Source organism: Micropterus salmoides, unplaced genomic scaffold, assembly GCF_014851395.1.
Source record: "Micropterus salmoides isolate LMB-PRFRI ecotype aquatic unplaced genomic scaffold, ASM1485139v1 Ms_hic_scaffold_1, whole genome shotgun sequence".
NCBI classification, from domain to species: Eukaryota; Metazoa; Chordata; class Actinopteri; order Centrarchiformes; family Centrarchidae; genus Micropterus; species Micropterus salmoides.
The window spans coordinates 16,645,090-16,920,411 of NW_024040040.1; the positions used below are offsets into that span (position 1 = coordinate 16,645,090).

A 275,322-nucleotide genomic window follows, 5' to 3' on the forward strand; every position below is an offset into this window, starting at 1 on the left:
TATGAAACTCATTATCATCCTCTTTCACAGGAAAAACATTTGCTATAATCGAGTAGAGTAGATTTCACATTTGCATATTTATCTGCTGTCATTTGCACCATGGTACGCCATTCCGAGGTCATTCGTCTAACACATTCTGTCTGTTTGTCAAATCTAGAGCAACATAGTGTCCTATCTGTGTCACATATTGCATTGTTAACAGTTTCACACAACAGTGTTCTCATCTTATACACGATGTATCTCTTTTTGACATGGTTTAGTTAGTTTTGTGAGTTTGAGGCTTGTCCCTGCTCTTGTCCTCTTCTGGTTTTTCTTCAGGAATGAAGTTCTTTGCCATAGTCATCCACCCATGAGTTATCGACGACATCATCCTGGAGTAATGGAAAATATTTAGGGATGCTCGATAGATCCTCACCCGCTGCACATGTCCTCGTACCTGTACAAAACATTTTAATTAGAACAATGTCACCGTCAGCCACGTCGTGGAGGTCTTTGAGGTTGTCTGCAGTATTGTTTGTTGTTCATCTTGCTTGTCCTCAGGACCAAAAAGTTTTCTTTTGATCCCTACATAGCTAACATAAGGTTTATACCATCTGAATAATTTATCAATGTGTGAGAAGACTTCAAGGGTTCTATCCCATTCTCCCCACTGGACCACAAAGCCAGTGCTGAACCACGTCTCCCACTCTTTAGACGTGATGGGGTAGCCTTCTTGTTGCTCTGGGGTCCCCTTCCTTGCATTTTGAATGATTGAATCGTCCTTGTGTGATCTAAAAAAAGAAGTAGGATTCTGGGTCGTAGACTTCAAGGTCTGTTTCTACACGATAGAGCTCTCCTGGCACAGACCCGCACCATTGTGTGGTATAGACTCCTTTTGAAGCACTCATATCTCAGACTTTGTTTCTGAAGTAATTCCAGTCTTTGGCTGAAAAACTAATGTGCGGTGTGCTTTCACGAAGAAAAATTTCATCAAGCTCTCTTGTATAAAGATGAACTGATCCGTGCTCAAACAAGAATCCCGACATTCTAAAATCTTCCACCGCCCATTCAAACTGAGGCGCCCAAGCCTTTCGGTCCAGAAAATCAGCCAATGTCGTTGGGGAGTCTTCTTTCTAGGAGCCATACTCATTGCAACAGGATCTTTAATTATATGTCGTTTTGGAGTCATTACTCCTAATTGATTACCTGTGACGTCCATGATTGTGATGCTGCAAAGATGGCGCTGTTGTCCTGTACGATACGGAATCCCCCAAAAAATCGTTCAGTCAAACTGTTCCACGCTCTCGGTCAGATGTAAGTCAAAAAACTAGCCCGATATATATGCAACCGATTGCTAAAGCCATTCCCAAACATCCGCTTTTAGAGGATAACACCGGACATCCCATATACACAAACCCCCCTTTTCAGGCCCGTCTTCACCTTTAGGTGATCGACCCCCCACCACCACTAATAGAGGATAAGGCCGGACGTGTCTAAATACAAACACCCATTTTCACCCCACCCCCGCCCACCACCATCTCTTTGATGTTCAACCTTGCTATGACCCCCAATCTTTTTTGTTTTTTATTTATTTATTAAATGTTAAATATTAAATTTTTGATTAATTCATTTATGATTAATTCATTTTTTTATTAATAATAAATGTATTCACATGCATGACTGTTACGCGCATCATGTTACGCTTTGCTGGCCTCTATTTACTACTTTCCTCTATCCACTGTAGTGCAAACAACATTGCCATCAATTCTGCTGCATACACCGATAAATGATCGGTTAATCTTTTAAACACCTTCATTTTCAATTCTCGAATGTACAAAGCACAGCTTGATTTTCCGTTCTCTGGGTTGTATGTAGTTGTCAGGGCTGGTAACAGAACCCAAGAGCAGACTGGAGATGAACAAAAGAGTTTTATTTAGAAAATGACAGAGGGAAAACTGATGGGGGAACGGGGCAATGTCCGGGTTCCGTAGGAGAGGGAAGCAGTGGAAGCTAGCAGCTGAGGCGAAGCGAGGCCGAGAACACTGCTGAGGACTATGCTGGTTGGCGGGGAAGATCGGGGATCCAGGGGAGCAGGGCAAGTTTCCTGGGGACGAGAGACAGAATGAGTATGCGGGCAAACAGAAACACACACAGGATCACTAGACAAGACTGCTCTGAGGCTGGGGTGAAGCGTACTATGGTTACACAACAATCCAGCAAGGACTGGAGAGTTGGCCAGGGTTAAATAGGGAGTGGTGATGAGGCAATAACCAACAGGTGCTTAGATCCTGACGGGGAACAGGTGTGCCACAGCTGTGAGGAACTGAAAACCACGCCCACCAGCTCTGGGAAACAAGGAAGGGGAGACAGACAAAGGCAAAAAACAAATCAAAAATCATTCACCCATACACACACTGTCACCGGAAGGGATCAGGGTCCGGGAAGCGTGACAGTAGTACCCATATTTCTCATGCAGCATTGTGTTCACATAAGATTGCATATGTAAAATGTTTTTACTTGAACAAACCTGTTTCAGTAGAGAAAAATCAACTCTAGGCTGAGGTAACAACCATGTTGGAACAGCTGGCATCAAAGCAGTTGGACTAGCGACCTAATCATTGATTCCTAACTCCTTTGTTATATCCAAAATGACATTGCTGAATACTTAATTTTGCTGTTTTCCCAACTTTCATTCATTAGTTCATTTTTGTAGGATGTGTCTTTTTGACTTTGTAAGTTAGCCCAATAATTGGCCCTCAACTGTTTCCTTCTTAGATTCAGTGGCATTTCTCCAACCTCCACTTGAAGCGCTGATATTGGTGTTGACTTTAAAGCTCCACAGCATAATCTCAATGCTTGGGCCTGAATTATATCCAACCTTTTTAGTGATGTACTAGCAATTGATCCAAAAACTATACATCCATATTCTAGAACTGATCTAACTAATGCTATATAAATATTTAACGCCACACAATCAGCCCCACAAACATTGCCTGTTAAACACCTCATAATATTCAATGCTTTCTTACATTTATCTTCTATTTTATTAAAATGATTTTTCAATGTTAGCAATACATAAACCACAAACCCAAGAACTTGAAGGTTTTCACTCTCTCCAACCTTTGATTATACGGTTTCAAACATATCTTCTTTGATTTTCTCTCGTGTAAAAAAATAAATAAATAAAATAATCACCACTACCAGAATCTAACTATCCAACAACGCCACCTGGGGACTTCCTTTTCTACTTTGACTAAACCTTTATACAAAGGCTACACAAGTAAGACAGAGACGTGGCTCCAAAAGAATAAATTATTTATTGATAATCGGTAGCTGGAAGTGCCTGAAAAGAGGATGGTGAATAATACAAATAAATCAAATTACAATGGAATATGAAAGTTTATTACAAATTTTGGCAGACAAGTTATTTTATTTAACAAAACACACTACCAGTTATTACCGATTATTGAACCAAACAAAAGGGCAGAGTGGGCCAGGGCCAGCTGTAGGAAGGCAGTTTAAGGGTCTGCTCCAGGGGTGCACCAACTTACCCACCGCATGTGCTCACTGCAATCGATGGTCACTGCAAATCATGTCACTACCAAATTGTGCCCCAGTGCCGTTAACACTACAATCAGTAAAGGAACCCACACTAGCGTGCCTAGGCTCCACCAAAAGCCGATAACTAGCACCACTGAAAAGAACAACACAACAAGTTAAATACAACACAATGGACCAGTTGGTTATATCTAAAATATAAGTATAGTCAACAAGGGGAGTGCCGGTTGGAGGCACTACAGCCAGAGTGTACCAGCAGCAATGGTTGAAATCCTAATTTTACAAAGGCAAAACAACATCTGACCACCTTAACACAGGGTGCTCTGTGAGGAACAATACATCACACCACTGCAAACAGGGAACCTTGGAATCAGCCAAACTACATAACAGGCCGGCAGTAGACTGCTAGACATCACAGAGGGTTCATGTGGCAACAGACAGGCAGGGAAAAAGCAAAGAGGAAGCCATGATACTATAGCTGCCTGAAATAAGCTCAGCTAATGAGGGGGTTTGATCTGGGTGGAGCTAATTTGATGATCCAGAGGTGCGTTCAAGAACAAGGCTAAAAACCTATAAGCTTGCATAGAAAACACACACCACTACAGATGGATTGAGATTTCTCGACTGATAGTTTAAATCCCCAATTCAAAGACCAGTACCATACCAATAGCTTCCTTTACCTTCTTTACAACATACTCCATATTCCTCCCTCATTTCCAAATTGCTCCATGATCAGCAAAAAGCGACTTCCCAATGTCAGGATTAACATTCTTATATACGTCATTTATCATAATTGAAAACAGTATTGGACTTATGACGCTCTCCTGAGGGGCGCCCTTTTCAACTAAAAATGCATCTGATGTGGAGTTCCCTACCAAATAGGAAATCTTTGATCCAGTCATACATTTTACCACCAACACCCATTTTATCTAGCTTTATTAATAGACCTTCCTTCCACATCATATAATATGCTTTCTCTATATCAAAGAAAACAGCTACCACCCCGTCTTTATTTTCTTGAGCTTTCCTAATGTCGTTTTCCAAGCATATTAAAGGGTCCAGAGTACTACGCCCCCTTCTAAATCCACTCTGAAATGGTGAAAAAAGCTAATTTCTTTCTAAGTAGTATGCTATTCTTTCTGTAATCATTTTGGTTTTATATATATGTCAAGTTAATACTATTGGTCTATAATGATCAGGATTTGTAGGATCTTTCCCAGGTTTCTTAATCGGAATAATAATTGCTTCTTTCCATCCTACTGGAAGCTTACCCTCCTCCCATACCTTGTTAAATAACGCCAGTACTTCACCCAATGAAGAATCGTTCAAATGTTCTATCATAGTATAGCTTATTTTGTCTTTACCAGGTGCCGTTCTTTTACTCTTACTCAGAGCCCTCCTCAGCTCAAGCATGGTAAAGGCCTCATCTATAGGACTCTGATTAGCGTTTCTTTTTTCCAGTACCTCCGGATATCTATCTAATGTTTGTCAAATTACCTGAACTATGAATTTTAACAAAGTTCTTTGCCAAGATTTCTGCCTTTTCCTTGTTCTCGCAAGCAGTTTCGTCCCCTTTCTTCAACACTGGGAGATCCTTATCATGCCTGATTCCTTTGATTCTTTTAATCATTCCCCAGACTTTATCTAATGGTGTTGTTCTTCCAATAGTTGAACAGAACTCTCTCCAATACATTTTTTTTTGCCCTGTTGATTATTTTTCTTATTACTGCCTGAGCCCTTTTATAATCTAATAAGTTTGACATTGAATGATTTCTTTTCAGTTCTCTAAATGCTTTATTTCTATGTTTGACAGCTTCATTACAGTCTTTGTTCCACCGTGGTACCATTTTTCCTTTCCTTTTACTAGTACTCTTTCCAATTGCTTGTGATGCTCCATTTAATATAGCGTTGATTATACTTTCATTTAATTCGTCCACTTCCCCTGACATATCGATCTTATTAAACTCCTCATCACAAGCACTTGCAAATTTACTCCAATCTGCTTTACCCAACTTCCATCTTGTAACCTCATCACGTTCAATCATAATATTTTCCTCAAAATTAATCACGATTAGATAATGATCACTTCCAATACTATTATCACTTTGCACCTCCCATTTACTGCCACTAACGCTGTATTCTACTCCATTACTTAGATTGACCCTTGTACCTTGTCCATTGTTTAAACAAACCAAATCTTTATCTTCAAATAATTCCTCTATAATCAGTCCATTATGGTCTGTATTTTTCCCTCCCCATAGTGTGTTATGAGCGTTAAAATCCCCAAACCATATTATTTTGTGTCCCTGATCAAACTCTTGTAAATCTTCAATCTTCATCATTTTACAAGGATTATACAAAAAACTATTACTATATTTCTTTTATTCACCCATATCTTGTGAAGTTAAAAAATGGATGTCAAATAATTTCCTCCAGCTGAACTCAGACAAAACAGAAATCCTGGTCATCGGGTAATGTGATTTACTAGGGAACCAGCAGATGGCAGTATTTGTTTTGCCATCTGCTGGTTCCCTAGTAAATCACATTAAGCCTGTTAACCTTGGTGTCTGGTTTGATAGTAATTTAAATTTCGAGCAGCACACCACAAAGCTTGTTCAATCATGTTTTTATCAACTTAGAAATATAGCAAAAATTCGATCTATGTTAACTTTTAAGGACACCGAGACCATTTTACACGCCTTCATCTCATCACGCCTGGATTATTGCAACAGCCTTTTCACCTGTTTAACCCAAAAATCTATTGATCGACTCCAGACTGTCCAGAACTCAGCTGCCAGGCTTTTAACCAGAACAAAGAAATATGACCACATTACTCCTATTTTAGCTTCATTACACTGGCTCCCAGTATGTTTTAGAATTGACTTTAAAATTTTATTGATCACTTTTAAAGCTCTTCATGGCCTCTCGCCTTGTTATATTTCTGACCTTTTAGTCCCATACGCACCAGCATGTACCTTGAGATCCTCGGGCAGAGGTCTGTTGTCTGTTCCAGAGTCCCGACTGAAAACTAAAGGGGACAGAGTGTTTGCTGTCAGGGCCCCGAGGCTCTGGAACAGCCTGCCCGAGGAAATCAGGTCGCCTGAGTCAGTGAACTCTTTTAAGTCCCTTCTTAAAACACACTTTTATAGGAGAGCCTTTCCCAATCTTATTTGAATGTATTTTATCCCTTTTATTTTATTCTATTTTACTTATTTTATATTTATCTTAAATGTGTATTTTGGGCTTTTCAATGTTTTCTTGCTTGTATTGTTGTCCTTGCACTTGTTGAAGCACTTTGTAACTTGTTTTTGAAAAGTGTTCTACAAATAAGATTATTATTATTATTATTATTATTATTAACTACTACCTCTAAATCTGTACTGAAATTAATTGCTATTCTTGTATAAGATATACCTTCTTGAATAAAGGTGGCACATCCCCCTCCATGACCGCTGTCTCTATACTGCCTTACAACTTTATACCCTCTGATATTAAAATCCAGGTGTGGTTTCAGCCATGTTTCTTGAATACAGATAATGTCAGGTTTTACATTTAGCTGTTGCACATGTAGCAGACCTCGGCTACGTAAAATTTTAATAAAGTTATGAAAATTAATATTTCTGGGAATATTAATTTATGCCTCGAAATTAGGAGCACCACCTAAAGATTTGCTTGTCTGCCCAAGGCTTTAGGTCCTTGAGTATAGCCTGAGAATTACACGAATTTCTGGTAATTCATTAGTTGTTACTGGTTCAGTTATTCTGAAATCGTAAAGTCAATCAGTCAGTCTCAGAGCTGAGCATAAGTTCTATGTATAGGGACTATAGATTCTTAATAACAAGGATTTGAGGATTCCAAGCTTGTATGGTGATAAGGGAGGCTTTGCTTCGGTATTTTTTGTTGGGCATTCCTTCCCAGACACGCTTCTTCCCCTCAACTCTAACGTACCCCAGATGGGTACAGCCAACTCTTTTACAAAGAGTGAGTCCTTTGTTGTAGAGTGGATTTTTCTCCACACCTCCTCACACAGCCACATGTCTTTTCCAATGTGGATCTGAAGAAGTAATATTTTTACACATTATTTCTCAGTGATTCATCTTTGCTAAATACCTGTAAACACAACAAGTTTATCCGCAAAGCTTGAACTGAAGAAATAGGTTTATGCACTAGAAGAAAAGGTGACTCTTAACAAATAATCATATAGTTCTGTCGCTGCTAGGTGTTCATTGCTAACATGTTAACCATGAGCAATTTTTAAAGTCTAGATTATATTAAAAATAACGTTGCTAAGTATTGCCTCTGTCTGTGTAACCCTATGTTTATCTGTTAGTTCAATAACCTGACAAAAACAATGGCTCAAGAAATAGAAAATGGAAACAATTTGTACCATCCCATCCTTTTTTTCCAAAAGGTTTGGACAAGGCGTCGGCTGAAGTGGGTCCCTCTCTGAAGTGGGGTTGTTGATTGCTGGTGGTGTCAAAGGTGCAATGACACAGTGTTGAGAGGTCACTGATTCTTTACTATAGAATATGGATATAAAACACAAAGAAGGGATAACAGAAAGAGTTTTGATTAATATTACATTTGATACATATCATTAACTAGACTGTAGCCATGATAGCAGTCATGTGAGACTGTAACACTTATTACACATCAGAAAAAATAACAAAAATAGTGGATTGATGAAAATGGGGAGACAGTCCAAAAGAGAGTGTTGCTCCTTTTTCTCACTGAAATTAACAGAAAGCCAATTTAAATGTGACTGTATCTTAATAGGCTATATGTGGGCCATTGCTGATTGTGTACAGGTACAAATTCCAGTAGAATGCATATGTTGTCTGTTTGTAAACCAAGCTGACCAAAAACTACCATTATACTTTAAAAACAAAAGCACTTACTTTGAGAAAAGACCTGTTTCAGCAGTTCATCAAGATTTTGTTGCAGTGTTAAATTTGCATTTCTGTAAGTTGTCAATTCCTGTTCCAACTCACATTTACAGTTCTCCAATTCCAACCGCCGCCTAACGTTAGCCGAATAAGCTAACGTTAGGCGGCGGTTGCTAAGACAGTTATGTCAGATAAGTTACGTACCTTTCACTAGGAGAACCTGGCTATTAAAGTACTCATCTTCCCAAAGAATGGGATATAGAACGTCTCTCTGGCGTGTTTTTTATATAAGAAATTGGAACAATAGCTTTATAGCCGTCTGTGTATTTGACATAGGCAAACATGGCTAATAATCTAAGCTTGGTTTCGCGCCGTTTGGATGTCTCTTCGAGCCTCCTGTGTTTTTTGGGCACGAGACACAGTTTCGGAACGTTTGCTCAGAGCTGTTTACCTTCATTCAGGGCCGTAATGCCACTGAGGAGGCACAAAGATGCACTAGGTTGGATTAAGGAAGGCTGTGCACCATGACTCTTGCAACTGTCATCTGACAACAGTTTTTGTATATTATTACAATGGCCTTATTGTTGTTCTTAAATATAATGTCTCTTAATGAGTTTGAAATGTCTGAAACACTTCACACCGATCACAAACCTGAGCTCATATGAACTGTGGACTTTGACATTCCTTCTCACAGCTGTTATCAAATTATATGTTGAAAGTTGTTAAAATATCTAGAAGACCTAAAGTTATTGAGAGTATATAGTAAAAAATTTAAGCATAATATTATAACATTTGCTGCTTGGACAATACATACCTGACTGATGCTGTCTGTAATCTTCCCATATTGCTTCCTGACTTCTCCATGTGTAGGCCACCTTGTGAGGCAATCACATCTTGGCATATCTTGAACAGGCATATTTTGCTTTTAATGGTTATTACTGGAGTTTTTACTGACATGTAATGTATCCAGTAAGCACTTCATGATGCAATTGAGGAGAGATGCCACAATTTGGATGTTTCTTTCCACTGGCCATTGGTTATGTTAAATTAAAAGCCTAAATGTATATTACAAGGATCTCAAAAGTGACAGTCATGTGTGTATGCAACATTCTTTTACTGTTTAGATGCCAAAATGAAAGTATAAAGAATACCTGAAGCCTTGCAGTAGCTCAGAAATACCAAGATCTACGCTCAGAAGAATGGGTCAGCAGAAGGCTGTAATTGAAGTAAATCTATAATGTATCTATGGCATTGTGTCTTTTTAATATTATCCTGATCCTGCAACTAATGTGTTTCTTGGGTTTTTTAATCAGAAAACAATAAATATGTTTATTAATGCTCTTTAATTAGTGATTGAAAGTATGTGATTAGTTTGCCATGTGTCAAGTGCACTCGTGTTTTTGATGAGAATGAGGTGCCGACAGATAATTTGATGCATTATAGAAATATAAGTAACCATAAGAGATGGCAATGTGCAATTGATGTAAATGTTTTTGAATTAATTTAGATTAATCTGAACTTGAATCATTTAAACCTACTATATATATCTTTAAAAGAATCAGATCTCCTCAGATGAGGAATTGCCAGACGAGATGATTGCCACTGCAAGACAGCAACTCTTGATAGAGGTACAGTATATACTCAACAAACAGCCAGTGCGGTGGATGACTGGAGTGTGGTCATAATAATCTTTTTTTTATAATTAACTGTCCACATGGGCAGTTTGGCATGCCCTGCTTTCAACTTGCCATTGTGCTCTTAAAAGAAAATTGCAGATTTCCATAAAACAACAAGCAACATAGCAAATAAACAAACTCAAGTTTCCCAGTGTCTGTCGTTACGCTTGTCTGCGATCCACGTGGCTCTACTAATGTCCATGTCATCTTTTAAAAAGGAGGAGGACCTGTACAGTTATTTGCAAGAAATAATAACTGGAGTGGAACATGAGAGTTTGCAACTTGTGATCAAGTATGTATTCTCAAATTACTGCCACCATTGTTTTTTATGTTTATCAGTTGCATTAGTGGGAGTTTTGTATGTTACACATTGCTTCTCTATAGTGTATTTCAAACACCCATGTAACATTTTGTGCCCAGACAAGAGAGCACTCAAATTTCAGGCCTTACTTATTTAACTAGTCAAAAATGTTTAATAAAAATATATGAATTCTTTGATTTTATATCTTTGGAAAATTAGACAGATACTAGGGCTGCACAATAAATTTAATCGCAATTGCCTATCATTTTAAATTAAGTTGCATAGTCTACAGCTGTGTAATGTACAGTAGTTGCATGGCAGCAGTTGGCATGATTACTATTTATAGAGTGGCTGCTGTTTACTCGCAGAGCGCTTGTTTCCCTGTCTGTTGACCTGAGGAGCACAGAGCGAACCCGCGGGGCCAAGAGACTACGTTAAACATTCCTAAAACCGACATCTTCCCCAATAATAATCAGCATGCAGTGTGTAGCTATCCACTTCGCTGTGGCATAGGGCTGCAGCTAACGATGATTTTAGTATTCGAAGCTTCTATAGATTATTTCAACGATTCATCGATGTGTCCTTATAGTAAGTACTTTTGCTTGGCGGCGGCAGCCCCCGGTAACGGGATCAGCTGTGTACGTTGATAGATGATAGATATTTATTAGTCCTTTCTGAAATTCATAGTGTGTCATACAGCAAACGTCAGACTGACAACGTCAACAGACAAACAACCAGACAACTGCTTTACCAACACAAACTCCAGCGCGAGACTACAGCCAGCCGTCTAAAACACTATATTGAGGTGAATTTAAACAATGGCTAAGTTGCTAAACGCATCTTGTTGTCATGTAAGGGCCCTGTTCATGTTGGACAGACGTTAATTAATTTAATTGCATTTTGTGTCTGTTAAGAGGCACAAAGACGCTCTTTATGTATATGCCCCCATAACTGCCGTTTTAGCTGAGTGGGAGCTCTGGGCATTAGGTGAGATAAAATAAATGTTGGCGTTAATTAATTAATGCATTAACGCATTAACTTGCTCAGCCCTAATTAATATATATTCACACCAACAGTATACAATTAACTGAACATTATACTCTTTATTCAAAGTCATAATATTATACTAATACACTCATGTATACTAGTTCCCCTTCCAGGTTGCAGATAGTCTCTACAGTGGTCAGATGTAGAATTAGACAAAGCCAGGGTGGCAGTGTGCCAATATGTTCTCCTTCTAGCTGCCTCCTCCTGAGGGCAACACGCTCCCCTTGTTCTGTTTTAGACCTGTTTTACTAGGTATTGTTATAAATATTTGTTTAGTGTTCAAGTTGAGAAATAAACATTTCAAAATGTCAGTATTGGTACATTTTTCTTGATAGTTAAGCAAGTAGACTCATAGTACCATTATTTCCATTATAATCAAATCGTAATATTGTCCACAATAATCGCAATATGACCTTTTTCTCCAAATCGGGCAGCCCTATAGGATACCAATAGAATAGTAGGTCAATTAGTTGCCAACTAATAAATTAATTGCCAGCTAGTTTGATAATCGATCAAAAGTTTTGAATAATTTTTTAAGAAGAAAGTTCTGATTTCATCTTCTCAAATGTTCTGATCAATCTAATATAATACTGTCTTGTTTCAAAAGGAACACGCGTTGTCTTCAGATGGAGAAGTTTCAAAAGTGGGAGAACACACTGCATATGAAAGTCAACAGCCTGTGATAGAGGTGCATTCTGTATAGTCACTGTATAATTGTACATTTCATGTCATTTTTAATGTACTAATGTACATGTCATCTACTTTAAGTATGAGGCCCACTCTGATTACTTACATGTGACAGATGTACCTGGACGAGACGATGAGATTCGGCATCTTGCAAATGAGGTACATTTTCAGAATGATCTCTTGAAGGTCCATTAAAAGACTACTCTGGAATGATTGTGACATGTGAGAGATAATTGCCACTTGGGAGGTTGCCAAAGTTATGTTCCAGTACTTTCACTCTGTATGTCTGAATTATGACTATAGGGTAAACACTGAATGTTATTTGTCTTTAAGCCATACACACACAGTACTTGTAAGATCACTATAGAAAAAACCACCACCCTCAAAAATAGTAGATAACCAACATGTTGGATCCCTGTTTAAGGAAGAAACAAAAATTAACCTTGTCTAAAGATGTTCTGAAAGTTGTCAAAATAAAATTCAATGTCACTGTTCTTCCGAGGCTTTGACTTCATCAGAAGATGATGTAGAGACACTGCAAGACAGCATGTCGTCAGATGAAGATTCAAAGTCAGCAGAAGATAACAACTTGGACTATTCAAATGATCCACATACGAGAGTAAACATGGATATGGACACGCCTCTGGTGGCCACAGGTACAACATCAAGGGCTGAGGCATTACTAATGATCATGACCTATGCTGCAAGGCATCAAATAACTGGATCTGCGCTTGATGATTTACTCAAAATTATCAATCACTTATTTGGGCAAGATGTTTGACCAGGGTCAAAGTATGCCTTTAACAAAGTGTTTCAAAATAACATAGACAAAGTCGAGTTTCATTTTTACTGTAAGGCCTGTAAAGCCCATTTGGGATGTCAAAATGATGTGTTGGAGAGTAATGTTACACAGTGTTTGGAGTGTAATTCACCAGTTGACCCAAGCACCCTCAACAATGGCAGCTTCTTTATCAGTGTCCCAATATCTCCCCAGATTCAGCACATTCTTCAAACTCCAGAGCTACAGAGCAAGTTGAGATGCCGGGTGAACAGACCAGGCAAAGCAGAAAACATTATATCAGACATTTATGACAGTGACCTGTACAAAATCCTATCAGAACCAGGTGAAATTTTATCTGACCCTGACAACCTGTCATACACATTCAATTCAGATGGCTCACCTCTTTACAAATCATCCACATTTTCCATCTGGCCCATTCACCTTCACCTCAATGAGCTGCCACCAAACACTAGGTTCAAACACATGATCTTGGCTGGATTGTGGTTTGGATCAACAGAGCCTCAGATGCATGTTTTTCTTAAGCCTTTTGTAGATCAAGCAAAAGTGCTTGCAACCAAGGGAGTGTCGTGGAGAAAGGATGGGAAAGTTGTCATCAGCAAAGTTGTGGGTGTCTGTTGCTGTGTTGATTCCAAGGCCAGACCAGCAATGCAGAACTGTACACAGTTCAACGGGTATTTTGGTTGTGGTTTCTGCCTCCCCCCAGGCACACTTGCAAATGGACAAGTGAAATACACTATCACAGAAACAGATTACCCTGACAGAGATGCAGAGAGCATGTTAAATGACATGGAGGAAGCTCTCATCCTACAGAAAAATGTAAGGGGAGTAAAAGGGCCAACTCCTTTGATTAATATGCCATGCTTTGACATTGTGTGGGCCTTTGTCCCTGATTATATGCATGCTGTTTTGTTGGGTGTTGCAAGGCAGCATGCAGCCCTTCTACTTCAGAGCACAGATGAGCTATATTACATTGGTGACCCAAGTACATTGAGAGTATTGAATGAGAGAATCCAAAATATCAAACCACCACACCTTATCACTCGACTTCCCAGACCCATCTCAGATTTTAAATACTGGAAAGCATCAGAGTGGAGGGCTTGGCTGCTGTTTTATAGTTTGCCATGCCTGGAAGGCCTTATAGATGGGAAATACACAAAGCATCTTTCCCTTCTTGTTTCAGCAGTCTACCTGCTTTTGCAAGAAGAAGTTAGTTTTGAGGTCAACAAAGCAGATGAGATGCTGTTAGAATTTGTGATAAGATTTCAAGCTCTGTTTGGAGAGGCAGCCATGACCTCAAATGTCCATCACACATCTGGCCAAGTCTGAAGTTGTTGGGTCCTTTATGGGCACACTCTGCCTTTGTTTTTGAAAGCGCTAACGGGAATCTTCTTAAGTTGGTACATGGCACAAAAGATGTTCCCAAACAGATTGTGGGCAAATTTTTGCTTCACAGATCAATGTCCCATTTTGCAACCAAACAGAGTAAGTGACCGTGTTTTTGGTTTCTGTAGTCAAATGACTGACTACTCAAAAGTTCAGAATTACAATAAATGCCACAACACCACGGTTCTCGATGGTGGACAAGTCAAACATCTCACACAGGCAGAGCAGCAGGCCTTTGGTGCAGCAGGACGACAGCCTCCAAATGAAATCCAATGTGATTGTCTGACGCAATGATTGGAGCGTCAGATTGGCTGATGGATCTAGGGGAGAGTTGCATCAGATTCTCTCTTATGAGGTAGATGGAAAAAGCGAACTTGCCTTGCTTTTCATCCCATTTTACACTTCCAGCTGCCTTCCCACAAGGGGTGTCTGTGCCACACATTGCCTGCGTCAGACATGGTGATGGATCACAAATGCAGCTGATTTCAGTAGAGAGATTATATCACAAGTGTCTTGTCATAGTATGTGCTGAGAAAGCGTTTGTGTGTGATTTACCAAACACTTATGAGAGAGATTAAAACATGGCAGTAGTTGTTCACATCAGGGACACCTTAGTGACTGTACTGTACATGTTATGAAATCTAATTATCTTCATTGTCATTAATCTGTCTTGATTATTATTTCCTCAATTTGTTGTGTGGTCTAAAATGGTCAAATAAAATGTTGGAAAATCTAAAGAAGACTTCCTCAAATATCTTTTGTCCACAACAAAGATATTAATTTTGTTGTCGCAGAGGAAACCAGAAAATCACATTTGAGAAGCTGGAATCAGAGTTTGGACTTTTATTTTTTTTATAAATGACACAAGATGATTAATTGGTATTAAAATGTGTTTGAATAGCAGCTCCAATCTGGACTTAGCAAGGTTATTATTTAAACAGAATAAACACAGTTATAATGGAACCTTGCTTGGTTCGAGAAACAGGGGTTTTAATGGTCTCTTTTCTTTGCATTCCTGGCTTATCGCTTCGGCTATCAGAGAATGAAATGGTGGTTTATGGCTCAGCCGTTCTGTGGAGAGAAAAGAGTCAGGTTGAGGCTGGAGGTGACCTGCGTGAGGGAGAAGGGGTCAGATCGCCCCCTTTCCTGTCCTGTGGATTGTCTTTAGTGACACCTTTACGGCTAGAAAGGTTCACTAAGGCTCTTTGAATACACAATCCTTAAGCGATTCATTGTCTGACTGAGTCTCTTTCGGTCCTTACCAAACACCAGGCGATGTCTCTGGTTTTTACATGTGAAAAGGTCAACTCTTGGGTAGGGAAACTTCCCTCCCTCTTTTGACACCATCTGACCTTCTTTGAAGTGCGTCTGGTTGAGTTCACAACACACATATCTCTTAAATTCTTGTCCATTTGCTATGAGGCTTCTGGCATTCCATTGAAGGATAAGGAAACCCATTACGAACTTAATCACTAAACTGAGAGGTTCCATCACTAGGCGCTAATTCCATGTAACTTGTCTACAGTCATCTCCATGATCCCCAAATAATCTTTTGCTGCCTCAATAATAGTCCTCAGCCTTTACCTTTTCTTTGTCTGCTGCAACGCTACATTCCCTACCATACCTATGAACAAATTTAAACTTATCCACTATCAGAGTATTATCTTCCACTGCACATTTATGTGAACACTTAATGGCACTCATGCTATGCATTTGTGGTAGTTTAGGGAAGTCTTTGGCTGAGAGAGTGTTATACCCCATTGCTTGAGAATCCACTGTCGCTCCCAATGAGACTTGTTTTGCTGCTTCAGCACATGATACTTTGTTTTGTATTTTTTATCTCTGAATATCTTTTGCTCTTTTTTGAACTTCACATCCCTGATACGCAGCACTTCCCCCCACAGTTACAACATTTCGTTTTAGCACCTACTGCGCAGCGGCCACATCCATGTTCTCCAGCACACCTAGCACACCTTGGTTTAGATTTACACTACATGTCCATTTCATGACATTTAAAGCAACGTAGTGGCTTAGGTATAAATTCCCTCACATTAAAGCACATGCATCCAATCATCACTTTCTGTGGCATATCTCCCTAAAATTGCAGTAGCACAGATAGGCTATCAACTAATTTCCCCTGGTATCTCGTAGGAAGGCGCTTCACTACCGTGACTCTATCTCCTTTCATTTCTTTCTTCATTTCTTCAATATCTAATGGGACTCCACTAATCACTCCTCTAATCTTACGATTAGCCCCAGGAACGTGACTTTTAATTCGTACTTCATTCAAGGTCTTCATTTTCAGTATCTGTTGCTGTTGAACTCTATTGACTGCTTCAATCAACATCTTCCCTTTACTCAGGAATCTTGCTTGTCTAATGTGTCCGATCTATTCGTGAATTGCCTTTGTAAGTTTTACTGGATGTAGTTTGCTACCAGAAACTTCTCCAAACTCAATCACCACTTTCCACTCTTCCGTCCCATTTGTTTTCCTCGCTTTTTTCATTTCGTTCTGTTGTTCCAGCTCACTGTGGCTGGACACAGAATTCTTCTTTCTTGTTCTCTTCGATGTTACCTCCTGCCATTCTGCTTGCTCATCGTCCGATTCACTTGCCATACTCTCAACATATCCGAAATTTTCCATTCCTGGGCTCAAAGATGCCATCCTCCCTCTGCTTTGCACTGACATTCAAAACAAACGCCTCCCTCCATCCCTGTTGATCAGCATGAGATGTCCTTTCCTCGGAGCTGTCATTTTAAAGCGACATCAATAAGCAATAAGGTTTGTTCAGCAGTAAATGTATAGTAGAAGTTACAGTGGCCGGTGAATAAAGACTGCAGCTTCTCAGGACTAAAGAGGAGCTCCCGTGTGTTGCTGCCAACTGTTGAATAAAGAGTGAAGGAGGTTAGCCCCAAAATTAGCACTGACGTCGGCCCTGGAGAAAACTTGCTCCTGTGCTTCTCAACTTCTCAGTCACTGTATTTTTGTACAAACTATTTCAAATAACTAGTTTTATACTCTGTTGTGTTTTGGATGCTGCGTTTGTGTGCTTACATGTCGTTTGTTTGATGTTTGTTCACTAATTGTAACTATTGAAGTTCCTCTCGATAAACCTACCAAAAAACATACTAGACTCCATGTGTTAGATTTAGGCTTAGAAAAGTATTTTGCTTCAATAAATATTTAAATATTGACAGGCTTGTTGTCACACCTTCTACAGTACTGCTATAGCTCTAATTGAGGCTAACTTGCTCTCGGACAGCTGTGGATTCTGCAATATTTCAGCAGAGTAGGACTGGTTACCATAGCAATGCGCGTTCATGAGTTTGTTTATCAACAAACTCTCTGCAGAATCCCATAGTATCCCTTTAAATATGACCTGTTGGACGCAGTTAGAGGTGTGATCTCTTTCAGATGAGCAGACCAGCTTTTGGAACTAAAGGCTGCAGATAATTTCTTCACAATCCATAAACATGTCTGTCAACATTATAACAGGTAGAAACATCTCGAGGTTCCAATCAACATTACATCATCTGTTGAAAACAGTCACAGATTACAGCAGCTAATCATTCACACAGTACTACTTTTTTTGCGGTGCGCCTTTTGCCTGAAGACAAGAGATCGTTTCAGCCATCATCTTGATGAGATGAGCGTTCCATCATCAGTCCCTTTACAAAATGACACAGTAACATTTATCTCATATAGCCCCAATTACAGCTGCCATCACAGGACTCTACTGTTGGAATGACCTGTGCAGACTTCATGGACACTATTATTATAACATGAAACACAGGAGACCAGATCTGAATGCTCTGGTTGATATTACAACCTAATAATTTAACTTCAGCAGCTGTTTGCTCTGTTTTGTCACGATGATAGCAGCTGAGTTGGTGTGATGCGCGGGTCGGTTCGGACATTAACGGAACTCATATAGGCCTATACGCATATAGGCTAAATCATCCATCCACTCCCCACAAACTAATTATTTTATCAGACTGGGCATTTTACCACACCTCCACCGGTCACTGTAGCATTCCAGGAGATTTCTTTCTTGTGTGTTATATTGAAGTTCTGTGAGTGTCATCTTTAATGATTTACTTTGATGATAAGAGAGCCTGCTGTCAGTTATTTAAATGTTTCCGTCCCTGCAGTAATGTCACAGCAAATATCGTGGGACAAAACAAAAAAACCTGCAGTAATAAACTTGACAGAACAGAGGAAACAGAATTAAAATTTCAGCTTCTATTATCCACGTTTAGACGCTCTGATGGAGCTCATGACTGATCAGGATGTAATGCGATCAACCAGCCTCTCACCTCAAAAAGGAAGTGAGGTCAGATCATGCCAAAAGGGGGGGGGGGGGGGGGGGGGTTCCTCCCCTGGAGTTGGCCTTTTGACATGCAAAAACTAGAGACATCACCTGGTGTTTTGGTAAGGATCTGCAGAGACTCAATCAGACATGCATCGCTTAAGGACTGTGTATTCAAAGAGCCTTAGTGAACCCCTCTCGCTGTAAAGGTGTCACTGGAGACAGCAGGACAGCAAAGGGGCTGCCCAACCCCTCTCTCTCCACAGGTCACCTCCGGACATCAAAAGTACCACCCGTCCTGCCTCAACCTGATTTTTTTTCCCACAGAATGGCTGAGCCATAAAACACCACTCCCCTCTCTCTTTAGCCGATGTGCAAATGTGATGTCAGGAATGCGAATCGGGGTTGGACACTAACAACCCCTGCCTTCTTGAACCAACAAATGTTTAATTCTAAACTGTGTTTGTTCTGTTTAAATAATAATCCTTGCCAAGTTAGTAGTGGCGTTTGCCTCTTAGTTTAGTAGTAATGACCCTGTTGTTATCCTTTAGTGATGTCTGAAAGCTAGAGAATCATAAGAAAGTAATCTTGAAGAGTTTCCTAATTTCCTGTTTGTTTTGTTTTAATTTCTTCCTATTATTCACTAGTAATCACTGTCTGTTTAGTATTAACTAATGCTTTAGCTAAATGTTTCATATACAATTTCTTATTAAAACAATCATCCGCACGCTCGTGTGTATAACCCGCTCCCCAGTTCCTAGTTCAATTGGTGAATCTCAAAGTTGACTATCTACTGTCCTCTTGTAGAACCCGAGCTCCACCAAGAGGATAGAAAAGGTATAACAGACAAGCGTTTAAAACTCTGCTTACACCAACAATGAGCGCCAAATATCTATCACCATGTAATGGTATAAACGAATTGTTTGCTGCCATGCTTACATCTAAATTGTCTCTTGAGTTAAAACATGTAACCATCAAGTTTACACTGGAAACGTGTAGTTAAGCTTTGTTACGCCTTTTATGAAGTATATAACAATTAAGAAACCATTAAGCCTCTAGTGCTTAATCTTGTTTTGCTTGTCTTTATCTAAATGTTTAGAACTAAGTATTTTTCAAATGTTGATATTATGGAGAGAGAGATTAAATGGAAAATACGCGCAAAGTATATATTTTCTTTATCCCACTAAAAAGCTAACACTTTTGAGATAACTCCCCCAGAGAAACTCCCTCTCCAAAATGACGTCACCATGTCCCAAAAAAGGGAAATAGATAAAAGACCTTGTTGTCTTTTGTCTAGCTCTCTTACATTTACATTTATTCATTTAGCTGACGCTTTTAACCAAAGCGACTTACAATTGCTTGGGGGGGTCTCTCACACCAAAGGCAAGTGTCTTATCCATTGCGCCATCACCACCACCTCTTGAAACTAAACTCTAGTATCCTCTTGTAAATACGCTTTCGGGAACTTCCCTCAAAGGACTCTGGAACGAATCCACCGGTTTGAACTCAACTCGAGACGCCACTGGGGTGTCTGGCCAGGACAACATCCCCGAGCCAACCGGCAGTGAGCCTTTGCTAAGGGGAATTGCGACAAAAGTAAGGCAAAATAAACTACACTCCCTGACTCGTTGGTGTCTCTGGTGTCTAGTTGGGCTCTCATCTATAGTCAAGAAAACCCTAGGTTATTAGGGCCCGAGCACGAACCGTGCGAGGTCCCTATTGAAACTGAAGATATTATTAGGGCCCGAGCACGAACCGTGGGAGGTCCCTATTGAAACTGAAGAGATGTTTTTTGTTTTGTTTTTTTCCCTCTGCAAAGTAAGCTCAATTTTGGGGGCCTAAACATACTCGAAAACTCAAATTTTGCACACGTCAGAATTGGTGAAAAATTTCATATTTAAAAAAAAATTGCCCCTCGTCCACGTTCAACCTACATGCACGAAATTTTCTGGGGACATGTATCATATCAAGACGCACAAAAAAGCCTCAAGAACCCATACCCTAAACTCAACAGGAAGTCAGCCATTTTGAATTTCACAGCCATTTTTGGATGACTTACACACTCCGTACTTTAACAAACTCCTCCTAGGGATTTAGTCGGACCGACTTCAAATTTCTGCTGTGCCTTCTAAAGGCATTGACGATGAAAAGTTGTGCTACCTGTGAGTTTTCGTCAGTGGGCGTTCCGTGGCGTCAAAGATCAACTCTTCGCCATGACACAGGAAATTGTTGTAACTTCAGTGTACATGCTCACATCTGCACAAAACTTTACGTGCTTGATATTTGTCCCGCCCCGAACACATCTATACGCCAATATTCATTTCTAGTCATAGCGCCAAGTGCTATGTAGCGCCACAAAGGGGACACAGGAAGTGACGTATAACGCCTTCATGCAGCATCCGAATCGCGAAGCAAATTCACAGCCGCACCGGCGGAGCTCCAGAATTAATGCAGCTTTAATTCAAACTAAATTTGCAACATAATTTCCGACCATTCGTTCCCTCATCCTCATAGAATCCTCTCCCTCTACAATATAAACTGAAATTCCATCGAGCCTAGTGTACTGATCTTGGCTTATTACATATTCTGTTCATTACCTGCTGGTTTGTTCATGTTGACTGTTACTCCTGTAATATTCCCACAGTTGCACTCCCTTTAGTTAGTCAATAAATTTCACCTTGATCACAGTGATTTATCCTCAGATTTGAGACTGACTGACTAAATTTTACGATTTCAGAATAACTGAACCATTAATAACTAATGAATTACCAGAAATTCGTGTAATTATCAAGCTATACTCAAGGACCTAAAGCCTCGGGCGGACAAGCAAATCTTTCGGTGGTGCCCTGGTTTCCGAGGTATGAATTAATATTCCCTAAATAATAATTTCTTAAGTTTATTAAAAATCATACCGTTACGACCCCGGCTCAAGGGGTGCAACATAAAAGTGCAGATAAGAACTCAGCAGATGAAAGTTTATTCAACAAACTACAACATGTAACAAAGGGCCGTGGTACACTGCTGCTACAAACAAGGCTGATTGCATGGGGTGAGAGCCCAAACTCTTCTAGGGTGCTCCTTTTATTTCGCATGTTCCATCCTGGTTGGCCAGCTCCAACCTCCTTTGGCCAATGTGCAGCTCGGCCAGGCTGCACAGGTGTGAGCCAGTCACCCATTCAACACCTGAGGAGAAATTAGTGGGGGAGGAAAAAGGCAGGAACAAAACAAAAACAGGCCTGCTTGGCATGTAACACATACGTAGACCTGCTACAACGAGGACGGCTGCTTTACTCCAAACAGTTTTACTGTACCTGGACTGTGTGTGAGATCCTTTGGATGTGTAGAATAACACAGAACATGAATTAACATTAGATCTTGACCGATCCTGTAGGCGTGTCCGGTTATTTAGCCTAAATATTAATATATGTTGCTGTTGCTCGTGCGTAAATGCGCACAGCTCTCTTGAGAGGCACTTCATCCATGCGCTATTCAGTGTTCATTTTTACAATCCTGCTGCCCATCCACGCATCACATTAAACAATAACAACATGGGTTAGCCCAGCTGCGTGTCACGCCTCTTTTAAACGTCAAAGCTGCTGAAAAGACTTCCGCAAAGGATACACCAGTCCTCGCTTATATCTCCTCCAACAAGCCTCCTCAATCCTTGCTGCTCTATCGGTGCTTCTCAAGTCTCTTTATTGCATCCACATTTCCCTCACTTGGATCTTTTCCTTGCGTCTTTAGTCCCGCCCACCGGGGATGCATGGAGAGACGCAAGGGGTGCTTCTGCGTTCTGCGTTCCACGTTTCCCTCACTAGGGCTGTGTTCGAAAAGTTTTTGCTTAGGAAGGTTCCTAACTGAGTGAAGTGAACCGGAAGTATTTCAGCCATGATAAGAGTTGTTCGAATTCTCTAAAAGCTAAGGAAAGGTGCCTCAATGCTTCCTTTCATATCTCCTTTAGCATAGGGTACACCAGACCATCCTTTATGAAAGGAAAGGAGAGAATGCCGTCCCACAATTCCTTGCGGCAGCAACATTTAAAGCGGTGCACGTTATCAAACTCAAACGATAAAATCCATCAACCACATATAGCAAGGTCCTTGCAATACAGACGCCGATTATGTTACTTTAAAGCCCCCCTCCAGTGTATTTTGACATTTCTATGATATTTCATATTTTTCTGAATCATTTCCTTACAATGTTGTTTACCCACATAGTTCACCAAATATTTTTTGACAAATAGCTTAATTTTGTGCTCAAAGTTACAAAAGTTACTTGTAATACTACTTACTTGTCATACTACGTATGACAATAGTAAGTCATACGTCATTCTCCAAGCTTGCGCAGGCGCACTGTCATGCCTCGTTAAAAAACTGTCACGCCGTCACGCTTCGTTAAGTCAGAGCATCAAACCGATAAACATCTTTGTGAGCTAGCTAACCAATTTATCATGTAATTTATTTAGAACTTACAGTAGGTATGTCTCTGTGTCTGATTGTTGGTATGTCTTTCTTGTTTAGTTAGCTAAGTTAACTAAGTTGTAGTTAGACAGGTGTAGTTAGCTAGCATAGTTATTGCAGAAAGTTAGCTAACAGAGGGTCTTCATTTTATTTTTTGTTTCCCTCCTCTTGGTTTAGTGTGCTGTTCATTTTCATTATGGCATTTGTGCGTGCGGTGTTGGAGGACAGATGACAGAAAACGCATCGCACTTTCACCTGCCACCGTCTTATATACGGTCTGCAGCATGCGTTTTACTGACGGCTGTTTTACCAATGCATCGGCGGAGGCACCCCCCACACCCCCGCGGTAAAGTAAGCGCACCATAAAACGTTGTGGGAGTTATCGTGTGCAGTGCGTCCAAGACCATCGACTGTATGTTTGATAACAGCTGATACGCGCACATAAGTTTCTATCGTGGGTAAGTAATAGCTACTCCTGGCAGACAGTAAAGTGTACTAAATTTTATAGTGTAGTGATGTTAACACAGCATATCATTTATGAACACTCCAGCCGGTGAGTGTTTGGTTGTCATGGTAATGTATTACGTCTGACTATTAACCACACCCCCATTCTCTGTTTGAGAAAGAACGTTTACCAAAAACGGCAGTTAAAACTGGCTGGAAGGTGAACTCACAATTACCTTCTTTCTTTTGGTTTGTTTTCTTTTGGCTTTTTTGCAATCTAATACCGTTTCAACGCCGTTTTATGTTTCGGGTTGTGTTTCTACAATAAAAACAAATAAATCACCAACCATGACGGATAAAGGAGGTTGATCACCATGTAAATTACCATTGGCTATTAAGCCTTTTCTCTCTTATGCCATAACTTGCTGATATGCATATAACCTATATTTTAAACTGTCAACAATAGAGGGTATGCTTTGATGTCACTTCCCTTTCCGGAACACGCTGGACTGAGTGGCAAAACATCTGTTACCATGGCTGCGTTTAGCAAACTGGGAGTAAAACAAGTGATTATTTGCTCAAATTAAAGGCAGTCGGACTTGACAGTGGCCCTTACTGCTTACCAAGGAACCAGTGATCCAGCTCTTTCCCATTTTAGATGTGTTGTTTGTGTTTTAGCTGATTCAAGCTAACACTGCTGCTCGTCTTTCTGCCACTCAGTGAGCGTAACTGCATTCTGTGACTTCATGCGCATACCCTCTATAACTGAGACCCATGCAGCTGTTACTGGTCTTGTAACGTGATGAAAGTGAGGATAATGTCGCAGCGTGTAGCCTCACGTTATGTACTGCAATCTTCAACAAATTAATTTTACTTCAGTCACAGATGCTGACACCCTCGCCTTAATAAAGGCAAAGATCAAGCTGGATAACCTCTACAGTAGGTGTTTCCCACACACTGATTTATTTGTGGCGGCCTGAAACATTATCAGCGGTGATTTACGATTGATTTTGTTACTATTTAAAATGGGTAAAATCGTATTTGATGACAGATCTCTGCACAGCGCATTTATTCTCTCAGCATCTCCTCTGGCCCCGTCTCTCTCTCAATTCAATTCAATTCAATTCAAATTAGCTTTATTGGCATGAATGTGTAACAACAATATTGCCAAAGCATCATACATACAACATAAGAACAATCAACCCCATACATTTCATTAAAATGTATGGGGTTAATAAAATAAATAAATAAAACAGTAATTGCGTGTGTGTGTAAAAAATAAAAATATATAAAAAAATGAAAAATAAAATAAATAAATGAAACAGTAACATGTGTGTGTATATATTAATAGACAAAAATTAAAATAATAATAATTGATTAAAAAATAATAATAAAATAAAAAATAAATAAATCAGTGACAAATGTAAAAACAAAACAATTACTAAAATATCAAACGATCAACATAATAATAATTTGAAACTGTACAATTATTCAGTCTGAAGTTCCACTGGTTGTCCTCACTTCATGGCATGAGGAGACATATTTTGCAGCAATTATTTCACATTTGGGCATTTCTCCCAGTAAATAGGGGAGTCTCTCTCTCTCTCTCTCTCTCTCTCTCTCTCCACAGTCTCATTCTGTGGGAAACACTGTATATACATACAACTGGGATTCATGTTGATAAATACGCCAATGAGTGAGTGTGAGCAAGCATTGTCAATGTGATAGGCTACCTTATCTGCCTTTTTGCTATCTTGGTTAAGTAATATATTCCACCGTGTTGTCCACCTTTAGATGGCCTGCATTACAACAACATGGGGCGCAGTGTCAAAGATGCGCTTTGTGTAGTCCATCTTCAGAACATTGTAGTTTTATCACGGTAAGCCACGTCAGTAACATCCGCCGTCGCATAATTACGTCACATAGAAAAGAGCAGTCGGATTCTCTTAGACCCGCCATCCTCTTTTCCTAAGTTCTTATGAATTCTCCTTTACATCTTTCCTTGACCTCATGAGTTTTCCATCGAGATTAGGAAAGGAGATTTTTTTTTACTTTTCGACCGCAGCCTAGACCCACTTCCACTCCGACCCTCCAGGCCAAATCGAGCTCCCTAACCCAGGTAGGAATTTAAATACAGCGACCACTTTCAGACGAACTACCCTCTCTCCCCAGCATAAATAGGATCTGACGTTACCGCTGCACTCGCTGCTATAATACGTGTATCAAATAAACAACAGTGGTATTAAGATTCAGGAGGATTAATGTTGAGGAAAAGTGTGTTTTTTGCAATAACAAAACTAAAAGCATTTGTCACTCATTTTGTGTTCGTGTCGAACATGATTTTATATATTTATGAAAAATAAATATATTCTTTTATGAAAAGATTGATATTCATTGTAAAGAAAAGCCTATATATTTGAACCTCTTTAACTTAGCCTATATGAAAAATGTTACATTCACAAATACAACATTTCAATATAAATCATATGGGCTATGTTGTTAACCTGTGAATGGTGACGTGACAATGTCAGTGTAGTTTCGAAATAAAAAATTCCTACATGTTAACCGGCGAAGTCATGGAACGCAAATTGAAAGAAAGGTCCATCATCTTGCAGCAAAGGGTGTTACACACCTTCAACAAGCCAGCATCGGTGCTGACTCGGCATTTGAGGGTTTAACCACTCCGCCCTCATTGGTTTCGGATGGCACTCAATGTGGCGGACCCTCCGCATGAACGCGCAAATGGAGTGGAAGTAGGTAGGGAGAGTGAGGAGCAAGCAGTTTCGGAAAGGCCCAGAGACTTGAGAAGCAACCTATGTGCATTGTAGGAATTGAGATGTCCTTCAAGATGGCGCCCTGAGATTGACTTCCGGTTTACAGGATCCAGGAGGCACAAATTTTGGAAATGAGAAAGGCCCATAGACAGTATATTACTGGACGAAGCCACCCCGCTGATTTGAATGGAGAGGAGTGAAGCCAGTTTTGGACCAATAAAATACTACTACAGGGCTACTTCCTGTTGGCACCAGCGTCTACTGCACCTATCAATAGCTATCGTGCAGCATAACCGTGGTTTAATGACGTAGAACAACTGCAGAAACACCGTAATTCTGGTAGCTGCACCAACAAAAAGTTTCATGGCTTTTTTTTTTTTTTACGTCATTTTATTGCAAAAAGGGGGTTACAATTCAGATGTGACTTATAAAGATATACACAACAGTATACAAATACATATATAAAACAGACAAAATTATATAAAGCTTTGCCAGGGGAAGCTTATCCTATAAAAGCAAAACATTCGTCCACAATAAGGCAAAGTCTTTATAGATATGGTCAAAGATAAATCTGCTGAGGTTTTGCCAAAATGTTCTGGTGTGTGAGCAATACCAAAAGAGGTGCAAAACAGTTTCTGGGTGGTCTTCACAAAAAAAAAACCCAGTTTGTATTGATATCTCTTAAATTTAACCATGTAAAAAAAATTTTAAAAAAAGTTTCATGGCTCAGTGTGTTTGTCTGACTCGGATCGTCACTGATTAATCAGCCCAGCTATGAGGCTCACCTGTGAAACACCAAGGCAGCGTCACTGATGGCCGAATAGTTTGCTTAGAGCTTATAATCTAAACAATACGGTTACATCTCTCATGTGCGACGGGGTGTCACAGGGTTTTGACGTCATTTTTGGGCCTACATGGATCCCTCCATGCAGGATGCAGCTGGATATACTTGCTTTGGTCGGCTTCACTGTCCGATCTCTGGCTTACCCCCTTGGTTAGAGCCATGGTTACAGGCAGGGAAACGTGGATGCAATTAAAAGACCTGAGAAGCACCGTCTATCAAGCATGCTCTTTTTTGGATGAGAAATGTAATAACAAGTTTTTAAGATCTTCTCTAACCAAGAAATGTTTTCCATCGCCTCTTAAAAGAAAATAGGCCTATATATTACAGAAATACACCTCTGTGACCTCTTAGATGTGAATACCTCAGTTTCCATATACCACCTAAAGCTAAAGAAGTACATTTTTAAATAATGAATGACATATATCCCTGCAAAGAATTTTTACGACTAAGATTTAACATTGACTTGACTAATGAATGCGTATTCTGCAATACAGAAATAGAAACATTGAACATTTAATGTTCTCTTGTAATATTTCTAAATTATTTTGGGAGGACTTCCAAGATTTACTATTACATAGTAATCTGACCATACCAGCCTTGACTTATAGTAATGTTAGACTGGGTCTTATAATGGAGGACAGAAAACTGGAATTTTTATACAACAACCTGATAATTTTAGTGAAGTACTTTTTACACAAATGTAAATTCTTAAACACCCCACATTTCATTGTTTTTCTGAAAGAGCTATCTCTCTACTTAGATTCAATGAAGATAGTTAATTCCAAGAAGGCTATATTACTTTATACACTTTTGTTAGATTTGTCATTTAATTGGACCCCAACCAGAGGTTAAAATGGAAAATTTTATTTATTTATTTTTATTCCTGTCCAGTAATGTTTTGATCATTTGTTTGTTCCTATCCTATTTTCTAGCTGTTTGTGTACTTGTAACTCGCACCTTATTGTTTATATACTTAGTCCTGGACTATGTTTTTGTCCTAAGGGGCTAGAATTGTTGGTTTTGTATTATGCTAAATAAATAAATAAATGGAGGAAGAACGGGAAGAAAAAAAACAAAAAAAGAAGAGCCCTCTATCTGATTTTTACTACGCATGCGCTGTCCTATTCTTGGCTGACTGAGGGAAGAAGCGCTTCCGCGAACCGACAATTTTAATGAAACTACCAGCCAACACCTTCATCACATTCCTGGTAAGATTGAACTCCGTCATTTTAAGGTGAAGGACACGAGGCGCGCGCGGGAGGCCCCGTGTTATCATTTCTATGATAAACATCTACATGCCAACCGCAGTGAATGGCAAGGAACCGCAACAATCGCAATGTGTGTGTAACGTTAACTTATGTGTTAAGGGTTTCAGTCCTCCCGGTCATGGTTTTCACCATAACTACCGCTATGTTCATACCTTCTTGTTTCACACTAAAAACGGGTGTTAAGTGAATTAATCAGTGCTTCAACAATACGAGGACAGGGGCGAGTTCAGCGCAGACAAAACGTAGCAAAACGTTTTTTTCAACGGAAACGGTGGTCCCCTGAACACCCTGTTGTGTACGCAAGCGCACTGCATTTTCCTGGCTTTTTAACGCCGTTGTGTTTACAAACTTGTTGCAGTAGATTGGGTAACACATGAGACACGCCCACCAAACGGGAGAAAACATACCTTGAAACCCGTTGCAGAACGTTGCGCAACGTTGCAAGGAAACATGCCGTTCAATCTGGTGTAAAAGGTTTTGAGATTGAACTCGTGCCGAAAAGTGATTGCCGTCCGCGGGAGCGCGCGCAGGTGATTCGCCCGGTCTCTTTACGTCTACAGCTGCTTTTATCTGGATCACACAGACATAACGTGCGAATAAACATCACTTTTTGTCCGTGGTGATGGCAAAAGTATGTCTTTGTGAAACTTTAACGTTTTTTTTACGGAATAATCACAGTTGTGGCCAAATAAGTGTTTGCATTTGATAACCACGCATGACATTCACGTGATTATAGGCAATTAAAGAAGCCTGTTGTTGCCGATGGATTATTTATAGTTTGGTAGGCCTATGTCTAATATCCTTGTTTAATTTGGAAAACTGATTGTATCCTATAATTAACATGATTTACTGCTGAGTTATAGATAAAATAAAGACATGATCTCTTTTGCAATTGTCCTTATGACTCTACATTATTTTACTTTCTGTGTACCAATCAATCCAGTCCTTTGTACCTGTTGAAATACCTTTAAATGGCCAAGCATCCGGGTGATGCTTTGCTTTTGAGACAGCGTGGAAGGGCTTTATTTAAGACATCTTAAATTAATAATATTTATTTGTTTAAAATATGACCTTCATTTTCCAATTTAGTCTGTATCACTGAGATACGTTACATTTACACATTTAAGATTATATAAAGTTTAACATTTTTCTTTTTTTCAAGTTCATGTGCCAACTTTTAAAGCATTTTATAAGAAGTTAGCGGCTTTCTTTCATGTTTTGCATACAAAGTTTTAAAAAACTGAAGAATAGTTTGTCCCATATGTTTTGAACGCTGGAAACAATCATATCTTACAACAAGCTATTAACATTTATAAACAAACGTTTCTGGATTTATACTACCATCTTCCCTGTGGTGCCCCTTCCCGAGCAACATCCAGTTGGGAGCATTCTCACCAGTGACATAGCAAAGCCTCATTTTGTACTTCTGTACATGATTGACATCTGTCCATTCTGGCATCTGCTACGTAGGGGTAGACGAGTCCACGATGGGAACCAATGACCTTCTGACTTCAGCTCCTTCTAGCCGCTGGAAAAATGGAGGCTTTGAACATTGAACACTCAGATTCAGTTGACAGTTCTGCTCCTCTTTTTACCTAAGTATCCAATACATGCGGCCATACATACGTCTGCATGTTTTGTTGCATGCCTATAAATCAGTGCAGCAAATGTTGAAATGTATCTGCCAGAGAAATATAAAACAAAGAAGTTAAATAACATCTCACAGCATTCCCCCAACCCTTCTTCCTTGCTTTGTTTTACAGGTGTGTGCGCCCTCTTTCATACACATGGCTCGTGTCTTTGTCTATGGCACCCTGAAAAAGGGCCAGCCCAACTACAACCGTATGTTGGACAGCGCCAATGGTAAGGCGGAGTTCCTCGCCTCAGCCCGCACCACCCACAAATACCCGCTAGTGATCGCCGGGAATTACAACATCCCTTTCCTCCTCAACATCCCTGACCAGGGTCACCAAGTCCAAGGAGAGATATACAAAGTGGACGACCAGATGCTGACATTCCTGGACGCCTTTGAAGGGGTTCCCACCATGTACCAGCGGACTCTGGTCAAACTGGAGGTGATGGAGTGGGCGGGGCAGACAGAGGGAGAGGAGAGGCTGGCAGCGGGAAGCGCCATAGAGGCGTTCGTGTACAGCACAATGGCGTACCAGCCTGACTGGCCCTCGCTGCCCAAGTACGAGAGCTATGACGCGTATGGAGATCACGGGCTCGAGTATGTGACCAGAGAAAGACGAGTGTGATATAGATCCTGAGTATAGGTAGCAAATATGATCCACAAAGTCTTACCTCTGTACAAATCAGAGCTCCAAGTAATGTCAGTGGAGCAGGTACACAGTAACATCACACTTAATCACTTTGACATATGAAGGTAAAAATATTGGAAATTCATATTTCTATTTTTATATAAAGGGAGTAATTACTAAGGCAGGGAATAATCGTAAAGTCGACACTGGAGTCTTGGTAACTTCTAGTTAATTTGTAACTAAATCAGCTACTAAAATTGGTTGCACCACGGTTACTTGGGTCATAACCTGACTAGTTTAGACGTAAAGTTGTAATGAAGGCCAATCAACGATCAAAGATAAGAAGTCCAGCGTCATGGTTACTGTGTGCTATAGCGTTCTGGTTGGCATTAGCCACTTGTCATCGTAGCACATCGTAGTAAAGCTAGACCAATATTGAACCATATCAATAAATTAAGTCTCTACTGTGTTGCAAACTGACATGCAGTTAATGAAAAATGATGCCATGTGGCAGAAAGGCTGCAGTTTTACCATTAGTAAAGACTTAATTTTGTGATTTACACTTGCCCTGGGTCATGTGTAACTTATCTCCATGGTGCAACTGCTTTTATTTCACAGATAGTTGACATTATAACTAGGCTAGGTTTGGACTTACGCACAGGTGGTGCAACAGGCTGCGGGTCCCGTTCTCTTTAATAAACTATTTGAGCAGATGACTTACACCATGTAGAGGCAGTTCTGTGTTACATTTTTCATCCATAAAACAGGTTTGACAAAAACATTCCAAGAAAACACTTGAAGCTTCCCGCTCATCCTTATACCACCACCGTTGTACCTGCGATTACTTTCTGTTTTCCTTGGGGAAAAAAAGTCTTTCCACAATCTTCCTCCATGTTGTGTTGTTCTGATCCCATCTGGGATTGTGTCCCTATGAAAACTAGATAAAAACAACAAAAAATAAAACCGATCAAATTCTGAGTTTTTTCTTTTTTCTTATGAACACATTCTTTTCTTCTTTTTTTATTTTATTTAGAATAGTAGAAGAAGGTATTTGGCAAACAAACCAGTCGAATCTCTGTTGGCGTTGGAAGCAGATTGGAAGTCAGTTGTCTTTTTTAAACAAAGCAAAACTTACAGGGGGAAACGTGAAAAAAAACAAAGAACATTTCACAGTGTATCAAAGTACTGTACAAAAAGTTGCCTTAAAAAAAAGGAAAGGATGCTTGTTTTCTAATTGTGTCCAAACTGGCGTCACATTTAATTAATCTAAATTATACATAGATTGTCACACAAACAAAGAAATACTCATCACCATGAGTGTGTTCACATGCACACAGGTAAAATCCTGGTGTATGTCTAATTCATGCATTTTATATACATTTTTTATTCTCAGCACAAATGTGCCGTTGAACTAATTATTCACCGAGGAAACATACCATTTGCGATATTGCAAATACAATATGGTGCACAAACTGTTGCTTCGGTGTCCCAAATACTTCTGGTAAACCCTGTGTATTTCATTCAGGTTTATCATAAAGGTAAAAATCCTTCTTGTAAAAAGGATGCATTTTTGGGGTGAATATTAAATCCGTGTGTGTGCATGTGAACAACACTCAATGGCACAAACACAAAAATAAAGGTCGTTAAAGGAAAACATTGCCAGCAAGACTTTGTGCTGCCATTTTGGCGTAGAAAAAAAATGAAATGACATGAGTCACGTCATGGACGACTGCCATCACAGGCAGTTTGTGGTGGTGCGGAAAGTGTGCAATAGGAGGTTAAGTACAGCAGGGTAAGTGGGAGGATGTGTCTGAATCAACGTTTCAAAGGTACTTTTTAGTATGGATTCGAGCGCCTGCTGTGTGCAAAGTGATTCTATAATAAGAGTCTCTTCTGCTGTTTGTGCAGCATGAAGTCCAGATCTTCACCCAGGCAAGTGTATCTCTGTGCAGAGTGAGGGGGGAGGAGGGGGAGACAAGGGAGGGGGGCAGATTCATCAGTAAAGGTCTTTCCTGGTTGGCAGCGAGCGGCTGGCAGAGCAGGTGGCGCTGCGGATCACCTCCATCCACCTGGAGAGGAGGAAAAATTATACAAGGCTCGGTTGGTGATATAAATCATTGTTTCTAAAAAATATATTTTTACTGGCATTAGAACTGAAGTTCATTAGTGTAAGGGCCAAATAATATTTGAAATTATTCTTTAGTTGATAAAATACAGGTACATATATTTTGTTGTTTATGACAGGTGTCCAGGTGTAAGGCTGGTTTTAGTTTGCATATATGCATAGGTAAAAAAATTTGTTGTGAAAAACAATGTTGTGCTACTCATTTTGGACATTTTAATTAAAAGGAACACAAGCCAGCACAGTCCCTTACAGCTGTAGATCTGATACATCTGTAGATAAGGGACATTCTCACTCCTGTGCTGCAGACACAATGTTAAAGGTTCAATGTGTATCATCTAGTGGTGAGGGTTACGAATTGCCCCGTTTTATTGCCAATTAGTGATCAGCTGATTGTCTCATGAACGTAATAGACAAAGCCAAAACAGAGCGCTGGAGAGAGAGTAACTACATGAAATTAATCCAACTACATATTTTACACCACAGGCCAAAGCCAGCGCTGGAGAATAAACCAATCCAACTAACCTTACATGATTTTTCTACCAGGGCAGTAAAAGTTTAGCTGGCTGATGCTTCCATGCTCTAAGGTAGTGTTTCTCATCGGGGTTAGGGTTAGGGGGTTAGATGTCAGAGAACACACATAGTGGAAGAGGTTCAGAATTTGCAGAAAATTTGGAACATGAGTAGATAAGTTATAGTGTCTCCCATACGTTCATTTATTTGTGGCGGCCCACCACAATATCAACGCTGACCGCGACATATTGATTTTCGATTATTTTTACTAGGCCTATTTAAATAGGCGTAGTTGATTGCAGAGCTGCAGGCAGCACGTATTCGCGCATTTTTTTTTTATAGATTATGTCTCTCACAGTGGACATGCACCTACGATGACAATTTCAGACCCCTCCATGATTTCTAAGTGGGAGAACTTGCAAAATAGCAGGGTGTTCAAATACTTATTTTCCTCACTGTAGCTATGGTATTGGGTTAATTATAACGTTATACATCCCCACCAGTGATCACCCACAGTAAGGTACCTCTCAAAGGTGTACTCGCTCTCTGATCTGAAGTAGTACACGTGGGATTTAAAGTGGAGTTTGAAGACGTAGTCCTTGTGGATGTTCTCCGACTCAGACGGGACGGTGACAGAGTAGCCCAGCAGAGGAAGGCTGGCCAGAGGGTAGTCGTCCTGTGAGCAGACGAGCCAGAGGGACAGGAGATGCTCAATAATCATCTTCAGTTAGTAGCAATCATAATACGTATCCCACTTTCCCTTATCAGACCAATTGCCATATCAATTCATTACAGTGTCGTTTTCACTTCACTGTTACTGTATCTAACCTGGTGTGACTTGTAGAAAAAGAGGCTGAAGTTGGTGAAGACCACCCAGAGTTTCTGCCAGCCGTTACTGTTCTTAAACTTCCTCAGCAGGTTACCTGACAGCTGGTTCTGGAAACACAAAAGAGGAGGAAAGAGAAGAGAACAGGGTCAACAAAAGCCATGCAACGCTAAATAAAAAAGTCAGATTCCATTAAAACCTATAAAATGGGGGCGAACAGACAGGAAAGAAAAATATGTTAGCTGTAATTACACTTTAAAACACTGTATGTACACTGTAAAACTCTTTCACGTTTAACTTGTTTGGCAAGAGGCTGGTACAGTGCTACCAAACATTCAGGAATATTTAATATCCAGTACTTTTGTATGTCCAGTAAAATGTAATTATCTCTATTTTCTCTCCATTTATCAGGAGGATTCATCATCATGTGAATTTCCCTACATGGATCAATACATGTTTGCTTTTGCAGTACCTTCAGACTCCAGCAGGTGTCACTAAAGGACAGGCTGTGTGTTCTGTACCAGCAAACCACAGAGAGAGACTTGGGCCCCTGAAGTCTGCAGAGGGGCCTCGTCAACTCACTGGACAGACTACAGGCCTCTAGTTATGTCAGCGTGGATGGTCAAACAGACAAATAGAAGATGGAGATAGGAAAGACACATAGTGAAAGAGGTAAAGATGGAGGTATAAAAGAGAGGAAAGGAGACGTGAAGAAAAGTAAGATGAAAAGAGGACTAGGATAGACGACACAGACTAAAAGCACTGAACAAAAACTTGCAACACAGCTACAAGAGTCCTAACAGGAAAATGGGTATGTGATGTGTGGTAGGAAAAAAGAGCTGAAGAGAGAAGACGATTAATAGCACACAAACACAGACGGGTACCTCCACAGCTACACTGAAGTCCACCATGGACACGCTGGTGTTGCGATGCCAGCACACGTGCACGGTGGTGTTACCACGGTGTCCCTGACGCTCTAGAGACGAGCGCGAGCCACAGAGCTCCTCCTCCGACTCCAGCTCAGCTCCACCATCCTCCGACAGCTCTGGGGAACGACGGGCAGGTCAAACATGCTGGTTAGCAGACAGAGCTGAGCTCTCACTGGGTAGGATTTTAAATTAAATGGACACAAACTCTCCACCATTTAATAAACTGATTTTTACTGTCAGTTTATCTGTAGAGTACATTTAAAAACAGCAAATGTTGACCAAAGTCCTTTACAGAGATATGAGCTTATTTGATTAATGATTACAATTAAATCAAAAGGTATAGTTAAGAGGATATAAGTGAATTAGGCAAGCATATAATAAATAACACTAATAAATAATTCTGGATAAAAATCATAAAAACATAATAGCAGCATTGTTCGCACAAATATAAAGCACATTATGGCTTTCTATTAACATAATTAGTTTTTAAAATATAGTTTCCTCTGCGTTTCTGAAATACTGACTAATACATTTCAGGTTTTAGTATTAAATTCCTTCCTTCTTCATAAATCTTGCCTGAGTAATGAAGCCCTGTAAATGACAAAATGGAGTAAAAGGTTATCAGACAAGTCAGTATAGTCTATCAATAAATAACATGATTAGCTAGATAATAAAAGAGTAAATATATGAAATATAAAGCTTTAAACTTTTCCTAAAACCTCTAATAAGTTGGTAAGTACAGAAGCATAATGAATGGCACTTAAAAGACCAAATATAGTAAAACATAGTTGTTGTAAAATAAAATGAGCTAGTGAAAGATAAATATAAAATAAAATAAGTTTTAATTCATTTTTATCAACCCTTCAGTGGTAAATAAAACAGATAAAAAATCTTTCTCTTTATTTTACCAAATATATGGAGGTTTCAACTGAAGTGAACAGCTTTACATTTCTTTTTTTTCTCTATATAATTATCTAACAGTATTATTTATTATAATGGGCTATATTTCTGACTTGTCTGATAGCCCTTTAGCACCTTTGGTTTTGGGCCTCTAATCATCTTATAACAGCAAACAAAGTAAGCTTTCAGGAATATATAAACTCTACCATCAGCTGTTGAGGGGTTGGAAATAATTAAAAGCGTCAACTTTGTATTTTATTTTTTTATTTCGCTTTTGGAGCTCTTTTTTTGGGGTACAAAATGTGAAACTACAACAATGTTGTCATGGCATTCTTCCTAGAACTTAATGCAGAAGTGCTGATTAGAGACGGCTGACTATTACAGTTATTATTATTATTATTACTACTACAGCTTTTATTGTTGATAAATCGATGGATCGAATCAGGACTAAACCCCCGAGAAACAAGCTCTGCAATATCCTGAAGATTGTTTTGTTACACATAACTGGCTAATGTTCTGTATTTTAACTGGCTGCAGCTGACAATCAAAATTGCCATTTGACAACTTGTCTGGATCCAGAGCAGCAGCACACTATGTGCACACTTTGGTTTGGGCCTCATGCTTTGGCTTTTTTAGGTTGTAGACCCTTTTATTAGACTTGGATGTAATTTTGTTAACAACAGTCTGGCTTTAATAGATTCACTCTGGTCATTATTGAGTACAGCTAACCGAGCTATCCTTACCAAATTTTGTTTTGCTATTTTTGTGTGCTTACAGCAAAAATATATAAAAGCATACACAAATCAAATCGTAACAGATAAATAAAATGTTAATATTCATCTCAGTCTGAAAATGTGTGCACAAACAGGACAAAGTGCTGAGCCAAACGAAAGGAGAACAATTGCCTTTTTGTCATTACTTGTAAGTTAATACCCCTTCAACTGTTGGAGTTGTACATGTACATGGCAGGTAATTTAACCGAGGGACAATGGAGACATTGCACCAAAGTTCACCAGGTGGAGGCCTCATTTAACATTGTGACAGACGTTTAAGATGAAGAATGAGTAAAGAGAAGAAGAGAAGGGGGGGGCAACAGCTGGGTCATGGACCCACATATATCAGGTGACATTAAAAATATGATCAAAGACCACCTGGAACAATTCAGTGGGATTATTCATGAGGTGCTAAAAGCAGCCGTCTGTCCTGTTACAGGAAAAGAAAGGGAGGTAGAGACTGAAATTTATCCTCAGTCCGTGGGGTGTGTATAGTTATGTAGACTATAGGCAGAGAGATCATCCATTTCCCTCACAGAAAGACCTTATTGATGGAAGCAGATATTAGTCAGTACAGCTAACAGGTCCCAGCTTAAGTTCCTGTGTCATATTAACTTCAGCTGGGAGATTTTGGCAAGCAAAGCAGTCATGGGTGACAAAACATTTCCAGAAATACCTCTCCTGTGGGACTTAACTTTCTGGTTCCCACAGTGTCTCAGACAGTCCTGAAATACTTTGATGATTTAGGGATGTTTGGACAGGAAGTAATTAGCAGGTTTGAGTCACAGTAACTCCGGATTGATAATTCAAATCCTTTTTTTTTTTTAAACTGAGGGGAAACTACAGACCTGTTCTAGTTCCATGCGGAGTCTCTTTCACACACATACATCAGAGGACAGACTTACTGTTGTCAGAGAGGCTGGTGGATAGAAGGTCAGTGTTTGTGCTGCTGCTCTGCTCCGCTAGGTCAATGGCCATCCGGATGTCCTCCACCCACCGCTCCATCTCTGACGCACAGCTGGACAGAGACGGAGAAGAGGACAGCGAGTAAGAGATATTAGGGAAACATCAATTACAGACAGAAAGAACCTGAAAGAACCAGAAAGAATATGTATCGCCATTCTAAAAAAAGGTGCTCGGGGTCTGATCAACACAGTAAAAAGTCACAATCAAGTCTGCGTAGCGCAATACAGTCTCTATTATACAGCCACAGATTAAACTTTTTATTGAGTAACTGAATGGAAAATAGGTCACACAGTCCTATTTCATTAGAGGACAACCAAACTGTGGCAGAAGTCCTGTAGAAAAAATACCATTTTATAAGGTGGACCTGTATGAAACTTTAAATTAAATAACTAAAACACATCCATTCTTGTAATATTCCCTCATTACATACATTCACACTAAATATTTTAAATATTACACCTTCTGTTTGTGGTCTTGCGTGTGTTTACGTGTGTGTTGATGTATACCTGGCTGCCACCACCACAGACTGCCGCTGTCCAAACAAGGTGAACGAATGAGGAACTCCCCACTCCTCCTCACTTTCTCTGATCTGCAAACAAACACACTCCTTAGCGGGAGACCTCAGTACTCGCAACATTTGGTCGGAAAATGTACATGCATGTAATAGAATCCATAACCACTGTAACAATAAGCCCTAAATAAAATACAATTTCACTGTAAAAGTTTTTGTAACTTTGCAGGTTAAAAAACAGTTAATCTTCACATACCGTCATGCCATACAGGGGCAGCTGGCCGTGAACTTTAAACTGGTTGGACGGGGTCATTCCTCGACTGGTGTAAACCAAGGAATCACTGAACTGGAGAGGACAAAGAGAAGGAAGAAAAGAGAGAAGTGTTAGTTAGCGTTTGTTTTCATCGCCGATGTTAGATACACTTTGAAAAGTAGCTGAAATGTAATACCAGGAAGAACATCCTCTGCTGAAGACCCTTTCCTGAGAGCTTGCTGAGGCAACCGAGCCTGATAAATTCCTGCAAGTTAAACACAAACATGCTGTAGAAAACATGACAGCAAGAGTGAAAGCTGAGATACATAAATTAGCAGAATGTAGGAAATCTTGTAAGTGTTGTTTTAAAACTGAATAATTCACACCTCAAGCATGGAAACTATTTAAAAGTCAGTCTCTTGTACTAATAACATCCTTCCTCTCAATAAATGAATGCAAAGAGTCTAACCCTCCCGGGGATGGCGAGGTTGTCGATACCGGTCAAATCTTTCTTCAGCTCTAGAAGCTTCTGGAAGTTCTCCATCTTCATCATGGCGCCTTGGAGCTGCAGCACCATCTCAGAGATGTCTGCTAGGGCCGCTGAAAGAAATATGAAAACATTGTTCTAATTAAACAGTGACAAATTTAGTTTCACAAGTACAACAATATGCATGAGGGAGGAAAAGGTCAAGAGGGTGAAAAGAAACAAAATAAAAGGCACACATGTACCTCTGCAGTCCCTGAAGTCATCGTGGGTGGGCGGGAAGTGCTTGCAGAGCCTCTCCAGGATGAGTTTGTAGTGCAGCAGGCGGTGAAGAGGCCTGAGGAGGAAGATGTTGAGGGGCAGGTAGCAAACTCTCTGCTGCTCAAATTCTCGACACAGAGCCTCCGCCTTCCGACTGGACCTGAGCGACAGTGAGGATGGAGACACTGTTGCTTATCCTTTGCTCTTTTCTTCTGTTATTTAATTTCACATTATGTCCTGCCTCTCCCACTAACTGCAGATGGAAACTAGCTACAAGCTAAATTTGGTACAAAGCCTGTCTTTTCTTATAGGATTAATGTTTTTATACATGGTCCCTGACTAATACCTTCAATAAAGCAAAAATTAATAAAATAAAAACAAAACTTGCTGTGCTTATTTTTTAGGTGTGTTAGGGATCTAAGCGAGGGCAAAAGTCTGGTGAAGCGAACGGTTGCAAAACATGCTGTGTACACTTAACTTAATGCTCTGTACTTCAAAAATTAATTTGGAAAGCTAATGTGTCATGGTAATAATGTTAGTCTTTCCAATAGCCTCCATTCAAAGTTTGACTGTTGATGACTGGTGATTCTTGTGAATATTATGTTCTTATGAACTGAATAAGAACTTGCCAATAACCTTGGACTTTTTGCCTCGTACGGGTTTGTTCTCTTTCACCTACCTACAGGCCCGTTCCAGTTCGACCAGGCACTCTGAATGTTTTTGAAGATGAACTGTCATCTGCTGCAGAGGCAAAAGAAAGAAAAAAGGATTCAAGTAAAGATAAGAGATGAAGAGAGGCACAAAGAAGGAAACCCTTTTGCCTCTCATTTTACATTTCTACAACTGTAATCCAAATCTTATACAGACAACAAGGAGTTAAAGTGCAAAAGAATATGTGGAAGGTATAGTTACCCTCAGACCCTGAATGTTCTTAAGGAGAATGTCCCCAATTCGCTGATAGTCTCCTTTTATGTGGGCATTAGAACGTCCCTCCCTGAAAGATAAAAGAAATGAGAGCTTCTTTTATGTGCAGTAAAAAATACTCACCAGTAGGTGTCAGACCAGAGCTAAGATTTTCAAGACTGGAAGATCTTGACTCAAATCCCACAATCTCATTCATTTTACCAGCTAGTCCATGGGCCCTCTCCAAAAGCATGGTGGGTGTGTGTGTGTGTGAAATAACAGACAAGATTCCCACAGGCGGAAATAAGGACTTTGCAGTAGTTCCCATGCAACGTCACATTAGTCTTTTCATGTCACTTTATTTATTCAGGATGAAGCCATGGTTTAGGTTTAGGTTTTAATTAAAACAACCTAATGTCATGGTGGTATGTGACTTAAAAAGTGAATAAAAAATGTGCTGTTTATTAACTATCCCATTTGTCTCCACTTAAAGAAAACAAGTAAATATGTTGAATTAAAATCCTTGACTTGGGTTGTGTGTTACTGTGAAACATGATACAGATGCTGATACAGAAACACTACAGTGGGGTGAATGTCTTTGTCTTGCAAAAGCACAATAGCAAATGGCTGAACTCTAATCTGGTCTTAAAATGCTTCTCATCAGTGGTTTGTTCACACCTGGTAATCATATTTAATTGTCTAAAAGTTTTACTATTTCAATCGTCTGTAAAGAAGATCAAAAAGTAGCTGTTTTTATGAATAAATGTATACGACACAGTATGTGAGTGCATTTAAATTAGATGCTTGCGTCGTCTGCCATTTTACAGATGCAATTTCCTGTCTCCTCGTAACAAATATTTCTAAATGGGGGCCCAGAAAGATACTCACCACTGTGCCAGCCGCTGCTCCACCTCTTTGAGGAATCCCTGGTGAAACTTGTAGAGCGGATCGTAGCTGGCGGAGATCAGGTTCTTAACAAGGTCTGGGAAGGCATCGTCTTTCCCTGCGACGCTCTTGAAAGACTACAATGGACAAACACACACGTGTGGTCATGTGGACAAAACACTAGATATTCACATTTCCTTAAGATTTATTCTCCATCTACAGTCTTATCTCTGTGTAGTACTCAGAATTAACAATCATATCGTTCAGAAAGACCAAATATGATTGATAAGTTTAGGTCCTGGAGAGTCCTTACATCTGTATCTGAGAGAGACATTAAGGGAAGTGATATGCAATGAATGACTTTAAGCTTAGAGCCAAAACATTTCATCGATTAGTTAAGAGGCAGAGAATTAATCTGCAACTATTTTGATAATATATTGATCGTTTAAGTCTTTTTTATTTCAGCAAAAATCCTAGAAATTCTCAAACTTGCTTCTTTTCTTCAGTTTATGTAATAATATATTGTATATTTTGGGGTTTTAGGCTGTTGGTCGCACAAAAAAAGGAATTTCAAGACGGCACTCTGGACTTTAGAAAATGACAGGCATTTTCCTCTATTTTCTGATACTTATCGACAAAATCTACTGAGAAAATAATTGTCAAAATCATCTATAAGGAAAATAATCATTAGTTGAAGCCCTAGCTATGTCATAACATCATGCTTTGTTTAATATTAATGCAGTTCTTCTAAATGTAAATGACAAATGAAAAATATGAGGAACCCCCCCCCCGGCACGATTACGATTATAGGGGTCGTCCAGCTGTTTCACAGAAGAACTGGGAGAGAGGAAGGGTGACAGCGAGACAAGAGAGGGAGGGGAAGGGTGTGGGATCTTTGGTGTGAACGTTGCCAGCCAAAGAAAATATTTAAGAGGTTTTCAAAAGAAGTGCCAGCGCACGCCTTTCCTCCCACATCAAAGAAGGTGGAAACTACTGTTGAGAGGAAAAACAGCTGAGAGGCAGAAAAATACACGAGAGGGGAAATATGATATTTTCCCCTTCACAGCGAGGTCAGGAGTCAGGGTCAGCTTCATAATATTAACGGGACGGGTCCTCAGCAGGCAGGTGCTTGGACCTGTGTTTTTAACATTGGTGGTCTCTCTACTCATGAATCCTCCTGCTGCTGATCTAACCCTCAGACAGACAGTAAAGTTAAATCACATAAACGGCAAAGAAAAATCCTGACGCAAATTAAGCTGCACTTTCATCCCAGGATTGAAGATGCAGATTGAGTATTTTCTTTCCTGTGTGTGTTAAAGTGGTTTTACTTGTAAACTGAAGAGCCACGACAGTCTGTGCAGTCATAAAGAAGAAACAAGATGCTAGCTTAAGCTGAATTCTAACACATGCACAGCTTTCTTGTGAAAAACAAAAGAGTGAGCGTCATTTTGAAAGTAACACATGCTCGCTTGGAAGCTGTATTTTCATCTGTCCTGCGCAAGAAAAAAAAATGCTCATAAAGCTTCAGATGTTGAACCTCAGTCTTCAGTCCCGGGCCAAACTAAATGCAAATAAAAGCCCATTTTCGGAAAAGGGAATTAAAAAGGCCAAAATACGGGAACAGAGAGCTGAAGTTAAACCCCTTGACCCAATATTTTGGAGTTCAAACGACCAAACTGAGCTCAATTTCTGGATATTTAGGCTATAAAAACACCAAAGTCTCATCCTAATTCCACTGCACAAACCAACTCTGACTCATTGTCCCAACATGTAAGCTTTTAAAAGACCAACTTTAGCTCACTGTACCAAAACTCAGGGCTTTGAAATAACCAGCGTTGACTCACTATTAAAGTGCAGCGGCTTTAAAGAGACCGAGGTTCAGTCTCCCTGTGAGCTATGCAGGGCTGTGTACTTTAGGGAATGTGTTTACACTTGGCCAGACTAGCTCCTGGTCATAACACAGATGGCTTTTCAAAGCGCTCTCTCTTTCTCTCTCTCAGCCAGTTGAGAGTGGCCTTGCAGTTAGCACGGACATGGCAATAGACGAGGCTAGACAGAGTGAACAAACACTTAATCACCACGAAAAGTAGGAGTTTGTACTCTAAAGAAACGACATGTGCAGAAATGTATTTACCTCTGTGATGACCTGCAGGTCTTTGAGGTATGTCCGCTCTGTGGTCAACAGTTCCTTGGCTATGAAGTACGCCTTGTCTGTGGGAAACTTCTGGACAGAAACAAAAAGGTGAGATCGATCCATCTGTCCACCCATTCTCCTAGCCACTGACAAATTCCTTTGGTACTTTTTCTAAACAGCTTTAATCTATTCATCCACCTATTTAAACCTCCACACTTAAATGTTGAGAAATTGGTTTTATTACCATAAACGAACAAGATCACTAGCAGCAAGTTTGACAACCTGCATCACCCTCAACAGCACGTTTTCCTTTGTGAGGTTTTATATTAACAATATACATTATACATCCACTCTCTTCCCCCATGCTCACCTTCCTGCTCGCCTCCTCGTCATCATCGTTGCGGACACATCCGGCGTCGGTGAGCAGCGGGCTGGTGAGAGGTGACAGCCGCCGTCCCTCAGGACTCTGACCTGGACCCAGGACACCAATGCTGCCCATTCCCTGCCCATTTACAGAGCAGTTACCGTTAACAATCACACAGGGGCTTCCCACCGGAGAGTCCTCTGAACCAGGACTTTCTGTGGGGAGGAGAATAGAAAAAAATGGAAAGGGGAGGGAGACGGGGACAGGAATAGAAGAAAGAGTGAGATAAGGGAAAAGATGACAGGAGAGGATAAGGGACAGAGTTAAAACAGATTCTGTGTGCACAATACAAGAAGCCATTCAACTACTTTCATGAAATTCACTGCCATCTTCCTTATCATTTAATTCTCATAGTGGCATTTTCATTCTTTCCTCAGACACTTCTCAATAGAGGAGGTTTCTAGATTCACCCAGCATTTAGAAGCTCAGGATATGAACATATTCCCTAATATTCCTGACGCAAATTAACCAATGTAACCAACCTGTGTGGTGATGAATTTCAAGGTTATACAATGCCACACAATCAATCTTAAAGAGAACAAAAACAAAACAAAAATGCTAAATCTACTCTATTTCTCAATTTGTATGATCTAAAACATTGTTACAAAACCTAGAAACAGGAAGGGAAACAATATTTTTAAGTAGATGTTAGTATGGAGCTATGGATTATCAGTTTATTTGCAATACTTAATAAAAGGCCATATCTGTGCATTATAAGAGAAAGTAGAAAGACAAATAATCCAGCTGTGCATACTAAAAAGCTGTCAAGTTGCAATAAATAAGGTTATAAGATACATCTATAGTCTTCGTAATGCAATGTAAGCAAGGGATATTTTAACAAGTACTTTCATTACCACTTAATCTGCCAATTATTGTCTTAGTTAATTCATTTATCATTTCACTTTTCGTTTCCCAGAATCCAAGGCGATGTCTTTAAAGGTTTTGTTTTGTCTGATCAATGGTCGAAAACAGAAATATATTTTAGTTTTCGTTCACGTATCACATTTGAGAAGCTGTAACCAGAAAGTGGTTGATATTTTTGCCCAAAACATGATTAACCGATTATCAAAATAGTTGGAAGATTAATTTTCTGTTAATGGACTGAATGATTAATGCAGCTCTAGTTAAAAAAGTATTATTGTTGCATTAAGGCAATATAGATGAATATGTTCCCATTTCCCTTAAAATGCACTATAGATATGATCTTCTACAGATATGCAATAGTCTTGCTAGGTAATACCTAAAATTATATATTTTTAATAGGAGTCTGGTCTGACTGTAGTTGATTTACTTCTGGCAACTTTCTGGAAAATTTCATCATCCGGACAGAAGACTAAAAAGTTAAACCTACTTTTCACTACAGCTAGGGTCACTACATGGGTTTACTACATAGTACTAAATTGTGACTGTATACTTGCCCAGGTGCAAAGTTTCCAAAGAGTCCACTGTTCTACACCAAACTGGATCATGGGTAAAACCATGGCAACCACTGAGTGCAGATCTGTGACGGGTGCTATAAAAGAACTTCCCACCATTTAGAAAAAAAACCAAAAACTAGTACAACAACAAACACAGGTGAAACAACGAGCTAGGAAACATGAAACACAAACAGAAACGGGTCAAATCATGTGTGCACATGCTGAACAAAACGGACAACCTCTACTCTCAGCCTAGCTACTATAACACAACACAAGACACAGGTGGGCGGGCCGGGGGGGATGGGGGGGTCACAAGTCAAGCAGGCTGAGGGTATGGGGGGGTAGTTGGAGATTGGTTCCCTCTACAGAAAATTCTGGAGTCCCTTTTCTTCAAACATATAGGGTCGGTTTTTATTGACACTAGTGCACAAAATCAGTTACAGTGTTAAAAGGACAAATGAAGGTAGAGTACAACCTCAAAAAAGTCACAAGAAACACATCCAGTTGGTGTGTGTGATGAAAATAAAGAAGGACAGGTGTGCAGAAATACAAAGTGTTACAAGAGTGACAAAGAAAACCAGTGAGTCAGTGTGTCTTTAGGCCATATAGTCAATGTGCGTTAAGGAAAATGATCCTTTCAGTGCTGGATTGTCAGCAGTTTAACCTTTGCATGTTCAGTTTGTATCAAACACTGTGGACTACAGTCTTGGTATGCACCATGAAGTAAATGCGGGACATGCAAACTAAAACTGCCACCAATCTTCAAATCACAGAATTGGAAGAATAGCCAGACTGCAAGTTTAGTCTATCAAAAGAAGTCAGTGAGTAAAAAGTGTGTTATGTAAACAGGAAGAGAAGCACAGATGTGATTCTAAAATGCCACCGTTTATGATTTTAATAACCTAAATTAAAGAAAATGGTTTGATATTTAGAGAAATATGCTTGTTTGGTCCTTTGCCAAGAGGTAAACGATTGATACAATTCTCATGTCAGCCCGGCGTATACAAAGCAGGTTAGCTTATCTTAGCATAAAGACTAGCAACAGTGGAAAACAGCAACAAAAGTTACCAAAATGTAACAAAAGTCGTAATACTCCAATGAAACGTGTTCATTTGTGAGCTTTTATGGTGCCAATAGTTGGATTTTGTCGCCTTCGGTCAGAGCCAGGCTAGCTGTTTCCACCCGTTTCGAGAAGGGTCCAGCTGCAGCTGTTGTTGGCCTCTAAAGAATAAAACGGTTTGCATTAGGATCTATACTGTACGTGAGCTGAGATTAACGATCAACGTTTTTTGCGCGGTGTCTTCTGGGACAAACCATATATTTGGAAGTTCAACTTCCGTCAGGTCTGTGGGCTGCAGCTGGATATACTTGCCTGTTTCCAGTCTTTGTGCTAAACTAAGCTAATGGCAGCTGGCAATAGCTTCATATTTACTGTACAAATATAAAAGTGGTATCGATCTTCTCACGTATCTCTTGGCAACAAATCAAATAAGTGCATTGCCCTAAATGTTGAACTACTCAAAGCATCAGTCAAATACAATCACGTCATCAGTGTGTACACTGCAGAAGAAACTACAATCATTTTACTTTTCATTTTAGAGTAAATCTAGCAAATTTGGCTTTGATTAACTCCATTAACATACAAATGACAATATGAATACAAAATCACAATCTATCAGTCTGTTGTACAGAACATTGAAATGACAAAAAGCCTCAATGGAAGTAACTTTCTGCAAGTGCTGTTTGGTGACAAGCAGTGAAAGGGAAGACAAGGAGGACTCAACTCCAGTATTCACATGTGTATGTTCATCTTTTGACAGTTCTTGGACTTTCACACCTTACAAAATAAAACGCCACGTACCTCAAAGATATCTTCTTTTTTATTGCACTTACATTTGCATTAAGCTTAACTTTACTTATGTCTGTCTACTTTCACCTTCTCACTCTCTGTTAATAGAGCATTGGAGTTGAGTCAGCCCTGTTTCGTCCTTGTGCGCAGTGAGGAAACCTGGGGCAAATATACAAATGGTTTCTAAATATTTGAAAAATACAGTGCAGTTAATTACACACAACGGTGTAGTAATAAAAAAGGCATGAAAACTCTAATATCCCATGAGAAGAGAAGTTTGTGTCTGAAAGCGGAGAAACCAACACATTTCTAGAGTTGTTAAGTTTGTGTTAAACTGCATGTTATGCCTCTCAAACATTTGAAACCATTTACAGGCCCGTGACAGAAACACAGAGTGACAAAGTGAGCAAAAACAGAGCAGACTGACAGAAAAGCAGGGATCTTGCTTGCCTGGTTAACATGCATTCAGAGTAAAGAAAAGGAAATGGTGAGAAAACAGCATTTTTTCCCCCTCCTCGCTAACAGAAGACATGCGTAAAAACAGTGCATTTACAAAGTATGAAGCATGAATATTTGATTCAGGATGAAGCCTCTTGTGAAAGACATTTATTCCAAGTTAAGTTTGTAGATTGAACCCCTAACATCACTGTTTTCTGGAGCACTAATGCTCCCTGAGTAATAGTGTATTCATGGAAAGGTGGCTAAGAAGGTAACTCTGAAATAGCTTTTCCTGAAATTTTGTGCCAATTCTAATGATGTACAGTTTAAATTGGTGTTTTCATGCACTCAATTATTCATAAGCAGCTTTAGAACCAACGCAGATCCAAATTCAGAAAAGTATGCATGCAAATTAAAAATACAATTTGGACTGTTAGTAGGTAGGTTCAGAAAAAATTATTCCCCTCAACTCACTGAAATGCCTGCATTCAAGCTAAATGCTAACGTCAGCATGCTAACATGCTCAACGTGACAATGCTAACATTGGAGATGTTTAATGGTTTTTATAAATGTTCACAATCATAGTTTAGCGCGATAGCATGCTAACATTTGCTATTTATGCGCTAAACACAAAGCATAGCTGAGGCTAATGGGAGTGTTGTTAGCTTTGTTGGTATTTAGCCATAAACCAAAGTATTGGACAAATAAAGGCTGGATTTTATTTGTTTTGGGAAAAATATATAGACATTGACATAGACATATATAGACTGTTTTTTTAGGCAGAGTGCCAAACTGAACTCCAGTGTAGGAGAAGCACACCTGTTTTCTCTTATGAACTTAATTGACTGAAGTTTATCCCAATGCACTGTTGCAGTAAAAACAACAAAAAGCCTGTAGAAAGCAGACAGCCAGCAAATGACAGTGATGGGGATGGAGGGCCAGCATACCTTCAATAAAAACAGCATTGTAACAAAAGAAAGAACTGCATCAAAAGAAAGTGAAAGATAACAGTGAGATACATTTTTGTGTGTGGTCGTAGTGCATGCCAGGGGCCAAGCTGAGCAAAGCAGACAGCTATGGGTGGTCACAGGTTTAAGGACGATAGTTGGCGTGTTTGATTATTGCTTATTGTGTGCGCAAGTGTGAAAGATAGAAAAAAGAACGATAGAAATAAAGACTGAAAAAAAGCCCATGACCAACCAACAGAAGTAGGATAAGCGCATATAATGCAACTTCAGTAGAAATTTACACACGGAGCTTCAGTTATCAAAAATACAGATATAAAAAGGTTAAAATCATGTTCATACTCTCTGTAACATTTTAATTAATGCAAATCTATCCCTGCGCTAATTCTAAATACAAAAGAGAATCACTACAAAAAGTCTCTACCACCAACATCCAAATTACAGTGCAAGTTGCCCACGACAGAAACCGAAGGAAAGCATAAAAAAGTGCTCCAAAGGAAAGGACTTCAGCTCGGCCAAAACTGAATGAGAAAGGCAGACCGGCCATTCGCTACAGCATTCCTCCTCCTGCAAATAGCTTACACATTTAACACATACTTCTACCAAGTCAAGTCTATTACTCTAAGTACAATCCAATATCTCTACTAAAACCATTTGAATATACTGTACAATTAAAGGGAAATATCTCTCAATTCAACCACCTGCGTTATCCTAGTGGTTTACCACAGTCCAAACAACCACAAACTGTATATAACATCTGACAGAAAACAGTTTTCCCTTTAAAACCTCCAATTACTTCCCATTGAAATCCCTTAGTTAACTCCAGCTATTGTCTTAAAGCATTTCTATTGCACGAGACAACAGTTAAATATTTATAAAAGTTTGATTTAGAGAAAATGCTACATTAGGACACAACAAATGCGGAAACATTACAATGACCAAGAAAGGCAGCTGGTCAACTCAAAAGCTTTAAGCCACCCAAATCAGTGCCACCTAAACATTGATTTATCTCTTACTTCAAAACCTTAATATCTTAACAACATTTTTTTTTTTTTTTTTTTACAAAAGCCAGCTACAATCAGCAGAATTCTAATGCCTCCTAAACAGAAGAGGAGCAATTATACTATTATGAATAATATCAATGCTATCAAATGATTTCTGAAGAAAAATTAGGAAGAATCTTCCTCCCCAGAAAAATACAATTCTACACATGAAGTGATTCCTTTAGATTTCTAACTTCTCAACATTAATCTGTAATATCCATCTGCTCATACATGTACACTTAATACACAGCTATGGCACATTGTAAGGAAGATTTATCTTGAAACATTAGTGATGCTGATTCTTAAACATTTCACAGAGAGCTGGCAGAAATGCCTCCAGGCTTTTAGGATTGACTCTCTGTTGACAATTAGCCAGCCAAAGTTTTTAGTAGAGTAAAGTCAGCAGTTTGCCTAAAGGTTTGCAAAACAAATTCAATGCAAATAAAATAGGGATTTGGAAAACGCATTACCGTTATTAGGGCAGGCGTTTCTATTCACAGTTTAAAAACCTATTTAAAAATATATAAAAAATATGTGAGAACTTTTGAGCAAAATGTGTGTTATATAAGGTGTATCACAGCTTATCTAGTGTAAACAGGTGGACTACATCTATAGTATTGCAATTCACAGTTGTGTACTTCTATTAATGTAGCTGGGTGATAACAGTTCTCCAGCTTTACACAGTAGTTCTTTACTAGTCTGTAATCTACTAAAGTGAGATGACTGAACAGAATTATATTTAATGTGCATTATAATGCCGAATGTGAGGCTGAAATATTCGCATCTCTTTACCATTCAACAGCTGAAAACCCGACCCCCTATATCTTCCTCGTTAAAGTGGTAACACCCTTCCTCCTCCTCTCCCTCACCATCCTCCCCCTCCTCCAGCTGCAGACTCCCAAAGGAGAACTTGCTATGGGGCAGCGGGGACGAGTTCACGCCGTTCGAGTTCACCGAATTCATAGAACTGATGGCTGCAGGGTTGCCGTACATTAACGGTTGGCTGTACGCGCTGCTGCCGGTGTCCGACTCTGTGTCGCTGGTGTCAGTGCCGCTGCTGGTAGATCCGTCGATCATTTGGACTGGCTGGTTTAGGTTGCCGTGGTTGTTACGGGCCGGGTTGTTACCGGGCTTTCCCTGACGGCTGAACAACCGCTGCACTGTGTTGGACCTCGCCTGACCTGGAACCACGAAGTTCCCCGCGTGATTACCGTTAGTTATTATCATTCTCCGCTCCACCGGGGCAGAACACGGTGCTTGGGCGTGCAACCCCGGGCGATGAGGGTCTTGCTGGTGTACAGGGGTGGATGTCAGCTGGCTGAGAATGAATGGATCAGTATCAGAGCGGTTCCTCATGTTGTTGTTATACGGTTTGGCAAAAAGTGGCGGGGTGCGGTTTGACGTGATCGGGGAGTAGCTACCGTAGTGGTTTGGTGGGTGGGGTGACGGCGGGACAGCTGGAGCTTGCACTGGGAATACTCCCGGACGCTTAGTGAAATAATGCCCTCCGTCATCCCAACGTGTGGCTGAGCGCGGCTGCCCGTGCCCATTTGTCATCTCGGCGTGACTGAGAGAGTTTGTGCGGTGGTGGAAGCTGCTGATCACCGGGCTGGAGCACTGACTACGAGTCCCGGTTCCTAACGGTCGCCCTGCTGCTGCACCTCGCTTGTCTCGACCCTGAAGGATTTCATCCAGCAACGTGCTGTGGAGCGGGAGGCGGCCATGAAATGAACCGCCATTGGGCAAAATCTCTTCATCTGTTAGCTCGTGACTGACAATGAACTTGTTCGACACTGGAGAGTGATCTACAGCGCTTCTGTTACCCAGCATACCTTGCTGCTGCTGCCGCTGTTGCTGCACTGTAATACCCTGCTGTTGATGCTGCTGCATCAGCCCCTGGTGATTGGTGTGATAGAACCCATTCACATCCCCAAACAGACTCCCAGCTTGCCCCCCCTTGCGACTGCTACCCCCTTGCTTATTATTATACACACAAGGCTCATCTGCATTGCTGTCATTTGCATTGCTGTGGCCCCTGGGGGCCCTGTTGTTCTTTGTCACATCACATTCACTGTCTATGTCGCTGCAGTCTATGTAAGGAATAGAGGAGCTGCTGCCTTTGTTTGCCCTGCAGGATGGACCTGGGTTGAGGAAATGCGGGTCCAGCGCAGATTCGATGCCGTGGTGGTTCTGTCGGGACTGAGTCGGGTCTGAGCCAGGCACAGCAGGTATACCGTGAAAGCCGTTGGTGGAGGATGTGGCTGCTGGTAGCTCCTTTGAACCATTAGACTCATCCAGTCTGCCTGAGTCAGGCTGGTCCGCTAACTGGACACACATGGCGTTCTGCAAATGAGGAAAATAGAAGAAAAAGACAAGAGGACAGAGAGAAAGAGGAGTGATTGGAGAGAGTTAAAGGGAAAAGCTTTTTAAACTCTTATTTAACTGGGCTCCTTGAATTGAGTTACTGACTTTGAATAAATTGTTGTTTATGGGAACTGACTGAAGAAAGCACACATTCACACACACTCACTCCCCGGAGCTGCTCAGGACAAAAACAGCTTTGTAGCAGCTCCAGATTTAAACACAGAGAAGGGATAAAGACCTACATAAATCGTTTGTAAATGTGTACAAGTTACAAGGTGAATAAAAGGTCAGTGTCAGGTGTGCATCACCTCTTTTGGCACTTGCGATCTGAAGGAAGACAACTGAGGGGACATGCTGCTACTGGACAGAATCTTACTGTGCTTCCTGAAAAGAGAAGAGCGGACCAATGAGGTCAAACCATGTGTAAATAATTTGGAAAACAGAAAGCTGATTGCTGGTTTCTATCTTTTCTACAACAGTGTCTGCTGTGGATTGGTTTCAATGGGATTCTCACAATGAATGTTGTTCCTGTTGTTGGACTAATCTAAACAAAGGAGGGAGCGTCACCTTTCAAATGGAACTTTCTTGAGCTCAGAGTCTTTCACATAATCAATGATCTGCTTCTGGGTGCGTCCACTGCAGGTACAGAGAGTTTAGAAAAACAGGTGATGAAAAACAAATTAAAGACAAATGCAAGCATAGTAGTTTCCTATCCTTCCCTTTCTGCCCTCTCCATACCTGAACCGGAATGAGGATCCTCTGGTGAAGAGGATGGGCTTGGGTTTGGGCTTGGGCTCCTCGAAGAGCCTGAAGAAGGCGTGATACTCTACACAGATTTTCCAGAAGATCTTACAGCAATCCCTGCTGGCCATGGAAAACTCCAGCGTGTCGTGGTGGGCATTCTGCTGGAAGACGCAGAGGCAGATATAAGAATGGGTGGAGGTAAAAAAAAAATAATAAAACAGATGCAAGATGGATAAGAGAAAGAGAGAAGTGAAGTAAAGGGAAACAAAATAGAAGAATGAGAAAAAAGGCAAAACATAAGGGAAAGGAAAGGAGACAGGAAGCGTTAAATGGACTTACAGTGGGGTCTGCTCTCAGCTTAATTAGAAACCGTTTGCGTTTGAAGCTGAGCTTGCGAACCTTGGACCAGTTGAAGGCGTTAATTTTTGTGTACCCCTGAATAAAAGAGGAGACATTATGAGATTCTGATTAATATTCATGCAAAATGAATCATAAGAGAAAAGATCAATTGCTACACACTGGAGAATGAACTTCAAATGGAAAATGTATTTACTTTTTCCCAAAATATACTGTTACAGTTCGACTCTTGCTGGCATTTTCAATTCGACAACTTCTAAGCATACAATAATACATTCTCCATGCACACAAAATGTGTATTATTTGATCCAAGATACATAAAATACATACTTTCTAGTTCCCTCTACATCTTATCCCTTTTTGAATTAATAACAAACTAAGCACAGGCAACCATGTACATTCTTCTTCCCTAGCTAAGAGGCTGCCGAGTTATCAGTGTGAATATCTTCACTATGATTTGAGCAGACAAAGATTAGTAGGTTAATAGTGGTGACACTGGAAAAGTAGCACACCACAAAAAGTTCTCTACAGAATATTAGGCCTTTTCAGAAAACGTTTTTTGAAATTTGCAGCTCATACCTAAGACCAAGATATGCAGCCTCCTACTTGGCTCTGGAACAACTCACATTTCAGTGAGACAAAAAAAAGAAAGATTTGATGAAGGTCTTTGAATCTGATATTTATGGTTTTACCTGGAAAACCAGAACCCCAGTGTGCGCCACAGCCAGACTGAGCTTAGTACCCTCTCGGTCCTTGGCTGGGTGCAGACGAACACCGTACATCTCCAGCCGCCGAGCGATTTCCAGCAGCTGGTAGTCAGACTCAGCAGGAGTCTGCCCTCTGTGGGGGAGAGCAGTCAATCAGTTATCGATTACTTAACATGTCAATCAAACACGAGCTCAGCCAACTCTTTCTAAAGCCGAAGCAAGACACAAATATATTTAATTTCTTCTTTTTCTCTTGTAGATAAAGTGTCTCTGCATATATAGGTGGGCACCAGCGACTGATACGTTGGCAACAACCTTAAGAACCTTTCCTAAATGATTTGTCAACATATAGGAATATCCTTAACTAAGTGGCCATGTATTATTGTTTGTGCTGTACATACCAGGTTTTACATGTCCAGATTTATAGTAAACGGTAAAAACAAACATCTTAAAGTCTTAAAATAACACCACAGGATCAGATGGCGGTATCCACTGCTGGGCAGAAAAGAAGTTTGTTTCCTCTCAAATCTGAAAATAGCTTCCTGTTTCCTGTATGAGCTGCTGAATTAGCCACTTCCTTCCTGCGTCAGCTAGGGCAGGGTGAAGGATTGGAGTGGAGGGGGAGGGGAGAGCCGGAGCCCACAGAGAGAGAGAGAATGGGTATGTGGTGCACGGCGTGACCGTGACAAGTAATCAACAAGTCTCTGCTGTGGTTTTTTTCAGCTCTTATCTGTGGTCAGGTAAGGCTTTCAGGGGAATTTACATCTCCTGAAAACAAGGAGATGCATTTGTTAAGTATTTGCAAAATAGTGGTGGGGGAAGCACAGCTATAATGTAAATTATAAGAGAAGTGTGTGTGGCCCCGGGGTGGGGGGGTAAGAGGTATGTTTGCAGAGAGCCATCTCTGCAGGGGAGAGATTATGTGTGTGTGTGTGTGTGTGTGTGTTATGGTTAAAGAGATAGACATCTCTGCAGGAGAGGGGCTTACGGGATTGGGTGTAGTTGAGTAATGGGTGTGTTTGTGAGCGCACATTTGAATAAATAGATAAATATGTGTGTGTGAGACTTGCTGTGGTAAGTGTGTGTGTTGTGCGCGTGTGTGTTAATGTGAAAAACTATTTCATCCTGACACCTTCGAGCGTAATGCCACCCAGAAACTGATCCCGAGTCAGACTAAAGGTCGGCTCCGTATTGTCTTCCAAGCAAAGATTATTTTGACCAGCTATTTCTAGTGACCCCTGTAAATGTTGCTTTTTTGTTCCTTTACTTGGATGCTTGAGCTTCACTGTGCAGAAAGACATTTGCGCAGAGTCTAACACTAGAATGATGTTTTACCGCACACATCTTGGGTGACATTTCACTTTGGTTAATGTAGCAAAATGCATAAAATTAATACATACATAGAAATACAGGCATGGTATGGAAATAAATCTGTACAATCTAAATCCAAACTGTCTCAATTCAAAGACTGCCATGAAAACATCGGAAGATACAGTGCCTTGCGAAAGTATCCGGCCCCCTTGAACTTTTCGACCTTTTGCCACATTTCAGGCTTCAAACATAAACTGTAATTTTTTGTGAAGAATCAACAACAAGTGGGACACAATCATGAAGTGGAACGAAATTTATTGGATATTTCAAACCTTTTTAACAAATAAAAAACTGAAAAACTGGGCGTGCAAAATTATTCAGCCCCTTTACTTTCAGTGCAGCAAACTCTCTCCAGAAGTTTAGTGAGGATCTCTGAATGATCCAATGTTGACCTAAATGACTAATGATGATAAATAGAATCCACCTGTGTGAAATCAAGTCTCCATATAAATGCACCTGCTCTGTGATAGTCTCAGAGGTCCGTTTAAAGCGCAGAGAGCATCATGAAGAACAAGGAACACACCAGGCAGGTCCGAGATACTGTTGTGGAGAAGTTTAAAGCCGGATTTGGATACAAAAAGATTTCCCAAGCTTTAAACATCCCAAGGAGCACTGTGCAAGCGATAATATTGAAATGGAAGGAGTATCAGACCACTGCAAATCTACGAAGACCCGGCCGTCCCTCTAAACTTTCAGCTCATACAAGGAGAAGACTGATCAGAGATGCAGCCAAGAGGCCCATGATCACTCTGGATGAACTGCAGAGATCAGCTGAGGTGGGAGACTCTGTCATAGGACAACAATCAGTCGTATACTGCACAAATCTGGCCTTTATGGAAGAGTGGCAAGAAGAAAGCCATTTCTTAAAGATATCCATAAAAAGTCTCGTTTAAAGTTTGCCACAAGCCACCTGGGAGACACACCAAACATGTGGAAGAAGGTGCTCTGGTCAGATGAAACCAAAATCGAACTTTTTGGCAACAATGCAAAACGTTATGTTTGGCGTAAAGGCAACACAGCTCATCACCCTGAACACACCATCCCCACTGTCAAACACGGTGGTGGCAGCATCATGGTTTGGGCCTGCTTTTCTTCAGCAGGGACAGGGAAGATGGTTAAAATTGATGGGAAGATGGATGGAGCCAAATACAGGACCATTCTGGAAGAAAACCTGATGGAGTCTGCGAAAGACCTGAGACTGGGACGGAGATTTGTCTTCCAACAAGACAATGATCCAAAACATAAAGCAAAATCTACACTAGAATGGTTCACAAATAAACATATCCAGGTGTTAGAATGGCCAAGTCAAAGTCCAGACCTGAATCCAATCGAGAATCTGTGGAAAGAACTGAGAACTGCTGTTCACAAACGCTCTCCATCCAACCTCACTGAGCCCGAGCTGTTTTGCAAGGAGGAATGGGCAAAAATTTCAGTCTCTCGATGTGCAAAACTGAGAGAGACGTACCCCAAGCGACTTACAGCTGTAATCGCAGCAAAAGGTGGTGCTACAAAGTATTAACTTAAGGGGGCTGAATAATTTTGCACGCCCAATTTTTGTTTTTTATTTGTTAAAAAAGTTTGAAATATCCAATAAATTTCGTTCCACTTCATGATTGTGTCCCACTTGGTGTTGGTTCTTCGCAAAAAAATTACAGTTTTATATCTTTATGTTTGAAGCCTGCAATGTGGCAAAAGGTCGAAAAGTTCAAGGGGGCCGAATACTTTCGCAAGGCACTGTAGCAGAAGATACAGAGACCTCAAATGTAGACTCAATCATTTAAAAACAAAATTATTTGTGCCATGTTCCATCAGCCTTCTCTAAAAGATTCTGTTACAGACTTAAAATAGTCTACGTGCAATATACTGCTACCTTGCCGTGTAATACTGTTAGGAATGCAAAAGAGGGTTTGTGCAATATGTTGCCATATACAACATTAGCAATCTTGGTAAAATGTTTTTCAGCTGTCTGTTTGTCTGTTCAGTGTAAACTATAAATTTTTTGTAATATATGCAGCACCACTGAGCTAAAAACAAATTTCCCCATAGGGACAATAAAGCATATCGTATCTTATCATATATCGTATTGTAGTAAATAAAAGACTAGTTCTAATGAATGTATGAATGGCAAATGTTAACAGCAGATTACGGTACCAATAAAATTCTCAAAAGTAAAAGGAACGTGAAAAGTTACCCCTCTTTACAAGTTACTACCCACCCGTCATTTTTCACTATTAACGGACATTTTATAAACTTAAGGCAGCCCATATTACTTTATACAGTAGACACTGAATGTTTTATATACAGATCCATTTGACATTTACCACCATGTAGAGTGAAAATGCCCTCCTTTAATCATCTAAAAACTGACTGTGTGTCCCTGTGAGACTGTACATACAGTATATGCGTGTTTGGGCAGGCATGTGATAACTCACACATGCTTGCGGTGGCAGTCAGTGATCTTGTCTCTGATGGCGTCCTGGTCGGGCAGGTACTTATTGTGGAGGAGATGCTGCCAGCTCTGGGTCTCGTCGAAGTCTCCTATCTCGGCTGATGGAGTGGGAGAAGGAGAGGGCAGTGGGAATTCAGTGTTTATTTGGAGTGAAGATGGAGAGTGAAACAGGGGTGGGACGGGGGAGTAGGTGACAGATAAGGTTAAGAGCAGGTTAAATAAAGAACAGAGTGTTAAGGAAAGACATAGACAGCAGGAATGCAAGCAAAAAAGAAAATAAACATTGTTTAGCTGCTGTGATCTCTATTCTAGTTAATCTCATTTATACGCCATCCCAGCCTTTTCTGCTGTAGATCAGATCAAGTGTGGTAATGCGTGCGTCTCCATCTGTCCAGTACCAGCAACAATAAACCCTCGTAGTGTAACCACCCGCAGGTGCACAATGCAGGCATGGCACTGGCGGTTACCACGGCAACCAAGTCATATTCTTTAGCATGCTGTGCCGCAGTCCGCCGCTGTCTGCAGGACTGAATTGAATCTATAAATCCTACATCCTCCACATGCTTAATAGCAACGATCGATGCGGTGGACACGGGTAGCCTGGCGAGCAGGTGTCCCACACAATGTCACTGGTTCTAAATATAGGGGAATACTGACGCTTTATGTAACTGACAAGACAGTGGAATACAGAAAGAGTGACAGGAGGGAGTCCTTCACCAGTGTGAGCCGGGATCATGGTCTCATGCAGGCAAGCATCTGCCCCGCTGGAGTGTGCTGTATCACAACAAAAGATCCTAACTTGTGAGATTGCCTTCCTCTTTAGTGTTAAATATTAAGACAGCTTTGTTTTGAATTAAACTAGTGACACACACACCATAGTACTGTAAATGCTGCTGAAATACCCCCAAAGAGATTATCTGTCGTGTTTGTGTATTTGCTGATGTATGGGTCTCTCACAATGAGACTAAAGCCCTTTTCAGACTTGGGAACTAAAAATTGTTGGCTTTATCAAGCTTTTGTTATTTAGACACATGTCCTTCACATACATGTTTATTTAGACGCGACAGGACGTTTAATGCTTGTTGTAATGCGAGCAGTTACAGCATAACATTTGTTTCGGATGATCTTAAAACTTATTTTGGCATTGGAGCCTTAAATGAATGACCGTCACTAGTGTGAGGGACACTCAAACCCTCTTCTCACAGTGGATTGCCTAACAAATTTTATTCTTCACATCTCTACCTTCAACGTTATTAGAGAGCGTATTCTGCTGCCTATCCATCCAGCTGGCATAGAGGAAAATAAAGAGAGGCATGGCTGGTCTGATTGTGGCTGGTTTTCTATACCAAAAGAAACACCTCAACAACTTAGAATTGGCTCCTTCACTATGCTATGAGTTTTATTAAGCTGATTTTATTTAATTTTCAACTCCTACCACACAGCACTTGTCTGTGTGTATGTGTGTGTTGGACTTACACTGGATGATGTGCGAGACCATGAGAGCGGCGCTGGTGTCGTTGCAGATAAGACGACCGCAGGCCAGGTCGCGTTTAATCTGCAGGGCAAACAGATATCTAGAGAAAGGAAAGCAAATAATAATAAATAAAACACACATCACAGGCAGAAATAGAAGAGAGTGTGGGAGGGAGAAAAAGGGAAAGCAACATTATGAGGTCAATGCACACCATCTAAACGTAACTGTTAGAAGCGATTCCATTACCATCAAACAGTTTATTACACACTCAAACACACACTGCTGATGCGTTGCATCTACTAACCTAAAACCGATCCCCAATTGAGAAAATGCCCTTTTCTGTTAATCATTATACTGTCAGCTACTTATAACATGATCTGCCCAATTTCTGTCTGCTATTATTTTACTCACAAATGTATTTTTTTAAGGATTTGTTACATATTCCAGGGTGACAATTAAGCCAATGTGATAGCAAACACAATCAGTCAGTAACGTGGGCAAAATTCAGGAGAATTAATTCAGATTTTTCCCCACATGAGTGTTTTTAAACGCAGAGATTGGCTGATTCCCCAGCTCTCAGGAGAAACAGTGGACAGGCTGCCAGAGGAAAGCACATTCAAAGTGCACCCATGTGTGTACGAGTGAGTGAGATCAATGGTCCAAAGCAACTTTTTATGTGATATCCAATCCAACCTTTTTTTAACTGCATGATTACCTCTCTAATAAAGTTAATGAGGCTTTGGTGAGTATTTATATCTTTTTATTTTAGCCTGGAGTCATTCAACTATTTAGGAACGCTGCACCTATTTAGAGTGAAATACAACATGCCAGTTGAAACTCTTGAAAGATATCTGTTATAGAAAGTTTAGAGTGCCATTTTGTGCAATGTAATGTGTAAGAAAAACCTCACACAACAATAAATTACAATGGTTAGCCTCTAAAACCGCTATCTGTTCAACTATGTTAGACCTCACCTCAAGCACTGATTGGCCAGTGTCCCGTTTTTATTAAAAGGCTAATATCAGCCTAATACGTCTTCAAAGAAATCCGTCCGTCTACATATTTGGTTCGTCTGTGCCTATGTTACCCATCAAAGAAAACACTGACCACAGTGAAATGCTGTGAGAGCCAAACAAAGGAAAAAAGGCTGCGTGCCCGCTTCCTGTTTAATGCTGGAGGCGGCTGGCACTCTCCAAGACGATCTCCAAGATGATCTGAGCTCAGTGGAATAAACTGGCCAGCTGAGGGGCCGAACGTCATCAACGGAAAATATGTAAAGCGTTCCTAACTGGTGACGATATTCTCTTGTGAAATTAAAACTATAATCCGTGACCTTTCAGTCCTGGTTGATTTGGCACAATCATGGTTACTGGTGGGCGGTTTAACACTGCGGCAAACACTGGCTACGCAGCTTCTTTGTCAGAAATACAGTGTTTACAGTGCAGCCAAACAAACTCACATTGTTTTTCATGAAGACGGTCAAGAGTTATTGCAACCATGGTTTGATTACATGGTTCAAACCTCAATCATTGCATTTACTGTGACATGTTGACAATAAAAATCCACCTTGTGTTTTGTTGAATGCTTTCAGTTGGAAATTGGTAGTTTAGCTATAGTCGTAACTTAATACAGCTCTGATGCAGCTGTAGCAAAGTGAACAGTAGACAGAAATGATCATTAAAAAACACTGAATTCAGTTTCCTCAAAAAAGGTTAAGGTATTTTAAAGACTTAAATTTTATTTAGAACAAGTTCACTTGCCTGCAGTAGGATGTAAAATTATCTGAACTGTTAAGTAAATGTTTTTGTATCTGATTGCAGGCTGGTGGGAGGTGTTAAACACCTAAAAACTAAAGGTGGGATTGTGCCGTTTGATCTTTTTTTGTGGTTTGTCAGTCAGCACTGTCAGACCTGTAGCAAACACTGTCACTACTGCTACTACTAGGAAGTTCATCGACTCATAATGGAAAAGTGTTGATAATAGCAAAAACTTGCATGAATTAACGATTTGGAATTGGTTAATCCACTGTTTGACACCAGAGTCCAGGTTGCATTCATTTAATTAATTATATCATTATGATTTATTGTTATTACTGCTGGGAAGTACTAAAAAAAGTGATAAAATAAATACTTCTATGCCAAATCAACAGTCCCTACTGGTTTCCATCATACTTATTACTCACACATTATACTTTGGAAGGTATGATCATGAAACAGATATTAAACTGCATTCTATGTGATATTAAAAAGTCTAACATTTAACTTACAGAGACTTGTTAACACAATTTAATTCCGGTGCAGGAATCTTGGACACCGCCACGAACAATGGAAACTACTATATGAGGAATTAATGTACATGATGTAAATACTCTGAAGGCTACCGCTTGACTGCAAATTGCATAACAAATGGGGTTTGATTTCATGACAATCTTAAGGATTCATTCACACATGAGAGACAACATGCTCACTTCCTGCTGGGTCTTGCTCTCAAGTAAATCCAGCTGGGCAGGAAGCCACAGCATCATGGGAAAAGGTGGAAGGTCAAATATTTTCTTCATGTGACGTGAAACGGCGCTGTACTGTAGCTGAAACAAGCTTAGCTAAGCACAGACAGTGCAGTCTGCTCTGACAGGCTCTGTCAGACAAAACAAAAAGGCAGACAAGATGGGGGCTGATAATTTACACTTTCTAAACAAGTAGTTGAAAAGGACTGGGGGGATAGGTGGGAACATGAACGTTTCTCCTATATAGTCTAATCTTTAAACGCTAACAGGGCACGATGGTTCAGTGGATAGCCCTGTGACCTCACAGCAAGAAGGTTGCGGGTTCAAACCCCGGTTGCCCGGCCTTTCTGTGTGGAGTGTGCATGTTCTCCCCGTGTCTGCGTGGGTTTGCTCCGGTGTCCCCCACCATCAAAACATGCTAGGTTCTCCTGTCAGTGATATTGACAAGGTAAAGATCTGGAGTTGGTCCCCAGGCGCTGCCCACTGCTACCTTGAGGGATGGGTTAAATGCAAAGGATGAATTTCGCAACATGTATGTGTCAATAAAGTATGACATTATTAAAAGATGCTTCTCCAGATACAGCCAGAAGTTTTTGATTTCTGCAAAATCAAAATATGTCTTCCAGAGTAATAAACTAAAGTCTTTTTACAATAAAACAGCTTGTTTTTAAAACTATGGCTCAAAATCCAAAAGTGGTCAGAGCATTCATTCTCCTGGAACAACAAATGTTTTCATAAGCCTGGTTCCCAGATGGCACACTAAAAGCTCTTGTTCGGGTCCAGAAAGGAAAACAGTGTTTTGTATGTTATGGCATGTGGATATCAATGTGGATGTAAATGGTAAGCGGCTGACCGAGGACAACAAAAAGTACAAAACAAGATGCAAACACAGTGTAACACGGCCTTTGCTTTATGTTCAGACACAGCTGTGAAAATCCTCCTGAAGGACTGGAAACATTCTGGCCAGACAGAAAACCATCAGCAAAACAACATTTTAATCTACAAGGTTTGTACCAAAGATGGGTGTGGTTTCTGTGTTGAGCAGACCTACCGAGTCAGCTCCTCCAAGAGCTGCGTGTGGTCAGGGGGGAAGAACTTCACCACAAAGCGAAGGATGGTGTTTTTAGGCCCTGAAAGGAGGGAAAATAGGGGATATGGTTAGACTAAGGAGGAGACAGGAAGACAGAAGCAGAGATGTAAAAAAAAAACAAAAATAATTTTACAATAATACAATGTATTCTAATAAAATGGTATCTGCTTTATCTGTGAGCTACTTACGTCTGATCTGTTTCAGTGTCGGCTTCAGCAGGTCCAGCCACACCTACAGACGACAGAGTAGAGCTTTCCTATAATTATTGTACATCAAAGACTATTACTGGCAGATTTCCACCTAAACTTCTGCTGTCAAAATAGCTGTGGTACTTCTATAAAGCGTTGGTCAATAGGTCAACAGCTAGATAAATATTCATTGTAGAATACTGCATATCATGAGGATTGCGGCAACCACTACATGCAGACAAAATACAATTTTAGCTGTGACTGTGTAACTTAGTTAATTTGTACTCAAAATGCCAATGGCGTTTAACACTAAAATTAATCGTTTTGGATTATTTTGGTTAGTGTAAAAATCTCTATATTATCTACATATGTCAAATCATCCAAACAGTACAATTTAGGGTAAAGCTTTATGTTAAAGGTCAGTAATTTCATAATAATTTCCTAGGAAGTTTCCAAGAAAGAATTATGTCGTTTGGTACTAATCATAGGGACATTACTTTTAATAAAAGTTTAATTTAAATGCAACATTATATAAATACAACAGTCATGTGTTTTTGGAAATGCAATTGCTGGATTGCAATTTGCCTGTAGACAAATTTCACATATTTGCATACAGCTGACTTGCTGTGCACTAACTTAAAGATTCTCTAGGTTACACTAGCAATTACTAATGAATTAACCGAAAGTCTGCAGACAGAAAACTGCCCCCATTTTCATACAATAAATGCCAAATAAAGTACTTCTTTAAGGAAAGTTCTTGGAAATTATCAAGAAAATATTCAGAAACTATGAACCTGTGTAAAAAAAACAAACAAACAAAAAACCTTTCAGCCCTGCTTTCTTTAGCTTTCAGCAACACTAACACTCGGTCAAATGATGACACTGCTATTTAATAAATAATAAATCACACTTGGAAACACGATGCAAGTTCCTTATAAAGCATAATGGCAGCGTTATAATGTCAACATTGTAAGTCATACTCAAATGCTGCTTCTAAATGGCTTATGACATACTTTGAATCTGGATTACTTTTTAAAGCAATAAAATTCACACTAGTTACCATAAACAGGATAAGAAACATTCAGTTATCTACTTCATGTATGGCTGCATGTGTTTGCGTGCGGGTCTGTTTAATCCTGTGTGTGTCTGTTTAATCCTGTGTGTGTCTGTGTGTGTGTGTGTGTGTGTGTGTGTGTGTGTGTGTGTGTGTGTGTGTGCGCTGACAAAGCTGTCATTATTTCTTCAGCATTACGTCATTTGTTTTATTGATCCACTTCAAAACAACTGTTCTTCTGCCCGAGGCACCGAAATGCACATTGCGTGTCTGTGTTTCAGTGGGTATTTGCGTGTGCATTTTGACAGATTCATCTTTCTCTAGGAGATATAGATTGACTGTTGTTCTCCAGCTAGGCATTCCTTTATTACTACCTTTTTTCACGCACTAGTGCAGATTCAACCAGCAGACGTTAGCAGCCAGGGCGGCATCTGCAAACTGCCAACACGCCCCTGGATCATGTAAACCAAGTGTGCAAATTATTACAACCAGCTGCTCTTTCATGACATAGGTGGAACAACTGAGTCCAGGTGGATGCTTAAATCCACATGAGTGAAGATGAATGGAAGATGGGCGAAACAGTGAGTTGCAGGAGACGCCGCGCGTGAAGAACACTGACCCGTGTGATTAAAACTGAAGTTAATTTGTGGGAAAGAGAGCAACCTTGCTTGGAGCACTTAACAAGCTGAAGATCTGGATGAACTTTCAAAGCAGTTTTTATTTTTAATTTGAATTGTGAAAAAAAAAAAAAAAGACAATAATAATAAGAAGAAAGGAAAACAACGCCTTCTGGCTGAAGCTATAATATAGGCGAAAATATATTATATTTTAATAGTATTTTTGTGCAAATGTATTGTTTCCTGAATTCATGGCAGATAATCATAGTTAATGTAAGTTAAGTTAACTTTTGTTGTGCGGTCTTTATCCCGTTTCCTTTAGAACGTCTGCAGAAATAAAAACAAGCATAACAGAATATAAGGTAGTAAATACGGCCGTATGCCAGCGTGTGGGTGTCTCACCGTCATCTTGCGCTGGTCCTGGTACTCCAGTCCAAAGTAGTCTCCCTCTACCAGGTTGAGGTGGACACAAATCAGGTCAAACAGCACTTTGCCAGGGGAACGTTGCTGGTAGAGAAGAAGAGAGGTGGGGGAAAAAAACAACTCAGATTAGAACAAAGAGGAAACTGGAGGACAGGAAGGGTGAGAAGAGGAAAGGAAAGTGATGCACAGGGTACAATGTCACACAGCAGCTCATCAGGGGAGTGCTGATAATTGAAAGGAGTGTGGGTCCTCCCTCAAAGGTTATTTCAAAGTGATGCATCATCTATCTTTCCTTAGAAGGGCAAAAAAAGAAAGAACACGGTACAAGTGAAACAACAAATGGGTGCCATTTTCTCTAACGAGCCTCTCCTCACTTAACGAGCAAATGACCTTTGACCTTGGTTGGGTCTAATGAATAGCTGGAGGCCAACGCTCAGCTGGGAGTATTCACAAACAATCACAATGTCCTAGGGAAAGTGAATGTGTGTGTGTGTGTTCTCTGTACGTATGCTATTGTTTTCTCTGGATTCGGCAGCAGGCACGTCACAAGGTCTTCTGCAGAACTTGGTATTTCCAAAATAATTTTGGAATCAAACCCAAAATTAGCCCGGAATAACTTTAGTTCAAGCTAAATGGTACCACCCTGTCAGCCTGGGGAGTTACAGCGGACGATTATACATGTAGTGCTGAGGCTCTAGTCACGTTAATATGTAGTTATATGTGCATTCCTTCCTTTGACAGGCACACACAAGCAAAAACACAGATAAGGACTTCATCAACAGATCTGAGAGCTACACTAGAAACAAACACATAACTTCATGCTTCACTTGCAGACAAAACTTTCTGTACACCTTAAGGCCAGATAGAGTGTTGATGTGTATAAAATGTTCATGTGTCTTCATGTGCTTTGTATATTGCTAAATATTGTGATGAGGTTTGGTTTTATTATGTCCTGGATATGCAGACATGAAATTGAAATAAAATGATGTAATAATACCAAATTAATTCAAACAAACTACACATTACATGTAACATACACAAAGTGGCATGCCAAAAAGCCTTACACATGTAGGGCTGCAACTAACGATTATTTTCATTATCGACTAATCTGCTGATTATTTCACGATTAATGGACTATTTGTTTAGTCTATAAAATGTCAAGACATTGTGAAAAATGCTCATCACAATTTTCCAGAGCCCAAAGTGACGTCTTCAAATTGATACTTTTGTCCAACCATCAGTCCAAAACCTAGACTCTTCATTTACTATCATAAATGACAAAAAATAGCAGCAACTCCTTACATTTAAGAAGATAAAACCAGCAAATTTGTCACATTTTTGCTTAACAAAGAAAAAGAAGTTGTCGATTAAGTTTTATTTCGACCAACTAACTAACAATTAATCGCCTAATCGTTGCAGCTCTAGACACAGGATAAAAATACTAAACATATAACTTATTTCCATTGTGGACTGCTGTGTCTGTGCTACTTTACAGACTTTACTGAAATGTGTGACGTGCAGATTTAATTATAGTAGAGACACTATTCGAAAGCTTTTACTTAATACATCAGCTCATCGCTCCTCTTTCCATTTCCCTAAAAATACAAAGATTTTACACCTGTTTTCAAAAAACATGATAGATAAGGGTATCTTTTACAAATTTTAGCCCTCTTGCACTGAAAGTATTTCAATCCAGTAGAGCCAAATCTTCATAATTTGACTTAATGGTATTAAACTTTGTCTCCAGTATACGCACACACTTTTAAATCGTCTGGTGCCTGGCCATTTATGCATTTTTACTAGGGGTGTGTAGACACACTTAGCTTATGAGACAATACAATATAGGGCTATTTATAAGAAAATTTCAATGATGAAATATTTGACTAAGAAAATAGTCTTTTATTCAGTTTAAAGTCAGAAAATGCAAAACAAAGCAGTTGCATGTTGAAATGTTGCTTACATATTGTTTGTCTTTGTCGGTCGCCGTTTATTGTATCCACATGGTATCCATAATGCAGCCAAAGAAATTATTTAAAAGTGGCAGGGGCATCTTCTATGCTATATATCTCGTGGCACGAAATCTCCCCAGAACCCTAATTTCTTCACATGATTTTCTGCTTAATACTGAATCCAAATAGGAATGTTTAACCATTTTAGCCAATTCTTAATTGTATCATAGTCATACATCCAACATGTTCTTTGCAATTCATATGAAGACTTTTTTTAGACTGGCGCTAGTAATAGAAGTTACCAGACAAAGACTAAGTAACTGGTTTGTCCCTCCATTGCAAGTGACAGTAAGACATCTGGTTTGAGCAATTTTACTATTTAACCATGTACTTTATTTCAAAAATTATGATTATTAGAAGCAAAATTACGTGTGCAATTTATACAAATGAATCCTGCTAAGACAGAGAATTAGCAGAAAGCAGTTCCTGTTGGTGCAGTGTACAAACAGGATGGAGAATAAAACTGCACAATTAGCAGCACCGACTAGATACTTTTAAAATGTGAAAGGTAGCCAAGAAAAGAGGGAACGAGTAAAAAGGGCAGAGAGTGGCAAGAAGAAAAATGGAATGGAATCAGAGCAGCGAGGGCCATGGTCTGAGCCAAGTCTGTCACCATCTGGCTACTGTGTGTGTGTGTGTGTGTGTGTGTGTGTGTGTGTGTGTGTGTGTGTGTGTGTGTGTGTGTGTGTGTGTGTGTGTGTGTGTGTGTGTGTGTGTGTGTGTGTGTGTGTGTGTGTATACGTACATGTGTCCATCTGCTTCTGTGTGGTCAGTGTGTCTGGAGAGGCATACTGTGCTCACACACGCATACACAGTCACTTACGCTACCCAAATCAACGGTGGCTGATCACAACATGTCAGATATTATTCTGCAGGTGGACACATCCTGCTGTCAGATAGTGAGGACAGAGACAGACTGAATGACCATCCTGTGTGTGTGGGTGTGTATTATGACAAGGGAGACTGGGGAGCTTGACTGACAGGTCATGTGCAAAGGCTCGAGGATCTCTTGAGTCTGGACAGGATCCAGTTCTGGGCAGCTGTAATCTTTGTTTAAAGGAGGTTAAGAGGGGAGAGGAGGAAGCAGGAGAACATGTTGGAAGAGAATCCGAAAGCAGCGTGGCTTAAAAGACAGGAAGGGAGACAAAGAAGAAGAGGAGAAGAAAAACAAAATGGAACATAAAGACATCTCGATTCTACTCCACCCTCTTTATTCATTTTCATTCACTCTATTCATTCATCTCAAAATAAACTTTTCTCCTTAATGCAGCATGACCGGCTTGTTTGTCTACATTTATTTGTGTGGAAATAAACCTCTTTGTCCCTTATTTGCACTGTTTGGGCAGCTACGCCATGCTTTCAATGTCCTTCATTAAAACCTGCATGGAAACGGCTGTGCGAAGATGTCCAACTTCAACAATACAGGGTCCAGTTTTCTGCAAAACAATGTTGGGCTTGGAGGAGACACGGGAGCTTTTATCATGTGACCCAAAAAACACACACATGCACATGCTGAGACAGAAAGCAGAGGAAGGTGGAGTATTAGAGATTTAGACTTTACAGGCTGAGGAAACTCTGGATAGAAAAAGACAAAAGTTGGATTTTTGTTTCTTTCGCTTGCGAGCTGCATGACTGACGTGCCAAATTGATTTGGCAAGATGACAGAGATCCCATTTTTTAAGAATTAACCCCAGGTGAGGAAAACAGAGACCTACAAAGCCACACTTCCTTTAATTTATAGTCAGTGTCGGCCATGTTGCTGCCTTTTTTCCTACTTTTTTTGTGTACGGAGCAGGATGCCATAGAGAAGCAAGAGCAAGAAGCTGAAGGCATTTGGACGCAGGGTGCAGCAGGTCATGTTGTACGAGATGAAGTTAATTAGACTGAGACAAATTTCCAAGTATGTTTTGGGGCAAAAGCAATTTCCTTTAATATCAGCAAACCCTTCTCCAGTATCTACAGTAAGCCTGTGTGCATGCATTGGGGAGATATCCTGTATCACATTCAAGTAATGTAAGACACTGGAACGCAGTAGGGGAATGTCACTGAGGGAATGGTGGTGAAATCTTCAAATATTAATACCAGTTACAATAACACAGGTCACGTGTCACAATACAGGCTGCTCTGTCTTCTTTGTGTAAAGATTAAAACACCTTCGTTCAGACTGTCATTAAAGACTTAATTCTGTAAGTGCTGCCTGTCATGGACCTAACAGCACTGAGTCTGAAGCAGTCTGGTAGTAGGTCAATGTTTCTGTCATAACAACATGCCGGCAGCGAGACTAAATTTAACCCGAGCTGTGTGAAACTTGTGTGAAAGAAGCTGTAATGACAAGGTGAGAGGAGAAGTGCTGCAAAGTGAGGACAGCAGGCTCCCAAACTTAACCACCAATAGGCGTGCTCAGATTCAGCTGTTGTTGGGCACTGAAGCGAACCTCTAAAAATAACATGTGGACCAGAAGTTCACCAAATCTGGCCAATCTGTTCTACTTTCACTAGACAGTTTCAGAGAAGAGACAGGAAATGGGAGAGACGTGGGGTGATGTGAAACAAAACCACCCAGGACTCTCTCATCCTGTTATGGTCTGAAGGACCAAGCTCTGATTAATTACCACAGCGGACAGTCACAGAGGCCTCAAAATACTGTGTCAACATTGGTGGATCAGGAGTGCCTTTCCCTCTTGAGCCATGATGCCACCCTGCACTGGGGGCAGCATGCGATTTTCGCGCAAAATGCAGATTGAGAAATTCATATCTGACTAGTAACTAGTATTGCATTGTATCCATGCTAAACACCTCTGTGAAGCTAGGAGGCTCAGCTAGAAGCTCAAACCAGCCATTTTTATCTTTACCAAACACACATCAAACACCAAGCATCTAAATGAACTTATCACAATATCACACCAGTCTGTAAACCTAAACTCTATAAATAAAATCGCTCTGTAAGCACTGGACATGGCTGTAAGCATCCAGTTATCGCTAATCACAACGTATCCTCATGTCCAACCTCTCTTCCCCCCCCCCCCCCAAATTACTGTGGGATGTTCTGTTCTCAAGTTGCGGGCCTGTAAACCATGGGAGTGGATTTTGGTCATAGGAATGTTGGTGAATATTCACTGTTTTTATCAATATTTCAATGTTTTGGAAACTTTTCGTTATTTAGATTGTGGTTGTATGGACACAAATAGTGTTTTAAAGATAACTCCCATTTACCTAAAAATATGATATGAAAATATGATAACGGTTGTATTTTATTTTCATCAAATTTACAGTTACAGTTGCATTCAAGATCGCTGACGTAATTGCTGACGTAATCTGCACTCTGCGCATGCGTTGGCGTCTTAAACCGGACTCTTATCCAGTTTTAATCCACTCTTTTTCGTTACATTTTTTATATCCTTTTTATTTAACTTAAGTTTTTACTTGGGTTAAGGATTTTAGTCATCCGAAATGGATTTTAAGCTAGATGACCGTAAAAACGCGATCAACGCTACTGACCACAACAAAGCTCCGGTGACTATGCTAGCCGAGATAACTCTGCCCCTTGAGGACTGCACACTCCTTAAGAAAGCGCTTGCTGACCTTATGGAAGACATCCGACGACTTTCAGAGGAACTCAAAGAGAAAGATTCCCTGCTGACTGGCTTTATGGATGTGGCTTCAGTACAAGCCAAACAGATTGTTTCTCTTAGCGCAACCGCTAACATCCAGGACACCGTGTTATGGGACCCCTCTAGCCTTCCCAGGCTTTCCTCCTGCTCGACTCCAAAGCATCAGTCAACCTGGGCTGAAGTGGTGGTCCGTGGCTGCAAGAGAGGCTCAGATGGGGCTGCCTCTCCTCCGCACATCGGCCTCTCCAACCGCTATGCAGCCCTGTCTGGCGACACTCCGGTCCAACCAGCGGATGCACCTGTGGCTTTGAGTCTCCCTGATACGGATCTCTTTCAGCGGACAGTGCCTGCCGACACTGTTGCATCTCCTTCACTGGCTACATCTCCCGCGCTGGGCCGCCAGTCTGCCGCTGGGCCTGATCGGCGGCCGTCATCCCGGTCAAAAACCTCCGCTTCCCGACGTAGGATCCTGAAGGACGCTGTGCTCAGACGCTCCGGAGGCCATCTCTACCCTGCACCGTCGGGTAGCCCTTCTCTCAGGTGTGTTACTGCTACTAAAACACAACACTCGGCAGCTCACACACTCCATCCTCAGTCCGCACGCAGTTTTGAAGCAGATTCTGCTCAGTCCTGCTCTGGAACCCCACAACCGGCATCTCCTCGTCCGTGGTCATACACTGGACTTGGTTTTTACCCTGGGTGTCAGCATTTCCTCTGTGGAATTAGTGGACATGACCATATCTGACCACAGATGTATTGTTTTTAGCTGCGATTCGCCTGTTACTCATGCCGCCTCACCAAGCTCCGTGTGTTCTCGCATCTTTAATGAACAAAGTGTTTCAAAGTTTTGCGCATTCTTTCAGAGCCAAAGCCAACACCTGTCTGATTCCAACACCAACAATCTGGTCGATCACTTCAATCATATCTGCTTGTTGTCACTAAATATTACTGCTCCTCTAAAGGTTAGGCCTACGTCTAAAGCTAGTAAGCAACCCTGGATAAATGACAGCATTTGCAGCCTAAAAAGAGAATGCAGGAAAGCAGAGCGCAGATGGAAAAAATCCAGTCTCCATGTCCATTACCTCAGTCTGAAGGATTTATTAATTAACTACAATAACATGGTTAAGGATGCGAGAACACACTATTTTTCTGAACTCATTACTACACATAAACACAATCCCAGGTTTCTGTTTAAGACTGTGTGTCAGCTGGTAAACCCAACCCCTCCTTGTGCCTCAGCTGAAAGTAATGATGACTGTGAATTGTTTTTATCTTATTTTACCAATAAGGTGGTGTCAATCAGAGCCTCTACTACCCCCGCGGCCTCTTACTCAGAGGTTCCTCACCAGCAACAAGAGAGTTTTAACCAGTTTTATCCCATCGACTTGTCTGAGCTTTTAAAAACAGTATCACAAATGGGTGTCCTCCAGCCCACTTGATGTAATACCTACAAAGTTTTTACTGAAAGTAATTCAGTAAAAACTGAAACTGAAAAGGATTCTGTTGGGCCCCATTTGATCTCTGTTTTCAACAGCTCCCTATCTACAGGTTGTGTCCCTGATTATTTTAAAACGGCTTGCCTGAACCCACTTTTAAAGAAACCTGGTTTAGATCCCTCCCTCCCACATAATTTTAGACCAATTTCAAAACTGCCTTTTATTGCAAAGATTCTAGAAAGAATTGTGTCCAAACAGCTGCTCACTGTACTGGAAAATAACAAATTATTTGAAAAGTTTCAATCTGGTTTCAGGAAGTACCACAGCACTGAGACTGCCCTGCTTAAAGTCACCAATGACCTTTTAATGTCTGCTGATGAAGGCATGTGCTCAGTCCTAGTACTCCTGGACCTTAGCGCTGCTTTTGACACCATTGATCACAACATCATGTTAGACAGACTGAGGCACTGGGTGGGGATCTCTGGTATTGCCCTAGAATGGTTTTCATCCTACCTATCAAATAGAAAGTTTTGCGTGTCTGTAAACAACTATGTCTCTTCGTTCTGTCCAGTTAAATATGGTGTGCCTCAGGGGTCGGTCTTAGGACCCATTTTGTTTTCCTTGTATCTGCTTCCCCTTGGACATATTATCCATAAACATGGCATTTCTTGTCATATTTATGCTGATGACACACAAATATACTTGCCCGTCAGATCCACAGACCCTGGAATGCTGAGTTCACTTAACAACTGCCTTTGTGAAGTTAAAAAATGGATGTCAAATAATTTCCTCCAACTGAACTCAGACAAAACAGAAATCCTGGTCATTGGGTCCCAGCAGATGCCATCTGCTGGTTCCCTAGTAAATCACATTAAGCCTGTGGCAAAGAACCTTGGTGTTTGGTTTGATAGTAATTTAAATTTCAAGCAGCACACCACAAAGCTTGTTCAATCATGTTTTTATCAACTTAGAAATATAGCAAAAATTCGATCTATCTATCGGACACCGAGACCATTTTACACGCCTTCATCTCATCACGCCTGGATTATTGCAACAGCCTTTTCACCTGTTTAACCCAAAAATCTATTGATCGACTCCAGACTGTCCAGAACTCAGCTGCCAGGCTTTTAACCAGAACAAAGAAATATGACCACATTACTCCTATTTTAGCTTCATTACACTGGCTCCCAGTATGTTTTAGAATTGACTTTAAAATTCTATTGATTACTTTTAAAGCTCTTCATGGCCTCTCGCCTTGTTATATTTCTGACCTTTTAGTCCCATACACACCAGCACATACCTTGAGATCCTCGGGCAGAGGTCTGCTATCTGTTCCAGAGTCTCGACTGAAAACTAAAGGGGACAGAGCGTTTGCTGTCAGGGCCCCGAGGCTCTGGAACAGCCTGCCCGAGGAAATCAGATCAGCTGAGTCAGTGAACTCTTTTAAGTCCCTTCTTAAAACATACTTTTATAGGAGAGCCTTTCCCAATCTTATTTGACTTTATTTTATCCCTTTTATTCTATTGTATTTTACTAATTTTATATTTAACTTAACGTGTATTTTAGTCTTTTCAATGTTTTCATGCTTTTATCTTGTATTGTTTTTTTATTATTGTGTCTTGGGTATTATTGTCTTTACACTTGTTAAAACACTTTGTAACTTGTTTTTGAAAAGTGCTCTACAAATAACGATTATTATTATTATTATTCCACGTGTAATAAAAGATATTCAGTTGCATTATAATCCATTCGATGATGGTTTTGATGGTTTATTGCATTTAAAATATGATTTTTCTTTATTGCATCTTGATTTAGACTGTACTGGTGAAATACTTATGACCTTTCAAAGGAGACCAGAATTATGCATCTAGGCCAAAAGTTTGAGGAGTTATTCCTGATTCATTTTAGGTATGTTATTTTAGGCATTTTTCCTGGAAAAGGGAGGCAGTTTCCAAGGTATAGTTTCCTGCCATCTGAGATAGTACCTGCATGTTTCCCTTCTGACTTCTCAGTTCCTTATCCCCCCCTCGCCGGCAAAGTAAGTCCACTTTGCCATTGTCATGTCTTCAAAAGGTCAAGGATTATCTGGTTATGGAAGGGATGTCATTTATCTCTTCCATGGTAAAAAAAATAAAATTTGAACTCCCACCTCTCATTTTCTCCTTTTTTTTTTTTTGTTTAGAAAACGCATCATCTACCAGACATTTTTTAGTATTAAAATGTCACATTTAGTTCTAGCAATTACTAAGGGGGACCGTCTCAAGGTTAATGTATAGATACAGCTGCTCTCATGGGCTCTACTGACTTTGAGAGGCTTCAGCTTTTACCTTAGGTTAATAGGGTGAATAGATTATTCCTGAAGCTAAAGCTGTGGCACTGCCAAAGACTTCCCTTGCCAAGTCTTTTCAAAAACCCATGATTATGTACCAAAAAACCCCCCAGCCAAGCAACACCAGTGTAATACATACAGTCAACAGTGGACCAAATGCTGTTTGCTAAAATGGCACTTAAAGAGGAACAGTCCCGCCTGTTCTCGTGATCTGCTCTTATCTTGGCAACTGTTTCCACAGAGGAAATGGTCACCCAGCCGAGGCCAAACACGATACACATAGGTTTTGTTCTTACATTGGGAAAGTGAGGATGCTTCCATGGGCAAAATCCCTTCTATAAGTTCATAGTGTGAGAGTTTTAATGTCTAAAAATAACTGGTGTGCATGTGCGTTGACATTGTACGTCTGAACAGAGCAGACCAGGCCCTGTGGCGCCCAGATGGAGGTCCTTTCAGTTCAAATCACAATCACTTCATTCAGCAACCACCATCAATGAGCCTTTCTTAGTCAGCCAAAAGCGCACACCAGTGCTCACTCACTTCCACACAGAGACACATATCTATCATAACTTTGAGGCTGATTCTTTCCTCGTCTAGCAGATGTGGAATGATGCTTTGCAAACAGACATATTGAGGACTATCTTTGTTGCATACAGTGAAACACTCATTGGTGTGAGCGCTGGCATGCAGACACAAATAAACTGTTTAAATCCAGAGTTTCATGCTGCAACTCTGGACTGTAAATGCAACCTGCAAAGGCCAAGGTCGCGTCCTTAAAAGGCAGAGTCCAGTTTCACACAGCTGTCTTTTCGGGCCTTACACCAACATGACTTTTGTGTTTTAAGATAATTAGAAGGCTAGCAGGTCTAGCAGTGAGCCTTAACAACCAACTGTCCATTAGAGAACCATCATCCATGCCAAAAGAAAAAAACTTCCAAGTCAAGCCTTAAGAAGTCATCAAAATAGCTCCAGACATGGGAACACGGAACAAAAACCAGCACTTCTATTTGCAATGAATCTTTTCAGCATGCCCTTGCAACTATTTAGCTTTTATAGCTCAGTGTTCTTGGATGATGTGACACAGCTAATGGAGGAAAATGCAATAGATGTTTATTAATGGGACAGCAGAGAGCAACAAAATAACATCACAATAATAATGTAATATTTTTCAGCAGAGTCACAAAAAACGTTTCCTAATGAAACACTGAGGCTGTTTGCCACTGCTTCCTCTTTCTGTTTACCTTTCGTAAACTGACTCACGCCCTTTTTTTGCAGCAAGACTCAAAATTATAGTGGTGACCCTGAAATGTGCGTTAGGGGTTTGTGTGTCACAACTGGGTATAAAAATATACATTAGGGTCAGTTTGCAGGGTGACTGTGGTAGATCCCATGCAGTGAGTGTTTCTGGTTTGTGTTACTGAAAATAAACAAGGCTACAGTTGACTCAGCAAAAAGAACCAAAGCCCAAATTGATGGTAAATGTACCAAACTGCTCCAAAGATAGGTACTGAAAATGTGTCGGCTTGAACTTCATAACACAATGCACTTTGCTTAGAAATAAAGGGAGATGTGGGATTGTTTCTACCTCTCTTGCTTTCTTTTTCCTTTGGATCTCTTGTGGTCTCACCCACTCCCTCTTGTCTGGCGTCCAGACTCCAGTTAACCCGTGGCTCTTTGCCTATCAGGGATACTTGCCAGTGAGCTGTCAGCGTGCCTGTCTACTCGTCAAGTTCTGCCAAAGCGGCCCTCGCCGTTACCCAGCAAAGCCATCAGCCAGCAAAAACGCACAGACGATTCAGCAAATACACTTCCTTTCATACTTCCTTTCAGTCCAAGACCTCTCCCATGCTACAGTGTTAGTGCCTGGCTAAACTGGGATGCGGTATATCAAAGTAATAGCTCTCTCATTTTTACTATCCAGTCCCCTTTTGCCCCTTGAGGCCTATAGCCTAGAAAACAACATATTTCACTTCACTGTTTCTCCTCAGTCTTTCCCTCTCCTTTTGTTAAAGTTTCTCTGTGGTCAAGCCTCCCCTTATGTTCAAGATGAACAGCGAATGAAAATGCATCAATTATAGTAAGTAGTCTCTGCCTGTCCCCAACTTAGAGTACACTCTTGAATTCTCACAAAAAGAATGCCAGTTTTCCATTTACCAGATAAAAGTCTACACAGACATATTTTACCTATTAATTATTATGTTTATCTTCCAGTATTTTTCTTCCCTCTCCCTTTCTTCAGTTCCTGTCTTGCCCTGCAACCCACGGCCAAGTAAAATATTCTTACCATCTGCCGCGGTGTGCTGAGGGTTTACAGAGAGCCCCACAGCGTCACTGATGCAAATGATCTATGAAATCCCAAAAAAGGTTTTTTTTTTTTTTAATGAACGCATGTGACATTTGTAGCATTCATACCTTGGGTTATGAAGATAGACATTTGGCTTGGAAAAGGGAAAAAAAAGTATCAAGACTTATATCAAGCTTTCCGGAAATTAAAATCAAGATATCTTACTGCTCCTAGAAGAACTGTTATTCTCAAAACGTTTCAAGACATCTATGGAACAATAGATTATGACTTGAGGCAAACTGACACAAAATAAGGGGATGTTTGCAACTTCTCTGTAGTCTGCACTCTGACTAATGTCAACGGGGATAGAAACCAGATGGGTGAGACTGATGATAAGAACTCTCCAAGGGGAAAAAGAAGGGGGGAAAAAAAACACCTCAAAGCTGTTCAGTTTCTTCCTCCAGCCCCCTGCTACGAATTCTAGCAGATCGTTTCCGTGAAGCTCTTTGTCAGGCAGATGAGAGAAGAATGTGTTGTATTACTTTCAGATATTATTTTAAAATTGCACCATAAGTGGATGTTTCTGACTCCCAAATTAGCAGCAAAGGCCCAATAATTGACCTGTCTTGAAGAGAAAAAATGGAAATCCGTCAGCTAGACAACTGAAGAAAAAAAAATTTTTTGTTAACATCAAAGCTACATGAAAAAGAGACAATAAGAGAGAAGTAGAGATATAAGACTTAAAATGAAGAGAGATGAGATACACCCAGCTGACAGAGTGCCAGGGAATCACCTGAGCTCAACTCCTGTCTGGCTGTAAAAGTAAGCACTAAGCAGTAATTTGAGCTGTAAATCTGTATTTTCTTTAAATGTTCATATCAACCATATCACGAGACTCTCAAGGTTTCAGTGCTGTGTCCTGCTGCTAAACTGCAGGTCAATGAGCTAAAAATCAGCAGAGAAGATGCAGCTTGAGTTAAAGCAACGTGCAGTGCGACACAACCACAGAAATCATTCTCATGGAAGGAAAATCCTCAGCTGTCTTTTCAAAAGACTCTTACTGTTCTTCTATCTACTTTATGCTTCAGTATGCATGCAATTATTTTGTCCTAATCCCACACCATTTACTGTGAAAAATAGTTTCATAGGTTCAAGACGGGTGTTCCCCGAGGCTCAAAATAATCAGTCTCTAAAATGTTTAATAGCGTAAACACACAGGCTGTTTTCTCAAAAGGACCAAGAACAGTAGTGTATAAAATCTGGTTTTGTAGTGTCATGTTAAAGTCATTATCAGAGTGCTCATTCTTTAGCTTTAGAATTGATGGTACTGCTTTATTTTTATTCGCTGCCTAAAGCAGCCGCATCGCTTCTCAAATTAGAGGACAGATCACAAAGATCACCCACTGTAGTTCTTCATCCCCACTGTGCACTATATGTCGGTTAACCCAGCGACTGCTAGACTACAGCTTGTTGGTATTAGCTGATGTACCATCTTGAATGATGAAAACTCAAAGTACCATGCCTCAAAACACCACCAAGGGGGATATTTGTTAAGCCTGTTGCAAATTACCATGAGCCGCAGCAGTTGTTCGAAGTAGAGGGGTATTTTGTAAAGGAACAGGTTTTTATGGCTACTTCTTTATTTCCTTTTTTAGTACCTATACTAAATTCCGCATCAGGCTGGTGTGAGGCTACAGAATGCCGCTAGCCTGAACTGTACAACTTCATCTCAAAGAAAAAAAAAAAGAGAATTTAAATACCACTGAACAGCAGGACAGCTGGGCGAGGCTTCCTCCCTCCTCGACTGTCCGCCAATCCAATTCTCAGTTTCAGATTAGGTTAAACGGCTTAACCTACTGGCAAGACGTCAGATCCAGGTCCTCCCCAGTACTGCCAGAAGGGAGAGGACTCAGGGTCCACTTACACACACACGCACACACACACATATGCCTGACTGGACTGTTGAATAAACAGCATGTTGACAAAATATCTGAAGCTGTGACAGCAAGATGCTGTGAGAAATCAAACTGGCAGCACCCTGATGGGGGATGATGAAAATGCCTACAGGCTGCTATGAAGACAATTGTGTGTAGAACATACAGTGTGTGGGTGTGTGTGTGTGTGTGTGGACGTTAAGGCTCACAGCACACTTGAGGGAGACAATTAAATCAAGCAGCTGAGGAGAATACATGCACAACGTTGTACCATTAAAAAGCAATTGGTGTCTCATGCAGGGTGGTGGTGGTGGGTACGTGTGCGTTACGCCTCATGCAATAATGAGGTCTGTAAATCTCACAACAGGGCTGCTTTGTTTCCTAAAAGCCTCTGGAGCTCCATCGAGAAACGTGATGATAAAAATTGAAACAATCGACCAACTGGTACAAGCTTTTATCTAGCTTGAAAGGGTAACTGCTGGGGGAACACTATCTGTGCTTTAGCTTAGAGTGCAGGTTGCTAATATGCTAAAGGTCTATTATTATTAGTCATGGAAGCCAACCCTGTGGTGCTTGTCCTATATATGTGACATTCTTGAGATTATCTATACAGTGGTAACACTGGATACTCTAAAGCAGAGGTTTTCAAACTGTGATGGGAGAGAGACATGAGGCCGTGTAAGGTGAAAGGGAAAGGTCATACCGGTGCAATAAAACAATAATGATAATTATCACGATATAACTTACCTCAATAACAATATAAAAGTGTTCAATTAATGTTAGATAAATATTTGATTTAATTCATTTGAATCACAAATGAATTAGCACTTAATTTTTCTATGAAGATATTTATTGATATTTATCTGATTTATTGAAAAGATTTTATTCAATTTTACTCATGCGTATTTGTTGGAAAAAGACTATCATAATTGTTTTGAATATTTTGCCTCAGATTTGTGAAGTGATCCACTGTTTAGCATCAAGTGTTTGTCATGTCTTGACCATAAAGAAAGGTTTAAAACCACAATTAACCATCTGGTTTCTTCAGCTTTCAATCAGGAGCAAAAATCAGCCTTCAAACTTGACATTAATTGTGATTATTATCGATAGATATGAAATTCTTTTCATGATAACATTTTGGGCCATATTGGCCAAAAAAACAAGTTATTGTAGTTTGTACAGCTGATTTGGCCCTCGCCAACACCGTGAGCTGTCTGAGCAGCAGCAGAGGCTGTGAAATGTGGCTCATGGAGGCAGTAAAAGGTATTAAAAAGCCTTAGCAGCAGTTTGGCTCAATTATGTCAATAATCGCATTCCTTCTCAGAGTCATGACTCAGTCAAATCTGCTATCATGGATATCATTCTCTTAGATCTCCTTTGCGAATATATTTCTTCATAGAGATTATAGTAAAAAGGCGCTACGCATTCAGTATCCAGTAAGTAATCCAGTGGTATTTGTCTGTGCATCCATGGGTACAATGCAAACAAGAACTGCTGATAGCTTATTCGGCGTACTTTTAATGGAGACAATTTTTCATTGTGTAAACTAATATAGGCTACAAACAGGGTTCAAGTTACAGCTCACAGCATAACAGAATCCCTAGCAACATTATACTTCCTGTTAATGTCCTCAAATAATCATGGGATTTGTTGTTTCAAACCTTAGAGCACAATTATCTCCCAAATAGAAGTAAGACAAAGAATACAAAATAAAACTACAGGAATCAAACAGCATCATACACAGTATACCGTATGCATACTTTTGCTACAGCCGTTCTAAGAGCTTTAGGTTCCTCACCCCATTTAACCTCACAGCAAAGAACCAGCTATTAAAAGCAAGTCAAAGATGCCTAAGCTTCTTTTTGTTTGTGCATGTGTTGTTGAAACAGATGATTTATGAGCTAAAAAAACAGGGCATGGAAACACAACTGAATATTTAAACTAGGCCTGTGGTAAACACATATGCGTGTGTGGTTATGAGGATACACACATGATTTACAAGTAAGGAATAGTACTTTAATTACGCCACAGCCACAAAAAAAAATCTGGAATGCAATTAAAATGGGATATCTCACTGGCATTGAAACGCGTCAATCAACATACATATATTATAAACCAATTTTCATACAATCTCTGCAGCCACTCAACTTTAAGTGCACCCAAATAGTACTGACTAGTTAAAAAGGTCACTCAATCCCACTGAGAGTATGAAAATAAACACACTAACACTCAAATAAATAAATCATAGCCAAAGCCAGCAGAGTGATGACAGTGATTCATCAGGGGATGCAATACTGGGGATTCCCAATTATGGCTGTAAAGGAACAGTCCACGCAAAAGTTTTCCCTGAATTTTAATGGGTTTGTCTTCGAAAACCACAAGAATGATGGCACTTCGGCATGACGAAATGGCTTGACAGAGATAGGGGCATGGGGTCTGAGAGAATAAAGGAAGGAGAGTGATAATAAAACAGAGAAAAAAACAGAAATGTGGAAAGGGGTAAAAAACCAAAACAACCTTTTCTCCCAAACATCACATTTCAAGCCGCATTCCTCCGCTAGTTTCTCAGAGAAACACACGGCAGGAGACTCAGGGACACAGCAGGGGAGACGCAATTGAATTGTACTTGAGCGTTCTGGAAAATATCCAAAACAGAGACGAGGAGGGAGCGAGGAAGGAGATTAAGAAACACTTCACCTACTGAAAGAGAACCCAGTGCAGCATGCGCACACACACACACACACACTCTCTGGAGTGAAGTTACAGGGTCTGGTCCAGATTTGTGACAGAGATTGAGAGAGGCAGCTCTATGGCCTTAGAAAGTTTTAATGAGGAGCCATGGTTAACACTTATCAAGGGGGAGAAACCTCATTTAGGATTCTGAAGCTGACACTTGGGTTTAAGCAGTTTGATAAACTCTTAGCATGCCCACTTACACATTTCTTTTATAATGTAAACAGGTACCCATTCTTAGGACAACAAGCTCTCATGTTGATGAGATCTCTCCACTCTCCAGTTTAGTTTTTGTCCAAACTACACTTTGACATAAATAAATACAAAAACAGCTTGAGTTACTCCTATTTAATTCTCTAAGAGGTGGTGTGTTTCTAGAGATAATTTGAGCACTCATACCTCTAACACAAGCTACAAAACCAGTGACTATCACCTATGCCAAGGGAAAACCTTGACACAAGCAAGCTATTCTTCCCCAGATTTACGGCAGCAGAGACTGCAAAACCTAATAGCTCGACGCTTAAAGACCTCTCCAACACACACCAGAAAAAGTAAACAGTAAATGGCTAACATTTAGTCCATTTTGTGCAATGGGCTCCCTCTCACTGCCTCGCTTTCTAGCTTATTGGGGGGGGGGGGGGGGGGGTCACATCTTGAAATGCAATAATAATTATCTGATTAGGAAAACCGGAAGTGCTGCCTGAAGCTAACTCCTGTGTCCAACATGTCTCACAAAGAGTTTTTTTTTTTTTTTTTTTACATATACCCTCAGCCAGATTCATTTTTCAAATATAACAGGAGCTCCAAATTACTTTTGGCTACCTTCCAGGGTGTCTGCTAGTGATGATAAAGCTACCAGCATTTGGCTAGCGGCTGACGTTACTTTCCCATTGTGTTTAAAACAACAACAACAACACTGGGGTATTACTGTGCCAAACTGGAATAGTGGTTGTGATGAAAAGGTGGCTGAGGTATTATTATAGCACGTTAAGCATCAATATGCCACAACGTCTATCAAATACTGGAAATAATTAATATCCCACTTATAAGAATGAAATGGCAAACTTGTAAAAAGAAAATAGCAGTGAAATGAAACCACAAGCCTATCTTGAAAGCTGCTGCAAACCTACACTTGTAATCCAAAAAAAATAATATATTGGTGTAGTGGTTTTGTGTACCACAGTGAAACACACTTAACGTGACTACCCTAAATGGGGCCCAGCACTTCCACTGTTGGCTTGACTAGCCTACTCACTGGGGACCCCATTTAATGCAAAAAATAAAATAAAAAGATCCCATCTGTAGTCAAGCTGAGCGGACAGTGTTTGCTCATTCATTGGTTACCGGCGTACTGCAAAAGGCTTCTGTGGGAGACGGATGTGTGTCTGCATGCATCTATCTGCACCTCTCTCCCAGTGCTGCGATCTCCCTCTTTCTCTATCACAGTGAGCGTAACACCACGTCTCTTTTTCGTCCCTCAGCTGGGCCCCTCTTCATTTCTTTCCTACCCCCATCCGGCTGCCTTTCCAAAACAACCTCTCAGTAATTGTCTCTCCATCAGCAAAAGTCTTCCACTCACAAAGTAATAACCTCTCTGTCTCGCTCGTTGCCTTCTTTCTAGCTCGGAGGCAGCTCCGTCTATGGCCCTGTCTTTGAACTCAGCACGTCTAAATGTTTCCACGTGGCTCCACGTGCACACACCCACCTTAATAGCAAAGTAACATAAAGCATGCTTCTATTGAAACGGTGCAACAGTAGTGCTGCATCTACTCGTTCAAGTCTTACTCATATGTGTTACATATCTACCTAATCCCACAGAATGCAAGAGAGTTGAGAGGACGGACTAAAAGTGCAATATTATTACCTTTTTTAACCTGTTTTTTTATTTATTTAACAGTATGATACTTAATTCATCCCCAAAAGGAAATTCTCTTAATTTACTCCACAGGAAGGTCAAATCTTGGGGTCAGCTACAGAAGCTGAGAGGAAAGTCTGTCCACAGTCAGACATCCTTCTCTGAGGTTTATGACCACAGGAATGACACAGTGAATGCCAGCCATTACATAATACTAAACAGTTCTTCTGTAGGAGACCACATGTTTCTCAAACTCTGAGTTGGGACACCACATAGGGACAGATATTTTGGGGGTTTGGGGGTTTTAGAATACAAAATATAGCAAAATCATTTACATAACTAATTATTGGGGTCAAGCCCTGTTCTCCTTAGTTGGTGAAGTTGTTAGGCAATTAAAGTCAAAAACGTATCTTTAACTTCATCTTACTCCCAGAACTGTAACTCTTCACACATCATTTCTTTCATCAAAACTTAGGTAATGTGTGTCCTCTTTCATACAGTGTAACTATCTAAGCAAACCTTTTGTGCTGTGAGCTTCAGAGTAACAGGAGTGCCATCCAACTGCCCCATTGGCTCCAACATTAAATGAGACCCGACAGAAAAAAAGGGACTTTTTTAGCTCGCTCATTTTCCACATTTTTGACACCACAAACACATATTTTACAGCAATGTGTTGTGCAGTCTCTCTCTCACACAATGTAATCATCCAGGTGATTTATGCTATTTGAGTAATAAACAAGACTTTGAGTTGTGTCTCTCAGCATAACCTCTATTAACTAAAAAGTATGACCCATGAGTCACTCACAGCAGTTAACATCACCATGGCAACCAATAAAATGACACACATACCACCTTACCGGCCACTTTATTAGGTACACCTGTTCAATTGCTTGTTAACACAAATAGTATATCACATTGCAGCAACTCAATTCATTTAGGCACGTAGACGCGTTGTCAAGACAACTTGCTGAACTTCAAATCGAGCATCATCATAGGGAAGAAAGGGGATTAAAGTGACTTTGAATGTAGCATGGTTGTTGGTGCCAGATGGGCTGCTCTGAGTATTTCAGAAACTGCTGATCTACTGGGATTTTCACGAACAAACATCTCTAGGGTTTACAGAGAATATATCCAAAAAGAGAAAATATCCAGAGGACAGCAGTTGTGTGGACGAAAATGCCCTGTTGATGTCAGAGGTCAGAGGAGAATGGGCAAACTGGTTCAAGATGGCAGAAAGGCAACGGTAACTCAAATAACAACTCGTTGCAACCAAGGTATGCAGAATACCATCTCTAAACGCACAACACGTCGCACCTTGAAGCCGATGGGCTACAGCGGCAGAAGACCACACCGGGTGCCACTCCTGTCAGCTAAGAACATGAAACTGAGGCTACAGTTAGCACAGGCTCACCAAAATTGGACAAAAGAAGATTTGAAAAATGTTGCCTTGTCTGATGGGTCTCGATTTCAGCAGCAACATTCAGATGGTAGGGTCAGAATTTGGCGTAAACAACATGTACGCATGGATCCATCCTGCCTTGTATCAACAGTTCAGGCTGCTGGTTGTGGTGTAATGGTGTGGGGGATATTTTCTTGGCACACTTTGGGCATCGTTTAAATGCGACAGCCTCCCTGAGTATTGTTGCTGACCATGTCCATCCCTTTATGACCACACTGTACCCATCTTCATTTGGCTACTTCCAGCAAGATAATGCACCATGTCACAAAGCTCAAATCATCTCAAACTGGTTTCTTGAACATGACAATGAGTTCAAATTGTTCCAATGGCCTCCACAGTCACCAGATCTCAGTCCAATAGAGCACCTTTAGGATGTGGTGGAACTGGAGATTCACATCATGGATGTGCAGCCGACAAATATGCAGCAACTGTGTGAGGCTATGATGTCAATATGGACCAAAGTCTCAGGAATGTTTCCAACACCTTGTTGAAAGTATGCCATGAATAATTAAGGCAGTTCTGAAGGCAAGAGGGGGTCCAACCCGGTATTAGCAAGGTGTACCTATTAAATTGGCCAGTGTATATCATAATGTTTTGACAGGCTAACTATTGTTCCGGGAAGGGGTTTAGCACAAGGTCAATTGTGGGACCTAAAAATGGCACCATGGGCCAGAAAAGGCCAAGAAATCATGATATACACATTTTCATGATGCAGTTCAATAGTTCCATGGAGGTCTGCGGTGTGAGTTAGTGACTCAGAGAGGATGATGAATCGCCCATGTCTTTAAATGATTTAAGCGATGGCTTAGAGCTGGGACGAATGAATAGCTAGAGAGCGAGAGAGAAGAGAAGAGCAAGGCCTCCTCTGCCACGCTGAGACGACTGGTCATAAACTTCAGCAGAGATCACAAAGTCAGTGTTTGAGCCTCACCCTGAAATGACTACTTTTTACAGTCTTTAAACATCACCTTGGCTCTACCCACACATCCAATCCACTGCAATGTAACCGCCAGGACGGCTGCCAACTGTAGAAGACTTAAAGAAGCACGATCATAGTTTGGCTCCAAGCTTCAAAATACACACTTACTCATCTCTTATCACTTTCTACTTGTCTGTCTCTCTCTTCTCCCTCACGAGTGTAGAATTCAGGAAAAAAAGCAACTCAATAAAACAGACAAAAACGGTGGAAATAATCGAATCTCAGCTAACATACCTGAGGAAAATACTGCATCGAGGACATACAAACTGCATTTTCAATTCTAGCTGACTCTTGTAAAAAGAAATTAAGTTTGTTGCTGAACCCAAAGTTTTAAAAATAACTGTGACTTTGTCTGGACACAGTTGTTAACTGTCTGGTTCTGTGCATACTAATTCACAAATGGGAGGCGGCATTAAAACTAATTTCCTCTGCTCGTTAGGGCCAAACAGCCGTGTCCGGAGGGAAGGACAACAATGAGGCAGTCATACCTCTGTTGTGGAGGAGGGATGAGACACAGTTAACCCACAAATGTGTTATGTCTGTAACTTAATTTCCCCTTTTGTCTTTTAGAACACTTCTTAAAAAATGTGTGATTGACTAGCTCTCCCTTGCTCATTCCTTCCATATCTGCTCCTTTCACATGTATCATTTACTTCCAAGGTAACAGACAGCACAAAGGTCCATCCATTTTAAATGTCAGCTCTGTGTGTGTGTGTGTGTGTGTGTGTGTGTGTGTGTGTGTGTGTGTGTGTGTGTGTGTGTGTGTGTGTGTGTGTGTGTGTGTGTGTGCGCGCGCGCGCATATAATGTGGCAGGGGACTAGCCACGGCGGACTGCTAGTCCATCAAATGATGTCGTCTATAAAGCGGTTCTATCATCTAAATCCTCATAACCCTCCCCCCTGTAGTCCTGTATCGTTTCCTGTTTGGGAGCTTTGCAGATCATAAAGCAGCAATCCAATCATGCAACAAAAACCCCACAGTGATCATGTTGCAGCAGAACACGCACACCTCCCACACACTTGCAAACACACAACCCCGTCCAGCCTCTCCTGCTATCAGATGGTCTGTTCATAAAGCTTCTGACATCCACTGAGAAGGTCAATCTTGATGGGGATGTATTGGACGGTCTTGCAGGGATTAAGGTCAAGTAAACATGCTAGATCAGACAAATAGTAACCAACCAGACACCACTCATTGTAGTCATTTACCGCTTTAAGTATTATATATACACCATCTGAACCAATAAGATTTCTAGTCTTATTAGTGAGGGCAGGTCCATAGGGGACAGACTTAAGGGAGCTCAACTGCTCTCTAGGGGATCAGCATGACTTCATCTTTGTCATCATAATGTAGTCCAAGTCAAAGCTGGAAGATGAAGATCTTGCAGATGTCTAACAAATCAGTAGTGAATAACAGCTACTTCACAGATACCATCCTGGAGGTTCACTAGAGAATAAGATCTATGTAATGTAAAAAAAACAAAACACCAGGCTTTTAAAAAAAAGAGACCGGTATGTTAAAAACATAGCTGAGCTAGATGCTGGTTCCAATGTTCCCAGAACTGAATGGATCAAAACTGGTTGAATTGGTGTTTTTGTCCCACTGCTGTTTTTACATTGAGCGTACCATGTCATTTTAAACTCACTGTCGCATTGTTTTGCGCTTCCTTCTGGGCTTCTGTATCTGTATGGCTCAAGTTAATTTTGTTCTGGTCCAGATTCAGCTAAAGGATACATTTAGTGTACAAAATCCTCAAGTTCATCTCTTAGTAATTTCCAACTTCCCAATATCTGTGCTGCTCAACTCTAAACCCATTCGTTTCATAGCTGGGCACTGTAGTTTTTAGACATCATTACTCAAGAAGGAGGAAATCATGGATTTGTCGGGGACTATTTTCTGCTGCGGATCATTAGACATTTGGTGCTATAGTGAGCATTTACCGCAGTGGGACGGTGTATGTGGGATTGTCTCAAAATACACTGCAGTGCCCATTTTCATCATGATGAAGGAGCATGCCACCCAGTGCCGCTCTTTAATGTGTCTTTAATTGTTTTTGGCACAGAGGAAATACCTATATTAGGCTTTTAGTACAAACACAGTCTTTGGTAGAAGGATAACTCCATTGAGATTTCTTGACAATAAGAAAAATATAGAATATAGCCAGACTTATCCTTTAAGTTGGAAGTACAATCCTACTACTTTCGTTAAAAGGAACTTATCTAAGATAACTTACTCTTATTCCCTTTGGATTTGCAACAGTATCCATTTAGAAGCAGGTGTCCGTTCCAGTAAAGTGCAGTCACTTGTTCCTTTTCGCTGAGTTTTATGAATCCCAACCACACAAACCAAAATGGTTTCCTTTGGAAAATTCCCCTCAATCACTGGCGCTTTGACCTCACGATAAACTGAGAGAATCTGGAGCAGCCTGCTTTGCTTGTGAGGGCAAATCATGCATTGGGGTGGTGATGGAGCAGTGGATAAGATGTATGCCTTTGGTGTGAAAGCCCGGGGTTCAATTCCCCACTGTGACACATCCACCATGTGTCCCTGAGCAAGATGCTTAACCCCTAGTTTGCTTTTGAAAAATTCCCCACAATCACTGACATATACAGCAGTTGTAAGTTGCTTTGGATTGCTTAAACAGATTAAAACTGTATTGAAATCAAATATCAAAAGTGTAGCCTATATGATGTGTATACCTATGGATGCTTTGTGTGTGAAAAGAAAGAGGAAGAATATCATGTGGCTGGGCTACTTCTTCATCGCTAGTTCACATAGTGAAAGCAAATGCAGCTACATTCAAATCCACAAACTGGCTCTGTGAATGGCTTCGCTGGTACCGAATTACACGAGAACAGGTGAAAGCAACTGAAAGCTAATGAGTAACATACATCCACCAACTTATTACTGTGCATGTAAATACACACACACACACACACACACAGCACATCCTTCTCTACCTTCAATTATTTACTAGGTGGGCGTTAGCGACGATGTTCTGCACTCACACACTCCTCTACCATGTTGCTTTGATTCCACATTAATAATGAAGCCTCTAAATGTGTGTTGGGTGTAGACACAGGGGTTACTAATGCAGGGTTCCAATATTTTATTAATGTAAAGTATACTCACACACACATACACTTCTTCTTTACTTCAGCTCAAAGAAAAAAAAACTGCAATAAATAATAGAGAATATTTACTATGACTCATCAAAAGCTTTAGTAGGTGTTATACGCAGAAAAGCTACATTTGATTTGAATGGTATTCAGGCTTTGTACCTCTAAAAACAGAAGAATCCAGATAAAACTGTAACATGTCCTTCGGATTTAGTGGATTCCACATCACCCCTCATAGGACTCTGGCTAATAGAGTCTGTTCACGGTGCTGAGCCTGAGGATACAGCCGATTTCATAAACACCAGAAAGACAAAAACATACAGTTTTGGGGATAAAAGCCAGAGACCTTCAGTGTCAACAACGTGCATCCCAGAAATGTAACCTTATTGAAGATGCATGTTGCACCCGAACATTAACACACTTACTATATTTAAGAAGGAGTTACTAAAATGGATTTTTTTTACCCATGTTGGGTAAATAATATATCTTTTCAAGCTCAGAAGGCAACGCACAATTCATGCATATTTAAGTGAAGGCATTCCAAAAAATGTACTCCATATTGTTTTTCTTTCATTTTATTTTGTGTTTAACAAAGACTGACTGACTGGAGAGCAGATGAAAAAATGGAGATTGACGTCTTATTAACTACAGACGAGGAGGCCCAGAAGCATAAAGTATCGAATCACTACACTGTATCAGCTGATACCCTAAGCTTAGGCAGCGGTATCGAGAGAAGAAAAAGCTGAATTCTTGCATCTCTATCTGATGACATGCTGCAAGAAATGTACAGGTAAGACTGATCTGTGGTGTCTTATTTGGGCTTGTCTGAACCTAAAATAAGTGGCCAGGGAGTTTAATATCAAACGTAGGTAATCACTTAACTGTTGGTTACGGAAGTCTTTAAAAACATGGAGTATAAGTTAATTTTCCAACATTAACCAAGGGAAGCTCAAGTCAACATTACAACAGTACCACAGTGTGCCAACGTTGTGTAGAAAATTTGACTGTTAATGATAAAGAGTTTTGGATCTTTAAAATCTACTGCTCCTATTGAGCAGCCCCCCCGGCTGAGGTTGTAAGATAACAGGCTAGTTAATGAGCTAGCCTTCCACTTCACCTCCCTGCAGGGAGAAAATGCCCAGTCGAGTGCCAACGCTGGTGGAAGCTGCAGGCTTATCTGTTGATTCACAAGTTAGACTACACCTACTGCACAAATAACACTGGAAGGCATTGTAACAGGAAAAAAAGACAGATTAGGTGAGTCAAGCTCAAAAGACAAGGCCTCCCTTATTTTACTGACTCTGTGATAAGCACCGACAACATTAATTCAAGTCATTAATTTGGTTAGTTCACTTCCCATGCTCTTCTCCTCACTTATTTTCTTTTTCTTCTATTTTTAATTTGAGCAGCGGTCCTCAAATTCTTTTCCTTCTATCCCCTTATCTTTCTTCCATCTCCACATCTCCCTTCATCACTATTTCCAGTCCAGTCTTGTGCTGGTTCACGTTTCCCCTCTTGTGACAGCACCCAAACAATCTCAACCTACACAATAGTGTGTGTGAGAGTGCAGCATTAGGGTTTTGTGGCCTGCTGTTGTCAGCTGTCAGATGTGTTCTGGTCTCCTGTGGTCTGAGCAGTGACGTCTGAAGACGTTCCACAGAGACAGGACATTTCATATGTGTGACAGACTGAAGAGAGAAAAAGATAGGGTGGAAGAAATCCCTGTCATGAGGAAAACCGCAAGATCTGTGTTCTTACAACAATTTGAGAACATATCAAGTTAGGATAGATTTTGGAAAATGCTAAAAAAAAAAAAAGAATTATAAAAAAAAAAAGAAAAAAAAGCACACACTCTGCCCTCTGTCAAACTGTCCACTAAGCCACAGATACATCCTCAGGCAGTGAGACACTGACAACCACGTACATTCTTGGCTCTTTCACAAGAGCCAATTACAGCTCCACGAACTGGCAGCTCTGGATGTTCTGCAAGCCAGCTAAGACGGTGACTCGCTGGAATCTCTGTTAATTATCGTCACAAAAACTCCCCAAATTCTAAGCAGATAACACAGCGGCTGGGTTTTCTGAAGGCTTGCAAATTGCAGAGGAAGGCGTGACACAAAACTCACTGTCAGCTTGCTGCAGACATTAATTCAGAAATTCCACCAAGAGATGACATACCAAAGCACCGCAGCACCGATGTCATTAAAGCTGCTGCCTGTGCAGCCTCTCAAAGGACCCCCTTTCTCCAGACAGCATTAGAGCGCTGCTGTCCACAAACACACATGCCCGGGACTCACACTCTCACTCGAGCTCACGCACACATTCTCAGAGATTTAAAACAGGTGCAAATATCTTAGATGCCTGATTGGGATGAAGACTGGCTAGGATCTACAAACAATGTACAGCTATGTTTGTTTGCAACTGAGTAAATGAGACAATGGGAACAAGAAGATAATGATGGGAAGGCAGATAGGGACCAAAGGAGAAGAAAGCGACACGAGTGGCAGATACCTATTATAATCATGCCAAAAGAGCACACATAGCATCTGCAGCCTTGGTGGGAGACCTGTCGGCATTAAATCAGCGCTCAGTATAGCGGCTGGGATGCAGTGAGAGAAAAGCTGAAATGACGACACAGAGGGGAGTGAAGGCTGCAGTGTCTGTGTCTGCCTATGAGGCAGCAGGGGCCTGTAGGTGTGGTGTGCTTAGACAGGAAGCTGGCTTCAGTCCCTCTTCCTGTGTATCTCCAGGAAGTGGAGATATGAGATAAGACTCAAGGTAAACTAGTGCCGGACTGCACTGGGACTTAAAGAAAGAATATCTGAATGTCCCCACTGATGAGCCACATCTCTTGTGTCTTATTCCACCTTTTTGAAGATTTGCATCAGCCATTAATGTGTGGGTGCAGGAGGCTGAGACAGACAGACAGACATATGGATGCCATATCAATGTGAGATTTTTGGTTTAACTAACAGCAAATGTAGCCTTACAGCCTCATAACCAGTAAATAAAATGGGCCAAAATGAATGTAGTCCAATGAAAAACACAGGTGACCAGTAAACACTTTACAGCAAGAACAAGAAAAAAAAAAAAAATGGTAGAATAGAAAATAACCCAACTTTTATGTACGGGTCGCTTATTTGCAGTAAAACAACCAACCATGATGGTTTATTTTGCTTATAAGGACCACAGCTATACCACAATAAGCTAACAGACTAATAAGGGATATGTTTGGCATCCTGAAAATATTGATATGTCTTTTTAGTTTAACTTTAAATTAAGGAGGATGGTGCACTGTGCGCCTACCTACACACACTCATTTTAAAATCACTCCGGAAACGGCAACAAAGTCTCTGAATTATGTCTGTAATCATCCAACAACACGTAAGCCGAATCTGACACATATTACTCACCGATATCTGGAAGACTTCCTGTGTGTCATCGAGCATCTGAACCCTTATGGAGACTTGTCGCCCTGGAGGCTGGGCAGGAGGACGCAGGCCTGGCTCCAAGGTGGACACCCCAAAACTCTCAGGGGTGCCCAGCCTCTGTGCGGCCGCAGACGGCCTGTCGGCTGGTTCGACCATGGTGACGGATGCTACAGTGAAGGGCTCTCAAGCTGCAGGAACCTCTGTTCACGTCTGGAGGAGAAAGGAGAGAACAGTTTTATATATATTTTTAGGGGTTTTGGCGTTGCACTTTGGGTCTTTTTATGTGCTTCAAGCCAAAGACAACAATGTTCAGTCTGTGATTTTGGTATTTTTATCTTAAACACACAGTAGGCAGTTTGAAGCCAGAAGGATCAGACACTTCCTCTAACATCAAATCTTCTACATAAGCCCTCATCCTAAATAGCACACATATACGTCGCATCCTCTGTGTTGGTTGTAAGATACACTCACCTAAAGGATTATTAGGAACACCTGTTCAATTTCTCATTAATGCAATTATCTAATCAACCAATCACATGGCAGTTGCTTCATTGCATTTAGGGGTGTGGTCCTGGTCAAGACAATCTCCTGAACTCTAAACTGAATGTCAGAATGGGAAAGAAAGGTGATTTAAGCAATTTTGAGCGTGGCATGGTTATTGGTGCCAGACGGGCCGGTCTGAGTATTTCACAATCTGCTCAGTTACCGGGATTTTCACGCACAACCATTTCTAGGGTTTACAAAGAATGGTGTGAAAAGGGAAAAAACATCCAGTATGCGGCAGTCCTGTGGGCGAAAATGCTTTGTTGATGCTTGAGGTCAGAGGAGAATGGGCCGACTGATTCAAGCTGATAGAAGAGCAACTTTGACTGAAATAACCACTCGTTACAACCGAGGTATGCAGCAAAGCATTTGTGAAGCCACAACACGCACAACCTTGAGGCAGATGGGCTACAACAGCAGAAGACCCCACCGGGTACCACTCATCTCCACTACAAATATGAAAAAGAGGCTACAATTTGCAAGAGCTCACCAAAATTGGACAGTTGAAGACTGGAAAAATGTTGCCTGGTCTGATGACTCTCAATTTCTGTTGAGACATTCAGGGCAGTATCAGGGCATTTGGTGGGTGTTTGACAGATGAAAAAATACATCTGCATTTAGAGAGGAAACAGGCCAAATGAGACCCTGCACCAACTTTCCCAGAGAAAATGAAGGTTAATAAACTTTCTTAAATGTGGGAGAAAAAAACTGTCTTATATTTAAGAAGGGAGTCAGAGGTTCTGTCGTGGCAATTTATAAAACCATGCTTGGAGGGAAACTTTGTGCTTAATTAGTTCAAGAAATGCATGAAAAAAAGTACCAGACATTAGTCAGTGAGCTTTCCAGTGGTGATTTTACATTGGCCAGGATGATGAGATGAGTGTATAAACCACAGACAGGAACAGCCTCAAACAATGTGACAGCTAAAATTAGAGTTTGGCAGACAGACATGTCTCACACCTTTGCTAGACGCTTATTCCAGCTGCACGCCTGTGTTTCCTACAAACCGAAGGCCCAGAGCTCTGCCTTAAGACCAGTTCAGACTTGAATCAATGCTTCGCAAATGTTGCGGATGAGATACGGTCTGAGAATACACAAAGACGTTCACACACACACACCCCCCACCTCTTTTTTTCAGATTCAAACACGCACGCACAAACTTTTCAGCGCCCCCACTTCTATCCCACACTTGATAAACCTCAACCTCAGACAATAACTAGGCTCTTAGACGGTTGGTGACATCACAGCTGAGGAATGTTTTAGAAGACAGTCAAGGGGGCAATGCAGGGATGTGGGTTACACACTGCTGATCTGCCCTGACATACACACACACAGGGGGGTTTATGGTGTGTCAGTGCATGGGTAGTGTACGGGACAATAAAAATGACACAAAACAAATTGCCTTCTCCCAGGTAAAAGTGCTGTTTTGTCCTCAATTCAGTCACATTTAGTCATGCCCAGAGGCATTACAACATTACGTGTCAATAAATCTATATGTGATTAGGGACCTATTGGACATCTTGTTGATTAACAGGTTGTTAGATCTTTCTTTGTAGTCACGCGCTAGGATCCTCTCTAGGAGGTCTTCTCCAAATCAGCATTCGTCATCATTTAAGAAACACACAATGCAACCTTAATGGTGAAAAATACAGCTAGGCGGATAAATCAGTGTATATATCGGCTATTAAGTAACAAGAAATGTCAGTCAAAACAGAAAACTCGCATAGCTTGTCAAACAGAGAGCTGTGGCAAGTTGATTTTTCAACTATAAAACCTCCCACTCAGTATGTAATTCTGTTGTCTTTATGTAAAAAAACAAACAAAAAAAAAGTATTGGTTGAACTAAAGTGAAAAATAAGCCATTCCCTCCTCACCAGCAACACTGTGTATCCGTATAAACAGAGAGTTGTAAATATTTAGAGACAAATAGGTGGCACATGAGCAGGGATGACCTTCATCAAACACTACATGATAGCAAACGATCCACCCTGTGTGAGAGTGGGTGGATGTCCAATGTAAGGTCCATATTTCAAGACCAAAGACAGTATGTCATCAGGTTGATGGGCCTGTTCGATTCCAAAGTCTCCTCCAAATGCGCCTGAGAATTACAGCCCAAATCTGGAGAATGAAACTGGTGTATAATTTGCGGTCTTTTGTAGACTGTTCTAAAATCCAGTGCCGGTCACTTTTTTATGTGAGGCTAAGACGGGATGGAAAACGACACTATTGTGAAGCCTCTGTGCACCAGAGGGCAGGGTGCAGGTTCATCCCACAGTGTACAGCTGAAACAATTAAGCAAACAAAGAACATGAATCTGAAACTATTAGGATAATTGATGAATCCTTTAAGTCATTTGTTCAAGCAAAAATACATATCACTCACTGGTTCCAGCATCTCCAGTGTGAGCGTTTAGATTATTTTCTCTTTTTATATGATCACATAGAATATTTTTGGATTTTGAACTGATGGTCACACAAAGAAAGTAACTTCAAGATCAAATTTTCGGGAAATAGTGACAGGGAGCTATAACTATTTTCTGCCATTTTATAGGACAAAAAACTAACAGAGACAAAAACTAGCAGATTAATTGCTGAAGAAAATAATTGTTAGTTGCGGCCCTACTGCAGAGCCTTCAGTCCTCCGAAGGCCAGATAGTCCGAAGGAAGAGGCCCCGGAAATGGCACACAGCCAGCGAATGCCCACAAGCTTCTGGGGGCGCTGCTCTGTAGCTGCCCTCTGACCTCACTGTGAAAGAGGACTTGTGAAAAAGATTCACTTCTTCTTCCTGAATCAGTTACCTCAAAAAATGTACTGTATAATTCTCACGGGAGGGGGGATTAACACACAGAAAAACACATGCAATAACTTGCAAAGAAACTATAAAGACAGCTTTCCTCTTTGTACTTTTACACCTGATCTAATTTTTTATTTCTGAAGTGAGCTTTACTAATCCCTCCACCTGCATGCACAAACAAGTACCTTGCTTCCCAACAGTGACAAAAGCTGTAACTGGAAACTGGAGCCCGGCCAAGGAAGTGACCTGACAATAAAAGGGACCTGACATTCAAGTTACTCATTACACCTGTGGGAACAGTCATTTGTTCCTGTGTGCTACTTCCCCACTGCACTAAAATTAACACTCTGCTCGACTGTTCATTTATAATTCAGCATGGGCTAGCTTGGGAGAATATTTTCAATGCTATCTTGACAAAAAGCTCCTGAAGAAATGCTTCAATAATCTGTTCATGAAGGCCCACACTCACTCCGTTAGGGTCACCCTCAATTCACAGCCAGTTTTAAAGCCCTACCTAATAAGGCAGGTGCTAATTACCCTGACAAACATCAGCGGGTCATATTCTGCCGACAGCGGGGTTGGTTTGTCTTCATTCTCTCAAGACAAACTCATCAACAAGGGGCACGTGGGGATCCACAGAGGACATTTCAGGCTTTTAAACCACAAACACATAACAGCAACTATAGAGAGAGAGTACTTTTCCACAGTTAAACGGTGACTAAGAGGGGTGGGCGATACTACAAGAATAATGAAAATGAAAAATAATCTTGAAAGGGGTGACAAAAATTTACCACCTGTTTTTTTTCCTCTTCTTTAAAAAAAAACAACAACATAAAAGAGATTTATATATCAAATTAGCATTTTGTGTTGTGTTTCATTAAATGTACACTGTTTTAACTTTTACAGGTTTTATTTTGGTTGAATTCTAATTTTTGAATTAAGGGTGGGCTATAATAATATCACAATATATCATGCGATAATGATATTCTTGACAATATGATAAAATATTGAAAAATATTTTTGGTTTAGGACTCACAATAGCCGTTGAATTCCCCTCGCTGGATTTTTGGTTCTCCTTGTACTCAACCAGCTGGTGAAATAATTTTGTTGCGTTGCCCCCTTTTGTTGTTACGGTCATCTTGCTCTTCTCACATCTTACCGTGGTTTGTTGTACTGTACATCTGATCTTTTACAATCAAGTCACATGTCTTCCACACTACTGGAGTCGCTCCTCTTTTGGGAACTAACTCCTCCAATGTGGAGCCGGTAGCAGCATTACTTTCGCTTTTAGCCATGCTTGTTGTTGCAGTGCGTAGCGGTATGATGTCAATATGTCAACAAGTCAGAATATTGCAGATTATACCTATAATACTATATTATATGGCACACGTCTAACTAGGAATACAGTGTCTAACAAGCTCATCCTGGGCCTGCAATAGTTTATGAGTTTTCCCTCATAAACAAAATCATAAATGTTGACTAGATTGATTTAAGACTTTCAGTTTCACAACTAAGGGGTGGAAATTTGGAGGCAGAAGTTTCATCGGCTCCTCAATAGGGGCTCGGGATTATACATGGAGTTAGTTGAGCAAGAGAGGAATACAGAGCGAGCTGCTCACACAGGCACAAAGGAAGCCACTGTGGGAGCTTCCAGCAGCGGGGCTTGAGGGACTGACGCCTCTCAACCAGCCTTTGAACTGTTGTGAGCTGAAAGTTTCCCAAGAGTTTGTGAGAGGGAAGCCAGGTTCTGGAAATCGGATGCGAGTGTGCACACAAGTGCATCTACAGAGAAAGCTTTATGTTTTACAGGAATTAAGAGATCACAAATCTGGTGTTTAATCCTTTTGTTATTCAGAATTAATAATCGAGCACAACACATATGCTTAAGTGAAAACGAACCCTTACATAATCTGTATTAGAATATTCCCATGGAGGTTGCATAACAGGCGATATTTGCCAGCTGTAAAACAGGTCTCACAATCACTTCTTTGATTAGAGGATTTTCAAAGCACCATGAGATAAAGAAACTAAATCGTCTATGCACAGACCGGTAAGTGCACTGGTCAAAACCTGCAACTATTGATTATGTTAAGGAGTACAGATTCAGGATCAGAGGTAACTAAAAGGGATAGGATAGTATTTGACACATAAAGGGTTTCACTATTACACAGCTGAGATAACTACAGTAAAACTTCAATTAATAGCCGGGGCTTTTATTTGCATCAATCACTAAACTCACCTGGCCTATATTTTGGACAGGGCTTTCATTCCTTTTCCACAATTTTTTGTCCAGTAAAGATGGGAAATAGGCTACTTTCAAATTGTTTATTTCAACCAGTGTGAATATTACTTGTATAGAAATTATGCTATCGGATAGGCCTAATACATCACTTGCGAATCATTTATTTGATCTAGCTCCTATAGACAGCCTTCAAGCACAGAGAGAGAAAGGCCGACCAACCATTCAACTAAATCTGAATGAATACTTTGGTGCTTGTTGTTTCCGTAAAATGAACTGAACAAGCATTTCCATATTGACAAAGGTTTAAACATTTATATTGGTAGGCACAATCTAAGCAGCTTAGAACTAGCTCAAGCAGGTGACCTGGAGGGCTGGTTTTATACATCCAAAGAACTTATATAAAAACCAGACCAGGCTTCTAATTAAGACTTGCGTTTATTTTTCAAAACGTGTAGCCACACCAGGCCAGTAAAAAACAAATAAATAAATAAAAACTGGTGTCTAATTGGGACTAGGCTTTTAATTGAAATTAAATTTGTAGCAGTATTTCTATTGGAGAGTTAGCACTTTTCATTTCCTATTATTTTAATTATTTGATCTACCTATATGTAGTGAGGGGCTGCCACTAATGAATGAATGATGAATAGTTTTTCAAATGACCATGTTGTCTATAAAATGGCAGTGAACATTAAATAAAAACAATGCCAAAACAAAGGCCAAGTTAATGTCTTTAAATGTCTTCTTTTGTCCGACCAACAGTCCAAAAACCAACGATATTCAGTTTCCTACTAATAAACTTATTTAAAAAGAGACAAGAAACCAGCACAAATTCACATTTTAGAAGCTGCAACCAGGGATTTATTTGCCATTTTTGCTAAATCTAAAAAATCATTCAACTCTAATGTTGTACTACAAACAAAAGCGGAGGGGAAACTGCAGGGATATGTGGATCAATTCGAAAGGCCGACTTTGGATTTCCATTAGAAAATGACTATAAATTGATGTGGTGTATCTTTTAAATGCAAGATCAACGTACTCAGCTATTTCCCCGACGTTGTGTTATCACTTGAAGTAACGTGCATGCATGTTGCATTCACTGAGGAATGATGTGGGATCCAATCAAAAGCTCTGGGAATAGCTAAGCAAGTGGACCTTGCATTCAGAATATTTACCACATTCAATGTGTTTTTCCTATGGTGAAGAATGAATCTCCAGGGGGGAAAAAAAGGAAAGAACTGCTAAAGGACCATAAAGGGAGTACATCCATCACCTGAATGTGTTACTTGATGCCATTTTTACAACAAGAAGATCGCATGGTATAAACAACTAATCACTGAACACTATCTGATTAAACCACCAAGAGGCGTCAACTACAACCTGACAAGCACAGGTGACGGTGAGATCAAGGCAGCAACACAGCACGCTTACAACATTGGTCCTTGACAGATCAATGGTGGCGCTTGATACCATGTTTTGTCAAGGTGACACTCTGCACTCACGGAGCCATTAAGCTACTCTACTACCCTCAGGAGAGTTGCTATTGTGAGGTTGCAGGTTTATGTGTGAGAGAAAGAAAGAGTGTTAACACCAGCTCTCCTGGCGTTGTGGGTGCAATATTGATTTCAGAAGTGAATGGATGACAACAGAGCAGCACTGTGATTGGGAAGACCACGCTTCCACCAGAACCCCCATGCAACCATTAGCAAAATGAAGAGGAAGACAATGCTGCTCATGGCTGCTGCTTCTCCACTGACCCTGTGCTCTGGCCTCACCCTGAAATGGGAAAAGGGGGGGGTAAACAGAGCACATGTCCCTCTAAGATCAATAAAGGAAAGGGATTTGTTTGTCACCTCATAGGTGGCAAATGGGCTACACTCTTCAGGGGGGGTGTGGGTATATTTGCCTGTGACAATACCAAGGGCCTAGGAAGAGCAACATATAGCAGCTTTGTCAAGTGAAATAAAGCAGACACATTCCTATATAAGGCACATTTAAAGGCACACACACACATCAAGAGTCCAGCTGGCAAGAGTGCAAGCCCCAGGATGTAGGTTAGCAGAGTAATCCTTTAGGTCAGAGTAAAAGATGTCACTGGGCTAAAGCAACCTGATCACACTCAAGAAACAGGGTTGGTTGGTTGGTGTGTGTGTTCAATATTATGTGTATTGAGAATGAAGAGAAAAGCCTATTGCAAGGTTTGGTGAATGTGAAGGCAGGGAATAACTGAGGGGAAATACATGTAAATGTTTAAAGCACTTACTGGAGGAGGCGATCCTTGTCTATAATAGAAGCTTACAGTAAAAGAAGCTCCCTGCAGGACCCCCTATAGCTCAGCCGATTAGGAAAATGAGCAGGCTGGTTGCAATCGGAGCTAGTTTATACTTAAGATGTCGAGCTCGTCAAACATCGCGAAGCCTAAGAAGCGTTTAGTGTTTAAACAGGAAACGTATATTGCAATAAAAACTGTCTGAGTCTAAACAGACGGGTGCACCGCGCAAGGGGAGGCTACATGTAACCTCGCTTCATAATCCAAGATAGCGTGATTTCCTTACCCCCCCCCCACGTTCTTTCTCCAGGATCCACAGATTGTCCGTCAGTGCGAGCTTTTATTCCCAACGCTGGAGCTCACACAGTCCAAGTTTTGGGTTGCTTAAGTCCGAGCCGCTCCCTCTCAGGTGGGACGTGGTTTCTGTGCGGTAGCCATTGAAACAACTGTGGGAAGCCGTGCAAGGAGCTTTCTACTGGAACAATAAAGAGCAGCGCGCCGCCTCCAGCACAGGCACCCCGGCGCTACATTGTCAAGGCGGAGGGAGAGGGCACCCAGGACGGATAAACAGCGCCACCTCATGGTGGTTTGGGGAAACCGGCGGTGTGGAGGCAAAGGGTTTCAATAAGATCTATTAGTCGAATAGTTTCCATTTAGATACATATGACAGTAGACTATTAATCAGAGAAACTAACATTATTAATTTAAAAGATCAGATAAAGCAAGCCTCTTAGAAACATCTTGTCTCTTTTCTTTAAGGAGAGTTGATGCGGTACTGTGTTAGTAATATAGACTTTGCACCGGATGTATTGGAAAGCTTTAAAATAATATTGTTCTTTTTTTTCTAAACCAAAGTTTGAATGGTACCACAATTAGATATGTTCAAAACAACAGTGCAGTAATAAACGTTTCAATATGATTTGTTTAATAAAACCTAGGATGTGCACATAGTGTATGCTGCTTAAATTACGTAATTTTACCAGTTTTTTTTTACATACACTGGCTATATACAGATATACAGGAAACGTAAATATATTTACTAAAGTACTGTAGCCTATACTGAAGTACTACTTTTGGAGTACTTTAGCAAGTATTTTCATGGAATGCTACTTTGTACTTTTACCCCATTACATTGCAATGGGAAATAATGTGCTATATTACATTTATTTTACAGATACCAGTAACTTAAAAAATTAAGATGTTACATGCGAAATGATGAGTTTAAAGAATATGATACATTGTTATAGACAAACTACCAGACAGTGTATAAAATAGCTAAATGATTGTATAAATTAGCTCTACCATGACCCTCTACAACAGTGAGATGTTGCTTACACAGTAATATTATTAATAATATTACAGTAATATAATTTATGAAAACACAATATAGGCCCTGCAATGGACTGGCGTGTACCCCGCCTTTCGCCCAATGCCAGCTGGGATAGGCTCCAGCCCCCCGCGACCCTGTACACAGGATAAGCGGTTAACGATGGATGGATGACAATATATGCCAACTACATATTTACAGGGCAATATTTCTGAATTATGAGTAGGCCTACATATTGAGTATATTTTGTTAGTGATACAAAGGCAGTTTTATTGCCAGACCAGAGACAGAGTATTTGTAGGATATGGTATTGCTACTTTTACAAAAATAAGTCTGACTCCTTCTTCCACCAGCTGTTCTGCAATTGCATGTACATGTTCTGTTAAATTTAAAACAATATTTCTAATTATACACTGGGAATTTGCAGCTGTGTGCGCTTTTCACACCTAATTTTACTGTATTTTATATTATATTGTAATGAAACTGATGGTACTTACAGGGAAAAACAGTACGTCTTCACTTTTACTTTGAAGCGCACCCGATTGTGCGTTAGACATTATGGAAAATTTTAAGTTGGCCCGTACGGGGATCGAACCCGCGACCTTGGCGTTATTAGCACCACGCTCTAACCAACTGAGCTAACCGGCCATAGCTTTCGACTTAGAAGGGAATGATACCGTTTCAGTATTTGTGATGCGGATACTCTGCTACCCCGACAAAGCTGATAAATACCACGAATTAACGTGTCCGGTTAGTTAAACAGGCCTGGAGCTTTCGCTAGTTACCTTTTAAAAACATAACGTTTGCTTTCGTTGCCTATATTACTAGGACAGTGTGACATAACTTACTATATCATACAAAAACAACAACAACTTTAAATCGGTAATGGCGATGTCTTTTTTACGGTGAAGCAGCATCGGCAAGATCCGTTGCCATAGTTACCGTGGAGAGAGGGCGAGACTGCTCACGTGACCCAGCAAGATGGCGACCACAACGTAGAATGGACGTGAATGTGAGTATTATTAGCCAAGCGTTACATTAATAAACCAGGGTATAGTTTCACACGCAGACGGTGCACTTACACTTGTATGACAAAGCAAATGTTTTCTATTCAGTGTGATGTTTAAAAAAACATTAGTCTTGTCTGTTTAAGCCCGTTAACTAAAGTAACGCTGACCGACGCCGCTAACGTTAGCTCACTATAATATGAGCTTGGACTATTTATTGTTTATCGTTACTCAGCTGTTTTCACTTTAACCAGGGTAGCTCACCATAGTCAGCAGTTTAATACTTTCACCTTATTCTTTTTTGTCTGTTCTCTTTCAGGATTTAAACTGAGTGGGTCCGTTTTGCTGGATATTTGCATCTGCTGGTTAATTGTTCTTCATCATCATCATCATCATCATCATATCACAGAATCAAGATGGCCCTAAATGTTTTTGGTAAGCAGATCTCGGCTCTTGTTTTGTTGCTGAGTGTACTGGCGGTGTGTATTTTGCTTGGTGGCTGGTACACTGATGCACAGTCTACTGCCCATTGTGGTTAGCCATCATTTATTTTGGTAAAACTGGGAGAGGCTCCTAGAAATCTTGTGGATCCAGTAGCCATGGAGCACAACTATGAGTCCATTCATTCAAGTAACGTTACTCTACTCTGCACTTTTGAAGCACTAGAATACTTGAGTATTTCCATATTGTGCTACTTTATAACTTACTTAACCAATGAACACCTTAGTCTACTACATGTACATCCAAATCATCTTGTAAAAGTTGATGTATTTTATAGATTTAACTAGCCAAAAGCGCATAAAGTAGTTAAATTAGCTTTCTCCTGACCTATTAAATTAAACTGCTTACACTGTAATGCACCAGCTATAATTGTTAATTACATAATATTTAATAATATTTAACAATATAAACACACACCTTCTACTGCTTAATGAAAGTACTTTGCTAATAATGTACTTTTACTTAGGCAACATTTAAAATGCAGGGCTTTTACATTGTTGTATTTCTGTATTTACTTAGTTAAAGAAGGACACACCATTGATATATTGTAGTTATTGTAGACCAGAAGTGAACAAAATGATGCTGTGTAAATACATGACGAAAACATGTCAACAAAACATGTACAAGTCTTTCCTTCAAATATTTAGGTAAGTAGTGTTAGCTGTAAAATGCTGTCAGTGCAGTACTTTAGTAAAAAGCACTGGACTTTATTTCTGTCCACCCCTGTTCCAGACACTACAAGTTGTCACTAGTCGTTATGTTATGTCTGCTTTCTTGTGAGTATAAGGGTTGCCTTGAGAAGGAGTGTGAGACGCTTGCCCGGGGAGGATTTGGAGTTATTTTGAAGACAGGATACCACGACGACAAGTGTTGAATAGATAAGGCTTGTGGAGTACACTGAGACAGGAAACAGGCTGTTAGTTTTACCCATGCAGAGAAGATGGAAGACAGCATGTGCCTGAATTTGCAAGATGCTGAATATAAGCATAAGCATATTCAATATAAGCATATTCATTTTCAGCATCAGAATGAGTGTATTTCCTACAAATGTTTAAATGTACAGGTGGAGCAAGTTTATTTCTGAGACAAAGTTATTGTACATGGCTGATTCAGGAATTAGTTTCAGGTCATCTTGCACATTTCCATTTTTAAGGAAAGAAACAAGGCATTTGTATTTTATATTTTACATAAAAACAGTGTAGTACCCAGCACTGACTTTTGTCATGCTTATGCAGCAGGAATTTTAGTATTAATGTTATCCTAAACTGTGTCCTGCACCATTGCTGTGAATTTGCACAGTTGCTTCATGCTATGAGCCACAATGAGTCACTGAATAAACATACACAGCACTGAATTTGAACCTGAAAGGATTTCACAGTAATCACAGTGTACAAATGTTCCGTAACTGCTGCAGAGTTCAGCCAAACTCCAGTGGAGTGCTTAGGGCTGAATATGATTTTGTTCTTCTCAGCGTCTGGTGCTGCACAGAGTCACACTTACTTACTCTCATATTAATGTCAGTGTTGTTTATGGCCTGCAGCAGCTGGACGAACAACGAGGAAACACTGCTCTAAAGCTGATATTGTCTGCAAATCATTTTAAACGTGTAGGCCTGAGGGGGATGACAGCGTAAGCTTGCCTGAGTGTAAGAAAGATAAACATCACAGTGAAAGCAAATTTACATTTCATTACACTTTTGCAAAGTGATATAAATGAATCTTTCACAGGTTTTTATGCTCCACCGAGTAGATTTACTTATTAAGTCACTTAGTCATCGTTTAGTGATGTCTTTGTTGTGGGAAAATTCACCATGCATCAGTCTGATATCTCAAAAGTAAAAGCACATAAACTATAATAAATAAAGTGGCTGAAATTCTTAACTTAACGCCGTGCTTTTTTAGCTTGTTTATTTGGCAGTGGCATTAATAAAACTGCAACATTTCCTTTAGCAGTTTTAGTGTTCAGCCATGACAATCATGTGATTGCTCCGAAAGCCTGGTTGGTATCCAGTTCATCCATTAAAACAGTAATTGAGCTTTGAGTTTGATTGAATGTAAAATGCCTGTTTTTGTCTGTACGTTAAGCTCCCCCTGCACCCTCAGTTAGACACTCACTGTTATTTCCACAATTTAAAATAAGGAGGAAGATGAAATGAAATGAGAGAATCCTGAGCTTACTGGTTGGTGGTTAATGTCGGAAAATCAGCACTGGTCAATATCATGTTTTGTCCACTTGGGTGCGCTGCAGGAAAGCAGATCAAGTTTGAGGAACTGCGGCTGGTTAAGATGTTGTACTTTTCTGTCCTCAGATCATGATGAATACAGGCCACCGGTGTGGAAGTCTTACTGTAAGTACTGATGGAACAATTATCTTTTATTTTCTTGAAAACAGTATGTGATTGAGATTCTTACACTCTCTCTATCTTGAGAGTTTCTTAATGGTGGCGGCGTGCTTTTAGCAGACTGTGCTTTGTGTATTTTGCCACAGTGTACCAGCTCCAGCAGGAGGCGCCTCATCCACGCAGACTCACCTGCACCTGTGAGGTGAGAACACAGCCAGCCACTGTTTAATTTGTCCATTATGTTTCTTTGAGGAATTGACTTTTGATCAGTGGATCATCGCAGTGAAGTAGCATGAAAAAATCTACTATATATACACGAGGCATTGCCCGAGCTTTAGAAAAACTGTCCTGTCTCAGTTGATCTAGAAAAGCAAAAGTCTCTTTTGCAACAAGCTATATGCTATTCTGCATCATTGAGCAAGCAGAAAAATAACTATTGTTATATATTGGATATCTTTAATATTAAAAATCCTAGAAAAGAAAGGAAAGAAATTTTAGCACATTATTCAATGGCAAGACTTCATGGAACTACTGCTCAAAAGTATCACTTTTCTTTGAAATAATTGCAGATGTTGAAGCCTAAAAGTGTCCGTTATGGACTTGCTGTCACTTGTTTTAACTTGCCACTTGGCATGCAGTAGCAACACTCTAGTGCTATTTTGGGCTAACACTTGGCTTAAATGAGAATCAGGAGATTTGAGCACTGGTGTTCAAACTAGTGATGGCAAGTTCGAGTCTTTTGACAGACTCGTTCATTCAAATCTCGTTCATTAAAATGAACTAATCTTTTTTTGAGTCATTTCGTTCATTTGAACTAGGCTGGTTATTGTGGCGCTGCAGCCCTCTAGTGGGCAATTAAAAAACAGTGCCGTTCTCAAACACTGAAGGCTTATCCAACGAAGGTTAAAATCAAGGGCAACTGGACTTGGTTGAAGCTACTGGAAGACGTTTCGTCCCTTATCCAACTTCTTCAGTTCCAGAACTGAAGAAGTTGCCCTTCATTTTAACCTTCGTTGGATAACTATGACCTGGATGACTGAGAATCTTCATAGACACTGAAGGCTTGCTTTATTTGACAAAGTACAATGCACAAATTCACCTCTTGATTACTGTATATCATCATTATATAAACCCCCTTGGGCTCACAACCAAATTCAAACCATGTAAAAAAAAAACACAGAAATATGTTGTCCACTACTCCTAAATCCTTCCATTTTCACAATCTTTCCTGAGTATACAACCAGACCAGCCATATAAAGGCTTATGTATATAATTACTATCATTATTTCTAAAGTGCTTATTCATACAGTAGCCTAATGTCCCTATCCATGAGTAAAATATTAATAATAGATTTGCAGTAAATAGTAATAAGCTTGATACACTATATGAATAAACACACTCTTAAACACACACACTATTAAAATTCAACCAATTTAATAATAATCTGGATCAAGCCACCAAGTTCTTAAAGAACTCCAGCACAGAGAGAGGAACAGAGAAATAAACACATATAAACGCAGCAGTATGGCAGGTCTGGACGCAGAATGGGCCACATCAGGTCCGGATTCTGCAGACAGAGAAACAAACATAAGGCACATCGCTCTCAAACACGGCCAGGTTGTTCACCAGTCAGGAGCTGTGAAACAACAGCACGGCTCTGTTGGTAAATATAAAGGAAAAGTTACGTTGCGTTCTCTGGCGGACCTGGATCAGCTGTTAGCTGTAAACAAACCACAGGGCTAATGCTAACGTTGCTACGTGGCTGTGTTTTAATGTTTTAATGACCGGGTCTGTTTGTTTTGGAGAGGAGACGACCTCGGAGGTAATTCGGCTCCAGGTAGAACCCTGTCAGGGCTCTGAAGTGGAGCGGACCCACAACAACTCTCATCAGCTGTTAGCTGTAATGTTAAACACTAGCAGGACTGAAGTTACGGTACGGCTGTGTTAAAACTATAACTTAGCACAACATCACTGCGCTGTAATAACGTTATGCTTTATAAAATGTCACATAATTAACAAAATAGCTATATAATGTCAGTCCAGTGACTGTTACCTGACAGCCGACCTGCCTCTCATTCTCCGGCGCTGGCAGTACCTCAGCCTGCCGAGTGAATGAAAGACTGAGGAGGACCCATGTGAGCGGTGAACGAGTAGTTCATTCCTGCTCCACAGTAGCTGTCACGTGACAAAACGACTCAGACCTAGAGACCCACAGTTGAGAGTCGTGACCTAATCAGTTCTGTTTCCTGTGCTGACGGAGCCCATGCAGCTGACGTGTGACGAGTGAACATAAGAGTCCAAGATCCTTCACGCATGCGTGAAAATGAACGAATTTGTCGCTGAGACAACCCATTCCTGCCGAGTCATACACACGATTAGGTCTTATGAATGAAATGTTCATTGAACGACACAACACTACTTCAAACACATCAGAGTTGTCACCTGGATATAAATCCATTCACAGATGTTTCAAAGCAGCCTAGCAGTTAGTTTAATATTCCATTACCCTGTATCTTCAGTTAGTCATCACATGGTTGCGTCTGTGTGTTTAGGCTACTCAGACACTGTATTCGCTGACTCAGCTTGTAGCAGGGCTGATTTGTTCTGCTGTAGTTCAACAATCCATTGTCTTCAGGGAAGGCATGTACGCTATAAAAAAATAATTAATTTTGGTAAAAATACCTTTTGTACTGTTAAAGGAAAGCCAACATAGTGTTTTTGTTCTTTTATTCCAGCAGGTATTAGAGGAGCTGAGGAACAAGTGTAACAGGAGAAAAGGGAGCGAGGCAGGGATGAAATTATGCAAGAGATAAATGGGTACCCAGTTAAGTGGGTAGAAGTGTTGGCCTTTTACTTCTCATCAAAACGACATGAATTTCAACATATTTACGTTTTTGTAAGTTTAATTTACACAGATAAGTGCAGGCTCCAGCCTAGCTAAGGGAACCCAGGTGGTGCGACACGTTGCTGATTCCCACCTGTTTGGGGGAATCTAAGGGTGGATTATCGAATAGGTGTGTGTGTGTGTGAGAGATGCCAGAGGAACAGCTGTTCTCTTTGATGCACTGGCCTGGTCAGGTAGTCGGTGCTGACCCAGTTATAAAATCAGCCAGACAGAAGGAGTGGAGGAGCCCCCCTGTTACCGGCGGCCCCGTGTTGTCTGCTGGGAGTTCAGCCATATGTGATTTAATGATGCCCCAATAAGCACTTATCTGTGACTGGTACTTTTTAATGTATGGCGTGTCAGGGTCACTTAACTGTGCTTAGACTATACCTCGTTATTATTAACAGTGAGTTTTTTTTTTTTTGAGTAAAGCAGTGCGCTCATTTACGAATGTAAGAGAGGAATAATTAGCAGTAGGTAATAGTCTCGTAACAATTACTCGACTAATCGACTAGTGAATCTCCATCTAAAATGAACAATCGTGATAATCGATAATGTCGCTTTCTTCAATCTCTTCAAATTCAGTCCATTTTGACTGTGTTTGAGCACCAAGCCTCATAGATGTAAAACACCTCCTCTCATCTTGCCGGAGTCCTGAGCTGACAGCTCGGAACATGGACTACATGCCGAGAGCTTGATCCGGATGTTGACGGGGCAGGTCTCTGTGACGATGTGGGCACGACAGTCTATGAATTCTGTTGTCTGGTCAATATGAGTCCCATTTTGTCCAGACCGGTTCTTAAGGAGCAGAATTAAGTCCAAGCTGGGCCTCTCCTGGCTCTCTTTCCTCTCCTCTGAGCGATCACTGCACCCGCCGTGGCGCCTGGTCCGGTTGTTAGGGCCAGGTGGATCGTGGCTCTTTAATCCAAAAACTCCGTCTTCATCTTCCAATGACTGTATTTATGTCAGAGGTAACACATTTTTTGGCAATAAAGCCGGAAAAAAACAGATAAAAAACAAAAGTGTGGCGAAGAAGCTGACTAAGCTTCATGCAGAACATCTCTTTGCCAGTGTGTGCAACCCGTTTGAAAAGTTCTTTCAAGTTTCAGTTTGTCAGTCCTGATAATGGCTTGCCTTTTCTCTGTCGTGATCTGACATTGGCCTCCCAATGACTGCTGAGTGTCTTGAGTGATCCACCAAAGACATAAATCTTTGTAACTTATGAGCTGTTAAGTGCCAAGCTCTCGTGAGGAGCTATTAATTCAGGCTTTATCAAAGCACAAGCTGACATTGCCAGCAGTAGTTCTAGGACAAATATGTATTGTTTGCTACAGCTGCATAATATTTCCCTAAATTAGTATGCCATATGCAAAATGGGCAAAATTAACTCTTTACATTATTGTCCCTTGTGTGATTTCAGGCTCTGTCAGATAGACATTTCACTCTGTCCCATTTATTTCATCATTTCGTTTAAAAGAGATGTTTTTCTTCCACGCAGCTTCTTTCTTCCAGCTCAGCACTGTAATGTGCAGTCATGGATGTCTGTCGAGAATTAGTTATGGGTATTAGTCTGTCCGCTTGACGTACGGCTTGCTGACAGGCCTCAGAGCAGTTTTGGTAGGTGTCCAGAGGTGCACATGCATGGCTGATAAGAGAGGGCTTACACACCTCCTTTGGGTACATGCATGATCATGATTGGCTCTCCGTCGGCCCAACTTTGTGTCTGGCTTTTGCCATCTCGACTGTGTTGTGTTATTTATGACATTGTAGGGTTTTAGTGGAGGCTGCTGTACGCCGCATTGAACAGTGAAATAACTTGCAGGAGTTTGGTTTTAGCTGTTTTGACAGTATGTGTTTACGTGCAGCACATTTTAAATCCACCTGTCAAAATAGGACATTGTTGGCATTATGCATGTACAAGCCAAGATTTGTCTCAATGTTTAGTGTTTCATGCTAAAGTGTATAATATGAAAGGATGCCCCTTACTTTCCTCTCATACAAACAACAGTGCATCCAAATTAATATTCAGCGCCGTTTGTTGGGTGTTGATTTATTGGCTCGACAGCAGTTTTGTTGAGAATGCTCCGCTTTTTATCTGACCCGTGCAATATTGTCTGCGCCCACACGCTCACAACCTCATGCACACACCGGCTACCCTGCGGGGTTTATATTCAAGTCCCGAAAGTCTGGGGAAATATTCAGCAGGGGCACACAGTTTCACACACTATGTTGTTGTTGTTTTTGTGAGGGATGATCTCCTGTCCTACAGAGCAATGTGACATTCTTGGTGGTGTTATGCTGCCAGTCACCCAAAAGCATAATAATGAACCCTCACATAGCGTCATTAGTTGACATTTAAGCGTGAAAATCCCATTTACCTTTTGTTCTTTAGTTAAAAGTGTGAGTATTTAAGTTTCTTTCTGCACGTGTCATTCTTCTGCCCTTATGTGATCTGACCTGAGTGTTTTACAGGCTACATATTTTTCTTTACCCTGCAGGTGGACAACCGACCTAAATACTATGGAAGAGAGTAAGTAAAGCCTCTCTTTATCTGTGATTCGTATGAGGCACATTCCCTCATTTCATCTCCAACAATGAGAATGTTTTTTTAATTCATCTCCTCCTACCTTATAGCTGTTAATCCAAAGTTCCCACATATGCAGTACTCTGCAAGAGCTTTAGGCAGGTGTGGAAAAAATGCTGTGAAGTAAGAACGTTTTCAAAAATAGACATGTTAATAGTGATAGACTATTTAATTGGTCGGCCGATTACTTTTGCCAGTATCTGGCATTTTAAGATTATCAGCACTGGCTGATACCTGCACTCACAAGGCCAATCAACACAAAATGTCTGCAGATACATCTGTCTAATATGGTGGAAAGCTATACAGCAAGCAAATATGTGGGTTTGCATGAAGATTCATTATATCACAAATGTACAGTTGATAATTAAAAAAGTCCAGCACCACTCCTGCTCATCTGTTTAATGCTATACAGCTAGATGTCTGACAACATACCTCACACTCTTCCATGTGGACACATTCAACACTGATTACTATTTGCACTTCATTAATATTTGTTTGTTATAGTAATTTTCTTTCTTCATCCTGTGGCAACTATGACAATTTGTCTGAATCACGATGCATTTGTAATCAGGCCTCGTTGGCGCAGTAGGCAGCGCGTCAGTCTCATAATCTGAAGGTCGTGAGTTCGAGCCTCACACGGGGCAGGTGTTTTAAAGTCAGAAAATGAAACAACAGCATAGACAGTGATTGTACATATCGTCAAATGTAGAGAGACAGTGGGTTTGCATCAAGATTCAAGTCATTATATCAAGAACGTACTGCTGATAATGACAGAAGTCCAGCGTCACTCCTGCTCACCCGTTTAATGCTATCCAGTCTCTCTGATGACATACCTCACACTAATCCATTCATACATCTAACACTTTTTACTATTTGCAGTTTATCAATATTCCTTCGTAGAGATAGACTGATTGGGCTGATATCTGACATTTTGAGATAATCTGCATTGACATTGCTAATTCGAGTTGTGGTGATGAGTTGTTGTGAAGGCTTGTTGCTTTGTATTTGAACACAATTTGTTTTTGTGGAATAATAAAGCCCTTTATTTTTGTTTTTTTCCGTTCAGGTACCATGGGATGATCTCCAGAGAAGAAGCCGACCAGTTACTGAGTCAGGCCGAAGGCAGCTACCTCATCAGAGAGAGTCAGAGACAGCCGGGCACATACACGCTGGCTCTAAGGTATGCTTGTGTCTGTGCATTTAGCTAATGTAGGGAGATACACACAATCAAGAACAAATGTAAGCTCAGTGCTGCCAGTGGATATTTGCAAGCTTAAGTACTGGAACAAGGATTCCAGTTTGTTTAGTCTGGATAAACACAGGTATCCAGTCCTTTTTAGCAGAAGTGAATATGTTATATAACTGCCAAATTACAGTAATGAGTTAAGGAACTTGTTAGGTGACCATGTTTGAATGCTTTCAGTTATATCCTGTCAGCATAACCAGCTGTAATAACATTTTATTACATATTACTGTTGTTTTTGTGGCATTAAATATTTAAAGATTTCTGGATCCATTTAGGAATGAGTAATGTAGTATTTTAGTTTTTTGTTTTTTGTTTTGTCTTTGGAAACTTGAGATATTTAATCTCACTTGGAGAATTGCCTAAACTGTGTGTGCTCTGCTTTTCCTCCGTCCCCTGAGACCTTGTAGGAACAGTTGTTTTAGTTCCTTTGCCTATTTCCTGCACATATGTCAATGACAAGGCTAGAAACACTGAAGCGGGTACAGCGTGGATGTGCATGTCTGGTCATGTGCTCACACTGCGGGTGTTGTGAGTTGTGAGGGGTTTAAAGGCGGTTCGAGCTATAAGCCACTCAGGAGCACTGATCTCTAACCTCACGCGGCTCCATACACCGTCTTCCACTGAGCTTTGCCTCATGAGGAGAGATGAATGTGAGGGAGTGTTAGTTTGTTGAAGCCGTCTCCCTAATCAGGCAACCAAAAGTTCATTTGGAAATCATTATTGTCGGTCTGAATAATGCTTATTGCCACCCAGATGCCCACTCTGCTTTAGCCTGGTTAGCTTGCAAGCATATCATTCGTCACTTTAATTGAATATGACCTATCATTTTCTCAGAGTAGGTGTCACACTTTTAAAATGGGCGCATGGCATAGTTTGCATTTGGTTTTGGGTCAGATCGCTCTATTCATAGCCATATCATTCTTCCACCTGCACACTGCCATCACTGTGGTTATAATTACCTTCCATAAATACCCCTTCATAAACTGGTGTTCCGCTCTGGGTCGGCAGGAAAGGAAAGGTTGGATTTTGGGTTAATGATCTAACGGTGCTGTTGTATCTTGCAGTGGTTTCATTGTGATCCGCCGAGGAGCAGATTATGTGTTGGCCCAGTTTCGAGTTAGCACCATTTTTTTTGTATGCCGGAAAATTCACGTAGAGATTGTTTACGATGAAGCCTCTTTTTTTCTTCTTTGGTTGCATTTTTGCTTTCAAGCTTTCTATTTTCCTTTTCCACCTTGTTGGAAGCAAAAAGCCACACAGTCTCGTCATTTTGATCAAATCATAGATAGATAGATTTTAGGTCATTAATGGTCAAACCCAGATGCTGGTTAATGTTGCCGATTGCAGATAGATGTATCTCCTCTGTCTGTGATAGAAAACCAGCCACTCTTTGAAGAGTCTGTTGTGTAAAAAATTATACAAACAGCTGATGAGAAAGTTCTGACCCACTCCTCTGTTAGACAGTCCTAAAGCTAAAGCTCCCTCCTACATTCTCTCTAGGTTCGGGAACCAGACGAGAAACTTCCGTCTATACCATGACGGGAAGCACTTTGTTGGTGAGAAGAGGTTTGAGTCCATCCACGACCTGGTCACAGACGGCCTCATCACACTCTACATTGAGACGAAGGTGTGTGTGTGTGTTTGTTCATCACTCTTTCCTTCTTAACTGCAGTCTGCACTGAATTAGAAGAAGTTTTTAATCATTTCCGTCATAAAAACAGTAAGTTTCAGCTTGTTTCAGCTAACACTGCCTCAGAGAACAGTGCTGCGTCATTAGTCCCATTGATCAGGGCTGAATAGTAAATGCTGATTATAGATGATCACTTTGCACAATGGCAGCATTCAAAGCTTTGTGCCCTGCATTTCACAGATGGAAAAAACTATCATTCATACAGTTGGGAAGCACTGACACATTGTTACTGTCGTAAATAATATAAACCTGCAACTGTTAAAATATCAAAACTTAACTGCTTAAATAACTGTCACATTTCCAGGCAGCGGAGTACATCGCTAAGATGACCATAAACCCAATCTACGAACACGTGGGCTACACCACCCTGAACCAGGAGCCCACCCTGAAAAAACACCTGCCACTCAGCCCAGAGGCCGTAGATGGGCCAACTCCGGCCAAAGGCGACCATAATGCCGAGGAGAGGGTGAGGACAAACACACGTGCGTGAACGGTGACATGGGCAAGGTGTGCACTCGATGGCCGGATTTGGCTGTTATGTTGGGGCTGTTAGGGAGCCTTACCCACCCACCTTCTGTAAGAACCGACACGTTTTGTGAACTTATGTTACCTAAGTTATGTTTGTTCATTATATTCCATCAAGTGTCACTCTGAGGAAGTATCGTCAGCTCAAGAGCGACGTGGCGTAGCTTTTAGAGGCTGCGATCAATATCTTCTAGAAATATGGATTTTTGATATAGAAACTGCGTAGGGAACTACATCAGCATCCTCCAATTAACATATGTTTTGGCAAACTGACACAAATGCTTAGCGGGGTTTTAAGGGGGTTGTTTTGAATAAGAAAGGGTGTAACGTTGGCACAGAGTACTGGCTACAGACCAAAGAACACTCTCTTTTAAGAAACCACTGTCTGAGCACTTTAAAATTAACCGTTCTAAGGCAAATTAAATCATTTGAGTCTCTTTGACTGGGTGTTTTGCACTTTTTTTTTTTTGCATGTTGTAGGTGAGTAATTAGATCAGTGATAAGTGAAGAAACTGACTGTGGAAAAACATGTAGGGACACAGACATCAGCCCTGTTTTTTAGGATGAATTGATCCAGAGAGAGCTTGAGAGATGAAGACGTTCAGGCTAGATTTGCATTTGCATCTTTAAATGAATGCGCCTGAATCTGGAAGACATCAGTAGGAAATGATATAAATTTCTGTTTCAGCTCAGCAGAGGAAGAAATCAGTTAATTTACAAGTGGAAGTAGAATGTATTTAACGCTATAGGCATTATGCAAAATATCTTGGAACAATCAATCTCTTTCATGCAAAAATAAAGGTTACATAAATCATAAAGCAGCACATTTTAGCATATATACCATCATCATTTTTCCAGAATGTGCATATATTATAGAACAGTGATAAGCACATGTATAGTATCTGTACATTAGGACTTGTAAAGCATGGTTGGTGAAACTGACATATTAAGAAATCCTGCAGAGAGGGAAAAATAAGGGTATGTTGCTGTATGTACTGTACTAAGATGGGAGAATGAGAGTTGAGCATGGTGAACGAAGGAGAAGAAGGAGGAGGAAGAGGAGAAGGAGGATGAGGAGAAGGAGGAGGAGGATGGATGCAGAGGAGAGATGGCCTCCAGCCAAGGGCTCTGCAGTAAAATTACATAACAGCAATAGCAGAAACCTTCTATCTCCCACAATCCTTCTACTAAGTATTCAGGAGCCGAGTTTGTTGTCGGGTCATTACTTTCCACTCAGCTGGGAGATGATTAGTTTGTTTTCTTTGTTTAGTTTCGAACCCAGAGGACAGGTGGGAAAGCTTTTCAGAGTATGAAAACAGAAGTGACAAAATCAGGAGCAGGAGCTAGCTCAGACGCTAATCACTTTGCAGCGTTGAATGTAAATTTCAGTTCTGCAGCTGTGCGTTTTGTGCAGGTGGGTGCAGGAAAATGAGGCAGGGGATGCAAGTCCATCCAGACAACTGCTGTAAAACCCTCAGACTCGTGTATACAAACACCCACCACACACAAGTGTAATACAGTCCAGGGAAAACGCACACACACACCCAACAGGCCCATAACAAAGTAGGTGCAGTGTGTGCTTTGCGTTTATCTGCTACGCCAGTACTGAGCCTCCTGAGGCCTTGTATGACCTGCAGAGCATGACCACCTATGCTGCACCTCATCCATCACTGTGTGTGTGTGTGTGTGTGTGTGTGTGTGTGTGTGTGTGAGTGTGTGTGTGTGTGTGTGTGTGTGTGTAAGGGGGGTGGTCTTGTGTGTGTACATGTGTGCTTTCATAATTGGGTGGATTTGCAGACAAAGCAGTACGGTAGTGACATTGAGACCAGAGGTGGCTCGCCGTAGGGAAGACAACGCAAACGAGAAATGCATATTTCACACGTTCATTCAGCGTATTCCCCTCTTTCTGTGGGTTAAATGCAGTTTTTATAGCCCCCGTGGGGGCGATAAAGACGTGGTTGTGGTGATGACCTTTTAAATTTTTAATTTTTAAGGCCTTGTTTTGAGAGTGAGCTCGCCAGATGGTGACAGGGATTTTGGTGGTGAGAGAAGAAGGTAGCAGCCAGAGTCTAACACCTTGTGATCTGACAGAACATACAGAAAAAATAATACATATACTCAAAGGAATATGAGGAGTTGCTAAGCTTAACCAGCTGGATTTCCTCTTTCCCTTTTCTGTTTTTTTGCCTTTGTCTATAATTGAGATTCTCTTTTGTTAGACACCTAGCAGCCTCCATGCCGCCGTCCCCATGCAATGAAAACATGAAATATCCATGACCAATCATACATATCCACTGTGTTGTCAATATAACCTGAGGATTAGTGATTTGAATATGAGGTGGCTTGTAAATCTTGTAAAATGCAACCTATTTACTATATCTTTTTGAAACGTCTTGTCGCTCCTTTGCCACAAAACAATACTGGTGTTATCTTAATGTAAAATATCAAAACAAAAAAGCTTGTAAATCTCTCCCAGAGTAACAGGATTTAACGCAGTCCCAAAGACGGTGTGCTCAGCCTCAAAAATGTCAAAGTAGGAAAGTCTAAACATCCACCCACCAGAGGCGGCACTTAAGAAGTGCACTTTAGAGGTTCCTTGTTAAGTGCAAATGTAGCCTTAAACTGTTCTTATATAATGTTACTTGTATGAGATAAGATAATGGATGACCAGGGCTTTTGATTCACGTGCCATATTAGGACATGGGATTGTGTATATTCTGAACTGTTCAACTACTGGACTGCTGATTGATGCTGCAGGTAAAATGACAAAGGGAGAGAGAGCGGGGGAAAGCAGAGAGGGACAAAGTATGAACAAATGAATGTAATAATGGCTGGTTTCTCAGCTCATGCCTTCGCTCTTTCTCTCCTGGGACAATTGAGAGGGCAGATTTGGTGAAGAACAACAAGAATCGTTGCGTTCTGATTGGCTCATTCTCCTCTCAGTGTGACCTGTTAAATTCATCCATTACCGCCCCGTAGCTTAGCCTCCCCCTCCCTCTTCTTTCTCTCTCTCCGCCTTTTATCACCTCCCTCCTCCTCCACTGGTTCTGCCAGGCGAATGTGTCGAGGGAAAGCGGATTAACACACACACACACGCACACACTGAGCCATGTGGGCTAAAGAGCTCACCTACACGAGACTGAGAGACAGGAACGCATCTCAAGAAGTGACAATTTATTGAATCAATAAGTTTTTTTGGTTTTGTTTTTCTCTTGATTTTAAGACACACTTTTATTGGCTGGCTGGCTTTTGTTTTTGTTTTGTTTTTTGTTATGAGCTGGAATTGCACCATGCAGCCGCATCAGTATGCAGAGCTGATCTGATTGGCTGATCTCTGTGGCGCTAAGACAGCAGGATTGGTCCTGTGCTGGCTCCTCGGTTTGGGATGTTGTTGTCAGAGCAGAGCTTTGGAATGATTTGAGAGTCTAGCTGTTCTTGTTTGTTTTCGTTATTCTTGGCGTTTTTCTTTTTTTAAACACAATCTTTTGAGTATTTACTTGTTTGTTTTTGGTTTCCTTCGCAGTCTGACTGGCTTGCTGTATTTATTAATGATTTTCAGATTTTGGTCTCAGAGCCAGCTTTTGATTTAAACCTCCATTGTGAGTTAAATTCACACCAGAACTATAGGTCCCACAATGCCGAGCCGAGAGTCGTATGTCGTTAAAAGGGGTAAAAAGCAATCACGCAGGCGGGTCGAGAAGGATGCAGGTCAGAAGGGCTCTTTGTTTACCGCAGCTCTCAGTTTGAATGTCAGCGCTGGTTCAATTTCCTCCCTGCCAATCTCGGGGAGCACCTCGGACCCCAGCACGGGCAGGGGAAACCGCTTTAACCGGGCGCCAACCCCCTCCAAACCCAGCTCCCCTGCTTCCACTTTCTGGCAACCAATCAGATCTTTTGCCCTTTCGCAGCTCACATCGCTGGTGCGGCGGGCCACCCTGAGGGAGAGCGACTTAGTGCCCAAGTATGAGAAGGTCCACAACTTCAAGGTAAGCCGTTCCTTTGCTTCTCCGTCCTGTGTGTGTGTGTGTGTGTGTGTGTGTGTGTGTGTGTGTGTGTGTTGAATGATGCCAGAATCGCTGATTCAGCTCTTGGGGTCTTATTCACCTCAGAGCGCACACAGCGTCAGGATAACACACATGCACACATGCCCTCAAACAGAGAAACACACATTTCTGCATTTACATTCAGATTTTTTAAGCTTCTGTTTGGCACTTTAGATTCACAGATTTCCATATTCCAAGTAGCCATTAATGAGGAGGACAAAGGTCACAGCCACAGTGTACAGAGCTCAAGGGACATATGGACCAACACACACCGACAGACACACACAAAGAGAGAACTGTGATGCGATGGAGGTTATTAGCATTTCATTATATAGGGGCAATTTATGCAATAATTGAGCAGATTGGAACTCAGCACTCCTATTGTGTCTCCATCATTCTTTTGTCAGTGCCTGTTAGTCTAGAATAAAGATTATTGCTGGTATTCAGGTATTTCCTGAACCAGTCTGGGTTATAAGAATATTTTTCTCACCTTTTTCTCAGTGTATACTTGGTTAAATATATATTACTATTTTGCGACACATATTTATGTCTTTTCCCCACTTTTCAAATTACTTTGTCTGTTTATATTTTGTGTTGTGAATTATGTGATACATTTACACGGCATTTTAAATATGGATTTCTGCTTTTCTCTGTTGTCTTTTTAACTAGGTTCATACATTCAGAGGCCCCCACTGGTGTGAGTACTGTGCCAACTTCATGTGGGGTCTCATCGCTCAGGGAGTCAAGTGTGCAGGTAACACAGACACACACACACACACACACACACCAGTGGATAATACACTTTTCTTAAGCTCACAGGTTTTTAGTAATCACTGACTGATTGTGCACAAATATCTCCCCAAAAAAAGATTGACGTTCTGCTCTTTTTGCCTCCTCCGCTGTGCGTGACTTGTAACTGGGACACCGGGCTTAAAGTTAGTCACTTTTGCTGTTGACTCATCTGCGGTGTATCATGGATTTTAAATGTTAAACGATGGGTGCCAAAGAACACACTGTCAGTGCGATTATTGCTGTGTGTGGGTGCTGAACTGTGCCTCTGCAACGCCTACGTTTAAATGCAACTTTAACCAATCTATTGGTGTGAAGAGCTTACAGCAGGATACAGGCACACTTTTAAGTAAATACACCTACACAAGATGCCAGACAGCTGCTTTCAGGTCAAGAGTGGACCTACAGTGATGTAAAACTCTCCCTTAAAATGTCAAATTCACTTTCATAGTCTATCTTTCTCTGTCAGACTGTGGGCTGAACGTCCACAAGCAGTGCTCCAAAGTCGTGCCGAACGACTGCCAGCCGGACCTGCGGCACGTCAAGAAGGTGTACAGCTGTGACCTGACCACGCTGGTCAAAGCCCACAACACCAAGAGGCCCATGGTGGTCGACATGTGCATACAGGAACTGGAAGCTAGAGGTTAGAGAGACAGAAAAAGCGAGAGTGTGTGAGTCAGTGGTTATATAACGTTGGAAAAAAAATACTTGCAGGTATTGTTTGCTGTAACTATAATAGAAGGAAAGAGAGAACACCTACAAGAACAGCATATGACGCAAAATGTGTGTGTATGCTGTCTTTTCGTGTACACCAGCAGAATAACTCCCACATGTGAGTGGGGGAGTGCTACGATGTTTCCCCCATGGGAATGGGCCATAGACTACTGACTACGATTCAAGGCCTGAGTGAAAACAATAATGTGAAATCAATTGAGACACCTGACTGGAGCCGGAGAGCAATTTAATACCTCATCCCCCACCCTGCCACTGTTTTAGTTTCTTTTTTCCTTTAATCAATCCCAACCCAGTACCCATTTGAGTAATCAGCAGTACTGTCACAAAGAAGATTATTCTGACAATTGTTTTCTTAATTAATTATTTGTCACGTTTTCCCAGTACCCAAAGTGATGTCTTTAAATGTATTCTTTTGTCAGTCCTAAACCTAAAGATATTCAATTTAATAGTATATAAGAGAAAGAACATCAGTACGTTTCTCGTTCGAGAAGCTGGCACAAGTGAATTTCTGATTGAAATGTGTGAAATCAGTTCCTCACAACCCTCACAACAATTCATGTTGACTTCAACTCTCCTCGTCTGTGTCAGGTCTTCAGTCGGAGGGTTTGTACAGAATATCAGGCTTCAGTGAGCTGATTGAAGATGTCAAACTGGCCTTCGACAGAGGTGAGAAAAGAATTTCCCTTTTAGGATCTGTGAAAAATCAATACAGTTCAAAGGGCAGATATTTCAGCTGGCACCATAATATTGGGGTTTCTTTTCCCTTTGACTGGATCTCTCTCTCTGTTGACTGATTTGCTCCACAGATGGAGAGAAGGCTGACATCTCCTCAAGTGCATACGAGGACATCAACATCATCACCGGGGCCCTCAAACTCTACTTCAGAGAGCTGCCTATCCCCCTCATCACATATGATGCCCACCCGCGCTTCATAGAAGCCGCAAGTAGGTCTCCGCGCTTTCTGTACCTTACTGCATAAGATGCATAAGATGCAAGAATGAATGGAGGGACAGTCTGTTTTCACTTTTGTTTGTGTGTTGCAGAGATTGCAGACCCAGAAAAACGGCTGGAGTCTATCCACGAGGCCTTGAAGCTGCTGCCACCAGCTCACTGCGAGACGCTGCGATACCTCATGGCTCACCTCAAAAGGTCTGGCGGTTTGACTCCATCACTTATGTTTTTAAGTTGTGGTAGCTAAGTTGTTGAAGATATTCAGCTTAATGGCTTGATCAGGATTTATTTCTAGCTTTGTGGTCAGACGGGCTAACACATGCTTTCTGCCCTCTCTCCATCCAGAGTGACCCAGCATGAGAAGGAGAATCTCATGTCCAGCGAGAACCTGGGCATTGTCTTCGGCCCGACGCTGATGAGGGCCCCAGAGCTGGACGCCATGACAGCGCTCAACGATATCCGATACCAGAGACTTGTGGTGGAAACGCTCATTACCCACGAAGACGTGTTGTTCTGAGAGGACGGGAGGGAAAAGGAAGGAAGGACAGATTGGGAAGATGCTTTGTCCTCCTGTGAAAGACCTGTTCACGTTTGACAAGAAAATGAAGAAGAAACACGCAAGATACCTGATGTCTTGCTAGAGAAGACGCTAATTACACTACCTGTCTGTGGGGAGTGGATGGAAGGAGCAATGAAGGAAAGGACACATTGTTTCCCTACATTTTAAATGTAAGACATTAACAAAACTTTACTCAACCAACAGACTTGAAGCTTCTATAGAAGATCCAAAATTTGTAATGAACAAAATTAATTACTGGAACTCGATCATTTTCCAGCCTCACTATGATTATCTCTCTTGATTAAGAGAAATATGTTCCCTGTCCTAAGGAGAAATTAATAGTAGCATTGCAACAACACTACTTTGTCTATGTGGGGGAAACATTGTGTGATCCATCTTTATGGTAATATCTCCTCTTTGTTAAATGGATGCCTTGACAGTTTTCAGTTTTCTCCACACGATTTATTTTCTTTCTCACAGCTACATTTTAAAAGCCATAGGTTAGCATTGTTAGCATTTACCACAGAAACCAAACGACACCGCTATTCACAAGCATATGAGCAAGTGTCGCCTAGTGGTCCTAATCTGGTGGTGAGAGGTTATTTTGCTCACTTTGTTTCCAGTAGTCCCGCGACCCTGTAAGCAGGATAAGCGGTTGACGATGGATGGATGGATGGATGTTTCCAGTAGTGTCAAGGCATCCATTTAATCCTCCTCAAGAGAGGAAGAAGCACTGACTGAACAGTAGACAGCTGGATGAATGAATGAATGGAAAAAGCGAACCACTCACCCAACACTCATTCCTCTGAATGGAACTTAAGTGACTTGGACCTATAGTGACTTCATTCCTCTTTTTCAAATATTTACTTTACAGCTCCCTCTTCTGTTCCTCTGGCTTAAATGTAATAATACAGTAATTACACTTACAACTAAGTCGTTTTTTAGTTGCTAACATAGAAAAGAGCCAAGCTCACTCCCCCTTTTTTGTGTCATATGATAAACCTTTGTTTAAGAAATGTTTTGCTGCTGTATAATTACATCCAATAATGGTGATGATGGAGCTGTAAATTTTTTTCTCACTGTCTTTGAACCAAGCCTGTGTTCTCTCACTTGAACCCCTCTGCCTGCTTTGCCGCTTAAAGGTGAAAACCTCTTGACAGAGTTCAGTGTCATGTAGACAGTTAAAGGGAAGGTTTGGGAAATGATCTGCAGCCAAATGTTGCCTTCCCTAGTTCTCCATCAGGGCTTTAAATTGGCATGTTATCGCCACGATTGCAAAGCATCTACACAGTAAAATGTTGCTACTACATTAGACAACGCTAACTTGTGAGTTTTTATTTTAAATATCATTTGGAAAGCGGCATACATCAAACCAGGGGCAGGTAGTGAAGAGAGGAACACGTTATAAGTGACTTGAAATATGAATATGTGAACCCGTGCTTTATGTTGTTTTTGCTTTGCTTTGGTTTGTCATTTGTATAAAGCAGTATTGCAGTTAAGAAATTTTAACAGGCAGATTTTGTGCCCAAAATACTAATTGAAATTCTTGATTGTTTGCACGCATGCAATTTGACACGCTAATAATTTCAAGGCCTGTCAACTTTATTGGCCCATGTGGGGTAATTCAGACACAGAGTGGGGATGCTCCAGTACCAAGAGTGGTTTTTAAACACCAGATTATTTGAAATCTTAATATTGTGTCCATTCCCAAAAATTAAAGCAAAGAATCTCAATAAAACAAAAAACAATCCTAATGTTTATTACTCGTATCAGTGTCTGCAGTTAAAGTTGTACTGGTGCTTCCCTCTCTCTGTGTGCCTGTTGGCAGTGAGGCCATATCGTGACTCCCCCTGACATGTTTGGAAAGATGATACGTCTGCTGTCATTTCAGTTGTGTTGGCTCCCGCTGCCGCCACATCACCTAACTGTGAAATTTTAAGAAATAATAATTCCTCCACATGAAGTAAAGAAAGCCACTTGCAGTCATTTTAAACTTTTTTCCCCCAATGCCTTTTCCAGACAGCGAAAACCCTGAGAAAATAAGATTTTACCTGGATACAAGTTATTGTAATCAATTTCTTTTCAGATATGTGAAGATCGGGTTCTGGTTTAACGTTGCATATTGAAGGTTTTGCTGCAATGTTTTGACCGCGCTCTGATTTAATTGTGGGATGATGTTGCCCATCACGTGTAATATGAAGGAGTGTATTTGCCATGATTTTTTAACTAGTGCCATTTGAAAGTGGTGGAGGTGTAGAACGGATGCCTTCTGCATGGACCCCCACCTACGCTAACACATGCTTACCCCCCTCTTTATTCACTTCTACCCCCATTTCTGTCGGGGGTCACTGATCACCTATTCCTAGTGCGCTTCATTTTTTTCAAAGCAGTGACGACCCACCACACGTCAGGATCCGTTTCACAGATAAAAGATGGGGTCGGGTCCGTAAAATTGAAGCGCACCCATGCTGGGTGGCCTGCAAATCAACATGGATGTACCATAAAAGTAACATCAGCATTTTTGTAACATTATGGTTATGTTTTGGTTTTTCATGTGTTCTTTATTTTAACAGTTTTTGTTGATTTTGTTGTTTATTCCTCCTTTTCTTTGTTTTATTTAACCGTGTACTAACTCATCACACTAACCTGATAACTTGTGAGCCTTCAGTGATCTGTGACACTTTTTGGCATCATGAAATGTTTTAAATTGTCATTGCTGTAAAATATTTTCTATATGGTTTATGCATGGTAAAATTAAATTATTAAATATGGCTACCACTTGGTGCATGTCTGAATTTTGTACATAACTGGTTTATATACACCCACATGAGTTTTTAGGCTGATTAGCAGAGAACAAGGAACAAATTTGGAGCAATTTCTTTCCTCAGATTTGAATGTCTTATGTCACAAAACACCCTGTTAACGCATCAAATTTGAATGTCTCAATCAAAATGTTTGCTAGGGACAATTCACAGCGTGCAATACGTGATGCCGGCTCGTGGTCGGCCTCCCTCCATTGGCTGCTGCTTAATTGAAGGCGCCTCAGTGTCTGGAAGTCAGCGGACGGCCCTTTCTGCTCGGTGTCGTCGAAGCTATTTACGCATATTTTACATAGTGCCAGAAAAGTTTATGTAAGAAGGAGAAATTCTCGGAAGGAAGGAAGAAGACCCACAGAAGGAGTTTACCAGATCGTCTGGACTTGGGACATGCTTGTTTAAATTAGTGACTTAGGTGAGTTACTGTCAACCAAATACCCCAACTTTTTGCTTTCGTGACTTGTTTAATTTTAATACCGTGTAAAGGTAATAATTGCGGACAGTGTTATAAGTCAGGGCAGCGGACAGAAGGGTAACGTTTGATCAGAAGCCTGTAGGCTGTTCAGTGGGAGCGTGAAGCACTCTGCCTCCCTCTGGTGGGGAATAAAAGCTATAGCTGAATTTTCAACGTAGACTGTATGACTTTTAAAATAGTTCACGGAACTGGTGGTGGGTATTTAAGGACTTCCTGTGGGAGGTTGTATCAGGCCTCGTTGGCGCAGTAGGCAGCGCGTCAGTCTCATAATCTGAAGGTCGTGAGTTCGAGCCTCACACGGGGCATGTGTTTTGTGTCTTTTAGGAAAGCATATCTGGCGTGAACAAAGGCTTTATCCGCTAGTTTTTTTTTCTTCAATGCGGCATGTGTATGCTGTAGTGTAGGTAAAAAAGTGGTTAGAATAACTTTGCATGTCCTGGCAAAGAGTCTAAAAATACATGAGTATAGGCTGATGTCATGTAACGTGTGCTATTCATGCATGGAATATATAGTTTGCTTTGAGAATCATAGTTGTTGTAGCACTTGCAAATGCTAATGCAGATAGAGCATCGCCTAGACCCATTATCAGTTAAAAAAGCAAACCAGAAATACACTCAGGAAGATGAAATGAGACATTTTAAAAATACACACTTTTTCCTTGTCTATCAAGCCCGGCTAGCTCAGTCGGTAGAGCATGAGACTCTTAATCTCAGGGTCGTGGGTTCGAGCCCCACGTTGGGCGCACTGATTTTTATTTTCTGGACATTGATTAGGCCCGCTGCAATTGGGAAGAAACTGTTTTTTTCTCAATTATGATTTTAGCTTCCAACGATTAAAAAGACAATATAAAATGTTTATTGTGCCACATTCAGTTTTGCAGTTATTTTCACATTTTGTCTTGTGTTATAAATCCAGCGCACCCCTTTGCAGTGGTGTCCTTTCACTCCATCCTAAAACCCCAAGCTCACTCATGTTTAATTCAGCTTGAGCCGAGATGACTGAAAGTTACAGATAAAACCAGTTTTTCAAAGTTGTCTATGACAAACATAAAGGAACACAAAATTGAGAAAAGTAAAGCCACCTCTACTTTGTTATTGTTGCGTTTTTTCAGATTTTGAGAAAGGAGAGGCTCAGTTCAATGAAAATTAACAAGAAAATTTAATAAAAAAATAGGTGAATAAAAGATGGCATTACAGAACAAACAACAAAACAAAAACACTGCAGTGGACTGGAAAGTTGTTCCTCTTTTCAGATTTACAGCTTACAGTCCTGATTCTCGCAAAATGAATTGTTAATATCCTCCAGGTATGTAGGCGGGTCTTTTCCTCCAAATGGCCCAGGACCATAGCCATTGGTCGTTTGGTCACTTCTTCGTCACCCAATTAGGAAGGGTGTACCTTACTGCTCTATGTTACTTTTGGTCGAACAAAAGAGCGCCAATTCCCAGACGTAAAACCCCCTTCAATCTACAGGAATAAACAGTCTTTTGCTCTAAACTAATCATGGAGAACAACAGGGCTTGTCTACAAAATGGTTGACACCCTATCTTAAGTGTCAATGAAACAGTCAAAAAACTGTCCTTCTGGCACTAAACAAAGAGGTGTCCGTCTTCTTTACATTACAAAGAGGATACAAACAATGGTTTAATCAACATTCTAATGCAATCGTTTGGCCTAAAATCCTGCAGGTTTACATTTGAAGAAAAACACTGAAACACTGGAGTACATTAAGTTTGTTTTAACTTTTTAAAACTCAACAATCCCTCCTTTCACACCATTTATTGGTGTGAAATCACTATTAGACTTAGCATATCTACAATTATGTCATTGAAATGTCAGAAGTTGTAAAATCAAATCATGATTTAAGCAAAGAAATCATCTTCCTCTTCTCTGACCTCACTATCTGACTCTTCGTCTTCCATGGGTTGAGCAATCTTCCTGGGTCTTCTAAATCTTTTGTGAAATTTGTACTGTTTGGTGGGATAAAGTTTATTATGTGTGCAGTATTAATGGGCTGAATGGGTTCTGTGGTTGACCTATTTTCTGGAGATGAGACTATAGGATTATTGTTATAACTAGAGAAATGATTACGGCTAAAGTTGATATTGTTCCCTTTATCCCACAAAACTCTAGGTGCCTAAATTTATTCCCTCCCTTGAATTCCATTTTTGTCTTGCTGGTGAAACTGTGATTCAAAACAAATGAGGTAAATGTGGAAGGAAAAAGAAAACAAACAAAAAATAAAATATAAATAGAGAATGACTGAGTTTTCTACTACCAGAGTCAACATTTCTGGATCTGCTGTGTATAATCCTAATTCATGTTCACAGCGTGGCCAAATCAGTTCTAACCTCCTCTATTGATTGGGAGGGGGCTTGAGTGGGTGTGCAATGTGTAAGGTGGTGTTCTCTTGGTTGCATGGTTTACTTGTGGTTTTTCTGAATCCCTCTTCTTATGTCCTCTTCCTCCTGCGTTGATAACATGCCAATGTTACGTCTCCCCTCTGCATCCTCTTCTTGCATCTTCACTGGTTATGACAGTTATTTTCCTTCCTTGTGTGAAACAGTGTGAATGTGAAAATCAGTGTAAATGACATCAGTTCGACTGGTGAGTGCAAATGAATCTATAATCTGTGTCAGTGTTGTGGTTATATGAGTACTAGTGGAGTCTGTTTGTTGAGAGCTCCTTGTAGAAAAACGTCTGCCATCTTGTTGAGCTGGTGTTGGAGTACCCTAGCTGTGCTGACCAGGACGGTGGTGAGCACTGCAGCCATTGTCTGTGTTGTTGGAGGGGATCCTCGCTGGGGAAACACTTCGCACTGTGATGCATGGACCCATGTGTCCCTCTCAACTACCCTGGCGGCAGTTGAAGTTGGCCGTATCACCTGGGATGATCTTAACTGTCTGGTGATGGTCTCACTGCTTTCGCTGCCTGTCTGGATGTTGTGGGGCATTAGTTCATTAGTTTTGTTAGTCGATTAGTTTCAACAATTAAACACAACATTTTCAACACACCACTCAAAAAAAATTATTAAATTAGAAACCCAAAACCCTTGGTGCGCACCATAATATTTACAATTCCCCATCCCTCCTTTTGATACATGGTGAAGAACCATGTATCAATGCTAGGAGACATCTTTAAAGGGAAAGAATACAGTAGAAAGCATATGCAGTTAGAATAAAGCAGGGCAGCATCACCGGGTCGTTAGAAACCTGTATGGGCCTACCATTTGTATACAGCAGTAGAAGGCAGGTGAGGAAAGAATGCAAACAATCGGTTGATTAGAAATTCTTGGTGAGCCGGACCTGTAGAAGAGAAAAGGCCATTTTAATGCATGCTGGGAATCAAAATGCATACTGTGTTGTTCCTAGGGTGACAAAGAACCATATGCTACAAATCAAGTCACATAGCTGCCCGCACTGACTCCATCTACAAAACAAAAAGCAGAGTTAAGGTTAGAAAGATTTAGCTGCGTCAAACAGTCTGAAACAAAAGAAGAGCTGGACAGAATCCTGCTTCCAGTCATTAAAGTCAGTCAAAAGTTGGTCAAAATGCTTTTAAGTCAGTGAAAAATGTGTATGCCTAGCAGTTCAAAATCAAAAAATAAGAATCAGTCAATGGCCAGCAGTTTCCCCATGTCTGGGGTGGAGATCTCCACAAAGGAAAAATTATAATCCATGAAAGGCACTAGCCTGCTAGAGCCAAGTATTGTGGTCTTTGGAAAATCCTAGATTTCCTGTACCTGATTTGTGATGAAATTAAAAACGCACCCCTTTTGGAACGAAATCCACCTAATCATTTGAAAAATCCTTATGACAGTTCCCTGCTAAGAACCTAATAGTGACACTGTGTCACTTTGACAATCTCCTGTTTTGGGAGATACAAACAAATATAATCATCACCCATTGCAAAAATGTGAAGACAAGACTGAATCTTGAGTCAGGATGAACTTAATGCTTAAATGTGCATTTTGCTGAATCAATCACAGAAAATCAACATGGAGCTGTTAGAACCCACGACAATAGCTTTACCGCATAAGGTCATTTATTTATTTCCCTAAGATCTTGAAAAACTACCAGCAGCCCCCTTTTCTCTAGAGGCAGGATGGGGGAGTTTACATGGTGTAAGAAGAGCATTTCACAACTGGTATTTTCTTTTCCCTAAAAAATAAATGTGTGTAAAATATCTGTGTCTACATGTAAATAGGTTTGATGGCTGTTTCAACATCTGTGTCAGGAATGAGAAATTCATGTTCTATGAGCATTATGGAGCACTTTAGATTTAATCAATGAAACTTCTGCTTCTGAGTCTACAAGAAATCAGACTAGGGTGTTTATGTAAATACTGGTTTATCCCTCCCATCAGTGGTGTCTACGTGTGGGTCTGTGTCTAGGCCTATGTGCTTCTTTCTGCTGCATCCTATTTTTGTACTGACTGGACCCCTGGAAACTGCACAGTGAGGCCCCCAGATGGTGCGTGTGGCCAGGATTCTTCTGGACCTTGTTCCTCTTCCCAGGCAGTCATTGGCATCTGGGAGTAGTTGGATGGCATGCTCCTCCCTCTGTTTTGTTATCTCCTTCAGATGTGGTGGTGGGCAGGGCAACCTTTACTTTGCCCCTTAGTCTGAGTATGCATGTTTTGTTGTCCTCTTCTTCTGACTCAGAAGAATCCCTGGAGGTGTCCTCACCTTTTTCCTTCCTCTCTGGATGTGTCACACATCCCTTCTTCTTCCTTTCATTTTCTTCTTCACATTCTTCTTGTCCTTCACTGTCATAACCAGTCCTATGTTTTCTAGGCTTTTTCTTACTCTTCATCTTTCTCTTCTCCTCTTCTGTTTGTCTCTGCCTCAGTCTCTGTCTTTCACTTCCCAGCATTGTGGCTTCCTCCCTGAGCCTGAAGGCTCCATCTCCAGTGCACTCATTCTCTCTACACATTTGTCCTTGATCCGGGGTGGAGAAGGAAGGAGGAACAGGTCTTGTCATTGGCGTTCCGGTGCCGACACTTCCTGTTCTGCTTGTATTGTTCTGTTCAAAGTGTGTTTTCCATCTCCCTCTTTCTGTCACCATGTCCCCTTTTTTCACTTGGCTGTCTCTTTGATGTAACCCTCACCATCAATCCTTTTAGGGTTATGTGGTTCTTCTGCAACTTGTATTATTTCATCCAGCTGCCCATGATCTGTCCAAAAACCCTTTTGAATCCCAGTGGGCGTGTTCCTGCCCTCCCGTCAGTTGCGGCAGGGGATTTGGAGATGTCACTCTGTTACCATCTGCAATAGCTGTGCATCCCCTCTTCACCATTTCTCCTGAGCCAGTATTCGAGGGCTGCAAATGAAAAAGAAGCTTCTTGGGACAGTTAGTTTGAGTCTTCTCCCCATATAGTCTTACTTCAGTCACTGTTGTGTGAACTGGGGAAACAGTCGTCAGGTCAGGGCACAGTCCCCTCACCTGTGTGTCAGCATCTTTCTGGATTTGGTCAGCAGGGGATCAGTAGCCTAGGCCTAATTGTTCTGTGTGAAAGAGTTGTCTCTTTTTAATGGCAAAAGACTGGTAGCTTATGGTTTTTCAACATATTTTCTACACCTTCCTAAAACAATCTGTATTTAGTGTGCCCGGGATAGGCCAACATCAACAACCACACCTTTTCCCCATTTTTCTGCCGTTAATTTATCTGGACCTGAAAGAGTGTCAGGCAAGAATTAAGTTTCCCCAATTTGCTCCCCATGTTTTATACTGACTCACAGGAACAGACTTGCTTTTACTTGCAATGGTTTTTCATTCACACAATCACTCTGATCTTCCCATATTTGTAATACTGACAGATTTTATCAAACACACACTAACTCTGGAGAAACTCTCTCAGTCCTATGACATTTGCAAGATTGTGCATTCGTTTTTGTTTACAATTGTGTATGCTAGACACTGAAATGAGTTTATCACAGAGTTTTCTGTATTTATCATCTCATACGCATCCAGATATTTTCCTTCTATAGTGGAACATAATGTTTAAAACAAACACTTATTACTTCACAAAAACTCTTTAAAACTCTATACGGAAAACATCTGGAAACTAGTCATAGTGCATACCTCCATAGGTATATATTTAATATTTCTTAAGATAGGACAGTTTTAGAGCTAGAGAGAGAGAGAATAAACATGTGACAACTGCCATGGAGTGGGACCCTGCAGCAAGGGCTCAACCTTTCAAAAACATGTGTCCGTTTTTTTTTTTTTTTTTTTTTACCTTATGCAAAAATAAAATAACAATAGAACTCAAGGTACTGATTGATTTCAACTTAATTCACCTCAGAAGCAGTCGTGAGAGAGTCATAAGAGTTGAATATCTGTATCAACCAATATCTCAACAAAGTTTTTTCAAAACACAAACAAACAAACAAACAAAAAACATTCCTCAGTCACCACAAAACAGTTTTTTGAAACACTGCTTTGTTTTACTCCTTTTGACTCCTGATTTCAATGCAAACAATCCTTATTTACAAAGATTTTACTTATTTACAGTATGTACAGACCTATATTCAATTGATACCTATTTTCACACACAATACTAGGCTCACTCTTGTGACCTCGGACCTCGGAAGGTACCGAACCTTCATACAGGTTTTTCACACTTAATACTAGGCGATACAAAAGGAACAAGACTGCGCTTCTCCCTTCTGTACCCCCGAAAAAACCCTGAATTTTCGAAACTCTAGGTAGCGCAAAAATAGGTAGACGGCGCTACTGTTTTCTATACTCCCGAAAAGACTCCGAAAAATTCAGAGAATTCTCGACCTACATACAGGTTTTATTTTTTACCTCAAGGGTCACAAAGGCAGAAAATGAGAGGTCTTTGTATGGGACTAAGAAGCCGTCGTCACCGCGCTTCCCGTTTACCAACCCCTACTCCCTCACAGGGCTTCACCCTGGCTTTTTCAAAAAGACTTATTCCCGCCTTCGTGCCTCACAGAGACTGTCTCTGTCGCCGGCCCCACGGTCTTTCTATTTAAAATTTAACTGGATCTAACCAGGCCGTCCGCCACGGACTTCTAATGTGCACTATTTACCATGGACCTTCATACAGGCTTTTAATCTTTAAATAACCAATAACATACCATGGACCTTCATACAGGCTTTTAAGCTTCAGACAAACAATAACATACCATGGACCTTCATACAGGCTTTTAAGCTTCAGACAAACAATAACATACTATTGTTCTATATTGCCATCTCGAATGATATTTAACAATCGGTATTTTCACTTTAAATCACTTTAAAATATTAACGGACTTACGGAGTAGACGCTGCTTGATTCTCACACCTAAAATCTCCTATATAACCTATACAGAGTTTTGATAAAACAGGTCTCTGTTCTTACCTTTCGATATTTGGGCCAGTGTGAGAATCAGGCAGTCGTCCTTCTCCGGCTGAAGTTTTGTCCTGTCCTTCTTTTCTCAAAATCACGTCGGGGTCACCAATTGTTGCGTTTTTTCAGATTTTGAGAAAGGAGAGGCTCAGTTCAATGAAAATTAACAAGAAAATTTAATAAAAAAATAGGTGAATAAAAGATGGCATTACAGAACAAACAACAAAACAAAAACACTGCAGTGGACTGGAAAGTTGTTCCTCTTTTCAGATTTACAGCTTACAGTCCTGATTCTCGCAAAATGAATTGTTAATATCCTCCAGGTATGTAGACGGGTCTTTTCCTCCAAATGGCCCAGGACCATAGCCATTGGTCGTTTGGTCACTTCTTCATCACCCAATTAGGAAGGGTGTACCTTACTGCTCTATGTTACTTTTGGTCGAACAAAAGAGCGCCAATTCCCAGACGTGAAACCCCCTTCAATCTACAGGAATAAACAGTCTTTTGCTCTAAACTAATCATGGAGAACAACAGGGCTTGTCTACAAAATGGTTGACACCCTATCTTAAGTGTCAATGAAACAGTCAAAAAACTGTCCTTCTGGCACTAAACAAAGAGGTGTCCGTCTTCTTTACATTACAAAGAGGATACAAACAATGGTTTAATCAACATTCTAATGCAATCGTTTGGCCTAAAATCCTGCAGGTTTACATTTGAAGGAAAGCACTGAAACACTGGAGTACATTAAGTTTGTTTTAACTTTTTAAAACTCAACATTATCCAACGAAGGTTAAAATCAAGGGGAACTGGACTTGGTTGAAGATACTGGAAGACGTTTCGTCCCTCATCCAAAGGACTTCTTCAGTTCTGACTGACTGGCAGGGAAACTCAGCTATTTAACCTCAGTGGGGTCGTTGGCCCGGGTCATCGATACCGCTGGTTCGTTAGTGTTCCTTGTTGCTGTGACGACAGTCGTTACAGTCGTTAAGACTACCTGTGGCCAAGACTGAACGACCATCGTTGGTATCTTCACCTGAGGCCAATAGGTTACGTTTGTTGAGTTTCCTGGGAAGTGATGAAAGGACAGCATTGTAAGTGGGGGATAAGTGGTGGCGTAGACCCCCTCCCCTGTTCAATGACGGCTTCTCGACCCTGGTGTAGATGGCTTCCTTGACACCTCTTTCAAACCATCCATCTTCTCTGTCTAAAATGTGCACCTGGTGGTCCTCAAACGAGTGTCCTCTGTCCTTCAGATGTAAGTAGACTGCAGAGTCTTGACCTGAGGAGTTGGCCCTTCTGTGTTGAGCCATGCGTTTGTGTAGTGGTTGTTTAGTCTCCCCAATATACAGGTCTGTGCATTCCTCACTGCATTGGACCGCATACACTAGATTGCTTTTCTTGTGTTTGGGTGTGCGGTCCTATTGGCCTCAGGTGAAGATACCAACGATGGTCGTTCAGTCTTGGCCACAGGTAGTCTTAACGACTGTAACGACTGTCGTCACAGCAACAAGGAACACTAACGAACCAGCGGTATCGATGACCCGGGCCAACGACCCCACTGAGGTTAAATAGCTGAGTTTCCCTGCCAGTCAGTCAGAACTGAAGAAGTCCTTTGGATGAGGGACGAAACGTCTTCCAGTATCTTCAACCAAGTCCAGTTCCCCTTAATTTTAACCTTCGTTGGATAACTATGACCTGGATGACTGAGAATCTTCATAGACATCTCTACTTTATTGTTCAGTTGAATTATATTTAAAGCTCAAGTAGGGATGAAACGGTTTGAAAATTTCATATCACGATGTGACCAAAATTATCACGGTTATCAGTATTACCACAGTATTGTAAAAATGTGCCAAAAAATATTAAATCGTACTGATACACACACTGAAACCATTTCAACAAGTTTTATATTGAGAAATACATATACAATTGCCATTTTGTTATTAAAAAAACAGCAAATACCTTTTGTATAGAGTATAGTATCAAAATGAATTTTGATACTATACTTTTTTAATTTTGTTACCAGAATTATCTTCATGTGAGCATTGGTGGTTCAGTGGTAGAATTCTCGCCTGCCACGCGGGAGGCCCGGGTTCGATTCCCGGCCAATGCAACATCCTTTTGTGTTATTGTACTATCCTTTTCCATGATGTTTTTCTTACATCCAGTTCAGCAAGAAATAGGAGTGCATTTTGTATATGTGTTTATAATCAGTAGGATTATATACAATACTGGTTTTTATATAGCAAAGAGGGGGAAAATTAAAGAGATGCACACTCCCCGTCGGGGAATCGAACCCCGGTCTCCCGCGTGACAGGCGGGGATACTTACCACTATACTAACGAGGAGATGTTCTTTTCAACTGACTAAGAGCTTTAAAAGTAATCAATAAAATTTTAAAGTCAATTCTAAAACATACTGGGAGCCAGTGTAATGCAGCTAAAATAGGAGTAATGTGGTCATATTTCTTTGTTCTGGTTAAAAGCCTGGCAGCTGAGTTCTGGACAGTCTGGAGTCGATCAATAGATTTTTGGGTTAAACAGGTGAAACAAGCAGTTCAACAAATTCAAATATACTGCATTCATGAAAACATAAATTTTAAAAGTTTACAAATGAAAATGTTGTTTTCTACGACTTAAAATAATTTACTGTACTTTGCTTGTGTTTGATTGGAGTAGATTTGTAAGGGGTGGACATTAGGGGACAGGGGACAGGAGTTGGGATGGAAAGACGGGAGAGTGAGAGTGTAGCTGCTTTCATATGGAGAGCAACGTAAAAAGAATGTCCTGTGCTTTCACATAGCAGTCTGGCTTTACAGGAACAAGGATGCCGCCGTATGTCGGCTATGGCTTTTCACAAACAGATCGTTCCATCTTTCTAACTTTGATTAGCACCATGCCACTAACTTGCTTATGTATTAATTACTTGCGGAGGTTTTATTGCTACTTACAGTAATAGTGTAGTTGTGGTTAACTAGAGTAAGCTCCACTGCCACCTCTCGGTTCTGTTCGCTGACTTTAAAAATAGAGGCATGTAAGCATTGGTGGTTCAGTGGTAGAATTCTCGCCTGCCACGCGGGAGGCCCGGGTTCGATTCCCGGCCAATGCAACACACTTTTAGGGAGTAGTGTAATGACTTTACTTTTGATGCTTGAACAGTTAGTTAATGATAAAATATTAAATTTGATTACTGTTCTGAATTAATTCTTTTTTAAATAACATATTTTTAAAAGGTAAAAAGGTTAGCTAACTACAACTTAGTTAGCTAATTTAACTAGAAAGACAAACTGGTCATTACACAGACAGAGACACATACAGGAGAGATATACCTAAGAAAAATATATGATAACAGTTAAGCAACTTTTTTGAGCACAGATTTAAGCTATTTATCAAAAAATATTTGGGAAACGGAGTGGCTGATAAACATGGTAAGGACCTGACTCAGAAAAATATGAAATATCATAGAAATCAAAATACAGTGAACACATAACTTTTCAGATGTTAACCCTTGTGTTGTCTTCGGGTCAAATTTGACCCGTTTTGAAATTCTTTTGTATGAAAAATATGGTTTTATTTCATGAAATTACACCAAAATAACATGGGTGCTTCCACACTATGCTCTAAACAAAAAACAAAATGATCACTACTTTCACTGAATTGTGGGTATTTTTTTCAAATTTATTCAATTTTTGGTCTTCCCGGGTCAGATTTGACCCGGTGTTGCAAAAGGGTCAATTAGTCACGGTGTTTTGGTTTTCAGCAGATGAACACCTGCGAAACCCCCCCCCACACACACACACACACACACACACTCCCCCCCCCACACACACACCCAACCCCACACACAGACACACACACACAAACACACACCCACACTCCCCCCCACACACACAAACACACACCCAACCCCACAAACCCCCCCCCACACACACAAACACACACCCAACCCCACAAACCCCCCCCACACACACACACACACACGCCCCCACACACAAAACTTCAAAGCTATAAAACTAAAACTTCTAAGCTACAGTACATGTAAACTTTTTCTTTTCACACCTTTGAAATGCCTTTCAAAACAAAAACAGCTTATAAAGACTGAGCTTTTGCAGCCTTTTACCCATTTTAGTCTGAGATGCAGACGGGGGAAGCACAATGAAGAGACGCTATAATTTGACAGAGGCTCTTGAATTACTTTGGAACCCTGATGAGGAGTTGAGAGACCAGGAGGAATCTGAAGAAGAAGAAGAAGAAGAGGATGTATCAGAGGAAGAGGACAATTGTGAAGAAAATGAGAATAATGCTTCAACAGATGAGGAAGAATCAAGTGATGAGGAAGAGGAACCTCAGATGGAAGAGTGTTTCCAGTCAAAAGATGGAAGTTTGCTGTGGTCTTCCATCCCTCCTAGTGACAGACGTCGCATGTTGGTAGCAGAGAGAGAGAGGAGCCCCAGGGGTCCAACAAGGTACGCAGTGGCTCGCGTTGATAGTATAACGTCTGCTTTTCAACTGTTTCTGCCAGACCAAGTTGAAAAAATTGTGCTGAACATGACCAACAAGGAGGGGCGTCGTGTTTATGGCAATAAGTGGAGAGAGATGGATGGGATAGCTCTCCAGGCATACTTAGGTCTGTTGATTCTCGCTGGAGTATATCGATCCAATAAAGAATCCACGGCCAGTTTGTGGCATGCCCAGTCTGGTCGAGCAATTTTTGGGGCCACAATGCCCCTCAAAATGTTCCACATTATCTCAAGGGTCATTCGGTTCGACGATCGAGATACAAGAACAGCACGCCGTGCACGTGACAAACTCGCTGCCATTCGTGATGTATGGGACAAGTGGGTGTGTCTCCTGCAGCAGATGTACAACCCGGGAGCTGATGTGACTGTGGATGAGCGCCTGGTCCCCTTCAGAGGTCGCTGTGCCTTCAAGCAATACATGCCTAATAAACCTGGGAAATATGGCATAAAGATCTGGACAGCGTGCGATGCCAGGACCAGCTATGCATTCAACATGCAAGTGTACACTGGCAAACCTGCTGATGGACAGCCAGAAAAAAACCAGGGCAAGCGTGTGGTTCTTGAGATGGCAGAAGGTCTCCGTGGACAAACAATCACTTGTGATAATTTTTTTACATCACATGCCCTTGGCCAGGAGCTGCTCAAGAGAAAGCTGTCCATGGTGGGAACAGTAAGGAAGAATAAACCTGAGCTTCCACCAGCACTGCTTGCCACAAAAGACAGGGCTCGATATTCTTCCAAGTTTGCGTTCTCTGAGACACATACTATTGTGTCCTATTGTCCCAAAAAAGGAAGAAATGTGCTTCTGATGAGCACTCTTCATCGGGATACTGCTGTCAGCGCCAGGGAAGACAAAAAGCCCCAAGTCATCCTTGACTACAACCACAACAAAGGGGGAGTGGACAACCTTGACAAGGTATTTCACTTTTTTCATGCAATATTTATTGTCATTCATGCAAAGTCCAATTCATTGCATTATGTGTAATAAAATATAGTGTAGTGTCAATTTTGAATTATGTATTTGTTTCTTTTGTTGCAGGTTACAAGTGTGTACACATGTAAGAGGAAGACAGCCCGTTGGCCCCTGGTGGTCTTTTATAACATACTAGACGTGTCTGCCTACAATTCATTTGTACTGTGGACTGAGATCAACCCAACATACAATCAGGGGAAGTGCCACAGGAGGAGGCTGTTCCTTGAGGAGCTTGGGAGAGAACTGGTGATGCCTCTAATCAAAAGACGCCAGGTTCTTCCCCGCGCGCCAGCATCTGCAAGCTTGGTTGTGGAAATCCAGACGGATGGACCCTCTACCTCCGCAGCAGCTCCTACTAACCCAGCTGCAGCCACAAGGAAGAGGTGCCGATTCTGCCCTGGCAAGAGTGATCTCAAAACCAGCATCAGGTGCCAAAATTGCATGGCAAACATTTGCAAAAAACATGCCATTACCACCACACACTGCCCATCATGCAAATGATAGCACATTCACACAGAGACACACAACTGCACTTACACATGTAAGTAATAAACATGTATATTATACAAGTTTTCAAATGTTGAAACTAAAGTTTTAAGTTTTAGAAATAAATGTTGACTGTTCTATGTAAATGAATTTATCTAGCTCTTTGTTTACTCTGTTATTTGTGAATAAAATTCCATCAAATGTTGACCTAGGAATATATATCGGTCTGTGATTATCCAAAATAAATAATAATTTTTGCTGGTTTCCTAAAAAATTTTAAAATTTAATGTAAATGAGGTTTATTGAAGTGTAAAATGAATTGGTGATGAGCTGAAATAAAGTTTGCTGACATTGTGTAACACAGAACTGGGAGATCATTTTTTACATTATGCTTTAGAAACAGGCAAACCAGACCGGGTCAGTTTTGACCCATAAGGACAACAGGTGTGTATATGTGCTGCCATTAAAAATAATGCAATGCTTCTAAAACAGTATCCTGACTCAACTTTGACATATACCAGTCTGTGATAGTCCATCAACATATAGTCCTCTGATTTATACTATTAGTCAAGATAACTTAGAGTTTCTGCATTTTTTAACTAAAAAATAAGATAAATGAGATTGATTGACCATGAATTCCAAGAAGAAGTGTAAAACTAGTGGTAATGAGTTGGAATGAAGCTGGTAAAGAAGGTGTAACAGAGAAATGGGTGATAATTTTTACATTATGCTTTATAAACAGACAAACCAGACCGGGTCAATTTTGACCCATAAGGACAACAAGTGGGATTATTTGCCGCCATTAAAAGTAATGAAATGGTTTCAAAACACTATCCAGACCAAACTTTGACATATACTAGTCTGTGATAATCCATCAACATATAGTCCTCTGATCTTAACTATTAGTCAAAAGAATTCATAATTTCTGCTTTTTTTAGCTTATAAATTTGGTATAGTTTCATAAAAATGAGACATATTGACCAGAAATTCCATCAAGAAGTGTAAAAATAGTGGTAATGAGTTAGAATGGAGTTGGCTAAGAAGGTGTAACACAGAATTGGGTGATAAGTTAAACTGGTTGCTTTAAAACCAGGCAAACCAGACCGGGTCAATTTTGACCTGGGAGGACAAAAAGTGCATGGTTGACGGGAAGAAAACACAAGGGTTAAGTGGAGTCTGTGCTGTTGTGGGAGCGCCACATCAATATAAGCATTGGTGGTTCAGTGGTAGAATTCTCGCCTGCCACGCGGGAGGCCCGGGTTCGATTCCCGGCCAATGCAACATGCTTTTTGGGGAGCAGGGGGTTAGCCATAGGAAGCTGATTGTTTTTCACATATTATCAGTACTCTCAGGAAATACTGAGTGTGTTTACAGTGAACAAAAAGAACACAAAGAAGAAAGTGTCTAAAGTATGTTATTATTTCATGCTAAAGAAAACAACAGCTCTGTCTGTGTCACAGTCCGTCCAAACGAAACTTATGTCGCCTTGGCAACAGCACGACGGCAGCTGAACAAAAAGGTGTTCTGCCAGCGGACCACAGACAAGGTAACAGTAACAGCAACTTTAGCAGTTAACTGAAATCATGATTGACTGTTAAGTTGAAGGCTAGCCAGAGGCAGTCCTCAGCTGAAAATGTGCACACGTGCGTTTGTTGTTCTCCTTTTTGGGTCGTGAGTTGTAACCTCACAGTCATGAGTTAACTGCGTGTCGGGAGAAAAAAATATGTTCACAATCATTGAAATCAGTGCACCTTAAAAGGACTCCAAGCAGACCGTTACAGTCCCACCAAATTCTGCTATAATATACAAGTACTCTGACTGAATTATACAGAATTTCCTGCATCACATTTAACTGCCTTAAAGTTAGACCACTTGAATGCATATAATGTATGTGCTGTAGTGTTCTACTTGGTGAGTGAAATTCCTGTATTTTATTTATGTGTTAACATTTAACAGGTATCGCTGTCAGCATATAGCTTGTTAGCTTAACGTTAGCTCGTTACGCTAATTAGCCAGATACGAGCAGCCCCAAGCTGCTAAGTTAGTGTAAGTAAGTAAGTTAGTGTGTTCTAACCGCAGCTTTTAATGAGTCAAAGACTTAAGTCAGCAAGAAGAGAGAAGCCAAAATGTAACATTATTAGATTAACCGTAGTATTAGACATTAGGGTGATAATGTTTTGAAGAAAATCGTCTGTGTGAAGTTGTAAGTAAAGGCTCAGCTCTCAGTTAGCTGACATTATGTTAACAGTAACTTTTACTAACGGGCGATGTGAGATTTAGCTACGTCCTGTAACGGAATCACTGTTCAGTTAGATACGAGTCAGATACTATTATAAGTGGCTGTACCTGATCCTGATGGACACGAAGGGTTTAAAGGCAGAGAGCCGAGGGGGGAGCGGCTGCGGAGTTCTGCCTGAAACTGTCACACCGAGGAGCACTGTGCACCTCCAAGTGTAACGTTACTGTTTAAAACAATAACGTTATACTATTCTTTGTGGGGTTCATGAGTGGGGATGATTGATTCGAAGTACATAGGCAGTTTAGAGTCATCAGTAAGTTAATACACTCAGTAGATGTAGCATTCCCTCAGCAAACAATCTGATGTGATAACGGCGTTTGATCAGCGACGTTTCTGATAAGGAGCTTAAGAGGTGGATGCATAATTCGGCTGAACAGCTGTTGTAGGCTACCTGCAGAGAGTTTCATCCACCTTTTTTGTCAGCATATAATGCGCGTTATGCCTGCAGACAGGTAGCTGGGCTGTAACTAGGGCAATGGGTTAGTTAAGGCGAGAAATTAGGTGTGTGTGAGCCGCCTCTGAGTTTGTTTGGTGCATTAGCATTTGCCAAAAAAGTAGTAGTAGTACAGTTCAATAAGAAATATAAAATAAGATCCTTATAATAAATGTTCAATAAGATCTGACTTGTGTAGTTATTATTGCACAGTGTCCAGCAGAAAAACGTATATTGCACATATTAGGAAACTGTATTTCACATTGCCGCCCCTAATTACTGTCACATGCCAGAGAGGTTATCATGCTGAGGTGATCTCAGAGTTCAGTAGCTTTATGGCTCTTTGCAAGAAGCTGCTTAACTGTCTACCCATTGTTGTCTTTACAGGTGCCAGAGGAGCTGATTGCAGAACCCCTCAGATGTGATTAGCTGTGTCCAGCTCTTCAGCTCCTGCTTTTCTTTTTACTCACAACGCCTGAACACTACTGATGTGAAATTATGACACTGGGTTCTTATCAACAGATTCTATCATTATAATAACTCTCAACACATTTCAAGTCATACAAAACTACTTTTACATTTGTAACCTTGTAATATTGATGTTTTCATGAATGCAAGACAAGTTTAATTTATTAAACTATTGCTTTTGTATTAGGAATACTTTGTTATAAAGTGTATCAAACTAATTATACATAAAATCATTCTTCATTCATCAGTTTTATATTTTAATTATAACTATTTAACATATTATAGTTAACAGCTGTAAATGAAAATATTAAGATGTTATTTATAGGCTTACATTTACATATGTAAGTAGAAAGTAAAAAATGAAAGGTTGATGTTATATACTGTTTTATTTTGACATTTCTTTAAGAGACAAATGTAACATTGACTGAGAAGTTACTCTGTAGTGGAAAAACAAAGAATTGTCTGCACACTGAATAGTTTTGAGGCCCTGTAGGAGGTACTGGCTCCTTATTTATCTTGAAGTATAAGGTAGAAAGTAAAAATACTCCTGCACACACAGAAATACACTGCATAATTACTTTTAAACATTTCATGTGAAACATGTTGGGAGTATTTTCACTTTTCAACATCCTAGACTGATGTTCTTCAGCAAGAGTTCAGTTTTAATGTTTCATGTTTTATCTGTGGTATACGATTAGCTTTTCAGTAAGTAGTAAAGACAGGGAGTGCTAATATATATAGAATTTATTACAATGTGAACCATTAACCATATATTTTTTTTAAATGGACCTATAACACAAGTATGGACAATATTTAAAACTCAAAGTAAACAGAAAGAGAGAATGCCTTTCCACATCAGTCCACGGCAACAGATACAGACTTCCGCGACAATAACAAGGCTTCCAGGACTCTGCAGCTCTCTGACACCAGGTGGGACATCTGATCCATAGTGTGACTCTAGGAGGAAAATGTGTAATAAATGCTTCAGGTGATGAAAAATATAAAGTAAACAATACAGATGAGTCTTTAATTAATAGAATATTGTGGTGAAGTAAATTTATAACGTAATTCTATTCAAAAAGTGAATCTCTGATATATTCTAGATTCATTACACAAACTGAAGCATTTCAAACCCATTTTTGTTTTCATCTTGAGTACGGTTTACAGCTTATGGAAATAAAAACTCCAGTATCTCAAAATGTATAAACATTTTAGAATAAAAATAAATTTCTGTATTATAGATTATACAGAAATGTAAACTGGAGAATAGCTCTCTAATCAGCTAATTAACTCAAAACACCTGCAAAGGTTTCTGAAGACTTTAATCTCTCAGTCTGGTTCTGATGCTCATAATGAACTTTTCGTCAGTATTCTAATTTTTTGAGATGCTCTTCTAAAAGATGCTTCAGTGTTTTAATGTTGGCAGCACTATTATGTCACATAAGTGGGAGAAATGGAACAATGGAGACGGTCTTTAAATGTTTCTGTGTTGTCCTCTCAAGACAGACAATTTTATATCAGCTGTCAAATGTCCACTAGCCAAGTTGTTCTAGTAACGTTACAGTTAAAGCAGGCGTGGAGGCATCAGATCCTCAACAAGAATCTTGTGACAAATTTAAAAAGTACCTTTCTCTCTCTCTCAAGTGTCCTATTCCAGACAATAATCCCACACAGCCCTGCCGACAGCAACAGCGTTACTCAATATAGCGGTGTGGGGAATTAATTAATGTGATAACAGCCATGGCTAACGTTTTACAAGTTATACAGCTTCCATCATGTAACTAAGGACTCTACCGCTAGCTTATTACGTTTATTACAAGACATACTGATGTGACGTCCAAATAAAAGACTCGTAACTACCGTTATGTAAAAGGGTTAATTGATTTGCTTCTAATTGCTCGTTTGAGCTGTAAGTAAACTTTAACGTAATTAATAACTGATTCATAGTTAACTGTTAACGTTGGTCTCAACAAAATCTAACGTTAGTTGTGCAAAATAATGTTACCCCATTTATATATTATAAAGCATTTAAAACCTTGTGAAGTATAATGTCAATAACAGATATGTGAGTTATTTTAATATTTTCCGGTGTCTTACCTTGATGAGCTGACGACCATAAACTGGTAACAAAACGGCCACAGGTTCCAACCTCCACCGTACAGCACCGGGGGTTTAGAAGCTACCTCTGCTAAAGCAGAGTAGCATATAGCACTAGCTCCTTAGCATGAGCTAACTCGGTCATGTCGAGCTAGGCGGGAGTGGTTTCAGCAACACATCAGCTCAGCTCCACCCACGACCTGCCTCTTTGCCCATTTATGGTTATCCGGGAGTGACACGCGGTGCCAAGATGGCGACGGCCAGCTTCGCCCAATTCGGGCTTTAAAACTGCTCTTCAGAAACCAACGGGTGACGTCACAGATACTACGTCCATTTTTATATACAGTCTATGCTCTGAGGGTTGCAGACTGATCCTTCCGTGTGGCATCTATGCTGAAGGTGTCTTCGTCGTCTATTAACCATTGAAGGCCGAGTGTGTGCTCTGGCTGACTGACTTCCTTCCTTAGTTTTACAGGTTCAATGCTTAGTGCTTCTGAAGGATCCACGCAATCCAAGACTTCCTTTTGATTTGAGTTGAATTTTTAAAGTCTTAATTCTCCTTCCTTGCACGACTTCTGAGCATCTGCCATCTGTCTCTTGGCTCCTTCTACAGACATGACACTGGTTAGTTCGTCGTCGACATAATGACGATGCCTATGACAACTTCAAGAGGGGCTAATGCAGATGGACAGTTATAGCCTATCAGCATACCTACATCACAGTCTTGGAGAGGTGACAGTCTGTCCGCTAAGTGTTTGAGATGGGGCCATCTTTGGGCGGTTTCTTTGGTCAGGATGTATGACTTGTCCACTGGGATAAAGCTGTGAGTATAGGCTTGTTTTATCTGAAGTTTGGTGTCATAATGAAGCCCTCGAACTTGAAGGTCACAGATGCCTTTACTCATGCAAACGGTATCAACAGCAGTCATTGTGTCACAATCATTGAAATCAATACACCTTAAAAGGACTCCAAGCGGACAGTTACAATTACCATACGATCTTTGACATAGTAATGCACCAGTAAACATCTTAAAAATGGTTTGTGAATTTGAGCCTCACATGGGGCATGTGTTTTGTGCGGTTGTGCGTGAAAATCCCATTAGATCAGCAGTTTCTGAAATACTCTGAGCAGCCCGTCTGGCACCAACAACGGTCAATGTTCAAAGTCACTTAAATCCCCTTTCTTCCCCATAATGATGCTCGGTTTGAACTTCAGCAAATTGTCATGACCACGTCTATATACCTAAATGCATTGATTTGCTGCCATGTGATTGGTTGATTAGCTATTTGTGTTAACAAGCAATTGAACAGGTGTACCTAATAAAGTGGCCAGTAAGTGTACACTCTGCACTAAAGAGAATAGTGGGAAAGGGAGGGGAAAATGGTGAAACACTTAGCAGAATAAGTTCATGTGCTTCAAACTGAATTGGTGGTCCACGTAAGAGGTTAACAGAATATTTCGCCATAGAAACTAAGGCGTACGTTTTGACGTTTTTACAGATGAAACAAAAGGAAATGGTTTAACACCCCATTGGCAAAAGTGAATGCGTGAATAAACATGTCTCCATGTTTGTGGGCCTCTTTCATGTAGTGATAGATCAGGCCACATATAAAGCATTGGTAGTTCAGTGGTAGAATTCTCGCCTGCCACACAGGAGGCCCGGCTTTGATTCCCGGCCAATGCAACACATTTCTAAATGTGTTATATCTGCATTTCTAGCCCGTACTGCAAGGTTTAAAATTTTCCAATGGTTTACCATTTACAAGATGTGCTTCCATGGAAGCTGCCATTGCTGTGAGTCACAAAACTGCTTCTCGTGAAGTCGGGTACATATTTTTTTCACAAGTTTACAAGTAGGAACTCACACTTTTTCTAATTGGAGGTCCGAAATTTACGAGTTCTGATTTGCCTGGAACGCAGCATTACACAAGCTGATTAAAAGGGTCAATTCAGTAAAAACAGCAAAGGTGTTGATGATGTGGTGACCACTAAGACAATAAAGTCAGTCTCACACCAGAAAGCTTGGATGAATGGAGAGGTGAAGGCTCTTTCCAGAGCCAAAAATGCTACCTATCGGTCAGGTGACAAGGAAGCATACTAGGGCTGAAACGATTCATCGATTAAATCAATAAAATCAATTAATAAAATGTATCGACAGAAATTCTTTGCATCGATGCTTCATTAAATCCATATAACTATACAGCACAGTGTTTCGTAGGGACATTTATTACTGTCGCACATCGCGCTTACATTGTGAACACAACGTGATTATAATGGAGCTGTTTGCAAAGTGGAGGAAGACAGAGAAAACAGCAGGGACAAAGAAGAAAGTGTCCAAAGTATGGGATTATTTCAAGCTAAATAAAACAACAACTGTGTAATGTTACAGTCCGTCCACCGTAAAACGAAACTTATGTTGCCTCGGCAACAGCACAGCATCTGATCAGAAAGCCCCCAGTGTTCTGCCAGCGGATCACAGACAAGGTAACAGTAACAACAACTTTAGCATTTAACTGAAATCGTGATTGATTGTTGAGTTGACGGCTAGCCAAAGTAAGCTGTAGTCGTCATCTGAAAATGTACAAACGTGTGCTTGTTGTTCTCCTTTTTGGGCCGTGAGTTGTAACCTCACAGTGCCACAGGCAAGCTAAAGTACTGTGTAAACAACGCATCGGTGATTCGTTGAAATAATCTATAGAAGCTTTGAATACTAAAATCATCGTTAGCTGCAGCCCAAAAGCATACAGCACCGCCAGAGCGAAACTGAAAGCAAAATCATGACAGGCTATACCACCGTCCCTGTACCTAAAAAGTCTGCAGTGTCTAGTCTGAACGACTATGTGCCTGTGTTACTCACCCCCATTCTGATGAAGTGCTTTGAGAAACTCGTTCTTCAGCACATAAAGAACAACCTCCCAGCCAGCCTGGACCATCCCCAGTTTGCCTTCAGAACCACCAGATCCTCAGAGAATGCCATCTCCACTGCCCTCCTCTCAGCCTTGAGAAAAAAAACCTACATCAGAATGCTGTTTGTGGAATTCAGCTCAGCATTTGACACAATCTCCCCCATGAAACTGATCAGCAAACTCAGCACTCTGGATTTAAAACACTGCAAATGGATATTGGACTTTTCTCATAAACAGAGCCCAGACAGTTCAGATGGACAGACACTCCTCCACTGTAGAGCTCCAGGGCCGTGTGCTCAGCCCCTTCATGTTCACGCAGTACACCCCCAACTGCAAACCTCAACATGAAAACAACGCTGTTGTGAAGTATACAGACAACAACACCATCATCGGCCGGATTACAAACAACAAGACTTAATATAGAGAGAAAAGTCTTGCAGAGGTGCACAGAGAACAATGTACTGCTGAGAAAAAGGATACTAAAATAACCTAAATTAGTCCTCAGCACTCCACCATGTGAAATAGTTTTATTCTATGAATTATTTATTCACTAATCTGTGTATACTTTTTGTATATAAAGATTTTTTGAGTAGCGTTAAGGGAACTACCACTTAATCTTGTTATACAGCCCTGTTTTGTAAAATTATATCTAAATATATTTGTCTTATAGCTTAAAGCTCTCCACTTGTGATTGGATTACCCAAGATGCATGTTATTGTCAGGCCTAAACAGTCTCGCAGGGTAAGTTTCCACATGAAATCTTGCCTGCCTCGTTGGCGCAGTAGGCAGCGCGTCAGTCTCATAATCTGAAGGTCGTGAGTTCGAGCCTCACACGGGGCACATGTTTTGTACTGAGTGGATGTTCTGGAAGAAGAATCCTGGGATCTCCAAGATACACAGCTTTAGCTGCTAGGTTGTGTCCATTGTATTTAAATTGTTGGCACAATAGGCAGTGCATCACACAGCACATGTGTTTAAATAGATTATAGGTTTTGCCTGAAATTATCTGCAATATGAAATCATCTGCATTTGTTTCTTCAGAACCAACTTTAAGCCTAAAGGTAGTGAGTCTTTGATAACCAAAATAGATTTCAGGTCTAGTATCACTTAAAGAATCAGGAAGTCTGTCATTGATAGCCCTCTCTAACAAATCCCATCATTAATTAATTAAATGATAAATAAATAAATTTATATATTGGCAGTGAAATCATGTAAAGTATACATTATTGCATGGGAAATTGACCAGTAAATAGAAAAAATAAAATTTCTCTAGCACTTACAATAAAGGTGCTATATTGATTTTATTAATTAATTGATATGTTGATCATAATGTATTTATTTATTGTTTTTAACTGCAGCAGGCAGCTGTTTTCAAAGTAAATGCTCTAAAAACCCACTCTACAGTTAGTGACAACCTGGCTAACATAATTGAGCATTTAGCAGCTAAAAAGCTGGATATTTCTTGCGGGAGTTGGTAGAGACTGTAAACTATTTGCTAACAAGGTTGCCGTATCAACTTAAAGGGGTCATGTGTAGTTTTCAGTGGCCTATAGCTGTGCGGTTTCAGAATGCAACCACTACCTACCTTTCCTAGCGTGTTCACAGTAACATGCTCGAAATCATCAGCAAGCCAAAACAGAGTCCAACACACTGGGGAAAGCTTCACACAACATGCTGGGAACTCAGGGAAACCCCAACTCTAACGTCACGGTAATATTTTTATCACTTTAACATAACTAATCCATGCTCGTAGCTCGTAGTCAGCGTAGCTTAATTTATTTGATGATTTGATGAAAAATTAGTTAGTGAGCTAAGTCAGTCTCGTAAATTACAGCGACTGAGACAGGTGGAGGCCCTGCAATGGACTAGCGACCTGCCTTTCGCCCGATGTCAGCTGGGATTGGCTCCAGCCCTCCGCGACCCTGTACGCAGGATAAACGGTTGACGATGGATGGATGGATGGAGACGGGTGGAGAAGATGTGTACCTTAGTATCAGTAAAACAACACTAAATCTAAATGAAGGATACGAAGCAAACAATGGCAGACCCATGCTAATGTAGCTGGCTACCCAAAGCCTAGTATAAACAAATCACTCCACATTTGCTTTGTACCGTTTCATCATTTCTTGCAGTCAAAATCAACACTTTGACATAATACCGGTGGTACACAGGATAGTAATATGAAAAGCAATACAACTGAAGTATTTTGCAACAGGTAAGGTTAGCAACTGGTCGATGTTAGCCAGCAAGCTAACGTTATCTAACTTGAGCCAACTAAAACTACAAATTCACAATATATTGAACGTGCTTGGCTGTAATGTTAGTTTACCTCTCCAATAGGATGGAGTCAGTTTTTACATTCCAAACAAGGCGGAGGTCTCTCCCTGACTCAAGCCTTTCCAATGTTGATCTGATAATCGTCTTAATTCTTACACGCTTTTGTAAGTAATGGGGGACAGAATCCACAGTTCTCATTCTGTGTAAAAATGAAATCCTAACAATATGTGTTTTATTTTTTCTTTCAGCATGGACAGTTTCTGGCTCCAGACATTTACCATGAGAAAAATGTCACCATACAGTGTGTTCTCTACAACCTTCAAAAACCACTTCTACAAACCTGACAGGCTGCAACAGGCATCACTGCTACAGACCGACAGGAAACTACAGTGGACCTGAGGGGTTGTTTTTTTAAATTAAGTTTGGTAACTAATAAATTCTTTCTGAATTCATATTACATGCTAAGTACTGAATGTCTGTTGTTCTTAAATCTATAGTAGATAGTTTTGCCTACATTTTCAGCATTCAAAAAGTAATAACAAATTAAAGAACTTCCTCTCGGGGATCAATAAAGTATTTCTGATTCTGATTCTGAATAATGTGAGGAACACCCTGAAACTGACATGCAAAGAAAATTTCCCTCCTGTGTTGCAAAAATGGTTATGAAAATGAAGTTGATTCTGGTACTACTGAGTTAATAATGAGGGCATTGTACCTTGTGATGTTTTTGTTATCTTCTGTGGGATCGGTCTAATATTCCTGTTGGGACCTGCAGTAATTGCTCTCATACTCATATTAATATTCATCTCCACAGTGATTGGTCATTGTAATAAGTCTTAACCTGTTAAGTGCTGTGTTAGTTTGTTTGTGGGCAACACCCTATATAAGACAACCACTCCATCACAAGCTTTGGCCTCACAAAAAACATCTGTGACACGGTCTAGAAAAAGATTAGACAGATTTGTATATATTTTAATCTTCTAAATGGATCATTTGCTGCATTAAATTACATTATATTGTCATGTGTTGTGTTTTTTGTCCACACCCTTTTTGTATGAACAATGATAAAATGTTTTCTCATGCAAATGCTGAAAACCTACAAAATCTGATAGATGATTTATGGTGACATTTTTTCGTGTATAGAAGTTGTTTGCTTATTGTTAAATAAACAACTTTTTGATGTGATTATTATATTTTTGCTGTAATATTATGCTGGTTATTTTTCCCATGTAGAATCAAATCACTATTGATCAAGAGCGAAATGTCCAGTGATAATGAGCTTTTTATAATTTATATTAAATAGTAAAAAAAGTAGAGGATGACACAACTCTCCTGTGATGATCCCGGGTAAACACTAATCTAAACACCTTATCTGCAGAAAAGGAGTATGTCATTTACAAAAAGCATGGCTTACATCTGTTTACTTTCTGCAGTTTCAATATTAGGCAACCTTTGGAATCAGACTTCAGAGTGGAACTTTACCATAGCCCGCCCTCCCCTACAGGTGCATGTGATGTGTTTATGAATAGCCGTGATGCTGACATGTTGAAAGTGCTCTGGCAGGCGTGTCCCAACTTTTTCCCGTCACTACAGCAGCATGTCAGTCATACCTGCTGTTACATGTTTAACATGAGAATCTGTCGCCACAAGGCAGGCACAAAAAAAGCCAACGAGTAGATCGAAGTCTGAGTGGTTTTTAATGTGTAAAATCTGTATTGGGAGATTTGTATAGAACCTCTAGCCTTTGGCTGAGTTATGCCCAACAGGCAGAACAAGCTGGTCCTATAAGCGAGGATAGTTAAAATTTTATCTTTGTGTCAGGGCTTGTGTCGCGTGATATGTTGTCACCAACGATTGGCTAGTTAACCCTTTTATGAAAAGTTTATCTGAATACAGCAAATAGAGGCTAAAGTTCTCCGAGGGAAGTCAGTCTCACTTAAATTTAGAATTCATGTGTATTGGGGCAAATACTAGATAATAGTTTAATTTGTTAAATATTAACCATTAATGAGCAAATAAACAAGGAAAATACATATTTAGAACAGCGTCATAGACAAAAATCAACAGGCCTACTGTTCACTTTATACAGCTTGTTTATAGTAGCGCTTTCCAAACAGTGGGGTCCAAGAAAAGAAACAAACACAATCCAGAATCGCTGCCTTCACTTGATTAAAATTATCGTAAAACAGACATTCTGACCTTGAACATTTGGTTCCAGCGATAAATACTTTGTAAAATGCTCACTTACTAAAATTATAATTGTCATATGCGATTCATATCTGAATAAATCCATCTTTATAAGAAAAAACGTCAACCTGACCTGCTTGAAAACCTGGATTATACACATTCCGACTCAACAAGAGCCTGAACGTTGCACCATTCAGAGGAAATACGCATGCGTAGACGCAATGTTTGCATTCCTCCTCCCACCGCTGAGACTGACAGCCCCGTTAGCTGCTGTTGCTGTTCACCGGCAATGATACAGCAAACACGGGCTGCGTAAGACACACCGAGATGGACTTAGCGAGCACTTTTTACCACTACAAAGACGGATATTATTTAGACACCTTTGTCTACTGACGGCAGACGGACTTTATTCTTCCAAAGGCTCATTTTTGTTTCGGGGAAAAGACTCGCCGTTCATGAGAGGAATGGATGCGACGGCTGGTTTCCTGCGACATACACCGGCCAGCTAAGAAGCTTCCACAATCACTTTGAAGACCACCTGAGTGCACCTTAACTATTCGGGACTAGACTTATTTCTGTGTGTTTAATGTGACACGAATGTCCGCAAAATAATTATAAGTAGCAGTGAAAAAGTACACCAAGTTCTAGAAGAGCGTGGCTTATCGCTACAGCTTTACGCTAACCAACGGCTAGCTGAATCTCGCATTCTTTGTTTATATTATTTGCTTCACTGAATACAGTGTTTGATTACTACTTGTGTTGAGAAGAGGGACGTCGCTAATAAGCTCGCGTTTCAGCCGAATTACTGCCTGCAACACTGAACTTGATTTTAAAGGACATAAATCATCTGACTTATCACTTATGGCTCGTTAGTATCGCGGTACTGCAGCTGACCCAGCTAACGTTAGCTAGCATCTGTGTTAGCTAGTAGGTAGCGCCGTCAGCCACTTCTTGGCCTTTTAGTAACTCCTAGACTGTGAAAATGCACCACCAGGATTTTTCTGGAGACCCGCCTGGGACCGGGGGCAGGAAAACGGCTTACCACTACAGGAGGGGCAGTAGCGGCGCGTCTGCCTCCTCTGCAGCCGGTGGCAGTGGCGTCAACACGGCTGACGACAATCCAACCCAGCCTGGATCCTCTTCTCCCGGACTCCACCACCAGCCCCAGTCTCAAGTGGCCGGCGCTCAGGTGAAGAAGAAGAGTGGCTTCCAGATAACAAGCGTCACCTCAGCTCAGATCAATGTGAGCGGCAACAACAGTTTAGCAGACGACACTGAGAGCTATGATGATATGGACGAGTCCCACACAGAAGACCTCTCCTCCTCTGATATGCTGGATGTTTCCGTCTCCAGGGCCACGGATACAGGTGTGCCGGAGAGAAGCTCTTCTGATGAGACATTGAACAGTCTCCACGGGGTTGACACACCTGGACTTGTGTCACCCAATGAGCCTCTTCACCCTCATTCCATCCCTCAGGGGTCTCACCAGCACACCTCTATGGTAAATGGGACCATGCATCATCATTATTATCCTCAGCAACACAGCCAGTCCCACCATCATCACTCTGATAGCTTGGGAGGAGCTGAACCCTCATTACCAGCTCTTCCCATTGCTCCCATGGCTACTTCCAGCCCAGCTACAATTTCCAAAGCTGGACCTAGCCAGTCCCAGAGGCCACTGATGTTGGATAACACTACGCCTGCAGGTGGGACAACCCAACCATTAGCCCCGATTGTTGGTGGGACTGCAGTTGATCCACTTCAACAACCCAGTATGAACATTTGTAATGTGTCTGCTGTCAGTGCTGCTGCGGTTCCTCCTTCTGGGCCTGCAGTCTTTGACAGCACTAGTTTGAGTGGACAAGTAGCTTCTGTTGGAGGAGGACCAGGCCCGTCTGCTGCAGTCCCCAACACTCAAACCCAGCACACCCAAACTCAGACAGCTACTGGTTCTCGTTTTAGGGTGGTCAAACTAGACACAAATTCTGAACCATTCCGCAAAGGAAGATGGACGTGTACAGAGTATTATGAAAAGGAGATTCCTCATCCAACTACAGCTGAGGCACCAAAAGGTGCAGAGGTGGCTGCAGAGACTGAGGCAGGTAATGCGGGGATTAGTCAGGGCATACCTGCTGTACAGCCACTTCACACATTGCAGCCCTATCAGCCGCCAAACCAGGACTTCACTAGTCCTCAAACCATGCAGAGCCCACCACAGGGACTGGCCCAAACCACTCCTCTCACCTATGTTTCACCCCAGGAGGTTGTTGGTGGGGCTCACATGCAGAAACCAGTGGCTCCTCTCTCTCTCCCTACAGCAACACCACAGGCCGGTTTAAGTCAGGCTCCCCCTGTAATATCCCAGCAGCTTCCCTACACTGTGGATACCCAGCAGGCTCAACCACAGGGAGGTTACCCTGCATCTCAGCTCCATGCCGGGGTCATGGCCCCGGGAAGTGTCCGGCAGCCAGACTTTATCCAGCCCACTGCTCCCTTCCAGACCCAGGTCCAGCCTCCACTGCCACATGTCACAACAGGTATCTCCATAACACCAGTTCCAGGGGTCACAGCACAGCAGCCTGTCAGCATTGCTCAGCAGCTGCCCCATCAAGGTCAGGTAGCCCCACCTGTCCAGGCAACATTTGCAGGACAGCCGCAGACCCTCCCAGCACAGCCTCACCCACAGCCACCAGTCCAGCCCCCCTCCACTGCCCCAGTCCCAGTTGCGCACGCCCATGGAAACCCCTACATGCCTCTGACTGCTGTCCTCCAGCCCCTCCTCACACCAGGCGCTACCTTCACCCAGGTCCCTGGAGGAGGGAGCTCCATAAAAACCTTACAGCTGGAGGACGCCCAGAAGCTTCTGCTCCAGCACCAAGGCCTACTGGGTTTGCCCAGGCTGGGGGCAGCAACTGGTGGAGTCGGGGCTGCGGAGGTCAGCGGTGCTGCTGGAACACTGGCCCACATGGGGATGTCAGCTGAGGCCAGCGCCTTCATGGCTGCTGCTGCTGCAGGCCTTAGGACTCAGCATGCTGAAGGAGAGGATGACAGGTAAGGATGGACAGCCTGTGCTGCCAAAGCTGTTTATTCTAACGTAAACCTGTTTTTCCAGATGAAGGTTTTAATGTAAATGAGAAGTGGAAGTCATTATTCTTGGTACAAATGCTTTTTTTAGAGACCATTGTCACTGTATCTCTGCTTGTAACAGCATCCTGCAACTGGTTTTCTGTCTGGTTTTGCTGTAATAGCAGAGCAGGAGATTCATTCAGGTCTAGGTAGTCCAATGTCACATTTGCTTGGTCCTCTGTCCCCTGAGGGCACTCTGTCAGCCTTCAGTAGGCAGTGGGCAGCTCACTGGATATTGCTATTGTAAAAACATCAGTGGTTGGATTAAAAGCAGTGCAGCTGCCGAGTCACTGAGGGAGCTGGTGACTCAGCAGATGCTCTGCTTCGGCCAACCCCCTACCATGACACATCCACCTCCATCAGCTCAGAAATCCTTGTCACATTTCCCCTGCTATACTCCCTCATGCTATCCTTCATTTCTTGTTAAGTGTGTACGTCCCCCTTTCCCCCCCCAGTCTCCCCTTAGGTTTAGTCTTTTATTAGACACTGGATTTGTTGATTTGTACCACCCCAAGGGGAAGTGTGCAATGGTTTATTTATGTGTACAATTACTCAATCCTATGTTCCAGTTTTTTATTTGCTGCCCAAAAGTGGTTATTGAAGCTGCAGGTAGTTTTTAAGAATGCAAGGTTGGTCTAAATAGAGTCGATGCCCTGGGGAAAAAAAACGCCCCATTTGAAAATGCCATCTAAGAGTGTGTCTTTCAGAGTCCGTGCTGTAGAGACTGTAGAGGGCCCTGATCTGGAGTTGCGTAGCTCAAAACTGATATACTTTCCCTGCAGAGAAATGGAGCACTGTTGTGACAGCAGTCTAGTGTTACCACTGTACTGTCCTGTGTTCTGGTTTTACAGGAGATTCATGTTGTGAGGACAACAATAATGCCTGCAGTGTATGAAGGGAGTACCGTCAGCCTCACCCAAGCACCCATAACCAAAACACAAAATGTATTCTTGAAAACTGTGGCTTTTATTTAGATGTTAAACTGTCTAAAATGTTTTCTCCCCAGTGATGTGCAAATACACGCTGATACTTCTGAGCAGTCCCATGATTAAGACAGCAGTTACTGAGCGAACCAGAAAACAGGCTTCTAATTAAATTATCCCCACAGCAGGTCATTGGTGAGCTGAAGCTAACCCCTTATGTATTTTCAGACGGAGGGTGCCATAACTGCTGGTTTAAAGTTGACGTAGTCTTAGTCGTATTCAGCTGCAGACAGGGCCGGAATGTATTCTGTGTGAAGGCTTTTGTCAGCAATTCGTGGCACTCCATCATGACTGTATGTTTGTTTCGCATGGTCTCTGCATGCCTGTAAGTGTGTTTCCGTCAATTTGTCGGCTTGTTTTCTTGTCATGAATTGACCACTGTCCTGCAGATAGTCCGCGTGTGTGTGTGCTTTGTTTATAGTCATGGTCATGCCATGCGAGCCGTCTCTCTTTTACTGTCTCTGCTTTCTTTCTGTCTCCTATTCTCTGCTTGTCTCCCTTTGTCACCCTCTGTTTCTCTCCCTTGTTTTGCAGTCCTCAGTGTGTCGTGTCAGCTGTCCAAACTGTTCTCTACTTCTCCCAGACACTAATGTATTCTTCTCTTTCCACTCTAAAAATGTCCATCCACTTTCCCTGCTTGCATGCAGTGTTTCATCCAAGCTAATAGTATCCAGTCCTGTGCTATGGTGAAGTCTACAGGTTTTACACCCTAACAACCAGGCATTTACTGATGAATTTGAACTAAGAGACGTATTCAAGTTGTTTGTTTTGTTTGAACGACAGAACAAACCCAAAGATATTTGGTAGTTTACAGTGATATAAAACTGTGAAAAGCATAAAATCAGAGACACTGGAGAAACATCATTAATGAAATTAATCAGTTATCAAAATGGTTGTTCATTTTCTGGCAGTTGGTTATTAGGCTTATTGTTGCACCTCTAATTTGAGTTGACAGTGATCTCTGATAGGACGCTAACTAGGCTCAAAATATTCGTGACATATTTATTTTTCGTGCACCCATAATTTACTTAAGCAACAGCTAGTTGTCCGAGATGATTGTTGTACATAGAGCACGAACGAACTGTATTCCTTTTCACTTTCAGTGGTGACTTTCTGTTGTCAGAGTCCAGTTTGGCTCTTTGAAAACCTTACGCTGCAACTATCGTGACTTTGAAAACACGTGATCTGGCACAGCTGCGTGCATGCATGACTGCTGTCATGTGGTAAAACGTGGTTGTCAGTTCAAGGCGTGTCTGTGTTTTGCAGGACTGTTGTTTTTATATCGGTCAGTGAGAGTGCTATAAAGGCAGTGATATTAATCAGAGCTTTCATCAGGCCTCCGTGCCTCCCCGGGTGGAATTTCAGCCTGCAGGTCACTGCCAGTATAATCTGACTTTTGGATAGTAGCCACCATTGCTCCTGACACCTGTTGACTCTCATCCACACAGCGTTCTCTCTTTTCACCACCACCAACAACTTGCAGAGAAATATGCAGAAATAGATTTCAATAGATCGCAAGGCAACACAGGTGAGACTGCACGGCCTATGTGCAGCACAGTCAGTGTCTTTCTTCCAGTACAGCATTATGAGCCTAAACCCAAATTATACCGTGTGAATACTTGTGCATGAGTGTATTGAACACTCTGGTTCAAGGTAGTGCTGTGTATTTTCATCACCATTGCGATAACATGACGATCACGACAACCACGTTCGTTACTGTGAGATCAATTAGATTCCTGTTTAACCTTGCTGACATAGGAACTGTAGTGCTAATATGCTGACTTCAATATTTGTCGCAAGTCACATCATTGCAATAGTGACTAATGTTGTTGCAGTTTTTCCTCATATCATGCAGGCCTCATTCCAGGCATCATTTTGGAATAATTTACCATGCCATGATAAGTTTCTACTCTTCAGTCAACACATTTTGCCACAAGAATATAAAATATTTCCTTTGCCCAGGTGTTGACTGTGTGAATACGTGTGAATTGTGTGCTCATTTGTTGATGTGCATTTCACAGCCAACTAAATGTCAAAGATGGATGAGGTGTCATAGTACAATTTAGTCCCTTTTTTATAGGCCAATTTATCTGTATGACCTCATCCTTCAGAGCCATAAAAGCTAGAGGTGCAATCGTTGGTGATTATTTGCCCATAAAACTTGCACATGTCATTTCTTGACGGTTTTATATTAGCTACCTCTTTTAACAGTTGAAGGTTTTTTCCATTATTTTACCTCTATTTTAATGAAGTAAACATGTGTTCAGCAGTGGTTGAGGTAACCGCAGTTTTAACATAACTGAGCAGTCATGAGCTTACAGCCTGAAAGTGATCATCATTAATCAATCAAGACTGTAACCGTCAACAGGTGTGCCAAAGGTAGATTTAAGAGAGTCTTTTGTTGTGCCTGGCAAAACACAGTTTATTAAAACGGCCTAGTAGAGATGGACTATATTGATATGACAATGAGCTGTGCAGTTTTCTGCAGGCTTATCTTCTGATTGTGAGCTGGTTTAAAACTGATCTTCTAATATGTAGTCTGTTTTTAAACCTGTAACCCTAACGTGTCATGTTAGTTAGAGTCAACTTGTCATATCTTGGCACTTCAAATGATGTTTTTCTCAAGCTTGTTTGTCTTTCTGTTTCCTGACTTCCTGTTTCATGTGAAATTTAGTCATCGGGCTTTACATATCAGAGACCATTCAAAGATTTGGCTCCTTTGAACCTTTTCCGACTGTGTGATTGATTCTCTGTTGCTCTTTCATATTAAGTTTAGAGGTAGAGCGCGTCACCCACTAATTGGAAGATCAGCGGTTCGATCTACCCCAGCCTGCATGTTGAAGTGTTCATGGGAAAGATACTGAACCTCAAATTGATCCAGAAGGCCGTGCCATCTGTGTGTGAGTGAATGATTAGTTTCTTTTGGATGAGCAGTTGGCTCTTGGTCATCAGTATGTGAAAATGGCGTATTTTGTAAAGCGCTTTGAGTGGTCGGAAGACTAGAAAGCTGCTGTACAGGTACAGTCGGAGGTTTTACGAGGTAGGTCCTCAATAGCTAAGACCAAATATGGACAAATTCTTGAGTTGATGTTAGGATGCATGAAGGCAAGAAAATATCATCTTTAAGTGCCAGGGTCTGAGGATCCTCTGGGTTTCCAGGAGAAGCTTCAGAACATCCCTAAAAAGAAACACTTTATTATGTTTCTACCATAAATTGTTAGAATAGTGTATTGAATTGCATATACAAATCTGTAGTGAGTCATGCATATTTGTGAACTATTGCTCTTGTGAACACACCCCAAGTGAAGAATGTTAGCTGTACCACTGCATTTTTTATACACGTATAAATAAGTAATTAACACAATAAAGACATTAAACAAAGACTCGTCAGTTTAAAGTGTAAAACCTGAGTCCTTAATGGACTATATTGTTATTTCACCTGGAAGAAAAAATCAATAAATTCAAGAGTCAAACTATCAGACTTTGTAATCAAGGTATATAAACTAGGTATGTCCAATAATAGTCAAATATTGAATCAAATGTCTGCTTTTTCTACTATATCAGGTCTAATAATTAATCAAACTACAATATGACATTAGGTTGTCTTACTTTCATATTTAACTTTTTTTCAATTTCTTCAGCATAGCATAGACACTTTAATGCTTTCTTCCATGCTGACTCTAATTGTACATTTATTATGTCATGCTGCATTTATCTATTTATCTAGTCCAAACAGAAGCCCACTTTAGTTTTTCCTGGTACCTACCTACAGAAAGAGCATATTTTTATTGGCGTTTACCTCTTAAACTGCGTTGGACCCACTTCTGCTTCAGTCTTTACAAACTCATGTTGTTTTGACCAAACAAACATATAAAACTGTATTTAAAATTCATATGGAGGAATTTAAAGACATTAAGAGGCACTCTTATAGGAAACCCAGGACTTTAATGAGTTAAACATGTGCATTTGTATGGATGGAAAAGCATATATAAACCCATAAGTTTGCCCTTCCCAACCAATGATGTCTACAGCCTTCCATGAAATAAATATAATTGTCCCTGTTCATTGTCACTGAGATCTGAAACCTTGCTGTGTGATTTGTCCTAAAATGATTTGAAGTATTTTAAGTTAAACTGTCATATGCCAGTCTAAATACTTCTCTGCAGGCATGCCTGTTTGTAGTTTTCGTAACGGACAACAGCAAGATACTCATTGCTGTAAACTATCTAACAGATGTGCTTAAATGGGAGCTCTCTGCCTCTAATGTACTGTTTTTGAGTACATTAGAGGCAGAGGGTACTTTGGAGCAGCCTTGTGAAACAGTTTAGTCGTGGTTCTAATTTATTTGGGAGGCAACTCCTGGATGTCAAGAACATTAAATCACACCTGACGCTAGTTAAGTCATTTGTGTGTTAATGAGATGTGGCATGAAATCATGCCTCTGTAGAGACATTACCTTTACTGTCACTCTTCTCCCTCACGTTGTTGTACTACTGTTACCCCACCAGGTGGCAGTCTTGGTTCATAAATCCTCCCAGCTGCATCAACAGTTGTTTATATAACCCTATTCTGCTTTGAAAATCCCTGACCTAAATGTGCCTTGCAGCTAAGTGGAAATGTCCTTCCTGCACGCAACGTATGAATCAAAAACAAAAGAGTGGTTTTAGATCATCTTTGTGTGCTGTGCTTATTGTCAGAAATGGGTGTGTGATGTCTGATAAATGTGGTTTCTGGCTGCAGAAGGCCCCAGCGGTACAGTACAATATATCCTTTAGCAGTGTTTGTAACACCGTAGGTGTGCTTAAGTTTTAGGGATGGGCTGATTCATTCTTCCCATGGACAAGTTTTTATCAGCCTGAATGACCTGAATAAATGAGTCAGAAGATTGGGCAAAAAGTTTATTCTGGAGGCCCTTTTTATGTATCCTGTTGCAAAAGAGTTTGTATGAAGACACACACAGCTTTTATGTGGACACTTATTCTATGGCTCTGAGGTTCCCATTATGTTGCAAACAATTTAACATTTGCATTATAAAGTTTATAGGTTTTATACCAAATATTTTATTAACTGTGGTTACTTCTAAAATAGGAAACAACTAATGATTAATCTTTCTAGTAAAAATACCAAACATTCCCTTTTTCCAGTTCCTCAATTATGAGGATTAGCTGCTGACTGAATGTCTACTGCAACCAAAATTGAACATGTGGTCTTGGGCTTTGGGAAAAAGACATTTTAACACTTAATCTGTTAATAGAGAAAATCATCAGGAGATGAATTGATCATGTTGCAGCCTAACATTGTTTTGGAGTCTTTGTTTTGCATGTTAGTGGTCTGACTGTTGATGCATCACATTTCTGTTCAGACACTATAATGTCTGATTCCTAGTTGAGATAACACTAAAGTGCATCTTGATGTGTGTGAAGGTCTTAATGCAGCCAGATCAGAACATCACCCAGGCTCTGACAGGTTCAGTTTTAGGCAGCATGGGGGGTTTGTGGAGTGCAGAGCCAAGTAGATGGGTGTCACGTTTGCTCGCCTTGTGCCTTCAAGCAGAGCTGTGGATTCTTGAAGAAAGTCACTGGCCAGAGACAATGTAATGTGCGCCTGTGCATGTCTATCAGCTTTTCTCAGCAGTGGCGTGTTTATGAGTTATTCCATCAGGACGGTGTGTGTGAAATTGTTGGTGTTCACAGGAGAGACACTTTTATTGGTGTAAAACTGCTTTTTCCCTTCAGGCTTTTACACTGAGGGGGGAAAACATGAGCAGAGAGCAGGAGACGCAACATTTCTTGTTTTAACTGCCTGTGCCATGATCACTTCTGACACCTGTACTGTTATTTTCTTCCTCTCTGTCATTTACCTTTACATAACCTCTGGCTGTTCTCAAAAGCCAGTACACTTGCATGTAACAGGAGAGAAACGTGATATTTCAGACTCTATAACTGAACCCTAGGTGCCAAAACACCTAAAAGTATCCAGCTGAGTGTACTGCAACATAACTCCACCGCCACTTCAAATTTCCTAATACCACAGTTTATTTTTGCCAGCGCCCTTTGTGCTTTAAAATGCAGGACTTGTAGCAAATTTTTCTTTTGTTTGATAGTAAAATTTCCTCTTTCTAAATGTTGCCTGTGCTCCATCCTTCTTGTTTAAGATTTCAAGTTAGGCTGAACTCTACAGATGTAGTTTGAGACGGGTGCTGATGATAACAATACTTTTATTTATTTTTTAAATGACAATAATCTAAATAGACTTAAAAGTATGTGGGGTAGCACATTGTCTCCAGATGTGTATCACACTTGGCCATTCGAAACTAGATGGAAATGAAGGTAATGCGATGCACATTGAATGTCTTGTGTCATGTCAGCAGTCAGTAACTCATTAAACCTAATTATACTTGTACGCCAGCTGCCTAAAATATGTATCTTTTCATATTTATCTCTCATGGAAGGTCTTATTCTGATGACTTGTGAGGGACAATTTCAAACTCACCTGCAGTAACATGACCTTCTAACTGTCAACGAAAAATATTTATAAAACGCATTCATCACACCGCATGAAGGCTGCACGCTGCAGAGAGCCTTGAACAAAGTTTCTCAGACGCTGCTGAGAAGGCCCTTGCTCTTAATTCACTCCCAGTGAGCTTTCCAGCTCTGTTTACATTGACGGTGAGCCCTCGGACCTCAAAACAGAAACACTGTGCGGATCCATGTGACTGGGGCACGGTAACACAACTTCCTGTGACGTTTTTAGTGTTGTCAGCGTGTCGTCAGGTTGTGTAATATTTGATTGTATAATATTTATTTTAACACGTGGATTAGAGTGAGAGCAGGGGGATGTTGAATCTCTTATTTTGTGTGTGAAATTTGTCACACAGAGCCAGAAAATGATTCATGTGTGCGTTCAGAGCTTTTACATCTAGGAATATATGTCTGAAGAGCCTCTTTGCCTGTTTGTGGGGTATCCAGAAACTGAAGCAGTAGACGAGATATCTGATTTTAGCCAGATTTTGTATAATCCTTTGATCTCTGGTATTTGTGCCAGTTCAAAAACCCAAGCACACTGTCTTCTCTGTTTCTTTCCTGTATGTGTGTTACTGGGTGCAGACATACTAGAGCTGAAATGACAAGTCAATTCTTTGATTAATTGGACCAAAGTCAAATTAATTGGCACCTATTTTGATAAGTGATTCATTGTTTTTAAGTAATTTTTCAAGCAAAATTCCCTACCATGTTAGAAATTATGTCTGCGCAAAACATTGATATGTGATGCATGAAGCATTTACTTTCGTCTGCCATGTTTCTGTGTAGTATGATGTCAAGTCAGCAGGTCGTGTACCAAACTTTCCGCAGACTTTCTGAGGTGTTGTTCCAAGTTCAGGGGGCAATCGAGTCAATTTTTCCAATGGGGAAGAATTTTTTCCATTTATATCGATACCACATGAATGCAGGGTTACTTCACACAAAATAATCAAACTTTATCAGGCACCTGAAAACACACTCGGCCAGGTGAGTCACCTGATGGGGGTTAGCAACCATCTGCTGGCTAACGTTAAACTGAAAGAAAGAACATGTAGCTGTAGAATTATGACGATATGCAGTTTTATGTGATATTAAACTGAATATCTTGTTTGTTTTGTTTTTTTACTGTTGGTCAGACAAAATGGCTTCACCCGGGGCATTTGTAACTATTTAGTATTTACTTTTTCAAATTCTATAGACCAAAAGATTAATTAATCTAGATTAAATGCTAATGAACGCTGTTGCTTGATGCAGCTCTTAAACATGCATTATGTTATCTTTTTTTCTATATCGCACATGGCTAAATGAAGAAGGCAGAATCTGTTATTTTTATCTTTCAAAAAATGAGCCTACTCTTAGGGCGTTGAGGGTGTTGAACGCGTCATCCATCAGAAGAACAAGGTATGTCGGCAGTGTCACTAAACCAGTGTGGATGTTGGAGCTCAGTCTCCCTCCTTCTGTGTCTCTTTCGTGGCCCATATGGAACAGAGGCTGCTTATGTAAGGCATTGCGTGCATGGCACAGACCGATTTCACTTACGCTCCAGAGAGCCACTGCCCTGAAGCTCTGCCATGCCATGAGAGCTGTTTGGGTTTTGGGGCGTTGCTGCTCTTTGTTTTGTCTATGTTCGGGCAAAAAGCAACGCGGATTAATCCCACTCAGGAATTATACCTTGAAAACAGAAAATGATTACATGGTCCAAATTTGACCATGGTCATTTTCCTTTTCTTTTCAACACATCTTGTACATTTCTTGCTGTGTTTTTTTTAAATATATATTCTTAATTTGAACGATAAATAACACACTTCCTTTGCTTAAGTGAAGCGTCTGTGTGTTTGTGTGCAGTGGTGGTTGATCTTGCAGTCGGCCTCGGTTCTCCTCAGTGTAAATACCAGTGCTCACAGCCTCTGAAACCGGATTCTGCCAGTTTGAAACATAGCCACACACACACACACCCCGACAGATACAAGTACACACACACACACCCCGACAGATACAAGTACACACAAACGGGATGCAGACACACGCAAGCTCATGTCTCCCAACTGCTTCAGGACAAGTGATGCAGAAGAAGGCAGGCGAATTACAGGGCAGTATACAAGCTGATGGAAAACGAGGGATGCAAGGAGAGAGACAGAAACAAATAGAAGCAGGGAAAAGAATATAGGAGGAGGGGAATAAAACGTGAACCCAATATTATAGTGTCTAGTGTATAGTATAGTGTTGAGCTGATAGCTTCCAGTTGTGTTGCTTTTTGTTTTTTTGGAGATTACTTTAATGTTGTGCTGTCGCTCACTTCACCATAATTGCTCTGTTATTGAACCCTCGCATTTTATTTTCATGTAACTTACAGCTGGCAGAGCTGGATGGCTTTTAGGACCACACACCGAAGCCAGAGTGATGGCTCCATATTTGAGCCCGGGTCTGCTTTCACACGAACCGTACAATAAAGCGAGGTGGAAGCGTTGCTTACGCTCAGCTGGATGCTTTTTGTGAGAAAAGAATGTGGATAAAGGGAGAGTTGTGATAAAAGGAGGGAGATGCCTTCTGGTACAGCAAGAAAACTTGAAGGCATTTAGGCTGCTGTTAGCACTATTGATTTTACTCTTTTCTAAAATATCTAGCCACTGCAGCTTGGAGATATCTTCTCTTCTGCTTGTTGTGACATGCCTCTTTCTTTTACTCCCATCTCTTCTTAAAAATAAATATATACAGTCTTATACACTCTTCTTGTCTGAATTTACATGCAATCCTCCTCAGATGAGTTTTTGTATGGCTCCTGCTATCTCAAAGATTAAAAAATATTTCAGGGGCTTTACTGTTCAGCTGTTTGCCTCATCTAAAGTCGAGGATTTAGCATTTCTTTAGCCCACTTTTCAGGCTAAGGGCCTGAAACTGCCAGGATCTGGATTTAAAGATAGGTATCACTTTTCTTAAATATAGTTTGCTCCTTGGTTTGCAATGGAATTTATATTTTTAATTATGTAGCGCCATCTGTCCTTCTTTTTTTTTCCCCCTCCACATCAGCTGCTGCCACACTGTGGCTACGCAGCCGCCCTTATGTAAGCTCCACAGGGTGTGGTGAAGATGTACATCACCTCCCCTTTCTATTCAGATCCGCTCAAAAAAGTGGAAGGTGCAATGATTGGAATAAATAAAGTTGATATAGCTGTGTTGTCGGAAGCTCATTACCTAAATAATAAAGTCTAATAGCTTGGTGAAACATCAACACGGTAGCCTGGCCAGTAAGGAGGATTTTAGTTTGGCAGTCTCGTGATGTGTCGTTCTCCAGTTTCTCCGGAGTGCAGGATGAATGTATACATTAAGCTTTAACATAGTGGTAAGGTAATATCTGGGTTAGCCCTTTAGACATGCTGCATACACAGGCTTTAGACGGACATGGATACATAATGAATGAAAGCTCCTCATCTGTGATGTCATGACATCAAAGTCTTTTGCCATTGGCTAACCTAAGTCTGTTGCGCCATCTGTGATTGGCTGAAAGTAAACTGTCTCTACTTGAGTGAACAAGCTTTTGTGCCTTTTGTTTGAAGCGGACATGCGCACACTGACCCCAAACCTGCAAAGTACACAATGTACAAATATACAGTACATTAAGAGGTTTTGTTTTCGAATCACAAATAAGTCCCAAGAGGAGAAAATAACTTTTTAGAGACATTTTATTTGACCCTCTCAATGCTCTTGTTTCTGGCCCTCAACTGTGACACACACACAGTGAAGGGGAAAAAAAGATGATGTGACCTTCACCTAATGAGGTTAATAATTTCACTGCATGCACTGAGCTGAATCCCACCAGTCTGCGTGCCCCTCGCTGCCATTTTGTTGTCCCCACAACTGCACACTGTCTTTCGACCAAGGTTGCCTCCTCCCTTTGTTCTTTACAGTTCCTCTACTCAACAAGTGATGCTGCCGCTGTTGTTGGTTTTTTTTTTGGTTTTTTTTGTAATGCTGAGCTACAGTATTGATGCTTTGAGATTTTTATGCTCCGCATCAGCTGTTTGCCTCATCTACCGTCTTAGCATCTTTTTTTGGCCGTCTTTGCTCAGATTGTAATCGGAGCCGTGTGAAAGCCTTTTATTGCTGGCGTTGAAGTACACGTGAGCCATACCCCAGTGGGCGACCCATACTGTGAGAGCGTGTGTGTCCAGTGTGCATCCAGTTATGAGGAGTGACAAGACAGCTAAAGGCAAGTCTGCTGCAGCATGCACATTCTTCTTTAGATAACTTGAGGAGGGGCACCCAATCTCAGCAGTGTGAGGAAATCTGAGGGATGCAGGAGGTGGATGTTTGCTAATAGATTTAGGGAATTTAAGGGCAAACGCGCCCACTGTTCACGATAAACTGATACAAATCTGGCATTACCCCTGTGTCCATCACTATCACAGAGAGGATGTTGCAGGAAACCAACAGTGAAGGCGTGAAGGAGCGAGAGGTCGCAGACTGAAGGGAGTGGCTTGTGAGCGTGCCAATGGGGTGTGTGGTCAAAAGTAGCTCATCCCATTGGATGGATCAACCTAATCTCTGCTGACATTTTATATAACAACAGAAGGGGAGGTGACACAACTCCTTATTCTGTGACATCACAGCCCATCCTCCTATCTCCCCTCGCTGTGCCTCCAATCGTCTGAGAGTCTATATGTGATCCAGGCTTAGTGATGGGGCAATCATGAGGACTTAACACACCAACGCACGCTCCCATTGTACACACACACTTCCATTCCAGTGCTACACTGCTCTAACCTGGTCTCCATTGTTGGTCAGGCTCCCCTATGTGAAGCTCCTACAGCTGGAGGTAGCAGGGGGTCGGGGCCAAAGGGCGCAGGTCGGGAGGTGTGGTGGTGGTGGTGGTGGTGTTTGTTTTGGGGTGTTTTCAGTGGGTTGGGGGGGTGTGTGTGGGGGGGTGCCTCTGCCTCGTCGGAGTGTGTGTTTTGGCCTGAGAGCATCAATGAGAGAGAAGGGGCTGTCCGGGGCAGGAGAAGCACAGGGCACGGACTCCATGACTCTAAAGCTGCTCTTCTGGGAGCTGGAGAAGCATCTGAAGAGGTAACGATGGCTGTAGTGTTGTCAAGTCGTCGGGGGGGCGTCAGGTCCGCCGCAGCAGCAGCCTAAGTGATTAAGCGACGGTGGATGCTAAGGGGCTTTGTGTCAATGTATCTCTCTGATCGCTGTTGTTGTGGTGGCGTTCACTTGCTTGAATGTTGCGTGTCCATTGTTGAGCGCGAACAATACAAGCAGGGCCTGCAGGTATCAAAGCATTTATTCAGGAAACTTGCACTTATCGTCAAGGCACATCCCCTCAGCATGTTCAAATACCTGCTCAGCCGCCCGGAAGGGCTAAAAATGTGTGTGAGGACACAATGTTCTTGCTTCTGCACACACATGTTGTTGCGCTTGACTGTGTGTGAGTATGGAAGCGTGGTTGACTCATGTTCATTCGCTGTAATGTGGTCCTGGCCAGATCCAGGCCAATAGTAGTCATTTTATCTTGCCGGCTTTCAGTTTATTTTTTTCGCTTCAATCTCAACTGCCAGAGATAAGCGTCATGCTCCACTTCCTCAATTGATCCAGTCAGCCCTTTTGCTTCCCTTTGCTAAGTTATCAGGCCCCAAATGGAATAAACCAATGTGTATACAGCAACATGTAAATCTTCTTTCTTTTTTAACTTTAATCTGTATTGCATTTTCAGTTTTGGACATAGCCTCTTGGGCACTCACATCTATCAGCATAACACTGAACCAATACAAACATGAACCGTTGTCAGGGGATCAGTCTTGTAAACAGTCTCATTCTCATTCATGCTATGACTCACATCTTTCATGTGAGTGGTCCATTTTTCCCAGTTCTTGTCCAAGATGTCTCCCTTTAATTATCACTTGGTGCGTCAGATTCTCTGTTGTATAGGAGGTTTGGCCAAACACCACTTTCTTGTTGTAGCTTTTTTTTTTATTGGCTATTAATAGATTTTTTACCAGATATTTGCTTCTTCTTTGGATGGCCTCCTCAATGTCCCCCAGGTACATCACAGCACAGTTGTTAGGAACAGCATACCCTATAATATTAATAGTTGAATTCACATTATTCAGCATAGTGCTGGGCAATACAACAATGAAGATAAATATCACAATATAATTTTCCTTAATTTTTCAAAAAAATGTTTGATTTAATTCATTTGAATCACAGATAAATTAACACTTAATTTTCTAGATATTTCCTCAACAAAGATATTTTGTTAAGGAAAAGTGACTGAAAAAAGATTTTGATGCATTTTACTAATGCATATTTGTTGAACAAGATTTTATCATAATAGTTTTAAATGTTCTACTTCAGATTTGTTAGGTTATCCACTGTTTGTCACGTTCTGACCATAAAGAATAGTTTAAACCACTTTTTATTCATCTGGTTTCTTCAACTTTCACTCGGAAACAAAAACCTTTAAACTTGACAGAAATAATGGTTTGACTTTTATCATGATACTTATTGATATTGAATGATGAAATTTTTTATTGTGAGAACATTTTTGGCCAAGCCCTAATTCAGAAACATGAAATTTAAAAACATATGTTTTTCTGCAGCTGACATTCTGTGCTGTTGTTTTGCACCCAACACCCATTTTTTTTATTTATTGTTTTGGGTTTGTTTTTTTTATAAGTATATATGAATTAGGGTCTGTGCAACAGTGGACATGTGTACACATGTGACGCTGCTCCTTTGGAAGAAAAGGAGAAGTCACTACAAACGTTCTGTAAAGTCACTCAATCCCATCAGAGTTTGCGTGACCGTATAGCTAAAGCTGATAACAGAGCTGGAGGAAGTAAAATACAAAAAATGAGCAGGTTGAGGATCTTCTCCTCAGATAGATTTCTTTTGCGCAGACTCCCATGTTGACACACAGCCCACTTCCTTAACTCGGTACCACTCGGAAAATGTTCCAGCCACAGACAGATTTAACACAGCTTAGGTGCTTAATGCAGCACAGGCGTCTGAAAGGAGCTCAAGGCGTGCAGTCAAAGGTCATCCCACTGCTGCTTGAAGCTTTTCATTCTTGTTGGAGCTCTCACATGTGTCACCTTGTCCAGTCAAAGTCAACGAAAGATGTGAACAAGCGGCAGTTAGAGGTCAGTTGGTGACGTAATTAAAATGTGTGTGCGCGGTCATCAGCCATGAAAAGAAACCCCCATGTCCTGATCGTAGGCGATGCCGATTTAGTTTCACTCTTTATCTAAATGCCCTTTCTTCTTTGCGTGCTGTTTTATCTAAACTGTGTGTTTCCATGGCAATGACAGCAGTCCACACCTACACACCACTGAATCACAGCACTGTACCTTAGCTCATAAGTGATTTAAGTGACATATTGATCAGCTGCTCAAGTACTTTACAACCCGTGATTATATTAGAAAGATAATCTGCCTTTGTGTAGTTTAGGTGTCCTTGATGTGTTACTTACATGTGCTTCATTGATCTATAACATAACGACTGATATGACTACTCAAAGCAAGACAATTCTTTAAGTTATGGTTAGGTAACTGCAACTAACAAATTTTTCTATAATTGATTAATCTGCCATTTATATTGTGTTATATTGAGTCTTCAGGTCATTTGTTTTTTGTCTGATCAACAGTCCTAAACTCGAAGATGTTTAGTTTATTATCACAGAAGAGTAAGAAATCCACCACATTGTCTCATGAGACACTGGAATCAGTACATGTTTGCTTAAATAAATCGAGTAATCAATTTTTCAATTGTTTCAGCTCTGTTGAAAATATTTACACTTTTTGGACATTTTTTCCACTATTGGTTATGTTCCTTCTAGTGCTGAAAAGATTAGACGATGGACAGAAAAATCTGTTGTCAAGTTTTCATAATCAATCACTTCAGTCATTGAACATTCGCTGGTTCCAGCTTCTCAGTTGTGAGGATTTACCTTTTTTTATTCATACAGTCTATGGCTTTGTCATTATAAACTTGAAATATTATCTGCTGGTCAGATATAACAAGAAATTTGTGATGAGCATTTTTAATTAGTCTGACATTTGACAGACTAAACCCTTTGTAGTGTAAATAAACAAAACATTAATCAACAAGGTAAATAGTAGTAGTTGCTGCACTAGTTCCCCTTTTCACTTTGCTGTTTTCCAACATCCCATCAAATTTTATTTCTCAATAATGCTGTAACAAACTTACAGATTTAACATCTTTGTTTCAAGCTGTATTAGTTGTTTATGAACGCTGAAATGACACAATTACAGTTTTTGTTTTCTGAGGATGTGTGGATAGAAAATGATTTTAGCAGGTGCAACTAAAAAATTTTCATTATCAATTCATCGTTCATACATTTTAGTAATTAATAAGTTGATCGTTGAGGTTATTAACGGTCAGAAATTAGTGAAAATGCCTTCAAATGTCTTGTTTAGTCTGATCAAAAGTCCCAAAGATACTTCACTTACACTGACAAACATTTTTTGAGACATTTTAGAGGCTGAAAAAAGAAACTGTTCCGCATGTTGGTTTGATAAATAACTTTGACAAGTAATTCATTATCAAAAAAGTGTCGGCTGTTCATTTCCTGTCGATTTGTATCATTGTTCTAGATCTACTGATGATTCGCACATCACAGAAATGTCAGAAACTTGAGACAGTTCCCAAATAATTTCAAGACAGAGCCTCGTCACGAAGTAGAGGACAGAGGGGTGGTCTTGATTTACTGTAAAGAACAGTGTGTTCCCATTTCAGTCAAACTGATGTGAAGACAACAAAGCAGCTCGGCCTCTGCCATCTGACCCTTTTCTTCTCTTTACAACACCCCACAGACCTTCACTGTTAATGTTTATTTACCACAGTGCTGAGGACAGTTCTTAGCACAGGGGTCAGCCTGTGGGCAATTGATATATGTTAATCAAATTACATGGTGTGTGTGTGTGTGTGTGTGTGTGTGTGTCCCTTTTAATACACGAGTTATAACCGATAGGTGGCGACATTGTTCCACACAACAGCACCCACGGTGTTCCCCATCACCTGCGTCTACATTTGAGTGAGAAATCCGACAAGATGGAACATTGTATCACATATTTGGACCGGATGAGCCAAAACAGGAAGTTTAAACAAACAATCCGCTGTTAAATTGCTCTCTTGCTCCTTTCACAGTCGATGCAGTCCCCTCTTTCATCGTGCATTGTGCTGTGTCGGTTGGATGCGGGGTTTTATAGAGGACTGTGCAGCAGGTAGAGTGATGTTGCATAATTTATGCCTCTCCTCCAATCCGGGATGCCGCGGCGCCATTTTCTCGCATGCATTACGCTAATGAGCTCCCTCCTCCGCCAACCAGGCGGCTGCTGGCGCTGTTTTCCTGCATGCATTATGCAGAGGGGGAGCCACGGTTTGCGGAGCCGCAGCCCGCCGCTTCATTCTTTGTGCTTCGTCCAGACTGCGAGCTGTGCTGCGCGGAGAGCAGACCCGACGTCCTGCCCTCAATAATGCGCAGTTTTTCTACTTTTATACCACTGGATGTCCACTTTGTACAGCCGCAGAACTGCCTTTAGAGGTTTTAATGGACGGGATAGCATGAATTCCCAGTGCTATACAGTGGCGATGGATCTTGGCGTTTGTCAACTGAGGAATTTTTCGATCTCGTTTCTGTCCTCTGTGCTCGGGAAGGAGAGTGCATCAGTCAGGGTTGACAATAGGTAATGTCAGGCATTCTGCGGCGGAGTAAAGAGGGGCTATATGGCCGAAATGTTGCCTCATTGATTCTCCGCCATCAAAGGCAAACGACCTCCATTTGCTTTGTTGCAGACACTCGTTACTGGGAATTTAGCTTGTTTTTTCTCTCTCTCATGATAGCTCAGGCTTTGTTTTCTTTATTTTTAATTTGGCAGCACAAAATCCTAAAATGCCACTCACGTCTCTGCCATAAAAAACACCCTTATTGCAGCATGTTTTTCCTCAAATACACCCCTGCAGTATTGGCTAATACATACAGGCTTTATAATGCTTTTTCTTTCTGTCTTTCAGCTCTTCCGGTGCAAGTGTGGTGGCCATTGACAACAAGATTGAACAAGCAATGGTAAGCGTGTGTTTTTAATCCTGTAAAACGCAGCCAGTGTTTGTAAATAGGCCTCCTGCTTTACATGTACGTGATGCCTCCAGTGTTATGTAACCGAAGCAGCGGCGTGGACTCCTGCAGCTGTGTCATCTGCTTTCTTTTCATCACGCCTGTTAAAGTCTAAATGTATGGAGAGGAAAGCCAAAGCTGTTCCTGTGTAGAGAATGAATTAATGAAGCATGATAGCACTTTTCTGTATTGTAGATGACAGTTTTAGTAGAAATGAAGCTGCACGTGTAGAAAACAAAATTTCCCGCATATATGCACCTGCTGCTGGATGGATTGGAGGCGAGGGGAGTTTCCTGCTCTGTCACGATTTGGACAGATGACCTCCGGTATGTTGGCAACTTGATATGGGCCAGGCTAAGGTTCACACGCTACCCCCCTCCCATCCCTCTCTCTCTCTTTCTCATGCATATACATAGTACCTCACTCTATACTCCCCCACCCTCCCCGTCTGGTGTTGCTAGGCAAGTAGCAGCCTCCCCGAGGCTCAGTATAAATAACTGGGTCGGTTATTGGCTCCTCCCACCCCGGTGCAGGAACATTTTGTTCCCTCTGTGTGTACCAGGGCAGGGAGTAGGAGGAGGAGGAGGAGGTCCAGAGAGGAGGGGATGCTCAGATTATTAAAGCAAGTCCCCCTTCAGCAGCCTGGTACAGCACACTGTTCACGCATTCTAAGTGTTGTGCATCCCTCGTTTCCCTCCTGTCATTCCTGTGCTGTGCAAGACCGATTTCACGATGCAAATTTAGCCTTCACACGCCGCATGACACGCCATGTCGTACATTATTTCCCCTAACAGCATGTTTGTGAGTGGTTCATATGTCTGAGTCAGTTCACTCTGCGGTAAGAGCAGGGGGAAGTCTGTTGTGGTACTAGGTTAATCTATAGAGCAATTAAAAATATGAATGAGCCAAACTACATTTTATAGATCTAGAAGTACTTATAGAATGGTCTAGAAGTACGTGTGAACAACGTGTGCGATTAGGGCTGCAAACAATATCAAATTAATCTGGTGATTATTTCTCTTTTTTATAACATGTCAGGGAAAAAAAATCTGATGTTTTCTCTGAGCATCAGTCCGAAACCCTGGGATTTAAAAATTGGAAACACAGTGTTGAAAAATGATTATCAAAATAGTTTCCATTCATTTTTATGATGGTTGTTTAATTGACTTATGTAGCTCTAGCTGCATACCAGTGATTGATTTCTTGATATATTTATAAGAATTTCATTCAAAATGTCAAAAAAGGAAATTCCTCAGAGCCCAAGGTGACACCCCTCATATTGCATGTGAGAAGCTGGGACCAGCAAACGTTTGGCTTTTTTACCAGTTAGCAAAATAGTTGCAGTTCTAGCAATAGTATCAGTTCTTGTGAGATTTACCTTAAATAAAAAGAAGCATATGGAAGGAAATAGCACTATTGGATGTGTCGTTGTGCAATACGGAGTCTGATTCAGCGTGAAACCGACTTGTGGTTTGAACAAGATGTCTGCCTCACAGAGGAAACACGGAAGAAGGCATCTGATGAATTGTATCTAACCATCTCTCGCTCTTTCTCGTCTCTCTCTTCCATTCTAAGGACCTGGTGAAGAGCCACCTGATGTACGCCGTGCGGGAGGAGGTGGAGGTGCTGAAGGAGCAGATCAAAGAGCTGATCGAGCGCAACACTCAGCTGGAGCAGGAGAACAACCTGCTCAAGAACCTGGCCAGCCCCGAACAGATGGCTCAGTTCCAGGCGCAGGTCCAGACCGGCGGCTCCCCGACCGGCACCAGTCAGCCTCCGGCCCCGACCCCAGCCGGGACCACACAAGTCCTCCCATCCACACAGAGCTCCGGTACGTCTGCATAACACAGAAGCTGCACACGGAAGACCCCCCTGAGGATGTGAGGATGGGGGGGGGGTAGGTGGGAGGAAGAGGAGGAGTTGTCGTCTTGCCATACTGTGAACTGACTCTATGCCACTGACCGTCTTGAGGAGCGCTCACCTCACCTTAACCGGAGGACAAAAACCCAACTTTCTTTTGTTGCACATTTAATTTAAGTGAAAGACTTTGGAGTTGCACCGGTGTGTGTGGTGTCCCCATTTTGTCTCCGACTTCCATTACCTGCTTCGGACAATCGTTGTCGTGGTGGTCGTGATCATTGTCCTCATGGTGATTAAGGGGGGGGGGGGCAGAGCTGACAGGAACTGACAGTCGACCCTTACAGCTGCCGCCATTGTTCAGGGCCACCGTGAAGGGAAGAGCTAACGTAGGGCTCTGCCATTTAGGAGCGCACGCTTTTGTCAGCGTGACCTGTGGAAAGGGTGCCATCGTTTTTGCCCAACCCCCACCTCAACCCAGCACTGTCCATCTGCACACGCTTTGAACGTTTCACTTGGCATCATCTTGTTTTATGTTTTTTAATTTCCAGTCTTTCTGTGCTGCGCTCGATGCACTTTTTTTTTTCAGATGATACTGACAATGGAAGATTCGTACGACCCATCTGGAATGGGAGTCAAATAGTCCAGCTGACTCTTTTCTTTCTCGCAGCATCTGAAGATGACGAGAGTCTTGATACTCTGGTGGGTGGGTGGGGGGGGTTGGGGGGTAAAGAATAATGAAATATATATTAGCTGTGCCTATTTGTTGACTTTAAGAACTGAGTTCTTTTCAAGGTTCATGCCGCCGTCCCCACCCTGAACATGCTCTCCCTTTTCTTGGATGGAGCATTTAACATTTATGCAGGGAATCAACAAATTATTTTCTTTTTTTTTTTTTTTTTTTTAGGCTTGGAAACATTTGGGATTTATTTTTGTCTGTTTTGCTCTTGTTGATGTAATTGATGTCCTAGTGATCTGTAAAAAATAATTAACAGAGAGGCTAATAAGTAGGACATGACTGTTTCTAGGTAGTGAACTTTGTACAGATTAAAAATTTCCAATTAAACTCTGCCAAGTGCCTGGTTTCTAACCATAGATCTATGGTTTTGCCAGGTTTTGATCTACCTGTGATGTGAATACTCAGGGTGGGAACAGAAGAGGATTCTTGACCTTGACACTAAGATATGCTGTCTCTCCTGCAGTGACACACGGCTTCGTACTGTATGCTCTGCCGTCTCTTAAACTCACTCGCTCAAATTATCTGGACTGTTTTACCATTTGGGGACGTGTAGTTGTTTTTTAAGGAATGGCGATGATGATTTTTTTTGTTGTTGTAATTTTTTATTTTTTTGGTCCTTTGTACAGCCAAGTGTTTGAGTTGCTCATAGTGCAACTGGAGCGCTGAACACAAATAATGAGACACTTGGCAGAGAAAAAAATAAATAGGAAAATGCCAAGCACAAGTATGTTGATGTTTTGTGCATGTTCCTCAACCCATCACAAATGTGACGTTACATTTGCACTAGACAGTTGCACCTCAAATAAAAAATGAAAACAAAAAAGCAAACTCTGGACTGTTCGGTTTTCTTTTTCAACCTAGATCTAAAATGTTTAATTTACTTGATTGACTAAAAGACAGTGGGTGCATTCTTAAGAAATGTTCTACACACAATATAAATGTATGCCTTTCCCCCTCTATTTTCAGTTCAAATCCTATTTTATTTATATAGCGCCAAATCATAACAATTATCTCAGAACACGTTTCATAAAAGAGCAGGTCTAGATCATACTCTGTTATTTACAGAAGCCCAACAATTCCCACCAACAGCAAGCACTAGGCAACTAGAAACCCTTAAAACTCTGCATTTAAATCATTAAATAAACATACATATAGCAGGTTTTCTCTCTACTCCACATTTTAATAACCTTCACTGCCTGAGACATCCCAGTTAAAAGCATGAATAGCTGCTCCCTCGCTAGACCTCACTGCACATGCGCAGATGTGGACTGCCATGTAAATATTTATGTATATGTGGTCCCCTGATTGGTTACATACGTCCGAGCCCCCTGAAACCACTCTACGGTTGCCCCACCCACCGCTCACGTGGACCGAGGACGCGCGGGCAGGAGCGCGCCGTAATATAGGGCGACGCCATGTGAGAGCGACTGTAGGCGCTGAAAACGGTGTTTGACAGAAATATGTGACCTCACCTTGTTAAAACGCGTTAGTTACGACGATGTGCTTCGTGTTTGGAGATGTTGTGTGTAAACTGGCTTTAAAACCGTCTTTAAATGTATTTAACTTTGTTTAGACAAATACAATCAGCTACTAGGCTTTGTGTTTTATATTCCAGATGCAGGTGTCTCTTATTAAAAGCTGAATATGAGTTGCCCGTGAAGAAGAGCAAATCCCTATTATACTCCTATGATGATAATAAAATGTTTAAAATAGCACTCAAAACCAGAGGTAATAAATATACACAGTGATATGTGCATGTTCTTCTACACAAACATACATGTTACTATATTACATATCCACTAACCTGTGTACACACAGTGTGTCTGTGTTTTAATCTGGATTTATAGTTCTGATGTGATGTCTATAGTATTAATCTACAATTTCTGACAGGATTACTATAATCTCCTCCCAACATGTACAAATGCTACAGTCATGTTTGCATATGCAAACCCATAGATTTTTATTAATATCAGGAAAGTTAAAACAAAAGGTAAATCTGACTGTGGGATATTTCGCTTTCTTGTATAACTTATGCCACACCGTTATACACTCAGCTGCCAGTTAATTCAGTATATTAAAACCAATATAGTTCAATTCAATAGCCATGCAATAAAACCTACCTTCATTAAGGTTTATATCAATTAGGGGAGACTAAATATTGAACAGCTGAATCAACAGTTGTTTATTTAAACATATTTAAAGTTTTTATTGGTTTTAAAGAAAGGGTTGGTGACAGATCTTTGTATCATTTCGGGGTCACAGTAGATGACATTAAAAATGTAACAAAACATGATGTAGGAAATAAAAAATATAAAAATGTACTAAACATGCACTTTAGTTTTTATATGGTAACAAAAAGGACCCTGAAAGGAAATCTAATACTACAAACTACATTTTTATACCCTAAGGATGCGATCTCTGTCATTTTATTTACCAAATATTTTCCAATGCCTAAAAAATAACATTAACCAGTTTTAAAGTAGATAATCTACGTACAGTATAAAATGGTGGTGTAATGATTTATCCTACAGTCATTTTGACTCATCGAGCAAAGATTCACAAATTAAATCTGTTTTGATTAAAACTTACCTGAAATGTAAAAACTGATTCAGGCAGGTATAATTAACACATGCAAAAAGTCGCAGACTTTATTATCAAGGCCAGACTTTAACCTCAAGGTGCTTTTGTGTTTGTGTTTTAATAAAAATAATCAAATCTTTTCTTTATCTCGGTGCAGCTTCCGGTTTATATCCCGAGTATGAAAAATGTAACCTGAGAAGGATGAGCTTCAGTTTGGGGCATCCTGGGACAAAATCTAACTTATTGTGGTCTTTGATCTAACGTATATCTATTTAGAGATCCTGTCCAGCTCTGTCCGCCTTCCTCCTCTCCCCCACTGACCTCGGAGTGGCTGGCTCAGTGGATCAGACGCGGTGAGGAGACAGAGCCCCCGCTCTCATGTCCAGATGGCACTTTCGCAAATCCTGTTTCATTGACAAAAGGTGTTTTCTTCAAGCACGTCGCCCTGGGTACAGGATGTACTCTGGGGCTGACGGATCACACGCGGATTAACCTTGTCTGTTTGTGCCACTGCTGGTGTCTGGAGGCACAAATATAGAGGGCAGTTATTTACATTAGGTGCTGTGCTGTCCACCACAGATAGTTAGGTTGTTTTTACTGTACCTGCATGTACTGTGTCCAACAAGCAAATACTTTATTATAGTAAACATAGGCATGACCAGTACGCACATAAACTGATGCATAAATCCTCTATGTCTGGCCTACTGTTTCCAGACATACAAAGACCATTCTGCCCCAAAATAAACCACAAAAAAAATCCTCTTTACACCTCCTGAACTGGACCCCCGTCTGTGATGTTGATGTATTCCTTATTGCTGAGAAAGCAGGTGGCCTGCTGTTTAAACCCTGAGCGTCCAGTCTGTCAGGGAGACCCACCCCCACCCCGAGGACACTATATGGGGGATTAGCCTGTCCAGTGTCGGGGCACCAGGGGCACTTCATGTTTGTACACACACACAAAGAAAACCTGTTAACATAATCTCAACGCTGCGAATTCCAAAATGTACGCCTTTCACACTCAGAATTCAGACACTCAAATAAAATAGCATAAAGTAAATTACAGTGCACTACACAGCAAATGCTTTCAGGCACAATAAATTGTGTGTTGTGCACACTTGATACCACTTTTCTGTTGCTATTTTTCATGAATGTAGCTATGTAGCTATCCAGCTTTATCTGAATATGACGCCCCCATTCGTAATTGCGCCAACTGAGCTTTGATTGGTCAATACAGAGCCAAAGTCCCTCCCCTTCCCGTGGACCACCATGGGACCTTATTTGGGGGGAAAAACATGTACGGTATTCAATGGCAAGACATAACCAATTGTTTAATCTGGTTTGAATTGTGCCCTGAATTAAACATATGTTTGTCAATTTAAAATGCAATTTTGCAAGTCAAGAAAGTTGTTGTAAAACTGTGAAAATACATAATAACAAAGACCACAAACCAAAAGTTGCATATGTGATGTCGTAACCTTTTCTCTCAGTGACTGAAGCTAATGTTTCTGAAGCTAAAATCAAAGAACTGACATGTGTAGATGACATTACATTATGTACCAGGAGTCATCGGATTGAACAGGTTAGACATCAGGTGAGACAGATTAGTGCGTGGAACATAGCTAAGTTGACATGAGCTAATATTACAGCGCTAACGTGTTTGTAAGAGATGTAGTTCACTGAGCGGTTTAACACAAAACTAAATGTTACTTTGCTGTTGAACGACAAACTGCACCTTTCTTGACAGACAAAATTATCTTTTAAATCGACTAACATCGTGTGTAAATCAGGGTACAATTCACACAGGATTAAAAAAAAATTGTTGTTTCTTGCCGAGGTCCCATGGTGGTCCACTGGAAGGGAACTAGCTTAGGCTCTCCATAATTTCCTGAGTCATCTATTTTTCTTTTTCCATACCTTTCTTTGACCTCATGTTGTGATGTTTTCCACTAATGAAAGAAAAGTGGGGGAAAAATGGGAAAAATTGCCACTATGATTACAAATATAAATGATTACCGTGAAAAGTCTCTCAAAAGCAAACAGCTATACACGAGGCCGTGCTGAGTGTATTATCCTATCTTCCATTTTAACAGGACCAGGCATCATGGGATCAGACATGGAGTCTAAATTCCACTCCTGACGACCCTTTGATACCACACACACACACGTTTTATTAATCAATTCCACAGTCTGTCCAAGTCATACGCACAAATAGTCTGCCTGTGGAGTCTTGTTTTTTGTACATACACACACCAGCACACATATGCACTCAATCAACTTTCAACTCAAGTCAGCTGCTGCTTGAAGCCTGAGAGGACATCTCACACAAAATACAGACGAAGGGCAAGTCATTTAATGGACCATGTGATGCCAATAAGACAAACCCTCGAAGTGTGTGTCTGTTGACAATTACCAGTTCTACTACGCTGGTCACAGTTAATTGGATGAAGAGGCGACACGTGGGTCATGTATGAGCTTGCCTGCTGTCCTATGTCACAGGTTTATTTGGAAAACAGAAACACTCCCAACATACAAAGTGATGTGAGTTATTATTTGGTATACCCATTTTTCTTCAAGCCACTAGAGATTTCCTACATTTCTTTTTGAAAATACCCAGAAAGTTGACATGAAGTCACTGCGCCGGGAGATTTTATGGGATCAGTACAGTTTTTATACTTAATTTCCATTTTTTTCTCTTAAATCTATGTGCTTGTTTTAGAATATACTAAAACAAGCATGGTTGGCATGTAAAGTCCAGGGGAATATACTAAAACAAGCATGTGTAGGAAAACACTTGGCTCATGTTGACCCTCCTCTCTCTCTGTTTGTGCCTGTAATATGAATCACTGATTAAATCAAAGGAGGAAAATGTCCATAAAAATAGGATTTGAACAAATTTGAAAGTGTTGATATCACTAATGCAGCATGTTGGGAACTCTACCAAACACACACCCACACAGTCAGTGATATTTCAATGTGTCCCTGTCCTCGTTTGTCCTTCATCCAAAATCATATTTCTCTGAGGCACATACTCCCACTGCCGAGCGAGAGCTCTCTGAAATTTCTAAACAAACCACATACAGAAGCACGGACAGAGACAGAGAGAGAGAGAGAGAGAGAGAGAGAGAGACACGTAGCTGGCGCCCTACTGGGGAGTGAAGGAGATTATGGGGAATTAGGGCCCTTGCTCATCCTCCACTTTTCCTCCCCTCAGCACCTTCTCTCGCTCCCTGTAAGTTGTCAAAACGGGATATGTTTTGATCCTAAAATCTCTGTCTTCAATCACTCGGTGATCATAGTGACGTGATTGTTTTAACAAGGAGAATTGTCGCTTAGTTTGATTTTAAAAATGTCATATTTTTTAGTCATAGCAGATCAGGTGTGTGGTTGAAATGTGAAAAAGCAGTTCCTGGTGTGTGTTTAGTACCTGCTAGACAATTTATAATGAACACAAAACATTGAGCACACATAGGTAGATTATAAAATGTCAGGAGAGAAAGGTTTATTCCTGAATCCACTGCTTATTTCATCTTCTAATTTGGGGAATCTTTGTCGGCATGGGTGTAGTTCATTTTCAAGCTGATTCACGCTAAAATGTGTTTGAAAAACAACAAGACTATACCTAAATCATTGTGGTGCGTATTACAAAATGATCAGGAGAAAGGTTAACTTCACAGGCAGCAGCAACTTGGATTCTCCTTAAATGCATTTCACTGTAATCTTTTGTTTGTTTTGGCTGACATACAGTGATTTTTTCATCTGTGGGTGTGTGTGTCCTTTCTGTGCAGCGAGGCAATCATTACCCCATTGTTGAACTGACACAGCAGGAGAGACAACAACAGGCCCAATGTGTCTGTGACTATTTGCCTGTCAAGCTTAGGATTTTTCCACATATGAAGATATATGCATGGGGGCTGTAGAATGAATCAAGGATCAGGGATCAAGGAAATCTTTTATTAAGGGTGATACTGGGCATTTAAAGAGTTTTTGCCTTTACAAAAACAAATAAAAAAAAAACATATAAAGAGAAACATATAAGGAATTGATTCACCAGTGTGTGTATCTGCTTATAGCTTAAGTTGAAAACGTTAGCATGTCCAGGAAAGGCCAAGGAACATTATATAAACTAACTACATAAAAAAAAAGCCCCATTCACAACTAGCATATCGTGTAGTATTCTCCAGTGTTAAAGCTGGTCCTAGATGCTACTGGAGTTTAGTAGCATGTTAGCAGCTCTGTTCTGCTCTCTTGGGTTTGGAGATGTTTACACTTCAGCAAATCCAGCTCCACTTTTTTTAAATCTGAAAATACACTGTTTGGAGATACAAACAAGTATTTAAGCTAGCATACTTGGTAGCTATCAAGTGCATACAAATCCCTTTTTTACAGGATCCTCATTTTAAAAGACTTTAGCTAAAGACCGTAAAGACCCGCTAAAGAGGAGATAGTGTTTTCAGTGTTTAATGTCATATTAATTATCTAGCTATCTACAGCTGATAAAATCCACTAGTGACGATTAAATCAATGGCTAGAAATTATACAGAATCTCTAAATCTGCCATGGTTATCGTAAACTGCATATGTGCTGTGCTAGAAAGGAAATCTTTACAGATGGGGACGGGAGAGATAATTGCTTCACACTGTGGCAGCAGCAGTAATTGATTTCTGTCCTTACATAGACTGACGTCAACTGTTTCATGAAGTCAAGTGGAGACAGTGTGTTCTGCACAGACAATGTGCTGATCAGCAACAATCAGAGGGTGCACGCGGCTTTTACAATGCTAGTGTGAGCATTAAACACGTCCTTCCTCTGCCTCCACACAGACACATCCACTCAGCACTCACTTAAGACCGGAGGAAACAGAAGTCTCGACCTTGTGTGACACAGTAATGTGACCTAAAACAGCAGCAACCTCAATAGCTTGAACGTTCAGCGGGCGTCGGTGGTGCTCCTTGTCAGTGAATGACCTGATTGACAAAGATCTGCGTTGATGAGCTTCTGTTTTTACATTATTAATATTGTGTGTGTGCTTGAAATCCAGACTTCTTCCTTTTGTGCTAATTCACCAGTGTGTTTGAGCAGGTGTGCACCAAATGGCCTGAGGCCTCTCAGCGAAGTAGGAGCACAGATCTGGTAAAAAGCCATGCAAACCTGACCCTAGATCAGCCAAAATACTGGAAATGTTGTGTAAATAAGCAGTTGAAGACAACATCTGGCTGACATCTGCCTGTCTGTCCTGACACAAAGTCACAAATCCTACTTTCTGTTTGCAGGGACAGAAAGAGGGTGTGCTCAGTGTACAGTTCATTTAACAGAGAGTTAAACAAACCCTAACTCTCCTCAAAAGCATATTTGCTCTGAGATCATGTTTCCTCCTATGCTTCTATCTTTGCAAAACTACTGGGGGAGTAAGTTTTGTCTTTTTGCACAACCAACCACAGCAATTAACCGAGATAGCTGGAGCTATCGGTCAGTCGTCTGACTTAAACTCACTCTCATTTATTTCCAGTGCTGAGACTCTAACTCTGTGTATCCTCCCTGTTCTCAAACCCTCATTCAGCCTATCTCTGGTACATAGTGTTTAACCACACACACGCAAATATAAACACACATAGTCTGAGGTCAGCTTCTTTCACTCAGTGCTTCCTGTTTGCTTCCTATGTCTCAGACAGGAAGAGAAATCAGCAGCCTTCGCTTTCTTCCTTGTGCCACCTTCACTTCCATTTTTCTTTTGAGAACAGTGGGAAGACATGCAATGACTTCTTTTTTGTAGGAGTCAATCCTCTTATGTTCCTCTCAAGCTGTACTTTTATTTATTATACTGACCTGAAAATTACATCTTCAGCTTCCTTCCACATCTACCTCCTTCTATAACACCCACTTTTTCCTTCATTGTTAAACCAATACTCACTCTGTTGAAATTTTGACCAAGAAAGTACTTTACTTTGCATTAGCCAGGTTTCCATACATGAATAATTATGGATTTTATTTATACAAACTCTCAAGCTCAAACTCTGAGCTACAGATCATAATCCGTCAGTCATTCAAATGGACTCTTCTTGTGGACACAGTAAACACAAACCTTCTTGAAGGCTGTTATGACCCTACAAATAATGACATGGAAATCAAAATCACAGAATAAATAATTTGCTGTGATGCTCTAGGGCACCACTTTCACAATCATACCTTTCATGCATGCACTTTTATCTTAAATCAGACTCATGTGAAAAGGAGTTAAATTTGTTTTTCCATAAAGGTCACTTTTAACAATTAAACTAGTATGGGGGGTCAAGTAAAATTTCCATTTTCTCCTCAATCCTTAAAGGTTCATGTAAGAGACAAACACTAACACTCTGAAAAATACTACAATTTAAATAGAATTTCTAGATAGAAATGATTTAAAATACTGTTAGTTGCATATAAGCGGTCAATATAATGTAGGAAATGATTTAATGGCACATGTGAAATATCTGGTGTCTGAGCACTAGCTTGACTGGTGAGATAAGACGAGTGATGTGTCCCTTTAAATTTTTCCCTCTTTAAATCTGTGGCATGTTTCCAGCCCAGCTCCAGGCAGCAGACAGCGACACGTGGAGCAGCATCAGCAGGAAGAAAATGCAGGCAGAGGCAAGAAGAAGAGAGGAGCACAAACACAGCTCAGTGGAGAGCGAGAAACAAACTATCTGAAGATGACTTTGTTCTATTGATACATTACATTACATGTCAAATTATTTTTATGATTGTATGTGACTGAATGTGATCAATTGTAGACTCTTTACTGCAACTGGCATCTTGTATAATTTTATATGTATATTGTATATGTAACTTACATGCATGCATTTGAAACTGTTCATGCAAAAGCCAATGAGAATTGAGACTTTCAGCTGGATACAACTACCGCCAGCTGATGCAAATTCACTATCATCAGCTGATAAACAGCATACAGCCTGTAACACAGATGCAGAAATCAAAGTGACTTAGCATTTTCAAGGTGTGTGGATAAACATGATGTATAGGTGTTGCTTATTAGAGAGACATGGACGTGACATCACACCTGGGCTAGCCTCCACCAGCTTCTGTAACTAATTTAGTATTTTTCTTTCCGAAAATAAAATGTGTTCCTAGGGTCCCGGGGTAAGACAAATCAACATCCACTACAGCATTTTCTGTTAGAAATGGACACCTTTGTGACCATAGCTACCAGGAAACTGTAGACATCATAATTTGGTGTATTAATCAGCACTCTATTCTAATTAAATATTTTCAGCTTTTTAAGGCAATTTCAAACCCAGTTAAGGCAGATTTGAGCACAGCAGTCAAACACAGGTGCAGACTGAAACAAGTTTACCAACTCATCCACTGACTCTGACTTGATTAACAAAATCTATTGTCTACATCATTGGTTCTGTCTTTCCTGTTGTTGTTACTGACATGTCTGGACTAGCCACAGCCCCTCGACTCGCCTATGGACTCATTTATGGGAAATGGTGTTTGTTAAAAGCAGCTAAAAATAGAAATATTGAATAAACAAGGATGTTAGATCATTCAGTCTTCACCACACAACTTACTGCTGAGTAAAGTTCTTTTGCAGTGCCAGATTTTTTTTACATTATTACAAATGTTAGTGGGATTCTGAATGAGGTTTTCTTATTTCTGGAACAGAAAATAAAAGTTTCAAAGTCAAAATGATTTACATAAAAATAGACTCAAACTATACGTTAATTCTTCATGACTTCATTCATTGGCAATCTACAATGATGCATGTGTAACAGTTATCTCTCTCTTGTGCTTTTCATTACATCTTTAACTAGGACTGACTTGACTAATGCAGTTTGTATTTTAGATGATATATGGGTATTATTTATTCATGTAGCCGCTGACGCTTTCCATCAAGAATGAAGAAGAAAACCAGAGCACAAGACAAATAATGGAGGGATTGTTTAGTTAAACAATCACTCTTCTGAATCATGACACCTCATAGATTCCTACAAAGATAAAACACATATCCACATATAGTATGCCGCTGACCGGCACGCATCTGCCCAACTCCTACGCACACATGCACAGAAAGACAGATATTTCCATTTTTTGCATTGTTTTTAATATTTGCATCCGTGTGGTCTTGCAGTACACTGTGTCCTCGTCAGTCCTCCTCTAAAACAGAACATGTAAATATGAGCGTAAGGCGTGGGACCTTTAGAGCCTGCAGTACACAGGATATGTATACACTGTCACTTTTAGTGTTTTAGTATATTATACAGTGTTAGTGTTAGTATTAAAATCCAGTTGGATCTCTCTGTTTGTATAACAAAACACAATGTTTAGGAAAATACTTCAGTTTAAATTGATCTTTTCTTCTGTATCTGTGTTTCCTCAATCATTAGTATCAAATTACAGGACACCATTAGGAAATGATTCACAGACCCGTATCGATATACATAAAATAAATTTTCAGTTAAAAAAATGTGGTTTTATGCAAAAGTTTTAAAATTTTAAATCAGCTCTGGTCCAAGCTGAAATGTGGCACACGATAATATGAAAAGACGACACAGGGAATTTAGATGCTGTTCTGATTGTGTTATTAGCTTTTGAGGTACTAAAAAACTGCATATTCCACTGCATAATACATGTATGATAAATTGCAATGAGAGCAAATGCTCAAAACCTGTCATCATCTAATCATTTTAGATTAATTAGCAATAAATTATACGTAATTATACCTCCAGAACTTTACCACCATAAAATAACATCAGCCCTCAGTTGCTTTCCTATCATTAACACATTCTTTAGGCACCGGTGTTCATTTCACTATTGATTTAATGCCACTAAAATGCAGTACAACCTTTGAAAAAACCTAGAGCTTCCAGACTAATCCATATCTCCTCTTTAAAATGTTCTCAAACACGGTCTTACTTCTCTACTTCATCCAATACAATACTGAACACAAATACTGTATTTGAAGGTTAGTACAACTCACAACACACACCCGTACACACGCACCATAGCAGAAGCTTTGAGAGACTGAACAAAAGCGGAGGAAGGGGTCAGTGTTTCAGCTGCAGCCACGATACAGCACAGCGTGGGCAGAGTGTGTGAAATACTGTAGATATTAAGTGCTTTAAATGAGTTTTACCCTCTAAACGTTTCGTAGCTGTATGTAATTTGTCTTTTTTTACAATATAACGTGTCAAAGCTATCATGACATTAGCTGCTTTCGGGGCTTACTAAGACGCGTTGAATAAGAAGACAATGATGTGACAGTAAAGCTTGTAACGCGACATGTTTTGAAGGATTATTCCCTGAGGGAGGTTCTCTGTGGGTGCCAAGTGACTGACATGAAGCAAAGCCTGATGTTATTCACATTCTGCTGTGAAACACCTCAGCATGTCACATAATGCATAATGACAAAATGCGGGGTCTGCCAAATCCAAAATGAGCTTTTTATGTTTGCTTGAATGGCTTTTCCACTATAGGTTCATGCAAATCAAATGTTTTCTGGGGCCTGCAGCCATCCAGACCACTGATGCTCTCTTCAAAAACACCAGCAGGAATAAGGCAAATATTGGCATCTAAACACCCACACACACCCGGTGTACTGTACTAAGTGGTAAACAAGCAGCCTCTTCACAAGCAGTACTTGAAAAAGGCTGCCGGGCTTGTTTAGATGATGTGTGATCTCAGTGTGGAACACTTTTTAAAGTACCATCAGAGAAGTATGGACATTAAGAGTGACCTTATCTTTGTCATTATTTTTGTAATTTGAAGAGGCTTGTAAATATCCTGTAGTTAACATACATTTTTAGTGTCTGAAAAGGGTTAGTGGGAATTTAAGTCAGTCCTTTAACATTACGTACTGGTCAGTTTTCACATGTAAATACTGGAGGAGAAAACGTATTGCTCAAAGTACAGCTGAGGTTGATGGAAATGTCACTAGTTTTGCATGTATTTTAACAAGAAGCAAACCGGATTTATGACATGATGATGGCGCTTAGTGAAAAGTCAGAGGATCACCGGAGTTAGGCTACTCCAATTCATCCCGAGGGGAACATAAATGTATGTATCAAATTTGTCATTTGTCACCAAAGTCATAATGATTCATCCTCTGGGGATCCTAAATAACTGTCAATCCATAGGTGTTAAAACATTTCAGTCCGACCTAACAACCGAAAGACCAACATTGCCACACCACTAGCATGGCTAAAAAACAGCCTTTTACCAATACCTGTCGCTTATTTTCACATTTAATTACTGAGGAATAAAACATCCATTTTTGGAACTTTGTTCCAACATAAAAACATTTCCTCAGCTGAGAGGCTTAAGTTTTAAAATGCTGTGTTATTATAATTACCAGCTTCATGTCAGCATGAACATTCAGATTTTTCTGAATATATTTTGTTTGGTTCTTAACAAAACAGAAGTGCCTGAAAACCAAACAAACATGGATGCCTTACATCAACCAAAGTCAGTTGTTCAAGATAATTAAACCCAACTTTATTATATTGTTGTTAAGTATTTTTAATCCTCACATGGCAAACTCTACAGCCATACAACTAGAGTCCGACTGATATGGGATTTTGTAGGCCGATACCAATTTTGATATTTGATTTTAAAATTCAACATTCCGATTTATCGGAACATAATAACATAAACAAAGACTAACATTTAGATGTAGTTGTGCAATCTCACCGAAATAACATGCAGTTAAAACATAATTTCTTTAATTGTTATAAATAGTACTTTGAACAAAAGTACAGCTGATCATGTCAGCTGACTGCTGTGTTTTGTGGTGGATTTCATGATTGAAGGATCCATCTTCCGTCTCTCCATTTCTTTTTTGTTGTTCTCAGTTATATAGTAACAGAACAGGGTGGGTAAAGGAGAGGATCTGGTTCATGTTTTTCACAGGCGATGTTCAATGCCCTATGAAAAAATCCCTGCAGAGTGATAAAACTGCAGCTGTGGTTTCTGTGTGCCTGTGTGAGAGACAATTCATATGGAACAGTACATACAGGACAGTGAGCTTCCCATCTGTATATGTGAGAAGCATACTGGGAGGAGATATTGAGTTTCAGTTCCTTCCAACGTTGCTTCCTTCTGAATTTCATTTATAATTTACTGCCCCACAGTTCTGTCTGCAATTAGGATACAGAGAGCAAACAAGCTGAGGCAACCCCCCCCCCCCTCCACTTGCTAGCACGCAGTTGTTCTTATGCCGTAATGGACGACCCGGGACTCCCTGCTGCTCCCTCTAGCTGCCCTACTTTCAAGCTGCAGAGGTATTAAATCGGCCTCCTCATCTCTTGTGCCGCAGTTTCAATGGAGGCCACAGCTCTTAAAGTCCTGCCTGCATATGTGAAGACACGTAAAGCATGTGGTGTCATCCACTACACTGTTTATTTACCACACTATTTATAAGTTGTGTGCCCAAGGTATGCTGCTATAAAATGGTGAGAGCTACCTGACTTTGCATTTAGGACCAGGAATCAGACACAAAGCTAATATCACTTCATGTTCTCAAATTTAGGAAATTTTATAAAAGGCATGTTGTTCAACCTGCTGCTGCTGTCGGACCACTGGACTTCAGAGCAGCTTCTTCCCCCTATGAGACTCCTAAATTCATCCTCAGCACCATGTAAAATAGTTTTATTTGTATGGCCTATTATTTATTAACCCATTAGCTGTATATAAATTTTGTATATAAATCATCATGTTGCAAACATTGTGGGCTTTCCTTTTATATTTTAGCCAATAATCATACACATATAGGACATGTGTCATGCATACTTAATGCAGACTCAGGATTCTGTGACTTGCGTGAACATTACACAACACGTTGTACAATCCTCCTGCTGCAGTGTGCTGAACATTCCCAAGCCAATTAACACCTTTACCAGAGAAAATAATACTAATCATCATCTTAATGTGTTAACTTTCTCATCACACATACATACACTGAGGCAAAGAGTGTGGACAGAAGTGACAAGTGATTTTGCATAATTTGAGGCCTTAAAAATATATGATTTTAAATGCTTTTTCTGGGACAGAAGTGACTAAGTATTCAATTCCTGTATATGAGTGCAATTCTGAGGTACTTTGCTTAAGCATTTAACAAGACATATTGTACTTTCTATTTCCTTTTCAGTTAGTCACTTTGCAAATGAAGATTTTACAAACCTAAATTGAGGACATCAAATACAATGCATTGTCATAGAGCTGCAACTAACAGTTATTTTCACTATCAATAAATCCATTGATTATTTTATCAATTAAAGGACTATTTGTTTGGTCTATAAAAAGTCAGCAAATAGTCAAACATTTCCATCACAACTCTGCTGAGTTCAAGACACCTTCAAATGTCTTGTTCTGTCCGACTAACTGTCCAAAACCCAAAGATATTTAGTTTACAATCATAGAAGAAGAAAAAACTGAAATATTCACACTTGAGAGGCTGGAACCAGTGAACCATTGCTATTTTGCCTAAATAATAACTTAAAAGATTGACCTATTATCAAAATAGTTGTAGAGGAATCTTGCATCAATAGACTAATTGATTAATCGATTAATCATTTCAGTTCTACATGACACTTATACAGTAATCCAAGAGTATATACAAAGGATACAGATAGCTGTGCATTTTCAAAAGGCTGCTAACATGTTATATACCATACTGTACACATGATGTACACAGATGCGTATATTAGATAGCTAGATGGATAGATAGATATAATACTAGATACTATAGACTATAGACTATAGATATAACACCGGCAAGAGCCAATTTTGCTTTCATAGTGAGAACTTTTATTGTACTGCTAGAATATAATACGTACATTTCACAATTTGTACTTGTAACACATTTTTAACAGATAAGTAAAACATCTGAATTCTTTCTCCATCACCACAATTAGTGCCGGAGAATTTCAGATGGCAAAATGCTGAGCAGCATTTACAAAAATGACTCATTGCTGGGTGGGTGGGTGTGAAGCACTGATGAGCACGCCTCCAGATTTGGCAGGGAGGCCATATTTATCACATACTATAGTATACTGTCTATACATTGTTGTGTGTGCAAGTGGATTCATGAGTCCTTTCAGTCTAAATATATCACTATATGTCAAAATGCCTGTGAGTGTGCAGGCAAGTGGTCATGCTTCTATAAGCAAACAGCATGGCGCCCACATGTATTATATGATGTAAGCTGGTTTTAGGACAAAGGGTTACAGAATGTGTCTTAACATGCATTTTATTTTAAAGTCCGGACATTAAAGTGTGTGTAGAGGTGTGTTTGTTTGCGTTGCTCAGGTACGTAGCAGGGTGGAGCTCCGTTGTATGTGGGTTAAAGGTTTCCTTTATTACATCTATTTCTGGCCTGGGCTGATTCCTGGAGTTGAGCGATACCTTTTAGTCACGCCATGCTCTTCAGTCCTCTCATCCCACATTCCCAAAGCAAAGTCACACTCATCTCTGGGACATTTCATGCCTGTGCAAATCAATAAATTCCTCAGACCAATGCCCAACCACACCCTAAAATAGCTTTGAACACCTTTACCTGGTTTCCGTGTACAGCTGATTCCAAGAAAAGGGCACAGCTCTCTCTGACACCTAGAAATGTTCAATAAACTCCTTCACGACACAGCCAGTTTGCTTGTTTAACACTGAAAGAAGGCAAAGAATAAAGGAGAAGATTGTAGTCATCAATGAATCAAATGCTGACAATTATGTATATCTGAGCAGATTAAAGCATCATGATTATCAGGCAGGATGTTTAAAGTCGGTTTTAAAGTCAGCCGGTGTTGTTGGTAAAGTGGCGAGCCGGTGATACGCTGTTTAGTCTAACAAGGACCAACGGGAGCAATTAGAAGCCAGCTGAGTCACAGTGGTTTCCCTTGTGTGTTCAACCCTGCCCTCTGTGGGATATCCCCTTCTCACTTTGGTTATATGCACACAAACTGCACATTTCTTTCTGCACCTACACAGAGCAGGGACCTGCCTTGTAAAATAGGATCACTGCCCTGTGAGGCAGGACCTTCTCTGAGTTGTCTGGATAACTTTACAGAGACAGTAATTACTTGTACAAACAAAAGTAGGTAAATAAACTCCAAGTCTAAAGTTGACTGAGTTGTTGCCTAAGGGGGTCCTGTGAAGCTTCTTAGAACCACAGAAAAAACAATTACAGGTAGCATTGAAATACAGGTTTCCCTGGGAATTGAACTTGTTCACCCTCTGAAAGTGAGTTCATCTTTCTGAGATTAAGAACAGATAAATCCTGTCTTCTCTCCAACTGCTACAACATGGAGAGGAATGTCACTTGGGGCCAATTTCAAGTGTTGTTTCTTGTTCTTAGAAAGCTCTTCCTACCTTTACTCACATGTGTTTAAATTGCTGATGTCATAGAGGAAAACTTTACTAAGTGTGTTTATGCACACAACAGCTCACACACACACACACAGACAGGTTGATGTGAAGTGGCCGCTCACTCACTGAGATCTCTGGCTTTGCAAACTCACACTGCAGCCAAAACCAACACTCTCACGTCTGTGAGACGTAGCATCTTAGCATTGCATTTGTCTCTGTCCGAAGATTTAAAAAAATCTACATACCAGCATCTCTAAAGCTTATTAACATGTTTTATATCGTTGAAGTTGCCAGGACCCTGCTTCCAGTCAGGCTAAGCTAACCCAATCAGCATCCTGGCTTTAGCTTAATATTTAATGGACACACATGCAAGAAGCAACAAAACTATTTCTTAATGTTGTAACAGGTCCTGTCCTTTTTATATACAGTGGCAATTCTGATTGTTTCAATACTAGAACTACAGTGATATGACACATGACCCTGAATATGGAAACATAAGATAATATTAAACACATATTATGAAAAAATTACCTATATTCTTATGTGACGAGAAGTCTTTGTTCCAAGAAGCAGGTTTAATGAGTTATATACATGACTTAAAATCTTGAAGCATATCATTTCTGGAACCTGAACTCTCACGTTTTCTTGGAAAGCTTTTCCAGATAACTCAGCATAAATAAGCTGCTTCTTGGAACAGTCCCCAGGTGTAATTTACTGTGAAAAACAGTCGCCTCGAGCAGACATCCAACTTGTTATTGTAAATGGCAGCTACAGTATAGCAGATACCCATCTGTAGGGAATGTGGTCCGTCCAAAGCAGATGAGAGACAACACTTAAAGAAGATGTAATGTTTTCACACAATGTTTTTAAAACGGTTGTCAGAGAAGCCAGAGGTAACGCCCAGTATGCACCTCCACGCACGCACAGGTGAGATACAAAATCACTTAAATTGGATTTGTCTATTAGAAATGATCCAGTCCTAACCAATACAGGTGCACATGACAACCGGCAAATTAAATCAGCTGTTTTGTTTTTCACACCTCTACCACTATGTTAGCTGCTCTGCCAAACTCTGTAGTAAATACAACTCACCCTACAGTAGTAAGAGTTCAGGAATTTATCACACACAACCCACCATTCGACGCATGTACGTAACGATTTCTTATACACTCCAGACCAGCTGTGTTTGCCTCCACGCAAAATACATGGGCAGAGAGCCAGAGTAGGTGCCAAGCAACCATAAAAGTGCCAGTCAGACTCACTTATTCATGCACGGGATGTGGTACAACTTTAACGGGAGGTACGCGGAGTATGGAATATTAAATTACATGTTGTCACGTTCTGTTCTGCTTCTAAAGCAGGTCTTTGAAGATTTAGCTTGAGTTCATGTCTTCACATTACAAAACTATTCATAGAGATGCAACAAAGGGAGATGCTTTCTGCTGTTGTTTGTTTGCAGTGATCATCTGTTATTCACTATTTGGGTGAAAACCATTTTGGATGATAGGAGTAGCCTAAAAAGTAGCCATAAAGGCCTGCCAACCACGTTTTACTGCCCTACTTATTTATCAAATGAATGAAAGCTGGCCAGTTTTCAATTAATAAACTAAAATGTGTTAATGAAGAAGAAGATATACTTTATTAATCCCGCGAGGGAAAACTCTATGTTTTTACTCTATTATTATGTTAGTATTTACACACAGGTCCGAAAGACACACATGCACAAACAGGACCCATAGCAACACATGGAGAGATATCAGAGTGATGGGGGCTGCCACTCAGTGCAGCGCCCCGAGGTGCCCAGGAGGTGAACTGGCACCTCTCCAGCTACCAGTCCATGTTACGTAACTCTGATCCAAGCTAGTTCGAACTGGCGAGTTCCCAGCCTAATCCTTACGGAGTGAGCTACTGTCGCCCCAATGGTGAAAAAACACAGATCCTCGGGTCACCGTTTTTGTTGTCACTACCGGGTTATCCCTTCACAGCATGAGAATGCTAAAGTACTACGTAGCGATTTAAAAACAACCTGAATAAAGTTGGCTGTTTTTAAAGGGAAGAAAATTATAAATCGACATATGTGCATCAGTTTATTCTGTTTGTAAACCTCCAAACTCCCCCTCTTTGTTCTTTTACTTTCAGCAGCCAATTGTATTTTGAAATGACGGCCGGTGCCAACGTGGAGTAGACAAATGTGTCACAGCCAAATAAATAAAACCAGCATGCCTGAAATGGGAGGGTATGATGAATTTACTTAAAGCATTTCTCACAAAGGAACAAACTGCTCATCAAAGTGGAAACCCCTTGAAATGAAAGTGCAACACAGTGCGCTTGACAATGCATAACTTGCATTACTGTGGCCAAACCAAATAAAGAATTTTAATAGCACCAGCTCTATGATATACTAAAACATTATTTTTGTCTTCATTATGAAAGTAACATTTATTTTTGGGGCTGGAATCAAACCCAGGACTTTCGCCTTTGTATGTGGTGCACACGTCTACCAGGTGATCTAACCGACGCCCATAATGTTTACATTTATGTGACAAAAACAAATTGACAAGAGCGAATCACGTTAAAAAAGACCAATACCTCGTGTATTTTAAAAGGTCAAGCTGTTTGTCTTGTATGATGTGAGCACTCAATAGGGGAAATATAACTTCACTCAAACAGTGACATTGCAGTATGTTTCTATATTTACTTGACTCTCCTTTCTAACGGGAATTTTTGGCCAGTTGCAGCACATTTGCCCATGGCTCTGTGTCTTGTCTCTTTTGTGTAATATTGCGTGTTTTGACAGTTTGAGTGGAGGGGGCCTGGGACAGAGCAGAGGGCTGTCAGGCTGAGAACAGGCTAATAAGGTCAGTCAGACAGAGCAGGACACTGCAGTAGAGCAGGGACCCACACTGGCTGGATAGACTCCCCTGTACCGCACCTGGCCCACTATACTACAATTTGAGTGGGTAACGAAAACAGTCCTAACTTTTGGGTAATTCATCACACATTGGCCTTTGCCTCCCACACATTCGAGCAGACACCCTGACTATAAATTAAAGCTGTATACACTATGGGTTACTACACAGATTGTTCCTCAATCCCTGTATTTTTTCAACAAATATGTCATGGCATACTTGTTTGTAAATGTCAAACAGTAGCATGTATTTGTCTTGAAATTGCTATTTTTTAATTTTGTGATTAACTAACTAACTATGTATAAGCCAGCTGGCTTGCAGATGATAGGTAACAAAAATCTGCACAAAGAGATGAAAAAGTACCTGCATACTTTTATCTTATTCTCAAGTCTACAAGGACAACATTTATCCACAAACACCTGAGGAAGACCATATGTGGTCCAAACCTTGTCACATTCATGTAGAATGAAAGAAAGATTGTGAATTCGACAGCAGTGTGAGGGTAGTTTATAAAAAAAAAATTAACCCATGTAAAGCTTCAAGAAATTAAATATACTCTGGCTTGACTTGGAGTTCATTTCTGCAACATTTGTGTATATGTCCATAGATTTTCCAGGCCTTGGATATGCTTTTCTTAATTGTATATGATTGTTCCAATAATGCAAAGAGACTACAGCCAATTCAGATACAATAAAATGTAGAAAAGCATTTGATATCACAAGACACAGCGTTTCTCAGAGGTTGACACAATACATTCTGATTCTAATTTGAGTAATTTTTTGGAAAGGCGGTTTTACTGTTTAATTAGTTCTGAGTTATGGCTGAAGTAGCACAGTCACGCCCTTGTTAGCCGGCAGTGGGACTGTCACCTCGCAAGACCATCAAGCGACCAAGTGAAGCGGAAGCTGGAACAGCGTGTACCAAAACAACACCATCACATCGACAGTTAGAGCAGACACTTGGCTTTTGTTCAGCACGGGTCACTGTGGACAGTGACTGGACAAACCGATCCGCTGTCACCCCTGAACCTAAAGTCCCATCCCACGCCCAGCTGATGTTGCCCCTGATTTGGTCTCAGGACAGCTGCAGGAAAGTGAAACACACTTGCATTCTGTTCTTGTATTGAAGGAAATCAAATACTGTGATTTCAATCAAAATATTTTATTTTATATATTTTATATAAAAAATTAAGCAATGGTCATTTAGTTAATATCTGGTATCAAACTGCTGTGTAACGGTCTAAGTGATAGTCAGACATTTATTTGACACTAATGCCCCCTGTTGTTTGATTGTAGTAACAGCAACAATTCTTTCTTAAACAAACAGACCCATAATAAAAACATGCCTCCAGTTTATCTGAACACATCTCTGAACTATGAACCTAAATATGACGGCCCCATTAACTATGTTTATCCAAAGTCTGACACTGCAGTCTACTGCCCACTGACCGCTGAGTCCTGTGAAGACTCCAGCTGCCCCTTGAGCTCGGCAAGCTGTCTCTCCATGTGGTAGATATCTTCAGATATTTGCCTAAGTAAAACAAACACAGTTTGGTGCCTTTCGGAAGTTGTTGCACTTGGAACAATTTGCCTCCAAATGGCCTTCTATATGGTACAGTAAATCTTTTTCTTGTCTCATTCATTTCTATTTAAATGTATGAAAAACAACATTTGTTCCTTCCTGTCTTCCTACCTATACTTTACTTCTGGTTTGTTATCAATATGTTTTGAAATTCCCATCCCTAAATAAGTGTATATAAGCACTTCTTAGTTCTACACATATGGATGGAACTATTGCTGGTGTTGTGTTTGCATTTATTTTTACCGGCGGAAAGCCTGGGCCCTGCTCAGCTGGCAGTGGAGGCGCTTGACGATGGCTTCGTAGCGCCTGTTCTGGATCTGGAAACACACATGCAACATTCAGTTTGTTTAGTTTTCACTGAGGGTACAACAGGAATTCAGTTTATGATCGCTGGGTTAAAATCATAGTATCTTTATTTGTGGATTTACATTTCAAAACCAGATTAACCGCCATCTGGTGCAATTATGTAAATTGCTATTATTAACTAAAAGGTATTTCTTCACTAATATGAAAATGTTACTGTACCTTCATCTGTTGTACTACAGGATTTTTATAAACATATTAATTAAAGCCACATTGCTCCAATAAGTCAACAGAAAATTCATCTGCAACATTTCTAATTCGTTGATGCAAAAATGGCAGCAATTCAGTATTTCCAGGTTCTCTAATATGAACATTTTCTGTTTTTTTGTGTTCTTCGTAAACATACAACATCTTTGGGTTTTGGCTTCTTGGATGGTTGAACACACCAAGACATTTGAAAATGTCACCATGCAGCCATTTGCTGATATTTTATAGACTATGTGGGTAGTTAATTAATAGTTTAATACTCTGTAGATGAATCAATAATAAAATAATAATCAGTGAAATCACAGCCCTAGTACAAATACTCAGTTATTTCACAACATATCTTATCTGCCATACCTCAATGTCTTTCTTCATCTGAGTATGAGTCTCAAACTCTTTTTGCAATTGCTCTCTCCTCTCAGCTGTCGTCTTCTCCATCACAGAGATCTCTCCCTTCAGAGCATCAATCTCTCTCTGCAGAAAAAAAAATGCAGACAAACGAAATGGTTATGGGTTCTGCAGATTGGGAGCAAAAAGGTTCATATGGTATCAAAGGAAAGCGAGGCACATGCTGTTAATCAAAAAACAAAACAACGACGATATGGAAAATTTGACATTGGAATATAATTAAGGATCAAGGATGTCAAATAAATTTTCTCCACCTTTGCCAACTGCACTGTGTTTCCATTTGTATTCACCAAATCTTTCTTAAGCTCCTCTTTCTTCTGTGTCAGCATCTTGACCAGCGCTCTCTTCTCCTCCAGCTCTTTATGGGCCTTCGTCTGGCTTGATGCAAGCAAAACAGCTGCTCTGTGACTCTCCATCTTGTTTCGGTAAGTGTTGAACCTTGCCAGTGATATGCGAGCGTTCTCCTCCTCCTCAATTATACCAATCTGGATTTCTGTCCTTTCCTTGCTGATGGATGCCCAGCGATCACTCAGGACATTTATCTGCCGCTCCAGGTGTTCCATCTTGCCCTCCAGTATTAGGACTTCCCTCACGTTAGATCTCAGCACCTGAGCTACCATCTCGCCTTCCTTCTCCACATCTGAAAGAGTTGCCTGGAAAAGTAGGCATCACAGGTTCCTTTGAACACTTCCTTTGCTAAAGCAGTAATACAATAACTGAGCTATTATCAATCAATCTACTATGCATGCCAGATGAACACAATCACAATATAACTTGTATACTTCCTTTAACTACATTGTAAATATAAATGACTAGTCCATTACTGCAATGAATTTAAATAAAGCTTCTCATTTGTTAAAAATATGAGTTATAGCTTGAAGCATAACATATTCCTTAAAAAGTTTAATTGAAAATATAAAATATTTATAATTTTGGCACTATTACATTTGACCTTACTCCTGCATTTTTTTTTTCAAACAATTTGATGGCTGATGTGGCCTTGGTACACACACTCCCCTCTTTTTCTTACAAATTGCATATTCGTTTCTGGAAAATAAGGTCCTGTGGGCACAGTACCAATGCATCACAATATTGGTTGTTAAATTAAATTCAACAAATATATTTGTGTTAATTGCCATCTATTATTGATTAGGGGCACTACTTCTATTGCTAATAGTTGATATAAACACTACTTTATATCGTACAATGCTTGAAATGCATAATAGAGACAATATAGGGGTTTCTAAGAAGCCTATGGTGAATTAAGCAATGGGTAAACGTGAACCTGCAGGGAGCTGAGAGTCTTCTGTTTCTCTTTCAGACCCTCAGTCTGGGCATAGCCCAGATGACTGACATCCTCCACTGCCTTGGTTAATGAAAACCCAGGCTTTTCCTGTGTTCCTTGAGAGAGTTAATGAAAGTGTATTAAAGTTTCAGTTTAACAACTGTTATTGCAGTTAACAGTCATATTTCCACTTATAATACACAGATCAGCAGCCAAGAAGTTAGGTCTTGCTTAGCAATATTTCCCAAAGGTCATCTTTTGATTTTGGATGGATTATACACTCCTTGAACACATAACAAAATGTTTGGGCTTTAAACATGCAAGCTAACCCACAAGTTAGCTAACTGGGTTATAGTTACAGATAAACTAGCACAAAAACATTCATAACGAGTTCAAAGCTCAAAACAGGTCTAAAGTGAGCTAACATTAGCTAATAATTAATAAATTGCTCAAACTCAAATTTTTGTCAATAAGAGTATTTGAATAATAAATGTTATCATACCATTTTCACCGGCAACTGAATTTGACATTTTGACATCAGTTTAGCTAACTAAACATTAGCTAACGTTAATCTTCGAAAAATGGTGACGTCAAGGAGTTTACTTCCTTTATTGTGGCTAAAATAATTTGTTTAAATTTTTGGGTAAACTTTAAAGTTTCACACTATAGCTAGCATTGCTAGGTAACTGCTGTCAAAATGTCAAACTTTAAAGCAGGTGGTAAGTAAGATGATAGTAACTAGCGAGTTTAACATGCTTATTTAATCTGTTTCTTTCCGGCTGATGAGTTGAGTGATTTGTTCAAATGACTGGATCAGGAGATGTTCATGTAGATGCTGCAGCTGATAATTAGCTCCTTCAAACTCCGCAACATTTTAGTTTTTCATTAGTTTCTTTCTTTGCAGCTTTATTCTCTGTTATTACCATACAGTCTATGATTATTACCTATGACAGAAATGACATCCGGTTTGGGTTAACGGACCTTGACCTTGACCCATAGCCTTGACCATGGTGGGTGATGGCCCCAGGAGAGGAAAGAGCCTAGGTGCCATGCTGGTCCAGCTTAGACTTTTCATGTGAATATGAAAACCACATTATCATTATCACTAGCTTCTTACTCAAATTAAAAAGAAAATGCACTACAGAATTGTTTCCTGGGTGTATAACCGTATATATTGTTTAATTTGATATATTTTACGTTACCATATTCTAAGATACATTTAATTACCTGTGTATAGCATGAAGAGACTACAAACGTTCATTTCGTTGTTACAACGTTGTGTTGTATAGTGATAAACTACCTTGATTACTGACAAAAAATGAATAAATTAAATAGGTATTTAAGCAACTGAAGCTGTGGAATGCGAAAAAATAACGCTAACTGCCGATACAATGGAAAAACTACACTTTCCAGAGTTCACTCCTGAGACTCCTCCTTCCCCAAACTACATCCGGTCTCTCTTAGGCTAGTGCAATGGTCTTTGACACTTGTAAACATGTGAACAACACGTGTGAATATTGTTTTACTTTACTCATTGCTCTCTAAATGTTGTCAAATGCTTGTCAATCGCTGGTTTCGGATGTGCTCTTTGTGTAGCCGTGTAGTTCACAGCAGCACAGGACGTAGAGGAGGATGGAGGACACCGAGCTATGCTAGCATCTCAAAGGTGCAACGCTGGGGTGCAGCAGCACCAAAACGCCTCTGCCACAGTAATTTGGGGAACTTGTACAAGACTGAGTCTGTTCAGAGGTATCTTCAGCAGCTCATGCAGGAGTACAGAGACCTCAGCAAGAAGTTACAGCATGCATACCTCAGCGAGTCAGACAGAAAAGTGCTTATAAAGAAACACACAGAGCTGCTGCCTCTGGCAAATGTGTTTGAGAGTATTGAACAAGCCCTGAAAGACCTCGAGGAAGTCCTCTCACTTCTGCATAGTGAGTATTTGTGTCAGTAACAGTTAGCAATAGGAAGAAAAAAGGAATTATTTGTTAACGGCAAATGAATAAGGATGTTTTACATATATTCAGCTTACACTTTTAATAAAAAACAGTGTTACAATATGAATGCAATCTGTGTTACTAAGTACAGTTAGTGTATATGTTCTGTAAAAATGATTTCCTGATGACTTTTTTTTATTGTGTCTGAACATTAAGCACGTATTACCAGCTATAAATGAGTTGACTGAATCAAAAGATCTTAGATCACAAATGCCATGTTCTGCTCTCCCTCAGGTTTAGCTGGTGCCAAAGATGAAGATGAACAATTGACCCAGCTGTTGAAAGAGGAGGAAGCATGCATCTCTCGCAAAATTTTGGCCTTAAGAAAAGATGTAAGAACACAAATGCATGATCAAATAGGTGTAGAAATGCGTTGTAGAGCATGGCGTGGTAATGAGAGCATCTCTTTTCTCTCCAGTTGATCAAAGCTCTTGTCCCCTCGGACCCCCTCGACTCCAGTAATATTCTGCTGGAGGTTGTATCAGGACGAACAACAGGAGGTATGAATCTGCTTACTTGAAGATGCTCCCCATTTGCAATTAATTTACTGTTCTGTTTCTTACACTCAAAAATTACCCAGGGGTAAAATCTAGCTGAATGATTGGAAACAGAAAGGCTCCTCTTTGAAATAAGTCATAGTGCTGATGTACCAGTATTTTTACAGGTAGCTTATGATAAATAAGCCATGGCACATGCCTGGATCAACAATAGAAAACAGTGTGTTTTCTTAACATCTGTTTTTGTGGTTGCAGGTGACATCTGTCAGCAGTTCACCAGAGAAATGTTCGATATGTACCAGGGTTTCGCCTCCTACAAGAACTGGGACTTTGAGGTTTTGAACTACACACCTGCAGAGTATGGTGAGTCCCATTTGTGTCTGTATTTCTGTATATCATTCATCTTCTTTTTGTGAAAATGTGTTCAGCAAAAAGTTCTTTTCAAAGCTGAAATTATAACTATTATAATGTCTATGGTACTATGGTAATGTCTCTGTGACCAGTGTTTGCTTCTTTGGTGGCATCATTACATTTTATCCAAAGTGACTTACAATTGCTATACCTGTCAGAGAGGTCGCACCTCTCTGAAACAATTAGGGGTTAAGTGTCTTGCTCAGGGACACAATGGTGGATGGGTCACAGTGGGGGATTGAATCTGGGTCTCTCACACCAAAGGCATGTGTCTTATCCATTGTACCACCACCACCTCATCTTGAGAGTCATGGCTCTGTTAATACTGGCTTGCTACTTATTTCTAGTTTAATGTATCTCTACAGAAACACAGAGCTGTTTAGAATTTACTAGCAAGGACCCTGCCACAACAATATGTAATTTAAAGATTTAATGAAGATTCTGTATGTATATATGATAAGGAATGGATGAATTGATGTAAAGGGGACGGGTATTGGTGGAAGAAAGATGTCGTCTGATAGGCTGGTCTGGGAGGATGTATGAAAGACCGGGCAGAGGAGACTCAGTGTTGGGGTTCTGTCTCGAAAGTGGTTTCACCCAAGCTAGTTACGGACCCCCAGACAGTACCTGGATGAGACATTATAGAGGTGTGCACTAGATTGAATAGTAAGGTATGGGGGGATGAGGGCCACAGGTTGGTGCCAGACGGGCTGGTCTGAATATCTCAAAAACTCCTGATCTACTGGGATTTTCACACACAACCATCTCTAGGGTTTACAGAGAATGGTCCCAAAAAGAGAAAATATCCAGTGAGCGGCAGTTGTGTGGACGAAAATGCCTTGTTGATGTCAGAGGTCAGAGGAGAATGCTCAGACTGGTTGGAGATGACAGAAAGGCAATAGAAACTCAAACAACCACTCGTTACAACCAAGGTATGCAGAATATCATCTCTGAACGCACAACATGTCGAACCTTGAAGCAGATGGGCTACAGCAGCAGAAGACCACACCGGGTGCCACTCCTGTCAGCTAAGAACATGAAACTGAGGCTACAATTCACACAGGCTCACCAAAATTGGACAAAAGAAGATTAGAAAAACATTGCCTGGTCTGATGGGTCTCGATTTCAGTAGCAACATTCAGATGGTAGGGTCAGAATTTGGCGTAAACAACCTGAAAGCATGGATCCATCCTGCCTTGTATCAACGGCTCAGGATGGTGGTGGTGGTGTAATAGTGTGGGGATATTTTATTGGCACACTTTGGGCCCCTTAGTACCAACTGAGCATTGTTTAAAGTGAGTATTGTTGCTGACTATGTCCATCTCATCATGACCACAGTCTACCCATCTTCTGATGGCTACTTCCAGCAGGATAATGCACCATGTCACAAAGCTCAAATCATCTCAAACTGGTTTCTTGAACATGATAATGAGTTCACTCCAGTGGCCTCCACAGTCTCCAGTGAATCCAATAGAGCACCTTTGGGATGTGGTGGAACGGGAATTTCTCATCATGGATGTGCAGCCAAGAAAACTGCAGCAACTGTGTGATGCTATCATGTCAATATGGACCAAAGTCTCTGAGGAATGTTTCCAACACCTTGTTTAAAGTATGCCACGAATAATTAAGGCAGTTCTGAAGGCAAAAGAGGGTCCAATCCGGTACTAGCAAGGTGTACCTAATAAAGTGAAAAGGAACTTTAAATAGAGGTTCAATAATTCAGTGATGGGTGCAGAGCCATTTCAGAGGGGTATGCACGTGACCAGGGGATATGTGACTTGTTAAACACAGGTGTAGCAACTGATATCATCAATTGCTGCATTGCATTAATGTTCTACCTGTGGTTTCTTGCTTTGACAAGGTTAAATGTCTGGAACAACTAGCCTACATAATTAACTATACCATGTTTCCGTCTCAGGTGGTTTGCACCATGCAGCAGTGAGAATAGCTGGGAAAAATGTGTATAGACATCTGAAGCATGAAGGAGGAACACACCGGGTGCAAAGGATCCCTGAGGTGGGCCTCTCCTCCAGGATGCAGCGAATCCACACAGGAACCATGACCGTCATCATCCTGCCTCAGCCAGTGGAGGTACACTCTACTCTTGTCTCTTCATCAGCCTGTGCTTATTAGAGAGATTAATAAAGTATGTCTCTTTGTTTGTGTCCTATGTGTTCACAGTTTGATGTCCACATTGATCCAAAGGATCTTCGCATTGACACATTCAGATCCCGAGGTGCTGGGGGCCAAAGTGTCAACACAACCGACAGTGCAGTGCGTGTTGTTCACCTTCCCACCGGTAAAAACATGGCAGAACAGTTTTCCGGCTACTCCAGACTAGAGACAGTTCTGCTTTCATGCTGTATAAACACCAGGCCTTATTGCTTATCCTCCCAACAGGTATAACAGCAGAGTGTCAGCAGACTCGCTCTCAGCTGCAAAACAGAGACACCGCCATGCGTGTGCTGAGGGCCAGACTCTACCAGAGCATGATGGGTAAAGACACCGAGCAGAGGCACACTGCACGAAAGCAGCAGGTGAGTGAACTTCGCTCGTGGGATTTTACATATGACAACATAATTTTACCATAAAAGTGTATCTAATATTCACAGATCTTTTAACTATGTGTTTATCGCAACAGGTGGGTACACGTTCTCAGTCAGAGAGGATTCGTACCTACAATTTCAGCCAGGATCGGGTCACGGACCACAGGACTGGATATGTTACTAGAGACATAAAGGTACGATATTAAGGGAGTGTAAGTGTGTCTCCAAATTCTGCATAAATCATAGGAAACTGTTAAACCTGTACATTTTTATGTTTGTCATTCTTATCATTTTCAACCAGCAAACTCTGTAAAGCATTTGTCAAACTGATGTTAAAGAGGTGGTATTTGTGCTCATTTTCAGGTTCAAAATCCTATTTAGGGGTTGTACCAGAACAGGTTTACATGGTTTAATTTTCAAAAAACACCATATTTTTTTGTCATACTGCACATTGCTGCAGCTCCTCTTTTAACCCTGTGTTGAAGGCTTCGTTTTAGCCTGGGAGTGATACATCTTATCTCTAAATGATCTTTGTTGGGAGTTGCAGTTCCTAGTTAAGGACTACTAGCCAATCAGAAGCACAGAAAGGCGGGTCAGCGAAAAGACAGTAAACAGCTTCGATTCAGCTGTAGGCTACATGTTGCCGACCAGCTCAGCAACATAGACTGGAGAAAGAGTTTCAGAGTGGTGAGTTATTAATCTGTAACAAATGTATCTTTCATCCATAAAGTTTTAACTGAGCTCTGTCTCTACATCACAGTAACAACTTTATGTCCATTGACTGCCTGGAGGGTAGCTAGTGTTTGGAAGGGAGAGGAGAGGTGTGCTGCAGCTCAGTGTTTTTCCACCGGTGTTTTTGAGGGTGTGTCGGACTAGTCGCTCAGCAAGCATTATTATCATTGTGACGTCACAAAAAGGCTTGGACTACAAACGAGCTGTTTTCAGGCAGTTCAGAGCAGTGTTTTCTGTGGGAGATGGGAACTCCCTTTGGGGTGGACTTTGGGCTTTTTCACTTTGCAAACCTATTCATGGACAAAAAAGATATATAACTCAATAAAGGAGAGGGGAAAAGCCAAAAACCATAATACCACCTCTTTAACAGTCCAGTTTTTTTATTGTATTTCACCCCTTTATACTTCGACTTCCTCTCTCACCAGTTAAAATCAATGTCATGTTCTGGCCCTTGTTTAGGAGTTCATGAGAGGAGAGGAGGCCCTCCATGATCTGATCTCTGACGTACTTGAACATGCAGAGAGGGAGGCTCTGCTGGAGGTAGCGGAGAGCAACAGTGTGAAACCACCAGAGTCTGGACAATCTGCAGACTAACGACCACAACTCACCAACTGTACTGAACAGACAGTGTGTCAATTGGTGGATGCTTTTCTCCAACACATCTTAGTGCTGTGACTGTGTACCAGGGCTGAAATATATATAAATGTATTATTTCAATATTAATATTGCAATGTATGCTTGTGCAATAGTCACATTGCAAATTATGCAATTTAAGACCAACTGCAGTTCACTCAGTTTTATTTTTGTAATAAAATATTTATTATGTATTTTGTGGCATGTTAACTCCCTAAATAATGCTAGAGCTTTATAAATTAGCAATATTTAATTTATTAGCAATATTTAATTTAATTTTAAATGATTAATATTTTAAACTAAAGACATTTTGAAATATCCTGTAGGACTACTCTTTGAGATGAAAAACTAAGTTCATGTACTTCTCAGAGTTAAGCACATGCACTGCATAAAAGTGAGATGAAGTTAAAAGCTGCATATTTACTGAAAATATTGTTTTCTTGACATACATATAAGTGCATTTTACTTAAGCCAAATAAATACTAAGTCAATTCTTCTCAACATATTTTGAGCTTTTGTGCTCCAAGTGGGGAATCTGGTCGTTTAAGTTGTAATCAAACCTTTTGTCCTGGCAGTGTGTGTAACATTGAGTACTAAACAGTAAAGCTGACTTTTTACCTTGAATGTACACAGACATCAGTAGTGTTTATTGTAGCTATCCTTTATGGTTCTTTGCCAATCAGGGTGCGGTGAAACCACCTATCAGCTTAATACACACACACTCACCAAAAGCATGTCCCACCCCGTGTATGTGTGCCTGTATTTGTGGAATTAACTATGATCATTCTTTATTCAGTTGTGGTTGAAAAGCTTTGCCTCCACTCAGTTAAATGTTCAAAATAATTGAACTGACAATGTTGTCACTATCAGGACAGTGAAAAGATATCGATCACATTGTCCTTATTTCCTCCATCCATACAGCTTTATGAATGTATGACGTTTTTAAGTTAAAATATTGCAATGATGTTTCCACAAGGATGCCTTCCTAGATTTTTACAACTTACACAGGTAAAAAAGTTATTTGAATTGCTCTGCCTGCCGACATATTAATAAAACTGGGAAGCTGACAATATTGTGTCCATGGGGTAAGACTCTAAAAGTGTTGCACACCTTCATTATGACAAACCTCAGTACAAAGAAAAGAACATGGATTGTTTCCAATGGTAGACATTTTTAAGATTAGAAAAAAAATGTTTCTTTTAAGACACAGCATTTGAGTTTCTCTGGCCTATTTGTCCTAATACATTTAATAAACTTCAAATATCAAAACAGTGTCCCAAAATGTCAACAAAAAAGTTGCAGGAAAGAGATGTATTTGTGTAAAAGTCTTATTCTGCTGCATTCTGGCGTGGAAGTTTTTATGTGTTTGGGTCAGTCATCGTCGTCGTCGTCTCTCTGCCGGAGGCTCCTGGATTTTCCGTTCTGTGTCTTGTTTTTCCTGAATGAAGTGGGGCCGCCTTCCTCTCCGAGGGAGGTGATAATGCGTTCCCTGAACTTCGGTTTTGGCTCTGGCGGCAGGTCGGCTGGAGCGCTGGCTGTGCTTCCCTCCACCTGGGGCAACTGCAAGTCCACACCGGCACTGGAGAGGAAGGAAAAAGGGAACTGTTAGATACTAGCACACATATCCAGTCTTTATCACGGTCTGTAGGCTGCATACCAATAAGTGGATGAGTCCATGGTCTATCAACCATTAACTACACTTACTATGGATCCTCCTCTTCCTGGATCTGTTCCCAGACCCCATATGGATTGGTAGCTTTTGGTCTTTTGGCTTGTATCTTTCCTTGTGTCACCTCTTCCACTTTCTTCTCCTCTGGTTTAGCTGTCGTGCTTTGGACCTCTTCTTCTTTTTTCGTCTCTTCAGCGTCCTCTTTAGGAGCATCATCACTCACTTTATCTTCTCCTTCGCTTTCTGAGGGCTCAGCTTCCGCTTTCCTTTTCTGAAAATAAAAAACAAGGAGGGAAGCTGTGAGGTCTGGATTTAATCCCAGAATCTTGACAAGCTGAAGTTAAAATTCTTCTTTTCTAATTCTCAGACTGATAGAACTACTCTCACCCTGAAGCTGATCTTTGGGACTGTGGGCTGCTGGCTGGCTTGTTCAGGGACTTCAGCCTCCTGAGATGGTGGGTCCCCACTGGAGCTCCCCTCTTCTCCTGAGAGTGGCTCCGGCTGAGGGGTTGAAGGCTCCTCCTGATTCTCACTCTCTCCGCTGGGCCCAGATCCAGATGCTTCATTGGAGGTAAAGTCTGCTGGCTTCTCCCAGCTGGACTCTGTGAGGTGAGGAAGAGAGCACATGTAATTATCAGACATAGTGATTAACTGAAATAATGGAATCCAGAAATAAGAGCAACGCACACAAAATGTTTAAATGCATTCAGTGGTAATAAAAATTAATTTAAGGTGCATTAAAAAAAGTATACCTCCAGTTTCTGAGTTGTAATAATATTTATAACCATCAGGACTGACGGCTTCCATCCAAGGACAGCCAGAGGAGCTCTAAAGAGAAACACAATACTAACATATAAATGCTTTTAATCAGCAACCAACAGATATAACACCTAGTTTAAAATAAAATTAATATACCAAAAATGCACAGAAACTAAAAAAATGTATAAATTAACCTCAGTCTGTCCGAGCTGTGCTAAGGCCAGACTGTCTCCCTGGAAACCCTCTGGATTGTCCCATCGAGATTCTGTAGTTAAAATAAAAGACAACATAACACCACAACCATGTTGGAAAGAGTCAGTTTGACCAAAAAGTATAAAAATACATATTTGTATAAAAAAGAAGTTATTTTTCAGGTTATCCCCACCTCCAGTTATTGTGTTGTAATAGTATGTGTGTCCATCATCTGTCAGTCCTTCAACCCAAACCTGCGCTTGTGTTTGGTTTCTGGACTCCCTTGCTTTATCTTTCTTTCGCTGTTTTTTGGCCTGGGTTTTGGTCTGGGTTCTGACCTGGGGTCTGACCTGGGGTTTTGCCGGATGTTGTTGCTGTGTTGTTTGGGCTGGTGAATCTGATCCTCCTGACATGGAAACACTTAATTTAAAAAAAATTCAAAGAGCAATAACTTCTCCTGAGTAGCCCAAATATCACATATTATATCAATAAAAAGTCAAACAATTACCTGCCGCCTCCCTTTCCATCCTCTTCAGATCTTCCTGATATGCCTTCAGTGCAGCCTCCTCCATTGCTGCAAACTCTTTAGACTCTTTTTCCTCTTGCTTCGCCTTGTCCATGCTCTTCTTTTTAATCTGCAAAAAGAAAGACAGGATGAAGATGAGTGGCAGCGGCCAGTAGCCAATAAGATGAGAGCTTTAGAGTCAGAGTGTCATGTCTGGACCTTATCTCTCCTGCCAGTCCTGAGAAAGCTGCCAAGACAGGCAAGTTTTTCTTGGCTGTTCATGCCTGTGTGTCTCCCTGACAACCCTCACTGATCAGTATAGATTATGTAAAATTATGTTTTATAGTCATGTAGATCTATGTGTGCTTGTGAATCAGCAAAACATATATTATATATATTTGTGTTTGTGTGTGTGTGTGTGTGTGTACCTCAGAGATTTTTGCAGCCACATTTTCTTTGTGATTCTTCCCTCTTTCATGGAACTCAACGCTCTGCAGTACAAAAAACATGAGGAGATACGTTTTAGCATAACGTGTAGATGACGTTAGTGCTCAGCAACATGAACTGTTCTTTTTGGCGTACTCACGGGTTTATTGTCCGCAATCCAGCACTTGCAATACTGACAGAATTTCCTTGGTTGTGACTTCCAGTAGTCAGCCCTGAAAATTCACAAAACTAGCATTAGCTAACTAAACATAAATGAACTGGGTTAAGTTACCTTTAGCCTGGGCAGCTAACGTAGCTAACTGGCAAAATTCCTGCCCATGGGTTTATTATTTACCTGAATGTGCTGCGTATAACTTACATAAAACTCTCAAGAGTGTAAGTTATCTCATTACTTACATTTTAAATGTTGATGCTTACAATACGAAGAATAATTTAAAACGAACCACACAAAAAGAAAACCGCCTCCCACATTTCAAGAATGACAACACTGTCCACTCGTGATGGCGTCATCGGTTGTCGCCGTGGAGACGAACCCTCATGTTGATATAAGAAGGCGTTAAATAAATGTGTCAAAATTAAAAATAAAAATTTAGTCAGATTACAGGGCCCAGGTGCTAAATTTAGCTGTTGGCCACTATCAATGCACAAGTGCCTCCCAATCTCTTTGCATTGTGTATGTAGTACCAATGAGATTCAAGCAAAGCATAGTAACGTTACACATCAGTGTCATAATATTTTGCCTAGACTTCCAGAAACCAACCAGTACTGCTATTCTGGAGAAATATCCTACCCTGGATATCATGCTCTGGGTCCGCTAAGTGTTAGTTAGTTCGTTTTAATGATAAATCATTTATCATTAAAACGAACTACCATCGCGGCTGCAGTCTTGGTTCCAACAGACGTAAATCGGGATTTTCCCTGACAACTTGCAGTGTTATGAAAATAATTGCTCCTGTTGGCTTGTTTTTTGTGGAACTTCCGGGTTCTGGTTGATTACACCACCAGAAAAACCATTGATACCTCCTCGTTTCAAGTCTTTCAAGTTGAAATACTGGCATTTTGAGCAAGTTTGTCGGTCAAAATTGTCTCGTTTTTTGCTAAAAGTGAGTAAAAACATTATTTAAACTGTATTAGACATTTAGTTTAGTTGCTAAACTACAAGTGAACGAATTTTCAATGAATTTGAACGACGACCTTGGGAGTTTTATTGCCTGCAAAATCTGCTTCCATTGGCTAACAACGTAAGAAGCAGCCAGCAGAGTGTGCTTTAGCCGTGCCGCAGGGTCACACCTTTTGCTTTGACTTCAGTGGAAAACAGAGGACAAAATGAAGTGACTACTTTTGGCTGTCAAATGACCAGTGTTGTGCGATTATTGAAATCTATAAACATGGTCTTGGTATCATTTTAAAGGATATTTCAAGCTCTTTCTATCTGTACAATTTGTTTTAGCATTTAACCATGTTGAAAACAAAATTTTCAATCATGGTAAATTATTTAAGAAATGTAACGTTATTTTGGAACATGCAACATGTAAACATAAAATCTGCAGAAATGATAAAGTTATTAAATTTAGATTGTGACACAGGGCCCTTCTACTTGTTTGAAAAGGCAAGTAGATAGGTTGAAATGCAGAACCTGTCTTTTAGCTTATATTGTGCTCAAGTGGTGTATATTCACACACCCAGGTTAGCCAAAATAAACACAAATGAATTGCAGCGCAATGAGCCTGAGGAGTTTGGGACCCCTCGACAGCCCAAAAAGGAGAATTATTTGCTGCATGCAAAACTGTCTTTACTGTCAATAAATATGTTTTTTCTACACTACCATACACATAACACAAAACATTTCTCGCATATCACTTTTACATCACAGAATATTAGAAAGCGTTTAAGTGTCTTAAACCTTGACTTCCCATATGGTCTAGCGGTTAGGATTCCTGGTTTTCACCCAGGCGGCCCGGGTTCGACTCCCGGTATGGGAACTACATTTTGTTGGTTATTAATTTCACACCTGTGAGAGGCATGGATCTTCCACAAACCTCATCAACAAAGACAATGACTATGTATGTATGTCGCAAAGGCTATATATGTATAGATATGTAAAAATATATAATGTATATATATTATAATACTGTGCCACTAAACATGAATATACTCAACGAGATAGCCCTATAGATGCCCAATATGTTTGTATTTCATCAAGCTTCCCACGACAAATATACTCATTTATCTGAATGTGACGAATACAATACAAGTACAATATCACATATTTCTAAACTCCCAAAGATAATAACTTACTGGAAGGCTTGAGAGAAAATTATAATAGAGACGATTTTTTGCACTGTTGTTGTTGCTAGGACGGTGCGTCATCACTGAGCGCCAAGACAAACGTTACGTTTGATGTCCGCGACTGACCGACCGCCCTTCTTTGGTTGAGCTTGAGCCGCTTTACTGGTGTCGGTAATCAGTTTACTATCCAGTTCTGTGCCGAAGCTCCGGGGCCGCACATGAACGGCACCATGGCCGCGTCCTCACACCGGATAATGCTGGGGCCGCTGGTTGCTGCCATCGACCAGGGCACGAGCTCCACCCGGTTTTTGGTAAGACAAACCTCCGGAGCGTGACAGGAGGAACTTCTCAGAGCAAGACAGCTGTGTTTTATTAATGTCTGGCTCATAAACGTGTTAAAGCCAGCTGGCGGTGTCCTTGGGCGTATCTTCCAGCTTGTGTCTTGCAGCCACAGTGGCGGGTTGTAACCGGTGTTCGACGTCGTTAAAGTCACTGAATAAGCCGTGTGGTCAGTTAACAAATCTGGAAATTAACGGCTTTAAATGATGCAGCATTCAGTGCTCCCAGTGTAAGATTCCAGGGGAAGGTCGGCCTGCTTGTAACTTTATTACATTAGAGAAAAATTATTTGATTTCGCCATACAGAACGCCATTTAAGATTACTATATTGCAATGTCAAAGCATCAGCTCCACTTAGATTTCTGCATTCCGCCAATAAAAGGTAGATAAGCTGAGTTAAATGGATTTGCTTTTCACCCAGTGATAAACATTGCAAACCACAAGTTTCATAATAATGTTAAAGTGTATCTTTTTGCTGCTAAATCATGTAAAATCAACACATTGTAGGCATATTTCCAACTGCAGTAGATTATTTACCACATTGTGAAGAAGAGATGGACAGGACTAAAGTCTGGCAACTTTGTATTCTCTTCAAAAACCTAAATGGAGAGATGGAAATGTCCTTGATTGACCAGGAATAAAATTTACCTGAAACAATAAGTCGATTAATGGATTAGTTGATCTGTAGAAAACCAATCGGTAACACTTTTGATAATTGACTAATCATGTAAGTCCTTTTCAAAGCAAAAAAATGGCAAACATTTTGTGATTCCTGCTTCTTAAATTTCATTTATGACTGAATACCTTGGGGATTTTGGACTGTTGGTCAGGCAACACAAGCTTTTATCCAGGTTTTAAATGTAGAAAGAACAGATGTTTTGGTTTATTTTCTGGGTGTGGCTGATATTCCAGAGCCAAGAGTTTAACAGGGATGAGTCACCTCAAACAACCTGAAACTAAAAGAAGACACAGAATCATGAAGTGCACTTTTGCTCTACTGTCTCTTAACTTTAGCGAATGATTTGAGTGCATTTTTACTTTTCACTGAATATTGATTTTGTTATTCTAATATTTTAGCGTTTGGTTAACAGGCCATGACACGTGCAGAGGTATTTTTAGCTGTGATAATTGTACTGTGAAAAAGGTGATACTGGCTGTGCAAAGCAACACTGCTACACTGCGGTAGATAAGGTAGGTAGATAGGTAAATACTGTTCAGTCTCTTGTCCAGTTGCAGTATTGTTAATATTCCAGTTGTTATTTCTCCTCTCAACATCTGTAATTATTAAAGGTGTGAAAATACACCAGATGCAAGTAAACCCCCTTATTAGTAAATAGTTTCATCAAATAGAACCCAACAAGTCAAGGTAAATGGCTCCCTCTGAAACACTGAAGTACAGGAGTGCCTCTGGGTTGTGTTAGTTCCCCCTTTCTATTCACACTGTACACTTATGAATGTAGGAGTACACAGCCTCAGCAACAACAGTCACGTCAAACAATTCGCAAAGGAAACCATTATATTAAGCCTGCTGTATGCCAGTGATTGCCCCTCTGTGTACAACAAGGAGATCACCACATGTAACTGCTGGTGTGACAGCCACAATCTCATGCTTAATACTAACAAAACTAAGGAAATTATTCCCAGGAATTTATGTGTTCATGACACTGTGATTGTGAATAATAGCGTTACTGAACAGGTGTCCTCCTATAAATATCTGGGTATTTATATCCAGGTTGATTATTTATGTGTTAAAGTGGCCCAAAGAGATTTTGCCTTTTACACTTGAGCAGGGTTAGAGTGACTGCATACTGCTTCACCCTGGATGAATGAAGAATAAAGTGATGAGTTGGCTGAAGTTACATTCTTTCTCTTGTGCTATTTTCTCTTTTGAAGGTATTTAATTCAAAAACAGCAGAGCTCCTCAGCCATCATCAGGTGGAAATCAAACAGAGCTTCCCCAAAGAAGGGTAAGTGGAAAGAGCAGACACAGTCCCTAAAGGTTGTACAGATGCGTAGATGTGATTTGTTGTGATTTTCTTCGTTCCTGGTTTTCAGATGGGTGGAGGAGGACCCCAAAGAAATTCTGCAGTCTGTGTACGAGTGCATGGAGCGGACGTGCGAAAAACTCACCCAGCTTAACATAGACATCTCAAACATTAAAGGTATGCCCACGCACAGGGCTCTCATGAAGCAATACTTGAACGTCAGTTTAATTTATTTCAAAGACGTGTTTACGATCTGAAATCTCTAGAAATGTCTTGCTTGAATTTATCCAGCTATTGGAGTGACCAACCAGAGAGAGACCACACTTGTTTGGGACAAAGAGACAGGGGAGCCCCTCTACAACGCGATCGGTAAAGTTTTAAATCTCTGGACTACCAATTAGTTGTGTTTCCTTCATTATTTGTATTATTTATTATTATTATTTTATTTAACCTGGCAAATATCTGACACTCTGAGCAGTCTAAGACTATTGTATAGTAGTAAAAACTAGCTCCACGCTACCCTCAGTGACCCAATCAAACAGCAGTTAGGGTTGTTGGATTTCACTGATGTTGGTGTTTTTGTTCAGTTTGGCTTGACCTGCGGACTCAATCAACGGTTGAACGTCTGATTAACAAAACTCCAGGAAGGAATAAGAACCACTTGAAGGTGAGCTCTTTTCTGCTCCCGAAGCTTTGTTTAATCTTGTTCTTAAGTTTTGTTCGACCTGTTTTGTTAGATTAAAAAAAAAAAAAAACAAACTTTATTGACAGTTTAAGCATACAAAGAGAGAATCAAACATTAGGCATCACAACAAGAAACATAATATGGCTTCAGTTTCAACAAAACTGAAAAATCACTGTGGTAGCAGGCGTATATAGATTAACTAGATAGAAATAATAAATAGTAACAAAAGAAATACATAAACATATGTTTTGGATGCTTTTGTATGTTAAGGAGGCTTCCTATCATGGCCTTTTTTGATATCTGACTTAACAGTTGCTAAAAAAGAATGTTATCTAATATTTATTAAAATCCTATTCATTTCCTATATATTTGATGTTGATTTAAGCACTGTGCAGTTTAAAATTAAATGCAGAATTCGTTAACATTTCTAGCAGCAGCACTAGTATTGTATATTGTTTTGTATGTCGTTGTCATCCTGCAGCATAAAACGGGGCTCCCGATCAGCACTTACTTCAGCGCAGTGAAACTACGCTGGCTGATGGACAACGTGGACGAAGTCCATAAAGCCGTCGTCTCTCACCGCGCCATGTTCGGCACCGTGGACTCCTGGCTCATATGGGTAAATAAAGACTTCCTGCCTAAGTGGTCGTTATAACTATTGGGACGAATGTGGAGCTGACTGACGTTTTGTGTGTGTTTGTGTTCCAACAGTGTTTGACGGGGGGCAAGTCCGGTGGAGTGCACTGCACAGATGTGACCAACGCCAGCAGAACCATGCTGTTTAACATTCATACTATGGACTGGGACCCAGAACTTTGCAAGTATGATAGATTTTTTTTGCTGCCAGTTATTTGAAAAGTATTTCCGAAAGACATTACCTTTTGGTACTTTTAAATTCATTCCATAGTCACTTTTACATTTCAGGTTATTTTTTAAATGCCCCAGAAAAGAGGGAGGAAAAACCGCTGAATATTGCATTACTTGTAACTCGCAACCATAAAATGATGCTGCTTCTGAGGGCAGTGCCTCATTTTACTGATTTTGACGTTGGTAATGCCACAGAACAGTTTCAACAAATAATGTATCCCATCAGATACTTTGGTATTCCCATGGAGATCTTACCGAGAGTGAGGAGTTCTTCAGAAATATATGGCCTCATGGTAAGTATGCACAAGTCTAGTCTGCCTACAATTTCCCTATGCGTGTTTATATTAAGTTTTTATCCTGATGATTTCATTGCTGTGTGTAGTGTGATTCTAGTGTTGTGTTGAAAGAGTGGATTGTCTCATGCAACTGGCCACTAATAAGATAAAAGAGGTTTGTTTTCGGTTTGGATTAGTGTGTTTTTAGACTGTTCTAAGTGCACGAAGGTTGACTTGAGAAAATCTTTTAGGCATTTTTTTTGTGTGCCATTGTCTCTCTTCTCGCACTGGTAGAAAATATGTTCTAGCCTGGTAAGTAATACTCGCCATCACTCTCTTTTCCTTCACCATGCAAGGTTAACCGTTCCTGCTTCTCCGTGACTAAAGCGAATGCGCCATCACACAGTGCATTTCCAAGATTCATTTGAAGGTTAATATTTCAGTAGCAGAGCTGTTAATGTAGTTTGCCTTTAACAGGTTAGATTTTGTTTTTTTCAACCAGCTGTCATTTTCTGCCACGTAAATATGTCGTATCATTGAAATTTAACATTCACTGGATTTGATCAGCTATTGACATTTAGTTGTAACTAACTCATAACTAACATGATACATTTGCTATTGTCACTGACACGATAAAAATACAGCATGTATGTCAACATAATAATAATAATCATAATCATAATAATTATAACCTTTTTATTTATAGAGCACTTTTCAAAACCAATGTTAAAGTGCTTTCACGGGGGGCAGAAAATAAAACGCAAAAGTTGTAAAACCATCAGGGTTTTAAGATAAAATGCATAAAACAAGAAACAAAGGAAAAGATTTTAAGAAATTATTTTACAGTTAAAAGAAAATCTTTCCTATTAATTTTAATAAGGGAGTTAAGGTACATGCCGGTGCAGACGGTGCTAAAACGGTAGTAAGGTATTAAACACCAATTAGATCCAAATAGAAGGAGAAGTCTAACATTTTATAATGGACCCAATCTCACAAAGTGCCCAAAATGAACTCTTTAGTTGATCTGGGATGGTAAAAATAGTGACCTAATCACTTAAAGTTGCTGTTCTCGGTATAGAATAAAATGAGACTGAAGCTGATTCCTATTATTTTTATATATTATTTTGTCCACAGACTTACCAGTGGATCTTTCTGTTGTCTTTGTCTTCATTGTTGACTATTTAATTTAACAGTAGGCTTTTTAAAGCAGCTATTATCAATGTTTGTATATTACCAATGGATCACATGACAAGTTGTATGTGAAAAGAAGTCACTCATAGAGCCAAAACCTCACTCTAAAGTTCCCATAAGCTCATGCAGCTTTAAAGCGACTTTAGTTTGTTTTGGTGTTTCAGCCTGCATTTTTGTTGTTATAGCTCACTCTTAACTCTCTCATAGCGTCATCTCCAGATGCAGAAACTCAGCTCTAGATAAATACCAATGTTGCTTCATATTTGGTGGATTTGTAATAGCTGACATGGTGACACCAGATCAAATTAAAGGTTATGATTACTCTGTTGTGATCTCTGCTTGATTTGCTGCCCCCAAGTGGCCAATTGCGGGATTAACCAAAAAACAGCGAGAAACAGTAAAAAGATTTATCTATGTATATTTGTATTGTATATCTATATTGTTTATTGATTTTGTGTGGTATTACAGCAGGCAAAAGGTACAAAAGACAAAATGTACCAGGGTTTTTTCTGTTAAATGGGACCCAGCAGACACACACACAAACATGAGGGCATGCTGTTGGAAATGTACTGGATGGTCCCCGTCCCTCATTGCTCCTGTTGTGGCATGCTGCTCGGCTGGTTGTCACTGCTTTCCTGACAGATTGTCTTCCTCCCACCACATCTCCTAAATCTCTTCACTCTTTGGCACAGTTTATCTTTAAACATCTAACAAAAACATAGAGACAGCCTCATGTAGGAGTGAAGACATTTTCATTTATACAGGTTCACACTTACTCTTCTTTTCCCTCACTGTGTTTCCGCTGATTTTGTGGTAGAATTAAAATGTAAAAGTGTTTTTTGTTTTTGGTTGTTGTTGTTATTTGTCTTTATGCAGTCGAATAATGAGCTTTTCTTATCTGTGTTGTTGTCAGGGTGAAGTTGTTAAAAGTGATAAAAAGTGAAGATGATTTCCATGACTTCTGCTGAATTTTTGCTATTGATTTGATATTTTAGCAACAAATATATGTTTTAAAAAGTGAAAGTATAATTTCAAGTTTTGTTATTTTCAACTTTGCTCCCATAATCAGTTCATAGACAATGTAAATTTACATTTTTCTTTATAAAAGTAAACTGACAAAATTATCAGATATGTGAACAGTTCATCCTAAAAAAATGGAATAGTTTTAATCTTCATTTTTGACATCCCTTTGGTGCAGACATGTTGACAAATTGAAGAGGAAACAAAACACTCAAATTCTCTTTTTATTAGACTTCAACATTAAAATACACAGTTCACCTATTAAACAAGTTCATCTATACTTTTGACAGAAATCTGGAGCTCTGTCAGGTATCCCAATATCAGGGGTAAGTTTGTCTCTATTTTTACTTTTCAACATTATCTCATTGGCAGTGGTGCCCCCTGATACATTTATGTGTGTTCTCTAAAAACAGTGTCTCGGGGATCAGTCAGCAGCACTCGTGGGACAGATGTGTTTTCAGGACGGACAAGCTAAAAACACGTAAGTGGCTTTGTGTGTTTTTAAATTTACATTGTGTGCTTTTTTTATGTACTTCTCTTCAAATGTGTGGGTTAGAAATTCAAGTAAAAGTTGGATTCAATGATGTGTTTCAGGTATGGGACTGGCTGCTTTCTCCTGCGAAGCACTGGAGCCAAGGTACATTACTTAAGATTTGCATTTTAGACACTCTGGTGCCATCTCTGCACTCATTGTATACAATGGCATTTCTGTTGTTGTTTTGCAGCCTGTAATGTCTGACCACGGCCTTCTGACCACTGTGGCGTACAAACTCGGTCGGGACAAACCTGCCTGTTATGCGCTAGAGGTAGTCTATCATTCAGTGCGTTTTAATCTCAAAACAATCTAAGTTAATTATAATATGTACAGAAGAAACAAACACTTCCTTGCCATCTGTGAATTGACAACTTTAGCTGCACCATTATCCTTTAGTCATCCTCACAGCAGTTGACAGCTCAAAGGATATGCGAGGATTGTTCTGTTCACAGGTGTTTAGTTTTTTGTGGTACTTCTTTGCAGGGCTCTGTGGCCATTGCAGGAGCTGTGGTTCGTTGGCTGCAGGACAATCTGGGGATCATCGGATCATCTGAAGAGCTTGGTATGTGCTGCTGGTCTACTGTGGTGTCATTTAGCCTCTAGCTTATCTGTGAAGGGATGGAAAAAGGTATATCGGAGTATGTGTATATACAGCAATTAAGAGCAATTAAATATGCTGTTTATTTAGAGAAATAGAGTAGTGATTTCTGTCTGTAATGTATTGTAATTTACTTTATGGTCCCTGTCATTCCACTTCCTATTCTGTTTTTTCCATGTGCAGAGAAGTTGGCTGCTTCAGTCGGTACATCCTATGGCTGTTATTTTGTCCCTGCGTTTTCGGGTCTTTATGCCCCTTACTGGGAGCCTAGTGCAAGAGGGTAAGACCAAGAACTACTCTATAGTGTAGTAAACATGTCTAATATTATTCAGACAGCCTGCTGAAATCAGTCTGATTCACTCAATCGCAAACTTTCTCTGTGCCACAGGATCATTTGTGGATTAACTCAGTTTACTAACAAGAGTCACCTCGCATTTGCTGCTCTTGAAGCAGTCTGTTTCCAGACACGAGAGGTAAGCACTCTCCCCTTCTCTAATTGGTCATCAGAGAAAAGTACTGGTGTGTCTGGCACAACTAACAACTATTCCAGCAGATTTATGTAGCACTCAGTGAAAATTCCCCCTCCAAGACAAGTCGAATTGCTATGTTACTGAGAAAACTGCTCCTTCTTATGATATTGATTTTATAAGATGCATGTTTTTGTGTAATCACTGGGATATTTGTTTGGATGCAGATACTGGACGCCATGAATCAGGACAGCGGAATCCCGCTAACTCAGCTCCAGGTGGACGGAGGAATGACCTCCAACAGGTTGCTGATGCAGCTGCAGGCAGATATTCTCTGTATCCCTGTTGGTAAGGTTAATTTCTTTCTTTGTAGGTATTCACTGATGTGTGAGTCAAAAGGGATCAGTGACATACCAAAGGGAAACCGTTGACAGCCATAATAAAGAAACTCTGGCTGTGACCAAACTGGTTCTTTGATCACCGTGACGTCATGTGTAAAATGATGCCGTTGTTTTTTTTTACATGCCACCCCTGCATTTGCTTAACAGTAGCAGCCCAAACATACTGGATGTTTTAGAAGCAGAGACATGCTTTTTCCATACGTATTATAAAATGTTTTTGCAACACCGTAGTAGTGCAATATATATTGAGGAATATCATAAAACATCAAGTATTTTAACAGCATAGCAGTTTCAGCTTTCAGACAAGGGCACCACCGCTCTCTGAAACCCCTCACCGCTTGGCGAGCTTGCGTGCACGCCGCGGACGAAGTCTGCTGTGCACTGTGAAGAATACCTGCATAGGCTAATAAAAACAGGGCATGCAGCCAAGCACGGAAGCAGAAAACAGGAACATACTGCATGTGTTTTCATATCCGTGTCATCAAAGCGCCATCATGGAAACATATTTCCATTTAAGCAGGCATGTCAGGTGTGTCTAGCTTGTTGAAGGTAGCATATGTGTGGACATAGCTTATGTTTGTTATGGGAAACACAGGAAATTATTGATTTTTTTTGTATGTGTTATAACCGAAACCTGTTTTTGCCTTCTCGACTTCGGAAGCTCCGTTGTTATTAAATTATGCAATATTTTAAATACACTCAGACTTTTTTTTAACGTAGTGATCTGCACTTGCTTCTTAGCAGGGCTAACCTTAAACATATTTGTTGCTGATCGAAAGCAGGAACAACAAACAAATGACTGGACTTATAGTCGCACTAGAAGTTTTGAAAACTGCCTATTTTGCTCTGAACCCAGGGGCCTGCGCAGTGCTTTTCCATCGCAAATAACCATTATGGTGCTACACTGGAAGCTGGAATGAATTTTAACACACAATTTATACCAAATGTTGAGATATTAAGTATTGCTAAAGTTTCAAATTCAATAAAATTCCAATACGCAGTAGAAACAAACATTATTTCATTGTTTGACAGAGCTATCCCCAAATATGGCCAGACTGTCTCTAAAAAATAAAATAAAAACTGTGATGTAAAGAATTGCTTATATGACTGTTGTTCATATTGTTGTTATTACCTGTAAAGGTTGTATTGATTGTTATTTTCAGTGAAGCCGTCCATGCCTGAGACCACAGCTCTCGGTGCAGCAATGGCAGCAGGAGCAGCAGAGGGGGTGAGCGTGTGGAGTCTGAGCCCAGAGGACCTGAGTGAAGTCACCTCCGAGAAGTTCGAGCCTCAGATCAACCCTGAAGGTACACTGAGCTGCTGCCACTGCTGCTGTCTCTGCTGCTGTGTGTCTTCAGTATCTGAAAAAGTAAACGTGTTTCTGTGTATGTGCTCTACAGAGAGTGAGTTTCGGTACGCCCGGTGGAAGAAGGCGGTTCAGAAATCCATGAACTGGGAGACAACAGAGCCCGTTTGTAATGGAAACGGTAGGCAGCACCACACTCACATTTGAGCTAAATTCAGACCACGATATCTTGCTGCCTCTCAAGAACCATGAAACAAAAGGTTGAATGCTGTCTGTGGCCCAAATATTAAAGATTCACAAGTCTATCTTAAAACAATTCTGGCATGAAATGAATTTAAAGTATTATTGGTACATGTAATTGTTCCTCCTGTCCATACTGGCCATGTGATTGGGGGGCTCAAGTCCAAATTCCCTCTTTGTGTTACTATGCCTTTTGCTGCAGTTCTATCTGGGTCATACCAACATGCTTGAGGCTTAATCTGAAACAAGCATTTCTAATCCTCCTTCCCAAACTGTAGTGGTGGATAAAGTATTCAGATCTTTTACAGGATATTTATCAGGAAAATATACTTAAAGTATTAAAAGTAAAAGTGAAAAATGAAAAATGTCCCCTATGACTGTTATACTCTTTAGATTTCATGCATTTTAATGCAAAAGCAGGATTTTACTGTTGAGGTTGAACTATTATTTATCAAACTGCAACAAATGACTTTTTTCATTTTGGATTAATATGCAGATTATTTTCTACATTATCGATTTTTTTTTTTAATATGTTACATGTTATATATGTCACAATTGCTAAGAGCCCAAAGTGACATCTTCACAATGCTTGCTTTGTCAGTCCAAACCTCAAAAGTTATAAAAAACATCAAAATAATCAAACCATGAAATGTTTTTACATGAATAATATTTATTATTATGTTATGAACGATTATCCAAGTAGTTGCCAATTCAATTTCTATCAACTGAAGTACTAGCTGTACTTGTATAAACTGATTTTCATTTATAACAAAAACACTGTATATATTAAACTCTTAATATGTTTTGTGTGTAAAAGTCTTACTTTGTAAAGTAACTAGTAACTGAAGCTGTCAGATAATTGTAGTAAAGTGAAAGGTACAATATTTTAAAACAATATCTGAGATGTAGTGGACAAGAAGTAGAAAATGGCATGAAAAGAAAATACTCAAGTAAATTACAAACACCTCTAATTTGTACTTAAGTACAGTACTTGAGTACAAATACTTACTACTATACTTACTGTCCACCGCTGCCAGACTATAAATGACTGAATTGTGTGACTATGGGTTAGGGTTAGTCTGTCCCACTCTCAGAGAAAACTAAATTTTCTCACTCAGTTTCCTTTTAGTCAAAATAACTAAATATAGTAGTTCTGATGGTTTTGGTCAATATTGACACAAAAACTTTCTCCTGTTTAGGAATTCTGAGATAAAATATAATATCTAAAGAGAGGAATGAATCAAGAAGAATTGAATTAAAATGAAATAGACACGAAATATTGATTTTCTTAATGTTGGTCATGTTCGGCCGACTTTGGTCAAAACATTTTTATTTTGATATTGTCCGCTGATGATAAATTATGGCCTTTCTTCTTTGACTTTAATAAAGTGGATAAATCTGCAGGCTGGTTTACATTCTGACCTTTTCACAGTTAGCGGTTTTAAAATTGTTGTTCTTCTGTCTCTTCCCAATGTGTTTGTTTCGGATGACCAAAAGGTGAAAGTAGTATCTTCAGCAGCATCCCCCTGGGCTTCTACATAATGGGCAGTATGTTGATGTTAATTGGTGCAAAATACCTGTCAGGTCAGTGTCTCCTTCAGTACAAGTGTATGAAGCATAATATTACTTACAAACACTGTTGCACTGGTTCTGTTAGAGAAAGTGTTTTTACTATAAAGTGCATGTTTCTTTGTATTTATGGAGAAAACAACTTCTGATATGAACTTTATGTTAGGTCTGAACGAATCGTCACGCTACATGATCCATGCTATAAACATCTTGATAGACTCACAGGCATTTCGCACTTGCTGAGCTAGTTGATTTGGTGTGCTTCCAAGTATCATTGAAGCATCCTAATAATGTAAACATACCATATTTGATTGATCCCGGTGATAGTGATATACGTCAACCTAAGTCTCTCTTTGTTATTTCCCCGTCGACATTAGGCAACAATTAGGCTGTGACTCCTTGAGAAAGAGGGAAGTGGAAACAAACCCTCTCCATGCTGGACCACCACTTCTACTCTCGGTTGTGCTCTTTCTCCAAAAGGATCTCCAGGAGAAAGACAAGGACAAGTTTGAACTGACTAATGGGACTTTGCTCTGCAGCAGACAAGAACACATCGGTACATTAGACATTCATTTTAGCAGGAGTGTGCATGGAATATTTTTTTCCCATGATATATTTCTGAGCTTATTTATGTAGACACTCTACCAACGGTAGTTCAGATTGTTGTAATCGTTCCACAGCTGTGTCAAGTGAAGTTTACAGTCTAATTGGCATTACTTGTTGGTCACGTCACTGTTACCCTTGAACGGTCATCTAACAGACATCTTGTGATATTTTGTTGTTTGAGACCCTCCACTATGAGCTACAGAGGAATATTTAGAGCACTTTATATTTTTGTTTTGTTTTCTGGGAGCTGTGACCTAACATAGTCAAATATATATTTTTTCTAACAGTTGGGATTAGGATATAGAAGGTTTGAGTTGGTTTGTAGTGAAATGAAAACAAGGGGAAGGAGGGGACGAGTGGTACTGTACATACCTTGTACATACTTTTGAATCCAGTAAAGATATGTGTTGTGTAATGTGCAAACATGAATTGGGCAATGATGACTTTGGCAGACAATGTTTGAATTATTTCTGTGTTCATGCAGAATAAATGAAGACAAGCATCATTAAGTCACACAAACTGAATTAAGTTTTGCTTTTTAATCCTGGGAAGCTAGATTTCATTACATGCAAGTATTTTTTCACCCGCTGTTTGATGTTACAGGGTTATGAAAATGGCAAAAAAAACATTACTGTCTGCAGAACTCATAATATTGTTCCTATGGTCACAAGTTTAGTTATTTATTTTGTTAATTTATCAGGGGAATCTACACATTTCTGTTATTCTAGCCGCATACGTAGTCTTTGATAAAATGCTTCAAAAAAGTTATGCGCCATGCAAAACATTTGTCCAATTATGCAAAAGCTTGTGCTGAACAACTGAAATGCAAACAGTATGTATGCATAAGAGAACTCTCAACCTGGAAGTTTTATTGTACCAATATATTAGTGCAGTATTTTTTTTCTCTGAGTAAACTGTTTAAATGAATACTTTATACTAAATACTAAAAAAAACAAATTCTTAAACAAGTTCCTTTTGCTGTGTAGTCAGGCTTTGAAGAGTTCACTCTGAGGAAGTAGAAGCCAGTAAACGAATATCTATTTATTGTTATGCCCAACATTTGTCATGTCTGTTGTGTGGATCTGAAACAAAAAGGAGGGAGAACGGGTATTTTGTTTAAGAAATGGTTTAGTGTTTTCTCTTTTAAAGCGATTGCAAGCATGAAAGTGTGCTGCCAATTCTCATGTTTGACCTTTAACTATGAAATTGTTAGTTAATTGTTGGTTTTGATGATGAATTGTTTAGTTTTGTACAAAGAAAATAAGTCTCCATCCTTGTGTTGCTCGCTCTGCATGTCACAGTGGAATCGATGTATAAAAAGTGTACAATCCTGTTCAAGTCCTAAACATTTAAAGGACATTAACGTGAAGTTCCAGATGTGGTGACCAGATGAATTATGGAGCTGATTTGTGAAGAAATATACTGCAGGCAGGCACAGTTGGAAAAGTAACAGGTTTGAAATGAGGAAACAATTTGTACATATGTCGTCATCGCTGGTGTATGGAAACTGGTTTTATGGAAGAAAAAATGTGACTAAAAATAAACTCCTTTAATTCTGAATTTTATTATTGCACTTTTTTAATAAGGTGAAAACTTGAAAGATCAAAATATGTCTTTATGTATTAAAATTAAATCTGAAAGAAGGCAACAAAGCTTATTACCTAGATAAGTATTACTTGGTGAATGTTGTTTAGTTGTTTTACTGTCTAAGGACATTTGAACTATAAACTGAACTTTGCAGTACCTTCAATTCCTGCAGATTAGTCTGATCCGTGACTTTAAAATAATAAGAACTCATTTCCTTTGCTATCATGACCTGTGTCACACACTCGGACTGCATTTGGATTAAAGCCAAGCACAACCTGTCTTTCTTTAGTAGAGAGGGGGAGTCCCAACGAGTAGGAGCTGTTAGCAAGGGAGTGGTTTGTGCCAACAACAAATGCAAGTTATTAAATACTTTCTCTCCCATTTAGTGTAAGTGAGACACAGGCTTCACAGATGTTCCAGTGGTGGTTTACGGTTTGACCAGTACCTCTCTTACAGGTGTGTAAACCTAAAGATTATGATTCAAATTTTTGTTGTGGTCTTATTTCACAGTGTTAGTGTGTATATGTGTATAGTGTGTTGTATTGTATAAAATAAATGTCACTTGAAAAATTTTACAAGAACACCTGTTTAATAACAAAACTATATTTTTCCTGCTAGATTGAGTATTCATATTTCACGTTTGCTCTGTAGTTGAGTTACGGATTCACATATAAAGGTTGTATTGTTCTCTGGCGTTGCTTATGTATGTAGTGCATTGAGGTAATTTGCATATTAACTGACTAAATATAACTTGTTTTTCTGTTTAAGGAGCGGATTTCAAACTGACTTTTTTCATTTAAATGTTTTATAATTTCATATCTCTTAACCTAGCTTATCTTTGCAGATGAGGATTCACTTTATACATGTTTTTTCTTAAATTTCGGTAATTCAGTCTTTGACTCAGCTTGAAATTTAATGGAAATGAAAAGTGAGGACAATAAATCTATCCAGATTTACCTTCTAGGAGTAGTTCCAGTAATAACTTTCAGTTGTGACAAAATGTTTAATACCTTTATTTTGAAACATCAGACTCACCTCAGTAACTTGTCAACCAGGAAGTTGAGCCAGGTGTGGGACATTTCGTGGCAATTGTTCCTCATTGCTGGACTTGTCGTGACAAGCAGAAAGGAACAGAGAGGTGAGTCTGTCGTACATGTTTTGTTACACGTTGTCATTGATGTTGACTGCACTGTGTTGATGGCCATTTTTCATTCCAGTGTGGGAGAAGACAAACTTAAGTTCCAAGTGACTCCTTAAATATGTTGGATCAGATTCCGTCATTCAGGTACAACTTCAACCAGAATGAGAAAGGTCAGTTTTTATGATAATGGTAATCGGATATGCATATTCATGTTCAAAATTATGAAATTAAAACCACATTTGATATCCCACTTGTATTGTTATCAAGACAGGGATGAGGAAGTCTGCATACTAACTCCTTTGTTTTTAATTTGTCACACTGTTGACATTGGAGAACAGAGGGTTTGTGTGTTTTAATTGCAAAATGAGCCTGTGCTTATTCCAAACAGTAAAAGGTACTAAAACAAAATTCATGATTTTTAAATGTACATTTCATTTATAAACATTGGCCTTTTGGCAAACTTTATTTTCAAACCCTCCAAAGAGGATAAACACCTCATCTCCTTTTTTATATGCACAGTTCAGGTTCTTTACTTATTCTAAATGCAACTAGACAACATAGTCAATATAATACACAATGAGGGCTTTTACTTATATATAGCTTATGATAATACTACTGCACTTTTTTGAATACAGGGCTTTTACTTGGAATCCAGTTGGTACTTTTCCTTAAGTATGTGAATACTTCTGCTTGCCCAATACTTCCAATGTATGATGTCCATTCATGATTGTTTAACAGTCTTCCATCCAAACTGATGAAACCTTTCCTTCCCACATACTTTGTGATGTTGCTGTCATCTATGGAGCTTAAATTTGATCCACAAAATCATGTTACTGTGGGGTTTTTTTCTCAGGCTGTTTTACCACTGATCCCAGACCACCAGAACACTCCCAAGCTGTGTCCAAGAAGAACACAGTCAAAGAACTGCTAAAAATGACACGCAAGGTTAGTCAGAGGTGGAACAGGTATTTGAACATGATAAAACAAGTTTAAGATAAGACAAGGACAGACTTTGAGTTCCTTCAGTATGAGGAAGTAGTTGAGCATTCCTTCACTTCACTAACTTAAGAGAAAGCAAATTCTTTGTAAGTGCCAGATGTTGGTGTGCTACAAAATAGCCCAAATGCAAGCATTAAATGACTGATTGGTGATTTTCTTTTAGAAAAGGAACAACTCGCAGGATGACAACAACTCGGTGCATAAGTTTAAATCTGCAAAAGCCGAAGCCTTTGCCAGTGACATAAGTCCTCATCTGTTGGGCCCTCCAGCACCAGTAAACACCAATGTTATGAATAATTTCCCTCCTACTTCTCCTGAAAATGCCTACATGACCTCACAACAAATGCAATATCCAGCTCTGCAGGGACAAGGGGCTCCAACCGCTGAAACAAAGTTTACTCTATTTCACTGGCAAATACAGCAAGAGGCACAGAGATATGGAGGAGTTTCTGATGAGATGCTGAACATGCAAGACTCGGATGGTGACACGTATGTATAGATGAAGAAAGTCACTGATTCCCAACCAGGGGCCTTTAGTAAAGTGGAGAAAGAGCTGAAATAGATAACTTAAAGTAATGGATAAACAGTTGAAACCTAAAAGTAATGAAATTATAAAGGATAAAAGGTGAAACATCCAGCTTCTGCCACTCTAAGTAGCATTATCACAAACACAATCCAAACCTGCCCAAAATATAAAAGTTGACAAATAATTGGCCATTTTCTTTTCCAACTCACAGAGTTCTTCACATAGCAGTGGCACAAGGTCGACGGGCTCTGGCTTATGTGCTTGCTGCAAAAATGGCAAGATATGGCTCTCTGGACATTAAAGAACACAATGGACAGGTACAAACACTTCACAAGGTGTCAATTAATAGAACAAACAAATACAGTATTGTTTAGTGACTCATCGACTTTAAGTTGTTGTATGCCCCTACTCTCTACACAGACACCTCTTCAGATAGCAAGTGCCACCAATCAGCACTTGATTGTCCACGACCTGCTGGTACATGGAGCACAAATCAACACTCGAGACCTCTGGGGCCGCTCTCCTTTGCATGTGTGTGCTGAGAAAGGCCACTTTCTTAGTTTACAGGTAAGAATTACTTATTAACAAGGACGGGAGCACATGCCAAGTGTGTGTATGTATAAATAAATAAATAAATAAATAACCAGTGTGGTGTCTGAACAATGAAAGTATATTCACCTTTTCGCTAAAATAGCAGGCTTTAATCCCACTTGTTCAGCTAAAACTAACATTCATGGCCTGCTGATTTTCAAACTTGAAACACAAAGAAGTAGTAGTAGTAAACTTTATAGAATATAGTTTTAACTAGGGTAGACATCTCATTTGTTTGTAACTCTAAAAGAATGATAAACAAACCAAGTTTGTACTTATAGACAGTTAATGACGATTAACTGGTGCCTTGTGATATTTCTGACAGTCTTTGATATGACTAACAGAGCAGGTTCAACTTGTGCCTACTGACTGTTGTCAAATGCAACATGTAACCAATAAGAACAGTGATTAATGAATAAACAACGTAAAGTTGACTAGGGCCTGATTTGTGACAGAAAATTATACACAAACAGGCAAAAATAGGTCTTAAGTTTAGCTTTAGCTGAACTAGTGGGAATAAAGCATGCTATTTTAACGAACAGGTGCATATGCTTTCTGATTATTGCACTCAAAATCTCATTGCAGTTACCCAAATGTTTGAAGCATGTGCTTACATCTTTGTTACCTCCAGGTAAAGGGCAACCGCAAACATACAAGTGCGTTGTAGTTGCAAAGCTTTTCCAACAACTTAAGCTTTCAGTACAATTTTAGCTGATGTTGGTTTTCCTCATAACCCCTAGCCCTTATAGCAGGAGGGTACACCCACTCCCTCACACACAAAATGTGTGTAATCTACAAGCAAACTACACAAACACATTCAATCTTATTCATTTAGACATTAACATTAATTGATATCACCCAAATGTTTGACGCATGTGCGCCCATCCAACAACCAAACTCCCCCTGTACTCAGTAATCTTTTGTTCTCCAATTGCAGTTACTCCCATCCTTTCTGAACAAGCATGATCACAACAACTTCATCTTTCAGTAAAATTTCAGCCAGTTCTGGTTTTCCAGCCCATAACCTTCTAACTCTTTGAAACATCAGGAGGGGACACTGCCACTTCTCTCTGCTCCGGGTATCGGCCGCAAGCGGGATTTGAACTTTAGACACTGCACCACAGGCACTGTCAAACCGGCTACACCACCCTTCCCCTTCACATTTGAGCCTTTTCTCCGGGCACTTTTATCTTTTCACTTTGGGAGCACTTAAAGTTGCACTTCAAAATTCACTGAGCCTTGATAAGGTTTGCTCTCACAATCTCTGAACGTCAAAGCAGTCCCCTCTCAGCCTACGCCACTGGACCATACATGTTGTTATTATTTTTTTTAGAGCTCTTGACTGTTTCTTTTGGGAGTTACTTCAAAACTCTATGATAGGACCTCAATAAGGATTGAACCCACAACCCTATGAGCTGCAGAAGTAGTTTTCTATCTCACTGAGCTATTAGCCCTGACAACTGAAAATCTATCCTTAAGTTGATGATACACGGGGCAACTTTTTGAGCAATGTTGCTGGGCAATCTTGCAAGTGGCAAGTCCGACTATGTTTTGAACAGATAGTGGCGGATATTTCTGGGAGTTGCTTCAAAACTTGTTAGGCCTTGATAAGGACTGAACCTACTACCTCTGACTCTCAAAGCAGTTGTGGTGTCCGAACAATAAGCTACTGGACCAGACATGCTACTTCTTGTTTCTTAGAGCTCTTGACTATTTCTTTGGGAGTTGCTTCAAAACTCATAGGTCCTTGATAAGGATAGAACTCACAACCTCTGATCTTCATATGAGTCCTCTACCAGCCTGCACCACTGGACCACTATTTCTTAGAGCTCTTGACTGTTTCTTCTGGGAAACTGATTGATAAGCGTGAGAATTGGACACACTGAGCCACTGGGCCTTTTTTTAACTACCAACACCTGACTTGTAAATGTGTAACTGTATATATTAATCCTGTTAATCAGAGGCCTTTATGCTACTAATATTTTACTCATTACCTGAGGAAAATTAGAAATAAACCTGGGGCCGTATTACAGAAAGTTCTGTTGACATTTTGTTGATTTTGTAAAAGCAGTTAAAGAGCAACCATGTGGATTAAACGAGTTACCAAACACTACCTGGTGGAAAAGTAAAAGTTAGGACAGCTCAACAATTATCCTAAAGTTAGGAGAGTTAATTCAAGATTTTACGAAGTTAGGATGCTTCTGTAGGCTACACTTTCTATCTTTAGTTAGGAAAGGAATATTGACTTAGGAACTGTTAATCTGTAATGGCCTTTTTCCTAAATCAGTTCCTAACCCTTATTACCATGGTTACCAAGCGGTTAGGATAGGATCTGCCGGTTAGGAAGTTTTTGTAATAGGCCCCAGGACTTTAACCCACGTCATCTCTGTGCACTCATCCAGTTAAGACAAAAAGTAATATATACCCAAGTATGTATGATGTGCTGAAGTGCCGAGTTACAAGATTGTGTCATATTTCATGTTTTCATGTTTCATGATTATTTCTCACACACGTATTTCCGCAGAGCATCTGGAGGACCCTATTAGGGAGTGGGCAGCTGATCGATATTGAAATGTTCAATTATGATGGTGAGTATGTTTTATTTAACTGAAAAACTTGTAGTTGTGATACTTACATAAAATGTCTGTGTTGAAATCCTACTTTTCCTTGTCTGGAGGTTTAACCCCGCTGCACACAGCAATCTTGTCCCACAACGCTGTCATCAAAGAACTGAGGAGTCTGGAAAATCCTTGTTCATATATGGCAATGGAGTTGGCGCAGAGGAGACGGATGTTTGTTGAATGTATTAAGACTCTGCTGCTCATGGGCGCCTCCACTGGGACAAAGGTAACAATTAAAACTACTGGACAGCATAAATTAAACAGCAATAAACTACAGTATTAACCCCGACGAGGCCTGACCGTAACAAAATGACCATTTTAATTTCATTTCCGCAGGATCTAAAAAGTGGACGGACGTGTCTTCACATGGCTTCTGAGGAGGCAAATGTGGAGCTGTTCAATGTTTTCTTTGACCAGCCATCTCCGCTGCCACTTGTAAATGTTAAGGTGAGCTGATGAAATCGGTGTGAAATGAGTGCGATATGCGCACTGTACTGTGATGTGTGATTCTGTGTCTGTATGCTTCAGACCTTCAGTGGAAACACAGCCCTGCACATCGTCAGCTCTTTGCAAAATCATAACACTCAAGCGGCAGCGGTGAAGCTTCTGATGAGAAAAGGAGCGGACCCCGGGACCAGGAACCTTGAAAATGAGCTGCCGTCTCAGCTTGTGCCTGAAGGACCCATCGGTGAAAAGGTAGCGTGTCAATTGATGACTTTATTATCTTGTCACTTCACTAGTTGCAAAGACAAATGTATGCAAAAATGTGAGGCACTTGAGAACAACCTGTAATGAGGAAGTTTTTTTAGGCAAAAAGATTGTTATTGCATAACAGGAATATAAAAGATTTTTTTATTTTCTCCAGGTGCGTCAGATCCTGAAAGGAAAATGTGTTCACGCTTAAGTGAAGCTCAAGAACACTGTCAGTCAGACAGTCAACCAAAATATTATTTGCCAAAACAAGGCAGATTCTGGTTGTTTCAGTGAAACATGCCAAATTGTTCATTACCATGTAATGACAGAAGAAAAATGTGAAGCTATGATTTGTACTTTTTTTGTTTCATCTCTTTTTGTTTACTCATCTTTATTGTTTTAGGCATTCATTTGATTGTTTAAGATTGCCATACAGTGAAGGAACATACTCTGTAAATGTGTTGTGCTTTGGATGATGATTTATGACTTCTGCCAACAAGTTCAATCATGGGTTACCTTTTGGATATTGTTTAATGTTTATTTGGTTCATTTGAAAGTTGGAATGTTTGTACTGCATATTGTTGTATTGGGAAGAACATTAACAGTTAACATATTGTATGTTGTTTTAAAATCAAAACACTACTGACTTACGACCTGTGCAAGGTTATTGTGAGATAATGACATCTATTCAATAATTCACATCTGTGTATATTTTTAAATGTTACTTTTGTTTGTTTAGTTAAATGGTATTTTTTTGGGGGGGGCTTAAGTCAAAATAATGTAGACTATATAAAATCATTAAACATTTTATTGTGAAATATTATATTTTGCTTTTACACTGATAAGAAGTTAACTGTACATTGGGGTGACTTTCAACTCAGAAAATAAAGTCTCTTTCACAAGATATACTATCCGTACACATGTAAATGTTTGTTTGAACTAATCTGAATGTCTCATATTACCGATATAGGTTTATTTCAACGCAAAGGTCACCTGGAAAACCCGTGTAGTAAGTCTTAATCTGTTGACGTGGAGAGGTAAAATGATCGAATGAAACCTTGTTCTGAGATCTGGCTTGGACAACAGTAGTAGCTATATCCAGTCTTATATTCAAATTTATTTTTTGGATTTGATTCTAAAACATCAACTTACGTGTTATTACAGTCTTCTTCCACTTACACCTTGTCTGTTTACACTGTCAGTACCTGAAATAACAAGGTACAGACAACATTTATAGTTTATTTTCAATGATAAAATGCCATAGATTAATGTACAGAGTGATGGCAGCAGTCACAGGCTGTCAAGGGACTGATTTTCTGCAAACAATTGCTTCTTCGTCAACAGAAAAGATGACAAAGAACAGTACTTTTGGGAGTCTCTTCTCTTGGTGTTGGCTGGCTCAATCCACCAGCTCAGTGACTGGTTTCCAAAAAAAAAAAAAAAAACACCTCTTTGTCCACACGGGCCTGCAGATTCACACAGAGGATCTAAGCGCTAAACATGCTTTAGGTGAACTCATTTCTTCTTCTTCTCCTGTGTGCTAGTGAACCACTGGTCCAGCAGCTTCTTGCTGTAGTAGATCTGCCAGCCGTGCACCTGCACAGCAATAATGATCACTAGGTACATGACCGACACGGCAGAGAAGCCAAAGATGAAGCGGTAGGCTTTGCCGTGCCGATAGAGCTGCTGCGCCACAGGGAACATCTCCATGCAGCCGTAGATGAGTGGGGCCACACAGAAGAGCCCGGCGCTGATCATGGAGATGACCAAGTAGCTGATGTTGTTGCGGGGCAACGCCAGGAAACTGAAGACTGTCGGGACTATGCTCAGGAGGTAGGGGTACTCCCACTGGTAAGGAGAGGCTACTACCTTGTGGGACACCAGGCTTAGCTGGCTCACTGTCACCTGAGAAAGAAGAGACAACACAGAGCCAAAGCCAACTCAGCTGTTACCACTGTCATTCACAATAAAAAACGTTTTAAATGTTTCTGCCAGTTTATTTATTTATTTTTTTTGGCTATTACCTGAGCTGCCATCAGGACCCAGATCAGCAGATGGACAATGTTGAGTTTACGGATTTCAGACTTCAAGGCAACGCTGCGCCAAATATGACAGATGGGCATACAGTTAGACACAAAACAACTAGATTAAGGGTTATTAAACTCATTGATGCATTTATTATAAATTCTGCTAATTCACACTTAACTATTAAATACTAGAAAATGATTTTATGATTATAAAATGGATCTCACTGAAATACATAATATAATAGACAGCAGCTGCATTCACTTTTAAAGATAGAGGTGTATGAAGTTTGTCCCTGTAGAGGACCCTAGGGTCCATTAACCTGACATTTCTGACCACTTGATTTTCACCCTGACAGATAATACTTTATTACTTTAACAGTAAAAGAACCCACCTCATCTGGTAGTGTGAGGCCACACGCTCCCGGTGCTGAAAGTCACTGCCATCAGTGCCCGATGCTCTCGGACCTGCTCGAGAAGCCATAGTGTATATCTGACAGCAAAACAAAACAAGTTAATAACAGTTTCTTGTGAAAAGAAGTAAGAAAACTTTTGACGCTGGATATTTAATCCTACAGAGCTCCCTTAACCAAGCTGATGAAGATGATTTTAGAATATACTACAGATTGCACAGCAGCCTCAAAAAGCACAAAGAGATGAGTCAACTGTCTCAATTAATATTTAAAATCACCATTATAAGCTTTCAATGATTGAGATCCTTTACTTAAGTAAAACTACAAATACCATGCTGTAAGAATTAGAGCCCAACATATATCAGTGTTTATAACAGCTGATAAATGACTATTAAAAAATAAACGGAGAGACGGATCCTTTCCTTATGTTATGAGTGATGCCATTGCATAGTTTGTACACCAGAAGGCGCTCTCAGCCCCTGTTGGCAACACACTTTGGCACCACAAATCCACCATAAAACCCAGCAATCAGCTGTACTTTTGTTCAAAGTACTGCTTATAACAGTAAAGTTCATTTTAAACTGCATTATTATGATCTATCAGAATATCAAAGTCAGTTTCAGTCTTAAAAATATGGTCAGGCTCTAGTAAAAATACTCCGTATTTTAGTATTAAAAGCAACTGTCCTGTGACTGTTATACTTATGTCATTAGATTAGGGCTGGACAATAAAACACTAATTATCGTCATATAATTTTCCTCATAACAAATGTTCAATAAATATTCAATAAATTTTATTTTTTTATTAATTTGGATTATTAACAAATTAGCACTTAATTTTTCAATTAAGCTATTTAATTTGTTGAGGAAAAAGGACTGAAAAGATTTTACTTAATTTTACTTGTGCATATTTGTTGAAAATAAGACTTCACAAGATTTGTGAAGTGATCCACGGTTTAGCATCAAGTGTTTTTCATGTTCTGACCATAAAGAATAGTTTAAACCACAATTAACCATCTGTTTTCTTCAACTTTCACTCAGGAGCAAAAATCAGCCTTCAAACTCAAAAGGAATACCAATTTGATATTTTTGGTGATAATTATTGATATTTAATGATATGAAATGTTTTTTATGGTGATAACATTTTTGGCCATATCGCCCAGTTCTAATTAGAATATTATTACTCATGTAATAATGCAAAAGCAGAATTTCACAGTTGTAGTTGGTTGAGGTGGAGCTAATTGTAAACTTATTGTATCAGACTGCAACTATTCATTATGGATTGATGTGCTGATTATTTTCTCCATTAATCGACTGATTGATTGGGTTGCAAAAATTCTGACTGAATATATTGACAAAGGCAGTTAACCAGTGAAGTAACACTTTCATATATTTTGTACAACCAAAAGTACAAAATTATTAAAAAATAATAAAGGAGGAAATCAGAAAATCTTTTCACAACATGTGTAAAGCTGGAACCATGATTTTTTTCTTTTCATGCAAATTACATTCACAGTTATCAAAATAGTTGCCAGCTTATTTTCTGTCAGTCAAATATTTGATTAATAACTTCAGCTGAAACTATACTTATACAATTAATATATACTGTTACCATATTTTATAAACTCTTCTTATCAGCTTGATTTGTAAAGTAACTAAGGGTGTCAAATAATTGTAGTTAAGTAAAAGGTACAATATTTCCCTCAGAAATATAACTTAGTGGAGTAGAAGCAGAAAGTGGCATTAAAAAGAAAAGTACCTCAACTCTGTACTTAATTACAGTTAACTTCCAGCTGTTACTGAAATACCTTTCCCATTCACTTCTCGTTTGTTAGCGTTGCTAAGTTAGCATGGGTACCGGATAGCAGATGCCTGATGGATTTTAATCAGACCTGCCAAGTCCAAATATATCCGCTACAATTCACTCCAGGTGCCACCATTCATGTTGGCAGGTTAACTTAAATGGTTTGTGCACATCATAAAGCAGCTGAAAGATGAGCTAACAATCTAATGCTACCTAACTGTTAGCTACTGTAACTCAAGTCATTACTTTAGCTTCAGATAAACTGGCAGCTCAGTTGCCACGTAACATTAGTAAAAACATATAAGAGATTCATCATTTCACTTACCTTTTATTTGCGCTTGTTCATAAAAAGCACGAAACCATAAATATGCTGGTTAACACGCAGAGAGACCTGCTAGCTGGCAAGATTCATACAAGGGAGGAGAGAGGGACAGTCGGGAAGTCTGACAGCTCAAATTCTGATTGGTCAGTCGCTCTTCTTTGACTTCTTTAGAGTTTTATGGTGGTTGGCATTCTTAGATATTGCATTACTGCCACCTACTGGATTAATCAGTGCGAAATACTTTGTCCACCCCAGCCAAATTATTTCAACTGACATTGTACATTTTATAACTCAGACTCACTTGCCTGAGTGGGTGCAAATCCTTCCCTCAGTGTAATATTATCTCTTCTGCTGATATGTCCACAACGTCCAAGAATCTACTTGCAGCATCTTATTCCTTTACTAATTACTTCAACGGCGCAATTTACTGCCATGGCAATGAATGCCAAAACTGCCTCTTGTCCACACAGATATTTTGATTGCCTCCATTTCTTTTCTGCTCATGTTCCTTTTGCACTGCCACTCGTTCATCCGTTCTTTCCATTCTCTTGGTAGCTTCAGCTTTTGTCTACGGTGTCCAACCCATCTGTGGCCTAATGTAAATGAAACAAAGAAATAGAGTAGAATCAGATTTCCTGGGAGTAATTTTAGTTTCTGTTTATTTTATCACCACTAAATGAAAGCAGGTGTGAACTTGTGATTCCGATGCAGGTTGTTTATAGAAGAGTTCTTTGTTACAGTATTTTTTTCCTTATAATTTGACTTGTTGATTGTATGAAGAGTTTTGTAAACACCTTTTGAGGGTTAAATCTTGTTATTTTGTTTCTAATGATGCATTAAAACAAGTAATTTCTGATTGGATAATGTACATTATGCAAGACGTAAATATAGTTGAAAGCTCAAGTGTGACAATAATGAAAATAAAGTCAAGACAAATGTTTTTATTTCTTTATTAAACCTAAACCTATTAAATCTATCCACTCAAAGCAACAAAGATCAAAATTCACATACTTTCGTCAGTTTCCCATTTAATGCTGTGCACCACTGTCCAAAATACATGAAAAAAAGGAAGAGAAAATAACAAACACAATTGCACATCCACAGCTTGAAAAAATTAAGTACAAAATGAAAAGAACTCACATGTATGAATGGGTATGAGTGTGAACATATTTTTGAATATTTGCGTTATTTTTTTCCACAGAACATTTACGTTGTGTTCTGCATTTTGGAATGAATTCCGTCACTTACACAGACATTAACAAAATTCAAAGTAATCAGTAGTCAAACAAATAAATTACAGAGAATACTGACAAACTGACAAAAACCTTTCAAAGAATTCATATTTATTACAAACAAAACAAGACAAATCGTGACATCAAATGGTCAAAAGTAAAGAATCAAAAGATGGTTCAAATTATGGGAAAAACTGCTAAGTATTTTTGCCGTTCTGTAATAGATGATGTGGTGTAAATTGGACTAAAAACTCACCCAAATACTTATTTTATTTTGCTGTCAGATGAATATGTAAAAACCTGTATTTAGATTTTGTTGTATTATAAAGCTGCATTTTCAAAATAAAATAACAAGACTTACAATAACTTAATGACTGTATGATGACCTCAAATACATAACCCATTAATATGTACGGATAGCTATGACTAAATGCATTTTAAATGAAATATGTTCTTATGTGCCCAGTATACAGTATATAACTGTAAAGCAAATAAAAATGTGAAAAGTTAATACACTTCTGCAACATAAAGTCTCATTGTTCCCGGAATTCTTCCAGCCATGTCATGAACTATGATGATGGATATAAGAATAAATGCACAATGTAAACATACAAGAATTATGACAATTGAGATATTTGGTAGTATTATTTTTTTTTTACCTCTGCTCTCCCCAACTCTAACAAGAAACTTTGCTTCTTACATATCATAGCCAAAGACCAGGTAGTTTATCACAATATTTATACAATGTACATACACTGCCCATTTTTTTATAAATGCATTGCTGATGTATGAGACATTGCTGATGTATGTAAATACAGATGTGATGCATGTAATGCATAGAATAATTCACTGAAGTATGTTGGTACTATATTAAAAAAAAAAAAAAAAGATTCTACCATAACCACCACTCATTGTAAACCATTTAATGTGACTTACTTTGTACCTTTGAGACCTATGCTGTCGTTTTACCATAAATATGGTAAAATTCACCACCAATATGTCATTACTAATGCCTTTGTTTTATACACATTTCTTACATTGGGTACAATAAGTACCCAGAAAATGTGGAATGGACATATTGACCAGCATAAAGTCCTGCAGCCTGGTCAGATGGCAGCTGTATATGCACAGTGTCTCCTTGTCGTAATGGGAGTACAGCGCTCCCTGATGCCTGATCCAGCAAGCCCTTTTTGTATTCATCATATGTGTACATTACTGGTTCATTGTTCTTCATCAGTGCCACCCACACATTACCTCCTTTGCAGTGAACGTGGTAAGCAAAGTAGTAGACCCCTGGTATGCTACAAGTGAAAATACCAGTTTGGGGATTGTAGTCCTGATTGCCATTGTGCAGGAGTTTGTCAAAGATGACAGGAGAGCCAACAGGAGGGAATGGATTTGTGAGCTTAGCTGTGAATGCAGGCATCTCCAGGCTACTTCCACCAATGTCGCCTCCATTCTTTGGCTTCTTGTAACCCTGTTTTTGGCCACTATATGGGCCAGTCATGGGGAGGATCTGTCCAAGTTCAGGAGATGCAGCAGGTTGTCCTGGAGGACCAGGGGGTCCAGGCTGTCCTGGTTGCCCTGGAAGTCCAGCGGGGCCACTTGGGCCAGGATTACCTTGAGGACCAATAAGACCAGGGAGTCCTGGCTTTCCCTCACCAGGATAGCCAGGTTTACCAGGCAGACCTGTTTCGCCTTTTTGCCCTGGTAGTCCGGGAGGTCCAATTGGTCCCCCTGGTCCTGTAAGCCCTGGAATGCCTTGTGGTCCTTGGTGGCCTTTCTCTCCGGGTTGTCCCCCCTCTCCTCTTGGTCCAGGTAATCCTCCAGCACCAGGGGCACCAGGTGAACCCCTAATACCAGGTTCTCCTTTGGGGCCAATGGGCCCTTGAAAACCTCTTGGTCCTGGTTGTCCACCATCTCCTGACAAACCTGGATGTCCTGGAAGACCTGGAGGCCCTAAATCACCCTTCATTCCTGGATATCCTTTTTGTCCCCCAACACCATCCTCTCCCTTTTGCCCTGGGAAGCCAGTGCTACCAGGAAGCCCTATTGGACCTGGTGGGCCAGGGATGCCACTAGGACCAGTGGGACCAATGACCCCTGGAAGACCTCCATGACCTTTATCACCTTTAAGGCCTGGAGGTCCAGGGAGACCAGCATGTCCCTTGTGGCCCTTAGGTCCTGGAAACCCTGGTTTACCATAGCCTGGCATGCCTGGACCTCCTGGTAAACCTTGAGGTCCTGGTTCCCCTTTCCCTCCAGAGAGCCCTGGTTGCCCTCTGAAACCATCTTTTCCTGGTTTTCCAATTCCTGGCAAGCCTGGTGGTCCTGGTTGGCCTCTTTCACCAGGTGGCCCTGCCTGTCCTGGTTCTCCAGAAGGACCAGGCTTTCCTGGTAACCCTGGCTGTCCAGGGAGACCATTCAGGCCAGGTTTACCAACCCCAGGGATACCCACATTTCCAGGTGGACCTGGCGGCCCACCAGGTCCTTTCAAGCCTGGCAAGCCAGGTATACCAAGTCCTTTGTCTCCCTTGGGGCCTGGAAGACCAGGAAGCCCAGGTAGACCTTTTTGGCCAGGCTCCCCTAGAAGACCTGTCGGTCCGGGAACCCCCTGACCTCCTGGTTTTGAAATCCCCGGGAGTCCAGGGGGACCTGGGAGCCCTGGAGGACCAGGAAGCCCAGTTGGTCCTTCACCACCACTAGGCCCAAGGTCACCTTTCAGTCCTAGTAATCCGGGTCCTCCAGGTTTTCCTGGCATTCCTGGCATGCCAGGTTTTCCAATTCCTGGGTAGCCTTGTGGACCAGGAGGCCCTGGCTTTCCTGGTAACCCTGGGATTCCTTGGCCTGGCAGCCCAGGGGGGCCTTGTGGTCCTGGCGGTCCTGTTGGTCCTGGAGGGCCCTGAACTCCTTGTGGTCCTTCTCTGAAACCTTCTCCACCAGGACCAGGGGGTGGTGGACCTTTAGCCCCTCTGGGGAATGTTTGTCCTGTAAACAAGAGGAAACATTTGGTGAAATTAATTTGAAATTAGAAGTTAATAAATGGTGGTCATTTATGTCAGCACTCAATTTATCTTGCAAAGAGTACTTCATTTATCTTTTTTAGCAGTTCTACGTCACCCCTTCTGTAAAACAATACCGAAGAATCGGATTTGAAGACACCATGGTAAAAGTGTTTATAAGGAGCTTGCCAGGTAAATATTAAGAGACAACTAGCAGAGCATTTTCTTGTGGAATATTTGTGGAATTAACTATGTAATAGCAGTAGTGATGCATGCATGTAAAACATTATGGTTCAGGGGCTACTAGAGTGTATCAATGTAATTGATTTAATTGCATTGTTAACTTATAAAAGTAATTTCCATCCCCATTAAAAAAAATTAAATAACAAAAAGCATATTGTTTTTTATTCATAACGTCTTTAACATCCATTTTGAGTGAGGACAATATTATAAAAGGAAGGCCCCATTCGGGTTAAACTGTAAAATGATCTTCTGTACTCATTAAAAGTTCAAAACAGATTGTGCTATTTGATGAGTGGTATATTAGGATAGTTCTTTTATTCAATCAAACACTAGGAACAACATATAGTTAAGGCTGCTATTGACCTCACCTTTGCCTTCAGTCAGTGGCCTCTCTTTGCCCATTTGCAAAGGCAACTGAGGAAGCTCTTTCCCATACTGAGGCAGTAATGGCCCTTCTTTGCCAAATGGCAGGTGTGGCATCTCGTTCCCCAGAAACTGTTGCTGAGGATACCCATCATTATACTGCGGCAAGGGCTGGTGCTGTTGAGGCGGCTGTTTATGTCCATAATACGCCCCACCCTGGACCATGTGTAATAAACACAACTGGGACACTGTGATGAGTAGGTAGACCACCATTTTCTGCAGTGGAGGAGAAAATAAGTAAAACTGTAACACAGTGTATGCATATAGATTGCTCTAAATGAACCCTAAATTAAAATATATATATTTTTTAGAATTGTTGCATCGTCTGAGGTGATGCATAATGTTGGTTTAACATATCTACTTTGAATACATTAAAACACAAAGTTGAATTTTTAAGCTTTTAGACTTTAGAAACTGACTAAAGATAATGTAGTAAAACCTAAATCAGGTTCAAAATGTCACTTTGGAAAGCTGCGGATGATATCACAGATGCTTTGAATATGTGTCAAAAAAAACTGTGTAGGTAGAGAGAAGTTTCCAGAGGTTGTCATCACTGGTTAGTTAGCCTATTATTGCCACCAGTGCTGTTGTGTTTTCAGGCCCATTTATTTGTCTGCTTGTTAAAAATCTTGTGTGTTTTCCATGATAACCTACAGCTATGTGAATTTATTGCAGATCTAGATACATTTCTATGAGATCAGGTCTGATTCCCAATGTGACATCACCAGTGTCTCCCTGAGCAGGACACTTAACCCCTAGTTACTTCAGAAGCATGTGACCTCTGACATATATAACAATTGTAAGTTGCTTTTGATAAAAGTATCCGCTAAATGAATAAATGTAAATGCAAATTAAAAAACACCATGTCCTACACTTCCCATAATGCAACAGGCTAGTGTCTTTTGTTAGCCCCTAACTTTAACAGGAAAGGCCCGCATTTTTCACATTTTACACCTTCAGTGTGTAACAAAATCCATCCATCTGTCCATCCATCCATCATCAACCGTTTATCCTGCGTACAGGGTCGCGGGGGGGCTGGAGCCAATCCCAGCTGACATCGGGCGAAAGGCGGGGTACACCATGGACAGGTTGCCAGTCCATCCCACACATAGACGTGTAACAAAATCTTTTTGATAAAAATTTGCCAAAGCCAAGTTTCCAAGCCAAAGCCAACATTATAACTTGATAATGTCATAGTGATGTCATCAGGGTTAGAGCCAGAGACATGACTTTAAATTGTTACTGATGTTCCCTCTCTCTCACCCAAACACCATTTAACTCTGCCCTTAAAGCACAGAACAAGCTGTTATGTTAGTCCACGACCAGCAGGATGTGCTCTTACTCTTTTCCAGCTGACTGAAGAAATTATTTCAAAAGCCAACACACATGAGTCTCATGAAACTCACTGTGGTCCATCCAAAAAAGAAACAAAAGCCACCACCAGACTTTGGCAATTCCCCTCTCGTCCTTCCTTCCTCTTGTTTATGTCTATTCAAACATACTGTGTATAAACCTCAGAGTCTCATATCCTTGAAGTGAATTACACACATGCTGCTAAAACATATATCCTACTTAAGGGGCCCCACAGGGGACGCGGCCACCTTTGAACATAATCCGTAATCCTTTAAACATGCCTGTGCTAAAGAGATTGGCTAAGTGCTGCCAAGAGCATGGTGTGAAAACAAACAGTGATGGGTGAATGTATGTTTTCCTCTGCTGTGGTATTTGTGTGTCCAGAAAAAGTACCAATTTGATCAAAGTTTTTGGAGAGCTGAAATAATGGAAATAAGACTTGCTTACATTTTTCTGGGCAATTATCTAAAAAAGCAAGCTAAGTAGTGTCAGGCTGAACTTGTCTACTGTGGAATATTTTTAGCACACACCTCCTAATCGGTGTAGTTCATCTGCACAATCAGTATGTTAAAGATACAAATGGGAATCAAAGTATGCAACAAAAAAGCTAACCTGGTCAATGTTAAAAATGGCTTAAGATATTATAGATGATTGTTTTAAATACTATGTCTTTGGTGGTTGGTTTTGTGGATGGGAATTAATACTCATGACCTTAGCATTCATACGTTTCTAGCTATGGCTAGTTAAATATGAATTAACGAAATAATAAATAAATAAATACTTTACTGATTGAAGTTATTGTACAGTGTGTCTCTGCTCATAACATTTTAAATACATCTACATAAATATTTTTTATGCAAAGTTTGAAATGTATTTTTTACCACATTAGACATTAATGTAAATGTACAAAGCAGAGTTTGACATGCGATTCACCCCTTTGATTTCATTTGATTTCAAATGTATTGAGTGCAGTGAGCATTTCATCAGTTTACAGCCACAGGTTCCACCATGAAAAACGAGAAAATATCTTACTTTCAGATTTTTCCTACTTTTAAACTGAAGGTCGTCGCCGCCTCTGGCCTGTGCCTACTTCGTCTAGTTTCTCCTCTACTTCCCCTCACTTTAAGGTTGCTTTCCTGAGTCTTTTCCAAGGCATGAGTGGGACGGTGGCCAGCTACGGGATCCAGCCAGGTGTTAGCTGCAGTCCTGCTGGGCCCTGTGAAAATATGAATGTCAGGTTCGATGAATGTCAGGTGGTGACCTTTCACAGAGGCCTGGGGTTTGTAACACTAAGCTGACATCTCCACCTGGTAGACATATTTGGGCTTTAATACAGTTATACTGAGACACACCTCTTACTTTGAGGAATGTAAGGCCGGGGGTATTAAAAATAAATTTTGCAGAACTGTAAAATCATAAAAGTTTATCTTTGCAGCCCGTCTAGTAGCTAAGTATCAATATGAAACGTCTCATGCCCAGGCAAATCCCCAAAGCTCTTTAGAGCAGTACAGCACATCATTAAGTGTAAACATGCATAAATGAATAAGTACATAATTTTACATACAACACAGAAGGGGACTTTTATGTGGAAAGTTACTTTAAAAAGCAAAACCTCATATGAAGGACTTCATCATCATTTTAAATCCACTGTTTTTTGGTCATCACACTCATCTGACTGAATTTAGAGGACTCTCAAAATAAAAGATGAATATACAATGTATAGATCCAGCACCATGGACAGAGCCTGTAGACGGAAGTCTGTACACTCTCACTGTCACTGACCTCTGATGTCTGTTTGTCACTTTCACAACCACTGCAGCAGGATAACAGTCAGAATCAGAATTAGCTTATGAACCATAGTGCAAAGGATTAATAATCATGGAATAAATAATTATAAGTAGTTTGTGCAGGAGTAATGACTTGAGGTAGGTGGATTGGTATACAGTATCTACAATATGACAATATAACAGTATGAACAGCACTGAAATAGAGAATGGTGAATAAATAAGTGTTAGACAGTAAACAGGTGGTTGATTACAGACAGAATTACTGCACAAGAATTGTTCCTGACACCATGAGTCAGAAATCAGCTGTTCATCAGAGTGATGGCTTGTGGGAAGAAACTGTTACTAAGTCTGTTGGTTTTGGCATACAGTGCTCTGTAGCACCTACAAGAGGGGAGAAGCTGGCACAGATTGTGTCCGGGGTGAGATGGATCTGCAGTGATGTTAGTATGTTAACATTACAGGATGGAGTGATAATTCGTACATTAATGACCGTAACCTAGCAGATGGTATAAGTTACTCACAAGTCCACAACATCATTGTTCCACATCTTACCATCAGGACTAAACGTTGAACTGTTGCCGGTGTTCTGACGATCTATGCTGCCTTGCCGAAAAATGCTACCATAGCGCAAATGGATAGACTCGACTCTACTCGGCCCTGCTCCGTTTTCTATTGCAGATAGTACCCAGAGATAGTACGTAGCTTGTCCTCATAGGGACGCCACACACAATTGCCGCGACGTAATGTTCAATGCGACACACACACACCAGCTCTTAAAATATATCTACGGTTAAAACGTTTCAATATTACTCAGAATGTAAAGACAGATAAGCGGTATGAAAACCTTCCAGCTGTGTTTTCCTCTGCCGTTGTTGCTACAGCGGTCTGTGTGACGGCGGGAGCAGAGGGCTCTGTGAGCGGGCGGCTGGCCGGCCTCACATGCTCCTCCCGCGGGTTGGCACAGGCTTCCCCCGCAGCCACTTGCGGAACTCCTCAACTCCGAAAACATTCAAGCACATTCTTGTTCCGCCATCACTTCTCGTAAAACTGTCAATATTCGAAATCTACACAGCTGATTTCTCACCTCAAAACTTCTCAGAAGTGGATTTAATGATGAAATTTCATACGAAAACTGTAAAATATAAAACTTTCTGTTGCTGGCCTCTGTCTGGCGCACGCAATGACGATGCAGTGAATACTGAATATTTTCTCTGACAAATCAGCAGTCTGTCGTGTTTTTACGTTACATTTTAGTATCCCTCAGCGCGCTTGGAACCTCGAGGGAGGTGAGGTGATACGAAAAAAAGTACCTGGAAGCAGGTACAGGTGCAACATTTCTACAATGGAAAACCAAACAAAGGCGAGTCCAGCCAAAGGGCCTCCGCTCAGACTAGCTTGGTTTGAGGGCGTGCCTGACGCCTGACGCCTGCTTTTTCACTTTGCAAACTTGTTACATGCACAAAAAAGATATATAACGCAATAAAGGAGAGGGGAAAAGCCAAAAAGCATAATACCACCTCTTTAACTCTTATTTTATTTTTTGCATTTGTATTACCAGAAGATATATGTTTTGTAAAATAGCGGTGTCATAACCGAAATACAAACTAAAGTAAATTAAACATATTAATATATACTATAATACATTTCAATCTGTCTTATCTGTCTTGTGCATCTTCTTGCAGGATGTACTGTTTTGCATAATTTTGAACGTGATCTCAAGCTAGCATTAGACCATCAGTTGAAAATGAATGAAATTAATAAAATTAATCGAAATAATGCTAGTGCCATAGTGCTGCTTTCCCACCCGAATTTCTTATGTAGAAACAAACACATAGCGAAAAATAGTTAGGTAAGTGGACAGTCTTTCTGACAAAGGGAAGCAGTGTTAATAGCAATAGACTGCAATAAACTGATTTGATTTAAAACACAAGCAGAACATCATGATCTAATCAATCAAAGAAAAGTATGTATAAACTGGCTGTAAAAAGGCAAAGATGTGTGTGTGTGTGTGTGTGTGTGTGTGTGTGTGTGTGTGTGTGTGTGTGTGTGTGTGGGTGGGTGTGTGTGTGTGTGTGTGTGTGTGTGGGTGGGTGTGGGGTAGGGTCTTAGAAAAGGATGAAAAGTGTGCTTTTAAATTTTTATGTTTTGTGGAGAAAATGGGACAGAAAGTTACAATTTAAAAGCTTAATTGAGAGCAGCTTCTTTTGCTTTGCTTTTTTGTATGTTTCCCTAAACCCCAGTGCTAGAGCAAATAATTTGTCAAACATCTTTTTCAGATATAAAACCAGCAAGGGATTGATCCTCAAGTATTGATCTTCTAAATTGAACATGATTTCACACATGGGTATGTTGAGCTGTAGTCAAAACCCCGTGTACTCCCTCAATGCAAACTATTCCCTGCAGACAAAGAAGGAACACATGTTTGGCAAGGAAACGAGACGACCTCCATAAAATATAAAGTCAGCAAAACAAAGAGGACATAGCGGCTGCTTTGAAACACGTTTCCCTCCGACCTCCAAAGGATACGTCAGTCTTCGTTGGTTACAGAGACGCAGCAGACAAAAACACATCCTATTCCATTTACTGGACGAGCTGCATGAGTAATGGAGCTCATTTTGACAGAGCTTCATCTATGGTGACCTAATGTCTTGGAGACACATGGCCATGGACACAAGGCAGGTCTATTTTTCTGAGGCATTTACTTTTCTTCTCCTCACCAGACTTTTTGCTGTACTTTTTAGGTAAAGATGTTGGTCCACTGTAAATTATGATAGGTGCATGGGAAATGTTTTCTTATGTATCGCATTGGATAAAACACTTCAGTGTCATATGCTTTCTTGGCATTCACATTTCATTTTTAACCATCTACGATGACATATGATTGTTGACTCAGTTTTCACTCTTTCAGACCTAAATCTAAAAGTTTCCGTAGGGGAATGGATAGCTTTTTTTGACTGTAAAATAGTACTATACTGTGCTATCATCAAACACAACATATGTCAATTTATGTTACTGAACTTTATAAAAAAAAGTGAAAACAAGGTAAAAAAGAAATTGCATATATTGCATGCATGTTGCAAGTCATCAATGTGTAACACCAATTACAGATGCATTTAGAAATTGCATATATATGAATGGCAAATAATTAAATAGTCATTGTGCTTTCCATAATGTTAGTTTAACAAAAAAGAAATGCTATGCACACCTCTGGATTGTTAGTTCTTTATAGATACCTAATACTTTGACACATAATGTTGTATTTGCATGTTAACTACAAAGGGCACTGTATTTTCTTCTAAGAAGAATATCAACTGTTGATAAAAATATTTCCTGGAAAATGAAGTTATTAGTGACTTTTTTCCAGCCCGAGTCTGCAGGTTGTCACTTTAAGTTTCATATGGCCCCACAACCTTTAATAAAAAGATATGGCAGCTTGTATACAGCCTATGAGATGAAACCCAGGGTAAAGAAGTCTGCAATGCATTCTGATCCCCCCTCCCTGCGGCTTCTTAATATTATTGCTCTTATTGTATGGCAATAACTTTTTTTCTATAATTTTTGGTTTTGTGCCCACCTTTTATCTGAACTTTGTCAATACGTTTTTGTACAGTCACATGTACAAACATTAACATTAAACATTAAACACCGGGGTAGTGATGTAGCAGTGGATTAGACAAATGCTTATGGTGTGAGAGTACCCCAGGGTTCAGTACCCCACTGCGATACATCCACCAATGTGTCCCTGAGAAAGACACTTAAGCTAGTTGCTCCAGAGGCGTACGACCTCTGACATATATAGCAATTGTTAGTTGTTCTGGATAAAAGCGTGAGATAAATGAATAATTGTAAATTAAATTTCAACGATGAACCCAATGTCCTGATGCTATGATGAAGTTGATATATAGCCCATTATATTAAGTTTATTAACTGAATTATTTTGAGCCCAGCATTAAGAGTAGAGCCTTCTGGGTTAACAGCTTTGCACATTGAGTCTTGTGAGAGTCAAACAATCCCAAATTGTAAAACAACGTTGTAATACAATAATAACAGAACCGCAAACTGTCTAATTCATCCAACATTTATCCTTTAAAAACATGTTGTGTTATTGCATCCTGCTGCCAGTGAAGAATCTCAGCTTGGCTGTGGTATAGAATACACAAACATCGTGTTTGTTTTTAAATAACAGTGGTTTAAAACAACTGGAACAATTTCATGGCATTTGTACTTATGGCTGAGTGCTTCTCACATGTGAAAGCAAATATGCTATTTACTCCTGTAGCTACCAATTACTTTGAAGAGAGAGGCTTTGATTACAGAAGGTCTATATCATTAGTCATCTTTTGGTTTCCAGACAGTGTAATGAGAGAGCAATTGGAGTGACCGTGTCTGGACCACAGTCTGAAAGTAGGGAAAGTATTGAATAATAAGTACATCACACTGTCTGTATGTTTAGCTTTGAGCACCCTATATGGCAAATGGTTCAACACAACAAACAAAAGTATTTTGCTTGGGATCAGGTGGTTAAATAACGTGCCTGTTGAGCTAAAGAAAACAGTTCCCCCATTGCTTTCCTCCTCCTACTCTTTTTAAAGATATGACCAGTTATTTCGCAGAAAAAAAGCAGAGCCATAAGGTTCAATTAAAGCTTATTGATCAGCAAACATGTAGTGATGGACAAGATTTAAGTAAAAGCTCCGGGGGAGCTCGAACTGCAATATAATTTCTGACGGTGACGGTGCAGCCAATGTTTCTAACAAAATAACTCTGACCAGAGTTTGCAAAGTGGAGAGTTTAGTCTTGGATATCATCAAGGGACTCAAGTTTATGCATTCACGTGGTGGTGAAAGCATACTAAGTGCATCATGATGACTAGAACTTTCAGATCTGTGTGATTCATCGGACAAAAGTTGCAGATGAAAAGTGATTCCTCTCAGATTGACTATAAATGTAACCCAAACAGTTTTGAAGAAGTTTTACTAGACAGTTTAAACATGGCTACAGCTTTTTTCTTGTTTCAGCAACTGAACTTGTTCTAACTTACTAAAAACACCACTGATCAAAATTACAAAACTGAACCCTATTTGTCTTTTCAAGACTTTGCCTCTCACCTGGCTCTGAGTGACCTGAACAAAAGAGACAATCCCTGTGTGCAAAAGTGCTTTTCGGCAACATGCATCACAGTCACTCTGCAGCAATTAGAAGGGAAACAGGCCATTCGGACTGAAAGACCAGAATCAGTCATGATAGGCTACATCATCCCCATCACTGGCATCCCCCTAGGGATGTGTCTGCTAATGTTCATTCTGCTGCGCCTCAACTGCGCCAAAAAGCTGGAATACAATAGGAACAACAATCTGTCTCTAAATTTGGACACAATGGCACCAGTCATGTGCTCCTTGGGTTAAGTCCACCTTCACTAAGCTTAAAGGAATTGTTGTACATTTCGTAAAATACACTTATTCATTTTCTTTCCAAGAGTTAGATGAGAAGATTGACATCACTCATGTACAGGAAATATGAAGCCGGCAACTGCAGCCACTCAGCTTAGCTTAGCTTTGCTTAGCACAAAGACTGGAAACGGGGGGAAATAGCTAGCCTGGCTGTTCACAGGAAACAAAATCTGCCAACCAGCACCTCGAAAACTCACTAATTATCACTTCATAACTTGTTTATTTAATACGTACAAAAACTGAAGAGTAAAAATGACATGCTGTGGGTTTTAGGGGGCGTTTCTTGGCAAGTGTAGTCACTTCCTGAAGTCTTACTTGGCAAACAGCTGAGACATGATGAAGGCATGTATGGCCTTTGTGAGACCTTTTTTTTTTACCTTGTGTTAAGACCCGGCTCGTTAAGGATGTAAATGTAAATGTACCGTATTTGTATAGCACCTTTCAAGACTTTTCGACCACTCAAAGAGCTTTTTACACTACATTGCATTCACCATTCACACACTTTCATAAACTGTGCCTAAGTGCTCAAACAGAAACTAACATTCACACACTGGTGGAATACCAGTGGCAATTCAGGGTTCAGTATCTTGCCCAAGGACATGCAGCCTGGAGGAGCCGGGGAGTAAACGGTCGGCCTTCCGATTAGCGGGCAACCCGTACTACCTCCTGAACCATAGCTGCCCCACAACACACAAGGAGAGCAGTAACATATAACTGGGATCGAAAATGAGATAGAAAGCGACAACTGGAATGGTTCTGGTTAATTTTATGTGTTTAATTAAGCAAGGGAGCGCTTGCACAAGGAATACAACATCAGTAGAGCTGTACAGGTGCAAACAACCGTTAAACAAATAAAACAAGAGGGTCTTACCCAAAGACAGTTAAATTAACTCTTCGCTCAGAAATACACTAAAGAACAAAATAACAGAAATAGGTCAGCGCCCATAAGCTTACAAAAAACAAAAAAGAAAACTAACTAGCAGTTATCCTGCAAACACAGACTCTGAGGTCTCAAACTAAACAGTGTCCAACACTTGGTACACTATAACAAACAAGGTGAATTACAAAGGTTCTCAGCACTGATTGAAGCCATTCTGACAGGCAACACTATGGAGTACAAACACTTTCTATACTCCACACAATGACATGAAACGCAACAGCGAAGCAGACTGCTCACTGGCTCACAGCCGCCCTCAACTGTAGACACACAAACTATGTAAAGTGCAGCTGGGGTTTATTGGAGACTTCTAATTGGTAGATTTAGTCAGATTGTATCCACACCAATCAGCGACGCCAGCGAACAGCAAACAGAAACTAGGTGGTCTCATCTCCGGAGGGACCAATCCTCGACTGGGATTCACACAGCGGGACTTGCAGCAGAATCTCTAATGGGAACAACACAATTAATACACTCTAAAGGCAAGCAGCAATGGCTATAACACTTGTCATCATTATCATCTTATATATCAAACATGTAGATCTAGTACAATCTACATCTAGCAAATACTTTCCTATTACTGAGCCTTTAAGGGAATTTAATTTACATTGGACAATCCAAACAAAAGCGCACACAACATACAGGGTCCGGCAACTATTAAGATAAGATAGTTGGGCTTCACGTGATAAAATATATATTGATTTTGCATTATTGGCAGATAGAAAATGTAAATTTCTGTTGCACAATGTTACTGAAGGAACAAAATTCCACTGTATATGTGTATTCAAACGGTTCAACAATAAATATCTACTTGACTTGACATCCTTACATCCCACTGTGTGCTCTTCACATCTCAACAAAGACCAAACAGTGATTCATTTTCCAAACAACTCTCTTGCTTTTCTTTTTCTTTTGTCTTTTCATCTGGTGCATGGACACAACTTTGATGAAAACTCTTCAGACACCTCCACACCCCCTTGCTTGATGACAAAGATTGCCTGTCCCAGAAAGGATGCTGGTTCTTCTGAACTTCTATGCCAACACTTACAACCACAGCCGGCTCCGCTTGGTGATGAGCCACAAGTCTTTTATCACCTCCAGCCTGGCTTTGAAAATGATCACATTTCTATTTCTCCTCTGTGTTCCTCTCCTGACTGATTCCAGATGGGAGGACTCGATAAACAAACGATGAGGAACAGAGGCATGTCATTGCTTACAGATACGGGTGCCAGTCTTAACTGCTGTGGTCAGGCCTGGCTTTTGTGTTTTAAACTGATTGCAGAAAGTCTTTCTAAATTGGTATAAACTTATCTGCTGTTCTGTATTTTGCAATGTTTTTATGACCAGAGTATTTCAGCATTTCATACTCCAGCTATTCCTCAAAATATTTGAGCAATAGCTGGAGTATGAAATGCTGAAATACTCAAAATATTTGAGGAATATTTGAGTTTTTGATTTCATCCTGTTCAACTTTTTTATTTGCCTCTTATACTGTTTTTGTATCATTACCCCAAATTTCCATAGTGGGTCAAAAATGTCCTCTAAGCATTTCCCATGGACTTTTAAAGGGATCTTTCCTCCTCATCAGTTACATTAGTCATCACACCCCTACATTATTTTACATAGCAAGACAATTTTACATTTATTTTATTTACATTAGAAACAAACTAAAATTGATAGATGTTTTTACATAAGATATAAACTTTGAGCACAATTATGTGCAGAGAAATTACCCTAATTTATAGCTAGCTAACTTTAGCTTGCCAGCTAATACTGTTGTGGATGGTTGGACAGTTGATATTACTAAAGCGTTGTAGCTTAGCTAGCCGAGTAGCTAAGTCACATAACTCAGAGAGATAGACTAATATTTGCAAGACTGATCATTTGATGATGCAAATGACAGGCTATTAATGCCGGTGTGGAATTAAAAAAATTACTTTGAGTAAATTGTGAAAATAGCATTTTATTATTATCAAAATCCATTGACTCTAATAAAGGGTCATGCTTCACAAAGTTACTGAGGATTGTGTATTCCAATCACCTATCACCACCTGATCCCAATTAATGGTTACAAACAAATCTGCTCAGTGAGAAACAACAATTTAATGAAGTAAAATGTTAAGAATCCTAATACAAACATTGGTAAATGCAAGTCTGTTTTTGCTCTTTAAAGAAAAATCTGTTGAAATGCAGCATCTGCTTTGTATCATTCAAATATTACATTGAACTGATTTGGCATATGCTTTTGTTCAAATTGACTTATGCTTCTTCCCATACACACTGCGATGTGGGCCGAATAACCATGGGATTGAACGACCAACCCTAAAATGAATGGCTGACCTGTTACATCAGCTGAGCTACAGCAAACCCAAAAACAATACAGATGTTGTTCTCTTTCACTGGCTGTATATTACTAGTCTTTTTTTTTTTATCAACTGTTGCGCCATTTAAAATAAGAAATAAAAACTACAACTCAGTATTTTTGGTGACGGTGACTTTTGAAGAAAAAGGCCCTCTTAACATTTCAAACAGAAGTTTTATTGTAATAATGCAAAATACATGAAACTATTTTGTCAGTGCAGTGTGAAAAGGTTTACATACAGGAATGCAACGATCAGCTGACAGGAGTAGCATAAGAGCCAAGACAACATCTGGGGAATTCACCTGTGTGTGTGTGTGTGTGTGTGTGTGTGTGTGTGTGTGTGTGTGTGTGTGTGTGTGTGTGTGACTATTTGCATGTATGTGTGCAAATAGTCACACACTGCAGTGATGCTCCTGGGAGATAGTCTGCACTCACACTGGGAAAACGATTACTCAATCAACAGAAAATTCATTTTGATTCATTTTTCATCCAAAAATGCCAAACATTTCCTGATTCCAGCTTTTCAAATGTGGGGATTTGCTACTTTTCGTAGAATTATGTGATCATACATTTAATATCTTTGGGGTTAGGACTGTTGGTCAGACAAATCAAGAAATTTATAGACATCACCTTGGGCTCTGATAACAATGAAGGGCAATTTTTAGAATTAGTTGCAGCCCTGCTTCTATCTTAAAAATGCAGTATAAAATAGTTCACAGTATATGCATTTTTCTAGAGTTGATGCAAAGTAATAACTTTTATAAACAATAACATTTTGATAGCAAATTTCAGAGAAAAAACGATGAGTCAGACTGCAAACAAAGCCAGCAGTGAGGCTGATGCTTCACTAGAGGGCGCCAAAATCAAACCATCACTACTTGATCAGTCTTTACTGGTGTTTTCCTCAGACTGGGTGGAGAACTACATGTGCTTCCATTTGCAAGAAAACACCTGACAAAGAGTGCGTTTGCTGCCTGACTTAAACGCTTTTGCACAATCAGATATATTTTTGTTTTTAGTGTAATTAATACTGGTTTTGCGCATCACGCCTGCCATTTTCCATCCACAGCACAATCCGCAGAGCAACAACAGTCACTCACTGCATTATTCTCACAAACCACAAGTCATATTCTGAGCACATTCTGGACCTGAAGCTGTTTTTCTTTTCGCTGCCCTGTCTGCCTCTGAGCAGGTGATTTATCTCGCCTCAATCAACAAGTAGCATTTCCCCACAGCTCAACTTATCTTGATAGGAAGTGAATATCACTGAGTTTTCTCAGACCAAGCTGGACAATGAAGCAGAAAGTGCACATCTGCTCAAGTTCTTCTCCAACCTAACTTGCTTTTTTTCAGCATTCCTTCACACCTACTCAATCTCTTTGCAGAGCGAAGGCCGGAGGCGTCTACAGCCTCAAACTGGACGAGGCAGACAAGGGTTCAGCTGACCTTTGGGCAGACTGGAAAGCCTCGTTTAAGGTGGTAACACATTTCAAACTGATGTTCCAAATAACCAAGTGACCACAAAGGGAAGTAGCATCCACATGAGTTTCAAATTGGTAACCGCAGTGTTTTCTTACTGCTCCTCTAAACTCTGACATACACATACGTTCATGCAAAATTGCACCTACACCCCCCTTCCCACTCACACAACTCTGTCTGTGCGACCTCTTCACCCATTCACTGACAGATTTCCCCTATCCTACAGCTCTGGGAACCACAAGTCATCCAATGTCTGGCCACAACATTCATTTCAGGCGAAGATCAGGAGCGGGAGGAGAATTATTTTCCTATTAGCTTTGAGTTCTGTCAAAACAGAGTATCTGGTGTCTGCCGACAACATTAATAGCAATGCAGAACCAAGAAGCACTTCAGGTACTTGCAGAAGTCGTTCATATGTTCTTGAGAGAACAAGAAATCAATGAGAAGCAAGGATGGGAAGAATCTTAAAATATTTACTCTGCAGAGAGCTTATTTTACATGACATGTTCCACTATCTAGCACAGCGGGAAGGAAACAATTGTGAGGCTTTTCAGACTTTTCCAAACTTAATCCAAGTTTTCTCCTGAACTTCGTGCGGTTTTCTTGCTCTCTCTCATATTTGCACTGGCTCTCAAAGGGACACTCCACTAGTGAATGATTATTTTTATAGGCAATAATAACGTTTGGCCAATAATCAGATCTGATCACTTAGACTTTGCTTAAACCACAGACTCCAGTGGGGAATTCTTCAGTTTGCAGCTGCATAAATATATTTTGTGTACTGTGTAAAGAACAGGCCACACTGTGCATGAAGCCACATGCTGTCTCCCTTCTTCTGTTTCTAACCCTTTCTGATGAACAGTGGTGGAAAGTAAGTTACTCAAGTACTGTGCATAAGTAGCCTAAAGTTTTGAAGAATTTGTACTTTACTTTTTCTATTTTCTTTTGCTTATTATGTTTCAGTGGAAATCATATACTGTTTATTCAACTACATTTATTTATTTTCAGATTAAGATTTTAAATTAAAAAAAAATGCACTGTTTATAAAATGCACTGCAAGTTTTAAAATCTTTCCATCCAAAATGTAACGCAAATTTTAAACAAATTTCCAGAAAATCTGTTATGCAAACATTAGCAGTTGGATCATTGTGATAAACAGTTGGTGCCATTAAACCATTGTAGAAGAAGAGATCGCAATCAGATGACAGAATTACAAGAGCACCAGTTCAAACCTCAAACTATAGAACACCATAAGGATGATGATGGATCAATGCGAGGAACGTGTTTCCATCCAACTTTGCATTTCGTTTTTATTTATTCATTTCCACCGCAGCCAAGTGTAATTCTTTTATACTTTCCTTTTTTGAATTAAATTTCTAGTTTTTAGGATTTTTTTATGGTGCAAATTTAATAATTAGCATAAAAACAGGTGGATGGAAACACAGTTGGAGTTGTTAGCAGTTCCACCAAATAGTGATTTCCCCTACATTTCCCACTGCTGCCGATGAATCTGATAAAGGCACAAAAAAGCACTCCGTCACAAATTTGCCACAGATACCTTGGAAGATTTCCAACATCCTAAGATGAATGCTTCTGCAATTTGAATACACAGGACATCAAAAAAGATGGGCAACTGAAACCTTCCAGAGGGCTTGAAATTTGGTGGGTGACAGCAGTTTAATATTTAGAAAATGACAAAGTGGTGAGCATTTGTTGCTTTAAAAGAGAGTTTCTGTCAGTTTATTGCTGATAGTTTCACTGTGGTGATGGTTTCCTCAGAGCACTTTCTAACTATATCTCCATGTAATGCATATACTTCTACAAGTGATCAGTCAGTGGGGGTTTCGGTTGTCTGCATTTGCAAACGTTCTACTTTTTTACACACAAATCAATTTATTGAGCTCATAAAATGGCCTGGGATCATTTAGGGCTTGCTGCAACTTGCATACATCGTCTGACCAGTGACAGTAATGGGATATGACGACAGTCCTAGGGAGCTTAATGTGTTACACAGTCACACTGTAAAATATGCCACTCAGAGAAAAAATATGATCCCCCTTTCCCTGTCCAGATGTTTTTGCAGCAGAGTATTTACGAGGCATAATAAGAACTATGACTCTGTCTACTTAGATAAGAGATACTTTGCAATAAATCTGCAAAATTTAAAGCTGTGATTCCAGAGTGGTGTTTTTTTTAAACTAAGCCACCACTTGCTGCACACAGAAAGAGTAAATAGGATCACTATGGCAGCTAATGTGAGAGACTACTCGCTTGCAGAAAAAATGTCTTTGTCAAAATCGCCACAATTACAATCTGAAGGTGATTTACATTTCCTATTTTGAGACATTTCTAAGGCTGCAGTGCTGTGCACGGTAGCAGGAGAGCGTTTCAAATCACAGAGGCTGCAGCTGCGGGATCAAGAGATACATTCCCTCTGAGCTACATAAACACTTCCTGTTCAGTAGGTGAGAACTGTGCAGGAGTCTGAGTGCGAGGCGGAGAGAGAAAATACCATCAAGAGACATTAACGGAGCAACAAATATATAAAGCCTGCTGACAGAAGCGCCTGAGTCACTCCCTGCATAGATTTTCCTTCACAGTATGGGGATTCAAACCTCTTTGTTCTTGCAACCTCCACAACAAACTTCATGAGAGATTCACATCCACTATTCTTTCCAGCTCCCTCTATGATAAAAGTCAGTCCTTTATCTGAAACAAAGGAATAACTGCAACTGTAACACAATAAATTAACTAATAAAAGCACTTTTACCTTAACATTGTGCTCTGACTATACTGTTTACTGTAAAATAAATAGTTATTTGAATATTTTGACATTTTGTGAAATACGCTTATTCACAATCTTGCTGAGAGTTGTACGCTAATGAAGCTACAGCCAGGAGACAGTTAGCTTAGCTTAGCATATTGGTCCGAAGGTACCAAGCAACTCTAAAGCTCACTAATTAACATGCTATACCTGGAGATATGAAATGTTTTGGTTTGGGGCTTCATTAAAGAGACAACACATGCAGTCAATTCCTGACAAACTGACTGGTTTTGAAGAAACGTCTCGGGTTATGTAACTCTTGTTCTCTGAGAAGGGGAACGAGACACTGCGTCGGTGACGACACTATGGGAACGTCTCTGGGCATGGCAGGGCTGAACTATGAATGAAACTTCTCCAATCCTATTGGTGTTGCTAGAACGGTAGCGTGTGACGGCGTAACCGGAGGCGTATATAAGCACGCCGGCACACAGGACACATTAGCCCTTTTCTATGAAGCAAGGCACTCCAGGCGGGGTGAGATGTGGCGGACCGACGCAGTGTCTCGTTCCCCTTCTCGTGGAACAAGGGTTATATATGTCACTTGAGACATTCCCCTTCGAGGGAACTCGAACTGCGTCGGTGACGACACTATGGGAACGAGATACCCACTTAGGCCGCGCCGAAACCCCGCCTGCCCCCAGCGTGCAGAACCTGATGGCACGACTAGGAGGAGAGTGCACGGGTGCCGGGTGCAGAAGGAAGTTCCAGACTGTAAAACCGGATGAAAGTGTGAGGGGTGGTCCAGCCAGCCGCGTCACACAAATCCTGGAGCGACGCCCCTGCGAGGAGGGCCCTAGAAGCCGCCATGCCTCGAGTAGAGTGCGCCTTTACGGCCATAGGTGAAGGCAAACCGTGCACCTGATAGGCCAGGGAAATAGTCTGAACGATCCAGTTGCTGTGTGTTTAGAAGCGGGGAGCCCAGCCTTGGGGGACCCGAAACACACCAGCAACTGGTCTGCTTTCCTCCACACGGGAAGACTTCAGAGTATAAATACTCAGAGCTCTGATAGGGCAGAGCAGATGAAGTCTCCCGTCCTCCGCCGTCACATGAGGTGGGGGATGAAACACCTACAGCACTGTGGACCCTGCCAATCTGGCTGGGACCTTAGGGACATAGCCTGGACAAGGGTGCAGGATGGCCCTGACCTTCCCCGGGGCAAACTCCAGGCATCGGGGAGAAACCGAAAGTGCCTGGAGATCCCCCACCCTCCTCAGAGAGGTGATAGTGAGGAGAAGGCCATCTTAAGGGTCAGGTGCTTGGCCTCAGCCGACTCCAGGGGTTCGAAGGGGTCCTCAGCCAGGGCTTCGAGAACCACTGCCAGGTCCCAGGTGGGAACCCTGGAACGAGTCACGGGTCTCATCCTCCGGGCTCCACAAAGGAAGCGCACAACCAGTGGAAGCCTCCCCAAGGGCCCATCACTCAGAGGGGCGTGAAATGCTGCAATGGCAGCCACATATACTTTGAGCGTGGACGGGGAGAGGCCCGTGGAGAAACAGTGCTGGAGAACTCCAGTATCATAATTACTGAGCAGGTAACTGGGTCCACCGTCCGTTCTCTACACCAGGTGGCATTTTTACACATTCCACTTCAGGCCGTACATCCTTCTCGTGGACGGGGCTCTGGAGCTGAACAGCGTCTCGACTGCTCCGGTCGTCAGGCCCGCATCTAGGAACTGCGCCCCCTCAGGGGCCAGACCCATAGCTGCCACAGGACGGGGCGCAGGTGAAACGCCCGGTCCTCCGCCTGGGACAGCAGGTCTCTCCTCAGAGGGACCTGCCAGGGGGGGCCCTCTAGGAGCGATATTATGTCCGAGAACCACACTCGGGGCGGCCAGACACGGGGCTACTGACAGTAGGCTGACACCGTCCAGAACCCCCGGGGGCAGAGCAACTGGGGGAAGAGCATACAGACGCAGCCTCGGCCATGGCATCCAGCCCTAGCGGGGCTGGGGGTGAGAGGGAGAACCACAGGGGACAGTGCGTAGTCTCTCGAGACGCAAACAAGTCCACGTCTATGAGGCCGAACTTTTCGCACCCACTTCGTGGTGGAGTCTCCATTCCACGGGCCTCAGCCCCTGTCTCGACAGCAGGTCTGCTCCCTGATTCTGAGTCCCAGGGACGTACATCGCTCTGAGGGACAGCAGTCTCTGCTGGGACCACAGGAGGATCTAATGTGCCAGTATGCATAACGGGCGTGAGCGCAGACCCCCCTGGTGATTCAAATAGGCCACCACTGCCGTATTGTCGGTTCTGACAAGGACGTGGCGACCGGCAGAAACTCCTCAGAGCTCTGAATACCTCCAACATTTCCAGGCAATTTATGTGCCAGGAGAAATGATGCCAGGAGCCTCTCACAAAGCGGCCGTCCACGACCGCGCCCCATCCCGTGAGTGAGACACGGGACCTTGGGACAGGAACCAAGATTTCCTCCATACAGACAGGGAACGAAGGTACCTGCTCGTAACCCGTATCAGACGGAGTGGATTTCCCCTCGGGGAGAATCCCTTGGATTTTTGCCACCACTGCAGGGCTCTCATGTGCAGTAGTCCAGAAGGTATTATACTGGACGCTGCTGCCAGGAGACCCAACACCCTCTGAAAGTGTTTTACAGTGATGGCGCGGCCTAACTGCACTCTGGTCACTGAGGACAAAATGGACTCGACGCGTGCGGGAGACAGGTGGGCCCGCATCGTTGTTGTCCCACACCACCCCTGCCCCGTAGTCCGTTGGGCAGGCGTCAGCACGCTCTTCTTTGCGTTGAGCTGCAGCCCCAGACGCTGAAGGTGGGTGAGGACGACATCTTGATGCCGAACCACTAACTCCCGAGACTGGGCCAGGATGAGCCAGTCGTCGTAGTTCAATATGCGGATGCCCTGGAGCCTCAGCGGGGCCAGAGCTGCATCCATGCATTTGGTGAACGTGCGGGGAGAGGGTGCTAGGCCGAACGGAAGAACCCGATACTGGTAAGCCGTGCCCCCGAAGGCAAACCTCAGGAACTTCCTGTGAGAGGGACAGATGGAGACTGGAAATAAGCGTCTTTGCAGATCTATTGTGACAAACCAATCCTCGAAACTGATGATGGCGGGGATGGTGAGCATTCTGAACCTGAATCTCCTCAGAGATCGCAGATCCAAAATCGGATGCAACCCATCCGTCCTTCTTGGGAACTATGAAGTACCGGCTGTAGAGCCCGGACTCCCTGACTGGCGGGGAAATAAGCTCTCTGGCCCCGTTTTCCAGCAGAGAGCGAACTTCTTGTCCCAATACATGGCTCTGCCCCTCGGGGCTGGTGGCTGGTGTTATGCGTAGGTCCCCGGTGGCACCCTGAAGCGGAGGACCACCAGGGAAAAGCTGCAACCCCTCGAGGCGGGCAGACTGGTGAGAGCTCGCTGGCGGCTAGCGTGTCCCGAGCGCCAAGACGGCGGGAAAACAGAGCCTGTTGCCTGAGCCGCCACGAGGGATGGGGACCTGCTCTCTCGGGGTGGTGGTGGTGGTGGGCCCCCCTACTCGAAACCTCAGGACCTCTTCCCCGAGCCCGCCGAGACTGAATGACGGTCCTCAGACCCGTCTTCTCGGGGGGCTGTGGGCAAGAGCGTCGCCTCGCGTCCCAGGTATGTTGAGAGGGACTATGGGAAGCGACGTTTCGCTTCTGGCTCCGGCGGTAGGGGCTAGCCGAGGGCTGAGCTCGTCTCTCTTCAGCAGGGGGAGATATTGCTCAAACGCCTCTCCTCTGTGTTTTGGCATGCTGAAACCTGCTGATGACAACATCCACTGCCTCACCAGTGGCGCTCGGGCTGCAGAAAAGCTCATTGAGGTTACTGCCGGCCCGCGGCTCCTGCCCCGCCTCTCATAGCTGGGTGCGGACTGATGACATCGGCCCAGCTCCCGGAAGTCATCCTCCATGATGCTAAGCACGTCTAGCTAGACTTCCAGGTAAGACAACAACTTTCTCGATAGTGGAGCTTCCAAACATACTCAGAGTGCCTGCTGAATAGAAAAAAGCTAATGTGTCCTGTGTGCCGGCATGCTTATATATACTACCGTTCTAGCAACACCAATAGGATTGGAGTAGTTTCATTCATAGTTCAGCCCTGCCACGCCCAGAGGCGTTCCCATAGTGTCGTCACTGACGCAGTTCAAGTTCCCTCGAAGGGGAACATGTATAACATTTTTCCATCACTGGACAGGTTCACCACTTTGAGTTCTCAAAGTTCTTGGAGTTGTGAAGCCTATCTGCGTCCAAAACTCAAGAGTTAACATGAGAAGATCCAGCTACTCCCAGGCCATTGGACACTTACACTAAAAAAAACAACACAATTGTACAGCAATTACCATGTTTGTGAGGATGTGCGTTTCACTACCCAATCCAAAAGTAAAAATCTTTAAGTAACTTCAACCTGTTTATTTGGTGATCAAGCTGGGCTAAAGTGGGGGTTCCACCTCCTTTTTCTAATATGGAAATAGCATGTAGTCCTAGAAGAACACAAAAACAAACACACTCTAAAAATGCATGCATGCATCTTTGGGAGTCTGGTTGATCCAGACATGATACCGCCACGGATAAACCATCCATAACTTCTTCCTAAACAAGCAGGCATACGCCAAATGCCCTGCTGTACAACCCAAAATTGACCTCCTCACATCTGCAGAATGGTGTTGTGTGTTTCCACTGTGCTGCTGCTTAGCACTGAACGACAAAAAAATCCATAACAACATTTTGCTGATGCCAACAGTCCTTTCAGCGCACAGAGGATACACTAAGAGCGTTACGGTGATCAAAAACTTTCGGCAAGCTAATTGGACAGCTCGTTTAACCTCAGCTATGTGAGGTTACCACATTTTCCCCTAATTAAGAGTTTTTCTCTCTTAGAAAGGAAAAAACACATGATCACTTTTTAAGAGGGCTGAAAGTTAGAAACAGCTGCAAAACATCTAACACAGTTTCTTCACAAGTTCCATTTACAAAAAAGACCTTTCGTGTAACTCAAATGTTGTCAAAGAAACGTATCACCTCAGCTCATCAGACAGGCCTGTGAAGCTCATTAGCTACAAGCATATTTCCACTTCTGCTTGCACAAAAATATGGCTGCTTTCATTGCAAGCTACGTCTGCATGCAATTCATAGCATTACTTGCAGCAGAAAACAGAAACAAAAGTCCACCAGTTTAACATTGTGATAAATGTCAGGAGTGAAGCAGGGATTCCCAACGGTTTCCTGGCAGGTGCACACACTCAGATATTCTGTGTTTAAATTATGCTGAGAGGATAGAGAGGCAAATAAAATCTGTCTGCTTTGAAGCTTTTGGTCAGTTTGCATGGACAGAAGTTTGCCATTTTTATCAATCACAACATCAAAGCCATTGTGAACCAATGTCTGCAGAGAATCCATTTTCACACAAACGAGATTTGAAAAAATTGACCGAAATGAAAAGAAGACCACTAAAGACTGAAAACTCAACATCTGCTTGTTTTCGGTAGAAGACAGGTAGAAAAAAAGTTGCCTAAAAGATTTCCTGAAGCCCAAACTTTCCATCTGACTCATTTCTCTGAGCCAATGCCAGATAGCCTCTTTCTAAAACTGACTTTAATCCTGTACTCTCTTATTTATGTGGGGTAGTTAAAACTACAATAACATCAGCACTTAATCCTTTTCATCCTCAAACATTGGATGAAAAAGTGGCTACATTTCTCCTTCCGTGTTGAAAGACATGCGACTAAAAATTTCTTAAATGTCAAGACATTCCATTAACTGGTGCTAAATCCTGTCAAGATGCTGCACCGTGCATTTATTTTAACAAGCTTAAGCCTGAGTTATTCTTCCCAGGTGTCTCTTTTGGATTTTCTCTGCTTTTGGAAAACTGTCTGACATTATCTGCGGAGACTTCTGTCAGCGGAGGCCTCATAGCAAGAAGTCCTGTGAAACATTATTTTTTGCTTTGCCTATCTCCACGTTCTTTTTCCTCAAACCTCGTTCTGTGAATTATGTGCCATTCCAAAGTTTACTTGTGTATTGTTCCAAGAATTCAAGCAAGACATCATTGTTTTTCCAGGAAAAAAGGCAAAAAGAGCCGGTCAAGGCATTGCAATCAAACAGCCATGCATGAAAAACACATTGAAAATCAAACCATAGGCGTCCTTTCAGAGCTAATGAGTTCTCACTGAATGCTACTGCTGCACTAAAAAACCTAAACATGGTGGTCATGCCAATCAAAATCATTAAATCCTGCTGTGCCAGTGGTGACGCATCACTTACCTTTGTGTGTGTGTGTGCTGCTGCTGCTGCTGCTGCTGCTGCTGCAGGGTAAAAGTATCACAAAGCTTTGAGGAGTTTGGGACAGACGCTGAACAGCAGCCTTGGTGAGGGTTTGGCTTTTATCTGCAGGTGGGTGGAGCTGCACGAGCTGAGAGAGGGGAAGCTCTGGATCTGTGCATGTATGCGAGAGAAGGAGGGAGGGAAAGCAGATAACAGGATCTGTGTGAGAGAGAAACCACTACTGGAGCTGCATGTTTGCAGCATTAGAAGTTATATTAGACAGAAAAACTGAGGCCGAATAGGAAGCCCACTCAGCTTCCACAAGGAGGATGATTCTCGTTTAACTTGGAGCTCTCGGTGCATTCTTTGCATGCAGAAAGATTTAAGGGCAGGGTCTCACTTTGGTTTTGGCTGAGGTCAAGATCTAGCTGAAAGGAGAGGTTTTTGTGACTACCACAGTACACACACAGTAGTTGACAAAACAATCTAACCACAAGGTCCATTTAGAAGCTGTTTTGGAGATTTCAATTGTATTACACATTCTTCCTCTGTCCCAGTTGTCATGGATTTGCAGATGTTTGAATTTCCACTTAAAGAACTTTTAAGCCAATATGGACCTTGTTATTTCTCACATACAGTCAGTATCAGAGTATAATTTTTCTCTCTTTATTAGAGCATTGAAAAAGGCAAGTACAAGACAAATCCCTCTGCTAGTTTAATCAAAACCAAGAGTCTGCAGCCATGCTAGCTCTTTGAAACTGTACTTCAGCACAGAGGTACTTTGAACTAAATGCTAACATGCAGATGTTTACCAGGTATTATGTTGGCAAACATTACGCAAGCAATGAAGTAACACTAACGCAAAGTAGCGTACAGCAAGGGCCGAAGGAAATGTCACTATTTTGGCAGGTATTTCTTAAACAAAGAATTGGACAAATTAATATTTTGACCAGATAACTGAAACATTTGACCTGCTGGTGGTGCTAAAGGAACATTCAGGGGATCCCCTATGTCATTAGGATTCATCCTCTGGAAACCATTAATATCTGTACCAAAATTCATGGCAATCCATCGAAACATTTGTTAAAATATGTCACTCTGGACCAAAGTACTGGACGAACTGACATCGCCATCCATAGCCTTTGTTATCATGGCTACAAATGATGATTGAAGAAAACTTTTCTATCACAGTCTTTGGCAGGTAGATGTTTTAGAGGATGTAACAATCTAAAATTCTTCAATATAATATGATGTTTGTGAGTTGGAAAGTAAAGAAACTTAATTAGAATCTATCATCTGCCAAAAGAAATCAAGACGAAATGAGCTTAAGGTTGCCCAGGCCTGCTAAGCCCAATGACGGAGCTTTGTGTAATGATTGGAATAGCTGAAAGAACATTTGGTTTCGACAGTCATCAGTCATTAGTGTGCCCTGTTAGTCTCAATCATACTATTCAGGAGATTTGAGGGGACTTTTAATTTGAATATGGCCAAACTAACCCAAAGTATTCCAACACCCCCCAAAAATTCTTTAGACTCCCAATTAAATAAAAAGTCCACCCAATCTGGCAACACTGGTTTACATCATAGAGGTTTACATGTACATGCAGCCCTCCCATGTGACTCTTCCCCAGAGCTTTGGGTGTAAAATATTGAAACTATTTAGCTTTTGTGCAAATTCTTCAGTGTGTGGAAGTAACAAGCAGAGGCAGAGGGGAGAGCATTCACACTCTGAACAGCTGGTTCACATTTGAGGAATTATTCTTTGTGTTTTTGTTGGTCTTGCTATTTTAGTTCTTTAACATGTTCTCCCAATGCAGGAATTGTTTATAAAGAAAACATTTTGGTTCCCCCCTGACAGATTTTACTGTCAGCTTCTTCGTGCTGAAACACACTGCGCTAATTTGTGCTTGTTAAAGTAATTTGCAACGCAAATGGTCACATCTTTGCCTACTGGTCAGTTAATGTGGAAAAATACTGTGTACAAACAGTATTTGCCTTCATTCACCTACAAACTTGACTACTTTTTAAATCCAACAGATTAACCTATTCTTAACTTTTCATTGTCCATCTTGAAGTCATCACTTTCAGTTTTATTAAGTCCAGAGCAGCAAACTGTTTTCCCCAACATACCCCAGAAAGATCAATAAGCAGCCAGTTGTGTGGAAATACTGACCTCATACCTGTCTGCATGCAGACTTCCTGTTCATGTAGGCCTACTTATTAACCTGCGACTTAGATCTCTAGGCCAAGCTGCCGTAGCAAACCTTGGCTGGGAATCTTCCTCCCCCTAACTCCCTGTTTCCTGTTCCTCAATCAGCTTTCTTTCATCTTGGGACTTGCAGCTCACGAGTAATGCTAACAGGTGGATGCACTGTGACAATAACATGGGTTTGGTTTGTGTTTCATATATGTCCTGATCTCTCGTCATGTTTCACTAAGACTACTGTAGGACATTTACATTATTTTCTGAAGTTTTCAACTTGGGCAATATCCATTCTGAAAACTAAACCCTGTCAAACAGACCTAACTTTTTCCTCATGTTGCAGCAGCTATGAAATGGTTGAAATGTGATTAATCCAGACATCATAAACATAATTTGTTGCTGGGCACTGATTTCGAAATATGTTATGCTCCAAAACCAACAAAACATTGAAATGAAGTGACGTGGACATCGGAAAAAATAATCAACTGGTTTTCTTGTGGGTGCTCTTTTTGTTTTTTTTTCTTGGAATCTCTCTCTGACACGATCAATCGAGGGTAACTGGAATACACATTCTGTATTTTATCCTAAAACACCTCACCAGAGGTTGTTTCATATTGGTTCTGTCAGCATAATGCTCAAATTTGTAAATACTTAAATGCAAAGCTCAGAAGCACTTATCAGCATAAAAACTTTTTATGATTGTACACAGAGGTGCTTTATGCTAAATGCTACATGTATATCAGGTATGACATTTACCGTGTTCACTATCTTAGTTTAGTTTGTTAACATGCTAACATTTGCTGAAGTACAGCTGAGGCTTATGGGAATATCAATGTTGGCAATAAACCACTATTTGACAAATTAAAATGAAACTTCTGACCTTTTGATGACAGAGTTAGAGGAAAAGTTGAGGGATCACCAAAATTATTACAACTCATCCTGAAAGGGACATGAATGTCTAAGGCCCACACACCAGATTTAATCCTTCATTCTGATTTGGCTTCCTCTAAAGGTTTCAAAGTGAGTTTGCATTTAATGGTCAGTTTCTTTAAGGACATTAATACGCTTATTTATGATATAAGACATTTTTTGTTTGCTCATTGTGCATTTCTTAAGAACATAAAGACAAAACTCAGATGCAGCGGAAGGGAAGAAAAATAAATGACAGTGTACTAGCTCCAGTTCTGTCACCACAGATATAAGTAGGCTACCACTCTTAGCTTTTGTTAAGATCATCTGACTTTTCTCCCTTTAGCAGACCCATAGCTGTCAGTTTTGGCCGTCGATCAAGCCGTTACAACATAAAGCCACCTAAAGACTCAATAAAATGCATATCTTCCCCTTTCTCCAGTGCAAAATCAACACTTCCCAGCTCGAAACGAGTCTGCTATTGCTCTGCTGTTTTCTGTCTTAAATCAAGGAACCAATCTTTAAAAAATTACTGGTAATTCAGCCACCTTTACCACTGTAAACTGCATATGTCATGTGTAAAAACGTAGCAGTCGTGTCTAAGGGGAGGCACAGGTTAGCAAATAGTTTCAGTAGCTCTGAAATCCTTGCACAGACCACGTGCTAAAACTGTAAATAATTACTTAGACGTATCTGTTAGTTAACAGTAACAGTAAATTGTTTTCCTCTGCTTCCTAAAATGCTAAAGACAATAAATATCCTCAAACTGCCTGACAGTCAAAGGTAGATCTGAGAAACGCCACAGCAAAAACTTATTTATTCTTTACCTCCTAGTCCTCATCCATCATACAGGCCCTCGACTACGATTAACCTTAAAACCTTGTGGAGAGATTTATGAGCTCTCACTGGATTTCCTGTCTTGCCAGCATGAGATTTTTCAGTGTTCATACATCAAGCTACTATTTCAGGATTTTTTTTTTGTCACCTCTTTTTGGAAGCTTGAAAGATGAAATGTGACATCTTTAAACTTTCCATTCAACCTGTTTTCTAGTTAAGGTATAAAAGTCTGCATAGAGGTTTGTATGTGCACGTATTCATGCACTAATTTGTAAATTGCTAACAGAGCTCTGTCTAACATTCTGGATCTGTTTTTTGTCATTAGTAGAGTGCACTTTTAAGATTTTGGCTCCAAAAGTCTTTAGTCGCGAACAGATGCGGGACCTGACTGTAGTTACATGATGTCATTACATGAAACGATGCAAAGTAAATACCAGTTACAGCTGCAGGGCAAGAAGACTAATGGTCCTAATGCGATGAGGCAGAATTGTGTATATGTTCCCAGTCACAACATACATATGGTGAATAAAGTAAAGGTTACACATCAGTCAACACTGTCTGCAGTACTTCCTCACAGTGAAACAAGCAAACCCGCCGATTCCTGCTGGAACCAGTTACTTAATGCGGTGACGAGCTGTTAGCTCTCTCATGACCACCTCTGAATTTTTCTGTCTGGCTGTTAATCCGGTCGTCTCAGAGCCTGCTTTGAGTCGGGGCTGCAACTTGAATGTTCCTCTCCATCTTTGGTGGATGGTTTTGAGAGTTTGGCAGAGGGACAGCGAGGGCAGAGCAGCCGGATACAAAAGGTTCTGGAGAAGACGGTTTGTTTTCATCCCTTCATTAAAGCTAGCAGGCTGTGTGAAAGGCACAACGAAAGAAAGTCAAGGAAAATCATTTTGCCCCCTCACTTTTCCTTTGAGCTCTTGACTGTGTCTTACTGTAACTGGCTGAGTAATACTTACAGTAGTGACACATAGCAGAGGAGTGAAATCGTGTTTAATTGGCAGAAAAATGTGTGGTTTGATTAATTTGGTCCAGACTAAGGCTAAACAGTTATACTTTGTTGTATTTTAGTTCTGGTCCGGTTCCTGTTCACACTGGCTTTTTACAGACTGACAGGTAACTCGTTGATTGGATAGTTTTTGTTGACGTCATCCTGCTTCATTAGGACCCACATGGGGAAATCAAATTCCAGTGACTTCAGCAATAATTAATTATATTATTTACACCTGTGCTTTTGATACTGTGACATGCCAAAGTATCTTTGTGAAAAAGGCCTACTGAGCTATGTTTTCCTCTTTTGTGTCAGCAGGTGATAGTGGTTCTCAGATAAATTTGAGGATGTCTACCTTTTTAAAATTGGTCATTTACATATATATATATATACACACATTTTTTTATATGTTTTTGTAATTATCTAACTTACATTAAAGTAGTCTAAGAGTAAAACAAATAAAAAATGTATCATTCACTGATGAGGTTTTAGCATATACTATGCTTTGAGTTAACAGAACATCAAACCAGAGTTTGGAGACAGTGTCACAGCGGTCTTACTAAATTTCCATGAACATACATTTCATTAAAGAAATGCATGTTCTTGGAAATCTGACCATGCTACACATGTGCTTGCAATATCAAAATGTATGTCTATGGTGGTAATACGCTAAAGAAGTTAAAGGAGAACTGTTGTTGTCACTTTAATGATACTTTGCATCACAGCGTTTAGATCCAAAATAATAGACATAACAAGGCAGATTTGAGAGTTTTCTTAATCCAAGCCGCCTTGTGGCAGCTGCTTGTCCTGAACTTTAATTTACAGTAGTGTATGGTAAGCTTTTTGAGAAAATAAAGAGGCCTCACAAACACCAAACCTGTGCTCTTAAAAAAACCCTTAATCACTCAGAAGGTAAAATATTTTCATTAACATCTCGCAGTGAGTAAGTCATTCACTGTAGCATGCGATGTTGGACAGCTTGTGAAAACATAATACACCACAGTGGTCATGCCACTTAGGGCTGGAAAGGCAACAGAATACTGTTTATTCATTTTGTCACCGTGTATTTTCCTTCGGTGAAGTCGGGCGCCAATTACAGAGCAAACCAAAGCTCGTCAGTTCCACGTGATTTCACAGGAAAAGGGTCATTAGCTGCTAACCGCCTTTACCAACATTTTCTGTAGTCATTAAGTCTGTAGTGAAGACAGAAAAAGCAGGGTTGTATGAGGGCAGATCACCTCCAAGCCCCCTTTCTTGCTTTGTCTGTTTCACTATGTATAGATCCCATTGTAGATGTTTTTATGATGCAATCGTCTAGGTTCAGCAGACCAGGAATAATTACCTATTTTACACCAGCTTGCTGGCTGAAGTAAACTGTTCGAATAGCGTTGTTTCTGGGAGAACTGCAGTGTAATTCTACATACTGTTATTAGATATGATCAGTAAAATGTTTCCAGAAGTGTTGTTGTTAACTTTTGGCACACCCACATTTCCCCAACTTTACTTGTCAAACAATGGTTTTATTGATTTCCTACAATTCCCATAATGCAGCCTCATAAACAGGCAGAGAAGTTCTTTCTTAAACTAGCCTATAATTAGCCACCTGGTGACCTCACTTAACACACACATTCTGGATTTTTAAAGCTACTAGTAGAGGAAAACACACCTTTATATATACAAGTAAGAGTGGAAATAAAAATCAAAAGTACACTGTACAATAACTAAGCAGGCAGAGAAATGCAACGTAAACCAGCAAATGTTATTTTTGTGAAAGAGATAAAAGTTTTTAGATGTGTTTTTCGTCTTTAACATATTTAGTAACACACTTACATAAAGTTTGGGGACATGCCATAGTTAGACTATACAAGCTGAAGTTGAGGCTGCAGAGTGTGAGATATCTTGACTTTTAGCCGCTAGCACTAGCATGGGCCATGCTCCAAAAATCCATGTATAAATAAATTAGCAAAATTATGACTTTCTGATATGGAAACAGTGTCCAAGTTGTAATTATGACTGCTAAACTTGGATTTTTCTGAGAGCTTTCAACTTAGCACTCGATCATAGGGAAGTGCTTGTTATTCAATGCAAAGTTTATATACACACTGCTTCATTATCAGTGTGGATTACTCCAACCTGCTTGAGTTGTCTGGTGACGTAAACATGGAAATCTTTCCCCTCTCTATTATCTATCCCATATGATCCTCCCGGTGTCACGATTCTGTCCTGAGTTTCTCTGAGTTATTGTTTTGTCGGTTCAGTATCTGTTATTTAGTCTGTTTTGGTTCCATGTCTTTGTTCCCAGACCTGTGCCTTAGTTCATGTTGTAGTATTTGCTTCTAGTTCTTTCTCTGCATCATTTTGGTTTAGTCTGCTCGGTACTCTGTGTTCTAGTTCTGTGTTCTCGTTTAGGGTTTGTCTGTTTACATGGGTTTCTGTTGTCTGGTTTAGATTCTTGTCCGGTATTTTGTTACATGTGTTCTGTCTGTTTTGGTTATTTTACTCCATGTCTGCCTGTCAAGTGTTCCGTCTGTTCCCCCAGTTTTCACTTTGTCTGCCTGCCTCTCTCTGTTTCCCCCTGCTCTCTCTCTGCCTGCCTGTGTCTTGTTAGTCTCTTGTCTGTCACCTGTGTTGCTCCCGCCCTGCTCGTTAGTCCCTGTGTATGTTTGCTGTTTCTCTTCAGTCCTCATCCGGTCATTGTCGCGTGTATACGCTCTGTCTCTTGTTGTCGTGTTGCCAGCCTTACTCGTCGTGTCTCCCTGTTTCCCTGCCTTCTCTGGATGTTGGATTTCACTTTGGATTACTTTGTTTTTTGGACTCTGTTATCAGCCACTCAACCAATAAGTGTGCTCGCCTTTTGTTGTTAATAAACCTGTTGAACTTTACCAGTCAGCCTACGTGTCCTGCATTTGGACCTGTCTCACCACCACACACTTGGCCTGGTAAATGCCCAATCGTCTCAAACTCAATATTCCAAGTTTCTACAACACATCCTCATACCTAAACGACAAAATAGGGTGATTGTCCCAAAACGATATTGGCAAGTATCAGTCCCGCGTAAGTCACATGACCTTATTAACATGACGTTTAATGCGTGGTAAATGTTGTGAAACGGTGGTAGTTTCCTCACTGAAAGTCCTGAGTGTACTTGACTCATCCATCCACCCCACCACCTCCTTACACAGACTTTGTCACTCTTCATACTATATCACCTGACTTCTTTTGCCACTAGGGGACATAAATATGGATCATAATAAGCTGTTGCATAATTGACCTATACAGGGTTTTTTCTGGTGAAGACAGGCTGGTTTGTAGCACAAGCTTTCTGTTAAAAATCAACATGACAGAGCTCCTCCAGAGCGACAGAAGACATGTACTCACAATGACTTCATAAAGAGAATGCACCCGCACAGTTCATTCGGGTATATCAAAAAGTCCCCATCATGGAGTAATTGTGTACAGTCTATATTTCTAGGCAGTAGTGTAACAACAGCATAATTACATTATGAAAATGGCAAATATGATCCATAAATGTTAACTTTTTTCCACTGCCTGGCTGCTGCCTGATGCTCTTGTGTCTACTCTCAAAAACGTCCACATTGACATTTAGACTACATACATAATTTTGTAAACATTTTAAATTACATAATTTCACCCATATGTCAAAAATGTGTTTTTATTGGAGTGGATATTAGTGGACATTACAGTGAAATTAATGGTCCATATGACAGCATATTCTCAATATTCTTGAGGCTGAATAATATTTACTGTACCTGTATGGCATTAATATAATCGCAGGATAAGGATATTTAGTCACATGAGAGTATGTATTCCAATAATTTATAACAGATTAAAGACTAATGTAGTCAGAGCCTTCAAATCAGTTTGGACGTAATGATTTCCTCTTTTACATTTTTCGGAATAAAACGGGACATTCGTGGTCTCTTATAACATCTATACTGAAGATAAATCCCTGTGACAGGTATCTTTTCCACAACAACACATGCACAAAATTATAGAACTTTCATCCACATTATGTCAACTATGTTGTCATCTGACTCTGAGCACATTTCATCGGCCTTGGACATGAAGGTAACGTCTGTCCGTCAAGATCACTGCATTTATAAGAGAGAATACCACAGCTTTGGGAGAGACTCCCTCTCAAATGTTTTATTTATTTGGCTGTAAGTTTGAGCCAAACGCCTTGGTTTGCACTGCATTCCTCTGCTGCCCTTGGAATGGGGGCCAGATATGTGTGGACTGGAAAACCCCGGTGTTTGATGGTGGGAAGTAAATTAATCAATTTTAGGTGGATGCAAAAAAAGCGCTTGCTCACAGCTTGAAAAGCCGCTGAGTCGTTGTCTGTTCATCTGGTTCGCAGTCTGGCCAAGTCTGAGCCCACTGGGTTTTGGAGCATAAGTTTGAGTTGGCCTTAAGAGCTCAGTCAAGTGAAGCTTGATGAAAGAGACTTCATTTATGTTCAAATAATCAATTATAAGTGTTAGCTAAGTAGAATTTAATTTTTTGTGATTTATGCTGGCTTTAGGGTGTCTAAGTCAGAATAGAGTTAACTTTTTACAAGTAGGAAATTAAATTGCTATGCTGCTAAATAGCTTAAGCACCTTAGCTTGCTGATCCAGGAAGTCCCATATCTATCACTTATTTTGACGCTGTGTCAGTATGGGGTCGTGTTTGCATACAGTTTTTCAGACAGACATGTTGGGGGCCCATGTTGAGTTTCTCATGGGAATGCTCAGATCAGACAGGTTTCACGATGCACACTCATAATTCCCCCACACCCATCCAGCAGCCCAAACAGTAAATCCAACCCTGTGTCTTGCTATATGTCCACTGTGAAAACATTTATTAAATACTGTAAATTGTCTTTATATTTATTTAAATTTAAAATAAAAGGCAACAATTTTTTTTATTATTAATTTATGATCATATCATGCAAAACTCTGCAGGCTAGTTAACTGTATTCTATATAATGGCTTGGATTTAATATTTAAAGCATACTAACCTTGCCAGTAAGATACCATAAAGGTTTCAGTATTAATGGTTTGAACACAAAGATGTGATTCTTTCACCCTCATACCAGTATTTTTAAAAAAAAATGTAATTATAAAAAGATCTAAAAGGCATGAAACAGAACATTAACTTGAGTCTAATAGTGGTTCCTTTGGGGATAGTAGCAGAGAAGTACAGTGTGGATCCAGGAATTAACAGCCTGCAAAAAGAAGTCACGTCTAGGGGAGTGAATAAATGTTTGCTTTGAACACCACACAAGTGTTAAACTCTGAATTCCCACACTCAATAAACTTAATAAGACAAATTAATAACATGTTAACAAGCATATTTGTCTAGAGGCTTTGCCTCATTGAACATACATTCTGGATATGTTTCCAAAATAAAATAGAAAAGCTTAAGTGTATTATTCTGGCCCTGTTTCTACTTCACTAGAGCCCTTTTCAGCACAACTATCTGTAGTTTGACTTAAATCTACTTTGTTAGCGCAAACAAACCTGTTGTTACCAACATCTAAAATACTATGCCAATTCTGACTGACTGAGGATATGTCCTCAGTGAGCCATTTTACAGTTAAAAAAGTAAAGAGTAAAGAGTACTCTGTAATGGGGCAGACGTGTATATATATATTTATATATATATACACACACACACACAGGTGCTGGACATATAATTAGCATACCATCAAAAAGTTGATTTATTTCACTAATTCCATTCAAAAAGTGAAACTTGGATATTATATTCATTCATTACACACAGACTGATATATTTCAAATGTTTATTTCATTTAATTGTGATGATTAAAACGGACAACTAATGAAAATCCCAAATTCAGTATCTCCGAAAATTTGAATATTACTTAAGACCAATACAAGAAAAGGATTTTTATAAATGTTGGCCAACTAAAAAGTATGAACATGAAAAGTATGAGCATGTACAGCACTCAATACTTAGTTGGGGCTCCTTTTGCCTGAATTACTGCAGCAATGCGGCGTGGCATGGAGTCGATCAGTCTGTGGCACTGCTCAAGTGTTATGAGAGCCCAGGTTGCTCTGATAGTGGCCTTCAGCTCTTCTGCATTGTTGGGTCTGGCGTTTCGCATATTCCTCTTCACAATACCCCACAATAGATTTTCTATAGGGTTATGGTCAGGTGAGTTTGCTGGCCAATTAAGAACAGGGATACCTTGGTCCTTAAACCAGGTACTGGTAGCTTTGGCACTGTGTGCAGGTGCCCAATCCTGTTGGAAAATGAAATCTGCATCTCCATAAAGTTGGTCAGCAGCAGGACGCATGAAGTGCTCTAAAACTTCCTGGTAGACCGCTGTGTTGACCTTGGACCTCAGAAAACACAGTGGACCAACACCAGCAGATGACATGGCACCCCAAACCATCACTGACTGTGGAAACTTTACACTGGACTTCAAGCAACGTGGATTCTGTGCCTCTCCTCTCTTCCTCCAGACTCTGGGACCTTGATTTCCAAAGGAAATGCAAAATTTACTTTCATCAGCGAACATAACTTTGGACCACTCAGCAGCAGTCCGGTCCTTTTTGTCTTTAGCCCAGGCGAGACGCTTCTGGCGCTGTGTCTTGTTCAAGAGTAGCTTGACACAAGGAATGCGACAGCTGAAACCCATGTCTTGCATACGTCTGTGCGTGGTGGTTCTTGAAACACTGACTCCAGCTGCAGTCCACTCTTTGTGAATCTCCCCCACATTTTTGAATGGGTTTTGTTTCACAATCCTCTCCAGGGTGCGGTTATCCTTATTGCTTGTACACTTTTTTCCTTCCCTTCGCCTCTCTATTAATGTGCTTGGACACAGAGCTCTGTGAACAGCCAGCCTCTTTAGCAATGACCTTTTGTGTCTTGCCCTCCTTGTGCAAGGTGTCAATGGTCGTCTTTTGGACAGCTGTCAAGTCAGCAGTCTTCCACATGATTGTGTAGCCTACAGAACTAGACTGAGAGACCATTTAAAGGCCTTTGCAGGTGTTTTGAGTTAATTAGCTGATTAGAGCGTGTCACCAGCTGTCTTCAACCTTTTCACAATATTCTAATTTTCTGAGATACTGATTTTGGGGTTTTCATTAGTTGTCAGTTATAATCATCAAAATTAAAAGGAATGAACTCTTGAAATATATCAGTCTGTGTGGAATGAATGTATAGAGGGTATGCGCATGACGTCACAGAACGCAGTTACGCTCACTGAGTGGCAGAAAGACAAGCAGCAGTGTTAGCTTGAATCAGCTAAAAGACAAACAACACATCTAAAATGGGAAAGAGCTGGACCACTGGTCCTTTGGTAAGCAGTAAGGATCACTGTCAAGTCCGACTGCCTTTAATTTGAGCAAATAATCACTTATTTTACTCCCGTTTTGCTAAACGCAGGCATGGTAACAGATGTTCTGCCACTCAGTCCAGCGTGTTCCGGAAGGGGAAGTGACATCAACGCATACCCTCTATACATTATACAAGTTTCACTTTTTGAATGGAATTACTGAAATAAATCAAATCAAATCATCTTTTTGATGATATTCTAATTATATGACCAGCAAGTGTGTGTATATATATATATGACAAACCACTAAAGATAATATCAGCCCTGATGGACAAGCCTTTACAACAGGTAAGTAGGTTGCCTGAGATTGATTTTTCAAAAATCACATGGATCAGTTTGAGGAAATATTATGAGGCATGCCACTGCCATGCTAGTGGAACTACTGATAAGTGTCATTTGAACTTTTGTGCCCAGATCAAGCGGTGAACCACTCTTATCAGATTAAGTGCTCGGTCACATAATATTTAAAACAGCAAAATTTAGGACTTGCTCGTTTCAATGAAGCCACTATAATTAGTGGATTCGATGCCAGATTCACATCCGCTTTGATTCTAAACCATCGCGACAGAGGTGACCTTTGTGAGTCTAAAATGAAAAACACTAATTTAATATAATCCTCCTATCACAACAGTATTGTACTACCTGCAAGCAGTTAATGCATCACCAAACTTCCAGTACCAGCTGTTTAGTGAGGTTGTGGGAATACATATTGGGTGTGACCAGGCACATTAGCCTTATATTTCCAGAATATGTGTGCGTGCACACTTCCTTTTATTTTTTAATGTGAACCACATTAGCTCTCTGGAGTAAAAAATGACAGCTGGATGACATTCATGCAGCTGGAGGCAAAGGTATGAAATAAAATACCCTGAAAAAACTATACAATGAGCCAAATCTTGTCTTTTTTCCATGAAACATGACTGTCAGCGCTGTCCAGACTAATTAAGGGATCATTTTCCCATAAATGATGGATGCCTTTTCTCCCACCTATTCTGTAGGTCATGCTTTAGTGGGTGGGTAAGAATTTACATCCACC

The 275,322-nt window shown here is 40.5% G+C and overlaps 12 protein-coding genes, 2 long non-coding RNA genes and 10 other non-coding genes across 39 annotated transcripts; 16 read left to right on the forward strand and 8 right to left on the reverse strand.

The window, feature by feature from the left end:
- Positions 1–28,237: 28,237 nt before the first annotated feature.
- On the forward strand, positions 28,238–31,658 carry LOC119904184 (gamma-glutamylaminecyclotransferase B-like). 3 transcript variants are annotated; one of them, XM_038720669.1, is made up of 3 exons: positions 28,271–28,359; positions 29,890–30,018; positions 30,183–31,658. In XM_038720669.1, the coding sequence occupies exon 3, from the start codon at positions 30,207–30,209 to the stop codon at positions 30,675–30,677; it is 471 nt and encodes a 156-aa protein (XP_038576597.1). In that variant the 5' UTR covers positions 28,271–28,359; positions 29,890–30,018; positions 30,183–30,206; the 3' UTR covers positions 30,678–31,658. The 3 variants fall into 3 exon arrangements, with proteins under 3 accessions (XP_038576588.1, XP_038576597.1, XP_038576605.1); XM_038720677.1 differs by having other exon boundaries at positions 29,890–29,995; XM_038720660.1 differs by lacking the exon at positions 29,890–30,018 and having other exon boundaries at positions 28,238–28,359.
- A 1-nt stretch (position 31,659) lies between these two features.
- Positions 31,660–100,137, reverse strand: LOC119904149 (FERM, ARHGEF and pleckstrin domain-containing protein 1-like). 5 transcript variants are annotated; one of them, XM_038720631.1, is made up of 28 exons: positions 99,929–100,137; positions 91,780–92,007; positions 64,598–64,702; positions 62,525–62,567; positions 62,298–62,376; positions 58,746–58,843; positions 57,253–57,367; positions 53,435–53,582; positions 52,725–52,820; positions 52,380–52,543; positions 52,209–52,277; positions 51,950–52,025; positions 50,147–51,620; positions 43,511–43,719; positions 43,141–43,230; positions 41,010–41,143; positions 40,131–40,212; positions 39,898–39,959; positions 39,203–39,378; positions 38,943–39,073; positions 38,670–38,738; positions 38,477–38,566; positions 38,216–38,298; positions 37,649–37,761; positions 35,026–35,186; positions 34,144–34,251; positions 33,840–33,991; positions 31,660–32,749 (listed from the first exon to the last, which is right to left on the reverse strand). In XM_038720631.1, the coding sequence occupies exons 2-28, from the start codon at positions 91,951–91,953 to the stop codon at positions 32,677–32,679; spliced, it is 4,374 nt and encodes a 1,457-aa protein (XP_038576559.1). In that variant the 5' UTR covers positions 91,954–92,007; positions 99,929–100,137; the 3' UTR covers positions 31,660–32,676. The 5 variants fall into 5 exon arrangements, with proteins under 5 accessions (XP_038576559.1, XP_038576549.1, XP_038576541.1 ...); XM_038720621.1 differs by having other exon boundaries at positions 43,141–43,227; positions 52,380–52,546; XM_038720613.1 differs by having other exon boundaries at positions 52,380–52,546; positions 91,780–92,008.
- Positions 100,138–101,543: 1,406 nt separating this feature from the next.
- trnai-aau lies at positions 101,544–101,617 on the reverse strand. Its single transcript has one exon. It is a non-coding gene; the product is annotated as a tRNA-Ile (tRNA).
- A 101-nt stretch (positions 101,618–101,718) lies between these two features.
- LOC119904201 (N-chimaerin) lies at positions 101,719–123,602 on the forward strand. 2 transcript variants are annotated; one of them, XM_038720690.1, is made up of 15 exons: positions 101,719–101,981; positions 102,296–102,411; positions 104,786–104,824; positions 104,965–105,020; positions 110,201–110,232; positions 111,353–111,466; positions 113,033–113,159; positions 113,527–113,688; positions 117,656–117,733; positions 118,460–118,544; positions 119,049–119,222; positions 119,903–119,980; positions 120,121–120,258; positions 120,358–120,463; positions 120,611–123,602. In XM_038720690.1, exons 2-15 carry the CDS (start codon positions 102,393–102,395, stop codon positions 120,780–120,782), a joined length of 1,380 nt encoding a protein of 459 aa, XP_038576618.1. In that variant the 5' UTR covers positions 101,719–101,981; positions 102,296–102,392; the 3' UTR covers positions 120,783–123,602. The 2 variants fall into 2 exon arrangements, with proteins under 2 accessions (XP_038576618.1, XP_038576625.1); XM_038720697.1 differs by lacking the exons at positions 101,719–101,981; positions 102,296–102,411; positions 104,786–104,824; ... (3 more) ...; positions 113,033–113,159; positions 113,527–113,688 and adding an exon at positions 113,708–117,502 and having other exon boundaries at positions 117,599–117,733.
- trnam-cau lies at positions 110,858–110,930 on the forward strand. The gene has a single exon. It is a non-coding gene; the product is annotated as a tRNA-Met (tRNA).
- Positions 123,603–124,347: 745 nt separating the features above from the next.
- On the forward strand, positions 124,348–124,420 carry trnam-cau. Its single transcript has one exon. It is a non-coding gene; the product is annotated as a tRNA-Met (tRNA).
- Positions 124,421–124,784: 364 nt separating this feature from the next.
- On the forward strand, positions 124,785–124,857 carry trnak-cuu. Its single transcript has one exon. It is a non-coding gene; the product is annotated as a tRNA-Lys (tRNA).
- Positions 124,858–126,219: 1,362 nt separating this feature from the next.
- LOC119904238 lies at positions 126,220–150,339 on the reverse strand. The gene is made up of 3 exons (XR_005444673.1): positions 150,252–150,339; positions 145,606–145,746; positions 126,220–127,049 (listed from the first exon to the last, which is right to left on the reverse strand). It is a non-coding gene; the product is annotated as an uncharacterized LOC119904238 (long non-coding RNA).
- Positions 133,516–133,586, forward strand: trnag-gcc. The gene has a single exon. It is a non-coding gene; the product is annotated as a tRNA-Gly (tRNA).
- On the reverse strand, positions 133,750–133,821 carry trnad-guc. Its single transcript has one exon. It is a non-coding gene; the product is annotated as a tRNA-Asp (tRNA).
- On the forward strand, positions 134,511–134,581 carry trnag-gcc. The gene has a single exon. It is a non-coding gene; the product is annotated as a tRNA-Gly (tRNA).
- Positions 135,385–138,906, forward strand: LOC119904228 (piggyBac transposable element-derived protein 4-like). Its single transcript, XM_038720728.1, has 2 exons — positions 135,385–136,908; positions 137,032–138,906. The coding sequence occupies exons 1-2, from the start codon at positions 135,628–135,630 to the stop codon at positions 137,464–137,466; spliced, it is 1,716 nt and encodes a 571-aa protein (XP_038576656.1). The 5' UTR covers positions 135,385–135,627; the 3' UTR covers positions 137,467–138,906.
- trnag-gcc lies at positions 138,661–138,731 on the forward strand. The gene has a single exon. It is a non-coding gene; the product is annotated as a tRNA-Gly (tRNA).
- On the forward strand, positions 141,910–149,124 carry LOC119904242. Its single transcript, XR_005444674.1, has 2 exons — positions 141,910–143,571; positions 148,180–149,124. It is a non-coding gene; the product is annotated as an uncharacterized LOC119904242 (long non-coding RNA).
- On the forward strand, positions 146,422–146,494 carry trnam-cau. Its single transcript has one exon. It is a non-coding gene; the product is annotated as a tRNA-Met (tRNA).
- Positions 150,340–150,388: 49 nt separating the features above from the next.
- On the forward strand, positions 150,389–174,301 carry zgc:65895 (uncharacterized protein LOC393546 homolog). Of its 2 annotated transcripts, none has more exons than XM_038720709.1 (3): positions 150,389–153,169; positions 170,778–170,829; positions 172,453–174,301. In XM_038720709.1, exons 1-3 carry the CDS (start codon positions 151,101–151,103, stop codon positions 172,720–172,722), a joined length of 2,391 nt encoding a protein of 796 aa, XP_038576637.1. In that variant the 5' UTR covers positions 150,389–151,100; the 3' UTR covers positions 172,723–174,301. The 2 variants fall into 2 exon arrangements, with proteins under 2 accessions (XP_038576637.1, XP_038576645.1); XM_038720717.1 differs by lacking the exon at positions 150,389–153,169 and adding an exon at positions 169,956–170,449.
- Positions 174,302–188,816: 14,515 nt separating this feature from the next.
- LOC119904261 (coiled-coil domain-containing protein 122-like) lies at positions 188,817–198,438 on the reverse strand. Of its 4 annotated transcripts, none has more exons than XR_005444677.1 (7): positions 197,658–198,438; positions 197,156–197,271; positions 196,125–196,523; positions 195,820–195,936; positions 195,139–195,212; positions 189,600–189,705; positions 188,818–189,530 (listed from the first exon to the last, which is right to left on the reverse strand). XR_005444677.1 is itself a non-coding variant. In XM_038720788.1 (7 exons), exons 1-7 carry the CDS (start codon positions 197,683–197,685, stop codon positions 189,700–189,702), a joined length of 822 nt encoding a protein of 273 aa, XP_038576716.1. In that variant the 5' UTR covers positions 197,686–198,438; the 3' UTR covers positions 188,818–189,699. The 4 variants fall into 4 exon arrangements, 3 of the variants coding, with proteins under 3 accessions (XP_038576727.1, XP_038576716.1, XP_038576709.1); XM_038720788.1 differs by adding an exon at positions 194,763–194,844 and having other exon boundaries at positions 188,818–189,705; XM_038720799.1 differs by having other exon boundaries at positions 188,817–189,705.
- A 151-nt stretch (positions 198,439–198,589) lies between these two features.
- On the forward strand, positions 198,590–204,467 carry mtrf1 (mitochondrial translational release factor 1). Its single transcript, XM_038720756.1, has 9 exons — positions 198,590–199,089; positions 199,387–199,484; positions 199,571–199,652; positions 199,905–200,012; positions 201,979–202,151; positions 202,242–202,359; positions 202,461–202,597; positions 202,702–202,800; positions 203,798–204,467. Exons 1-9 carry the CDS (start codon positions 198,711–198,713, stop codon positions 203,930–203,932), a joined length of 1,329 nt encoding a protein of 442 aa, XP_038576684.1. The 5' UTR covers positions 198,590–198,710; the 3' UTR covers positions 203,933–204,467.
- A 662-nt stretch (positions 204,468–205,129) lies between these two features.
- Positions 205,130–208,065, reverse strand: wbp4 (WW domain binding protein 4). The gene is made up of 10 exons (XM_038720768.1): positions 207,940–208,065; positions 207,683–207,755; positions 207,525–207,587; positions 207,100–207,226; positions 206,785–206,997; positions 206,594–206,664; positions 206,393–206,468; positions 206,028–206,242; positions 205,676–205,911; positions 205,130–205,550 (listed from the first exon to the last, which is right to left on the reverse strand). Coding segments are annotated over exons 1-10 (1,284 nt in total). The 5' UTR covers positions 207,942–208,065; the 3' UTR covers positions 205,130–205,342.
- Positions 208,066–209,453: 1,388 nt separating this feature from the next.
- Positions 209,454–209,525, forward strand: trnae-uuc. The gene has a single exon. It is a non-coding gene; the product is annotated as a tRNA-Glu (tRNA).
- Positions 209,526–209,952: 427 nt separating this feature from the next.
- On the forward strand, positions 209,953–223,475 carry gk (glycerol kinase). 2 transcript variants are annotated; one of them, XM_038720816.1, is made up of 21 exons: positions 209,953–210,143; positions 212,064–212,137; positions 212,226–212,332; positions 212,447–212,524; positions 212,743–212,822; positions 213,322–213,459; positions 213,552–213,661; positions 213,934–214,000; positions 214,277–214,294; positions 216,484–216,519; positions 216,607–216,674; positions 216,788–216,830; positions 216,919–216,999; positions 217,212–217,290; positions 217,510–217,606; positions 217,715–217,799; positions 218,021–218,141; positions 219,358–219,501; positions 219,595–219,681; positions 221,238–221,324; positions 221,687–223,475. In XM_038720816.1, the coding sequence occupies exons 1-21, from the start codon at positions 210,051–210,053 to the stop codon at positions 221,695–221,697; spliced, it is 1,704 nt and encodes a 567-aa protein (XP_038576744.1). In that variant the 5' UTR covers positions 209,953–210,050; the 3' UTR covers positions 221,698–223,475. The 2 variants fall into 2 exon arrangements, with proteins under 2 accessions (XP_038576744.1, XP_038576752.1); XM_038720824.1 differs by lacking the exon at positions 214,277–214,294.
- Positions 223,476–223,604: 129 nt separating this feature from the next.
- On the forward strand, positions 223,605–230,979 carry nfkbiz (nuclear factor of kappa light polypeptide gene enhancer in B-cells inhibitor, zeta). Of its 2 annotated transcripts, none has more exons than XM_038720845.1 (12): positions 223,605–223,958; positions 224,532–224,640; positions 224,720–224,813; positions 225,497–225,588; positions 225,806–226,131; positions 226,380–226,485; positions 226,589–226,735; positions 229,284–229,347; positions 229,437–229,606; positions 229,717–229,827; positions 229,909–230,076; positions 230,246–230,979. In XM_038720845.1, the coding sequence occupies exons 3-12, from the start codon at positions 224,762–224,764 to the stop codon at positions 230,282–230,284; spliced, it is 1,275 nt and encodes a 424-aa protein (XP_038576773.1). In that variant the 5' UTR covers positions 223,605–223,958; positions 224,532–224,640; positions 224,720–224,761; the 3' UTR covers positions 230,285–230,979. The 2 variants fall into 2 exon arrangements, with proteins under 2 accessions (XP_038576773.1, XP_038576764.1); XM_038720836.1 differs by having other exon boundaries at positions 224,558–224,640.
- A 191-nt stretch (positions 230,980–231,170) lies between these two features.
- Positions 231,171–234,792, reverse strand: LOC119904296 (protein jagunal homolog 1-B). The gene is made up of 4 exons (XM_038720858.1): positions 234,639–234,792; positions 232,493–232,590; positions 232,098–232,170; positions 231,171–231,978 (listed from the first exon to the last, which is right to left on the reverse strand). Exons 2-4 carry the CDS (start codon positions 232,579–232,581, stop codon positions 231,589–231,591), a joined length of 552 nt encoding a protein of 183 aa, XP_038576786.1. The 5' UTR covers positions 232,582–232,590; positions 234,639–234,792; the 3' UTR covers positions 231,171–231,588.
- A 777-nt stretch (positions 234,793–235,569) lies between these two features.
- Positions 235,570–262,210, reverse strand: LOC119904302 (collagen alpha-1(VIII) chain-like). 3 transcript variants are annotated; one of them, XM_038720885.1, is made up of 4 exons: positions 261,981–262,210; positions 241,938–242,104; positions 239,481–239,751; positions 235,570–238,855 (listed from the first exon to the last, which is right to left on the reverse strand). In XM_038720885.1, the coding sequence occupies exons 3-4, from the start codon at positions 239,746–239,748 to the stop codon at positions 236,901–236,903; spliced, it is 2,223 nt and encodes a 740-aa protein (XP_038576813.1). In that variant the 5' UTR covers positions 239,749–239,751; positions 241,938–242,104; positions 261,981–262,210; the 3' UTR covers positions 235,570–236,900. The 3 variants fall into 3 exon arrangements, with proteins under 3 accessions (XP_038576813.1, XP_038576798.1, XP_038576806.1); XM_038720870.1 differs by having other exon boundaries at positions 241,921–242,104; positions 261,981–262,133; XM_038720878.1 differs by lacking the exon at positions 241,938–242,104 and having other exon boundaries at positions 261,981–262,107.
- Between the last annotated feature and the right edge of the window lie 13,112 nt (positions 262,211–275,322).

Excerpts from the sequence above, each read along its gene's own strand:
- gk (XM_038720816.1), top strand. The coding sequence starts at position 210,051 with ATGAACGGCACCATGGCCGCGTCCTCACACCGGATAATGCTGGGGCCG. Across the intron at positions 213,662-213,933 it reads TGGGACCCAGAACTTTGCAA|ATACTTTGGTATTCCCATGG; the intron begins GTATGATAGATT and ends GTATCCCATCAG. Across the intron at positions 217,800-218,020 it reads TCTGTTTCCAGACACGAGAG|ATACTGGACGCCATGAATCA; the intron begins GTAAGCACTCTC and ends GTTTGGATGCAG.
- LOC119904201 (XM_038720690.1), top strand. Across the intron at positions 104,825-104,964 it reads ACCGGTGTGGAAGTCTTACT|TGTACCAGCTCCAGCAGGAG; the intron begins GTAAGTACTGAT and ends ATTTTGCCACAG. Across the intron at positions 120,259-120,357 it reads GCGCTTCATAGAAGCCGCAA|AGATTGCAGACCCAGAAAAA; the intron begins GTAGGTCTCCGC and ends TGTGTGTTGCAG.
- zgc:65895 (XM_038720709.1), top strand. The coding sequence starts at position 151,101 with ATGCACCACCAGGATTTTTCTGGAGACCCGCCTGGGACCGGGGGCAGG. Across the intron at positions 153,170-170,777 it reads GCTGAAGGAGAGGATGACAG|CTCTTCCGGTGCAAGTGTGG; the intron begins GTAAGGATGGAC and ends TCTGTCTTTCAG. Across the intron at positions 170,830-172,452 it reads ACAAGATTGAACAAGCAATG|GACCTGGTGAAGAGCCACCT; the intron begins GTAAGCGTGTGT and ends TTCCATTCTAAG.
- LOC119904184 (XM_038720660.1), top strand. The coding sequence starts at position 28,324 with ATGAAACTACCAGCCAACACCTTCATCACATTCCTG. Across the intron at positions 28,360-30,182 it reads ACACCTTCATCACATTCCTG|GTGTGTGCGCCCTCTTTCAT; the intron begins GTAAGATTGAAC and ends TTTGTTTTACAG.
- LOC119904296 (XM_038720858.1), bottom strand. The coding sequence starts at position 232,581 with ATGGCTTCTCGAGCAGGTCCGAGAGCATCGGGCACTGATGGCAGTGAC. Across the intron at positions 232,171-232,492 it reads GCCTCACACTACCAGATGAG|CGTTGCCTTGAAGTCTGAAA; the intron begins GTGGGTTCTTTT and ends TATTTGGCGCAG. Across the intron at positions 231,979-232,097 it reads GGGTCCTGATGGCAGCTCAG|GTGACAGTGAGCCAGCTAAG; the intron begins GTAATAGCCAAA and ends CTTCTTTCTCAG.
- nfkbiz (XM_038720845.1), top strand. The coding sequence starts at position 224,762 with ATGTTGGATCAGATTCCGTCATTCAGGTACAACTTCAACCAGAATGAG. Across the intron at positions 225,589-225,805 it reads TGCTAAAAATGACACGCAAG|AAAAGGAACAACTCGCAGGA; the intron begins GTTAGTCAGAGG and ends ATTTTCTTTTAG. Across the intron at positions 226,736-229,283 it reads GCCACTTTCTTAGTTTACAG|AGCATCTGGAGGACCCTATT; the intron begins GTAAGAATTACT and ends GTATTTCCGCAG.
- wbp4 (XM_038720768.1), bottom strand. Across the intron at positions 207,588-207,682 it reads GGATTGCGGACAATAAACCC|AGCGTTGAGTTCCATGAAAG; the intron begins GTGAGTACGCCA and ends TTTGTACTGCAG. Across the intron at positions 206,469-206,593 it reads CACAGCTCGGACAGACTGAG|AGCTCCTCTGGCTGTCCTTG; the intron begins GTTAATTTATAC and ends GTTTCTCTTTAG.
- LOC119904261 (XM_038720781.1), bottom strand. The coding sequence starts at position 197,685 with ATGTCAAATTCAGTTGCCGGTGAAAATG. Across the intron at positions 195,213-195,819 it reads AGATGAAGAAAGACATTGAG|ATCCAGAACAGGCGCTACGA; the intron begins GTATGGCAGATA and ends GTGTGTTTCCAG. Across the intron at positions 194,845-195,138 it reads AGGGCCCAGGCTTTCCGCCG|GCAAATATCTGAAGATATCT; the intron begins GTAAAAATAAAT and ends TGTTTTACTTAG.
- LOC119904302 (XM_038720885.1), bottom strand. The coding sequence starts at position 239,748 with ATGGTGGTCTACCTACTCATCACAGTGTCCCAGTTGTGTTTATTACAC. Across the intron at positions 238,856-239,480 it reads GCCACTGACTGAAGGCAAAG|GACAAACATTCCCCAGAGGG; the intron begins GTGAGGTCAATA and ends TCTTGTTTACAG.
- LOC119904228 (XM_038720728.1), top strand. The coding sequence starts at position 135,628 with ATGAAGAGACGCTATAATTTGACAGAGGCTCTTGAATTACTTTGGAAC. Across the intron at positions 136,909-137,031 it reads GAGTGGACAACCTTGACAAG|GTTACAAGTGTGTACACATG; the intron begins GTATTTCACTTT and ends CTTTTGTTGCAG.
- mtrf1 (XM_038720756.1), top strand. The coding sequence starts at position 198,711 with ATGCTTGTCAATCGCTGGTTTCGGATGTGCTCTTTGTGTAGCCGTGTA. Across the intron at positions 200,013-201,978 it reads CTACACACCTGCAGAGTATG|GTGGTTTGCACCATGCAGCA; the intron begins GTGAGTCCCATT and ends TTTCCGTCTCAG. Across the intron at positions 202,598-202,701 it reads ACACTGCACGAAAGCAGCAG|GTGGGTACACGTTCTCAGTC; the intron begins GTGAGTGAACTT and ends TTATCGCAACAG.
- LOC119904149 (XM_038720613.1), bottom strand. The coding sequence starts at position 91,953 with ATGGTCGAACCAGCCGACAGGCCGTCTGCGGCCGCACAGAGGCTGGGC. Across the intron at positions 38,567-38,669 it reads AGCAGAGGATGTTCTTCCTG|TTCAGTGATTCCTTGGTTTA; the intron begins GTATTACATTTC and ends TGTCCTCTCCAG. Across the intron at positions 34,252-35,025 it reads ACTTCAGTGTAGCTGTGGAG|AACCAGCTGTCAGGTAACCT; the intron begins GTACCCGTCTGT and ends TTGTGTTTCCAG.